Source organism: Aotus nancymaae, unplaced genomic scaffold (genome assembly GCF_030222135.1).
Source record: "Aotus nancymaae isolate 86718 unplaced genomic scaffold, 86718_ANA_hifiasm-v0.15.2.pri h1tg000029l, whole genome shotgun sequence".
In the NCBI taxonomy this organism is placed as follows: Eukaryota; Metazoa; Chordata; class Mammalia; order Primates; family Aotidae; genus Aotus; species Aotus nancymaae.
This window is the reverse complement of record NW_026988442.1, coordinates 30739389-31026305: the sequence shown is the minus strand read 5'-3', so window position 1 is coordinate 31026305 and position 286917 is coordinate 30739389. Positions and strand designations below refer to the sequence as shown.

General features: G+C 46.9%; 2 protein-coding genes and 1 non-coding gene across 8 annotated transcripts; 2 read left to right on the top strand and 1 right to left on the bottom strand.

Moving 5' to 3' along the window:
• Positions 1-363: 363 nt before the first annotated feature.
• LOC135277087 (U6 spliceosomal RNA) lies at positions 364-467 on the bottom strand. Its single transcript, XR_010344689.1, has one exon. It is a non-coding gene; the product is annotated as a U6 spliceosomal RNA (small nuclear RNA).
• An 86727-nt stretch (positions 468-87194) lies between these two features.
• SALL4 (spalt like transcription factor 4) lies at positions 87195-100811 on the top strand. 2 transcript variants are annotated; one of them, XM_021669105.2, is made up of 4 exons: positions 87195-87324; positions 94546-95568; positions 97703-97983; positions 100260-100811. In XM_021669105.2, the coding sequence occupies exons 1-4, from the start codon at positions 87195-87197 to the stop codon at positions 100677-100679; spliced, it is 1854 nt and encodes a 617-aa protein (XP_021524780.2). In that variant the 3' UTR covers positions 100680-100811. The 2 variants fall into 2 exon arrangements, with proteins under 2 accessions (XP_021524780.2, XP_012322626.2); XM_012467203.3 differs by having other exon boundaries at positions 94546-96879.
• A 16115-nt stretch (positions 100812-116926) lies between these two features.
• ATP9A (ATPase phospholipid transporting 9A (putative)) lies at positions 116927-279130 on the top strand. 5 transcript variants are annotated; one of them, XM_064382531.1, is made up of 29 exons: positions 116927-117166; positions 151791-151935; positions 155411-155524; positions 167216-167324; positions 184344-184402; positions 185664-185715; positions 187634-187728; positions 194259-194339; positions 195923-195998; positions 202346-202422; positions 204169-204329; positions 208158-208300; positions 209970-210082; positions 225336-225548; positions 241353-241514; positions 248332-248424; positions 249888-249971; positions 252116-252286; positions 255319-255417; positions 258060-258149; positions 258254-258398; positions 259811-259875; positions 264675-264830; positions 268242-268306; positions 269944-270052; positions 270948-271005; positions 271743-271796; positions 273625-273828; positions 278648-279130. In XM_064382531.1, the coding sequence occupies exons 3-29, from the start codon at positions 155486-155488 to the stop codon at positions 278782-278784; spliced, it is 2910 nt and encodes a 969-aa protein (XP_064238601.1). In that variant the 5' UTR covers positions 116927-117166; positions 151791-151935; positions 155411-155485; the 3' UTR covers positions 278785-279130. The 5 variants fall into 5 exon arrangements, with proteins under 5 accessions (XP_064238601.1, XP_064238596.1, XP_064238598.1 ...); XM_064382528.1 differs by lacking the exon at positions 116927-117166 and adding an exon at positions 117609-117677; XM_064382529.1 differs by lacking the exon at positions 116927-117166 and adding an exon at positions 126356-126375.
• The last annotated feature ends 7787 nt before the right edge of the window (positions 279131-286917 follow it).

Below are 286917 nucleotides of genomic sequence, written 5' to 3'. Positions count from 1 at the left end.
ATCTGGAGTCGGGCACAGTGGCTCACGCCTGTAATCCCAGCACTTTGGGAGGCCAAGGCAGGTGAATCACCTGAGGTCAGGAGTTCAAGACCAGCCTGACCAATATAGCGATAACCCCATCTTTACTAAGAATACAAAAATTAGCCGAATGTGGTGGCGCATGCCTATAATCTCAGCTACTCAGGAGGCTGAACCTGGGAGGTAGAGGTTGCACTGAGCCGAGATTGTGCCACTGCACTCCAGCCTGGGCAACAGAGCAAGACTCCATCTCAGAAAAAAAAAACATCAGTATCTGCCTTGCTCGCTCCTGCCTCCCCTTTGCTTATAGGCATGTGTAATACATAGTGGGTGCTCAATATATATACACGTATGAAACGCTTTGTGAATTTGCCAGTCTTCCTTGCCCAGGGGCCATGCTAATCTCTCTATTGTTCCAATTTTTGGCATATGTACTGCTGAAGCCAGAAGTCAGCATATATTTTTGAATGAGTCAATTACCATGTATTCATCTCTGACAGATTTTGAAAACAATCAAACTGGTTGCTGGGAATCCAAAGAACTGGATTGAGCGGCGGGGCACGGTGGCTCACGCCTGTAATCCCAGCACTTTGGGAGGCTGAGGCGGGCAGATTACCTGAGGTCAGAAGTTCAAGATCAGCCTGGTCAACATGGTGAAACCCTATCTCTATTAAAAATACAAAAATTAGCTGGGCGTGGTGCTGGGTGACTATAATCCCAGCTACCCAGGAGGCTGAGGCAGGAGAATCGCTTGAACCTGGGAGGTGAAGTTGCAGTGACCTGAGATCGTGCCACTGCACTCCAGCCTGGACCACAAGAGGGAAACTGTTTCAATTAAAAAAAAACAAAAGTAAAGAATTGGATTGAGGGAAAGACAGTCAACTCATGAAGAAGAAGAGCAGAAGAAAAGCTTAATAAAGCCATGATGTAACCGTGAGGACTCCATAGCTGAGGGCAGGTCATAGGGTTGCTTTCCCAACTGGCCTTGGCTGTAACCAAGCAGGTGTCTAGGAGCTGGGGCAGCTCACCTAGGAGTGCCTGGCACCCGCTTCCTGGGATTATCTCTTATCTATACAAGTGAGTGACTTGCCTTCCCAAAAGGGGTGCTTGTTCCAGAAGGAAAGGAACTGTGTCTTCTTTTCTTTTTTTTTTTTTTTGAGACAGAGTCTCGCTCTGTTGCCAGGCACCAGGCTGGAGTGCAGTGGCATGATCTCGGCTCACTGCAACCTCCGCCTCCTAGGTTCAAGCAATTCTCCTGCCTCAGCTAGCAGCTGGGGCTACAGGCACGTGCCATCACACCCAACTAATTTTTGCATTTTTTAGTAGAGATGTGGTTTCACCATGTTGGCCAGGCTGGTCTTGATCTCTTGACCTCGTCATCCACCCACCTTGGCCTCCCAAGGTGCTGGGATTACTGGCGTCAGCCACCGCGCCCGGCCCTGTGTCTTATTTTCTTGGCATAGTAAGTATAATGCAACATACTTAAAACTCTGTGGCTACATAATTGAGGGTCAGCAGGCGTGGTGGAACACTAACAGCTATCGTTGTTTTTTTTGTTTTTTGTTTTTGTTTTGAGACAGAGTCTTGCTCTGTGGCCCAGGCTGGAGTGCAGTGGTGCCATCATAGCTCACTGCAGCCTCGAGCTCCTGGGCTCAAGCAGTCCTCCTACCTCAGCCTCCCAAGTAGCTGGTATACAGGCAGACACCACACTTGGCTAATGTTTTGTACTTTTTGTAGAAACAGGGTCTCACTATGTTACCCAAGCTAGTCTGCTAGGCTGGGCAACATAGTGAGACCCTGGGCTCAAGTGATCCACTCAGCCTTCCATAGGATGATTGGCATGAGCCACCATGCCCAGCACAACTGTTGTTGAGTGTGTGCTGGGTGCCAGGTACTTGTGTTAAACACTTGATGTGTACTGCCTCTGAGTCCTCAAACGGAATTATCTTCATTTCACAGATGAGGAAACTGAGGCCTAGAGAGATGAAAACACACAAGGGTCCGGCACGTGGTGGGGCCCCAGTTAATATTTGTAGCATGATTAGATTCCAGTTATCTGGTTATGCCTCCATATTGGATACACTGAACCGCCATATACTGTATGGAGTCTATAATTGTGAATATCATAGGAGTGTATAATTTAGGGGCAAATAAATGTATCTTTTGGCCACAGGCTACTAGCTCCTGAGAAGCCACATCCTGACTAATTCAGCAGAAGCCACATCATTCAGAGATAATGGGATGGAGACAGAGGTGCCTCCCGTGGGTAGGGTAAGTCTGTTTTTCTCTATTAATACTGGGTAGCTGAGGTAGCAGTTTGGGAATTTTAAGCAAAGAAGAAGGATGTACATATCTGTGTGATTCTGTGAGAATGGTGGTCCCTGGAGCTGTGTGGCACACTATTCATGTTTTCCCAGCAAAATTTTCCTTCCATCAGCCATCCCACTGCCTTTAGGGAACTCTTTCCTGACTCCACTAGGGAATGAGGAAGCAATCAATCATGTTGCCTTACTGTACACTACCCATCTACCAACCCAAGTCAGCCAATCAGAGACCTGTATTCCATACCCCTACCATCAACACTGCCTTCCTCATCCTCATTGGTTCAGGGATGAACAAGAAATCACAATACACCAATCAGAGCACTCCCTGAAATTCCTCTGCCTCTGCTAGTATGGAGAATACAGTTACCTCTAAAGTTAAAGAAAATGTCTCCACATCAAGGGTCTTTAGATCTATGTTATCCTTGGGCCAGGCACAGTGGCTTACACCTGTAATCCCATCACTTTGGAACGCCAAGGCAGGTGGATCACTTGAGGTCAGGAGTTCGAGACCCACCTGGGGAAACCTTGTCTCTACTAAAAATACAACAACAATAAAAAACAATTAGCTGGGTGTGGTGGTACTGCCTGTAATCCCAGCTACTCAGGAGGCTGTGGCAGGAGAATTGCTTGAACCCAGGAGGCAAACCCAGGAGGTGGATGCTGCACTGAGCCAAGATCATGCCACTGCACTCCAGCCTGCCTGACAGAACAAGACTCCATCTCAAAAAAAGAAAAAAAAAAATCTATGTTATCCTCACCCTCACATAGAGTCAATCTACCTAACTGCAGCTTCCTGAAGGCAAAGGGAGATTACTGTCCTTCCCCGCAATGTCCATCCTCCCAATGCTAATTTACATCTATCAGTTTATTAGACTTGGCAGGGAGGGCCTGGCAAAGGAAAGTATTGGCCTTTCCATTATATTTTGGGTGCTCTTTTAAAATACTTAAAACCTGGGTGCACTTTGGTACCAGCAGAGCCCATGTGTAAACTCGGATGCTGAATTCTCAGTAATGGAGGCTTTGGAGCATCCTGTCAGGCTTTCATTCCTGTTTACTGCACGGTGATTCGTGCTAGTCATTGTGCTAAGCACTGGGCTGCAACAGTCAGAAGACGCTGTTCCAGAATTTGCAGCCACCAGAGGAGCAGAACACTAGAGGTCAGCTTTCTTTGTCTTTAGCTGTGAAAACTGTTTCCTAAACCCACCTCCTAAGAGCCCCCATGGCACCTTGTTAGCCCCAGCTGGTGGCTTCAAACCTGCCACCCCAGCATCTTCCTCAGAGTACTTGAAATTCTGGTAATTCTTCCAGAAGATTCAGGTTTCTCCAACCATGCTCTCTATTCATTTAACTTGAAGTAATTTAGAATTTCAGAGTTTGATTTTATTTTGCAGTGTTTATTTCAAAACAAATTGTGTTCCTTATTTAAAAAGTCAAATACTGTGTGAATATATGCTATTAAAAGTTTCATCATGGCTGGATGTGGTGGCTCACGCCTGTAATCCCAGCACTTTGGGAGACCGAGGTGGGTGGATCACAACGTCAAGTGATCAAGACTAGCCTGACCGATATGGCAAAACCCCATCTCTACTAAAAATACAAAAATTAGCCGGACATGGTGGTGGGCACCTGTAATCCCAGCTACTCAGGAGGCCAAGGCAGGAGAATTGCTTGAACCCGGGAGCCAGAAGTTGCAGTGAGGCGAGATCACACCACTGCACTCCAGCCTGGGCGACAGAGCGAGACTCAGTCTCAAAAAAAAAGAAAAGAAAACTGTCACAGGCTGGAAGAGACTAAAGACAAAGATGAACCACATGCAATGTGAGACCCTGGGAGGGATCATGGAACACAAAAGGGACGTTGGGGAGCGCAGCAATGGAACCGAAATGAGTTCTGCAGTAATAATAACAGTGTTCCAGTGTGACGTGTTCTGTTCTTGATCATTGCACTCTACGAGCTTGCAGACTGTTAGCAATAGAGCAAGGAAGGTGAGGATACAGGAGAGCTCTGTACTGTTTTTGCAACTCTTCTTATGTCTAAAATTCACACTGAATGAATCATTTTTAAAAATTAAACATTGGGGCTGGGCACAGTGGCTCATGCCTATAATCCCAGCACTTGGGGAGGCCAAGGTGGAAAGATCACTGAAGCCCAGGAGTTGGAGACCTGCTTGGGCAATATAGTAAGGCCCCCATCTCTACAAAAAATTTTGAAAATTAACCAGGCATGGTGGCGCGTGCCTGTAGTCCTAGCTACTCAAGAGACAGAGGTGGGAGAATCACTTGAACCCAGGAGTTGGAGGCAGCAGTGAGTTATGATTTTACCACTGCACTCCAGCCTGGGCGACAGAGGGATTGTGTTATTTTAACAACCTTGAATCATACTTAAAATGTGTCTTGAGCACCGAGTGAGTGGCTCACATCTGTAATCCCCGCACTTTGGGAGACTGCGGCAGGTGGATCATCTGAGGTCAGGAGTTCAAGACCAGCCTGGCCAACCTGGTAAAATCCAGTCTCTACTAAAAATACAAAAATTAGCCAGTCATGGTGACGGGCATCTGTAATCCCAGCTACTCAGGAGGCTGAGGCAAGAGAATCACTTGAACCCGGGAAGCGGAGGTTGCAGTGAGCCAAGATTATGCCACTGCACTCCAGCCTGGGCGACACAGCAAGACTCTGTCTCAAAAAAAAAAAAAAAAGAAAAAGGCTGTCTTAGTCCATTTTTGCTGCTATAACAAAATGCCATAGACGGGGTAATTTATAAATAATAGAAAATTATATCCCATCGTTCTGGGGGCTGGAAGTCCAAGATCAAAGCACAGACAAGCTCCATGTCTGGTGAGGACTCGTCTCATGGATGGTGCCAACTAGTGTCCTCACATGGTGGGCAGAAGGCAGCAAACTCACTCTCTTAAGTCCTTTACTTTTGGGGATTTTTGTGTATTAATTCTTTTTTAATTTATTTTTTAGATTTTTTGTAGAGACAGGGTCTCACTATGTTGCCCAAGCTGGTCTTGAACTCCTGGCCTCAAGTGATCCTCCCACCTCAGCCTCCCAAAGTGTTGAGACTACAGGAGTGAGCAATCACGCCCAGGCTCTTAAGCTGTTTTATTTTTTGTTTTATTTCTTTTTTTATTTATTTTTGAGACAGAGTCTCACTCTGTTGCCCAGGCTGGAGGGCAGTGGTGCAATCACAGTTCACTGCAGCCTCAGCCTCCTGAGCTCAAGCGATCCTCTCACCTCAGTCTCCTGAGTAGCTAGGACTGTACGCAGGCACCACAACACCTAACTCATTTTTAATTTTTTGTAGAGACAGAGTCTCACTGTGTAACCGAGTCTGGTCTCAAACTCCTAGGCTCAAGCAGTCCTCCCTCCTAAACCTTCTGAAGTGCTGGGATTACAGGTGTGAGCCACTGCACCCAGCAGGTCCTTTTATAAAGGGCCCAATCCCCTCTAGAAGAGCTCTGATCTCCTGACTTAATTACCTCCAAAGGCCCCACCTCCTAGTACTGTCACTCTGGCCATTAAGTTTCCACACCTGAATTTTGGAGGAAATATTTAGACCATACAAGGGGCTTAGATGTATGGATTAGAGCAGGGGTCCCTAACCCTCAGGCTGCGGACCAGCACTGAGCTATGGCCTGTTAGGAACCAGGCAGCAGAGCTCAGGAAGCCTGAGCTCTGCCTCCTGCCAGACCTGTACGGGTGTTAGATTCTCATAGGAATGGGAACCCTACTCTGAAATGCGCATGGGAGGGACCTAGGTTGCACTCTTCTTATGAGAATCTAATGCCCGATGACCGGAGGTGGAAGAGTTTCATTCCAAAACCATTTCCCCCAACACCCCATCCATGGAAAAATGGTCTTCCACAAAACCAGTCCCTGGTGCCAAAAAAGTTGGGACCCACTGACCAGAGCTCTGAGTTTGAAGACATGTACTGGGAGGAGGTTACGCTGGATCTCTATATTCTATATTCTAGCAAGAGTGTGGAGGGAAGAGGAAGGGAGATAGCGAGAGATGGACGGCGACGACAGAGCTTACGTTTATAACCATGACTAACTTCTGTATAGTACTATGTATATGGCTCTCAAAGCCCTTTTCCAACACCCAGCACTCCGGAAAGGCAGAGGAGATAAGAGGAACTGTCTGAAGCTCAGGGAGTTGGAGAGAAAGCTGATGCAGAGACATAGAGAATGTGTAATTGCAAATCACAGGCCCTAAACAAATGAATAAATAACTACTTTCTGTTGACCAAGTTGGCTGGAGAAGCAAGGTGTTAGGGAACTGGTGAGGAGAGGGAGGGTGAATTGGAGAGGTACTTGTGCCGGAATAATTCTAAATTTTGTCATTATCCAAAGTATATGGTTCTTGGGGATCTGGGCAAACTACTTAGCCATTTCGGTTCTGAAAGTCGACACGAGCTGGTAAACACATAGCTAAAGATTTGTTGTTGTTGTTGTTCTTGAGAAGGAGTCTTGCTCTGTCACTCAGGCTGGAGTGCAATGGCGAAATCTCAGCTCACTGCAACCTCCGCCTGCTGGGTTCAAGCGATCTTCCTGCCTCAGCCTCCCGAGTAGCTGGAATTACAGGTGTGCGCCACCACGCCCAGCTAATTTTTTGTATTTTTAGTTGAGACTGGATTTCACCATGTTGGCCAGGCTGGTCTCAAAGTCCTGACCTCATGATCCACCCACCTCAGCCTCTGAAGTGCTGGGATTACAAGCATGAGCCACCGCACCCAGCCAAGATTTTCTTTAAACAAATACTAGCTCAACCAGGAGATCCAAGTTAACATCAACAATGATAAGTCATGTTGATACCTTTGAACTGATGTGATGAGAAAAACCTCTGTGGTTTTCCTTCCACAAACATTTAACAACAAATAAATCCCAATTGAGGGACATTCTACAACATACTTGCCCAGTACTCCTCAAAACTGTCAAGTTTGTCAAAATAAGGGTAGTCTGAGAAACTGACAGCTAAGTGTAACCTAAAGAGACATCAGAACAAAATGTGGCTGGGTGTGGTGGCTCATGCCTGTAATCCCAGCTCTTTGAGAGGCCAAGGCTGGCAGATCACCTGAGGTCAGGAGTTCGAGACCAGCCTGGCCAACATGGAGAAGCCCCATCTCTAAAAAAAAAAAAAGAACTAAATGTGATGTGGTGTTTTAGATAAGATCCTAAGGCAGAAAAAAGACACTAAGTGAAAGCCAAGGAAACCTGAATACAGTATGCACTTGAATTCACAATAATGTATGACTGGCTGGGCACAGTGGCTCACACCTGTAATCCCAGCACTTTGGGAGGCCGAGACTGGCAGATTACCAGAGGTCAGGCGTTTGAGACCAGCCTGGCCCACATGACGAAACCAGGTGGGCACCTGTAATCCCAGCTACTCAGGAGGCTGAGGCAGAAGAATTGCTTGAACCTGGGAGGCAGAAGTTGCAGTGAGCCAAGATCGTGCCACTGCACTCGAGCCTGGGCAACAGAGCGAGACTCCATCTCAAAAAAACAAAACAAAACAAAAGTCGTTTCTACTAAAAATACAAAAATTGGTCGGGTGCGGTGGCTCATGCCTCTAATCCCAGCACCTTACAAGGCCAAGGCGGGTGAGTCACTTGAGGTTAGGAGTTTGAGACCAGCCTGGCCAACATAGTGAAACCCTGTCTCTACTAAAAACACACAAAATTAGTCGGGTGTGTTGGTGGGTACCTATAGTACCAACTACTGAGGAGGCTGAGGCACAAGAATTGCTTAAACCTGAGAGGCGGAGGTTGCATGAGCCAAGATCGTGCCACTGCACTCCAGCCTGGGTGACAGAGTGAAACTCTGTCTCAAAAAAAAAAAAAAAAAAAGAATGTATGGCTGATAGTTTATTGATTAAAATAAATATACCATGCTAATGTAAGATATGAGTAACAGGAGAAACTGTGTGTAGGTTATATGGTAACTCAGTACAATCTTTTCAATTTTTCTGTAAACCTAAAACTGTTCTAAAATTAAATAGAAGAGAATTTGCCAGGTGTGGTGGCTCACGCCTGTATCCCAGCACTTTGGGAGGCTGAGGCAGGTGGATAACCAGGTCAGGAGTTTGAGACCAGCCTGACCAACATGGTGAAACCCCATCTCTACTAAAAATACAAAAATTAGCTGGCGGGGAGGGGGTGGGCACCTGTAATCCCAGCTACTCAGGAGGCCGAGGCAGGAGAATTCCATGAATCCATGAGGTGGAGGTTGCAGTGAACCGAGATCGCACCACTGCACTCCAACCTGAGTGACAGAGTGAGACTCTGTCTCAAAAAAAAAAGAGAGAATGGACTCTAAAGCAAAAAAACACACAAATATTTCTGGGTTTATCACATAAGTAGTAATAAAATCTATGACAAATACAGTCAAAAGACATGGGGGGATAGAAGTATATTGCTACAGGATTTTTACATTATATGTGAAGGGTTATCATTTGATGGTACATTGTCATAAGTTGAAGATGAATATTTTAAACCCTAGAGCTACCGAAAAAAAAAAAAGATCTAGGTAGTAAACCAGTCATGGAAATAAAATGGAATCCTAAAAAATAACTCAATCCGAAGGGAGCCAGGAAAAAAGGAGGCAAAAGAATAAGCTACAGATAGGACAGTGAAATACAAAGAGCAAGGTGGTAGATTGAAGTCCAACCATATAGAAATTCCCGTAAGGGTAAATGATCTAAATAGTCCAGTTCCAGTCAGAGACGGTTGGGTTTTTGTTGTTGTTGTTTTGTTTTGTTTCAAGACAGAGTTTCACTCTTGTTGCCCAGGCTGGAGTATAATGGCGAGATCTCGGTTCACTGCAACCTCTGCCTCCTGGGTTTAAGTGATTCTTCTGCTTCAGCCTCCCAAGTAGCTGGGATCATAGGTGCGCGCCACCACACCCAGATAATTTTTTTTATTTTTAGTAGAGATGGGGTTTCATCATGTTGGCCAGGCTGGTCTCGGACTCCTGGCCTCAGGTAATCCACCCGCCTCGGCCTCCCAAACTGCTGGGATTACAGGCGTGAGCCTGTAATCTACCTGGCCTAGATTGTTGACTTTGTAAAAGAGCAAGTCCCAACCTTATGCTGTCTCTAAGAAACCCTACTTTATATCTTATTTATTATTTTTTTGAGACGGAGTCTCACTCTGTTGCTTGGGCTAGAGTGCAGTGGCACAAACTCAGTTCACTGCACCCTCTGCCTCCCGGGTTTAAGCAATGCTCCTGCCCCAGCCTCTTGAGTAGCTGGGATTACAGGCGTGTGCCAGCACACCCAGCTAATTTTTGTATTTTTAGTAGAGACGAGGTTTCACTATGTTGGCCAGGCATCTCTGTAACTCCTGAACTCAGATGATCTGCCCGCCTTGGCCTCTCAAAGTGCTGGAATTACAGGCATAAGCCATTGTGCCCAGCCTGAAACCCCACTTTAAATATAAAGACCCAGATAGATTAGAAGTAAAGAATTGAAAAAGATATTCCATGCAAACACAAAGTCTAATAAAGTGGAATGTCTGCATTAATTTCAGACAAAGGAGATTTCAATTTGAGAAATATTTCCAGAGATAAAATGGGACATTTCAAAATGATAATGGAGTCAGCTCACCAAGTGACATAATCCCAACTATGTACATCCTGATAACAAAGACCTAAAACAATAAAACATGCACGTGGCTTGGAATTCAAAACAAAAATATGAATTCTGATTGACATATGAAGCAGGAGTTTATCCACAGGATGAATTCCTGTAAACTGAGTTGCTGGGTGAAAGTATATGTTTAAAGTTTGGCGAATGCGGCCCAACTGCCCCCAAATGAAGTTATATCAAGTTATAGTCAATTGGTGCAAAAGTAACTTCTGCAATTATCTTTACACCAACCGACTATAACTTGCCATTCAAAAGTAAGGCCAAAAGTGGCCAGGCGTGGTGGCTCACACCTGTAATCCCAGCACTTTGGGAGTCTGAGGGGGGAGGATCACAAGGTCAGGAGTTCAAGACCAGCCTGGCCAACATGGTGAAACCCTGTGTCTACTAAAAATACAAAAATTAGCTGGGCTTGGTGGCAGGTGCCTGTAGTCCTAGCTGCTGGGGAAGCTGAGGCAGGAGGATCTCTTGAACCTGAGAGGTGGAAGTTGCAGTGAGCCGAGATCACACCACTGCACTTCAGTCTGGACAACAGAGCAAGACTCTGTCTCAAAATCAAAAAAAAATTTTTTTTTAATAGGCTGAATGTGGTGACTCACGCCTGTAATCCCAGCACTTTGGGAGGCCGAGGTGGGCAGATCACCTGAGGTCAGGAGTTTGAGACTAACCTGGCCAACATGGTGAAACCCCATCTTAAAAAAAATTTTTTTTTAATAAAAAGCAAAAATTGGCCGGGCGCGGTGGCTCACGCCTATAATCCCAGCACTTTGGGAGGCCGAGGCAGGTGGATCACGAGGTCAAGAGATCAAGACCATCCTGGTCAACATGGTGAAACCCTGTCTCTACTAAAAATACAAAAATTAGCTGGGCATGGTGGCGCGTGCCTGTAGTCCCACTACTCGGGAGGCTGAGGCAGGAGAATTGCTTTAACCCAGGAGGTGGAGGTTGCGGTCAGCGGAGATCGTGCCATTGCACTCCAGCCTGGGTAACAAGAGCAAAACTCTTATCTCAAAAAAAAAAAAAAAAAATTTTGCAATTACTTTTGCAGCAGTCTAATAGTCCCCCAACAATAGAAGATAGAAAAATACAAGAGCAACTGCTGTGAGCAATAACCACCCCAATAAGAACAACAGCTAAGATTTTCTGAGCGTGTACTGTGTGCCAGGCTGTAGTAAACATGTGCCTATCTATCAGCCTTTTACCCCCATGTGAGAGTGCCCCGCTTCTTCCCTATTTCACAGAAGATCACTGGGTAGAGAATTATAAAAAGTGCTGTGAGTGCAGGAAGTCAGATATTACAAGTTATGAGGACCACAAATCCCGGAAATCTTTCCTTATACACATTTTCTATTTTCCTGTGACCTCGGATAAATAAAAATGAAGCGTAGAGCAGCTAATTCATGTTTCCCTCTCTCAGGATTGCTTTGCTTTGCTTGACTATTTTGGCTTCTAAGACCGGAAGCCACCTTCCAATAAAACTTTCTTAATGGACACTGAAATGGGAATTTCCTGTCATTTTTACGCATCATAAAATATTTTTCTTTCGACTGTTTCTCAAGCATTTAACCCAGATCAAGTGTTTTACCTTTGTGTGTGTGCACGACACACAAACTGAGCAGTGCGTCCCTCCCTTTCAAAGGTTTTCAACCACCCCTGCACCCCTCCCCCTAACGCGCACCAGCTTCACTTTCCTTACATTGTGAAAAGAAAATTCCATGAATGCAAAAGCTGAGATGCATGAATTTTTTTTTCTCCTCAAGGTGCTTACCTAAGGTGAGCCTTAGGATTGAAATGCAAAGGGTCATCAAACACATCTCCACGGCATTAGAGAAGATAGGCAGTTATCAGATGGTTTGACCAATTGGAAGCCAAGTATTGGGGAAGGAAACCACTTCCAATATTGCGAATGGCGGGGGCGGTTTACAATAAACTGTGTCTGGCCTGGCCGTTATCCTTGCTAACTTTTACTTAGAATGTATTAATTTTTTATTTTTCTACCAGTAGCAGCCAACACAGGTTTTCGTTTTATAAATTAAAGGGCTAGAAAATCTCTCCACGTTGCTGCCTGCCAAGGGAATCCCAAATGACTCCAGGTAATCCCCACAGTAATCAAAGAGCGGTCTGTTTTCTAAAATGAGGGTGTGGGACATTAGAAGGCTGTTGGAGATTTGCTTCCAAGATGCTAGCTTCTGTTTCTGAAAATTCCAAGGTGAATTGAAAGCCATCAGTGAAAACTCCTGTGGACTTAGAGGAAAAAAAAAATCTCAGCTGCTCCCAATGCATAAAGGTCATTTTTAATCAGTTTTGGCTTTCTTTCTGGCTAAAGACATTCTTAGAATTTGAAAAAGCGAGACTAAGGCAAGAGGATTGCTGGAGGCCAGGAGTTCAAGACCAGCCTGGTCAACATAGCTGGATCTGCTCACTACCAAAAACAAAAAAAAATTTTTTTGAAAAAGCCCATTCACTGGACAAGTTATAATGTTCATTATAATCATTAAATATATATAATCACTATAATATATAATCGCTATAATCGTAAAAATGACAAGGATTTAAAAGCCAGATTTCAACTTGTTGAGAAAGAGTTTAACAGGCAGTGCGGGCAGAGGAGCCCAGAGAAGTTTCCTTCCAGTCTGCGCAGGGTAACTTGAAGGAAAATCCTGACTCCAATTATAAAGCAAGGACAAACCCTTGAATCCTTTCAATACATCCATCTTCCCTGGCCAAATTGTATTCTTTCTCCTTCTCTCCACCCCCTTCTGCATTTCCATCAACAATACGGCTATCTCGGCTGAGCCCCTTGGTCAGCAAATAAAGGCAGAGGGCGAGGTAAATTTGCTTCCCAGCAATTATTTTTGTGAGGTCATGGAATGAGGCGTTAAAAGAATACTACCGTGGAGGGGAGTATTCAGTAACTGTATGATGTGTGCTGCAAAACTGACAAAAGAACTCACCAGTCTTTCACTTTCATACCCACAGCAATCATTGACCACGGGGTCTTTGTTCCCTAAATTCATCTAAGAGGAATCTTTCACATGAACGCCCCTGCATGGCCGCTAATCCCCTCTGCACTCAGCTTCCCGAAGAACGTCCATTTGGTCATTTGCTCTGTGTCTACACCTGCAAATTATCGGGATAATTTTGATCTTAAGAAAATAAAAGAACAAATGGGTAGGGGGAGGGAAGGAAACAAAAAAATCCACTAAGGTCTTTAGTATCTAGAGCAGGAATTAGCAAAGTCTTTCTGTAAAAGGGCAGATGGTGAATATTTTCTGCTTTGCGGATCCTAGGGCTTCTGTGGTGAGACCACACAACTCTGTGTTACGGCACAAAAGCAGCCCTGAGCAACACTTGCGTATAAATTATGGTGGTGATTGTCCCGAAGCAGTTTTCTTTGTGGACACTGAACTTTGAATTTTATATAATTTTCATGTGTCACAAAATATTATTCTTTTGATTCTTTTCTTTTTCTTTTTTTTTTGAGACAGAGTCTTGCTCTGTCATTCAGGGTGGAGTGCAGTGGCGTGATCTCTGCCTCCCAGGTTAAAACAGTTCTCCTGCCTCAGCCTTCTGAGTAGCTGGGATTACAGGCGTGCACTACCATGTCCAGCTAATTTTGTTATTTTTAGTAGAAATGGGTTTCACCATGTTGGCCAAGCTGGTCTCCAACCCCCTGCCCTCACGTGATCTGCCCACCTTGGCCTTCCAAAGCTCTGGGATTTCTCATCCAATTAAAAAATTTGATTTTTTTTTTTTTTTAAGATGGAGTCTGGCTCTGTTGCCCAGGCTGGAGTGCAGTGGCATGATCTCGGCTCACTACAACCTCCGCCTCCTGGGTTTAAGCGATTCTTCTGCCTCAGCCTCCCAAGTAGCTGGGATTACAGGCACGTGTCACCATGCCTGGCTGATTTTTGTAATTTTAGTAGAGATGAGGTTTCACCATATTGGCCAGGCTGGTCTCGAACTCCTGCCCTCGTGATCTGCCTGCCTCAGCCTCTGAAAATGCTGGGATTACAGGCATTAGCCACTGCGCCTGGCCAAAATATTGGATTTTTATTGACTATAAAAGCCGTTCTGTTCATGAGCAGACTTGGCCAGGACGGGAGCTTACAGACCCTTGATCTAGAACAAACTAGCGTTAGAGATGTCTTTTGGTCGGAGGGTTGTGAACCATATTAAATAAGTCTCATGCAGAAGTGTGGATGGACACTTGAAGACACAGTTGGGTGATAATTTCTGGATTTTAATATCCTATTTGAAATAGTATGAGGAATTCCAGGAATTTAAGCCAGGAAATTAGACACCCAGCCACATACACTAAAGAGTCCTTATCAGGCATTTAATTGCAAACGAACCCATCCAAAGCCTAAGGAATTTAGCATTCTGGTCATACAGAGAAAACCCTTACCCAAGTGCCTTCCTGCAAACCATGTTCTCAACCTTGGCTGACATTTTGGGTCAAATACTTCCCTACTGTGCATCGCAGAGTGTTTAGCAGCATCCCTGGCCTCTACCCACTAGATGTCAAGTGCCTCTTCCAAGCTGTGATAACCAGAAAGGTTCCCAGACATTGCCAAATGCCCCTTGGGAGGCAAAATCTTCTCCAGTTGAGACTCACTGATCTCAGTCAACTTCATCAATGGAACTTTCTGTGATAAATGGAATGTTCTATATGGAAACTCTCCACTAACCATTTGCCACATGTGGGTACTGAGCACTGGAAATATAGTAGCATGCCTGGAGAGCTCCATTTTAAATTTTAAATTTTTTTTTTTTTTTTTTTTTGACAGAGTCTTGCCCTGTCACCAGGCTGGAGTGCAGTTGTGCAATCTTGGCTTACTGCAAACTCCTGCTCCCAGGTTCAAGCAATTCTCTCTGCCTCAGCCTCCTGAGTAGCTGGAACTACAAGCGCCCACGACCACACCCAGCTAATTTTTGTATTTTTAGTAGAGATGGGATTTCACTGCGTTGGCTGGGATGGTCTCAATCTCTTAACCTCAGGATCCACCTGCCTCCGCCCTACAAACTGCTGGGATTAAGGCATGAGCCACCGCGCCCATCCAACTTTACTTTAAAGTTAAATGTAAATTGCCACATGTGGCTAGTGGCTACCATATTGGACAGTGCTGCTCTAAATCATGACCAAACCCACCACCACACAAAGAAGGGTGTGAGAAGAAGCACAGCCTTGTGGTAAATTCAGGGGCTTGTGAGTCAGACACCACATTCTGTTATTCATTTTTTCAGTCAAAACATATTTATTGAGCATCTACTATGTGCCTAGCACTGTGCTGGGGATACACAGATGAATAGGAGTAATAAAGTCCCTGTCTTTATGAGGCTTTCATTTCTAGTGATGAGGACAAACCAAAATATAACTTGAAGTGAAGTGATTGCAAGTGACAATCAGGGTTTTCTGCTATAGAACAAGAGGGTTGGAAAAGGTCCTCTTTAGAGCAGACATTCAGGAAATGCATCTCCAAAGCCTACTAGACAGCTTAGATTTAAATATGTAGCTTAAAATTGCAATGTGAGTTTCCTAATAAAGTCCACAATACCTGCTCTTCATACAGTTTGGGCTGAGTGCAGTGTCTCACCTCTGTAGTACCAGCATTTTGGGAGGCCAAGGCAAGAGGATCGCTTGAGCCCAAGAGTTTTAGACCAGCCTGGGCAACATAGTGAGACCCCCACCTTTAAAAATAAATAAACAATGCTGGGTGTGGTGGCTCACGCCTGTAACCCCAGCACTTTGGGAGGCTGAAGTAGGTGGATCACTTGAGGGCAGGAGTTCAAGACCAGCCTGGCCAACATGGTGAAACCCCCAACTCTACTAAAAATTAAAAAAAAAAAAAAAAATTAGCTGGTGCGGTGGCAGGCACCTGTAATCCCAACTACTTGGGAGACTGAGGCAGGAGAATCACTTGAACCCAGGAGGCAGAGGTTGCAGTGAGCCAAGATCGTGCAATTGCACTCCAGCCTGGGTGACAGAGCTAGACTTCGTCTAAAATAAATAAATAAATAAACAGACAGACAGACAGATAAAAGCCATGGCTGCAGCGTGGCTTCCTGACGCACTTGCTCCTTGAGAGCCAACAGCGGTGAGTCAGGAGTAGGAGCAGGCAGACCACAGCTTCACAGTACTGTAACTGCATCTTCCTCAAAAAGCCTGCCAATCTTCATAGTGATTTTTACATCTACTGTAAACATTTTACATTTTTACAGACAAGGGGAACTGAGGCACATTAGCTGGTTAAACATTGCACAGCTAGAATAGAGCTCAGATTAGAACCCAGGCAGCCAAATGGAATCTGGATCTACTAATGTATTAACTAAAGCAACTCATTTGAATTTTCTAGAGCACTCTGGGACAAAAAGCATATTGGAATATTAGAATTAATTTTGTTTCTCTCTCTCTCTTTTTTTTTTTTTTTGAGATAGAGTCTTGCTCTGTCGCCCAGGCTGGAGTGCAGTGGCATGATGTCGGCTTGCTGCAACCTCCACCTCCCAGGTTCAAGCGATTCTCCTGCCTCAGCCACCTGAGTAGCTGGGACTACAGGCATGTGCCATCACACCCAGCTAATTTTTTGTATTTTTAGTAGAGACGGGGTTTTACCATGCTGGCCAGGCTGGTCTCGAACTCCTGACCTTGTGATCCACTTGCCTGGGCCTTCCAGAGTGCTGCGATTATAGGCGTGAGCCACCACGCCCAGCAGAATCAGTTTTTAAACAGTGACACCAGCCAAGTGTGGTGGCTCACACCTGTAATCCCAGCGCTTTAGGAGGCCAAAGCAGGCAGATTACTTGAGGTCAGGAGTTCAAGAACAGCCTGGCCAACATGGTGAAACTCCATATCTACTAAAAATACAAAAATTAGCCAGGCGTGGTGGTGCACACCTGTAATCCCCGCCACTGAGGAGGCTGAGGCATGAGAATGGCGTGAACCTGGGAGGCGGAGATTGCAGTGAGCCAAGGTCATGCCACTGCACTCCAGCCTGGGCGACAGAGTGAAACTGTGCCTAAAAAAATAAAGTAAACAGCGATGTTTTAGGAATAAGAGAGAAAGAGAGAGGGAAATAATAAGATAGGCTCTCCTGTTCTGAGGAAGAAGGACTTCTGCATTCTTCAACTCTTGACTGAAATATCCTAGCCATGGAGAATTCCTCAATAATCAATTGTGACTCATCTTGGGCGTGTGAAATCTCTGTCTCCCAGATGCTATGGAAAACACTGCCTTTCATTCATAATTCTTGGTGAAATCTGGAGTTCTGGATCAGTTAGGAAACTCTCAGCTATAAATAAGGAAAAATTTCAACTCTCACGTTTCTCCAGCAACACCCCCACAGTTTTTCATCGTCAGAATGAGGCTGGCTTTTCCAAATGCAATTACGCAACGGTGGTCTGCAAAAGACAGTAACCCTCATTATTTGAGGCCTGCATATTTGCAAATTCACCTACTCACAGAAATTTCTTTGTAACCCCCAAATTAATACTCCTGGTGCCCTTAAGGTCATTTGCAGACATGCACAGAGCAGTGCCTGACAAGGACAGGAAAACACGCTACCTTCTCATTGTAGTTCTTCTTCTGTAAATGAGTGTCCTTTTCTGGGTGTATTTATTTATTTTTAAATTTTATTTTTATTTATTTTTTGAGACAGAATCTTGCTCTGTCACCCAGGCTGGAGTGCAGTGGCGCAATCTCAGCTCACTGCAACCTCTGCCTCCCGGGTTCCACCTATTCTCCTGCCTCAGCCTCCTGAGTAGCTGGGATTACAGGCGCCCACCACCACCCCCAGCTAATTTTTGTATTTTTAGTAGAGATGGGGTTTCACTGTGTTGTCCAGGCTGATGTCAAACTCCTGACCTCAGGTGATCTGCCTTCCTCAGCCTCTCAAAGTGCTGGGATTACAGGCGTGAGCCACTGTGCCCTGCCCCACTGTATTTCCTTCTAGAGATTTTATAATCTCAGATCTTATGTTTGCATTTTTAATCCTTTTTTTAAATTGTTATTTTTGTAGACGTGTTCTTGCTGTGTTTCCCAGGCTGGTCTCAAACTCCTGGCCTCAAGCAGTCCTCCTGCCTCAGTCTCCCATAGCAATGGGATTACAAGCGTGAGACACCATGCGTAGCCCTGGTTTCTAATCCATTTTGAATTAATTTTTGTGTATAGCATCAGAAGATAAGAGCACATCTTTGTTCCTTTGCATGTAGATATCCAGTTTTCCCAGCACCATTTGTTGAAGAGACTATCCTTTCCCCATCGTGTGGTGTTGGCACCCTTTTCAAAGATCATTAGGCCGTATACATGAAGGTTTATTTCTGGGCTCTCTGTTCTGTGCCAGTGATCTGCTTCTCCTTTTTACAGCTGAACGATATTCTGTTGTATAGATATACTGTATTTTATTTATCAGTTCATCAGTGGGTGGACATTTGGGTTATTTCTGCTTTGTGGATGTGAGGAATAACGCTGCTATAAACATTTGTATACACGTTTCTGTCCAGGCACGGCGGCTCCTAGCACTTTGGGAGGCCAAGGTGGTAGATCTCTTGAGGTTGGGAATTTGAGACCAGCCTGGCCAACATGGTGAAACCCCATGTCTACTAAAAATGCAAAAAAAAAACAAAAATTAGCCATGTGTGGTGGCACATGCCTGTAATCCCAGCTACTCAGGAGGCTGAGGCAGGAGAATTGCTTGAACCCAGGAGGCAGAGGTTGCAGTGAGCCGAGATAGTGCCACTGCACTCCAGCCGGGGCAACAAGAGCAAAACTCCATCTCAAAAAAAAAAAAAAAACGGCCGGGCGCGGTGGCTCAAGCCTGTAATCCCAGCACTTTGGGAGGCCGAGGCGGGTGGATCACGAGGTCAAGAGATCGAGACCATCCTGGTCAACATGGTGAAACCCTGTCTCTACTAATACAAAAAATTAGCTGGGCATGGTGGCACGTGCCTGCAATCCCAGCTACTCAGGAGGCTGAGGCAGGAGAATTGCCTGAACCCAGGAGGCGGAGGTTGCGGTGAGCCGAGATCATGCCATTGTACTCCAGCCTGGGTAACAAGAGCGAAACTCCGTCTCAAAAAAAAAAACAACAACAACAACCAATGAATACAATTGTCAAGTGCTGAGAGTTTATGTATTTTGGATACTTACCAGATATGTGATTTGTCAATACTTTATGGAAAAGTGTTAATTAAGGGAGTGAAATGATCAGATTAGTGGCTTAGAAAAATGAATTATACAGGTTTATTCATCATTAACTGTTCCCAAGAGATAAAGATGATAATGGTACCCATGGATGATTTGTATGTTCAACTCATCAACTAGGAATGATGCATTTCAAAGACCATCAGTGGCCAGAATAATGATACATTTATAAGTTACCACTATTTTAAGCATTTCACACATTTTAAACTTGTGTAATCTTTCTATAATTACTCTTTTTTTTTTTTAAGACAGAGTTTCACTCTGTTGTCCAAGCTGGAGTACAGCAGTGCAATCTCAGCTCATTGCAACCTCCACCTCCTGATTCAAGCAATTCTCCTGGCTCAGCTCCCAAGTAGCTGGGATCACAGACGTGCACCACCACACCTGGCTAATTTTTGTATTTTTAGTAGAGATAGGATTTCTCCATGTTGGCCAGGCTAGTCTCGAACCCCTGGCCTCATGTAATTGACTCATCTCGGCCTCCCAAAGTGCTGGGATTACAGGTATGAGCCACCGCACTCAGCCTGTAATTACTCTTAGCTATCCCATTTTAGAGATGCAGAAACTAAAGTATAGAGAATTTAAGTACCTCGTTCAAGGTACACGGCTAGTATGCAACAGAGCTCAATACAGAGCCCAGGCTCTGGCTCCCGGGTCTGAGAACCTAAGCACGGCACTACAGGGAGCCCAGGGAGCAGCTGGGCATCTGCCTTCTCATCTGACATCTCCATCGTAGTTTCTGACCCAAGGTAGACTCTCAGCCTCATTGTTCTGAAATCACATTATATAATTAGTTGATTCCTAGAACCTTCTTTTGCTCAAAATTTCTGATGTCTTGGCCACATGTCTCTTAACTAAGCATTTAGAGACAGCTTTACAACTCACAGTCTCGTTTACATCATCAAAAGGCAGCTTCACGTCAAATGACTTGGAGTACTGTTTTTGCAGTCATACGTTCCTGGGTTCAAATCCCAGCTTTGCCACTTGCAGGCTGTGTGACCATGGGCAAGTCACTTAACCTCTCTGAGGCTCAAGAACCTTACCTGTTATGCTAATAACTGTTCACATTTTATAGTCAAGTGACATAACACATTGATAACACTTAACTCAAAGTTTATACCTAATTAAATAACTGTCAATTATAATAAAAGTAAACAGGCTGGGCTCGGTGGCTCACACCTGTAATCCCAGAACTTTGGGAAGACGAGGTGGATGGATCACTTGAGGTCAGGAATTCGAGACTAACCTGACCAACATGTTGAAACCCTGTCTCTACTAAAAATACAAAATTAGCTGGATGTGGTGGCACATGCCTGTAATCCCTGCTACTCAGGAGGCTGAGGCAAGAGAGTAGCTTGAACCTGGGAGGCAAAGGTTGCAGTGAGCTGAGATTGCACTCCAGCCTGAGCAACAAAAGCAAAACTCGGTCTCAAACAAAAAAGAAAGATCTAAAGGAAAGGATTAAATTATTTTCTTTGTTCTTCAACTTACAGATTTCAAGATTAAACCTGAGACATTTGTTGCCATCACAAAGTCTGGTTTGTGTGGTTGTTTTATTTTACTTGATTGAGAGGAGCACTTAACATGAGATATATGCTTTTAACAAATTTTGAGGTTTTTTAAATAAAAAATAGAGGCAGGGTTTCCCTGTGTTGCCCAGGCTGACCTCAAACTCCTGGGCTCAAGCAGTCCTTCCACCTTGGCCTCTTAAAGTGCTAGGATTACAGGTGTGAGCCACCAAGCCTGGCCCCCTTAACAAATTTTTCAGTGTGTAATCCACTGTCGTTGACTCTGGGTTAAATGTGATAGAGCAGATCTCTAGAATTTATTCCTGTTACTTAATTGAAACCTTATGCCCATGATTACTGGTTGATTGGTGAGTCCCTGTTTCCCTCTCCCACAACCCCCTGGCAGCCACCTTTCCAAACTTAGATTCTATGAATTTGGCTATTTTAGATCCCTCATATAATTGGCAGTATTTTTTTTTTTTTTTTTTTTTTGAGACGGAGTCTAGCTCTGTTGCCAGGCGAGAGTGCAGTGGCACAATCTCAGCTCACTGCAACCTCCACCTCCCGGGTTCAAGCAATTCTCCTGCCTCAGCATCCCGAGTAGCTGGGATTGCAGGCAGGCGCCACCACACCCAGCTAATTTTGTATTTTCAGTAGAGACAGGGTTTCACCATGTTGGCCAGGATGGTCTCAATCGCTTAACCTCGTTATCCACCTGCCTCGGCCTTCCAGTGCTGGGATTAGAGGCGTGAGCCACCGTGCCCAGCCTGTATTTGTTTTTTATTAATAAAGTAGCATATCATTTAGAAAGACACCCTCAGTCTTAATTGAAGTCTATTTCAGAAAGGATATTAACTTTTTTTTTTACTTCTTTGAGACAGCGTCTTAATCTGTCACCAGGCTGGAGTGCATGGTGCGATCTCGGCTCACTGTAACCTCTGCCTCCTGGGTTCAAGCGATTCTCCTGCCTCAGCTTCCCAAATAGCTGGGGACTACAAGCACATGCCACCAGGCCTAGCTAATTTTTATATATTTTTAAGTAAAGTTGGGATTTCACCATGTTGGCCAGGATGGTCTCGATCTCTTGACCTCATGACTCACCCACCTCAGCCTCCCAAAGTGCTGGGACTACAGGTGTGAGCCACCGCGCCTGGCCTCAGATAATAACTTACGAGTAAAATATCACAGTATTTATCAAGGAGCTCATCTTCCTGTAGAGGAGAAAAGTGGTTTTCTGTTTGATTTTTTTGTTGTTTTCCCCCAGCACCATGACTGTTCAGTCCCTCAGCGGTAAGGAGAGAAATGTGAACACTTTCTAGGAGCCACACCTTCAGCCCCAACTCAACGGGAAATCTAATTAATTTCGGGCAGGCTGGCCAGAGTTTCTCAGACGTGAACAGCTTGGCGAGAAGAATCCTGGGCTAAACTTTAATAAGGTTGAATTCAGATTGTGGCTGAAGCAGCTTGGGCGTGTAAATTGCAGGAAGTGCCCGAGAACTAAAGATGCTCCCTCTGAAGCGGTTGTGTCAGGAAGGGGTGGCATCAAGGATCGTAAATTGCCCTGTGGCTTTTCAGGGGTTTATGAGCTCCCAGGCCGCCTCCACAATGGGATGCAGGATGACTCTTAACACCTCATTAAGGATGTTTTTTACCAAATGCTGATAATAAAAAAACAGCCCTAAAAGCCCAGCTCATTTTTATTCAGAATCCTCTCCTGTGAAATATAAAAAGATGTCATAAAATGGAAATACAATGGAGACCCCCATCTTGGGTGGACTCATTACATCGCTCATGTGGACAGATCCTGGGGAAGTCAAGGCTGGGTCCCCACGATGGAAACTGCCTCTTTCTACTGCAAAGGGCAAAGCTGCCTTCAGTTTCTGGAGAAATGAAACACCAGTGAGATTCATAATCCCTGCCTTGTTCCATCACCAACTAAAATCTTATTTTGAACTTTTCATCTCTGATCACAGGACAGTTTTGCCACTGGGGCCTTTCATGAGCTAACCCTGAGGCACTTTTATTTATAGAATAGTGTATGGCATCTATATGGGTCAAAACTTGTTTTATTTTTTTAAAAACGGCCAGCCTGTGTGCAATGGCTCATGCCTGTAATCTTAGCACTTTGTGAAGCTGAGGTGGCAGAGATAGCTTGAGCCCAAAAGTTTGAACCAGCCAGGGCAACGTAGTGAGACCCCTTTTCTACAAAAATTAAAAAATTAGCCGGACATGGTGTCACGCACATGTAGTCCCAGCTACTTGGGAGCCTGAGCGGGGAGGATCACTTGAGCCCAGGAGGCTGAGGCTGCAGTGAGCCACGATCGCACCACTGCACTCCAGCCTGACTTATGAAGCGAGACCCTGCCTAAAAAAGAAAAAAAGGGTGGTGCGGGGGTGGGAGTGGAGAGCAAGTGCTGAAAAGGGGGATATATTCATAAAACCTGGAACAGTGAAAAAAGTTGCTACATGTAAGCCCTGACAGTTAGTCTTGTTTCCAGAGATTGTGGTATGAGGCAATGCAATTGGAAGTTAAATTTGGACCACCTTGAATGGAAAACCTCAGTCCCTGGCAGAGCTATATGACTCTGGCATGAGCCTCTTCTCTCTGTCTCTTACTCTATAAACGATAGGAGTAGTACCTGCCTCTGGGGTGTACTCCGAGGATCAAATGAGATGATGCAGCAATATACTTGGCGTGGTCATTGACAGCCCTCAATGAATGGCATTAATACTTAGTATTCATTCATTCAACAGATACTTACTGAGCACCCGTGTGTGCCCAGCACTGTTCCACCATCACACAGCAGCAAGTTCATACCCTCTTGAACTGACCTTTCAGTGATTGTTCTCCAGGGCACAGGACGGTAAAAGCAAGTGGGATCTAATTGCTACTCTACCCCTTGCTAGGCATGTGAGCCCCTCAGGCTCTGGAGCGAGGGGTTCCCCATGAGTTGCAACCCTTTTCTTGATTTATTTTATTTTATTTATTTTGAGATGGAGTTTTGCTCTTGTCACCCCCCAAATCCAAGGCAGATCATGCAATGGCGTGACCTCGGCTCACCGCAACCTCTGCCTCCTGGGTTCAAGCGATTCTCCTGCCTCAGCCTCCCAAGTAGTAGGGATTACAGGCACCCACCACCACACCCAGCTAATTTTCATATTTTTATTAGAGACGGGGTTTCTCCATGTAGATCAGGCTGGTCTCAAACTCCTGACCTCAGGTGATCCGCTCGCCTCAGCCTCCCAAAGTGCTGGGATTTCATGCATGAGCCACTGTGCCCAGCCCCTTTTCTTGATTTAGACCAGAGCTTCTCAACCTCAGATCTATCAGCATTTTGGGCCACGTAAGTTTTTTATTGGGTAAGAGGGAGGCTGCTCTGCACAGTGTAGAATGCTGAGCAGCATTCTGGCCTCTGTTCACTAGCTGCCAGCAGCACCTGCATCCCAGGTTGTGATGATCCAGCATGTGTCCAGATAGCACCAAGTGTGCACTGAGGACAAACCCTCACCCAGTTAAGAACCACTGGTCTAGATCAATCCTGCCAGCTTCCACACTTCAGTTTCCTCGTCTCTGGGCTGGGATAATAATCTTACCTGCTTCACAGATAACTGGACATGAGAAGTGAATGAAAGCAGGCATTGCCTGGCACATAGCAGTCCCTCAATAAAAGTCATCTATCAGCTGATACTGAGAATTAGAGGAAAGATTTCTTACATTTAGCTAATTGAGAACTTTCCTGAAGCCAGTGTTTGGGGTATTTCTATTTGGTTGCAGGTACTCTGAGCTCTGATGTGCTCTGAATTTGGTGGGGAAATCTCACCCCATCTTGTGTCTGGTGCTCCCGGGTGGCCAGGCCAGCAGTATCAGGCTTGCATAGCCATGGCCAGTGTAGGTCTGTGAGGGATTTATTGACTTACCTTCCAACTAGGCTTTTGCCAGTGAAAAAATCCAGATAGTTTTATAAAATTAGACTTGACTTTGTAACCTGCAAATAAAGTTTAGCTGCAAGTAATTCTCCTACCCCATTGGTTAACAATATAAGTATGCTCTAGTGACTCTTTTTGTGGGAAGCTTCTGGAAACCCCAAAAATCCAAGGCAGATTAAGAAAGATGAAGGCCGGCCGGGCGCGGTGGCTCACGCCTGTAATCCTAGCACTTTGGGAGGCCGAGGTGGGTGGATCACGAGGTCAAGAGATTGAGACCATCCTGGTCAACATGGTGAAACCCCGTCTCTACTAAAAATACAAAAAATTAGCTGGGCATGGTGGCGCGTGCCTGTAATCCCAGCTACTCAGGAAGCTGAGGCAGGAGAATTGCCTGAACCCAGGAGGCGGAGGTTGTAGTGAGCCGAGATCGCGCCATTGCACTCCAACCTGGGTAACAAGAGCGAAACTCCGTCTCAAAAAAAAAAAAAAAGAAAGAAAGATGAAGGCCATGTGCAGTGGCTCACACTGTACCCCCAGTACTTTGGGAAACTGAGGCAGGTGGATTGTTTGAGTTCAGGAGTTTGAGACCAGCCTGGGCAACATGGTGAAATTCCATCTCTACTAAAAATACAGGCCGGGCACAGTGGCTCACGCCTGTAATCCCAGCACTTTGGGAGGCCGAGGCAGGCAGATCACTTGAGGACTCGAGACCAGCCTGGCCAACATGGTGAAATCCCGTCTCTACTAAAAATACAAAAATTAGCTGGGCATGGTAGCAGGCACCTGGTCATCTCAGTTACTCAGGAGGCTGAGGCAGGAGGATTGCTTGAACCCAGGAGATGGAGGTTGCAGTAAGCCAAGATCGCGCCACTGCACTCCTGAGCAATATACTGAGACTCTATCTCAAAAAAAAAAAGTTAAAAATACAAAAATTAGCTGCCTGTGGTTGTGTCCACCTGTAGTCCCAGCTACTCTGGAGGCTGAGGCATGAGAATCGCTTGCACCCGGGAGGTGGAGATTGCAGTGAGCCCAGATCACACCACTGCACTCCAGAGTGAGACTCCATCTCACTCTGAAAGAAAAGAAAGAAAGATGAGGAAGAATTAGAAGTGCAGTTCAGAGCATGATCTGTGGAGACACAAACGCCATTTAACATGTGGCCTTGGGCAAGTCACTTCAGCTTTCTGAGCCTCAGTTTCCTCACCTGCCAAATGAGGATAATAATAACACCAAACTCATTTGGTTGTTAAGATGAAAGGAGACAGGACAGGCGCAGTGGCTCACTCCTGTATTCCCAGCACTTTGGAAGGCTGCAGTGGGCTGATCATAAGGTCAAGAGATTGAAACCATCCTGGCCAACATAGTGAAACCCCGTCTCTATTAAAAATACAAAACTTAGCTGGGCATGGTGGCACATGCGTGTAGTCCCAGCTGCTTGGGAGGCTGAGGCAGGAGAAAATCACTTGAACCCGGGAGGCGGAGTTTGCAATAAGCTGAGATTTAGCCACTGCACTCCAGCCTAGTGACAGAGGGAGACTCCATCTCAAAAAAAAAAAAAAAAAGATGAAAGGAGACAAGTCAGGTAAAGCACTGTCTTTGCCCAGCGCCTGGCACATTGCAGAACCTCACAAATGGGAGCTAAATATGAACAAATGTTTTTGTCCTATTGAGTCACAGGCAGTGCTTGTCCCCAAGGTACAGAGGAAATAGAGTGACCAAGTTGTCCAGGTTTGCTTAAGACTTCCCTGATCTCGTGTCCGGGAAACCCTTTCGTCTCAGGCAAGCAGGGACAGTTGGCCACCTGAAAGGGTGACTTTGAAAGTGATTTTCTGCTTCAGTGTCCCGGGCAGAGATGGCAGCAGGGTTAAACTGTGACTGGCTGGTGGTTTGGAAAAAGGCGGGTCCCTCTCCATATGGGCTGTTCCAGGAGAGAAAATGCTTTGTGAGTTTCGAGCGGAGGTTTATGAGCACTCTTCTTGAAGGTTTAATGGTCCCGGGTGATTTATCCTATCTGGAGAGTCATTGCTATAAGGAGAAACCTGCTCCCCGAGCTTCTGCTTTCCTTTACCACCAAACCTTTCATCTTCCGGGAGAATCAGCTCCAGCCACCATAAATAACCTAATACGGCCACACAAAGGCAGGGTCCCATCGGCCTGCAAGACTGGACTTCTCGAATAGTAGTTTCATAAACCAGTTTGACCAGAACGGGAGAATACTTAATAGGATCCACAGGGGGTGATTTAAATGGGGGAGAGATGCAGCTGGAATTCAGTGGTGGGTCCCTGGAGTGATGAGCTCAGAATCACACACTAGGCACTCTGTCAAGTGGTGGAGTTAACCACTCGGTTACCTTCCCTGGGTGTCTCTGAGTACTTAAAATACAAGAATGGCCCAGGGAGTGGTGGCTCATACCTGTAATCCCAGCACTTTGGGAGGCCGAGGCAGGAGGATCACTTGAGCCCAGGAGTTCTATACCAGCCTAGGCAACATAGTAAGATCCCATTTCTACAAAAATGAAAAAAAATTAGCTGGGTGTGGTGGCAGGCAACTGCAATCCCAACTACTTGTGAGGCTGAGGTGGGAGGATGGCTTGAGCCCTGGAGGTAGAGGCTGCAGTGAGCTATGATTGCGCCACTACACTTCAGCCTGGGCCGCAGAGTGAGACCCTGTCTCAATTAAAAAATAAAAAAACAAACAAATCAGGAGACAACAGATGCTGGAGAGGATGTGGAAAAATAGTAATGATTTTACACTGTTGGTGGGAGTGTAAATTAATTCAACTATTGTGAAAGACAGTGTGGCGATTCCTCAAGGATCTAGAAATAGAAATACCACTGGACCCAGCAATCCCATTACTGGGTACACACCCAAAGGATTAGAAATCATTCTATGATAAAGACACATGCACACATGTGTTTATTGCGGCACTATTCACAACAGTAAAGACTCGGAACCAACCCAAATGCCCATCAATGATAGACTGGACAAAGAAAATATGGCACATATACACCATGGAATACTATGCAGCCATAAAAAAGGATAAGTTCCTGTCCTTTGCAGGGACATGGATGAAACTGGAAACCATCATTCTCAGCAAACTGATACAAGAACAGAAAAACAAACATTGCATGTTCTCACTCATAAGTAGGTGTTGAACAATGAGAACTCATGGACACAGAGAGGGGAACATCATACACTGAGGCCTGGAGGGGTGAGGGGCTAGGGGAGGAAGAGCAGGGGGGTGCTTTTTATTTATTTATTTATTTTTTTGAGATAGAGTCTTGCTCTGTTGCCCAGGCTAGAGTGCAGTGGTGTAATCTCAGCTCACTGCAACCTTCGCCTCCCAGGTTCAAGCAATTCTCCTGCCTCAGCCTCCTGAGTAGCTGGGATTACAGGCAGGCGCCACCATGCTCGGCTAAGTTTTGTATTTTTTAGTAGAGATGGGGTTTCACCATGTTGGCCAGGCTGGTCTTGAACTCCTAACCTTGTGATCAGCCTGCCTCAGCCTCCCAAAGTGCTGGGATTACAAGCATAAGCCACTGCATGTGGCACTAAATTTTTTAAATTTCTAATTATTATGGATATGTAATTGTTGTACATGTTTATGATAAAGGGAATTTTATCAACTATATCACAGTGGTGGCCCTATGTTCTTGTGATGTGTGCTGTTCGTATCAGAGTTACCAACTCAGGCAGAGTTAGGTATGTTCTAAGTCAATGGAGCCTTGTTTTACTTTTTTCTCTCTTTTTTTTTTTTTGGAGATGGTGGGGTGGGGGTGGGGTGCTTTTTGTGCCTATGATAGTCCACAGGAAATTTGGACATTTAGAATGAAGAAAATAGAAACCTTTTTGTAAAATAACTATAAAAATGTTAAATTGCAGACCTAGTGAATTTTGCATTAAAAATTGAAGAAAATATCCAATTGAAAAAGTGTATAAAATTAAAAGGGAACAATTATATACCACCCCCTACTACCCCATCCTCTTTACCACCGCCACTCCACAGCTGCATTCCCACCTCCAAATGGAAAACCACCTTAAAAAGCCTGAGAAAATTATTTCAGGCCTTTTTCTACATACATACACACACACACACACACAAAGCAATGCATGTGTGTGTTTGCATATAATTTGTAAAAATAAAAATAAGATCAGTTATGCATAGTGATCTATATCTTTATTTGTTTGTTTGTTTATTTTGAGACAGAGTTTCCCTCTTCTTGCCTAGGCTGGAGTGCAGTGGCGCAATCTCAGCTCACCGCAATCTCCACCTCCCAGGTTCAAGTGATTCTCCTGCCTCAGCCTCCCTAGTAGCTGGGATTACAGGCGCCCACCAGCATGCCCAGCTAATTTTTTGTATTTTTAGCAGAGACAGGGTTTCACTAAGTTGTCCAGGCTGGTCTTGAACTCCTGACCTCAGGTGATCCACCTCAGCCTCCCAAAGTGCTGGGATTACAGATGTGAGCCACCACACCTGGCTATGTTGCTTAATTTTTATATCAATTTTTCTTTTTTCAGACAGTCTCATTCTGTCGCCTAAGCTGGAGTGCAGTGGTGCAATTTTGACTCACTGCAGCCTTGACCTCCCAGGGGTTCCAGTGATTCTCCTGCCTCAGCCTCCCAAGTAGCTGGGACTACAGGTATGCACTACCATGACCAGCTGATTTTCTTTTTTTTTTGTATTTTTAGTAGAGATGGGTTTTGTCGTGTTGGCCAGGCTGGTCTTGAACTCCTGGCCTCAAGTGGTCCATCCTCCTGGGCCTCCTAAAGTTCTGGGATTACAGGCATGAGCCACCATGCCTGGGCATTTTTATATTAGTTTTATAAGCATATTAAATAATTTTTGTTGTAAAAATGTCAAGATCACACAAAACAAAATATTCACGTCCCAGCCCTCCTCGTCCACTTCCCTTCTTAGAGAGAATCACGATTTCAGATCTTTTTCTGTGCATTCGTTCCCATATAAAAATACACAGCTTTATTTTTTGATAAATGCCCAATCAATGTATAAAGTGATAACCTCAATAATCGAGACAATACAAATTAAAACCACTAGATTTGCAACAATTAATAAATTTAAGGGCACCCAGTATTGGTAAGAATATAAGACAAAAAGGAACTCTTTTACACTGTTGGTAAAAAGTGTAATGGCTACAATCACCTTAAAAAATAGCTTTGAAATATCATATAAAGCTGAAGATGCACAGACCCTGTGACCATGCAGTTTCACTCTTAAATACCCTAAAGATTTCTTGCATACATGCCCCAGGAGCCATGTACAACAATGCTCTTGGCAGCATTGTGAGTAACAGCAAAAATCTGGATACAACCTAAATGCCCGTTCCCAAGAAAATGGATAAATAAATTATGTGATCATGATAGATTAAAAAACAACTGTGAAAATCAGTAGTGGTTCTGGATGAATCTCAGGAACATAGTAATAAAGCAAAACCCCTCAGTACAAAAGAATGCGTGGTGTTTCCAAAAAAGTGCGAGAACAGAGAGAATGGTTGCTTAGTGATGTATACATGCACAGTGATTCTATAAAGAAAAGTCGGCTGGACGTGGTGGCTCATGCCTGTAATCCCAGCACTTTGGGAGGCTGAGGTAGGCGGTTCACAAGGTCAGGAGATCGAGACCATCCTGGCTAACAAGGTGAAATCCTGTCTCTACTAAAAATACAAAAAATTAGCCAGGTGTGGTGGCACGTGCCTGTAGTCCCTGCTACACAGGAGGCTGAGCAGGAGAATGGCTTGAACCCTGGGAGGTGGAGGTCATAATGAGTGGACATCGCACCACTGCACTCCAGCCTGGGCAACAGAGTGAGACTCTTTCTTAAAAAAAAGAAAAAGAAAAGTCAATAGTAGATGTAAAATTTATTATATGGATAGTATGGGAAGAGGAGCTGACAGATAGGATATGAAGAATTCCATAGTAATGTTTTCTACAGTAGGGTGGCAGGCAAATGAGAATCTGTGACATTATAATTCTTTATAGTCATCATATGTCTCTTAATTTTTTTTTTTTTTTTGAGACGGCGTTTCACTCTTGTTGCCCTGGCTGGGGTGCAATAGCGCAATCTTGGCCCACTGCAACCTCTGCCTCCTGGGTTTAAGCGACTCTCCTCCCTCAGCCTCCCAAGTAGCTGAGGCGCCCACCACCACGCCTGCCTAATTTTGTAGTTTTAGTAGAGACAGGGTTTCTCCATGCTGGCCAGGCTGGTCTCGAACTCCCGACCTCAGGTGATCTACCCGCCTTGGCCTCCCAAAGTGCTGGGATTACAGGCGTGAGCCACTGCACCCACCCTCTTTGTGGTTTTAGTTGAATTTCCCCAATAACTAATGAGCTGAGCATATTTTCATGCTGAGTTTTTGGGGTTTTTTGTTTGTTTGTTTTCTGGAAACAGGATTTCACTCTTGCCCAGGCTGGAGTGCAATGGCACAATCATGGCTCCCTGCAGCCTCCAACTCCTGGGCTCAAGCAATCCTCCCATCTCAGCCTTCCAAGGTGCTGGGATTGGCCAGGCATGGTGGCCCACACCTGTGATCCCAGCACTTTGGGAGGCTGAGGCAGGCAGATCACTTGAGGTCAGGAGTTCAAGATCAGCCTAACCAACATGGTAAAACTTCATCTCTACTAAAAATACAAAAAAAATTAGCCGGGCATGGTGACACACGCCTGTAGTCTCAGCTACTCAGGAGGCTGAGGCAGGAGAATCGCTTCAACCTGGGAGGCAGAGGTTGCAGTGAGCCGAAATGGAGCCACTGCACTCCAGCCTGGGCGACAGAAAAAGAGTCTGAAAACAACAGCAACAATGAGTGCTGGGATTAGAGATGTGAGCCGCCACACCCAACCCGGAGTTTCACTTTTTTCATAGATTTTACACAAGCTGTTGGCAGAGACCAAACTAGAAGGATTCAAAGGAACAAGGAATCTCGAGGAAGGCTAGCGGGGGAGGTGGGGAGCAGAGATTAGAATGGGAATATATTTTGAGATTAAAGCTGAAGAGAATTCCTAACAAAGTGGCTATAGGTTGTGAGACAAAGAGAAGAATCAGCAGCCGGGCTCAGTGGCTCATGCCTGCAATCCTAGCACTTTGGGAGGCCAAGGTGGGCGGATCATGAGTTTGGGAGATCAAAACCATCCTGGCTAACACGGTGAAACCCTATCTCTACTAAAAATACAAAAAATTAGCTGGACGTGGTGGCACACGCCTGTAATCTCAGCTACTGGGGAGGCTGAGGCAGGAGAATCACTTGAACCTGGGAGGCAGAGATTGCAGTGAGCCGAGATTGCACCACTGCAATCCAGCCTGGGTGACAGAGTGAGACTCCATCTCAAAAAAAAAAAAAAAACAAGAATCAGAAGATGCTCGGTTTTTGCCCTGAAACAGCTTGGGGATGCTGGCGGGGACAATCCACTTTTCTCTAGCAAGATGAGCTGTCTCTTAGGCATTGAAATAGTGATGTTGAGAAAATAAATATGCAGTCTGGAACTTAGAAAAGTGGTCACAGATGGGGCCTTCGGCCTGTGGGATGCCAAAGTCTCCAGAGCAGTCAATGTCTACCTTGGCTGGACGTTGGAATCGCCTGGGGAGCTTTAAAATACAGACGCCCAGGTCCCAGCTGTGGGGATTCTGATATGATTGATCTGTGGGTGTGGCTCAGGCATCAGAACTTGTAGTTTTCCTGCTGATTCTCAAGTACAACCAGGGCTGAGAACCTGTCGTGGGAGTCAGTGTAGATAAAAGGGAGAATTTTGAGGGAGTCCTGGGCACTCTCTGTGTAGCCAGAGGGTCTGCTTTGCCAAATTGGCTCCATTTCCTGCATCGCATTCACTGCAGCTCAGCTTCTCAAGCAGCTCAGGTCAAGCTTATCAGCATCTATGGGTGGGCGAATTCATTGACTCCCGAGAGCCAAGTCACTCAGTTGTTGAATCTCAAAGTTTGAACTGACCTTTTTTTTTTTTTTTTTTTTTTGAGACAGCATCTCACTCGGTTGCCCAGGCTGGAGTATAGTGGCTCAATCTTGGCTCACTACAACCTCTGCCTCAGCCTCCCAAGTAGCTGAGATTACAGGCGTACACCACCATACCTGGCTAATTTTTGTGTTTTTAGTAGAGACGGGGTTTCACCATGTTGGTCAAGCTGGTCTCAAACTCCTGACCTCAGGTGATCTACCCGTCTTCACCTCCCAAAGTGCTGGGATTACAGGTGGGCACCACAGAGCCTGGCTTCAACTCACTTTAAAGGTTGTTGAGCCTTTACTACGACAGCCCCACCAGGACTTGCCGGGACGCTATCTGGGGGACTCACTGCGGCTCAGATGAAGGGGCTGGGTGAGGACAAGTCAGGGAAGAGCGTTCCAGATAGAGCCTGGGTGGAGAGCTGGCGACAAGAGAGAACATTTGGAGCAGGGGATCTGTTGTGGGCGCAGAGCAACTCAGAGACCCTCTAATGTTCTTTTCTGGCATAAGACCTGCAGGGGATATTTATGCTATTCCTGAAGACATCATGGCCTTTCTTGGAAAAGGAAGCCTTTTTGCCCTTTCAGTTTCTATTCTGTGGGTTCCTTTCTGAGGGATATTGTTCTTGCCAAGAAGACTGCTCACGGCACCCCCCAGACCTGACCAGGACCTGTTCATAGAATCTTCCCTGACTCAGATCTGAGCCTTGAGCCCAGGCCAGTACCTTCAAAAGTTGCTCGCATTGCTTTGAAAGAATGTAATGTTGTAAATGCTTAAAGAAAGACAATACCTTTCTCTCCAAATAAAATTTCTATAAATAGGCAAGGTGCAGTGGCTCACGCCTGTAATCCCAGCACTTTGGGAGGCTGAGGCGGGCGAATCACTTGAGGTCATGAGTTCAAGACCAGCCTGGCCAATATGGCGAAACTCCATCTCTACCAAAAATGCAAGAATTAGGTGGCTCACACCTGTAATCCCAGCACTTCGGCAGGCCAAGGCAGGGGAATCACCTGAGGTCAGGAGATCAAGACCAGGCTGGCCAACATGATGAAATCCCATCTCTACTAAAAATACAAAAATTAGCCAGGCATGGTAGCACATGCCTATCTATAATCCCAGCTACTTGGGAGGCTGAGGAAGGAGAATCACTTGAACCTGGGAGATGGAATTTGCAGTGAGCTGAGATCGTGCCACTGTACTCCAGCCTACACCATGAGAGTGAGACTACATCTCAAAAAAAAAAAAACAAGAATTAGCTGTGCGTGGTAGTGGGTGCCTGTAATCCCAGCTACTTGGGAGTCAAGAGAATCACTTGAGCCCAGGAGGTGGAAATTGCAGTGAGCCGAGATCACACCACTGCACTCCAGCCTGGGTGACAGAGTGAGACTCCATCTCAAAAAAAAAAAAATTTTATAAGTAGATTTTCATCATGGATCCACTGTACTTACACAAATTCAACTACATACATGCATAAAGATAAAAGAAAAATGGTAGTGGTAGAGATGATAAAACACACAATCATTTGGAGAACTTTTACCTTTTCAGAATGTATTTGGTAATGCAACTTGGTCCTCCCAACAACTCTATGGAAATCTTTTTTTTTTTTATACGGAGTCTCGCTCTGTTGCCCAGGCTTGAGTGCAGTGGAACAGTCCCGGCTCACTGCAACCTCTGCCTCCCAGGGTCAAGGAATTCTCCTGCCTCAGCCTCCCAAGTAACTGGGATTACAGGTACACGCCACCATGCCTGGCTAATTTTTGTATTTTTATTAGAGACAGCGTTTCACCATAATGGCCAGGCTGGTCTCAAACTCCTGACCTCAGGTGATTCACCTGCCCCAGCCTCCCAAAGTGCTAGGATTACAGACATGAGCCACTGTGCTCGGCCAATCATTTATTTATTTATTTTTCCACATTTCACTGAGGTTCAGAGGTTTTTTTTCATTTCCAAGTCCAAGGTCTCAGACCCAAAAACAGTGAGGTTAAGATGCAGCCTGGGTCTTCTGACACTTCTGCCCAGAGACCCATCTCCTTCTTGCCAGAAAACCAGAGTGTTTGCAATTCAAGCAGAGCCTGAAGACTCTCAATGCCCCAGCCTGTCCTTCCGCAGCTCGGGAGTCATGCTCCTAGCAGAGAGGCAGTGGGAGAAGTGAGAGGCTCAGAAATCTATCCACTGGATGGATCAAGGCCATAGAAGGATGTGAAGGACTTTGCTGGTTCTCCCTCCATGGCCATCTCCACCTCTGTGTAGTGATAGGTGTGGACACATGGCCAACCAGAACAAAGAGCACACTTCCTCTGTGTGGCCTCGTGACTAAATCCTAGGCGATAGGATAAGCATACAGTGATGTGAGAGGCTTCAGAGGCACATCCTTCAGGGCGTGCCTTCCATTCATTGTCTCCCCTTTCTTTTTTTATTTTCTTTTCTCTTTTTTTTAGATGGAGTCTCACTCTGTCACCAGGCTAGAGTGCAGTGGTGCGATCTCAGCTCACTTCAACCTCTGCCTCCTGGGTTCAAACAATTCTGCCTCCCAAGTAGCTGGGATTACAAATGCATGCCACCACGGCCAGCTAATTTTTGTAGTTTTAGTAGAAACAGGGTTTCACCATGTTGGCCAGGATGGTCTTAATCTCCTGACCTCATGATCCACCCACCTTGGCCTCCTAAAGTGCTGGGATTACAGGCATGAGCCACTGCGCCCAGCATTGTCTCCTTTGTCTGCTGGCTGGATGGGGATATGGAGGAGAGGCCCCTTAGACCATGGGGATGGGGCAGCATGCCAGGCGTGGCAGCACAGTGGAGGTGGGTCCTACCAAAGGAGCTGCTATACTCGCCCTGGACTGCTTATATCTGGATGTTGGTACATGAGAAAGAAATGGATTACTTTCAAATTAAACCTCTGTTATTGTGGGTCTCTGTCACAGCGGTTACCCCAACCCCATATCTAAACTAATACCTGCAGAATGGCAGCTGGCATTGGTTCCCAAGCCTGTAGCTTCATCTGACTTGGAGCCACAGACCCCACCCCACACCACTACTAGAGCAGGAATGGTCACTTTGAGGTCAAGTGATTCATTTTATACAGGGATTGGCAAACTTACTCTGTGGAGAGCCAGATTGTATTGATTTTCACCATTTAAAGTAATGGCCACCTGTAATGCCAGCACTTTGGGGGACCGAGGCAGGTGGATCACTTGAAGTCAGGAGTTCGAGACCAGCCTGGCCAACATGGTGAAACCCCATCTCTGCTAAAAATACAAAAATTAGCCAGGCTTGGTGGTGCATGTCTGTAGCCCCAACTACTCAAGAGGCTGAGGCAGGAGAATCACTTGAGCCTGGGAGGCGGAGGTTGCCGTGAGCAGAGATCACGCCACTGCACTCCAGCCTGGGAGACAGAGCTAGATTCCATCTATAAAAAAAAAAAGAAAAGAAAAGCAAAAGAAAGTTAAAAATCCCTATTTGGCTTAATCCGATTCTGTTACTACAACCCAAAACAAAACAAGTCCAGTTCCTCTCATTCTAAAACTCAATGGTGGCCGGGCGCAGTGGCTCATGCCTGTAATCCCAGCACTTTGAGAGGCCGAGGCAGGTGGATCATGAGGTCAGGAGATCAAGACCATCCTGGCCAACATGGTGAAGCCCCGTCTCTACCAATCAATCAATCAATCAATACTCAATGGTACTACATGGTAATTCCAAGGCAGTTTCATGGTCTCTCCCCAATAGACATGGAGCCTCTGAGGACAGGGCTGGTGACCAAAGTCCATGTCTGCCTTAAGGGCCAAGATTTTTTAAATGGCAGCTCCCTGGAGGCTGAGGAAAAAGCGAGAGGGGAGCCACAGCTCACACTTAAAATGGTTCTCGAAATCGCACTGTGGCCGAAGGGAATTCTGAGTCACTTTCTCTGGTCGGTTCCTGCAGCCCCCAACCCTGCTGCACCCTCAGAAGGGAAGGCTGGAGTTCCTTGCTGGGAGGGCTTTCCCTTGCAAACCCTGTGAATCTGAGGAGCCCTGTTTTCTCTGTAAATAGAGCAAGTGTCCCCAGTGTGACCTAGCAATGTCCTCCCAATGCACAATGCAAAATGGAGGTGAAGGGGGCAGAAAGAAGGGAAGAAAAGGCGGGAAGAAGCCCAGAGGAGACTGTTTAGGTTTGAAGAGTGTGATTTGCTGTCACCTTGAACCCAAATTATTATTTTGTTTGTTTGTTGGGGGCATTTGCCAAATGTGTAGTGTCATCCTGTAACTGACTGTGTGGATGAAGCCATGTTCATCCACTGAGCTCTTAGCCATCAAGAGCCCTGGGAGATGAGTGGGTCTTACATACCTTCTTAAATCACCACGGCTAGGACAGAAACTAAATACTTCTGCAGGTTTTCTCTCACTATTTCCTCCAGGATCAGAGGCTTCCTACAGCCAGAGACCTAATTCTGTCTTTTCATCTAAACTGGGATCTCCCGTGAAGTCAGGGATATGTCTTATCTGTTTTTATAATCTCAACAATCTGGCATAGAGAACCAGGCAAAGAAGGAATGAATGAGTGCGTGTGTAGGTAAATGGACAGATGGATGGATGGATGAATAGATGGATAAATGTATGGAAGGAAGGAAAGAAAAGGAAGGAAGAATGGACAGGTGAATAAATGGACAGAAGGAAGGAAGAAAGGAAGGGTGAAGGAATAGATGGTTAGGTGGGTGGATGGATGGATGGATTGAGGGATGGTGAATGGGTAGATGGACAGATGAATACGTGGATGATAGATAATAATAGTGAACACTTTTGGGCTCTTATGTGTCAGGCAATTTACACAGAAAATTTCATTTAATTCTCCCCCATGACTTTTGACATATGCAAAATAAGCTTCAAGAAGGTTAAATCATGTGCCTGAAATGGCACTAAAATTGAACTGACTCCTGAGTGAGTGTGCTAAACTATCATACCCTAATGCTGAATAAATGAATTAATGCATGAAGGAATGATTTGTCTGTATATAAATTTTTCTCTAAGGTTATATAACAGGCCAGGTATGGTGGCTCAAGCCTGTAATCCCAGCACTTTGGGAGGCCAAGCCAGTTGGATCACATGAGGTCAGGAGTTTGAGACCAGCCTAACCAACATGGTGAAACCCAGTCTCTACTGAAAATACAAAATGGGCATGGTGGTGCATGTCTGTAATCCCACTTACTTGGGAGGCTGAGGCAGGAGAATCAACTGAACTCGGGAGGCAGAGGTTTCAGTGAGCCCAGAGAGCGTGCCACTGCACTCCAGCCTGGGCGACAGACCAAGACTCTTTCCCCCACCCCACCGCGAAAAAATGTTAATTCTGCTCACTTCTTTCTAAAGTGAACATGACAAGATTTAAGAACAATCTGAATATTTAGATTTCCTGCCAATTACAAGTGAATATTATGTGGTGAAGTGGCACATTCACAGGGGAAGGATACTTCCAGAAGGCTAATTCTGAGGAAGATTCTGGGCTTTTCCCACTCACCCAACCTGATAATTAATAGGAGCCAGGAAGAAGCCCCTGAATTTCTAAGTGCCGATTCCCGCTGTACTGGCACTCTAAACATCTGAAGGAAAAACAGTTTGTTAATTGCTGTCTAGACAGTTTATTGCGGCAATAAGATCAAAACCAAGAATCCTGAGGTTTGTGGTATGAATCATGCAGACTAAACAATTGTTTTATTGCATTTACAGAGAACTTGATTTATAACTGCACTGGGTAATAAAATTCCTTCATGGTTTATCCGAAATAATTTTGCTTCTTTTACACCACTCTGTGATAATCCCACCTCTCTGGGCTGTTAAAATGTGTTCTCTGTGACATCCAAACAGTTCCTTATCAGATATCTTGCTGTCATCGAGTAACATATGAGGGCCAGGGTTCAATCCATCCTGGCAGAGCCCTGGTAGAGGGTGGTGGCCTGGCTGGTGTGGCCTTTGTAACCCTGCTGTCAAGGCTGCATCTGCTCACACCAACAGGCGACTGAAGAGTAGGCAGTTCCTGGACCAGGCAGCCTTCTGTCTGCTTTGTTGGCAAAGGCCTGGTGCAGTGACTTCCTCTGTATCCCATTGACCAGATCCTGGATGAACTGGACAAAGCCAGCCAGTTCTTTGGTGCCTCTGGGACCCCAGGGCCAACATCCTTCTTGTGTGCAAACACACCTGTTCCCTGACAAGCTGTGGAATAGAGAAGGAAGGGACAGGCCCACACGCATGCATCCATCACGTCCCTCCCTCCCTGCAGCTGTCCAGGGGAATGGAGCTGCCCAACACAAAACATCGGGAAAAGCTTAAGAAGTCTAGGCTCAGGCTTGCTCAAGGCCAAATGTCCGGAAGTCTCAGTTCTTCAGGCTCAGAGTCCAGTGCTCTTTGGCATCAGAAGTGACTTAAGAGATCAGATAAATTGTAACATCTCTCCTAAAGGAAATCTGCCTGTTTTGCTCTTCCTTTTTTCACCCCCACACTGGCTACAGCAAACTCCATGGTGAGGGGCAGCAAACTCCCAAACCACTGAAATCAAAAGTGAAAGTTAAAAATTGACATGAAATTCACATACCATAAAATTAATCATTTTCAAGTGACCAATTCAGGAACATTTAATATATTCACAGCATTGTGTCTCACCACCTCTATCTAGTACCAAAATATTTTCGTCACCCCAAATGGAAACCCTATAGCCAGTAGGCAGTTGCTCCCCGAGTCTGCGGTAGCCCCCAGGCCCTGGCAACCACCAATCGGCATCTGTCTCTATTGCCTTACCTATTCTGGTTAATATGACAGATTCAGATTCCTTTTCATATGAACAAAATCGTATGTGGCTTTTTGTGTCTGGCTTCTTTTACTTACTGTAACATTTTTTTTTTTTTTTTTTTTTTTTTGAGACGGAGTTTCGCTCTTGATACCCAGGCTGGAGTGCAATGGCGCGATCTCGGCTCACCGCAACCTCCGCCTCCTGGGTTCAGGCAATTCTCCTGCCTCAGCCTCCTGAGTAGCTGGGATTACAGGCACGTGCCACCGTGCCCAGCTAATTTTTTGTATTAGTAGAGACGGGGTTTCACCATGTTGACCAGGATGGTCTCGATCTCTTGACCTCGTGATCCACCCGCCTCGGCCTCCCAAAGTGCTGGGATTACAGGCTTGAGCCACCGCGCCCGGCCAACATTTTAAGGCTCATTCATATTATAGTATGCGTCAGTATCTCATTCCATTTTACAGCTGAATAACGTTCTGTTATACAACAGAACTTACACAGTACTTCTTTTCATTTCTGCACTCACCGGTTGATGGACATTTGGGATATTTACACCTTCTGGCTATTGTACACAGTGCTACTCTGAACATGTATGTACGTGTATTTGAATGCCTGTTTTCTGGTTTTTTTTTTTTGTTTTTTTTTTGAGTTGGAGTCTCACTCTGTCACTCAGGCTGTAGTGTAGTGGAGCAATCTTGGCTCACTGCAACCTCCGCCTCGCAGGTTCAAGCCATTCTCCTGCCTCAGCCTACTGAGTAGCTGGGATTACAGGCGTGTACCACCAGACCCAGCTAATTTTTGTATTTTTAGTAGAGATGGGGTTTTGCCTTGTTGACCAGGCTGGTCTTGAACTCCTGACCTCAGGTGATTGACCCACCTTGGCCTTCCAAAGTGCTGGGATTACAGGCATGAGCCACCGCTCCCGGCCTGGTTTTGTTTTTATATTTTGTTTTGTTGATAATAACCATCCTAGTGGATGTGAAAGGATGTCTCGTTGTGATTTTGATCTGCATTCTCTAGTGACTAATGATGTTAAGCATCTTGTCATGCGCTTTCTCGACTTTTGTACATCTTCTTCGGAGGAAAATATCTATTCAAGTCCTCTGCTGATGTTTTGATTGGGTTGTTTGTCTTGTTGTTGTGTTGCCAGAATTCCTTATAAATTTTAGATCCCAGGCTGGGAGTGGTGGCTCACGCCTGTAATCTCAGCACTCTGGGAGGCTGAAGTGGGTGGATCACCTGAGATCAAGAGTTCAAGACCAGCCTGGCCAACATAGTGAAACCTCATCTCTGCTAAAAATACAAAAATTAGCTGGGCATGGTGGCTAAAAGAAAATGTAGGGCCGGGTGCGGTGGCTCACAGAAGTAATCCCAGCACTTTGGGAGGCCGAGGTGGGTGAGTGGGTCACCTGAGGTCAGGAGTTCGAGACTAACCTGACCAGTAAGGTGAAACCCCATCTCTACTGAAATTATAAAAATTAGCCAGGCATGGTGGCATGCTCCTGTAGTCCCAGCTACTTGGGAGGCTGAGGCAGGAGAATTGCTTGAACCCAGGAGGCAGAAGTTACAGTGAGCTGAGATTGGGCCATTGCACTCCAGCCTGGGTGACAGAGTGAGACTCCGTCTCAAAAAAAAAATTTAGATCCCAGACCCTTATCAGATTTCTGATTGATTTTCAAATATTTTCTCCTATCCTATGAGTTGTCGTCTTTTTCCTTTCTTGATAATGTCCTTTGAGGCACAAAAGTTTTTAAATTTAATAAAGTCCTGGCCAGGTGTGGTGGCTCACTCCTGTAATCCTAGCACTTTGGGAGGCCGAGGTGGGCAGATCACTTGAGGTCAGGAGTTCGAGACCAGCCTGGCCAACATAGAGAAACTGGGTGTGATGGCGTGCACCTGTAATCCCACCTACTTGGGATGCTGAGGCAGGAGAATCACTTGAATCTGGGGAACAGAGGTTGTAGTGAGCCAAGAGAGCCCCACAGCACTCCAGCCTGGGTGACAAAGTAAGCCACTGCCTCCAAAAAAGGGAAACCAGCCTGGCCAACATGGAGAAACCCCGTCTCTACTGAAAATACAAAAATTAGCCAAGTGTGGTGCGTGTGCCTGTAATCCCAGCTTCCCAGGAGGCTGAGGCAGAAGAATCACTGGAACCCGGGAGGCAGAGGCTGCAGTGAGCTGAGATTGCACCACTGCACTCCAGCCTAGGCGACAGAGCAAGACTCTGTCTCAAAAAAAAAAAAGAAGGGAATTATACTGATAGCATATTCCTCCTAAGATTTGTTTGAGCACCCAATAAGAATAGGTGCAAAGTGCTTGATCTCTAAGTTAGAAAATGGTAGATAATTTTTTTTTTTTTTTTTTGAGACAGAGTCTTACTCTGTTGCCCAGGCTAGAGTGCAATGGCACAATCTGGGCTCACTGAAACCTCTGCCTCATGGGTTCAAGAGATTCTTCTGCCTCAGCCTCCCTAGTAGCTGGGACTACAGAGGAGCACCACCACACCTGGCTAATTTTTGTATTTTTAGTAGAAACGGAGTTTCACCATATTGGCCAGGCTGGTCTTGAACTCCTGATCTCATGATCCACCCACCTTGGCCTCCCAAAGTGCTGGGATTACAGGTGTGAGCCACAGTGCCTGGCCAATTTTTGTATTTTTAGTAGAGATGGGATTTCACCATGTTGGCCAGGCTGGTCTCAAACTCCTGACTTCAGGTGATCTACCCTCCTTGGCCTCCCATGCTGGGATTACAGACGTGAGCCATCGCACCCGGCCCCAGTGTATGTTTTTCATTTCAGTCTATTGCTCACAGAATATCAGTTCAAACACAGCTGCCTCCAGCTGCAGAAATACAATGCCATATTATAGAGGGCCAGAACTTATTTTGACAGTTTCCTCTAATGGACATTTTGGTTGTTTCTACTACTTAGCTTTTACATACAATGTTGCAATGTATTTCCTTATACATACATCGTTTATCATATATTCCCGAGTGTGGGTCTATAGAATAAATTTCCAGCAGAATAACTGTTAGGTCAAAGAACATGTACATCTCTGTTGGGCATGGTGGCTCATGCTTATAATCCCAGCACTTTGAGAGGCCAAGGAAGGTGGATCCCTTGAGAGTTCAAGATCAGCCTGGCCAACATGGTGAAACCCAGTCTCTATTAAAAATACAAAAAAAAAAAAAAAAAAACCGGGCACAGTGGCTCAGGCCTATAATCCCAGCACTTTGGGAGGCCGAGGTAGGTGGATCACAAGCTCAGGAGTTTGAGACCAGCCTGGCCAACATAGTGAAACCCCGCCTCTACTAAAAATACAAAAATTAGTTGGGCATGGTGGCAGGCACCTCTAGTCCCAGCTACTTGGGAGGCTGAGGCAGCAGAATGGCCTTAACCCAGGAGTTGGAGGTTGTGATGAGCTGATATTGCACCACTGCACTTCAGCCTGGGAGATAAAGACTCTGTCTCAAAAAAAAAAAAAAAAAAAAAAAAGAATTTAGCTGGGCGTGGTGGTGTGGGCCTGTAGTTCAAGCTACTCTGGAGCCTGAGGCACATTAATCACTTGAACCCTGGAGGTGAAGGTTGCAGTGAGCTGAGCTGATCGTGCCACCGTACTCCAGCCTGGGTGACCCTGTCTCAAAAGAAAAAATAAAAGAATATGTACAGCTTTTATTTTAGTTTATGTTTTCAAATACTCCCAAGGAGACTGAACCATTTTTAACTCCCCGCTGTCCTGGCAGTGTGTATCAGAGCCTGAATCCCCACACCTTGCAAAGCGGGCATCATCAAAGGGTTGGATATCTGTCGATCTGATAAGGAAGAGAAAGAGATACTAATTTATATTTGCATTTTTCTTATCATGCCTGAGGTCAGGAATCTTTTCTCATCCATGCCTGCCAGCTTCCTCCACAGTATTCATTTGCAGTCTTCTAAAGGGTTTTGTTTAATATTTCTTCCTATCACGTAGTCAGTCAAGTATCTACATACAGTGGAAGATTAAGCAATACTCAGATTACTAGACACGCCTGGACACAGGCCCCACCTCTCAGCCATCTTCAGAGTCCCACCCTCACCTCCTCAGGCTACGATGGACAGAATGAAGTAGAGAAATTAGAAATGAGATTTGAGATAAATAGTTAATGAAACCAGACAAGTGGGATCAGTTCCACCACAAAACCAAGGGTTACTTTCCCTCCACTTTCAGGGACATTTTTACAGGGTGCTAGGATACCAGATCCAAGGACCCAAGAGCTTTACAGAAACCAATATATATACACATACATATCAAATTCTAGCTTACCAAAACAAATTTAAAAATATATAGAGGCTGATGCAGGGGCTTATGCCAGTAATCCCAACATGCTGGGAGACCAAGGCAGGAAGAGGCTTGAGGCCAGGAGTTGGAGGCCAGCCTGCACAACGTGACAAAACCGTGTCTCTACAAAAAATTGAAAAATTAGCTTGGTGTGGTGGTGCATGGCTGAAGTCCTAGTTTCTTGGGAGGCAGAAGTGAGAAGACTGTGAGAGCTCACAAGTTTGAGGCTACAGTGAGCTATGATCACACCTGCACTCTAGCCTGCATGACAGAGTGAGACCCTCCCTCTGAAAATTAAACAAATTTTTTTTTTTGAGATGGCGTTTCACTCTTGTTACCCAGGCTGGAGTGCAATGGCCCAATCTCAGCTCACTGTAACCTCCGCCTCCTGGGTTCAAGCAATTCTCCTGCCTCAGCCTCCCGAGTAGCTGGGACTACAGGCACACGCCACCATGCCCAGCTAATTTTTGTATCTTCAGTAGAGATGGGGTGACCAGGATGGCCTCGATCTCTTGACCTCGTGATCCACCCGCCTTGGCCTCCCAAAGTGCTGGGATTATAGGCGTGAGCCACTGCGCCCGGCCAAAATTAAACAAAATTTTAAAAAGTAATGAAATATATAGAGAGAATTCATAAATGGCTACAAATTGTTTTATCATGCTAATTGGCATCTGCAACTGGTGGTTTTTAGAGTTTTTGTTTTTTTTTTTTTTTTGGAAGGGAAGGGGGAAAGAGGGAGTAGAGGTCTTTAAATTAAAAGAGCAAGCTGGGTGTAGTGGCTCATGCCTGTAATCCCAGCACTTTGGGAGGCCGAGGCGGGTGGATTACCTGAGGTCAGGGGTTCTGGACCATCGTGGCCAACATGGCAAATCCCCGACTCTACTCTCAAAGGGCTAGGATCACAGGCATGAATCACTGTGCCTACTGGGTGTCTCTGTTGCCCAGACTGGAATGCAGTGGTGTCAGCAGCGTGATCTCAACTCACTGCAACCTCTACCTCCCAGCCTCAAGTGATCCTCCCACCTCAGCCTCCCAAATAGTTGGAGTACAGTCATGCACCACCACACTTGGCTAACTTTTGTGTTGTTTTTTTTTTTTTTTTTTGGTAGAGATGGGGTTTCGCCATGTTGGCCAGTCTGGTCTCGAACTCCTGACCTCAGGTAATCCACCCATCACGGCCTCCCAAAGTGCTGGGATTACAGGCGTGAGCCACCATGCCTGGCTAGACATTTCATATAAATGGAATTATACAATATATGGTCTTTACTGTCTGCCCTTTTTTTTTTTTTTGAGACCACTGAATTTGAGGGGTTTTTTGTGTGTGTATGTGAGACAGAGTCTTACTCTGTCACCCAGGCTGGAGAGAAGTGGCAGGATCTCAGCTCACAGCAGCCTTGACCTCCTGGGCTCTAGGGATCCTTCCAACTCAGCCTCCTGAGTAGCTGGGACTACAGGCCCACAGTCACCATGACTGGCTAATTTTTATCATTTTTGTAGAGATGGGGTTTCACCATGTGGCCCAGGCTGGTCTCGAACTCCTGGGCTCAAGCAATCCACCTACCTCAGCCTCCCCGAGTGCTAGATTATAGGCAGGAGCCACCGCACTGGCCAGAGTTTGAGGTTTCGAAGCGCTGTCAGAGCATTTTGGCATTTGTGGTTTTGTTTTTTAAAGAAATCCAAAATTTGAATAGAGTCACCTGTGTTTGCACAGCTCCCAAGGCAATCTCCGAAAGCTGGGAACATATGTCTTTTTTTTTTTAGAGACAGGATCTCACTTTGTTGCCCAGGCTGGAGTACAGTGGCACCATCTTGACTCACTGCAACCTCCACCTCCCAGGATCAAGTGATTCTCATGCCTCAGCCTCCCGAGTGGGCTGGAACTACAGGCGTGCGCCACCATACCCAGTAATTTTTGTATTTCTAGTAGAAATGGGGTTTCACGATGTTGACCAGGCTGGTCTGGAACTCCTGACCTCAACTGATCTGCACGCCTCAGCCTCCCAAAGTGTTGGGATTATAGGCGTGAGCCACCATGCCCAGCTTATAAGTCTTTAATAACAACTCCCCAGAGGGGACACCACAGCTGCCTTTGCTTTATGCCACTTGCCTGTGTCTTTCCAAATTTATCTCATGGAACTCCCTCCAAGTGGGCAGTTACCACCCCTCCTTGCCAAGAGGAAATGGATGCCTAGGGAGGTTAAGTCACTTGTGGAAATGCAGTGGGACAACCGGAAGTTGTTCTAACTCTACAGCCTACATTATTTTAGTTTGTGAAGTCTCTAACCTTTCACCTTGGTGGAAAAGTTTGATGGATTTAACATGCTGTGTGTATAAACATCTACATACACATAAACCAATGTATAGACATATGTAATACAATATAACAATATGCGTCATATGTGATATAATATGGCAGAGAATCATAACAAAATTTGAGGAGCTGTTTATTTCACCCAGTCGTTTAAGGTAAACAAGGAGACATTCATTGCAATATTCATTAAAACATTCATGGAAAAGTAATTACATACATTTACAAATCTAGGCCAGATTGCAGTGGCTTACACCTGCAATCCCAGCACTTGGGGAAGCCAAGGCAGGAGGATCACTTGAGGCCAGGTGTTTGACAGCAGCCTGGGCAACATAGTGAGACCCCCATCTCTACAAAATATTTAAAAATTAGCCGAGTGCGATGGTGCATGCCTGTAGTCCTAGCTACTCAGTAGGCTGGGATGGGAGGATCACTTGAACCTGGGAGAGCGAGGCTGCAGTGAGCCATGATTGTGCCACTGCACTCCAACCTGGGCGACAAAGTGAGACCCTATCTCATACATAAATAACAAGCAATAGATATCCAAATCTCCTGGACTAGAGGCAGAGATTTCTCTGGACCCAGTGATGGATCCAGAAGAAAATGGCAGAAGCTTCCTATTTTGAAAATGGGTGGGACTCTGAGTGATAAGAAACCTTTCATGTATTCATGAATGCTAACTGAAAAGACAGTTGGGAACATTCCAGAAGGTTATTCCTTCTGTCTTTCTCTCTCTCTCTCTCTCTTTCTTCTCCCTCTTCGATAACCGTCTTGGCCTTTAGAAAGCTCTTTTATTAAGCCGTCCCATTGTATGCTAAGTTATGGTGGCTGAGACTGATCCCTTCACAAAAGTCCTTTGTTTGGGGATTCTCTCAATAAACTGGGACTCAGTGAATTATGCTTCTTCTCGGAAGCCTTTCTTAGCCGATTACCTAAGGAAGCATTATTTTCTGTCTTGTTTTCTTTTCCTCTTTTTCTCAAGCATAATTCAGATATCGGGAAAGCATGAGAAAGATAAAGAAATTACCAGCTAACAAGGAGTTTCTGGCTTCTACGCTTTGAAAATAGTAGAGATTTTTTGTAACAAGCATGTATCACTTATAGACCTTTTTGAAAAATTGCATTTCTTTGGTACTGGGATCTTGTACCACAAAAGATGTTTCTCCTCAGCCCTGGAGATGACATGAGAAGTTCTGATTCTGACATATTTCCCCTTGTCTGCTGTCCCGGTCACTTTTGTTGTTATTCAGTTTTACTTCAGTACTCAGGAGTGGGAAGAAGGAAGAATAAACAGCTCTTTCCTATTCGTTATTTCCACCCTAGAATAAGATCTTTGTTATTGTAAAAATAAAATTAAAAGATAGTGGGGTGCTTTAAAAGCAAAATTAAATTAGTTTTTATTTTTCATTTCGGTGCTGTCTTTAAAGAGAACTGGTGGGACCTTTAAGAAAAATGCTGAGCCACATCAAATGCGACAGCAAAGGACAAAATGGCAATAAAGGAAGTGTGCGGTGGGGGGTGTCCCCTTAGGATGGAGAATGTCCCTCTCCTTCCTTGAAAGGCAGCCTTCTTTTCATGGGAAACCAAACCCCTGTGTTATTGGGCTCACAATGAGTTCCCCAGATGTAGTTCCCAGGAGCAAGGATTCTCAGAGAAATAAAGAATCCTGGAAGCTTCTGTTTGTTTGTTTTGTTCTTGTTTTAGTAAGATTTTGAATAGGTAATGCATCCAAGTGCTTCAAATCATCACAAGGTTTAACAAATGGTGAAAAGTCTCTTAACTACTTCCCACAGCCACCCAGTGTGTTCCCCTTCTCACAGTCAACTGCTACTCCTTTATGTCACATACCATGAAACTCAGAGCCATAGTGTCCATATACAAGCGAATGTAAAGATGTATTCCACCGGCGCGGTGGCTCACACCTGTAATCCCAGCATTTTGGGAGGCCAAGGCAGGCAGATCACAAGGTCAAGAGATCAAGACCAGCCTGGACAACATGGTGAAACCCTGTCTCTACTAAAAATACAAAAATTAGCTGGTCATGATGGCGCGTGCCTATAATCCCAGCTACTTGAGAGGCTGAGGCAGGAGAATAGCTTGAACCCAGGAGGCGGAGGTTGCAGTGAGCCGCGTTCGCGCGACTGCACTCCAGTCTGGTGACAGAGCAAGACTCCATCTAATAAAATAATAAAAATAAATATTTCACTCCCCCACCCTTTCTACACAAATGTTAACATACCATCCAGACGGCTCAGCACCTTTGTCCTTGCAGGAACCATTTCTCTTGGCCATTATTCTATCTTAACACATATAGAACTTGATCTCTTTTTTTTTTTTTTTGAGATGGAGTCTTGCTCTGTCTCCCAGGCTGGAGTGCAATGGCGCAATCTCGGCTCACTGCAACCTCTACCTCCCGGGTCCAAGCAATTCTCCTGCCTCAGCAGCCGGCACGGTGGCTCATGCCTGTAGTCCTAGCACTTTGGGAGGCTGAGGCCGGTGGATTGCCTGAGCTCAGGACTTCTAGACCAGCCTAGGCAACACGGTGAAACCCTGTCTCTACTAAAATACCAAAAATTAGCCAGGCATGGTGGTGTGCACCTGTAATCCCAGCTACTTGGGAGGCTTAGACAGGAGAATCGCTTGAACTGGGAGGCGGAGGTTGCTGGGAGCTGAGATCATGCCACTGCACTGCAGCCTGGGTGACAGAGCAAGACTCCATCTCAAAAAAAAAAAAAAGAAAAATTGAAAGAAAAAGAAATATCAATATAGGCTGGGTGCGGTGGCTCACACTTATAGTCCCAGCCCTTTGGGAGGCTGAGGTGGGAGGATTGCTTGAGTCCAGGAGTTTGGGACCAGCCTAGGCCATATAGTGAGACCTCGTATGGAAGGAAGGAAGGAAGGAAGGAAGGAAGGAAGGAAGGAAGGAAGGAAGGAAGGAAGGAAATGAAAGAAAGAGAGAGAAACGAAGGAAGGAAAGAGAAAGAGAGAGGAAGGAGGAAGGAAGAGAGGGAATGATTCATGTGTGATAGCATGCTCCTGTAATCCCAGCTGCTCGGAAGGCTGAGGCGAGCGGATTGCATAAGCCCAGGAGGCTGCAGTGAACTGGGATCTCCAGCCTGGGTGACAGAATGAAAACCTGTCTTAAAAAAGAGAAAAGAAAAGGGACTGTTAAGCAGTGCTTGTCAAAGTCCGATGTGCTGAAGAATCACCTGTCGATCTAGTTAAAATGCTTCAGTGGGTTTTGGGTAGGATCTGAGATTCCCTATTTCTAAGAAGCTCCACGGTGATGCCAATGCTGCTGAAATTGGGGTGATTTTCCGTTTTAGCTTGTGTCTCCGCTTTGTTTTGTTTTTACATAAATGAGATCATAGCTGCTGATTGTTCTGCAACTCACTTCTTTTTTGGTGACAGTCATCCTGGAAAATAATACAGATGTGGCTTTGCAAGACTAAGAAGCTGTGTGTGCCTGTACAGCTATAAACTTCTATGAAGGAAAAATCACTTTAATCGATTTTCAAGCTGCGAAGCCTCTGAGACCTTCCTAAATTGATTAAATCTAATTTAGAGGCCCAACAGTGGTATCTGAAACAGTTGTTGTTTGCTAATGAACTTAAGCTTCAAATGACGCGAAAGTTGTTTCTGATCAGCTCATTATCCTACCCTGGCAGAGCGATAGTGTGTCTTTTGAGAATGTAAGTCATGAAGAGAGATGAGATGAGATTCAAGTTTCTCAACATAATTACATTGGCCAAAAAAAGCACAAGTTTCCTTTGGATGGATTCACAAAGGGCATTTGAATTAGCATAGAGAAAAACAAACAGGAACACAAAGCTCTGTCTTCAACGTAGAGACTTCAGTGATGTCCTCACCTGGGCCAGGGAGGGAAGGATGGTTTGAACTTGGGAAGATCATCTGAGGGACTGCTGTTGCTCTAGTGGCTCGAGCAGGCGATCAGGGACCCCTCACTGCCCTCCTTATCCCTCATACACCATCGCCAAATCTGCGAGTACATCGTGAGTCCATTTGTTTGCCCCTCGCTACCGCTACGATCCCCATCGTGCCTCACCTGTAGATGGGCAAGAGCATCCTCACTCGTCTTCCCCTGCGCTCTCGCCTCCCTCGGTGACTTCCAGCTGCAGCCGGGGGGACTGGATTGCACCCTAGCTGAATCCCATGAATGCTCAGAGTAAGCCCCACAGATGCTCCCCATCACCTGCCTCAGACCAATCTCAAGGTCTTTCCCAAGTGGGCCTCAGTCTTCCTCTTCAGTGTCATTGCTGGACCCTCTGTCCAGAGGCTCTCTCTGCCCACTTTACCGGGTTGCCTCATCCTGCGGGTTTCATGTCTAAGGTCTCTTCCTCAAAGAAGTCCTCCTGGATTGATCTCAACTCCTGGTGGTAGCGCCTGGCACTTTTTCTCTATATCCATTATCATAGTGTATATTGAGATCTCTCTGCCTATTTGGGGGTGATTGTTTTTTTTTGAGATGGAATCTTCCTCTCTCACCCAGGCTGGAGTGCAGTGGCATGATCTTGGCTTACTGCAACCTCCACTTCCCAGATTCAAGTGATTTTTCTGCCTCAGCCTTCCAAGTGGCTGGGACTACAGGTGCGCACCACCATGCCTGGCTAATATTTTTGTACTTTTAGTAGAGCCGGGTTTCCACCATACTGGCCAGGCTGGTCTCAAATTCCTCACCTCGTGATCTGCCCGCCTCGGCCTCCCAAAGTGCTGGGATTACAGGCATGAGCCACCGCACCCAGCTTTGCAGGTGATAATTTAACTGGTGTCCACCTCCCTCCACTACACTGTGGGCTGAATGAAGATGGGTGCCATGTCTGTTTGTGTTTATTGTTGCTTTCCAGTGCCAACCACAGCATATGTTATATGCCCTGGCATATAATAGGCAGTCCAGTAATGATCTTGTTATTTGAAGGAGGACAGGAAGGCAGGCCCAGGGCATATTAGCTGTTGTTGCTTGTAAGGTTTGAATGAAGCAACTGAGGTTTAAATGAGGCAACTGAGGCCAGTTATTGGAATAAAGAAATTTAATCAGCTCCTGGGCGAGGTTCTACAGTCCGACAGGAGGGCCCGGAGAAGTCACGCCTCTCTTCTTGGGGCGTGGGGTTTTATAGGGAGTGGAGGTATTTGATCGGCTGTGGGGAAACAAAGAGGAGGTAGTTTCATTGGTTATGAAGGGACTGGGCACGGACGAGGTGAACAAAGCAGAGGTGGTTTCATTGGTTATGAAAGGACTGGGCACTGGCAAGGGGCTGGTCGAGGACGTATGGGGCAAGCTGCCATAGGGCAGGCCTTTGGCGAGCTTTTTCAAAATTTCGGCGGGTGCAGGACTGCGATTGGAATGAGGAACTGGGTACAGGGAGCCTGCGTGGAGAGGGCAAATGCTGAGTAATGCGCTCAGAATGGTGACGTAGTTTTCAGGCGTGGAGAGAGAAGGGTGTGTCCATTTGGCTTCCAGCGAGGCAACCGGCCTTAACGTTGCTGACATTGGTGCTGAAGGGCTTCAGTGAGGATGCTGAGGCAGGAAGTGACAAATCAGAGCAGATGGGGTTGGGATGGCAGAAGGGATCAGAAAGCTAAGCTAGACCCATTCTTTGCAGCTGGGCCAGAGGGTAGGACAGTGAGTAATGATGGCACTTTGGGGGCCATGTGGGGGATGATAAAGTCTTGGAGGTCTTATACTTGACAGGGAGAAGCAATAGCTAACACATCTATATATTGATAATATAAATAAATAATTTTAGAAGCATCTTCTTGCACCAACCAATGAGGAAAGTAGGCTGTGAATGGAGGCACATCATCAGTTCCACTGTGCATCCTGGAGTTTCCTCAAAAGATATCCCAAGGTTCAGTGACCAAATGTCCACGATTATGACAATGAGCATCTTCCCTCCTAGGGCGGAGCCTCTTTTGAAGAGCTCAGACCCTGGACCCCTGATCTGAAGAGCTCTGCAGCCTTCAGCAAGTCATCACACTGACCTGTGCCTCAGAGCCCAACCCACCTTAAGTACCATGTGGAGTGCTGGAGCACCATGCAGGAGCCTCTCAGACCCACACCAGATCTGAATCTTATCTTGGCCAGTTTTCTCTATGGTGACCCCTCCCAACTTACAAACCAACCGTGACCTCAGTTTGGAGAGTGGTGAGAATCACCGGTCCCACGTCATGCAGCATGACATAGATTGCATTGGTCAATCCATCCATAGCCCAGACACGGGGGAGCACTCAGAAATGGAGCGTCCCATTGTCCAAGCTAGTCCTGAGCAGCAAAGGGCTACCTGAGGATGCAGAGGGAGAAGTCAGCTGAAGGAAGACTGAGATCACTTAGTAACTCCAAGCTGAAGAGTGGGCAAAGGCCTCTGTTTCTTTTTCTTTTTTTTTTTTGAGACGAAGTTTCGCTCTTGTCGCCCAGGCTGGAGTGCAGTGGCGTGATCCCAGCTCACTGCAATCTCCGCCTCCCGGGTTCAAGTGATTCTCCTGCCTCAGCCTCCCAAGTACCTGGGATTACAGGCACGTGCCACCACACCTAGCTAATTTTTGTATTTTTAGTAGAGATGGGGTTTCTCCATGTTGGTCAGGCTGGTCTCAAACCCCTGATCTCAGGTTATCCACCTGCCTTGGCCTCCAAAAGTGCTGAATTACAGGTATAAGCCACTGCACCTGGCCTGTTTCTTTCTTTCTTTTTTTTGAGACACAGTCTTGCTCTGTTGCCCAGGCTGGAGTGCAGTGGTGCCATCTTGGTTCACTGCAACCTCCGCCTCCCGGGTTCAAGCAATTTTCCTGCCTCAGCTTCCCAAGTAGCTGGGATTACAGGTGCACACCACCACGCCCAGCTAATTTTTATAATTTTAGTAGAGACAGGGTTTCACCATGTTGGTCAGGTTGGTCTCGAACTCCTGACCTCATGATCAGCTCACCTTGGCCTCCCAAAGTGCTAGGTTTACAGGTTAGCCTGTACCACAGTGGAGCTACCGCACCTGGCTGGACTGTTCCTTTTTTTGAGACAGAGTCTCATTCTTTTGCCAAAGCAGAAGTGCAGTGGTGCAATCTCAACTCACTGCAGCCTCCGATCTCAACTCACTGCAGCCTCAACCTCCTCAGCCTCAAGTGATCCTCCCACGTCAGCCTCCCAAGTAGCTGGAACTAGTATACTATCATGCCCAGCTAATTTTTATATTTTTTTGTAAAGCTGAGATTTTACCATGTTGTCCAGGTTAATCTTGAAACTCCTGGGCTCCAGTGATCCTCTCACTTCAGCTTCCCAAAGTTCTGGGATTATAAGCATGACCCACTGCATCCGGCTAAACTCTGTTTCTTAACACAGTCAATTCAGCACCAAAATACCCAGTTCTGAAATGTGGAGACTTGACTATTTGTCCAACTTCTTCTTCTTCTTCTTTTTTTTTTTTTTAGGCAGAGTCTCACTCTGGCACCAGGCTGGTGGAGTGCAGTGGTGCAGTCTCTGCTCACTGCAACTTCTACCTCCCAGGTTCAAGTGATTCTCCTGCCTCAGCCTCCTGAGTAGCTGGGAGTACAGGCACATACCACCACGCCCAACTAATATTTGTATTATTAGTAGCGATGGGGTTTCACCACGTTGGTCAGGATGGTCTCGATCTCTTGACCTCGTGATTCACCCACCTCAGCCCTCCAAAGTGCTACAGGCATGAGCCACTGGACCCGACCTGTTCGACTTCTTGTTTTGTTCACTGCTGCAGCCTCAGTGCTTAGAACAGTGTCAGGTGTGGTACAGGCGCTAGGATGAGGCCAGGGAGGCACCGTGGGCAGGAAGTGCAAGGGAACCTCACGCGAGGGGTTTTGCAAGAGTAGCACCACAGAGAGTGAGGCCTTCTGGCATTTTGTGCCCGAGGTGCCTGCCTTGCCCTGGCTGCTCCTCACCGTGGTCTGGCATATGGTGGGTCTTCAGTACATTGTCACCGAATGAATGAATCCAGTTATATAAAAACAACCAGATTTTTTACTTAACCTTTTCTCCCAGATGTTTCTACCTCAGCTTTGAGCAGCCTGGGGCTAACTTGAAACAATTTCTCTGATCCTGGGACGCCCCCCCGCCCCCCGCACCCAGGAAATGTAGATATTGTAATCACCAAAACGCCCATGGTCATGTTACTATTCAGCCTTTTCGGAGCACTGTGTCTCTGTCCTCTGCAGTTCTTGCCAGGAATTTAATATGTGCCAGGACTGTGAAATAGGTCACGGCAAGCAGGTGGGAGGGGAGAGAGAGAAAGAGAGAGAATGCAAGCACGGATTGGCTACTGTCAAGGAAGATAATTTCCATGTAGTTAGGAGAGGCCGTGGAATGGCCATCTTCATTATCATTTTAATCTCTACTCTTGCCTGTTTGCTGGCTAATTTAGTTCTGTAACTGACCTTCACATCAAAAGCAAGGTTGTACCATTTTAATACTTTGGGACATGTTGCCTTTGCATTCCTAAAAGTTTTTCAGTTTTTGTTTTTCTGTTGTTTTTTTTTTTTGAGATGGCGTTTCACTCTTGCTGACCAGGAACAAGAAAAACAGGGGGATAAAAATCAAATTTTGGAAAAGATAATACATTCATATGACCCAAAACCTAGAAAGAATGGACACAGTGGAAAGTCTCCCCCAACTATGTTTTGTTTTTTTTGCGGGAGGGACAGAGTTTCACTCTTGTTGCCCAAGCTGGAGTGCAGTGGCGCGATCTTGGCTCACTGCAACCTCTGCCTCCCGGGTTCAAGCAATTCTCCTGCCCCAGCTTCCTGAGCAGTTGGGATTACAGGTATGAGCCAACACACCCGAATAATTTTGTATTTTTGTTAGAGATGGGGTTTCTCTATGTTGGTCAGGCTGGTCTCAAACTCCCGACCTCAGGTGATCTGCCTGCCTCGGCCTCACAAAGTGCTGGAATTACAGATGTGAGCCACCGTGAGCCCAGCTCCCCCAACACTTAATCCTCTTACATCTGGCTCCTGGCAGGTACAGATATGGATTCTTATCTACCTCTGATTTTTTGTATTATTTTATTTCTGTTCTCATACATAGTAGATACTATACACAATTTTTTTTCTGCAGCTTTTTTACCCTCTTTATGACATTTTTTAAATTTTATTTTTTCTGTTTTTGTTTTTTTCTTGTTTGTATAAAGTCAAGGTTTTGTCACGTTACCCAGTCTGGTCTCAAAGTCCTAAGAAACATGAATGATCTGCCTGCCTTGGGCGCCCAAGATGCTGGGATTATAGCCGTGAGCCACCAAGCCTAGCCCCACATATCTCAAAGATCTTTTCATTACATCAGTCCCTAGGAGCTTCCTCATTCTTGACACAATCCCATTGTATTGCATTAAATGAAGGGTCCATAAACTCTAACCCTCCACTGATGAATGTCTGTATTTCTTCCTAACCTGTGCTGTTTAGATTGTATGTAATTCTGGATCCCACAACATTTTTCTAAATGCTTATTAAGATGTATTTTATATCCTGACTTGTTTTTTGTCCCATAAAACAATGCGTGTTCTGGCCAGGGCAGTGGCTCACGCCTGTAATCCAAGCACTTTGGGATCACTTGAGGTCAGGAGTTCAAGACCAGCCTGGCCAACTTAGTGAAACGCCATCTCTACTTAATTAGCCAGGTGTGGTAGCGGGAGCCTGTAAGCCCCACTACTCGGGAGGCTGAGGCAGGAGAATGGCTTAAACCTGGGAGGTGGAGGTTGCAGTGAGCCAAGACCGTAACCACTGCACTCCAGCCTGGGTGACAGAGCAAAACTCCATCTCAAGGAAAAAAAAAAAAAAATGCATGTTCTTTGTAAAAAACAAACAATACAGATGTACACAGAGTGAAACACCTACATCTGTACCCACCCCCCAGCTTTTATTCTCTGGAGTTTTTTATTTTTCATTAAAATTTTTTTTTTTTTTATTTTAAAGACGGGGTTTCACCATGTTGGTCAGGCTGGTCTTGAACTCCCGACCTCAGGTGATCCGCCCACCTTGGCCTCCAAAGTGCTTGGATTACAGGTGTGAGCCACCACGCCCAGCCTTATTTTTCATTTTTTGAGACAGAATTTCGCTCTTGTAGCCCAGGCTGGAGTGCAATGGTGCCATCTCGGCTCACCGCAACCTCCACCTCCCGGGTTCAAGCCATTCTCCTGCCTCAGCCTCCCGAGTAGCTGGGATTATAGGCCTGTGTCACCACACCCGGCTAATTTTTGTATTTTTAGTAGAGACATGGTTTCTCCATGTTGGTCAGGCTGGTCTCAAACGCCCACCTCAGGTGATCCACCCGCTGTGGCCTCCCAAAGTCCTGGGATTACAGGTGTGAACCACCACACCTGACCTATTCTCTGGAGTTTTTAACCCACTACTCTTAATCATTTGGTGATTATTCTTCCAGATTTTTTTGCACTTACATATAAATGTATTCAAAGGTCCTGGCAAGGTGGCTCATGCCTGTAATCCTAGCACGTTGGGAGGCTGAGACAGGTGGATCACGAGGTCAGGAGATCAAGACCATTCTGGCCAACCTGGTGAAATCCTATCTCTACTAAAAATACAAAAATCAGCCTGGCGTGGCAGTACCTGCCTGTAGTCCCAGCTACTTGGGAGGCTGAGGCAGGAGAATTGCTTGAACCTGAGAGACGGAGGCTACAGTGAGCCAAGATCGCACCACTGCACTCCAGCCTGGGTGACAGAGGACTCCACATAAAAAAAATATATATATATATATATATTTTCAAATAATTTGAAATATGTTTGCAAAACATTGCATTCAAAATGTTAACTTTTCTGGAACTTCTTAAACATAATCATGACTTGAGCATTTCTCTGCTATCTCCACCAACTGTTACTTGTTTGTTTGTTTGTTTTTGTTTTTGTTTTTTGAGACAGAGTCGTGCTCTGTTTCCCAGGCTGGAGTGCAGTGGCACGATCTCTTCTCACTGCAACCTCTGCTTCCCCGGGTCAGGCTATTCTCCTGCCTCAGCCTCCCGAGTAGCTGGGATTACAGGTGCCTGCCACCATGCCTGGCTGATTTTTGTATTTTCAGTAGACACAGGGATTTACCAAGTTGCCCTGGCTTGTCTTGAACTCTCAACCTCAGGTGATCCTCCTGCCTTGGCCTCCCAAAGTGCTGATTACGGGCGTGAGCTACTGCACCCGGCCCCTACCTATAGTTTTAACTTTTTAAAATTTGATTTTACTTTTTGACAGCTGCATTATATTCTAGAATATTAATAAAACACACTTTCTTCACTTTGGGAGGCTGAGGCGGGCGGATCACGAGGTCAAGAGATTGAGACCATCCTGGCCAACATGGTGAAACCCCGTTTCTACTTAAAAATATAAAAATTAGCTGGATGTGGTGGCGCGCGCCTGCAGTCCTAGCTACTCAGAAGGCTGAGGCAGGAGAATTGCTTGAACCCGGGAGGCGGAGATTGCAGTGAGCCAAGATTGTGCCACTGCCCTCCAACCTGGCGCCTGGTGCCTGGCGCCTGGCAACAGAGCAAGACTCTGTCTCAAAAAAAAAAAAACCACACTTTCTTTAATAATTCTTCTCTTGGTCTGATTAAAGTTTTAAAAAGTAATTTATTGCAGAAGGAATAACATTTTCACCATGTTATGCAGGATAAGTATAATATAGCAAAGGAGGAATATTATGTGGCAGTCATAGGGAAAGAATCACATTTAGCTGAAATGTGATTTGAAAATGACAATGACAGCACCTTAACCAGGGAGTCAAGGTTAACATCAGTAATAATAAGACACATTGACAGCACAAAGCTCCTGATTTGGTTCACAGAGGACACATTACTTCTATGACATTCTTGCCAAAAATGTATAACCTTATGCTAATCATGAGAAAACCTCAGGTAATCCCAAACTAAGGAACATTTTACAAAATAACTGACCAGTATTCTTTGACTTGTCAAGGTCATGAAAAACAAAACAAAACAAAAAAGCTGGAGGAACTGTTGCAGATGTGACGTGGAATTCTGCATTGGATCCTGAGAGTCAATGGGGAAACTACTGTTGGAATTTTCATGTCTATAGTTTAGTTACTAGCACGTACCAATGCCAGTATCCTGGTTTGATAGTTATATCGTTATGTAAAATCGTAGCACAAGGGGACTGAAATGTTTTCCAATACTCCATAAATCTAGAAATTATATAAAGCCCAGGCTCGGTGGCTCACACCTGTAACCCCAGCAATATGGGAGGCCGAGTGGGCGTGGATCGCCTGAGGTCAGGAGTTTGAGATCAGCCTGGTCAACATGGTGAAACGCTGTCTCTGCTAAAAATACAAAAATTAGCTAGGTGTAGTGTCACACGCCTATAATACCAGCTACTCGGGAGGCTGAGGCAAAATTGCTTGAACCCAGAGGCAGAGGTTTCAGTGAGCGAGATCGCACCACTACACTCCAGCCTGGGCACAGAGTGAGACTCTGTCTCAAAAAAAAAAAAAAAGAAATTATATAAAGATCTGTGGGCCAGGCTCGGTGGCTCACACCTGTAATCCAGCACTTTGGGAGGCCAAGGCAGGTAGATCACCTGAGGTCAGGAGTTTGAGACTAGCCTAGCCAACATAGTGAAACCCTGTCTTTACTAAAAATACAAAAATTGGCTGGGCATGGTGGCACGCACCTGTAATCCCAACTACTTGGGAGGCAAAGGTAGGAGAATCTCTTGAACTTGAGAGGTGAAGGTTGCAGTGAGCCAAGATTGTGCCACTGCACTCCAGTCTGGGCAACAGAGACTTCATCTAAAAAAAAAAAAAAGTGAATGAAAAAAAGCAAGAGCAAGAAATACAATGAAATATATACACAAATTATTTGTATAAATTAAGCATACACAAAACAATACTATATGTATGCATATACATATGTGTTTATATATATTTAAAGACACATAGCATAAAAGTTAATAATATATAAAAAGTAGATTGAAAGGACTCGTTTTCAGGCGAGCACAGTGGCTCATGCCTTTAATCCCAATACTTTGGGAGGCCAAGATGGGTGGATCACTTGAGGTCAGGAGTTCGAGACCAGTCTGGCCAACTTAGCAAAACCCCATCTCTGCTAAAAATACAAACATTAGCCAGGCATGGTGGCAACCACCTATAGTCCCAGCTACTCAGGAGGCTGAGGCAGGAGAATCGCTTGAACCCAGGAGGTGGAGGTTGCAGTGAGCTGAGATCACACCACTCCACTCCAGCCTGGGTGACAGAGCAAGACTCTGCCTCAAAAAAAAGGAAAGAAAGAAAGGACTCATTTTCAATACATGCAGTTCCTGTATGTGACGGGGAAGAAAATGGGATTGGAGATGGAGATGAAGGGGAATAATAGTAAAATAATTTTTAATGGATCTCTAAGATTCTACTCTTGTGTATTGATATTTTAGATATATATGCACGTTTGAATTTCATACCCACATGTACGAAATTATACACACTCTCCCAGAAAATAAGGCATTGTTTATAATCACAACATACTAGAAACAATGTAAATACTTATAAATAGGCTGTGGGTTCTGGCCACATTGATGATAAAAATCACAATTACTTTTGCACCAACCTTTTTTTGGCGGGGGGCTGGAGTGCAGTGGCATGATCTCAGCTCACCGCAACCTCCACATTCCAGATTCAAGTGATTCTCCTGCCTCAGTCTCCCAAGTAGCCGGGATTATAGGCATGCACCATCACTCCTGGCTAATTTTGTATTTTTTTTTTTTAGTAGAGACATGGTTTCTCCAAGTTAGTCAGGTTGGTCTCGAACTCCTGACCTCAGGTAATCTGCCAGCCTTGGCCTCCCAAAGTGCTGGGATTATAGGTATGAGCCACCACACCCAGCCACTTTTGCACCAACCTAAATATCCATACAGTGAAATACTATATAGCCATTAAAAAGAATGAAGTCAGGGCCGGGCGCGGTGGCTCAAGCCTGTAATCCCAGCACTTTGGGAGGCCGAGGCGGGTGGATCACGAGGTCAAGAGATCGAGACCATCCCGGTCAACATGGTGAAACCCCGTCTCTACTAATACAAAAAATTAGCTGGGCATGGTGGTGCGTGCCTGTAATCCCAGCTACTCAGGAGGCTGAGGCAGGAGAATTGCCTGAACCCAGGAGGCGGAGGTTGCGGTGAGCCGAGATGGTGCCATTGCACTCCAGCCTGGGTAACAAGAGCAAAACTCTGTCTCAAAAAAAAAAAAAAAGAATGAAGTAGATCTATACTTCACATAGAGCTATGGAATAAACTCCAAGATGCATTATTAAATGAAGAGAGCAAGGGGCAAGACAATGTGTAAGCAAAAAGACATGCCTGCTCAGGTGTGCACACACATGCAGATAGCCCTATTTGTTTGCCTGTGTATGGACCTCTAAGGAGACATAAAGAAACCGATCCCAGAGGGCCTTAGGAGAAGAGCGAATAGGGCATTGTACATAGCGAGAGGGAGGCCTTCCTTCCCTTTGTACACTTTTGAACCATTTGAAGTTTTTTGTTTGCTTGTTTGTTGTTGTGGGTTTTCTGTTGTTTTTTTTTGTTCATTTGTTTTGAGATGGAGTCTTACTCTGTGTCCAGGCTAAAGTGTGGTGGCGCGATCTCAGCTCACTGCAACCTCTGCCTCTTGGGTTCAAGAGATTCTCCTGCCTCAGCCACCCGAGTAGCTGGGATTACAGGTGCTCACCACCACGCCCGGCTAATTTTTGTATTTTTAGTAGAGACGGGTTTCACCGTGTTGGCCAGGCTGATCTTGAACTCCTGACCTCAGGTGATCTGCCCACCTTGGACTCCCAAAGTGCTGGGATTACAGATGCGAGCCACCGTGCCCGGCCTGAATCATTTGATTTCGCTAACTCATTCATGTGTGGATAATATAAGTAAATAATTTTAAAAGCGTCCCTTTGCACAAACCAATGATAAAAGCAGGCCATGAATCAGTTCCACTGTGTATCCTGGAGTTTCCTCAAAATAAATTGCAAGGCTCAGCGACCAAATATAGATGATGATAGCAATGAACCTTTTCCTCCTAGGGTGGAGCATCTTTTGTAGATGAAGCCCCACTCTAATGAGTTATGTATCCTTCAACAAGTCATCACACTTTTCTGTGCCTCAGTTTCCTCATCTGCAAAGTGGAGGCAATAGTGTTACCTTCCCCAAGGCAGTATCAGGAGGATGAAATGAGATGGTGCATATGCAGCTTTTGGAACTGTGCCTTGCCCAGAGCACGCGCCTCCCAAAGCCACCTGTTCCTGTTCTCTTAACCGTCTCTCGAGTATTTCAACATAGGTAACTTCAGGAATCCAAAGCATTGAACCCTAGGAGGAGAGAAAAAGAGAGCCCAATTGCACAGATTGTTCAAGAATCTGTCCACCCATGGGAGGGCTGCATTTGGTTTTCTGGCTTTGTCTCCGCCTTCTTTAAATAATGAACTGAAGCCTCTGGGTTTCTGCAAGCTGCACAGTTGCCTAAGGCCGCTGGGCCAGGGCAAACCTGGGCCATTTATTCTCCCCCTTTCAGCCTGTTCCTGTGTTTATACTACCCTGTTTAGTTTAATGCACATCCCAAGATTACCCCAATACACATCCTCAGAAATGTTTATGGAAATTCTTTATAAGCAAACGGCTTTATTTCCCTTGAGTAGCTGCAGATACAAAGCAGCGGTCACTTTTTTTATTGACAGGCTTAAATACCTCGAGATACCCCCAGCCCCCACCCTGAGTAGATCTGTTACCCCAGCCCACCCACGCATCCATCTGGATTCTGCAGTTATAAGAAGTCAAGACTTGCCCACTCCTGATCCATTCTAGATTCCCAGCCCCTAGCCATTGTTCCAAAGCAGGAATCATTTCTTTTGTTCTGTTTTGTTTTTCTAGAGACAGAATCTCATTCTGTCGCCCAGGCAGGGGCAGGGTGAAAGTTCACTGCAGCCTCCAACTCCTGGGCTCTAGCGATGCTCCCACCTCACCTCGCTGGAACTACAGGCATGTGCCACCATGCCTGGCTAACTTGAAAAATACAAATTGTAGAGTCAGGTATGGTGGCTCACACCTATAATCCCAGCACTTTGGGAAGCCAAAAAGGAAGGATCACTTCAAGCCAGGAGTTCAAGACCAGCCTGGATAACATGGTGAAACCTCGCCACTACAAAAAAATTAGCCGGGAGTGGTGGTGCACATCTGTAGTCCCAGCTACTTGGGAGGCTGAGGTGAGAGGATCACTTGAGCCTGAGAGGTTGAGGCTGCAGTGAGCTGTGATAGTGCCACTGCATTCCAATGCAGGCGACAGAGCAAGATCCTGTCTCAAAAAAAAAATTTTTTTTTAGAGATGGAGTCTTGCTGTGCTGCCCAGTCTGGTCTCAAACTCCTGGGCTTAGACGATCATTGTGCCTCAGCTTCCCAAGGAGCTGGGATCACAGGCATGAGCCACTGTGCCCCAAAGTGGAAATCTTGACAACTCATAGACTTTTTGGTTCTTTCCAGGCCTGGCCAATTTTTTAAAATTTTTTTGTAGCGATGGGGTCTTGCTGTGTTGCCCAGGCTGATTTCAAACTCCTAGGCTCCTCCTGCCTCAGCTTCCTAAAGTGCTGGATTACGAGTATGAGCCACCGTGGCCAAGCTATCCCCATTTTCTAGATGATGAAAAACAAATACTGAACATTAAATAATTTGCCCCAGGTGGCCGGGCATGGCAGCTCACTCCTGTAATCCCCGAGAGCAGCAGCTCATTTTGGGAGGCCAAGGTGGGCAGATCACCTGAGGTCAGGAGTTCAAGACCAGCCTGGTCAACATGGTGAAACCCCGTCTCTACTAAAAAATACAAAAATTAGCCAGGGGTGGTAGCACGTGCTTGTAATCCCGGCTATTCGGAAGGCTGAGGCAGGAGAATTGCTTGAACCTGGGAGGCGGAGGTTGCAGTGAGCCAAGATAGCACCATTGCACTCCAGCCTGGGTGACAAAGCGAGACTCAGTCTCAAAAATAAATAAATAAATAAATCATTTGCCCAAGGTGACACAATCTGGATTTGAACTCATGGATGTCAGACTCTGCTGTGAGTTGAATTGTATCCTGCCATGTTGGACCCTAAAACCCAGGACCTCAGAATGTATTTCTACATGGAAATAGGGTTTTTACGGAGACCCGATTTCAGCAGGATGGGTGACATGTGGGAGAAATTTGGACACAAAGACAGACATAGAGGGAAGACGACGGAAGAGTCACAAGAAGACGGACACCTACAAGCCAAGGAGAGAGGCCTGGCACAGATCCTTCCCTCACAGCACTCGGAGAACCTTCAGACAACACATCTGTGCCGGTTTGTTTGTTTGTTTGTTTTGTTTTGAGACGGAGTCTTGCTCTGTTGCCCAGGCTGGAGTTCAATGGCATGATCTCAGCTCACTGCAACCTCCACCTCCTGTGTTCAAGCAATTCTCCTGCCTCAGCTTCCCAAGCAACTGGGACTGCAGGCACACACCACCACGCCCGGCTAGTTTTTAGTAGAGATGGGATTTCACCATGTTGGCCAGGCTGGTCACGAACTCCTGACCTGGTGATTCACCCACCTCAGCCTCCCAAAGTCCTGGGATTACAGGTGTGAGCCACTGCGCCCGGCCTTACATCTGTGCTGTTTAAGCCTCTCCATTTGTGGTGTTCCATTGCAGCAGCCCCAGAAAACAAATAGAGACTCTTTATTGCCCCATGTTCCTTCCATAGTGTGATTTCTTATCACATTGTCTATCTTCTCTGCTAAAACAGATATTTCTGGATGGTAGAGATCATGTGTAGCCTGCATATTTAATGTGAGGAATGTAAAATTATTTACTAAATTATTTGGCTACAACTTTGAGCTTGGCCTCTCTCTATAAGGATTCCCTTGCCATAAGGACAGGAAGCCATTGTGATATAAAGGCTTAAGTTTCTATAAGATTTTGATTTTTCATCTAACATGATATTAATAACTTTGCCTACCAGGCTGGGATTCATACCTCTAATCCCAGCACTTTGGGAGGCCAAGGTGGGTGGATCACTTGAGGCCAGGAGTTCGAGACCAGCCTGACCAACATGATGAAACACCATCTCTACCAAAAATACAAAAATTAGCTAGGCATGGTGGTACACATCTGTAATTCCAGCTACTGAGGAGGCTGAGGCAGGAGAATCATTTGAACTCCAGAGGTGGAGGTAGCAGTGAGCGGAGATCACCCTACTATACTCCAGCCTGGGCAACAGAGTGAGACTCTGTTTCAAAAACAAACAGGCCAAGTGTGGTGGCTCACACCTGTAAGCCCACCACTTTGGGAGGCCGAGGCGGGTGGATCACCAGAGGTCGGGAGTTTGAGACCAGCCTGACCAACATGGAGAAACCCCATCTCTAGTAAAAATACAAAATTAGCCGGGCATGGTAGCCCATGCCTGTAATCCCAGCTACCCAGGAGCCTGAGGCAGGAGAATTGCTCGGGAGGCAGAGGTTGTGGTTAGCTGAGATCGTACCACTGCACTCCAGCCTGGGCAACAAGAGCGAAACTCTGCGTCAAAAGCAAACAAAATAGTAATTGTGTCCATTCAAGAGCCCCAAGATAATTAAAAGCCTCACTTGAGCAGAGTAACTGAGGAGAGTCTTTTAGGGGTTTTTGCTTTTTTTTTTTTCTTCTGGAGACAGACAGGATCTCACTCTGTCACCCAGTCTGGAGTGCAGTGGCACAATCTTGGCTCATTGCAACCTGCGCCTCCCAGGTTCAAGTTATCCTTCTGTCTTGGCCTCCAAAGTGCTGGGACTACGGGAACATGCCACCATACCTGGCTAAGGAGAGTTTAATAAAGGGGATATTTGCAAAGGTGTAACCAAGGTATAGAGAAACCACCAGCACTGAGGAAGCCCCCCGGGGTACTAACAACCAGAAGCCCTTCCCTCTTCAAGGCCTGCCAAGGCAGCAGGAGGGAGTGATTATCAGAAAATGGCAAGCTCTATAGGAAAGAGGCCACACACAGGAGCTGTGGCTTTCAGTAGAGGGACACAGCCACGGCCAGACCATGGCCAGCCAGGGAGTCAATACCCCAGTCCTACCTCGGCCATCCCATCTCCCACTCCTGCTCTTTATTGGCTGAACCCAGCAAGAAACCAGATGTCACAGAACCAGCAGATGCAGTCCCCACCGCTAAGCCTCGGGCACAGGGCAGGGAAGAGAATATGGAGAGTGGATCTGGAGGGCCAGATGAAGTATTAATATTCCATACACTCAGGATGTCCACAGAGCGAACGCTGGCTTGCCAGCTGACCCCATTTCTTGAAAATCGTCCTATCCCTGCAGGTTATTTATGTTGTTACCCTTTTGCAAGAACCACATAAAATATTTTACATGCTTTTAAATCTCATAAATGTAATGAAGCCAAGATGTTTCAGCAAATGTGCTCAATGGGCAAATCCTTCCAAAGATCCACTCTCAGCTGACGTCAGGACAAAAGGCACAACTCATGACCTGCACAGCATCTGACATTAAAGTCAATAAATTCATCTCCCAGACCCACACGGCTTCCAGAATGTCCAAGCTGTCAGTGGATCTTAAAAATGTATCTATTCCTTCATTCACTTCCTGCCGTTCATCTCTCGCAAGTATTTACTGCTCTTTAAAAACTGAACTCTGCCAGCTGGAAATGCAGTCGTGCAGAAAGATTGCTGCTTTACTTTGTTCCGGCGGGAGTTGTGCATGCAAATTCCAATCCGACTTTTCTGAGACATTAACAAAAACACACTTGCCCTAAAATTTGGGCTGATAATCTTGGGGCTCAGTGTAAAAGCCAGTAAGAGTTTAGCAGAAAGTGTGGCATTCAAAAAGAGAAGGTGGACTGGAATTTGAATATGTATCATGTGTCACCTATGGCTCTAGCCTTTTACATGTAATAATCACATTCATCCTCCTAGTAAACGGACAAGGCAGGTGTTAATATCCCCATTTTACAGATGGGTAAGTGAGGCACAGAGGGAGCTGAACCAGCATTACGGGTGCCAGAAAACTTGTGGAGAGGAGAGGTAGGAGTCAATTCCAGGCTGTGTAATTGCAGAGGGTACTCTTCACCTCTATGCCTCTGTAAGTGAACGGTATTCTTGAGGCCAGGTGCAGTGGCTCATGCCTGAAACCCCAGCACTTTGGGAGGCCAAGGCGGGCAGATCACCTGAGGTCAGGAGTTTGAGACCAGCCTGGCCAACACGACGAAACCACGTCTCTACCAAAAATCAGTCGGGTGTGGTGGTGTATGCCTGTAGTCCCAGCTACTTGAGAGGCTGAGGCAGGAGAATCTCTTGAACCTGGGAGGCAGAGGTTGCAGTGAGATGAGATTGCGCCACTGCACTCCAGCCTGGGCAACAAAGAATATTCTTGAAAAATATAGTTTAGGTCAGTAGCACGTGTAGACAGATATGGGTTTGAGTACTTGATAATGAGTATTGACTTCCTCCCTCCCTCCCTCCCTCCCTCCCTCCCTCCCTTCCTTCCTTCTTTCCTTCCTTCCTTCCCTCCTTGAGATGGAGTCTCACTCTGTCACCCAGGCTGGAGTGCAGTGGTGCAATCATGGCTCACTGGAACCTCCACCTTCCAGGTTCAGGCAATTCTCCTGCCTCAGCCTCCCAAGTAGCTGGAACTACAAGTGCATGCCACCACACTCAGCTAATTTTTGTATTTTCTGGAAGGATGAGGTTTCACCATGTTGTCCAGGCTGGTCTGGAACTCCTGACCTCAAGAGATTTGTCTGCCTCGTCTTTCCAAAGTGCTGGGATTACAGACATGAGCCACTGCACCTGGCTCAGTCTCTTTCTCTCTCTCTCTTTCTTCCTCTCTCTCTTTTCTTTCTTTCTCTCTCTTTCCTTCTTCCTTTTCTTTCTTTCTTTCTTTCTTTCTTTCTCTTTCTTTCTTTCTTTCTTTCTTTCTTTCTTTCTTTCTTTCTTTCTTTCTTTCCTTCCTTCCTTCCTTCCTTCTTTCTTTTTTTTCTTTCTTCTTTTTTTCTCTCTTTCTCTCTTCTTTCTTTCTTTTTTGAGATGGAGTCTTGCTCTGTCACCCAGGCTGGAGTGCAGTGGCACGATCCCAGCTCACTGCAACCTCTACGTCCCAGGTTCAAGCAATTCTCTGGTCTCAGCCTCCCGAGTAGCTTGGATTACAGGTGCCCACAACCATGCCCAGCTAATTTTTGTATTTTTAGTAGAGACAGGGTCTCACCATATTGGCCAGGCTGGTCTCGAACTCCTGACCTCAGGTGATCCACCTGCCTCGGCCTCCCAAAGTGTTGGGATTACAGGCGTGAGCCACTGCACCTGGCCTCTTTTTCTTTTTTTAACCTCCCACCCTTGATCTCTGACGATGGTATATCTTGAGCCTCACTCTTCAGGTCTACAGCTTGGGCTGAACTGCAGTTCTGAGCCATGAGTACACCCAACACTCTAAGTTCTGGGTCCCCGCTGGGTGCCTGGCACTATAGCAGGCACTGAAAATACACATTTGGGTAAGATGGAGGTGGCCCCTGCTTGGATGGTGCCTGGAGGCTGGAGCAAGAAAGAGGTCTTGACCAATCTCACAAATGAAAAATAGTAACTTCAGCAAATGCTATTGGAAAAGTGCCTCCAAGGGTCACGTGTAAGGGAACCGGACCTAGTCGGGGAGAAAGCAGAGGCAAGACTAAAGACAGATGCCTGAGCTCGGGGTGAAGTTTGAGTCATTAACAAGATCAGGGAAGGGGCCCAGCTTGGTGGCTCATTCCCATAATCCCAGCACTCTGGGAGGCTGAGGCGGGAGGATAGCTTCAGCCCAGGAGTTTGAGACCAGCCTGCTCAACAAAGCAAGCCCTCCATCTCTACAAAAAAGGAAAAAAAAGAAAAAGAAAAATCAGGCTGGGCGCAGAGGCTCACATCTATAATCCCAGAACTTTGGGAGGCCAAGGCAGGCAGCTCACCTGAGGTCAGGAGTTCGAGACCAGCCTGGCCAACATGGTGAAACCCCATCTCTATTAAGAATACAAAAATTAGCCAGGCATGGTGGCAGATGCCTGTAATCCCAACTACTTAGGAGAGTGGCAGAGGTTGCAGTGAGCTGAGATCACCCCACTGTACTCCAGCCTGGGTAACAGAAGGAGAGTCAGTATCAAAAAAACAAACAAAAAAATCAGAGGCCGGGTGTGGTGGTGGTTGTCTGTAATCCCAGTACTTTGGGAGGCCGAGGCAGGTGGATCACTTGAGATCAGGAATTCCAGACCAGCCTGGGCAACATGGTGAAATGCCATCTCTACTAAAAATACAAAAATTAGTCACATGTGCACACTTGAACCCAGGAGGTGGAGGTTGCAGTGAGCTGAGATCGTGCACTGTACTCCAGCCTGGATGACAGAGTGAGACCCCGTCTCAAAATATATATATATACATCAGGAAAGGTACAGTGTTTCAGGGGAGAATAGCAGGTGCAAAGGCCCTGTGGTAAAGGAGAGGGTCTGAATAGACGTGATAGGAGGATACCGTTACCCATGCGGTAGTCAGGGAAGAGTTCTGAGACAGCGACAGGAGAGTAGAGACCCAGATAAAGCAAGGGACTGAGCCACGTGGATCTCTGCAGCAAAAATGTCCCAGGGAGAGGGAAAAGGGAGGCAAAGGCTGGCGCCTGGTCGGAAGACTCAGGGAAAAGCCACGGAGCCACGAGGCCAGAGCAGAAGTGAGGAGGCTGAGAAAGGAAGTGAAGCAGAGAAGCAGCAGGGGACCGGTCAGCACGGAGGGTTTCCTGGGCCTTGGGCTTTGCTCCTGGTCCCCAGCTTCTCTCCTCCGTTAAAGGATGTCCTTTCTCTGAAAACCAATCCCACCTCCCAGCCCCGCCTGCCATCTCAGAACCTTCCTCACTCCTGATGCTCCATGAATATGCAAGATTTCTTTTTTGAATGACAGCCTTCCCTTCAGCACGTACAATCTCTCCCATCTTTAAAAAAAACAAAAACAGGCCAGGTGCGGTGGCTCACGCCTGTAATCCCAGCAATTTGGGAGGCCGAGGTGGGCAGATTAAGAGGTCGGGAGTTCGAGACCATCCTGGCCAATGTGGTAAAACCTTGTCTCTACTAAAAATAAATAATTTTGTAAAAAATGAAAAAATTAGCTGGGCGTGGTGTCACACACCTGTAGTCCCAGCTACTCAGGAGGCAGACTGTGGGGAACAGTGCAGGTGGGCAGTGTGGCCCAGGTGTGTAAGAAGGTAGGCTGCCGCTCCCTCTTTCTACTTGGTGATTACAAAGCAGCATCTGCTGGTATCAAGAAGGTCATAATTTCTCTTTCTCTCACTCTCTTTGTGTCTTTTTGTTTGTTTGTTTTGAAATACAGTCTCGTTCTGTCTCTTAGGCTGGAGTGCAGTGGCACAATCTCGCCTCACTTCAACCTCCGCCTCCCAGGTTCAAGCAATTCTCCTGCCTCTGCCTCCTAAGTAACTAGGATTACAGGCACCTGCCACCATGCCTGGATAACTTTTTGTATTTTTAGTAGAGATGGAGTTTTACCATGTTGGCCAGGCTGGTCTTGAATTCCTGACCTCAATTGATCCGCCCACCTTGGCCTCCAAAAGTGCTAGGATTACAGACATGAGCCACCACACCCGGGCTGTTTTTTTTGTTGTTGTTTTGTAGACAGGGTCTAGGCCAGGAGAGGTGACTCATGCCTGTAATCCTAGCAGTTTGGAAGGCCAAGGAAGGTGGATCATGAGGTCAAGAGATCACCACCATCCTGGCCGACCCCTGTCTCTACTGAAAATGCAAAAATTAGCTGGGCACGATGGCACTCACCTGTAGTTCCAGCTACTCGGGAGGCTGAGGCAGGAGATCGTTTGAATCCGGGAGGCGGAGGTTGCAGTGAACTAAGATCGCACCACTGCATGCCAGCATGGTGACTGAGACTCCGTCTCAAAAAGTAATAAAATAAAGACAGGGTCTGGCTTTGTCACTCAGGCTGGAGTGCAGCAGTGAGATCATAGCCTTGAACTCCCGAACTCAACGGATCCTCCCACTCAGATTCCTGGGTAGGTGGGACTACAGGCGTGTACCACCATATGCAGCTAATATTTTTTAAATTTTTTTTGTAGAGACAAAGGTTTCACCATATTGCCCAGGCTGGTCTTGAACTCCTGGCCTCTGGTGATCCTCTAGCCTGGGCCTCCCAAGGTGCTTACAGGTGTAAGCCACCATACCAGTCCCAAAAGGTCATGATCTCTGAAGGAGGTCAGGTGTCACCTTCTCAGAGAAGCCTCCCTAACCACTGAGTCCACAGTCTTCTCCCCAGGGCCAGCTTCATGGGGTCTGCGCGCAGAAGGGCCTCAGGCTTGGCTGAACGCTCTGCTGTCAGCATGTTGCATGTCTTAGTAATTTTGAACAAGGAGTCCTTATTTTCATTTCACACTGAGCCCAACTAATTGTACATCAGGCACTACCGCAACTTGCTAGGCTCCGCCTCAGCTAGAGATGTGGGAACTGGAAGGATCGGATGGAAGGTGGTTTCACCCAAGCTCCTGAGGAGCAAAGGGGGTGAGGCGGGAAATGGCGTCCTCAGGGTATGTCTCCAGGCTGCCTTCCGTCTTGCCCTCTTCATTTTCTTCTCCACAAGCATCCAGGGCACTCTTTTCCAGGGTAAATCGGGTCACCTCCCTCCCCAGCTTAAAGCCCCCATCATGGCTGGGCACAGTGCCTCACACTTGTAATCCCAGCACTTTGGGAGGCCGAGGCAGGCAGATCACCTGAGGTCAGGAGTTCCAGACCAGCCTGACTAACATGGTAAAACTCTGTCTCTACTAAAAATACAAAATTAGCTGGGTGTAGCAGCAGGCTCCTGTAATCCCAGCTACTCAGAAGGCAAAGGCAGGAGAATTGCTTGAACCGGGAGGCAGAGGTTGTAGTGAGCTGAGATTACGCCATTGCACTCCAGCCTGGGCAGCAAAGCAGGACTCCATTTCAAAAAAAAAAAAAGCCCCCATCACTTAGAATGAAAGTCAAGCCATAGGCGGGGCCTATAAGCCCCCTGTGATCTGGCCCCACCCATTCCTAACCTCAACTTCTCCCATTTTTTTTTCTTGGCTGCACACCAAGGACAGTAGCTGCTGCTGCTTTTTTTTTTTTTTTTTTTTTTAATAAGATGGAGTTTCACTCTGTCACCCAGGCTAGAGTACTCACTGCAATCTCCGCCTGCTGGGTTCAAGCGATTCTCTTGCCTCAGCCTCCCAAGTAGCTGGGATTATAGGTGCCCACCACCATGCCTGGGTAATTTTGTATTTTTAGTAGAGATGGGGTTTCTCCATGTTGGTCAGGCCAGTCTTGAACTCCCAACCTCAAGGACCAGTCTGCCTTGGCCTCTCAAAGTGCTGGGATTACAGGTGTGAGCCACCACCACAGATTTCTATCACCCTCACTCCCACCCACTTCATATCTTCCTCCACTTCACCTACTCACTCATTCATTCATTCACTCATTCATTCAGTAGCTAACATTTGGGTTTTGTTTGTTTTTTATTTATTTATTTGTTTTGTTGAGACAGAGTTTCGCTCTTTCACCGAGGCTGGAGTGCAGTGGCACGTTCTTGGTTCACTGAAACCTCCGCTTCCTGGGTTCAAGTGATTCTCCTGCCTCAGCTTCCCAAGTAGCTGGGATTACAGGCCTGCACCACAATGCCTGGCTAATTTTTGTATTTTTAGTAGAGACAGAGTTTTGCCATGTTGGCCAGGCTGGTCTCAAAGTCCTGGCCTCAAGTGATCCACCTGCCTTGGCCTCTAAATGCATTTTCAGTTTTATAAATATATATATATATAATATATATTATATATGAGTGTGTGTGTGTGTGTATATATATATATACATATATATATATATATATATTTTTTTTTTTTGAGGCTCTGTCACCCAGCCTGGAGTGCTGTGGTGCAATCTCGGCTCACTGCAACTTCCGCCTCCCAGTTCAAGTGATTCTCCTGCCTCAGTCTCCCAGGTAGCTGGGACTACAGGCGCCTGCCACCATGCCAGGCTAATTTTTTGTGTTTTTAGTAGAGACGGTTTTCACCGTGTTAGCTAGGATGGTCTCGATCTCCTTACCTCATGATCTGCCCGTCTCGGCCTCCCAAAGTGTGGGGATTACAGGCGTGAGCCACCGCACCCGGCTCCAGTTTGTTATATTTTCATCTTACAGTGGGTTTATCGGGACGTAAAGCCATCAGAAGTCGACGAGCATCTGTACTCTGGAACTATTCCCTTTCTGTGCTGCGTCATTAACATTTCCCCTTCCCTTGGATCCTCCCAATGTCATCCAGCACCTGCTGTGTTATCTCCCTCACACTCATATTCCCCCTGAAGCTCCCGACTCCCCCTTACCATGAAACAGGTTTTTGTTTTGTTTTGTTGAGACAGAGTCTTGCTCTGTCACCCAGGCTGGAGTGCAATGGTGCAGTCTCTGCTCACTGCAACCTCTGCCTCCTGGGTTCAAGTGATTCTTCTCTCTCAGCCTCCCAAGTAGCTGAGATTACAGGCACCCACCACCACACCCAGTTAATTTTTGTATTTTTAGTAGAGACAGGTTCCCTCTGTTGGCCAGGCTGCTCTCGAACTCCTGACCTCGTGATCCGCCCGCCTCGACCTCCCAAAGTGCTGGGATTACAGGCGGAAACAGTTTTAAAAGAATTGACCCTAAAAAGTTCACCACCTTCTCTCATTCTTCACCAACCCTTTCCAATCAATCAGCTCCGGCCCCTCGGTATCCCCAAGCGTCCCCTTAATGACTGGTTGTCTCTATTGCCAAACCCAGCAGTCAGTTCCCGTGCTCATCTGCCTTGACACACCAGTATCATGTTCGGGCAGTGGGTCCCTGCCTCCCTGTGAAGCACGTTCCTCTCTTGGCTTCCTGGACTGCCCTCTCTGTCATCCTGATTCCTGGCTGCTCTTTCTCTGCACCTATGATTGTTTCTCCTCAACTCCCCTCCTTTAAACTGAGGAGTTCCCCATGCCTCATCCTTGCACTTTTCTGTTCCCTATCTCCGTTCACTGCCTAGATGATCAGAGTCCGTTTCTCGGCTTCAAACACCATCTCATACTGATGTTAACTGCCTGCTGGTCCTTGCCGCTGAACTTCAGACTGCTGGCTCCAGCTGTTGATCTGACTTTTCCTCTTGAATGTTGAATTGGCACATCAAACATAACGTGTTCCAAACGCGTTCTCAAGCACTCTCCTCTGCCAAATCTACATCTCGCACAGCCTTCCCTATTTCTGTACCTGGTATCTGCAGCCTTCCGGATGCTCAGGCTGGAAATCTAGGAGTCATCCTTAACGCCTGTGTCTTATATCTGCATTTGATCAGTTTGCAAGTTCTATCAGTCACATGATCACAATAAATTCCCCACATCTCTCTTTCATCTCTCCCATCCCCGCCACTTCCACCTTGGTCCAAGCTCCATTTTCTCACTCCTGGGCTACTGTAGTAGAGTCCTCACTGCTCTCCCCACATCCACCCTTTCCCCCACCTACTTGGGTCTATAACCTCCCTCAGACTTCTCCTAAAACCTAGGAAAATCATGTCATTCCTCTGCTTGAAACACTCTGATTGCCTTTCATGCCACTAAAAAAACAAACAAAAACCAAAGCAATGTTCATTAAAAAAAAAAATTGGTATGGTGGTTCATGCCTGTAATCCCAGCACTCTGGGGAGCCAAGACAGGCGGATCACAAGGTCAGGAGTTCAAGACCAACCTGGCCAACATAGTGAAACCCTTTCTCTACTAAAAATATAAAAATTAGCCAGGTGTGATGGCGGGCACCTGTAATCCCAGCTACTCAAGAAGCTGAGGCAGGAGAATCACTTGAACCCAGGAGGCAGAGGTTGCAGTGAGCTAAGATCGTACCACTGCACTCTAGCCTGGGCAACAGAGCAAGACTCCATCTCAACAACAAGGACAAAAAACTGGGGATGGCTGTCCTATTGCTAATTGACTTGACAGTCATATTAAGATGAAACCTATCTAAATATTTCAACTCTTAAGTTTTTGGCTTTTTGTATTTAGAGATCCGGGTCTCACTCTATTGCCCAGGCTGGGTTCCTGAGGCTATTTACAGGACTCATCACAGTGCACTACAGCTTTCAACTCCTGTGCTCAAGTGATCCTCCTGCCTCGCCCTCCCCAGTAGCTGGTACTACAGGTGTGCACCACCACACTTTGTTCCCTTAGACATTTTTGGTTTAGGACAATTAGGAATTTATTTATTATTATTATTATTTTTTTTTTTTGAGACGGAGTTTCGGTCTTGTTACCCAGGCTGGAGTGCAATGGCGCCATCTCGGCTCACCACAACCTCCGCCTCCTGGGTTCAGGCAATTCTCCTGCCTCAGCCTCCCAAGTAGTTGGGACTACAGGCGTGCGCCACCATGCCCAGCTAATTTTTTGTATTTTTAGTAGATACGGGGTTTCACCATGTTGACCAGGATGGTCTCGATCTCTTGACCTCGTGATCCACCCACCTTGGCCTCCGAAAGTGCTGAGATTACAGGCGTGAGCCACCATACTCAGCCTGAAAATTAAGAATTTATTTATTTATTTTTGTAGAGATGGGGTTTCACCATGTTGGCCAGGATGGTCTCGAACTCCTGACCTCGTGATCCACCCGCCTCAGCCTCCCAAAATGCTAGGATTACACGCTTGAGCCACCGCGCCCGGCCAAATTAAGAATTTATTAAGCATTCTACTACTAATCACTCCTTTGAGTATTTCTTAAACCTTAAAATTTTCAAGCAGTTATATGGATATCTATTTGGTAAGCTGCCACTATGAGATGACATTTAGAATAAGTGAAAACAGCCGGGCGTGGTGGCTCACGCCTGTAATCCCAGCACTTAGAGAGGTCAAGGTAGAAGGATCACCTGAGGTCTGGAGTTCAAGACCAGCCTGACCAACATGGAGAAACCCCGTCTCCACTAAAAATACAAAATTATCTGGGTGTGGTGGCGCATGCCTGTAATCCCAGCTACTCAGGAGACTGAGGCAGGAGAATCGCTTCAACCTGGGATGTGGAGGTTGTGATGGGCTGAGATCCCGCCACTGCACTCCAGCCTGAGCAACAAAAGTGAAACTTCATCTCAAAAATAAAAAAATAAAAATAAAATAATAAAATAAATAGTAAAGGAAGCGATAACAAAATCTTTTATTTGGGATAGATAGATACAGATATATGGCGATATTTATCTATCTATATGACAAAACATATTAAAAGTTGCTCAACATCATTAACCATTAGGGAAATAGAAGTCAAAACTCTAAGATACCATCTCACACCCATTAGGTGGCTACTACCAAAAAAACAGAAAATCACATGTTGGCATGGATGTGGAGAAATCAGAACTCAAGCACACCCCGTCATGATATGAATGGTGCAGGCACAGAAGAAAGCAGTATCCTGGGTCCCCTAAAAATTAATAATGCCCCATTGTCCAGCAATTCCACTTAGGGGTTTATACCCAGAAGAATTGGAAGCAGGGTGTGAAAAAGGTACTTGTACATCCATGTTCACAGCAAAATTATTCACAATAGCTAAAAGGTGGACACAACCCACATGTCCATGACGGAGATGAATGGATGAACAAAATGTGGTCTAATCATAAGACGGAATATTGTTCAGCCTTAAAAAGGAAGGACTTGCTAAGATTACAGGCCAGGAGCAGTGGCTCACACCTGTAATCTTAGCAATTTGGGAGGCTGAGGCGGGTGGATCGTCTGAGGTCAGGAGTTCGGGACCAGCCTGGCCAACACGGTGAAACCCCATCTCTACTAAAAATACAAAAATTAGGCAGACCTAGTGGCATGTGCCTGTAATCCCAGCTACTCAAGAGGCTGAGGCAGGAGAATCACTTGAACCTGGGAGATGGAGGTTGCAGTGAGCTGAGATCATGCCACTATACTCCAGCCTGGGTGACAGAACAAAACTCCATCTCAGAAAAAAAAAAAATCAAAGTAAATTTTGTGTATTATGGGTATTGTATCACAATAAAAAAAAATTGGAAAGCAAAATATCTAGAGCCATGATCTCTAAGGTCATGTGTCCTCTGCCCCCATTACTCCTCACTCACTCCACTCCAGCCCCACTGGCCTTTTTCTGGTTCCTCAAACACGCCAAGCATGTTTCTGCCTCAGGGTCTTTGCACTGTCTGTTGCCTCTGTCTGGAATGCAATTCACACAGATCTAAATGGCTCTCTCCCTCACCTCCTTCATGTCTCAGCAGTGAAGCCTTTCCTGATCACCCTACAAAAAAAGCATATACTGATGCCCTCGGTCCTTTTACCTTGTTCTGTCTTTAAAGCAGTTGGTCCTAGATGCCATTCATTAAAGGTATTTGCTTATGCAATGCAATTTGTTTATGCAACAGTGAATGAGATAACCACAGCCCCTTCCGTCATGCAATGTTTTATTGTGAAAAAAATATGTCCTCCATTAGTGATTCCATCCTATCCTAGCTATATTCTAGGCAGAATCAATGTACCATAGACCACCACTGGCCGACAGACCAACATTTCTGCACAAGCCCACAATTTTGACGTTAAATTTTTAGACATTTTAGACTGAACTACTTAAGTTTTTTCATCTCTAAATTCCCAGCACTGGCTGGGCAAAGTGGCTCACACCTGTAATCCCAGCACTTTGGGAGGCCGAGGCAAACAGATCACAAGGTCAGGAGTTTGAGATCAGCCTGGCTAACATAGTGAAACCCTGTCTCTACTAGAAATACAAAAATTAGCTGGGTGGGGTGGCACACACCTGTAGTCCCAGCTACTTGGGAGGCTGAGGCAGGAGAATCGTCGGAACCCAGGAGGCGGAGGGTGCGGTGAGCCGATACCACACCATTGCACTCCAACCTGGGTGAAAGAGTGAGACTCCATCTCAAAAATAAATAAATAAATTTCCCGCACTGGGTGAGCTCAAGGCCCTGTGCATAGCAGACAAAATAATTACTCCTTGAATGAATGAATGATCAAATAAATGACCGTGTAAATAAAATTAACTCCAACTCCAAAACTGTCATGGATGTTGTGTATCTGCTTAATATTACGAGAAACCTTAAACATTCCTGCTGTACCCTGAAGTAATTCATGTGACAATAGATGTTCCCTAACCACTTAACAATATGCCAGGGGCTTTACACACATCATTTCTGATATTTGCAGCAAGGCCATAAGCAGTGATTACCCTCCCCATTGACTAGGGAAGAAATGAAGGCACAGGGAGGTTGAGACCCTGGCAGAAATTATACAGCCCAGATGAAAATTGCCAAAAAGCAAGATCTGCATCTGGGTCTGTCTGACTGCTTGTCCGCTCTGCTATCTTTAAGAAATTAACTTGTAGATCACCTGGAGAGTGAAAAAAATGAGATGACTGCTTACTCTGTGTTTAACTCTTGTTCTGTTTCCCAGGCGGTTATGCCTTCTGTTTGGGTTTTTCGCTTTGTTCCTGTACGTTTATCATCCTCCCTTATTTTTCTTCTTCTTCAGCATTGGCTCTCTTTTCTTCTCGCCTACCCACTTGGGTTTTCTCTCTTTCCCTCCATTTCTCTGTCTTTTGTTACCCACACCAGACTAGGGCCAAGTCATTTGTTTACTTGAGAGTCTGAGCTGAGAGAAGTCTAAGATCTCTCCACACATTAAAACAAAGAAAAGAACATTTTATATTCCCTTTCATGGTCAAAAGATGATCCTTTCTTTCCCTTCACAGAAGCCATTTAGGTGTTTATAGAGCAGTTATCTTAACAATGACTGTCCTTTGCTTTTCTCTGTGCTCCAATTAACATTCTTAATTGCGGAGTTCTAACCCTCTCACTTTTTGTATGTTGCCTAGAGTTCTCTGATGAGTTTATTTTTACTTATCGTTTATATTGAAAAGCTGGATAGATATTTATTTATAACAGTAAGCTTTCCATTGTGCCATGCTTTTAGCGCTTTGTTTTATTATAATAAATTTTGCAGCGAATTTAAAGAAGAGACTTCTCAGTAATATTTTTTAAATGTAGAATTTACAATAAGCACTTTTTAGGGAACTAGGGGGTTGGATTTGTGCCTGGTAGATTACAAAAAAAAAAGAAAAGAAAAAATTTTTTAAAGCAAGAGAAAACTTTTAAGAAAGGGTTTGAACACTAGTACAGAAATATTTAAGTGAAGAGTGAATCAGATTTGTTTAAAGAGGAAATGAAATGGAAAGCATTTCTAGCAGGAAAAAAAAAATGGATTGTTCAATCAATTGAACCTTTGACTTGTTTTTGAAAATCTATACATTTCTGCCGTCCAGTTACGCAATATGTGAGCGTCCTGATAAGCATGTTTATGAGATGACCCATGTAGCTTGATCACTCTTGTTACTGAGGCCCTGGTCTTGCACAAGAGCCTACAAAAGGAATAGGATAGTATTTGAAAAAAGCTCTCAAACGACGGTAAATTTGTGAAATTCATTTCAACATTCATTTCAGAAAGACTCAAGATGGTAGGTCTTAAGACAAGAAATCCAAAATGCGGACGGAGCTGTATGAGCTCTGTATGTTCCCTGAAATGTTACCTGTATAGTAAAGACGAAGATCTCAAATAGACAACACGGACTGGTTAAGTAAATTAAAGGTTCATCCAGAGTGAAAAAGTTACAAAACATATTTATAAAGATTCGTTTTAACTTGGTGGGAAAATCTTATGGTATCCCATTCAATGAAATAAACACAATGCCAAAATGTTATCTTTCTCTAATCTGTGGGAGGAGAAGTAGATACATTACTCAAATCGTCACATGAGTGAATATAAGACTGCAATTGTGCAATCTTCGAGGGAAAGGGTCAAAATGCTAAAGTTTGATTTAGTCGGGAAGGCTGAGAAGCCTCCCCTAGAGAAGATAAGAGGATTTGATTGTGATTTAATACTTAAAGGTTTTTATTAGAAAGGACTTTACTATTTTTTTTTTAATGGCATTAGTTAGATGCTGATATGGCCTTGAAATCATATTACCTGTAGACCTCGTTTCTCATCTCCAGCACCGTTGACATTTTGGATCAGGTAATCCTTTGTTGTGGAGGTAATCCTGGGCAGTGTATGATCTTTTTTTTTTTTTGAGACAGAGTTTTGCTCTTGTTACCTAGGCTGGAATGCAATGGCACAATCTTAGCTCACCGAAACCTCCGCCTCCTGGGTTCAAGCAATTCTCCTGCCTCAGCCTCCCGAGTAGCTGGGACTACAGGCGCGCGTCACCATGCCCGGCTAATTTTTGTATTTTTAGTAGAGACAGGGTTTCACCATGTTGACCAGGATGGTCTCGATCTCTTGACCTCGTGATCCACCCGCCTCGGCCTCCCAAAGTGCTGGGATTATAGGCGTGAGCCACCGCGCCCGGCCGGCAGTGTAGGATCTTTAGCATGGACCCGAGCCTCTACCTACTAGACAGTTGTGACAACCAAAAATGTCTCCAGACATTGCCAAATGTCGCCTGGTGGGGGAAAGGGCACATTGTCCCCCATTAAGAACTACTTCCATGGACTTAGAGAACCAGCATTCTCAACCGCTTGTGTGTGCCTGAGATTGACCGAAAGACTGCATGCTTGGACTAGCAAGAGTTTCAACTGACTGAGAAACAAAAAAAGCCAGTCACACAAACCTTTTTATTCTTTTTTTTTTTTTTTTGCTTTTGTTACGCAGGCTGGAGTGCAATGGTGCCATCTCGGCTCACCGCAACCTCCGCCTCCTGGGTCCAGGCAATTCTCCTGCCTCAGCCTCCTGAGTAGCTGGGATTACAGGCATGCGCCACCATGCCTAGCTAATTTTTTGTATTTTTAGTAGAGACGGGGTTTCACCATGTTGACCAGGATGGTCTCGATCTCTTGACCTCGTGATCCACCCACCTTGGCCTCCCAAAGTGCTGGGATTACAGGTTTGAGCCACCGCGCCCGGCCCTACTTTTTTATTCTTTTTTTTTTTTTTTTTTTTTGAGACGGAGTTTCGCTCTTGATACCCAGGCTGGAGCGCAATGGCGCGATCTCGGCTCACCGCAATCTCCGCCTCCTGGGTTCAGGCAATTCTCCTGCCTCAGCCTCCTGAGTAGCTGGGATTACAGGCACGCGCCACCGTGCCCAGCTAATTTTTTGTATTAGTAGAGACGGGGTTTCACCATGTTGACCAGGATGGTCTCGATCTCTTGACCTCGTGATCCACCCGCCTCGGCCTCCCAAAGTGCTGGGATTACAGGCTTGAGCCACCGCGCCCGGCCAATTACTTTTTTATTCTTAATCCATTTATTCTTTAACCAACAAACTTACAGGAGAAAGTATCATTTCTGACAATTCACTCTTGCTTTAATAAACTTGTTGGAATTTTTTTTTTTCTTGGAGATGGAGTTTCACTTTTGTCGCCCAGGTTGGAGTGCAATGGCACCATCTTGGCTCACTGCAACCTCCGCCTCCGTGGTTCAAGTGATTCTCCTACCTCAGCCTCCCAAATCGCTGGGATTACAGGTGTGAGCCACCACACCCAGCCAGAATCTTTTTTGTTTTTTGAAACAGAGTCTGCTGTGTCCCAGGCTGGAGTGCAGTGGCATGAACAAGGTTCGATGCAGCCTCAAACTCCTGGACTCAAGCAGTCCTCCCGCCTCAGTCTCGCAAAGTGCTAGGATTCAGGTGTGATCCACGGTGCCCGGACTGGAATATTTTTACCTTTTTTTTTCTTTTTTGAGTACACAGTTGTAGCCTTCAATACTCAGCTGCAACTAAGAAGACTAATTGGAGCTAGAAATTGTTCAATACCAATTTGGAATTGATGAAATGGCAACAAGCAGAGAGATATTAAAACGGGGAAAATATCATCAGTTAAGTGGTGATTATTGCAATTAGCCAACTTTGCAAGCATAAATTGTCGCAACAGAAGGCTCTGTGCCAGGACACTCGGAAAGTGGACATTTGGCCCCATAATAAATCAGTCTCATTGAATTGCAAGCATGATTTTGGAGGCAATTTTAGCTCAACTTCTAAATTTCTAGAATTTCAGGAGTGCCTTCCAGACATCAAGCCTTCCATTTGGAGTAGGCAGATATCAAATGTATGATGACATATAAAAGTCCGGATACTCTAAGAGGTTGGTCCATGTTGAGATACTTCCTGATTCCAAACCTTACATTTCCCAAATTGAAGCAACAGTGGTTACAAGTCAGTGGACTGTGCTTCCTGGCATGAATAAACAGAGGTCCAAAGTGGTGATACTTTTGCAGTGGCAGATCGTGATTTATGGGACTCAACTTTGCTGCTTTAGTCATTTCAAGCTTGAGATGCTGGGAATCCCACATAGAAAAAAACACACACATAACTGTGGTCCTTTCAATTACAGGGATAGCCAAGTATCTAATTGTCTTCTTCTTTTTTTTTTTTTTTTTTAAACAAGGTCTCACTCTGTTGCTCAGGCTGGAGTGTAGTGGCACAATCTCAGCTCACTGCAACCTCCGCCTCCCAGGTTCAAGCAATTCTCCTGCCTCAGCCTCCCAAGTAGCTGAGATTATAGGCATTCGCCACCATGCCCAGCTAATTTTTGTATTTTTAGTAGAGACAGGGTTTCACCATCTTAGTCAGGCTGGTCTCGAACTCCTAACCTTGTGATCCGCCTGCCTCGGCCTCCCAAAGTGCTGGGATTACAGGCGTGAGCCACCATGCCCGGCTCTAATTGTCTTCTTAAAAACCATTTCATTTAGGTACACTTTACATATAAAACTCACCCATTTTGAGTGCACAGTTGAATTATTTTTAGGAAATCCACACAGTTGTGCAACCATCATGATAATCTAGTTTGTAATTTCCTTTTGTTCTCTGCAATCGTGTTAAAATACACGTAACATAAGATTTACCGTCCTAACCATCTTCGAGTGTGCTGTTCTGACATGTTAAATACATTCACATTGTTGAACAACCAGTCTCCAGATCTTTCTTTTTTTTCTGGGATGGAGTCTCACTCTGTCGCCCAGGCTGGAGGGCAATGGTGCGATCTTGGCTCACTGCAACCTCTGCCTCCTGGGTTCAAGCGATCCTCCTGCCTCAGCCTCCTGAATAGCTGGGATTACAGGCACACGCCACTATGCCCGGCTAATTTTTGTATTTTTAGTAGAGATGGAGTTTCACCATATTGGTCAGGCTGGTTTTGAACTCCTGACCTCGTGCTCCTCCTGCCTCGGCCTCCCAAAGTGCTGGGATTACAGGCATGTGCCAAAGTGCCTGGCCCAGATCTCTTTTTTTAAAAAATAAATTTTATTGTGTATATTTAAGGCATACTACATGATGTTATGGGATGTATATAGATAGTCAAAAGATTAACGTAGTGAAGCAAATGAGCATATCCTTCTTGCATTGTTACCTGATTTTGTTTGTTTTTGTGGCAAAGCAGCTAAAATCGACGTATTTATCTAGAATACTTTTCTTCTTGCAAAACTGGAACTTCACGCCTATTAAGCAGTAAACTTCCCCCACCCAGTCTCCTCCCTCCAGCCCCTGGCAACCACCATTCTATTCTGTCTCTATGAATTTGACAGTTGTGCAACCATCGTGATAATCTAGTTTGTAATTTCCTTGTCCTTTTGTGACTGGCTTATTTTACTTAGTATAATGTCTTCGAGAGTCATCTATGTTGTAGCATGTATCAGAATTTCCTTCCTTTTTAAGACTGAGTAATATTCCATTGTATAGACTGCGTTTAGTTTATTCATTCATCTGTCCATGGACACTTGAGCTGCTTCTACTTTTTAGATATTGCAAATAATTCTGCTGTGAACATGGGTATTTAAATACTGCTTTGAGACACTGCTTTCAATTCTTTTGGATATATACCCACACATGGAATAACTAGATCAATGGTAATCCTTTTTTAAATTTTTTGAAGAATTGCCATACTGTTTTCTAGACAGACTGCAACATTTTACATTCATTCCCATCAACTACATTTCCTTTAACAATTTATTTCATATTCAGGCCTCTAAAGTTATTCAGCATGGATTGAGTCATTTGGGATTCATTTATTGTGCCTTCTGTGTTCCATCACTGTGGCTAAGTGCTAAGGACACCGTGATGAAGGTGTCTGCCCTCATGGAGCCTGCAGTGTGAGAAATAAGCAATCAACAGATATACGAGAAAGTCTGTCATTATACATTCTGAACTATGCTATAAAAAGAAAGACATGGTTTCTTAAAGACTGACAGCACTGATGTCCAGGTGTGGTGGCTCATGCTTGTAATCCCAGCACTTAGGGAGGCCAAGGTGGGTGGATCACCTGAGGTCGGGAGTTCGAGACCAGACTGACCAACATGGTGAAACCCCGTTGCTACTAAAAGTACAAAGATTAAGACTGGGCATAGTGGCTCATGCCTGTAATCCCAGCACTTTGGGAAGCCAAGGCGGATGGATTACCTGAGGCTGGGAGTTCGAGACCAGCCTGACCAACATGGAGAAACCCCATCTCTACTAAATATACAAAATTAGCCAGGCATGGTGGCGTATGTCTGTAATCCCAGCTACTCGGAAGGCTGAGGCAGGAGAATCACTTGAACCCGGGAGGTGGAGGTTGCAGTGAGCCAAGACAGCACCACTGCACTCCAACCTGGGCAACAAGAGCAAACTCCATTAAAAAAAAAAAAAAAAAAAGACTTAGAGCACTGATAAATGAGACCTACTTTGGAAGAGGGAAGGCTGGTTTTAGGAAGGGAACTTGGGGCAGAGATTCCATGTTTTTTAGGAGTGGGCCAGGTGAAGAGAGGCAAACAGCAAGCAGGGGAAAGGAAGATTCCTTGTAGAAATGAGCAGAGGTGGGGTTCTCAGGGAAAGTTCTGCCTTCCACTGAGACCTGTGCAAAGTTACTGAATTCATAATTTGGCATGCATTCATTAGTACTCACTAGGTGCTGATGGGAGCTCTGAGCTTTTGTTTTTCCATAAATAACATAGAAATAGGCAATAGGCTGGGTGCGGTGGCTCACGCCTGTGATCCCAGCACTTCGGGAGACCGAGGCGGGCAGATCACTTGAGGTCAGAGTTCAAGACCAGCCTGGCCAACATGGTGAAACTCCGTCTCTACTAGAAATACAAAAATTAGCCGGGTGTGGTGGCAGGTACCTATAGTCCCAACTACTCAGGAGGCTGAGGCAGGAGAATTGCTTGAACCCAGGAGGTAGAGGTTGCAGTGAGCAGACATCGTGGCACTGCACTCCAGCCTGGGCGATGGTGAGGTCCGTCTCAAAAAAAAAAATAGGATTTTAGTGAGGATAAAATGGGATTATGCATTCCAGATCTCCTTATAAATATAATAAAACTGCTGAAAAATATACGAAGAAGTGTATTTTTTAATATTCCAGTATTTTTATATTAAAAATATTAAATGTTTTATTATAAATATTAAAAAATATTTTTAATATTCCAATATTAAACGTTGAAACATTGAAAATGACTGGATTATATAAACATTGAAAATGACTGGATTAAACATTGACAATGAATGGATTATATCAACCCAATCACCTAACAAAGGACATTAACAGGAAAAAGTTTAATATCATCTATCATCCTTTGCTCTGAACATTTTTTTTTCAAGCTCAGGTCCCACCCAGGTCCTTTGGTTTAAGAAATAACCTTTTTTTTTTTTTGAGATGGAGTCTCACTCTGTCGCCCAGTGTCTGGATCTTGTCTCACTGCAACCTCCGCCTTCTGGGTTCAAGTGATTCTCCTGCCTCAGGCTCCCGAGTAGCTGGGATTACAGATGCATGCCACCACAACCTGCTAGTTTTTGTATTTTTAGTAGAGATGGAGTTTTACCATGTTGGCCAGGCTAGTCTCGAACTCCTGACCTCAAGTGATCCGCCTGTCTTGGCTTCCCAAAGTGCTAGAATTACAGGCATGAGCCATTGTGCTCGACCTGAAACAACTTTTGATTAGGGACTTGCCTCCTGCTACACCCTCCATTCATTCCCTGCTTTGCTCTAGGACTTACTTTATTTTCTGCCAACTAGCTCCTGTCTGCAGCTCTTAAACTAGGGGTATATTCAAAACATGTACGGTGCCCTGCTTTTCTTGATATGACGTTTGTGGAAGGTTTCCATTTGAGGGAAACTTCTTGACTTCATCTGTTGGAATGATTTCTGAAGACCCAAGATTTTTCTAGGACACTTTAAATTTAACATATGTATATTATGCTCCGATTTTTCTTCTTTAGCTATCTTGTCTATATTCAGCTATAGTTGGAAGACAGGTATTAGGATATGATAGAATTTTGGAGTCAGACTTAGAAACTGACCACCAGCTCAGCCACTTTCTAATTAAGTCACTTCATGTCTTTGAGTCTCACTTTCAAAATGGAGAAGACAATAGGGCCAACCTCCATGGGAAGACAAAACAAGGCAGAGTGCATTTATTTAACGCCGTCTGTGGCATGTACAAGGGGCTCAATCAATTATTACTATTACTATCACTTGGAGAGTCAAGTGGCACAATTTCATCTTGTTCTAAGCAGAAATGGCTAACATGTTATAACTATCGTCTACTAAAAAATAAATAACTGTATAATAAATGAAGTTTTCCTTAACCCAATAGTATTTTTTGAGCCGTAAACCGACTGCACATTCATTTAGATTTGTAAGTTAGATCTCCTGCCACACTACCTTACACAGAAAAGGTGTTGGGAATATCAGTAGATTAGTCAGCAAGGCAGGTGTTAATTGGCCTTTTTATTCAGTATCAGAATTCTAAGCTGCTTCTATGCATTATTAAACCAAATTCTTACCTTTCCCATCTGGCTGTGGGCTATAATTCTGTCTTACTTGCTTTAGATGTTATACATAAAATAATGCAAGACTTTTTCAGAGACTCAGAAATTGGAGGTTAATCTTTCTTCAATAAGTTTTTACTGATGGCCACAAATATAAAAAAGATGATCAAGCTGATTTATTTTCTGCCTTGGGTTGTCCAAATGCCCAGGTGAACACATTGATCAGCCCAGCTTTCCATTTTGCTTGTATTCCTGATGAGTTGACAAGCTGGGAACGTGATGAATAACTAATCAAGAGAATGCAACGCACAAATGTGGAGGAAGGGTTTATATCTGCACAGTCCCTTACAATGAAGTAAATGCCCAACAAAGACGCATGCCCAGAGCAGTTATGGAAAGACCAATCACAGATTTAGCAGGCTGATGATTTCATCATCCATTTAACCTTTATTGAGCATGTACATTGTGCAAAGCAGTTAGCCACATTACATACACACGGATTTATGGAAGAAATGTATATACATGTAATATGTCATATACACACACAAAAGCCTGACTTTAGAAAATTCCAGGCCTCATGTGTCAGAATGATACAATCACTTTGAACTATATACTTTTTCTGTAATAACGTCTGTTTGCATTGTGGCAACAAACCAGTCCTTGAAACAGGGGGTCTATTAATCAGCTTTTAAAGGAGGTAAGTCATGGTGGTGGTGGTGGGGTAATCTGAAATTTTGGAAGTTCCAAGCTCACTTTAAGAGTTGAGATGGGTGGGAGGGCTGAAAACACCACCATTCATCCTCCTTCAGTTATCTCAGACTCAACTTAAACATTTTTAATCAAAAAGATGGGAGGGGTCACATCTCAGGTTTGGGGGAGTGTGTGTGTGAGCGCGTAGATGTGAAAACTGAGCCAAAATATTCCACGGTGAAGAGACCTCCCTTCTCGGCTGGTGGACATCAACCTTACAAAGTAATCTGTGGAGCATACTACCAAATACGCCCGTTCCAAAACTTTTACGTACGCTGCTATTTTTTAATAAGTACGCACTTCTCCTCATTTTCTTTTCCTCTCCAAGGACTCAGATAGTTGGAGCGAGGATGGGTCCCCCTCTGATTCCGTCCTCGCCCCAGCCAATCTGAGCCCGGATGCTAATTAGCTGCACTCCCCTGATGAACACGCCTTTGTCACAAGTAGGCCCGGACTACAAAGCCCAGAATGCCTCGCCCCTCCCTGATCAATGAGGGCTTATTTAAATGATCTCTGAGGTCTTGGACCCAGGCCAATCAGCTGTCAGGGCTCATGATAAATCGCAATGCATTATTGATAATAATAATTACTGGGACATGCGCGTTCCGGCCGAAGGGGGGTAAATTTCCCAACTCCAGGAATTTGTGGCGGAGAGGGCAAATAACTGCGGCTCTCCCAGCGCCCCGATGCTCGCACCATGTCGAGGCGCAAGCAGGCGAAGCCCCAGCACATCAACTCCGAGGAGGACCAGGGCGAGCAGCAGCCGCAGCAGGCGACCCCGGAGTTTGCAGATGCGGCCCCAGCGGCGCCCGCGGCGGGGGAGCCGGGTGAGTGGGGCTGAGGCGCACGCCCGGGGAGGGTAGCTTCCCGTACGTCCGCGGGATCCTCGAGGGCTCGGGCTTCGGGGCGCTCCGCGCAAATTCAGGAACCGAGATTTAGGGGCCCGGTGCCCGGGAGGAGCGGCAGCCTCCTGTTCCCACCACCCCGCCTGGTGCACGTTTCACACTTTTTCCCTTTTCTTCCCTCTGGTGTAAGTTTCACCCCCAGCCTTCCCCGCTTATTGTAAAATTGACCCCCACTCACTCCGCCGCGCTCCTGGTTCCCGAAAGGTTCCCTTCTCCTTGTCCTCTGCCCCTCACTTAATTGGTTCCACTCCCCTCACTGGTGTTCCCCCCCCCCTTGTAATTTAGGTCCCCCTCCCTCGCGTCGCTTTCAAAAGAAAGAACCCCGGGGGATCCCCACCCTCTCCACCGGCCCTTGGGGGCATTTGTAGGAGGCCGGAGGAGGGGCGCACCCCTGGAAGACCCCCCGGAGGAGGACGATCTGTTGCACGCGCCCCTCCCGGGCCGAGTGGGGGGAGGGGGCGCGACCTCTCCCCACCCTCAGGAGCTGGGGTGCGGGCCACCCGCGCTGCGCCGGGGATTGGAGGGCCCAGAGGGGTGGGGGAGGAGGGCTCAATGTTTCCCTTTAAAATTTTTTCTTTTTTTTTGGTTTTCGCCTTTTCTGCCTGGGCTGCGCCGCCTGCCGATCTTCGCCCTAACCTTTCGGGGCCTGACCTCCAGCCATCTTTGATTTCCGACTTCCTAAAAATAACCGCGGCAAGCCCGAGGGTGCGAGCCCCCGGTGGCCGGGGTGGCGGGTGCGCGGCAGTCCCGCTGGGGTGCACCGGCTTCCCATCTGGCGTGGCTTTTCTGGAGCGCCCGGCTTTCCAAATTCGCGCCTGGGTGTGAAATGGGAGAGAGGTGGGGGGCCGGGGCGAGCTCCCGCGGCTGACCCGGCCCGCGCTTTCGCGGCCAGCGTTTCCCGGATCGAGGGGAGTTCGGGACCCCAGCCGCGCCCGGAGCCGCGGGGCCAACTCTGTTCCCACTTCATCACTTCACCGCGGAGGTTTTGGGAGCGAGGCGGTTTGCCACTATCTCCTCTCCATCCTGGCCCGCCAAATTGTCGCCTGATAAGTTTTTAGCTTACGCGTTGGGGGAGGGGGATTCGTAGCCTCCTCTCCCGCCTTGTTCGTCGCTCCGCTCCCCGCCTGCTTTCTAATTTCCCCGCAGCAGTCGGGTGTGCGCGGCCACCCCGGGGGACTCTCAGAGCCCATCTCTGGTGCCCGGAGTTTCCTGAGAAGACGATGGCTAGTTTTTGGCTTCTGTACCCTCCCCTTTTTGTCGGAGACCGAATGTAATACATTTCCCAAGTTTATAAGTAGGTCGATGGAATTCCCCGTGGAACATTTTTCCAGGGCAAATTAAAAGGATCGGCTTGACAGAGGGGACGGCTCGGCGTTTTCGGGGCGCCGGGTGGTCAGCGCAGCGCGCACCCGAGGTCCCCCGCGCCTGTAGGGACTCTCTTTGTGCCTGGGTTGGGGGCGGGGTGGGGGTGGGGGTTGAGGGGAGCGTGAAGGCTTCGTGGCCTGGCCCACCTGGAACAAAAGGGTTAACCCTCAGCCCTCCCGCTTCCTCCGGAGAGGAGGGGCGAGCTCCTGGCTCTGACCCCTCCCCTGGTCCGACTGTGACCTCCCCTTCCCCCTTCATTTGGGTGGGCGCACACACGTGGGGGGCTTTTGGTGGTGTTTGGCACCTTTCGGGAGGGAAGCTTGTTACGGGAGAGCTTTTGAAATTAACGCTGGTTGGAGTTTGGAATCAGAGTCAACCTGAGCTGAGCTGAGACCTCAGGCCTGGCCGTGCGCTGCCACCGCGATTTGGGAGGGGAGTTCGCTATTGATCACCGGGGTTGTCGCAGACAGCCCACCCGGCTTGCGCGCGGGCGCCCCCTGGAGGCCCAACTTGAAGCCTAGCCCTTTGCTGGGAGGCGGGTCCCTTCGCAGGTACCGGCTCACACCTGGTGGGTGGGACGGTTGGGGAGGGCTAATGGAGAGTACTGGGCTGGGCCAAGGATGGGTACCCCAGGGGATTCGTGCCGGTCGCCGGCGCGATAGCCGTCTGTGCCCGCTGGTCTTTGCCAAGTCTGGAACTCTGGGTCATAACTCCTGGCTACTAGAATGTGTCAGCAGAGCCTCCAATTGTCTTCTTGGGACAGAAGGTGGTTTTCCCAAGCAGTGCGTTTTTAACGGCTGCGTTTGGGTTGTTTGCATTTGATCTGCCTAAAATTATATATATGTTACATATCTAATTTAGATGTATGTATATGTTTCACATAATTTTTTCAAATGCAGATTGAGCTGGTCTTATTTTGCAAAGCCATTTGAGAATGCAGTTTTTGAGGGAGGAAAATGACGTCTGGCGATCAATTAGCAGATCAAAAAATCTGCAGGTGGTCGTGGGGCTAACGCTACTTACAGGAAAAATTAGCATTTTCTCAAAAGGGTTTCAAATGCCCTTTGTGCTATACTGGATTACAAACATCAACGATTAGGATTCCCAAGTTTCCAATAACTTCCTAATTCCAGTTACTCACCAAAATGACCTGCACTGGCTAGAAAGATTTTGACATTAGTTAACATTTCAGGCTAACTTTCTAGTTAGACTTCATCTGGGTTTCCCACAGAGAGAGAAGCTGCAATTTGTCAAACAGCTTTTTTTGTTCAATAAACATGTGCAGTGCACAAGCAAATGATACTTTGTCATTCAAGCTGCTGTGAGTGAGCTTCCTCCTGGGCTGTGGGTTGGGGAACCATCTTGGGAGGCGGTCGATAGTTAGCATTTCCTTTTTCAAAATGTGAAGTGTTAGGTTGATGCCTGGGAAGTCAGGTTTTAGAGTGAGATCCGCATTCCAGTCTGGCTGTGACTTTCAGCTGAAGCCAGCTTGGTGTTTTTTGTTTTTTTTTTCCCTGAGTTTTTGGGTTCTCCTCTATATAGTGGTGATAAAATGTCCTGTTTAGATAATTTCAACTATAGAAGGCCTACTATAAATGGGGAATGTGATCAGTGTTAATTTTGTTCAAAATACCAAAATGTTTTTATTTGTATTTCTCCATTGTGTCAAGATGGTGTTGAGCTCCCAGTTGAGGCAGTTTAGCAGAAACAGCAGAGCACTGCCTGCCAGATGCCAAGCTGGGGACTAGTGAGCTATCTTTAATTCCAGATATTAAAGGCCAAAATTGATAGTCATATTTTTACTCATTTTAGAGTACATTGCAGCACCTGTTTGAAATGGCTTTTGCCCATGGTGTCTTGTCCTTCTTGATTTTAGCCTCGGCCCCAGAGTCCAAGGAGCTGTGTGTTTAGTTGGTGATGTGATGAGATTTGCTTTTTGGCATCTTTGACAAGGCAGCTGCGATTGGTGCTTGGCTGGTTGGATTTGGTGGCTTTCCCTCTGCCATCTTAAATGTTGGGATGTGCCTTCACACAGTTTGATAAAGCAGCCCCAGAAGTAAAACAACGTTGGAGTTTGGGTTGTGCTACCTTGGAAAAATTGATGGCGAAGAGTTCCAGAAGTTCTCTTCCTCATCACCTTTAACCTAGAGTACTTTTGACTATTTTTTAAAATGTCTAAACTTTTTTTTTTTTGAAATGGAGTCTTGCTGTGTCACCCAGGCTGGAGTGCAGTGGCATGATCTTGGCTCACTGCAACCTTTGCCTCCCGGGTTCAAGCGATTCTCTTGCCTCAGCTTCCCGAGTAGCTGGGACTACAGGCACGTGCCACCATGCCCAGCTAATTTTTTGTATTTTTAGTAGAGACAGGGTTTCACCGTGTTAGCCAGAATGGTCTCGATCTCCTGACCTTGTGATCCGCCCTCCTCAGCCTTCCAAAGTGCTGGGATCACAGACGTGAGTCACCGTACCTGGCCAAAATGTCTAAACATTTTTAAAAGCCACTAAATCCAGACAAGAACTGCATTGCCAGTCACCACAATCCTTTCCCTCTGCCCCTCGGGGCCCACCAAAACTAATTGTATGTCTGTGTTAGGTTTTGTTCAAGGCGGGTTCTGGAGAAAGGCAACAAAAGCCTCTGCCCTCATGGAGTTTACAAACTTGCATGATCTCTAGTTGGGGTGGAGTGGGACACATCTCCGACCTTGGAAGCTGAGAGAGGTCACAGCTTAGCGCCTATGAAGCTTTCTTTGAGCCATTTACTCTTATTCCTCTCCAGCAGAATCCATGAATTTTGTTTCAAGGCTGTTTGAAACTGCCTTTTTTAGATCTTCATTGGGTAGAAACTTAAAGTCTAATTTACCATCTATGAATTGAGTTGAAGGCTTTATTTGACTGCTAAAATTAAACAGCTTAAAGAGGCACTTTTCTTTGAACTGTTAAATACTCAAGGCACATAATTTCCTTTTGTTTTTTTGGTAAGCAATTATCCTGGGGTTGGGGGAGGGTAGAAGATGTTGTGTGCTTCAGATAATCTACTCATTGTAGCTCTTTAAATGTAGGAATGAAAACCAGATAAGCTCGAGTGGTTGTGCTTTTATCAAGATATACAGGTTTTACTTTTTAAGCATTTCAGTGTCTCCAGAATTTGATTGGCCACTAGTAGATGAAATTTCTTCCTATACAATAGTAAGAGTATTTTCTATCCATTTGGCAGTGATTGAATCTAAGACCCCTGCTGGGTTTACTGCATTCTTCCAACTTATTGGATAACTAGATGCTGAGAGATAACATTCCTAAAATTCGGGCTGGGGGCGGGGTGGAGGGATGGAAGAACTAGTTGCTTCATAATCCCGCTGAACTTTGTTTTTGTTTGTTTTTTTTTCCTTTTGGATGAACTTAAGCATACCCGGCAATTGTTCATAGCAGAATCTTCTTACTCCTTGGCAAATACAGTTTCACTGTTTACCAGTGGCGGTCTGGATGTACAAGTACTTCTTACCGCACAGGCAAACAGAGCTGCTGCCGTTTTAAGACTCAAGTGGGATGTTGTTGGTGGAGGCTACAGAAGAGGCGAGCTTGTGTATACAGCAAAGGCAAACTGGTATTCAGGCTGTAAATCACTCTTGGGAACTGCTGGATCCTTCGAGCGGAGGGAGCTTAACCTTTTTTGTGCCACAGAAGCCTTCTCAATGTAATGTGTTTACATGTATAAAATACATAGACGACCAAGGAAATGAGTTGCACTGAAATATAGTCATCAAAAATGAAAATATTTTTAGCTTAGTAATATCCGCTACTTTATTAATATGATAAATAAGATCCAGTAGAATTTCCAAGTCACAACAACCGTAACACCATATGAAAATATCTGTGGCCTCCGCTGGTGACACACAGGTTCTATTAATACCACTGTGGGAGGTTCCTTATATTCATCATTGAAAGAAGTGTTACGTTTTAGTTCAGCTTAGTGAAAATTAATATTCTTTTTCTTACCTAATTTCATAGACCACCACCCCTCCCCGCCAAAGTTTCAAAATGCCTGTGTTAAATAGAACATGCATTTTCAATCAAGAGATATTTTCCCTAAGGGGATGAAAACATTGATATCGATAAGGTTTGTGGCCTTCCAAAGGACGTAAGTGTGTACAATCTATTTGTCATATTAGAACTTCATAAGGGGGGAGCTATTGGGGAAATGAAGAAGAGTTTGAGAAACTCTGCTCGAGAGGAAACCAGTATGAATTGGGCCACTAATTTGAGTGCCATTAAATAGTATTAAAGGCACCTCTATATTCTAATGAGCAGTAGTATGTCATCTTGAGCCACGTAGTTCTGAGCCTGTTTTCCACATCTGCAAAATGGAAACGAGGGAGTTTGTTTGATTATGTGGCTGTGAAGATAAATGACTTAAGCCCAGGGTGTTTCATCTTTTGGCTTCCCTGGGCCACATTGGAAGAAGAATTATTTTGGGCCTCCCCTAAGACATTGACACTAATGATAGCTTATGAGCTTAAAAAATATTGTAAAACTATCTCATAATGTTTTAAGAAGCTTATGAATTTGTGTTGGGCTGAATTCAAAGCTGATCGGGGCCTGGGTTGGACAAGCTTGCCTCAAGGTGTAAGAGTCTGAAGTCGTATGTTTTCATTCTTGCTTGGAGAGGGTGGTGGTGGTTAATTTTGGCCTCTAAAAAGTAGAATGGAGTGGTTAATGTTTTTTGCATGAGCTTTATTGAATTTTTTTTTTTTTTTTTTTGGGCAGTCTTGCTCCATTGCCCAGGCTGGAGTGCAGTGGTGTCATCTCTGCTCACTGCAGTCTCCGCCTCCCGGGTTCAAGTAATTCTCCTGCCTCAGCCTCCTGAGTAGCTGGGATTACAGGCACCCACCACCGTACCTGGCAAATTTTTGTATTTTTAGTAGAGACAGGGTTTCACCATGTTGGCCTGGGTGGTCTCGAACTCCTAAACTCAAGTAATCCACCCAACTCAGCCTCCCAAAGTGCTGGGATTACAGGTGTGAGCCACCATGCCCGGCCTGGTTCTGCTTTATTTCTGGAGGCTATGAATCATTCATCTTTTCTGCACCCTAATTTATTTAACCAAAATCTTACTGATGGACCAAGGTGCATTCATTTTTATTGCTGTTTGTTAATATGAGAAATGCTAAAAGCAATATCCTCGAAGTACATCAAGGAAATTCCTAAAAAAGGAATTGCTTCCGGGCGCAGTGGCTCACGCCTGTAATCCCAGGACTTTGGGAGGCCAAGGCAGGCAGATCACGAGGTCAAGAGATTGAGACCATCCTGGACAACATGGTGAAACCTCGTCTCTACTAAAAATACAAAAATTAGCTGGGCGTGGTGGTGTGTGCCTCTAGTCCCAGCTACTCGGGAGGCTGAGGTAGGAGAATTGCTTGAACCTGGGAGGTAGAGATTGCAGTGAGCCGAGATCGCACCACTGCACTCCAGCCTGACTACAGAGTGAGACTCTGTCTCAAAAAAAAAAAAAAAAGGAGGGCCGGGCGTGGTGGCTCACACCTGTAATCCCAGCACTTTGGGAAACTGAGGCAAGCAGATCACTTGAACCTAGGAGTTCGAGACCAGCCTGGCCAACATGGTGAAACCCCACCTCTACTAAAAATGCAAAAATCAGCCTCAGGTGGTCTGCCTACCTCAGCCTCCCAAAGTGCTGGGACTACAGGCATGAACCACTGCGCCCAGCCTTCCACACATCTTTTACTTGGGAGGGCAGAGTTCTTAGCTTTTTCTATCTTGTTACAGGTGCTCCATTGAACCATCCAGGTAATGACAATGAGGCGAGTGAGGACGAAGCCACAGTAAAGCGGCTTCGTCGGGAGGAGACGCACGTCTGCGAGAAATGCTGTGCGGAGTTCTTCAGCATCTCTGAGTTCCTGGAACATAAGAAAAATTGCACTAAAAATCCACCTGTGCTCATCATGAATGACAGCGAGGGCCCGGTGCCTTCAGAAGACTTCTCTGGAGCTGTACTGAGCCAACAGTCCCCCAGTCCCAGCAGTAAGGACAGTCGCAGGGAGAATGGTGGCAGCTCAGGGGACACGAAGGAGAAGCCAGGTGCGGAGTCTGTGGTGTACCTAAAGACAGAGACAGCCCTGCCACCCACCCCCCAGGACATAAGCTATTTACCCAAAGGCAAAGTGGCCAACACTAACGTGACCTTGCAGGCACTACGGGGCACCAAGGTGGCGGTGAATCAGCGGAGTGCGGATGCCCTCCCTGCCCCTGTGCCCGGTGCCAACAGCATCCCGTGGGTCCTGGAGCAGATCTTGTGTCTGCAGCAGCAGCAGCTCCAGCAGATCCAGCTCACTGAACAGATCCGCGTCCAGGTGAACATGTGGGCCTCCCACGCCCTCCACTCGAGCGGGGCAGGGGCCGAAACGCTGAAGACCCTGAGCAGCCACATGTCCCAGCAGGTGTCTGCAGCTGTGGCTCTGCTCAGCCAGAAAGCTGGAAGCCAAGGTCTGTCTCTGGATGCCTTGAAACAAGCCAAGCTACCTCACGCCAGCATCCCTACTGCTACCAGCTCCCTGTCCCCAGGGCTGGCGCCCTTCGCTCTGAAGCCAGATGGGACCCGGGTGCTCCCGAACGTCGTGTCCCGCCTCCCGAGCGCTTTGCTTCCTCAGGCCCCGGGCTCGGTGCTCTTCCAGAGCCCTTTCTCCACCATGGCGCTAGACACATCCAAGAAGGGGAAGGGGAAGCCCCCAAACGTCTCCGCGGTGACAGAGGTCAAACCCAAGGACGAGGCGGTCCTCTACAAGCACAAGTGTAAGTACTGTAGCAAGGTTTTCGGGACTGATAGCTCCTTGCAGATCCACCTCCGCTCCCACACTGGAGAGAGACCCTTCGTGTGCTCTGTCTGTGGTCATCGCTTCACCACCAAGGGCAACCTCAAGGTGCACTTTCACCGACATCCCCAGGTGAAGGCAAACCCCCAGCTGTTTGCTGAGTTCCAGGACAAAGTGGCGGCAGGCAATGGCACCCCCTATGCACTCTCTGTACCTGACCCCATAGATGAATCGAGTCTTTCCTTAGACAGCAAACCTGTCCTTGTAACCCCCTCCGTAGGGCTACCTCAGAATCTCTCTTCGGGGACTAATCCCAAGGACCTCTCGGGTGGCCCCTTGCCCAGTGACCTGCAGCCTGGGCCTTCTCCAGACAGTGAGGGTGGACCCACACTCCCTGGGGTGGGACCAGACCATCATTCCCCAAGGGCTGGTGGCTTCCAAGGGAGTGGGACCCCTGAGCCAGGGTCAGAGACCCTGAAACTGCAGCAGCTGGTGGAGAACATTGACAAGGCCACCACCGATCCCAACGAATGTCTCATTTGCCACCGTGTCCTAAGCTGCCAGAGCTCCCTCAAGATGCATTACCGCACCCACACTGGGGAGAGACCGTTCCAGTGTAAGATCTGTGGCCGAGCCTTTTCTACCAAAGGAAACCTGAAGACACACCTCGGGGTTCACCGAACCAACACATCCATTAAGACGCAGCATTCATGCCCCATCTGCCAGAAGAAGTTCACCAACGCCGTGATGCTGCAGCAGCATATTCGCATGCACATGGGCGGTCAGATTCCCAACACGCCCCTGCCGGAAAATCCCTGTGACTTTACGGGTCCCGAGCCGGTGACGGTGGGTGAGAATGGCAGTACCGGCGCCATCTGCCATGATGATGTCATCGAAAGCATCGATGTAGACGAAGTTGGCTCCCAAGAGGCTCCTGGCAGCTCCTCGAAGGTCCCCACGCCTCTTCCCAGCATCCACTCGGCATCACCCACACTAGGGTTTGCCATGATGGCTTCCTTAGATGCCCCAGGGAAAGTGGGTCCTGCCCCTTTTAACCTGCAGCGCCAGGGCAGCAGAGAAAACGGTTCCGTGGAGAGCGACGGCTTGACCAACGACTCGTCCTCACTGATGGGAGACCAGGAGTATCAGAGCCGGAGCCCAGACATCCTGGAAACCACGTGCTTCCAGGCACTTTCCCCGGCCAATAGTCAAGCCGAAAGCATCAAGTCAAAGTCTCCCGATGCTGGGAGCAAAGCAGAGAGCTCCGAGAACAGCCGCACTGAGATGGAAGGTGATAGAGCTTTGGATTTAACTTATGTCCATTTTGGGCTCAAGGTCATCAAAAAGGCACCTGGGCTGAACTTTACAAACGGAGAGTATGACTTGAAGTAGCCCCTTCTAGAGGGCAATTAGCTTTTCTATACTTCTGGGTAGAGGGCAATAGTAACTGCCTCTATCCTAGTAACAAACATGCTTTTTATTTATGGTGGTTAATGCAAAATGGGTATGGAGAGCATACCTTTTTTATTGTTTTTTATTTTTGTCTTTGAGCCCGTTGGGACATAGGGGTAGTATATGGGTGTCTTAAGAGTATGTTTGAGGAAGTGGGCGCTGTTTTTTGACCACTGAAATAAGCCATGGTTCCCTGACTGAGGCCCCACTGCCTGATACAATGTTCACAAATAAACCAGTCTTGAAGCAGGGAAAGATGAACCCGTTTTAAATGCACATACCTATTGAGATGTGACTGTTGATGTCATTAATGGCAAAATAAGGGAAAAGCTGTATCATAGAATCAAAGAAAGATGGTGTCTGGGCATATACCTGACAGGTACCTTCTTAGGCAGAAATGTGTGTTTATAGGTAGCCCATACCTCTTAAAAAAAACGCCAAGTGATCTTTTCCCAAGTGTTAGAGATTTTATTCTTTGTGCAGATGAACAATTCAAAGGAAGGTGTTAATTTCTGTTAAGGTGATTTTGAGGTGTTAATTTCTTAAAAGCCAGCTCCAGACTCTCAAACTAGCAGGCAGTTACCTTCAAAGGTCTTTCTTGTTTTGAAGAAAGGGTGAATGTTGGGTGATAAAGGTCTGGCTTTTTTTCCTCTGTGTACTAGGTCGGAGCAGTCTCCCTTCCACGTTTATCCGAGCCCAGCCGACCTATGTCAAGGTTGAAGTTCCTGGCACGTTTGTGGGACCCTCAACCTTGTCCCCAGGGATGACCCCTTTGTTAGCAGCCCAGCCACGCCGACAGGCCAAGCAACATGGCTGCACACGGTGTGGGAAGAACTTCTCGTCTGCCAGCGCTCTTCAGATCCATGAGCGGACTCACACTGGAGAGAAGCCTTTTGTGTGCAACATTTGTGGGCGAGCTTTTACCACCAAAGGCAACTTGAAGGTGGGTTTGTGTGGGCTTCAGCAGGGCGAGGGCTGGGCGCTGAGTGTCTTCTCCTTATTGGCACTATCCATGATGAGTTCTTCCATTAAGACCAGGTGGGATGGCCAAGCACGGTGGCTCCTGCGTGTCATCCCAATACTTTAGGAGGCCGAGGTGGGAGGATTGCTTGAGTGCAGGAGTTTGAGACCAGCCTGGGCAACACAGGGAGACAACATCTTTCCAAAAAAAAAAAAAAGATTAGTTGGGTGTGATTGTGCATGTTTGGGTCCCAGCTAATTGGGAGGCTGAGGTAGGAGGATCACTTGAGCCTGAGAGATCAAGGCTGCAGTGATCTGTGATCATGCCACTGCACTCCAGACTAGAAAACAGAATGAGACCCTGTCTCTTAAAAAAATAATAATAATAATTTTTAATTAAAAAATTATTATTTTTTTAAGAGACAGGGTTTCATCATGTTGGTCAGGCTGGTCTCGAACTCCTGACCTCGTGATCCACCCAAACCGGCCTCCCAAAGTGCTGGGATGACAGGCGTGAGCCACCGTGCCCGGCCTTAAATTTTAATTTTAAAAATTAAAAATATTGGCTGGGTGGAGTGGCTTAACACCCATAATCTTTTTTTTTCTCTTCTTTTTTTTTTTGAGACTGAGTCTCGCTTGTTCGCCAGGCTGGAGTGCAGTGACGTGATCTCAGCTCACTGAAAGCTTTGCCTCTTGGGTCCAGGCAATTCTCCTGCCTCAGCCTCCCGAGTAGCTGGGACTACAGGCACCCACCACCACACTCGGCTAATTTTTGTGTTTTGTAGTAGAGATGGGGTTTCACTCTGTTGGCCAGGATGGTCTCGAACTTCTGACCTTGTGAGCCACCGCGCCTGGCTCAACACCCATAATCTGAGCACTTTGGGAGGCTAAGGCAGGTGAACTGCTTGAGGCCCATGAGTTTGAGACCAGCCTGGGTAATATAAGGAGACCCTGTCACTACAAAATAAAAATAAAAATTAGCTGGGCGTAGTGGTATGTGCCTGTATTTTAGTAGCGATAGGGTTTCACCATGTTGGCCAGGCTGGTCTTAAACTCCTGACTTCAAGTGATCTGCCCACCTCGGCCTCCCACACTGCTGGAATTACAGGTGTGAGGCACCGTGCCCAGCCTACATGATCTTTTTTTTTTCTTTTTATTTGAGACGGAGCTTTCCTCTTGTTGCTCAGGCTGGAGTCCAATGGCATGATCTTGGCTCATGGCAACCTTTGCCTCCCAGGTTCAAGTGATTCTCCTGCCTCAGCCTCCCAGTAGCTGGGATTACAGGCACCTGCCACCACACCCAGCTAATTTTTGTGTTTTTAGTAGAGATGGGGTTTCTCCATATTGGTTAGGCTGGTCTCGAACTCCTGACCTCAGGTGATCTGCCTGCCTCGGCCTTCCAAAGTGCTGGGATTGCAGGCATGAGCCACTGTATCTGGCCACATGAGCTATTTCAATGCTTTATTATAAAACAGGCTTTGTGTTAGATGATTTTGCCTAACTGTAGGCTAATGTAAATGTTCTGAACATGTTTGAAGTAGGCTAAACTGGGCTATGATGTTTGGCTGCTTAGGTGTATTAAATGCATTTTGGATTAAGAATGTTTTCTACTGGGGCTGGGCGCGGTGGCTCACGCCTGTAATCCCAGCACTTTGGGAGGCCGAGGCGGGCAGATCACGAGGTCAAGAGATCGAGACCATCCTGGTCAACATGGTGAAACCTCGTCTCTACTAAAAATACAAAAAATAAGCTGGGCACGGTGGTGCGTGCCTGTAATCCCAGCTACTCAGGAGGCTGAGGCAGGAGAATTGCCTGAACCCAGGAGGCGGAGGTTGCGGTCAGCCGAGATCGCTCCATTGCACTCCAGACTGGGTAACAAGAGCGAAACTCTGTCTCAAAAAAAAAAGAATGTTTTCTACTTTCAGTGTGTTTATATCTGGGCATAACCCCATTGTAAGTCAAGGATTATCTATTTGTTTTTTTTTTCTTTCTTTTTTTTTTTTTTTTTGTGTATTTTTAGTAAAGATGGGGTTTTGCCATATTGGACAGGCTGGTCTCAAACTTCTGACCTCACAATTCACCTGCCTTGGCCTCCCAAACTGCTGGGATTTTAGGAGTGAGCCACCGTGCCTGGCCATAGGATCATCTATATGTTAAAACCCTGGGTAGAATGAAATCCATATGCAGACTGATTCTTGGATTGCCAGTGAGCTAGCAAATCTCTATTTTGATAAACATCTTTCTCTCCTGTTCCCGTAGGTTCACTACATGACTCACGGAGCCAACAATAACTCGGCCCGCCGTGGAAGGAAGCTGGCCATTGAGAACACCATGGCTCTGTTAGGTACGGACGGAAAAAGAGTCTCGGAAATGTTTCCCAAGGAAATCCTGGCCCCTTCCGTGAACGTGGACCCTGTTGTGTGGAACCAGTACACCAGCATGCTCAACGGCGGTCTGGCCGTGAAGACCAATGAGATCTCTGTGATCCAGAGCGGGGGCGTTCCTACCCTCCCGGTTTCCTTGGGGGCCAGCTCCGTGGTGAATAACGCGACTGTCTCCAAGATGGATGGCTCCCAATCAGGTATCAGTGCAGACGTGGAAAAACCAGGTGCTACTGACAGCGTTCCCAAACACCAGTTTCCTCACTTCCTGGAAGAAAACAAGATTGCGGTCAGCTAAGCTAAAGGAGAACGTGAGTGGAAGGAAAAGGGCAGACAGTGAAATCTCCTCCTGTTTTCTTTTTCTTACTGATATGCAAAATGATGTTTACCATGGTTGTGACCACAACCTCAGGCAAGTCCTACAATCAGATTGTTGCTATGCTGCTTTGCAAAAAATTGAAAAAAAAAAAAAAATTCATACCAAAACAAATAGACTTTTTTTGTTTTTTGGTTTTTTTTTTTGAGACAGAGTTTCGCTCCATCACCCAGGCTGGGATGCAGTGGCGTGATCTCAGCTCACCACAACCTCCACCTCCTGGGTTCAAGCCATTCTCCTTCCTCAGCTTTTGAATAGCTGGGATTATAGGCACATGGTACTGTGCCCAGCTAATTTTTGTAGTTTGAGTAGAGATGGGGGTTTCATTAAGTTGGCCAGGCTGGTCTTGAACTCCTGACCTCGTGATCCACCTGCCTTGGCTTCCCAAAGTGCTGGGATTACAACCATGAGCCACTGTGCCTGGCACTTTTTTTTTTAATGTTGGAAAGAAGCGGGTCTTGCAAAGTAGCTTTGTTACTTGTAACAGACGTATACATAGAACCTCTGTACAACCTAGAATGACTTTTTCCAAAGACTTACCTATTTCAAGGTAGAACTGTTGGCACTTCCAACAGTGGAAAAGACAACTACATAGCCTAATTAGGGAAGCGGGGTCTGTATTCTTCCTCTCTGTAACTCTATACTTCCATGGGACTGTACATGCGGGTAAAAGGACAAGGTCTGTCATCTCTTTAGGGACCTGTTTTCTATGCCCCAATCCTGTCCCCATCTTATCTTTTGGTTTTTTGTGTTTTTTTGAATGTACTTAAAAAAGGAACAACAAAAAACTAAGGTTGTAGAATTATAAAATTGCTTCAACCTTAGAACTTTGAGTAGGATCCCCTCAAATGGACTCATGTTAGTCCTTAGGGAGTCAATGTATGTGTTGCTGCTTATTTAAATACAGTTCAGTCGGAGCCCCGAGAGTGCCAATGTTTTCCCCACACCTCTTAGATGCCTTCCTCTTCTTGAACCCCAGAAGAGGTGGGCACCTGAGCGGGGAATCTCAGGTGACTTAACTTACTTTGCCAGTGCCTACTCTATTGAAGAACTGGGTTTTCATTCTCGAGAAGAAACTCGTGGAAGGGCGTGTTTCCTATCACAGGTTCACATGCTGATATTTTGTTGGTGAATTTCCTTGGTGTGACTTCTGCCAAGTAATTATGAAGATTTTTTGTTTGTTTGTTTTCTTGCTGAATATTTCATGAAGGCTACGAAGTTAGCACAGGCAAGTCCTGGGTGTGAAAGCTTTAATTTATCTACCTCATTTATTTTTTATGTTTTGTAGCCATAGTGTATATTTTCCTATTTTAAGACCGTGGAAGTATTCCCAGGCCCTATCTAAAACCGAAGAGTCGATGTATTGGTGGGAAGAGCTGAACGTTCAAGATGATTTTGTGATGCCTTTTTTTTTTTTTGTAGTCTCCTTTTGTATATGTGCTATTGAGCAAATGAAACATTGCTCTTGGTTTAAAAAGAAAGGAGAAAGAAAGAAGAAAACTAACTTCTGGGAGAAAAAGTCTTTCCCCTCTATGTGGAAGGTCCTGACGGAAATGTGGATCCAAGACTCTTAGCCAAAGTGTCATCTCCTCATCGTTGCACCTGACTTTAGGATCCCCCACACACACTTTTTTTTTTTTTTTTGCCAAGTTGTGCCTTTCCTTCTGGAATTGTAAGTGAACACAATACTAGTACCTGTTTACACTGTGAAGTGGAATTGTTACGGAAACACACCAATGGCTTTCTTGACTGTTGAGCTAATAATGCCTTGTGAATGTATGATCTACGGAGAAACCCCTGTAGTTGTACCTGCTGATGCTGTCTGTCTGTCGGAAAATAAATTTTGAATGTTTTTTTTCCCACCAAGTGTATACGTAAGTTTTTCTGGTACTTTCTGCTCTATACCTGAGAATCTTTACTTAATCATTTTCAACTGCCTTGTGACACTCTTGTTCCTAGAGTCAAAAAGTTGCACATTTAGTCATGTCCATGCTTGCCTTAGTGTTGTTTTGTTTTTTGGTTTTTGGTTTTTTTTGAGACAGAGTCTCTGTCACTGAGGCTGGAGTGCAATGTCGCAACCTCGGCTCACTGCAGCCTCCGCCTCCTGGGTTCAAGTGCTTCTCCTGCCTCAGCCTCCTGAGTAGCCGGGATTACAGGTGTGCATCACTATGCTCGGCTAATTTTTGTATTTTTGGTAGAGACTGTTTCGCCATGTTGGTCAGGCTGGTCTCAAACTCCTGACCTTGTGATCTGTCTTCCTTAGCCTCCCAAAGTGCTGGGATTGCAGGTGTGAGCCACTGCGCCTGGCCACTTTTCTTTTTTCTTTTGTGTTTTTGAGACAGTCTCACTCTGTTACCCAGGCTAGAATGCGGTGGCACAATCTCAGCTCACCTAGACCTTGGCCTCCTGGTTCAAGCAATTCTGCCTCAGCTTCCTGAGTAGCTAGGATTACAGGTGTGTGCCACTATGCCTGGCTAATTTTTTTTTGTAGAGACAGTGTTTCACCATGGTCATCCGGCTGATCTCTGACTCCTGACGTCATGATCCACCTGCTTCAGGGCCTCCCAAAGTGTTGGGATTACAGGAGTGAACCACCGCACCCAGCCTTCTTTTCTTTCTTTCTTTTTTTTTTTTTTTTGAGACAGAGTTTCACTCTTGTTGCCCAGGCTGGAGTGCAGTGGCATGATCTCTGCTCATCACAACCTCCTCCGCTTCCCAGGTTCAGGTGATTTTCCTGCCTCAGACTCTTGAGTAGCTGGGATTACAAGCATGTGCCACCACGTGCAGCTAGCTAATTTTGTATTTTTAGTAGAGACGGGGTTTCTCCATGTTGGTCAGGCTGGTCTCAAACTTCCAACCTTAGGAAATCTGCCCGCCTTGGCCTCCCAAAATAATGGCATTACCTGTGTGAGCCACGGCACCTGGCCTTTTTTTTTTTTTTTTTTTAAAGACAGGGTCTCACTCTGTCACTCAGGCTGGAGTGCAGTGCTATGATCTCAGCTCACTGCAGCCTTCACCTCCTAGGCTCAAGTGATCCTCCTGCCTCAGCCTCCCAAAGTGCTGGGAATGTAGGCGAGAGCCACATGCTGTGCACAGCTTGAAATGAAGTTCTAATTTAAGCTACCATGCCCTGGCCCCAGGTATCGACAGTGCTTACCGGTTCTCCCTCTTGATACTAAACCCACAACATTTTTGTTTTCTGAGACAGCTTCTTGCTCTTGTCACTCAGGCACGATCTTGCCACTGCACTCCAGCCTGGGTGACGGAGTGAGACTCCATCTCAAAAAAAAAAAAAAAAAAGGAATTCCTCTTTTTGTCCTTGCCTTAAGTTGGAACCCCCACGCCTGCTTTGCTTGGGGTCAGGGCAAAGGGGTGTTCCATTCAGTTATGTCTGACCCGAGCCAGGTGATAGGTTAGCTAAACCACAACATCGAGGAAGGTGTTAACACATCTGCATTTCCAGGAAGCTGGCAAAAGAGTTTCAAAGGCGGGCCGGGCGCGGTAGCTCGCGCCTGTAATCCCAGCATTTTGGGAGGCTGAGGCGGGTGGATCACGAGGTCGAGAGATCGAGACCATCCTGGTCAACATGGTGAAACCCCGTCCCTACTAAAAAAATACAAAAAATTAGCTGGGCATGGTGGCGCATGCCTGTAATTCCAGCTACTCAGGAGGCTGAGGCAGGAGAACTGCTTGAACCCAGGAGGCGGAGGTTGCGGTGAGCCGAGATAGCGCCATTGCGCTCCAGCCTGGGTAACGAGAGCGAAACTCCGTCTCAAAAAAAAAAAAAAAAAAAGCTTCAAAGGCAACTCTCAAAAAGTGACATAACCTGTTGCTAATGACTCAGTGGATCTTTTGAGCCCAAACAGGAAATTTCATTAGTGTCAGCATGCGTAAGACCCGAAACAGAAAGGCAGTGAAAAGTTAGATTACAAAGATACATTTCCGATCCTAGAGAAAGGATGGGTTCATGATGAGATGGTAACTTCATTTGGAACAGAAGTCCTAGCTCAGCACTTTTGCTGGGTCCCCCAGGGCAGAGCTTTAAAACCTCTGTAACTTCATTTGCAAAATGGAAATAATACTGGATTTATAAAATTACGGTGAGAGTCGATGAGATCCTGAAAACAATCTGGGACACAGTAAGTATTCAATGTGGTAGCCATTGCTGTGTTTTGTGTTTTTTTTTTTTGACTCCAAATCTATCTGAGGCAGAATTTGTCTTGACTCTAGATAAGTGGCTTCTCGTGGTTCAGTCTCTTGACACTGAGGGAGGAGGTCACCCAGGTCACAAAGTAGCCAGTGATGGGCAACACTTATGTCTTGGTGGCATGAGCTTTTGCAGCTCATAAACCAAGGGACAGCCAAGATCGCTCCACTGCACTCCAGCCTGGGTGACAGAGCGAGACTCTGTCTCAAAAAATAAATAAACCAGCCGGGCATGGTGGCTCATGCTTGTAATCCCAGCTCTTTGGGAGGCCAATGCACGCGGATCACCTGAGGTCAGGAGTTCCTGACCAGCCTGGCCAACATGGTAAAACCCCATCTCTACTAAAAATAGAAAAATTAGGCACCAGGTATGGTGATAGTGCCTGTAATTCCAGTTACTCGGGAGGCTGAGACAGGAGAATCGCTTGAACCTGGAAGGTGGAGGTTGCAGTGAGCCAAGATCGCACCACTGCACTCCAGGCTGGGTGACAGAGTGAGAACTCCATCTCAAAAAAAAAAAAATAAACCAAGTGACATCCCTGCCATGGCATACTTCATTATCCCATGATTACTTTGAAAATTAAAAGAAAAATGGATTTAATTTTTAAGGTAGGGTTTCCATGTGTCTCTTCAAGCAAGGGTCACACAAAGAGCTGAGTATTTCAGCTGGGGTTACCACATTTTTTATGACCCACTCACCACCACCATCCACACACACACAGGACATTCAGATGGCCTGTTGGAAGTCACAACGTGGCAGAACACTGCTGGTTCCAGGTCTTTTTTTTTTTTTCAAGATAGGCTGTCACTCTGTCACCCAGGTGACAAGTATGGCTGTGTCTAAATAGATTCGTTCTTGGCTCCCATGAGCCAAAAAATTGACAGTAGCTATTTAAAGAAAAAACTCAGTCTGGGCACAGTGGCTCACACTTGTAATCCCCGCACTTTGGGAGGCCAAGGCGGGTGGATCACCTGAGGTGGTGAGTTCGAGACCAGCCTGACCAATATGGAGAAACCCAGTCTCTACTAAAAATACGATATTAGCTGGGCATGACGGCAGGTACCTGTAATCCCAGCTACTCTGGAGGCTGAGGCAGGAGAATCGCTTGAACTCCGGAGGCGGAGGTTGCAGTGAGCCGAGATTGCGCCATCGTACTCCAGCAAGGAGAGCGAAACTTGATCTCAAAAAAAAAAAAAAAAGGAAGGTAAGGAAGTAAATGCTGATGTAGAAGCTACAGCAAGTTATCCAGAAGATCTAGCTACAATAGTAAGTAGCTACAGTAAACAACAGATTTTCAATGTAGACAAGACCAAGACAGTCTTCTGTTAGAAGGGGCCATCTAGGACTTACATAGCTAGAAAGGAAAAAACACCTTGCTTCAAAGGACAAGGTGACTCTTGTTAGGGGCTAATGCAGCAGATGACATTAAGCTAAAGCAGCGCTCATTTGCCATTCTGGAAATCTTAGGGCCTTTAAGAATGATGCTATTTCTACTCTGCCTGTGCTCTGCAAATGGAACAACAAAGCCTGGATGACGGCGTATCTGTTTTTGTTTTTGTTTTGAGATGGAGTCTTGCTCTGAGGCTTGGGCTGGAGTGCAGTGGCACGATCTCATTTCACTGCAACCTCTGCCTCCTGGGTTCAAATGATTCTCTTGCCTCAGCCTCCTGAGTAGCTGGGATTACCGGCACACACTGCCTTTTGTATTTTTAGTAGAGATGGGGTTTCGCCACGTTGGCCATGCTGGTCTCAAACTCCTGATCTCAAGTGATCCACCCACCTCGGCCTCCCAAAGTGCTGGGATTACAGGCATGAGCCACTGCACCTGGCTTAGCATATCTGTTTGTTGCATGATTTACTGAATATTTTAAGCCCACTGTTGAGACCTACTGCACAGAAGAAAAAAAAAAAAGATTTCTTTAAAAAATTACCGTTGCCCATTAACAATGCATCTGTCACTCTAGAGCTCTGATGAACATGTACAAGGAGATTAATACTGTTTTTCATGCCTGTTAACACAACATCCATTTTGTAGTCTATGGATCAAGGAGTGGTTTTGTTACTGGTAAGCGGTCTGGATCCAGACCCCAAGAGAGGGTTCTTGGATCTTGTGCAAGAAAGAATTCAGGGTGAGTCCATAAAGTGAAAGCAAGTTTATTAGGAAAGTAAATAAATAAAAGAATAGCTATTCCACAGACAGAGCAACCCCCAGGGCTGCTGGTTGCCCATTTTTATGGTTATTTCTTGAGGATATGCCAAACAAGGGATGAATTATTCATGCCTCCCCTTTTTAGACCATACAGGGTAACTTCCTGACATTGCCATGGCATTTGTACACTGTCAGGGTGCCGGTGGGGGTAGCACCATGTAGCAGTGAGGATGACCAGCAGTCACTCTTGTCATCATCTTGGCTTTGGTGTGTTTTGGCCAGCTTCTTTACTGCGACCTGTTTTATCAGCAAGGTCTTTATGACTTGTATCTTGTGTTGACCTCGTATCTCATCCTGTGACTTACAATGCCTTAACCTTCTGGGAATGCAGCCCAGTAGGTCTCTGTCTTATTTTGCCCAGCCCCTACTCAAGATAGAGTGGCTCCAGTTCAGATGCCTCTGAGAGTTTCAACTTCCAGGTCTTATTATTTAAGAAATACATTACGTAAGACTATAATTGCTAGAGTTTGTGATTTCTCTGATGGGTCTGGGCAAAGTAAAGTGAAAACCTTCTGGAAAGGATTCACCATTCTAGATGTTAATAACATTCATGATTCATGGGAGGAGGTCAAAATATCAACATAAACAGGAGTTTGGAAGAAGTGGCTTCCAACCCTCATGGATGATTTTGATGTGTTTGAGACCTGAGTGAAAGAGCCAGGCGTCATGGCTCGTGCCTGTAATCCCAGTACTTTGGGAGGCTGAGGCGGATAGCTTGAGCCAGGAGTTTAAGACCACCAGTCAACACAGTGAAACCCTGTCTCTACCAAAAAAAAAAAAAAAAGAAAGAAAAGAAGTCAGTGGAGGAAGTAACTGCAGATGTGACAGAAATAGCAAGAGAACTGGAATTAGTAGTGAAGCTTGAAGATGTGACTAAATGGTGGCAATCTTATGAGAAAACTTGAATGAATCAAGAACTGCTTCTTACAGATGGGCAAAGAAAGTGGATTTTAAAGATGGAATCTACTCCTGTTAAAGATGCTTTCATTGTTGTTGAAATGACAATAATGGTTTTAGAATATGACATAAACTTAGTTGGCAAAGCAGCAGCAGGGTTTCAGAGGATTGACTCCGATTCTGAAAGAAGTTCTGTTGTGGGTAAAATACTTTCAAACAGTATCACAAGCTACAGATAAATCTCATGTAAAGAGTCAATCAGTGTAGCCAACATCATTGTCTTATTGTAAAGAAATTGGCATGGCCATCTCAACCTTCAGCAACTACCACCCTGATCAGTGAACTGTCAACATCAAGGTAAGATCCTTCACCAGCAAGAAGATTGTAACTCCAGAAAGCTCAGACAATTGTTAGCATCTTTAACAAGAATGGAATTTATAATTAAGGTATGTACATTGTTTTTTAGACATAATGCTGTTGCACACTTAATAGGATACACTATAGTATAAACGTAGCTTTTATACGCACTGGGAAACCAAAGTCATGTGACTTGCTTTCTTGCAATATTTGCTTAATTGTTGTGGTCTGTGTTGATCTGAAAGGAAGAGGCTGAGGCACAAGACAGAATTTAAAGAGTTTACTTGAGCCAAAGTGAGGACAGCTGCTTAGAGACTCAGACCCAAGGAACCTTGGATATGACCTCTGTATGGCCTTTGTTACAAACAAGTTTATTGCTTGCTTGCTTGCTTGCTTGATTGATTGGCAGGGTGTTGCTCTGTCAGCCAGGCTGGAGTTTAGTAATGCGAACATGGCTTACTGCAGCCTCAACCTCCCAGGCTCAAGCAATCTGCCCACCTCAGCCTCCTTAGTAGCTGAAACTACAGGCATGTACCACCATGCCCAGATAATTTTGTATTTTTTGTAGAGACGAGGTCTCACTATATTGCCCAAGGAGGTCTTGAACTCCCAGACTCAAGTGATCCTCTCATCTTGGCCTCCCAAAGTGTTGGGATTACAGGCATGAGCCACTGAGTCTGCCCTATTTATTTATTTATTTTTGAGACAGGATTTCACTCTGTCACCCAGCTTGGAGTGCAGTGGCACAATCATGGCTCACTGCAGCCTCAGCCTCCTGGGCTCAAGCAATCCTCCCACCTCAGCCTCCCAAGTAGCTGATACTACAGGCTCATGCCACCACGCCCAGCTAATTTTTTACATTTTTTGTACAGACGGGTCAAGGAATCCTATTGCCGTGGCCTCCTAAAGTACTGGGATTACAGGTGCAAGCTGCTGCGCCAGGCAATTAGCAGGTTTTTAAAGGGAAAAATTAGGACAGGGATTGGGCTGATACAAAGTTGTTCATCAGAAATTCTCATTGGCTTACAGAAATAACATTGATTAGTAATTGACTATACATTGTTAACCTATAGGATGTGGGTTATAGTGTCTGGTGCAGCATTATTAGGTTAATTTCTAGCTACTTGTGGCAATAACGAGCAGTTTCAGGAGATGAATGTGTAGCTCAAAGGAGGGAGTAGAACGTGATTGCCGCTTCCTTTTAAATGTCTCTCTGGGCCTGATAATTTAAAAACACTTGCATTACTGAGATAAAAGTTGTTTTCTTTATTTATCTGGAGCCAAACCCACAATATCTCTCAGGTATGCCTGTATAAAATGAATGCATGTCAAAGAATTATTAACAAATTTACAATTGATTCAGAGGAGAATTTATTTATTTATTTATTTATTTATTTTTTTGAGACAGAGTTTCGCTCTTGTTACCCAGGCTGGAGTGCAATGGTGCGATCTCGGCTCACCACAACCTCCGCCTCCTGGGTTCAGGCAATTCTCCTGCCTTAGCCTCCTGAGAAGCTGGGATTACAGGCACGCGCCACCATGCCCAGCTAATTTTTTGTATTTTTAGTAGAGACGGGGTTTCACCATGTTGACCAGGATGGTGTCGATCTCTTGACCTCGTGATCCGCCCGCCGCAGCCTCCCAAAGTGCTGGGATTACAGGCGTGAGCCATCGCGCCTGGCCATTTATTTATTTATTTATTCATTTATTATTTTTTGAGATGGAGTCTCACTGTGTTGCTCAAGCTGGAGTGCAGTGGTGTGATCTTGGCTCACAGCAACCTCCGCCTCCCAGTTTCAAGTGATTCTTCTGCCTCAGCCTCTTGAGTAGCTGGGACTAAAGGTGTGCACCACCACACCCGTCTGATTTTTTTGTATTTTTGGTAGAGATGGGGTTTCACCATATTGGCCAGGCTGGTCTCTAATTCCTGACCTCATGATCTGCCCACTTCAGCCTTCCAAAGTGTTGAGATTACAGGCGTAAGCCACCTCACCCAGCCCAGAGGAGAATTTAAAGTGAACTCCTAAATTGTTGGCAATTAGGAATGTTAAAAAGAAGTTACAAACAGATGCAAAACATGATCAATACCCACAGGCAATAACTGCATTCCACTGGACAAAATATATTTGCATTTCTATGCACAAGAATCATTTGCATAATTATCAGTTTTCTACAATTTTTAGAGTTGTAAAATAGCTCAAGGACAATGAAAGACACAGGGAACCTGGACGAGTGTGCTAAGGCAGGTTATCAAGTAATCTTTTTCATGCTTTCAAAGCTTTTAACAACCTTCACGAGGCTGTCCTCTCCTTGAAACAGGTGCTGTGTCTGACTGTACCCCCTACGTATAGACCATTCATTACTGCTTGATGGAGTGATCGGACATCTGTTGATTTTTTTCCCTAACCTTCTTAGTGCCCCTTTTGGAAGTAAAAACAGAATATTTTGGGGTGTGGCGGCTGATACCTGTAATCCCAGCACTTTGGGAGGGTGAGACAGGAGAATCATTTGAGTTCAGGAGTTTGAGACCAGCCTGGGCAACATGGCAAACCCAGTCTCTACAAAAAAAATGACAGAACTTAGCTGGGCATGGTGGTGCGTGCCTGTAGTTCCAGCTTCTTGGGGGACTGAGGTGGGAGGATAGTTTGAGCCTGAGCAGCCAAGGCTATAGTGAGCCTTGATCACACTACTGCACTCCACCCTGGGCTGGACAGAGCAAGACCCTATCTCAAAAGCACAAACCCAGCCCAGAATATTATTAAATTTTAGCTAGATATTGTTGCTTGTGAAAAGTTCTCAACCTAAAACGTTTTCTTTCCAAAAACAAAACAAAACAAAACAAAATAAATAAAGGATTGGGAGAGGATTGGATTGGTAAGTGTTAGAGAGAGACACAGTCAGCTGTGCATAGTGGGTCATGCCAGGCTTGTAATCCTAGCACTGTGGGAGGCCAAGGCGGGAGGATCACTTGAGGCCAGAAGTTCAAGAGCAGCCTGGCCAACATGGTGAAATCCCATCTCTACTAAAAATACAAAAATTAGCCAGGCACAGAGGTGCACACTTGCAATCCCAGACACTCAGGGGGCTGAGACAGGAGAATCACTTGAACCCAGGAGGTGGAGGTTGCAGTAAGCCGAGATGGTGCCACCGCACTCCAGTCTGGGCAACAGAGTGAGACCGTCTCAAAAAAAAAAAAAAAAAACAACACACACACACAGTCTTATGAGAAATTTTAAAATGATTTAACATCACATTGTAGCCCAGTGGTTCTTAACCAGGGACAATTTTGTCCCCCAGGAGACATTTCACAATGTCTGAAAACATTTCTGGTTGTCACAGCTGGTGTGAGGCAGCTACTGGCATTTAGTTGGTAGCAACCGAGGATGCTGCTAAATGTCCTATAATGCACAGCACAGCCGCCATGATAGATATTCAGCCCAAATGTCAATAGCGTAGGGAGACTGCTTTGGGGGACACCTAGAATGTTTATTCAGAGAGAATTCATGGGGACAGCATTGTAGGCACTAAAAGGATTTTATTTTCTCACTGCCAGCCTGAGTTTTCCCAAAGCATATTTATTATTTATTCCCATTTTCCCTGCCTCCTTCATCTCTCATCACTGCCCTTACCTTTGACTTCTTGCCCACTCACCATCAAAAGCCCCTTCTTTACAGCAGGTTTAAAGTAGCAGTGGGGGCAGGGCACAGTGGCTCACGCCTGTAATCCCAGCACTCTCGGAGGCTGAGGCGGTGGATCACCTGAGGCCAGGAGTTCGAGACCAGTCTGGCCAACATGGCGAAAAACTGTCTCTACTAAAAATACAAAAATTAGTCGGCCGTGATGGCAGGCACCATTAATCCCAGCTACACGGGAGGCTGAGGCAGGAGAATTGCTTGAACCTGGGAGGTGGAGGTTGCAGTGAGCCAAGATCACACCACTGGGCGACAAAGCGAGACTCCGTCTCCAAATAAATAAATAAATAATAAAGCAGCAGTGGGCTTGGAGGTTTATAGGCTTCATGGTGGGCCAAACTGAGAGTTTCAGGATCTATTCCAGCTCCAGCCTGGCATTCACCAGGTATGGATGGCATATGACATAGAGGCATGTGACGTGACCTCTGTGGGCCACAGGCTCTCTGATTTCTGGAAAGTAGAAGTCGGACTAGATTGACTTATCTCTCCAGGACCTTTCCACTCCAGGTACCTAGGAGTCAGGGGTGTACTGCACCCAGGGCCTGCTGGATGGAGAGGATGGTCATGGACCTCTGCAAGGGGCTTTCCCTGAGGAAGCAGAACCATTAGGTGACCATTCCTGGGGAGAAGGCAGTGCTGTGTCAGGAAGAGAGGTGCTGCATCCCCAGAAGGGGACCTCAGATGAACCTCTCACATCCCATCGCTGCCCCCAGCCTTGCTCCCCTCCCAGACCCTGGCACCGCTCTGTTGATCCCTTGGGTGTCTTGCCTGTCCCAAGCAGGCATCTGATCCTCTCTCAAGGGTGAGATTAAAGCCTGCGAGTGTCTCCCTTCCTGAGGGATTACCTTGCTGAAAAGGAGTCTTGGCCTCGTGCAGTGGCTCACACCTAGGACACTGGGAGGCCAAGGGAGGAGGATGCCTGGAGCCCAGGAGTTCAAGGCCAGCCTGGACCACAGAGTGAGGCCTTGTCTCTACAAAAAAATTAAATAAATTAGCCTGGCATGGCAGTGCACATCTGTAGTCCCAGCTACAACAGAGCAAGACCCTGTCTCTAAAAATAAAAATGGCCAGGTGTGGTGGCTCACACCTGTAATCCCAGCACTTAGAGAGACCAAGGCAGGTAGATCTCCTGAGGTCAGGAGTTTGAGACCAGCCTAGCTAACATGGCAAAACCTTATCTCTACTAAAAATACAAAAATTAGCTGGGCGTGTGCCTGTAGTCCCAGCTACTTGGGAGGCTGAGGTGGGAGAATCTCGACCTGGGAGGCGGAGGTTGCAGTGAGCCGAGATCACACCATTGCACTCCAGCCTGGGCAGCAGAGTAAGACTCTGTCTCAAAAATAATATAAAAAAAAACAAAAATGAGTTTTGTTTCTTTTTTTTTAAAGAGGTTTCTTCTCTGATTATAAAAGTATACTGAAGAAAATTTGGAAAGTAAAAAGGCAAAAAAACTGCCACCAACAATTTCCCCTCTCTTTCCATATGAGAGTGTTGGTACCTTTGAAGGTTAATAGGGAGCTCTTTGATCTTTTAAAAAAATTATTGGCCAGGCGCAGTGGCGCACACCTGTAATCCCAGCACTTTCGGAGGCTGAGGAGGGTGGATCACAAGGTCAGGTGTTCGAGACCAGCCTGACCAACATAGTGAAACCCTGTCTCTACTAAAAATGCAAAAAATTAGCCGGTCATGGTAGTAGGTGCCTGTAACCCCAGCTACTTGGGAGGCTGAGGCAGGAGAATCACTTGAACCTGGGAGGCAGAGGTTGTAGTGAGCTGAGACCGTGCCACTGCACTCCAGCCTGGGCAACAGTGTGAGATTCGGTCTCAAAAAAAAAAAATTGTTGGAATGATTAAGTGCAATCATGAAAACATGTAAAAAAGAACTTAGTACAACGTCTGCCACATGTAAATGCACATCAAAGGTTAGCTATTAGCTGGCCTCGGTGGCTCACGCCTGTAATCCCTGCACTTGGGAGGCCAAGGTGGGCAGATCACCTGAGGTCAAGAGTTCAAGAGCAGCCTAGCCAACATGATGAAACCCCATCTCTACTAAAAATACAAAAAAAAAAAAAAAAAAAAAAATTAGCAGGGCATGGTGGTGAGCACCTGCAATCCCAGCTACTTAGGAGGCTGAGGCAGGAGAATTGCTTGAACTCAGAAGGTGGAGGTTGCAGTGAGCTGAGATCACGCCATTGCACTCCAGCCCAGGCAACAGTGCAAGACTCCATTTCAAAAAAAAAAAAAAAAGATTAGCTATTACAAGTCCTACTTCTGTGATATGAATATTCATATTTTTCCCTAATTCAAGAATGAACACGAGAGCATTATCAATGATCGACTCTGAAAAAAAGATTCCAGGTGGGTTTTTACAATACAATTTAATTAGCAGGAATTTTTTTTAGTAGTTTTCCATTCATAGAAAATGTAAGCAGATTAGCCCAGAGAGTTCCATATGTCCCCATCCTATATCCATGTCCCCAGTCACAGGGACAGTTTCCCTCATTAACATTTTGCCTTAGTGCGGTACATCCAGGTGGATCTTTTTTTTTTTTTTTGAAATGGAGTTTCGCTCTTGTTACCCAGGCTGGAGTGCAATGGCACGATCTCGGCTCACCGCAACCTCCGCCTCCTGGGTTCAGGCAATTCTCCTGCCTCAGCCTCCTGAGTAGCTGGGATTACAGGCACGCGCCACCATGCCCAGCTAATTTTTTGTATTTTTAGTAGAGATGGGGTTTCACCATGTTGACCAGGATGGTCTCGATCTCTTGACCTTGTGATCCACCCGCCTCGGCCTCCCGAAGTGCTGGGATTATAGGCGTGAGCCACCGCGCCCGGCCCCAGGTGGATCTTAAATATTTCCTTACTTTGTTTTGTCAACACTCTCCATTTTTTCGCTAGCAAAACACAAGTGGCTTTTACAATAATTCTTTTTCTTTTCTGAGACAGAGTCTCACACGGTTGCCCGGGCTGGAGTGCAGTGGCATGGTCTCAGCTCACTGCAACCTCTGCCTCCCAGGTTCAAGTGATTCTCCTCCCTCAGCCTCCCAAAGTGTCAGGATTACAGGCGTGAGTCACTGTGCCTGGCCTCCTTGATCTTCTCTTGTACCCTGAGTAGTGGGTGGAGAAGAGGGAATAGGTTTGAAGGGTAGATGTCTAGCAAAGCAGATGGGAGACGGTGGTACCCACTCCGATGCCATAATTGGCGTGTCAGTGTTTACACTTCTTCCACACAAGAAGCTTTTATTGAGTGCCAACTGTGTGCCATGCTATGTATGAAGCATAATTTTAGCTCTAGAAGAGATAGCAGGAAGCAAGGCACACAGATCTGTTGGCTAGAGAATGCTATTTCCTCTCCAAAGCAGCAATTACTAATGCATGCTTTTACCAATGCAGCAATTACTAATGACATGCTTCTTTTCTTGAGGAACTTCTCTGGGCCATGAGGTAAGTCACACTTCTTGGTTTGAGATCCACCCCAGACACTGGGTTATTTGGTGATTCTACCCTGTATGATAGCAAACATAAAAGGCATCCACTTACTGGCAGTTAGCACTAAGTTAAAAAACAAAGATAAAAGAAAAGGGCCAGGTGCAGTGGCCCACGCCTGTAATCCCAGCACTTTGGGAGGCCGAGGTGGGCACATTACATGAGGCCAGGAGTTCAAAACCAGCCTGGCCAACATGGTGAAACCCCATCTCTACTGAAAATACAAAAATTAGCTGGGCATGGTGGTGGCGCGTCTGTAATCCCAGCCCCTCAGGTGGCTGAGGCAGGAGAATTGCTTGAACCCCAGAGGTGGAGGTTGCAGTGAGCTGAGATTTCACCACTGCACTCCAGTCTGGGTGACAGAGGGAGACGCTATTTCAAAAAGAAAAAGAAAAGAAATGGCATCCACACCGAACATGATCTGTCATTAGATGTAACTACATAAAAGTCAGCTTTAGATTAGTTTATATGGTATTACATTTTCAGGCTTTTTAGTTAAATATGGATTTTTTTTTTCGAATGGAGTTTTGCTCTTGTTACTCAGGCTGGAATGCAATGGTTCGATGTTGGCTCACCGCAACCTCCACCTCCCGGGTTTAAGCGATTCTCCTGCCTCAGCCTCCTGAGTAGCTGGGATTACAGGCATATACCACCATGCCCGGCTAATTTTGTATTTTTAGTAGAGATGGGGTTTCTCCATGTTGGTCAGGCTGATCTTGAACTCCCGACCTCAGGTGATCCGCTCACTTCAGCTTCCCAAAATGCTGGGATTACAGGGGTGAGCCACCGTGCTCGGTCTACATATTGATTTTTAAACTTCACTTTGTTCCTTCCCAATTTTTTTTTTTCTGCTCTCAAAACTTTATCAGGCCTTTGGAAAGTTCATGATCCTAGACAGTATGTGGGAGAGTGTGCAAGGGACTGTGGATGTGGGATGCGGTGAAGGAGACAGGTGTGTGTGTGAGAGCATGAATCACAGGGACGGGTAATGCAGGGTGACTGAGGCCTGAGATGGGGGCCCATGTGCACGTCAGAGAAGGTGGCTGGTGGCTGGTGGCTGGTGTGAGAATGAGGGTGTTCCGATTATTAAAGAATGAGGGTGTTCCGATTATTAAAGGATGTTTGGATGAAAGAGGCCGGTGTGTGTGTGTGATGGTGAGTTCTCACAATCCAGGTAGAGAATGAGGGTGAGAATGGCAAAAGACTGAGGGTGAGGGAGACTGAAAAGTCGAGGATCCCTGTGTGACTGATTTCTGCGGGCGCATGGGTGTGAGGCTTGAGAAGTTGGGTGCATGGATGATGGTGACCAACGGGAGGGTGAGCGTGTGTGTGTGTGTTTGTGTGCGCAGAACTCACCTGTGATTGTGAATGCCAGATGTTGCCCGTAGTGAGCAGCGGCAGGTGTGCGTGTGTAGGGCCTGCGCCTGAATGTGCAAGTTGGTGCAAGAGTGAGCGAATGGGAATGAGTGTGACTGATGGGGTGAGCGTGGCCGGGTGCCCGTGTGATTGTGCATGTCAGATGTTGGTGGGGATGAGTGTGACAGCGCACGTGTGTAGGGCTGGTATGTGATTGTAAATTAGGATTTGGGTGGGGGGTGCCGCGGCGGGGCGCGCGCACGGCAGGCGTGGGCGGGGGGCGCGTGGTCGGGTGGGCGCGCGTGGGGGGCGCGCGGCGCGGGCCGGGGGCGGGGATACTGCGGCGGCCGCGGCGGCGCGGACACGGCCCGGTCGCCCCCAGTGGCAGGCGCGGCGCGGAGCGAGCGGGCGCAGCGCGGAGCTCGGGCCCATGGTGCGCCCGTGTCCGTCGGTCGGGCCGCGCGGGCGGCTCCGCGCGTGGCCCGGCGCTCGCGAGCTCGCCCCCTCGCTGCGGGCCCGGTCCGCCCGCTGCCGCCGCCTCCTCCCCCGGGGCTGCGCGGCGCCGGCGGGCGGCGGCGCGGAGGCCGGACCGGGCGGCGGCCCAGGCAGCGCGGGGGGCGCGGCAGCTAAGGCGGGCGGCGTCGCCGACATGACGGACAACATCCCGCTGCAGCCAGTGCGCCAGAAGAAGCGGATGGACAGCAGGCCCCGCGCCGGGTGAGTGGGCCCCGGCCGGCGTCCTTCTTTGTCCGCGCCGCCCAGAGTCCGGCGCTCGGGCAGCCTGGCCGGGCCTGACAGGTTGGCTGCGCGCCGCGCCCGGCGCCATGAGCCCGGGGCAGGGCCGGGGAGGCGGGGAGGGGGTCCCTGCGCTCCAGCCCCGGCCGGCCGCTAGCCCGATCCCGGCCCTCTGGGGTTCTAGCGCCCCATGGCCTGGCCCCCCCGGCCCACCTTCCTTTAGAAACCCCGAGAAGCCGGGCCCGCCCCAGCGCTGTTTACACACTCGCGGAATTCGGATCAGCCGTATTTTCTAACCGTTTTATTGTTCCGTAATTAGTATCTGTGGTTGCGATTACGATTTGGTCAGTATCTCACCGAGCTCTGCGCTTGGAGCATTCCTGGGGAAGCCCAGATAAGCTCAGCTTTTAGGGGGCACGGCCTACGCCGCGGGTTTGCCCATCAGCGCCCCTGGCCCCAGTCCCAGGAGGCTGCGCCGAGACCACCTGCGCTCCGGTGGCCGCTTCCTCCTCCGCCTAGGGTGGACCCGAACCGGCAGCCGCAGGAGGGTGGGAGGGCTTCCTCCTGGCCTCTTAGTGACACTACCCCTTGTGTTCTCCTCCCACAATTTGGGGGGAGGATTCCCACAGCTGGGATAGGGGATGCCACCTGCTGTGCCCTTCCCGCAGCAGGAGACCCCGAGGGCAGCCTAGGCGCGGAAGAGGGGAGAGTTTTCTCGCAGGTGGGGAGAGGGGACGGGTTGGTATTTTGCGCCTCGCCGTCTTCCTGTTCGGAGGATGGCGGCGTGACCTGTGGAGGTTTGCGGGGTTCTCGAATTGCCTGCCATAGACTTACCTGGGCGTGAGGGGAGGGGGTGGGAAGGACGGGGGTGGGCGTTGGTGCAAATACAGATTCCCCGGCCCCGCCTAGACCCGCCAATCAGAGTTCTGGGGGGTGGGGCCTGGGGAATGTGCATTTCCACAGGCCGCGCAGGTGAGGCTGGAGCCCGTGGGAGGCTGAGCGCGGCGGCGCCGGGCGGGGCCGGCGTCCTATCTGCTCCGCCCTTCCTCGGGCGTCCGGGCCTCCCTGGGCACTTGCCGGTGGCGGCCGCTTATGGCTGCGTCAGTTGCTTGGAACAGGAGACGCAGCGGGTGGGGTGAACCCCAAGGGTGGCTTCACCAGGTGTCAGTGGAATTGAAAAAAAAAAAAGAATGGTGCTGGCGGCCATTTTGTGGGGTCTTTGTCCCTGACTTCCAGAATCTTCCGAAGAGGAGGCCTCACTGAGGTTACAGGGAGGAAACTGGCGCTTAGGGAGGTTAAGGGCTGCAGGGAAGACTCTGCAAAATGGAGATGGAACTCCGGATTGTCTGACCCAAAGACAGTTCCCTCACCCCTCCCTTCTCTGTTCTGCGTTTATTTTTTTAAACGGGGGCATGGGAGTGGAAGGTCTTGCTGTGTTGCTCAGGCTGGTCTCGAACTCTTGGCCTCAAAGAACCCTCCCGCCTCAGCCTCCTGCGTTTTTTTTTTTTTGGAGACGGAGCCTTGCGCTGTAGTGCAATGGCATGATCTCGGCTCACTGCAGCCTCCACCTCCCAGGTTCAAGCGATTCTCCTGCCTCAGCCTCCTGAGTAGCTGGGATTACGGGCACCTGCCACCACACACGGCTAATTTTTGTATTTTTAGTAGAGACGGGGTTTTGCCATTTTGACCACGCTGGTTTCAAACTCCTCACCTCAGGTGATCCGCCCACCTCAGCCTCCCAAAGTGCTAGGATTACAAGCGTCAGCCAGGACACCTGGCCCTCTTGCATTTTAATAATGACAATTGACTTGAACTGTATGTCTGGAATAGTGCCTGGTGCATCCTACACCATCATTAAATATTGTAATGAATTAACATGATGAGTGGATTGTAAAATCAGGTGGTTATTAATTCGTGCCATGAGCGATTATGAGAAACCTACTATGTGCAGGAGCCACTCCAGGTGATGGGGATTCGAGGATGAATGAAAGATGACCTGCCCAACAGGTGTGTGTGTCCTCACCCTGGCTGTGCGTTAGAATCACCAGGGAAACGTAACTACCCTTTTCTGACCCATTCTAGACTTTTAAAATAAGAATTTAGGGTGGGACTTGGGAATCTATATAAATATTTTTTTCTAAGCTCCCCTGATGATTTTAATATGCAGTCAGACTTGAGAACTTCTGAGTCAGTGCATGAGAAAAAAATTCTAATCTTGTTCAAAAGTGATCATTAGCGTGATAGAAATATGAGCCGTTCATATGGAGACCCAGAAGCAGTGGTGCAGATAATTTTATTTAAAAGTGAGTTTTCTCCAAAACCAGGCTACACAGGATGAAAATAATAATAAAATAAAAGCAAGTTTTCTGGTTAGTGTTAGAACGGAGCATCACACCCCTTTTAGAGCTTGCCAGCTTTGAAACTAATCTTTCTGTTTCTTTTGAGACGGAGTTTCGCTCTTGTTACCCAAGCTGGAGTGCAATGGCATGGTTTTGGCTCACTGCAACCTCTGTCTCCTGAGTTCAAAGCAATTATCCTGTCTCAGCTTCCCAAGTAGCTGGGATTACAGGCACCTGCTACCATGCCTGGCTAATTTTTGTATTTTTAGTAGAGACGGAGTTTCACCATGTTGGCCAGGCTGGTCTTGAATTTGTGACCTCAGGTGATCTGCCTGCCTTGGCCTCCTCAAGTGCTGGGATTACAGGCGGGAGCCACCATGCTTAGCCTGGAATGGATGTATTTTATTCATTTATTTTATGTATTTTATTTTTTAGATGGAGTTTTGTTCTTGTTGCTCAGGCTGGAGAGCAGTGGCACAATCTCAGCTTGCTGCAACTTCTGCCTCCTGGGTTCAAGTGATTCTCCTGCCTGAGCCTCCCGAGTAGCTGGGATTACAAGCATGCACCACCACGCCCAGATAATTTTGTATTTTTAGTAGAGATGGAGTTTCTCCATGTTGGTCAGTCTGGTCCCAAACTCCCAACTTCAAGTGGTCTGCCCGCCTCGTGTCCCAGAGTGCTAGGATTACAGGCATGAGCCACTGCACCCGGCCAATGTATTTCTTAAACAGTGACAATAGTTTGGATTCAAATCGTGTATCGGGGTGCTGTGCATTTGTATCAATGCTCTTGTATCTAATATGCATTTTCAGGAGTAGCAACGTCAAGATGGGAATCCTGAAGTTTGGAAACATTTTGAGAAGGCCAGAGAGATGGAGGAGCTTCCTGAAATGTAACTGGAGGCTGGGGGATGGCAGCATGAGCGCTAAAGTTGGTGGGTCGTTAAAGGAAGAAGAAAGGAATATGTAATGGGTCAGGCTGTCTGCTGGATACTTGAGATACATAGTGCTGTTTTGTTTGTTTTTGAGACAGAGTTTCACTCTTGTTGCCCAGGCTGGAGTGCAGTGGTGTGATCCCGGCTCATTGCAACCTCTGCCTCCCGGGTTCAAGCGGTTCTCTTGCCTCAGCCTCTAGAGTAGTAGCTGAGATTATACGTGTGGGCCACCACGCCTGGGTAATTTTGTATTTTTAGTAGAGACGGGGTTTCTCCATGTTGATCAGGCTGGTCTTGAACTCCCAACCTCAGGTGATCCACCCACCTCGGCCTCCCATAGTATTGGGATTACAGGTGTGAGCCACCACAACTGGCCTGGCCCAATAGCACTGTTTTAATCCTTAAAACAACCATGTGAGTTTTTGGAGTTAATTCTCCCATTTTATTGGCAGGGAAACAAAGATTCACTGATACTAATTTGTTCACGGTCTTGGAGGTAGTGAGAGGAGGCAGTTTTGAACCTGGTCCACCCATTTCACTTACTGGTTCTAGGCAATAAAGCTGTGGAATGGTTGGGAGATTTGTGGTTAAAAAAAAACAAAAACAAGATGCCACATGTTGTAGAGGACAGAATGCAATGATTTCTGGGGTCACTCTGCCTATGTTGTGAAGACATGCAGTTTATTTGCTGGAGGAATCCCTGACTTCAAAGTTCTTTTGTCTCTTGAGAAAGTTACCACATCCTGATGTTGAGAAAACGATTGAAATGATATAGTTAGGAAACAAGGCATTTCACCTGCGTTGCTGGAAACCCTCTTGTGACATCGTGTCCTTTGCTAATGGCTGAATGGAGTTCCTCTCATGGTGACACAGCAGGGATTGTTTGTTAGGAGCCAGGATGCAGGAGTCCGTCGAGGAGCTGGGTTTACACTAGGCTCTGCTGCTTACTAGCTGTGTGATCTTGGGAAAATAACTTTACCTCTCTCAGTTTCCGTTGATTCATCTTTAAAATGGAAATAATGCCGAATAATGCAGTGGCTCATGCCTGGAATCTCAGCACTTTGGGAGGCTGAGGTGGGTGGATCTCGAGGTCAGGAGATCAAGACCATCTTGGCCAACATGGTGAAACCCTGTCTCTACTAAAAATACAAAAAAATAGCTGGGTGTGGTGGCGTGCACCTGTAGTCCCAGCTACTCAGGAGGCTGAGGCACAAGAATCGCTCGAACCCGGGAGGCGGAGGTTACAGTGAGCTGAGATCACACCACTGCACTCCAGCCTGGCAGCAGAGTGAGACTGTCTCAAAAAAAAAAAAAAAAAGGAATAACAATAATTATATATCTCATAGAGTTGTTTAGTCCATGTAGAGTTCAGAAGAGTAAGTGCTCAGTATGCCTTAGGTGTTTACTAGAGCTAATGGTGATAATTAAGTGCTGTAGAAGGTTTGCTGTTGGGTCTGCAGCGTGCTTCTTTGAGAGGGGGGCCTTTTATGAGAAATTTAGAAGTATTATGAACTTCATTGCTTTTTCCTGATCGAATTCAGGAAAATGAATAACTATCGAGAGCATTCCATCCAAGTATGTCGAGGCCCTGGTGTGATGTTGTGGCAGTGATGGGAGCTTAGATACCAGGTGGCCCAAGGCTTCACCTCGGTGTAACAGTCTACGTTTTGTGGCCACATTGGATGAGGGTGCTTGGATGCTTGCTGCATTTGGATTTGGGGGACTAGGAAGTTTTGAATATGAATCAGATTGAGAAAGAAGAGCTGAATATTTAGGTACATTGTCTACCATGATTTTTTAAAACAGCTTTATTGAGGTATAATTTACATAGCATACATCTATTGAAAGTGCACAAACCATTGATTTAAAAAAAAAAGTAAATGTATAGAGTTACACAACAGTCACTCCAACGCGGGTTTTGAACATCTCCATCACCTCCGAACGTCTTCTTCAGCCCATCTGCGATTCATCCCTGTCCTCGCCCCAGTCCCAGTCAACCAGTGGGCCTCTTTCTGTTTCCATAGGTTTGCCCTTTCTGGAAATTGTGTATCAATGGAATCACACCACATGCTGCCTTTTGTGTCTGGCTGCTTTCATTTAGCATGAAGTTTTTGAAGTTTCTTTTTATTGTGTAATAGAATTCCAGTTGGGCTCAGTGGCTCATACCTGTAGTCCCAGCGCTTTAAGAGGCTGAGGCGGGAGAATTGCTTGAGCCCAGGAGTTCAAGAGCAGCCTGGACAACATAGTGAAACCCTGTCTCTACAATAAATAAATAAATTTTTTTTAAAAAGCCAGGCCTGTGGTCCCAGCTACTTGGGAGGCCTGTCAACACTTTGGGAGGCTGAGGTGGGTGGATCACCTGAGGTCAGGAGTTCGAATCCAGCTTGGCCAACATGGTGAAACCCTGTCTCTACTGAAAAAAAAAAACAAAAAACCAATAGTTAGCTGGGCATGGTTGTAAGTGCCTGTAATCCCAGCTACTTGGGAGGCTGAGTCAGGAGAATTACTTGAACCTGGGAGGTAGAGGTTGCAGTGAGCCAAGATTGTGCCACTGTATTCCAGCCTGGGCGAAAGAGCGAGACTCAGTCTCATTAAAAAAAGAAAAAAGGCCAGGCGCAGTGGCTCATGCCTGTAATCCCAGCACTTTGGGAAGCTGAAGCAGGAGGATCATGAGGTCAAGAGATCGAGACCATCCTGGCCAACATGGCAAAACCCCATCTCTACTAAAAATACAAAAATGAGCTGGGTGTGGTGGTGGGCGCCTGTAGTCCCAGCTACTTGGGAGGCTGAGGCAGGGGAATTGCTTGAACCCGGGAGGCGGAGGTTGCAGTGAGCCGAGATCATGCCACTGCACTCCAGCCTGGTGCCTGGCGACAGAGCGAGACTCCATCTCAAAAAAAAAGAGAGAACAGAGAAAATTGATAAAGGAAATGCTGGCATTAGTTTTCCTTCAAAGACAATCACAGTGAACACAAACCTGTTAGCAGATGATGTTTTCTTCCTGTTTGTTTCTGTGTGTACATTGCTTTATGAGTAGGAAGCATGTAGCACATGGGTTTTTATTTATTTATTTTTTGAGACAGGATCTCACTCTTTCTCAGACTGGGGTGCAGTTACACAGTCAGTGCTCACTGTAACCTCTGCCTCCTGGGCTTAAGTGATTCTCCCACCTTAGTTTCCCAAGCAGCTGGGACCATAAGTGTGTACCAACACACTTTTTAGATACTCTATAGAGATGAGATCTCATTATATCACCCAGTGTGGCATGTAGGTTTTTATGTTTTACTTTTTCTACTTAGCATTTTACTATAAAGCATTTTGTGTATTATAGTGTACTTATCAGCAAATGACATTTCATTTTATTGATTGATTGTTTTGAGCTGGAGTTTCACTCTGTTGCTCAGGCTGGAGTGCAGTGGTGTGATCTTGGCTCACTGTAACCTCTACCTCCTGGTTTCAAGTGATTCTCCTGCCTCAGCCTCCCAAGTGGCTAGGACTACAGGCATACACCACCATGCCGGGCTAGTTTTTGTATTTTTAGTAGAGATGGGGTTTTGCCATATGCAAATGAAATTTTAAATGACAGCATATTTCTTTTTAAAAAAATTTTTTTCTTTTTAAAAATTTTAAATTATTTGCTTTAGTCTAAGGTATTTTGTTAGACAGCATAATATTTCTTTGAATAGACATCTCAAATTTACTTAACCAGTACCTTATATTCTCATAAGTTGATTTGTATTTTATTTTCACTTTAGAAATAATGTTTTCTTTTTCTTTTCTTTTTTCGAGACAGAGTCTCACTCTGTTGCCCGGGCTGGAGTGCAGTGGCGTGATCTCAGCTCACGCAAACTTCTCTCTCCCGGGTTCAAGTGATTCTCCTGCCTCAGCCTCCCGAGTTGCTGGAATGATAGGCACGCGTCACCACATTTGGCTATTTTTGTATTTTTAGTAGAGATAGCGTTTGACCATGTTGCCAACTCCCAACCTCAGGTGATTGACCCACCTCTGTTTCCCAAGCTGCTGGGATTACAGGCATGAGCCACTGCACCTGGCCACGAGTAATGTTTTCATTCTGAATCCTGGCCCTCCAAAAGCAAACAAAGAGAAAGTGGAGAGAGGCACTGACTCCTGCCCCCGGCCTGAGAAGTCGCCTGTCTGGGATCGGATAAGCCTGATCAACAAAGAAGCACTCAAAACTGCAGTTTGAAAGGGCATCCAGATTTCTGCACAGTCACAGAAACGTTCACAGAGGTTTATAGCATGAAGACTGAAAATAACTACTGTTGATTCATCCATTCATTCACTCTATAAATATTTACTGAGCACTGACTCTGTCTCTGGCAGTTTAATATTAGGGATATAGCAGTCAACACATGGAACAGAAATCCCTGACAGCATGGGGCTTCCATTCTAGCCACACACAGTAGATTTTCTTGTAAGAGTTTTGTTAAACTCTATTGGTTTATTGGGTGCCAGCATCATGTCTTAGGTTTTTTTTTTTTTTTTTGAGACAGAGTCTTGCTCTGTTGCCCAGACTGGAGTGTGGTGGCACAATCTTGGCTTACTGCAACCTCCACCTCTCAGGTTCAAGAGATTCTCGTGCGTCAGCCTCCTGAGTAGCTGGGATTACAGGCGCTCGTCACCATGCCCGGTTAATTTTTATATTTTTAGTAGAGACGGGGTTTCACCATGTTTGCCAGGCTAGTCTCAAACTCTTGACCTTGTGATCTGCCTGCCTTGGCCTCCCAAAGTGCTGGGATTACAGGCTTGAGCCACTGTGCCCGGCCATTCGTAGAGTTCTTAGACCCCAATGTGTGTTGCTCACGGAAGCTACTATAGCAGTGCCAGCCGCCATAGCGGGGTTGGAGGGAGGAGGCAGGTGTGCCTGGCAGTGCCAGTGGGGACCCTTGGTATGTCCCTGCTGTGTTCCTGCCATTTGGATTCCTCCCTACGTCGCCATCTAGACAATTCAGAGGTGGCTCTCAGATTCTACAACGAAATGAGATTGCCAAACTTTGGCTAAGAGGGCTGGCTCCGGGGTCAGCCTGCTGGACTCACAGCCTGGCTCTGTCCCTTACAGACTGCAAGACCCTCTGAGGTGCAGTGTCCTCATCTACAAGAGGGCAGGGGTAGAAGCCCCGACTGTAGGACGGCTGGGAGGAGCGAGGCAGGTAACTCGAATTGAATGAGGGCTTTGCCACAGCGCTTGGCACACGTACTCAGCACTTTCTCATGTCTTTGCTTGTTTTTTTTTGGTGTCTAGGAAATTGCCTTCCACCGGATTCTGCTCTGTTCTCTGGAATCTCGTAGGCCCATGCTGTGTGGGGTTGCCAGCCAGGTGCTTGGCCTAGATAGACCTGCGTTAGCACCCATGACCGAGTGTGTTGGGTAAACACAAGTGCATGAGGTGAGAGGGGAGTGTTGGGCACAGGGGCATGTGAAAGGGCCAGGAGAGTGAGTCATCAGCCCATGCTCAGTGACGGAGCTCCTGTCTGTGCCAGGCCTGCAAGGGGAGACGAATGGTATCTGGTCTCTGACCTGCAAGCTCATGGCAAGATCAGAGGCTGCGGACAGAGCTGTGTGCTGTTTGGGCAGCAGGGTGAGCTTGATTATTTTATTTTTATTTTTTTAAATGTTAATTAAAATTTTTTTTTTTTTTGAGATGGCGTTTTGAACTCCTAGGCTAGAGTGCAGTGGCGCGATCCTGACTCACTGCAACCTCTGCCTCCTGCGTTCAAGGGATTCTCCTGCCTCAGCCTCCCAAATACCTGGGATTACAGGTGCCCACTACCACGCCCGGCTAATTTTGTATTTTTTTAGTTAGAGACAGGGTTTTGCCATGTTGATCAGGCTAGTCTCGAACTCCTGACCTCAGGTGATCTGCCCATCTCAACCTCCCAAAGTTCTGGGATTACAGGCGAGAGCCACTGTGCCGGGCCTATTTTTATTTATTTTTGAGATGGAGTCTTGCTCTGTCACCCAGGCTGGAGTGCAGTGGTGTGATCTCGGCTCACTGCAACCTCCGCCTCCTGGGCTCAAGTGATTCTCCTGCCTCAGCCTCCCAAGTAACTGGGATTACAGGTGCCTACCACTAATGCCTGGCTAATTTTTATTTTTTATTAGAGACGGGGTTTCACCATGTTGGCCAGGATGATCTCGATCCCAATCTCTTGACCTCGTGATCCACCCACATCGGCCTCCCAAAGTGTTGGGATTATAGGTGTGAGCCACTGCGCCTGGCCTATTTCATTTTTAAATTAGAAAAAAGTGTACTGAGTCAGAGTCACGTGGTTTGATACTTAAGAGGCGCAGAGGTGTAGCCGTTGCAAAGTTAGCTTCCCTCCCACTCTCTCTAGTCAGCTACCCTGCACCCTTACCCAGCCAGCAGTCTCATCAGTTTCTAATGTGTTGTTCCAGAAATTTTTAAGCATTTATCAAAAAAAGCATATGTACCTTTATACAGATAGACAGATTTTTCTTTTTTATTCAATTATTATGCCCTACACAGTACATTTTTTTTTTTCACTTAGCAATACATTCTGGTAAACAGAATCAGAAGCAGCGTGTAGTTCTTTTTTTTTTTTTTTTTTTTGAGACAGAGTCTTGCTCTGTCACCCAGGCTGGAGTGCAGTGGCATGATCTCAGCTCACTGCAACCTCCGCCTCCTGAGTTCAGATGATTCTCCTGCCTTAGCTTCCTGAGTAGCTGGGATTACAGGTGCCTGCCACCACGCCCGGCTAACTTTTGTATTTTTAGTAGAAACAGGGTTTCTCCATGTTGGTCAGGCTGGTCTCAAACTCCTGACCTTGTGATCCGCCCACCTCGGCCTCCCAAAGTGCTGGGATTACAGGCGTGAGCCACCGCTTTTGGCCGGCAGCATGTAGTTCTCTTCCCTTTTTTGGCCATCACCGAAGCAGGAGCGGCCAAAATGTGAAGTTTAATCCCTTTGTGACTTCCCACTGAAGCAAGAACCGCAAAAGGCATTTCAGGGCACTCCCACATTCACAGGAAGATGATGTCTTCCCCTCCTTCCAGAGAGCTGACACAGACACAACGTGCCATCCATGCCCATCCGAAAGGATGATGAAGTTCAGGTTGTACGAGGACACTATAAAGGTCAGCAAATTGGCAAAGTAGTCCAGGTTTACAGGAGGAAATACGTTGTCTACATTGACCAGGTGCAGCAGGAAAAGGCTAATGGCACAGTGTCCACGTAGGCATTCACCCAGCAAGGGGGTTATCACTAGGCTAAACTGGACAAGGACCATAAGAAGATCCTTGAACAGAAGCCAAATCTCACCAGGTAGGAAAGGAAAAGGGCAAACACAAGGAAGAAACAGTTGAGAAGATGCAGGAATAAAGTGATCTTATATACAAGCTTTGATTAAAACTTGAAAAGAAGGGCCGGGCGCGGTGGCTCAAGCCTGTAATCCCAGCACTTTGGGAGGCCGAGGCGGGTGGATCACGAGGTCAAGAGATCGAGACCATCCTGGTCAACATGGTGAAACCCCGTCTCTACTAATACAAAAAATTAGCTGGGCATGGTGGTGCGTGCCTGTAATCCCAGCTACTCAGGAGGCTGAGGCAGGAGAATTGCCTGAACCCAGGAGGCGGAGGTTGCGGTGAGCCGAGATCGCGCCATTGCACTCCAGCCTGGGTAACAAGAGCGAAACTCCGTCTCAAAAAAAAAAAAAAAAAAAAAAAAAAAAAAAAAAAAAAAACTTGAAAAGAAAAATACATTCTGGCCGGGGGCAGTGGCTCACGCCTGTAGTCCCAGCACTTTGGGAGGCTGAGGCTGAGGCTGAGGCAGGCAGATCACAAGGTCAGGAGTTTGAGACCAGCCTGACCAATGTGGTGAAACCCTGTTTCTACTAAAAATACAAAAATTAGCTGGGCATGGTGAACACGACTGTAGTCCTGGCTACTCAGGAGGCTGAGGCAGGAGCATCCCTTGAAGCTGGGAGGCGGAGGTTGCTGTGAGCTGAGATCACACCATTGCACTCCAGCCTGGGCAACAAGAGTGAAACTCCATCTCAAAAAACAGGAAGAAAGAAAAAAAACCAGAGCATTTGCTCTTCAGATGTCTTTGTCTTGAGGAATCAGATGGTCTAGGCTTGTGTAGGAGCTGGACTGGAGGTGTGCCCCGTCCCACTCGACTGTGTGTTTATTTTCATTCATTTTTTTTTCTTCTTCTCTTTTCTTTCTCCTCCTCCTCCTACTCTCTTCCTTCATCCTCCACCTCCTTCTTTTTCTTCTTCCTTCTTTTTCTTCTTCGTTCATTTTTAAAAAATAGAGATGGGATCTCACTATGTAGCCCAAGCTGGTCTCACATTCCTGGTGGTAAGTGATCTTCCTGACTCAGCTTTCCAAAGTGTTGGGATTACAGGCGTGAGCCACTGTACCTGGCCTACTTATTCTTTTATGTGGCTTGCTGGACCCCTGTAGGTTTGAGTTTGCCAGTCCTGGTTTACAGAGAAACAGACCAGTTAAATCTAAAGAGCTCAGAGTTGCCTCCTCCTCTCTTTGTGAAGAGCATAGAGTTGGGTTTGGGAGGATAAATAGAAGATGAAGGGACAGGCTTGCAGGAGGATGTCTGGTGTGAGTGGGTCTTACAGAGAAGTTGGTTAGTTTGATAAAAGTGGAATGGTGGGGAAGGATGAGAGCATCGGGTTCCAGTCATGCCCACCTTGGCTGCAGGAGCGTGCTTGATAATGGGATAGCAGAGATGGAAAGGTGAGAAGGTGAGAGCCTTTTTGAGTGTGACAGCTGTTGGATCACTGTGGGACTGGGACACGTGAGTCATACTTCCTTTTTTTTTTTTTTTTTGAGATGGAGCTTCACTCTGTCGCCCAGGCTGGAAGACAGTGGTGTGATCTTGGCTTACTGCAACCTCTGCCTCCTGGGTTCAAGCAATTCTTCTGCCCTCAGCCTCCCGAGTAGCTGGGGTTACAGGTGCACGCCACCACACCTGGCTAATTTTTGTATTTTTAGTAGAGACAGAGTTTCACCGTGTTGATCAGGCTGGTCTTGAACTCCTGACCTCATGATCTGCCCACGTCAGCCTCCCAAAGTGCTAGGATTTCAGGCGTGAGCCACCACACCTGGCCTTTTTGTTTGTTTGTTTGTTTGTTTGAGACAGAGTCTCACTCTGTTGCTGAGGCTGGAGTATAGTGGCGCGATCTTGGCTCACTGCAACCTTCGCCTCCTGGGTTCAAGCGATTCTCCTGCCTCAGCCTCCTGAGTAGCGGGAACTACAGGCGCTGGCCACCATGCCCAGCTAATTTTTTGTATTTTAGTAGAGACAGGGTTTCACCGTGTTAGCCAGGATGGTCTCGATCTCCTGACCTTGTGATCCACCCTCCTTGGCCTCCCAAAGTGCTGGGATTACAGGTGTGAGCCGCCCAATGCGAGTCATATTTCTATAAGAGGAGTCAGGCCTGCTGAATAGCAAGATACCCATAGGGAAAGACTTAGGGCCAGAGAAACAGGGAAAGGCAACAATCCCACCATCCCTGACTACCCATCCCCTGGGAGCACCCGTGGTAACAGTCATGGGGCGGAGGAGGTATTTGTTTCTCAGTGCTTTTTCCTAGGCTTATATTAACACATATTTTTGTATTAAGATACAAAACAATAAATTCCATATTTCTTACCTTCTTTTTTCCTTCCCACTTAACCACCTGGATCTTGCCCTGCCATTGTGTATATGTCTACCTCCAGTTGCTACAGATCCATTGCACAGGGGGTGCCACCTCCGTTTCCAGGCATCACCCTCCCTGCTGCTGCTGCGAACATCCTTGCGCATCTCCCATTGCTCACTAGAACCAGTATTTGTGTAAGACGCTCCCCACCTCCCTCTGGGGGGACTTGCCGAGTCAGAGGACCTGAGCTTTCCATTTAAAGAGAAGCTGCCACACTGACTTGGCTTTTCTCATGAGGTGGTTGATATATTCCCAGTTCTCCTCCAGCCAGTAGCGTTTCTGTGGCAGAGATATGTTCACACTTGAGAATTCGCCTCTTTCTTTGCATCCTTCCTGACTTAGGTTTTATATTCACCTAGTTCAAAACTAACAAAAAAACAGCCCTTAGACATATTTAGAAGGAAGAGCAAGTTTCCCTTCATACCTTTCCTCTCACTCCCTTTTTTTTCTTCTTGTTTTTTTTTGAGATGAAGTCTCACTCTGTCACCCAGGCTGGAGTGCCAGTGGTGCAGCCTGAGCTCACTGCAACCTCCGCCTCCTGGTCAAGCGATTCTCCTGCCTCAGCCTCTCGAGTAGCTGGGATTACAGGCATGTGCCACCACGCCCGACTAATTTTTGTATTTGTAGTGGAGACGGGGTTTTCCTGTGTTGGCCAGACTGGTCTTGAACTCCTGACCTCAGGTGATCCGCCCGCCCCAGCCTCCCAAAGTTCTAGGATTTACACACGTGAGCCACTGCACCCGGCCTCCTTCCGCTCTTAACTGCCCTCTAACTACTGTTGTCCGTTATGGTACCACATGGCTATTGAAATCAATTAAGTGAAAGAAACAAAAAATTTTAAACTCTTATTTTAGGTTCAGGGGTACATGTGAAGGTTTGTTACACTGGTAGACTCATGTCACAGGGGTTTGCTCTACAGACCCGTTTCATCACCCAGTGCCCAATAGTTACGTTTTCTGCTCTTCTCCCTCCTTCCACCTTCTACCTACAGATAGACTCCACTGTCTGTTGTTCCCTTCTTTGTAAGTTCTTCTTCTTTTATTTTATTTTTTAAGGCAGAGAGTTTCACTCTTGTTGCCCAGGCTGGAGTGCAGTGGCGCGATCTCGGCTCACTGCAACCTCTGACTCCCAGGTTAAAGCAGTTCTCCTGCTTCAGCCTCCCTAGTAGCTGGGATTACAGGCATGTGCCACCACGCCTGGCTAATTCTGTATTTTTAGTAGAGACAGAGTTTCACCATGTTAGTCAGTCTGGTTTCAACCTCCTGACCTCAGGTGATCCGCCTTCCTCGGCCTCCCAAAAGTGTTGGGATTATAGATGTGAGCCACCCCGGCCGGCCCACTTGTAAGTTCTTATCACTTAGCTCCTACTTGTAAGTGAGAACATGTGGCATTTGGCTTGCTTTTGCTGTGTTAATGTGCTAAGGATAATATCCTCCAGCTCCATCCATGTTCCCACAAAAGACATGATCTTGTTCTTTTTTATGGCTGCATAGTATTCCACGTGTATATGCACCGTATCTTCTTTATCCAGTCTGTCATTGATGGGCACTTAGGTTGATTCCATGTCTTTGCTTTGTGAATAGTGCTGCAGTGAACACTTACATGCTTGTGTCTTTATGGTAGAATGATTTATATTCCTTTGGGTATTTAAATAAACTTTGAATGTCACATTTTGGGTACTCAGCAGCCTGGTGGCTACTGTGTTGGATGGTGCACTTTGGAATGGTTCCATCATCACAGAAACCTAGTGGGCAGTGCTGCCCAGGGCAACGTTCTCCACCTCCGGACTGTTGACATTTGGGGCCAGATGACTGTGTCTGGTGGGGGCTCTCCTGGGCATTATAGGATGTTCAGCAGCATCCCTGGCCTCTGCCCACTATGTGCCAGTAGCACCCCACTTCCCTGCAGTGTGACAATCAAACACATCCCTAGACGTTGCCAGGTGTCCCCAGGGGGCAAAATCACCCCACCCTGCTGTTGAGAACCACTGCTGTAGACTATTTAATTCATACTGCTTTTAATTTTTTTTTTTTTTTTTGAGACAGGGTCTCACTCTGTCACCAGGCTGGAGTACAGTGGTAGAATATTGCCTCACTACCACCTCCATCTCCTGGGTTCAAATGATTCTCCTGCCTCAGTCTCCCCAGTAGCTAGGACTACAGGCACCTGCCACCGTACCCAGCTAATTTTTGTATTTTTAGTAGAGATAAGCCTTCATCATGTTGGCCAGGCTGGTCTTGAACTCCTGACCTCAAGTGATCCGCCTACCTCAGCCTCCCAGAGTGCCGGGATTATAGGATAAGCCACCATGCCGGGCTGCTTTTAATTTTTCTTTATGTTCTTCCTGGATTAGCACAGCGTCAGTCCTGAGACTGTTGTTTCCTGGACTCTAGCTTCCTGAAAGGTTGGTGTGTCATGCAGGCAATTCAGCAAATATTTGCACAGTGCTTACTGATTGTAGGGAACTCCCAGCAGAGATGATGGTTTCTGTGGAGGCCAGCTCCCTGTTACATTTGTTACCTTTTTCAGAAACATTGTTCCCTTGGCTCTGCTAATCTAATATTTGCTTTTCCCTTGCATTTCAGCCAGATTTTATGAAACCATCGCACATCTGGTCAGCAGACTATCTATTGTTAAAACCTTTATTTGTCATAGAGTCAAGTACTAAGAAAATCCATTTTGGTTTTCCTTTATATAAATGGTCTAGGCTGGGCGAGGTGGCTCACGCCTATAATCCCAGCACTTTGGGAAGCTGAGGTGGGTGGAGCACCTGAGGTCAGGAGTTTGAGACCAGCCTGGCCAACATGCAGAAACCCTATCTCTATTAAAAATACAAAATTAGGCATGGTGGTGCGGGCCTGTAGTCCCAGTTACTCGGGAGGCTGAGGTGGGAGGATCACTTGAGCCTGGGAGGTGGAGGTTACAGTGAATCAAAATTGGACCACAGCACTCCAGCCTGGGTGACAGAGTGAGACCCTGTCTCAAAAAAATAAATTAAATTAAAAAATAGTTAAATAAATGGTCTAAGCATGCAGCATTGTAAACTTATACTTTTAAGTGCTTTTAAGAAAAGCACGAAGCATTTCTAAACTTACACTTTAACCTAGTTGAATGGCTATTGTTATCAACAGGTGAGAAAGTTATTTCATGTTTTCCTTTTTTATCTGGAAAAATAGCTTAAGAGAAAGAATATCTTTTTTTTTTTTTTTAAGATGCAGTCTTAACTCTGTCACTCAGGCTGGAGTGCAGTGGCAGAATCTTGGCTCACTGCAACCTCCACCTCTTCGGTTTAGGCAATTCTCCTGTTTCAGCTTCCCCAGTAGCTGGGGCTACAGGTGTGTGCCGCCACAGCCGGTTAATTTTTGTATTTTTAGTAGAGGTGGGGTTTTGATATGTTGCCCAGGCCGATCTTGAACTCCTGACCTCAAGCGATCTGCCTGCCTCAGTCTCCCAAAGTGCTGGGATTACAGGCATGACGCACTGTGCCTGGTCTTAAGAATGTCTATTATTTATATTTATTTATTTATTTTTGAGACGGAGTTTTGCTCTTGTCATCAGGCTGGAGTGTAGTGGCACAATCTTGGCTCATTGCACCCTCCGCCTCCTGGGTTCAGGCAGTTCTCTGCCTCAGCCTCCCAAGTAGCTGGGACTACAGGCATGCTCTGCCATGCTTGGCTAATTTCTGTATTTTTAGTAGAGATGGAGTTTCACCGTGTTGGCCAGGTTGATCTGGAACTCCTGACCTTAAGTGATCCGCTACCTTGGCCTCCCAAAGTGCTGGGATTACAGGCATGAGCCATCATGCCCGGCCAAGAATATCTATTATAAACTGAAGGCCTGTTATGTGCTAGGCACTGTCCTATGTCCTTTATATATAAAATGTCCAATCCTCAAAGTAATTCAGCAAAGCGGGTCTTACTGTCATTCTTCTGGTAGAAAAAGTGGGAATCGCCAGGCGCGGTGGCTCATGCCTATAATCCCAGCACTTTGGGAGGCTGAGGCGGGTGGATCACGAGGTCAAGAGATCGAGACCATCCTGGTCAACATGGTGAAACCCCGTCTCTACTAAAAATACAAAAATTAGCTGGGCATGGTGGTGCGCACCTGTAGTCCCAGCTACTCGGGAGGCTGAAGCAGGAGAATTGCTTGAACCCAGGAGGCGGAGGTTGCGGTGAGCCGAGATCGTGCCATTGCACTCCAGCCTGGGTAACAAGAGCGAAACTCCGTCTCAAAAAAAAAAAAAAAAAAGTGGGAATCAAAGCTGGGTAGTCCAGGGCCGGGCTCAGTGGCTCACACCTGTAATCCCAGCACTTTGGGGAGGCTGAGGAGGGCGAGTCATGAGGTTAAGAGATCGAGACCTGCTGGGCGTGGTGGTGCGTGCCTGTGGTCCCAGCTACTCAAGAGGCTGAGGCTGGAGGATTGCTTGAGTCCAGGAGTTCTGGGCTGTAGTGTGCTATGCCGATTGGGTGTCTGCACTAAGTTCGGCATCAATTTGGTGACCTTCCGGGAGCGGGGGACCACCAGGTTGCCTAAGGAGGGGTGAACCAGCCCAGGTCGGAAACAGAGTAGGTCAAAACTCCCATGCTGATCAGTAGTGGGATCACGCCTGTGAATAACCACTGCACTCCAGCCTGGGGAACAGAGCAAGACCCTGTCTCTAAAAAAAAAAAAGTTCCAAAAAAAAAAAAAAAAGTTCGAGACCATCCTGGCCAACATGGTGAAACCCCATCTCTGCTAAAAATACAAAAATTAGCTGGGCATGGTGGTGCATGCCTGTAGTCCCAGCTACTCGGGAGGCTGAGAGGCAGGCGAATCGCTTGAACCCAGGCGGAGGTTGCAGTGAGCCGAGATTGTGCCACTGCATTCCAGCCTAGCGACAGAGCGACACTCTATCTCAAAAAAAAAAAAAAGTGAAGAAAAGAGAAAAAAAAGATGAGTAGCTGCATAGAACAAGGCTGAGATTTGCACCCAGGTCTGTATGGCTTCACATCTAGGTTCCTTACTCCAGCCCGCTTGGTCCAGCTCTTGTGAAACTGCAGCTTCTGTCTGTGGTTTCTGTTTCAGAATCTTCATTAATTTCTTTCTTTCCTTCTTTCTTTTTGAGATAGAGTCTTGCTCTATCACCAGACTGGAGTGCAGTGGCGCGATCTTGGCTCACTGCAACCTCCGCCTCCTGGTTCAAGCGATTCTCCTGCCTCAGCCTCCCGAGTAGCTGGGACTACAGCCATGTGCCACCACACCCAGCTAATTTTTGTATTTTTAGTGGAAATGGGGTTGTACCATGTTGGCCAGGATGATCTTGATCTCTTGATCTTGCGATCCACCCACCTCCCAAAGTGCTGGGATTACAGGCCTGAGCCATTGCACCCAGCCTAATTTCTTAACTCTTAAAGGATTCGGTCTTGCAGCCCATCTCCCAGCCTGTCTGGAATGTAGGATGGAAGTTTCTTTGTCGCGGCGGGTGTCAGATGGTCCAGTTTCAGTTTGGTGTTAAGGAACAACAGCAGCATCTATAATACCAAGGTGACAGCTGCTACAACACAGCTTTGGGCAGCTGCTCCTCTGGACCCTGGGGCTCCGGGGAGCTGGAGTCCATCCACGAGACTGGCAGGGTGTGGCTGCAGTTTCCTGGGGAAGAGGGAGCTGCGTGTGTAAAGCCACTCCTCAGTAGGGAGCCTGGCTGCCACCTCTCTTGTTTGGACAGATGTGGGGGAATTTGGTCACTTGTAGTAAATGTGCCACCAAGCTCAAGGTTTCGACTGTGGAACAACAGTTCCAAAATGTCGGGCAGGCAGTGGTACTGGGTGCTGCAGTGATAAATTTAAGTAATTCATGGGCAGGAGCTGAGTCACATTGAGACATTCAGCAAGATGCTTATTTATTTTTCAATTTCCCTTCAATATTTACAGTCCTGTCAGGGCCCATTTTTTTTTTTTTTCTTGAGACAAACAGTCTCGCTCTGTCGCCAGGCTGGAGTGCAGTGACACATTCTTGGCTCACTGCAGCCTCCACCTTCCAGGTTCAAGCAATTCTCCCGCCTCAGCCTCTTGAGTAGCTGAGATTACAGGCAGGTGCCGCCACTCCCAGCTAATTTTTGTATTTTTAGTAGAGATAGGGTTTTACCAGGTTGGCCAGGATGGTCTTGATCTCCTGACCTCGTGATCCACTCACCTTGGCCTCCCAAAGTTCTGGAATTACAGACGTCCAAGGGCCCACTTTATTTATTTATTTATTTATTTTAAGACGGGATTTCACCATGTTGGTTAGGCTAGTCTTGAACTCCTGACCTCAGGTGATCTGCCCGCCTTGGCCTCCAAAGTGCTTGGATTACAGGCGTGAGCTACCACGCCCAGCCCCAAGGGCCCACTTTTTAACTCTAGATGCTTGCTAACTTCTCAGCAGTAAAGAAAGGAGGGGCCAGGTGCAACAGCTCATCCCTGTAATCCCAGCACTTTGGGAGGCCGAGGTGGGTGGATCACTTTAGGTCAGGCATTTGAGACCAGCCTGGCCAACATGCTGAAACTCTGTCTCTACTAAAAATAAAAAATTAGGCGGGCATGGTAGTGCACACCTGTAATCCCAGCTACTTGGGAGGCTGAGGCACGAGAATTGCTTGAACCTGGGAGGTGGAGGTTGCAGTGAGCTGAGATGGCGGCACTGCACTCCAGCCTGGGCGGCAGAGTGAGACTCCATCTCCAAAAAAAAAAAAAAAAGAAAAAGGGAAGAAGAAAGAAGGAGCAGCAGAAGGGTAGGCTTTGGGCTCAGAGGCACTGCCAGCTGCAGCAGCCAGCTGGAGTGGAGTGACACAGTTTGCTTTTCATTGTGCTGGTTTTGTTATTTATCTTCTATTTATGGCAAATGATACTAGTTTCTAGCTATGGTAATGGTATGAGGTTATCTTTTTTTTAATTTTTTTGAGACAGCATCTTGCTGTGTCCCCAAGACTGGAGTACAGCCGCATGATCAGGGCTCACTGCAACCTCAACTTCCCGGGCTCAAGCAATCTTCCCTCCTTAGCCTCTCAAGTAGCTGGGACTATAGGCATGTGCCAACATGCCTGGCTAATTATTTTTGAATTTTTGTAGAGATGAGATCTCACCATGTTGCTCAGGATGGTTTCCAACTCCCGAACTCAAGTCATCTTTCTGCCTTGGCCTCCCAAAGTGTTGGGATTACAGATGTGAGCTGTGAGCTGTGCTTGGCCAGAGGTTATCATTTAAAATACATTTATGTGAATGGTATGAATCCATTTAAAACAAATAGTTTATTATAAAACCTAGAGCAGGAGTTCTCAACTGGGCACACGTGGCATTTAGGGCCGGATACTTCTCTGCTGTAGAGGTTGTCTGTGCATCGTAAGGTATCTCTCAGCATCCCTGGCTGCCTCCATTCACCAGATGAGAGTAGTGTCTTGGAGTTGTGATGACTAACAGTGTCTCCAGATATTGCCAGATACCCACCCTAGGGGTGCAAAACTGCTTCTAGTTGAGAACTGATGTAAGGCAATCACATTTAGACAAAATCGTGTAGGTAGAAGGTAGAGTTATTTGGAGATCATAGAAATCCCGTGTGTGCGTGAAAATGGCTGAAGTTTGGAAACTCTGTTGAGGCAAGTTTCCCTCTGTTGTGAGGTCCACCTGCTAACGTTCACCTGTGCGTCTTTGGCACTGACATCAGTTCAAGAGTAAGGTGGGAGGAGTTGTCTCGAAAGGGATGCTGTCCAGCGGTGTTGCCCAGTAGAACTCTCAGCCGTGATGGAACGTTCTGTGTCCGCACAGTCTAGTTCATATTTAGTGGTCACATATAGCTACGGAGCATTCATTGTGCCTAGGGGAAAAGGAGGACTTGGGTTATTTTAATTAATTGAAACTTAAAATAGCCACATGTGGAGAGGCCACTAAGGTGAACTGGACAGCACAACTGTAAAGAAGTCAGTATGGCCGGGCTCGGTGGCTCACGCCTGTAATCCCAGCACTTTGGGAGGCCGAGGTGGGAGGATCATGAAGTCAGGAGATCAAGACCATCCTGGCTAACACAGTGAAAACCGGTCTTTGCTAAAAATACAAAAAATTAGCCGGACGTGGTGTCACGTGCCTGTAATCCCAGGTACTCAGGAGGCTGAGGCAGGAGAATAGTATGAACCCGGGAGGCGGAGCTTGCAGTGAGCCGAGATCGTGCCACTGCACTCCAGCCTGGGTGACGGAGCGAGACTCTGTCTCTAAATAAATAATAATAAAATGAAGTAAATTGGCTTGAGTAAAGTAAAATACAACAGAAGCCATTTTATTGACTCTGAGGCTGCAAGTCCAGGGGTGGGTGCATCTTTGTGTTTCCCTGAGGTTATCAGAAACTTCTCCTCTCTGCTGTCCTCCTGTGGGCTTCATTTTCAGGCTGATTAGTCCCTAAACGGGAACAGGGCGTCTGTCCCCTGCCCAGGCATGTTTTCTGCTATCTTAGCAACCCCAGGGAGAAGAACACGTCTTTCTGAGTATTTTTAGCAAAATCCCAGCCAGGGGTCTCACTGTCCGTTCTCAAGCCAGTCACTGTGTACAGAACATCTCCCTGGCTAAGCCTGGAGGCTGCGCTCATCATACCTGAAATTCAGAGATGGGATTGGGCTCAGCTAAACCAGTGGAAAGAAGATGGAGGAAATTGACTTTTAAAACCATGATTAACGAGTAAGCGGGTCGGGTGCAGGGTGGCTCATGCCTGTAATACCAGCATTTTGGGAGGTTGAGGTGGGTGGATCACTTGCAGTCAGGAGTTCAGGACCAGCCTGGCCAACATGGTGAAACCCCATCTCTACTAAAAGTACAAAAATTAACCAGGCATGGTGGTGGGCACCTGTAATCTCGCTACTCAGGAGGCTGAGGCTTAAACCCAGGAGGCAGAAGTTGCAGTGAGCTGAGATAACACCACTGCGTTCCAGCCTGGGCGACAGAGTGAGAGTCTGTCTCAAAAAAAAAAAAAAAAAATGCTGGGTGCGGTGGCCCCTGCTTGTAATCCTAGCACTTTGGGAGGCTGATGTGGGCAGATTATGAGGGCAGGAGTTCGAGACCAGCCTGGCCAACACAGTGAAACCCTGTCTCTACTAAAAAATACAAAAATTAACTGGGCATGGTGGTGGGCGCCTATAATCCCAGCTACTCGGGAGACTGAGGCAGGAGAATTGCTTCAATGCTGGAAGGTGGAGGTTTTGGTGAGCCAAGATTGTGTACTGCACTCCAGCCTGGGTGACAGAGCTAGACTCTGTCTCCAAAAAAAAAAAAAAAAAGTCTGGTCGGTGTGGATCACTCCTGTAATCTCAACACTTTGGGAGGCTGAGGCATGTGGATCACAAGGTCAGGAGTTCAAGATCTGCTTGACCAACATGATGAAACCCTGTCTCTACCAAAAATACAAAAGTTAGCCGGGTGTGGTTGTGGGAGCCTGTAATCCCAGCTACTTGGGAGGCTGAGGCATAGAATTGCTTGAACCTCGGAGGCGAAGGTTGCAGTGAGCTGAGATCACGCCACTGCACTCCAGCCTGGGAGATAGAGTGAGACTCCATCTCAAAATAAAAAATACATAAAAAGTAAGTGTAGGATAGAAGAGACCTCTGTATGGCAGCCTAGGACTGAGGGAGTAGACCCAAGAAAGGACATGCTTGGAAGGGGCCCTCTCTGGAGGCAGGGTTCAGACCTGGTTGGGGACAGTGGGGTCCAGGCTATTGGATGGCAAGAAAGTTGGCGGGCTTGCAGGGCCAGAGCTGGTCTGCACCTGTGGGGAAGGGGGAAGCCGCCTTCCCAAATGCAGGTGGGAGTGGGACTGGTGAGTCATAGCTGGTGGTTCACATGCGTCCCTCCAGAGTGTCACTCTGTTGCCCAGGCTGGAGTACAGTGGCGTGATCTCAGCTCACTGCAACCTCTGCTTCCTGGGTTCAAGAGATTCTCCTAGGCCGGGCACGGTGGATCACACCTGTAATCCCAGCACTTTGGAAGGCTGAATCAGGCAGATCACCTGAGGTCAGGAGTTCGAGACCAGCCTGACCAACATGGAGAAACCCTGCGTCTACTAAAAATACACAATTAGCCAGGCATGGTGGCACATGCCTGTAATCCCAGCTACTTGGGAGGCTGAGGCAGGAGAATCACTTGAACCTGGGAGGCAGACGTTGCGGTGAGCTGAGATCGTGCCATTGCATTCCAGCCTGGGCAACAAGAATGAAACTATGTCTCAAAAAAAAAAAAAAAAGAGATTCTCCTGTCTCAGCCTCCCAAATAGGTGGGACTCAGACCTACAGGCACCTGCCACCAGGCCTGGCTAATTTTTGTATTTTTAGTGGAGATGGGGTTTCGCCATGTTAGGCAGGCTGGTCTTGAACTCCTGACCTCAAGTGATCCACCCGCCTCAGCCTCCCAAGTGCTGGGATGACAGGTGTGAAGCACTGTACTGGCCTCCCTGCAGCATTCTTTATTGAGAAAGCTTAACACTGGAGCACTGTAAAGGAGAGAGGCATACACTTTCTTTTTCATTCATTCATTCATTTATTGAGACAGAGTTTTGTTATTTCACCCACACTGGAGTGCAGTGGTATGATCTCGACTCACTGCAACCTCTGCCTCCCAGGTTCAAGATATTCTCCTGCCTCAGCTTCCCAAGTAGCTGGGATTACAGGTGTGTCATGCACCACCATGCCCTGCTAAATTTTATATTTTTAGTAGAGATGGGGTTTCACAATGTTGGCCAGGCTGGTCTTGAACTCCTGACCTCTGGTGATCCACCTGCCTTGGCCTCCAAAGTGCTGGGATTACAGGAGTGAGCCACCACACCTGGTCGAGAGGTATACACTTTTGATGGAGCTTGTGCTTCCCTACTTGCCACAATCTATATTCAGTTCAATTTACTTTTTTCTTTTTTGAGACCTAATTTTGCTCTTGTTGCCCAGACTGGAGTGCAGTGGCGTGATCTTAGCTCACCGCAACCTCCTCCTCCTGGGTTCAAGCGATTCTCCTACCTCAGCCTTCCTAATAGCTGGGATTACAGGCATGTGCCACCATGCTCAGCTAATTTTGTATTTTTAGTAGAGATGGGGTCTCTCCATGTTGGTCAGGCTGGTCTCAAACTCCTGACCTCAAGTGATCCGCCCACCCAAAGTGCTGAGATTACAAACGTGAGCCATCATGCCCGGCCCAGTTTGCTTCCTTTTAAAAAGTTTTGGCCGGGCGTGGTGGCTCATACCTGTAATCTCAGCACTGTGGGAGGCCAAGGCAGGAGGATCACAAAGTCAGGAGATGGAGACCATCCTGGCTAAGATGGCAAAACCCCTATCTCTACTAAAAATGTAAAAAATTAGCTGGGTTTGGTGGCACAAGCCTGTAATCCCAGCTACTCAGGAGGCTGAGGCAGGAGAATTGCTTGACCTTGGGAGGCAGAGGTTGCAGTGAGCCGTGATTGCACCACTGTACTCCAGCCTGGTGATGAAGTGAGATTCTGTCTCAAAAAAAAAAAAAAAAAAGTAAGTAAAAATAAAAATTTTTTTAGGCTGGGTGCCATGGCTTATGCCTGTAATCCCAGTACTTTGGGAGGCTGAGGCGGGTAGATCACTTCAGGCCAGGAGTTTGAGACCAGCCTGACCAACATGGTGAAACCCTGTCTCTACTGAAAATACAAAAAAATTAGCTGGGCATGGTGGTAAGTCATCCCATCACAATGGTTCAAATTGTTTGAACCTGGGAGGCGGAGGTTGCAGTGAGCCAGGATTTCACCAGTGCACTCCAGCCTAGGCAAGAGAGCAAGACTGTCTCAAAAAAAAAAATATATGTTTTTGAATATATAAAATTTTTTTTTTAGAGACTGAATGAATATTGCTATGTTGCCCAGATTGGATTTAAACTCCTGGGCTGAAGTGATTCTCCCAGTTCAGCCTCCTGGGTATCTGGGACTGTAGATGCTTAGGATATAGGGCATAGCGTATAGATGGGATATGGCTCTGCACCACCACGCCTGGCTCTTTTGCTTACTTATTTTACCTTCCTGTCCCCTGGAGGTGTTTGATTTTGTATCCACTAGTATGAGTCCTTGAGGCATATAAGCTCAAAGCTCAGCACCACAGTACCTCTGCTTAGTTTTTTGCTTAGTTAACATAATCTTTAAAATCAATATTGAAAAGTAATACATGCTTATAAGAAATTAGCATACACAGAAGTGAGTACAGCAAAAAGTACAAGTGACTTCATCTAATAGCTTTTTTCACTTCCCAGCAACAATGCTGTGAATGGTATCTTTTGTATTCTTTTTCTGTGAATACACTTCTTAGTCCAACTGGGAATACTTACTTTTGGTAAGGCTGAATGTCTGTACAGACATTGGGTCCCCCATGTGTGCAAAGAGTGACATGGTAGATTGATAATCTTTGTAATTAAGGCCGGGCACGGTAGCTCACGCCTGTAATCCCAGCATTTTGGGAGGCTGAAGCAGAAGGATCGTGAGGTCAGGAGATTGAGACCATCCTAGCTAACACGGTAATGCCCTGTCTCTACTAAAAATATAAAAAATGAGCCAGGCGTGGTGGTGCATGCCTGTAGTACCAGTTACTCAGGAGGCGGAGGCAGGATAATTGCTGGAACCCGGGAGGCGGAGGTTGTAGTGAGCTGAGATCTCGGCACTGCGCTCCAGCCTGGGCGACAGAGTGAGACTCTGTCTCAAAAAAAAAAAAAGAAAAGAAAAACCTATGTAATTAGCAAAGGGAATAATTCATAAGGGAGAGTAGCGTAAAGGAACTCTGTCCATTGTGGCAGAGCAGGTAATCAGGCGTGACGTTGGCACTGAGAGAATACACTGATAAGTGGTTCAAAGGTGAATGGGTATGGGGCAAGAGAGCTCCTGCGTGGACAGAACGGTCACTCTTGATGGTCCCCAGAGAGCCTTCCCATTTATGAACTGAGCGACTGGGAAAAAAGTAGTGCCGTGAAAGAATTGTGCAGATGAGGCTGTTCATGGTGGTGCAGGATCAGAGCTCCTAGCCCAGGGTCTGGATCAGACAGGCCTGGGCTCCATCCCTGCTTCCGCCCCTCCGTAGGACAGAGAGCGGATGTAGCACATGATCTTGGGCAAGCCAGCAAGTCCTCTGGGGCTCCCTTTATCCACTGTAACAATAGGGGTGGTGTGTGTTTCTTGTAGGATTGTTGTGGACATTAAATGGGACAGTGCATTTCTTGATCATTGTTGACAGTTTAGAGATTGTGCATTTCTACATCCATAATATATTGAGAGTCTGTGCCGTGGCACCCTATGCCTCACTCCCCGCCTGGACCACTGTATATTCTTGCCTGGATGATGGCAGCAGCCTCGTAAATAATTCCTGTTTCCACTTTTGTTGTTGTTGTTAATATGACGGTTTTATTGAGCGGTAACTCACATACCTGATAATCCACCTGTGGAAAGTGTACAATTCAGCAAGTTTTAGTATATTTGTAGAGTTGTGGAGCTATCACTGCAATGTTAGAACATTTCATTCCCGTAAAAAGAAAGCCTGTATAGCATTATCTGCTTCAGCTCTTGCTCACTGCAGTGTTTTCTCTGACTAGTGGCCTGGGAGACCTTTTAAAACCATAAATTAGATCATGCCACTCTCCTGCTCGTAACCTTCACATGATCCCCACTGTGTCTGCAGCAACATCTAGAGTCCTTGCCCTGGCGACAAAGCGCTGTGTTGTCTGCCCCCCGTTTCCTCTTTCCTTGTCCTTTGTCTTCTCCCCTGTGATGAGAGCATTTCTGCTGCAGCCAGCCGCCTTTGCAGGCTTCGTGAGCGCCAGGCTGCTTCCCACCCCTGGATCTTTGCCTTTGCAGTTCCACCTGCCTGGATTCCACTTCCTCGTATGGGTGCATGGTAATTACTTCTTGGCACTCAGCTAAACTATCACCTTACCTCCCTGGCCACCCAGGCTCCCGGAGCCACACCCCTTTCCCATTCACACTCTGGCCCCTGACCTTATGTTCCCAATTCACTCTCTGGCCCCTGGCCTTACCTTCCCCATTCACACTCTGGCCCCTGGCCTTACCTAACCCATCTACTCTCTGGCTCCTGGCCTTACCTTCCCCATCCACTCTCTGGTCCCTGGCCTTACCTTCCCCATTCACACTCTGGCCCCTGGCCTTACCTAACCTATCTACTCTCTGGCCCCTGGCCTTACCTAACCTATCTACTCTCTGGCTCCTGGCCTTACCTTCCCCATTCACACTCTGGCTCCTGGCCTTACCCTTCCTCATTCATTCTCTGGCCCCTGGCCTTACCTTCCCCATCCACTCTCTGGCCCCTGGCCTTACCTTTCCCATCCACTCTCTGGCCCCTGGCCTTACCTTTCCCATCCAGTCTCTGGCCCCTGTTCTTATTTTCTTGTGGGAAGTTGTTTACTGTCTCCCTCCACCAGGTTACAGGCTCCATGGGAGGAGGACCTGGTCTGTCTGGTTCACTACTGAGTGCCCAGTTCCTAGGTGAGGGCTGCCCACCGTGTGAGCACTCAGGGCACACTTGGGAATGAATGAGTGACAAAAAGGAAGCTGCTGTGACTTGCCTTGTTGTTGTTACTAAGTGTTCAGTAAATACCATTGACTTGAAACTCATATAAATCCTGTATTAAAGGGTGCAAGTTACATTCAGTGCAGGTAGAAAATGAATGAATGTGGTAACAATCAAGTAGGTTAAATGAGATGGGCTTTTGGCTCAGATAACACAAAGTTCTTATTTTATCCTGTGCCAAGCACTCCAGTTTTGCAATGAGATTATGAGGAAGGAGAAGGCAAGGATTCTCTTCCAATGATTGGTCCCAAAGGACCTAGAATAGTACTTTGTACCAGGTGAGCACTTAATAAAAGAACGCTTAGTACCGTGAATTTAGCTGCAGGAACATTTAGTCCCATAGACAATATGTCTGGAATGTGAAAAACCACAAATCTTACCAAAAGAATATACAGGAAAAGTTGTCCCTACCTCTTTGTCCTGAAAGGGAGCTAGTGTTACCAGCTTGTCATGGAGATTGTGCACATGTAAGCATCTCCCGGCATGTATGTCCTCTTGCTTTCATGCAAAGAATGGCATCCTATACACACCTTTTAGCCCTTGCTTTTCAGTTTTGTGTATTTGCAGATTGGGTCATTTTGTGCACACAGCTCTATTCTGTTTGTTTCTTCCTGCCTCAGGCTTATTTGTACAAATAGCACAGGAAGACACCAGCTCCATGTGGATGGCAGCCCAGAGGTCATACTGATCCATCTGTCCTGTTGGCAGACAAAGATCTCTACTCTGAAGCCTTTTAGGGACCTGGGCACTTTTTTTTTTTTTCTTTTGAGATGGAGTCTCGCTCTGTCACCCAGGCTGGAGTATAATGGCATGATCTTGGCTCACTGCAGCCTCTACTTCCCGGGTTCAAGCATTTCTCTGCCTCAGCCTCCTAAGTAGCTGGGATTACAGGCGCCCGCCACCACACCCGGCTAATTTTTGTATTTTTAGTAGAGACGGGGTTTCACCATCTTGGCCAGGGGCCTAGGCACGTTTGAGAGCCTGAGCTGGAACTGAAGCTGGAGCTGCAGTCTGGGCCTTGGTTTGATCCTTGGCTTTGGCCAGCACGGCCTGAGACCCTTAACAGTGCGGGCACGAGTGTGCGTCCCAAGCTTGGAGTGGGTATGTGGGCAGGTGGATCGAGGTTGTTGCCAACACCCTGTGAGATCTTGGGCTCAGCCTCTTTGGGCTTTGCAAGGGTCTCCGTAGCCTCGGCGTGTGCACTCATGGCCTCGGTGCTGTTGGCCTGCATCTTCTTCATGCCCTTTTTGTTGTGCTTCTTGGCAAAGTGCATGTTCCTCAGGAACTTGGGGTCCACCCACTTAAGAAATTTGTATCTTTGGCCGGGCGTGGTGGCTCATGCCTGTAATCCCAGCACTTTGGGAGGCCAAGGCAGATGGATTACGAGGTCAAGAGATGGTGACCATCACGGCCAACATGGGGAATCCCTGTCTGTACTAAAAATACAAAAGTTAGCTGGGTGTGGTGGTGCGCACCTGTAGTCCCAGCTACTGGGGAGGCTGAGGCAGGAGGATTGCTTGAACCCGGGAGGCGAAGGTTGCAGTGAGTTAAGATCATGCCACTGCACTCCAGCCTGGCAACAGAGTGAGACTCCCTCAGAAAAAGAGAAAGAGAGAGAGAGAGAGAGAGAGAGGGAGAGAGAAAGGGAGGGAGGGAGGGAAGGAAGGAAGGAAGGAAGGAAATTTGTATCTTTGTGACTGGGATTTTTTTTTTTTAATTTCTTTTAAAAACAAAAACCCCAGTGGGATACATGTGGACTGGGATTTCTTGATGCCATTTCTGTTCCATTTTTGGGACTGTTTGTATGCAGTTATATGTGGACTTGGACATGTCTGCACTGTAACCTGTGGCTCCTGAAGTGCCTGGAACTGGAAGAGGATCTTATTCTCTAGAGGATGTTTGGAATTTCATTTTCTGGTTTATCCCTGTTTATTTAAGCAGCCTCCCTTTGATGAACAGTGTTATGGTCTGAATGTATCCCTTTCCCCTAAATGCATATGTTGGAATTCTAACCCCCAATGTGATAGTTTTATAAAGTGGGGCATTTAGGAGGTGATTGGGTCATGAAGGCAGAATCCTCATGAATTCCTTTATAAAAGAGGCATGAGGGGCCGGGTGCGGTAGCTCACACCTGTAATCCCAACACTTTGAAGATGAAGTGGGCAGATCGCTTGAGCCTAGGAATTTGAGACCAGCCTGGGCTATGTGGTAAAACCCCGTCTCTACAAAAAAATACAAAAATTAGCCAGCTATGGTTGTGCATGCCTATAGTCCCAGCTACGTGGGAGGCTGAGAGGTGGGAGGATTGCTTGAGCTTGGAAGGTTGAGGCTGCAACAAGCTGAGATCATGCCACTGCACTCCATCCTGGGCAACAGAGTGAGACCCCATCTCAAGGAAAAAAAAATGCATGAGGGGCCAGGCATGGTGGCATAACTTGTAATCCTAGCACTTTGGGAGGCAAAAGTGGGAGGATAGCTTGAGGCCAGGTGTTTGAGTCTAGCCTGGACACCATAGTGAGACCCCAAACTCTACAAAATATTGAAACATTAGCCGGGTATGGTGACACATGCCTTCAGTCCCATATACTCGGGAGGCTAAGGTAAGAGGATTGCTCGAGCCCAGGAGTTTGAGGCTGCAGTGAGCTGTGATTGTACCACTGTACTCTAGCCTGGGTAACAGAGCAAAACCCTGCCTTAAGAAAAAAAAAAAAAAGGCATGAGGAATGGGCCTCACCAGATACTGAATCTACTAGTACCTCGATCTTGGACTTTGCAGCTGCCAGAACTATGAGCAATACATTTCCATTGTTTGTAAATTACATCGCGTAAGGTATTTTGTTATAGCAGCAGGAAGAGACTGAGACGTGGTCAAGTTTGTTTCCAGTCTCTTGCTCCCACAGTGCAGAGTGTCTTGTACTTTGTGTGTAGGCACAGAAGTCATAGGCTAAGTAATGAATAGTGTAACCGGATAGCTTGATGTGTGGAAATTTCTGCTAAAACAAAACAGAACAAAAAATTTGTATAAACAGTCAACCTGACAGTTTGTGATTCCCTTAAATTCATTTTTCATCTTTCATTAGAACCATACAACTATGAAAATCAGTCATTACTGGATTATTATGGGATGGGGGAGAATTACTGGCTCACAGAGGAGTCAGTGTTAACCACCCAGCAAGGTTTCTGCAAATCCAGTGGTGTGCTTTCTGTCAAATGAATCTTCCCTCCCTCCTCCCATCCTTCCCCTTTTTCTCCCATCCCTTTCCCTCCCCCTCCTCCTTTGCTTCCTCCATTTATTCCAAGGGTGTTCAGTGAGTATCCATTGATGGCCAGCATGGGAGATTTGCAGTCAGCAACAGGAGTGGAGAGAGCGGTTGGACTCCTGAGGCTTCTGCGTGTGTCTCTGGCTTTTAGACAACTTAGAAAGGGGCCAAGAAGAATGAGTTACTAGAAGTGAAACCTCTTAGCAGAGCCACACTCCAACGTGAGCGCGGGTTTACTGGAATGAGGATGCTATTTTTAAAAAAGAGCATTGTGTTTCATCATGGAAATTTTGAGCCTCTGAGCAGGCAGCCTGCCGGCTCATTCATCTTTAAGGTCCTGAGGCACAGAGACTGTGTTTGCTCAGCTCTGTACCCCAGCACCCCCTAGCACCTGCCCTGTGGGAGGAAGGGAAGAAGGAAGGTCTGCGGTGGACGAGTAATATGTGAGTTGCTGCCATATCTGGTTGGTTTCACCTCAGCTGGTGACATCCAGGGGCCTGGCAGGGCTGGGACCTTGCCCCAGCCTGTGAGTGCAGGGGCACTGAGGTGAGCAGTCCAGTGAGGGACGTTTTTGTAGCTGTTTTTCAGGAGCTTGTACTTTTAAAAATGCCTTATTTAATAAAGCTCTCCTGAAGGACATGCTACCCTTTTTGGGGTCCTCAGAGTAGCTTTGTTTTGCCAAAGCAGACCAGATTCCGAGGTGTTCCTTTTCATCCTGGGAGGGTGACCTGGGAGTAGGGTGCTGATGTTGGCACCAGTGAGTTGCCCTCTTGGGAAAACCAGGTTGGGGGCGCCCTTGGGGTCGCTCTGCCGACAGCTGGTGTGCTGGCTTCTCTCCAGGTTATATGGCGCTCTGAGACGTCATCTTTGTGGCTTGCTCCACTAATGCGCTGCTGAAAAGGAAAGCCGGGGGAGGAGAGGAGATTCCCCCGCCCCCTCTTTTCCTTTATATAGCAGTCTTGGTATAACCAGCAGCTGTGACAGCATGGGGTGGGGAAGAGACGCTAGGCTTCGGAATAAGGCTGACACAGCTCAAGGCCAGACCCAGCTGTTCCTTACAAAAAACTTGGGTGCTTTAGCTCTTCCAAGTTTCTCTCTCTCTTTTTTTTGTTTTTTTGAGACAGAGTCTCCCTCTGTCACCCAGGCTGGAGTGCAGTGGCACGATCTTGGCTCACTGCAACTTCCGCCTCCCGGGTTCAAGCGACTCTCCTGCCTCAGCCTCCTGAGTAGCTGGGATTACAGGTATATGCCACCACACCCAGCTAATTTTTTTTTTTTTTTGTATTGTTAGTAGAGATGGGGTTTCACCATGTTGGTCAGGCTGGTCTCAAACTCCTGACCTTGTGATCTGTCCTCCCTGGCCTCCCAAAGTGCTGGAATTACAAGTGTGAACCACCATGCTGGCCATCACTTTTTTTTAATTTTTATTTTTTGAGATGGAGTCTCCCTCTATCACCCAGGCTGGAGTGCAGTGGCATGGTCTTGGCCCCCTGCAACCTCCGCTTTCCGGGGTCAAGCGATTCTCCTGCCTCAGCCTCCTGAGTAGCTGGGATTATAGGTATGTGTTATCACACCCGGCTTATTTTTGTATTTTTAGTGGAAACAAAGTTTTGCCATGTTGGTAAGGCTAGTCTTAAACTCTTGACCTCAGGTGATCTGCCCGCCTTGGACTCCCAAAGTGCTGGGATTACAGGCATGAGCCACTGTGCCCGGTCCAAGTTTCTCTCTCATCTATGAAACGTAGATGTAATAATAATACTTATTGTGATATATTTATTTTCTTAAATCCTGTTATTCTAAAATAAAACCTATCTTAATAAAATTAATTTTTAACAGAGATGAGAGTCTCACGTTGTTGCCCAGGCTGGTGTCAATCTCCTGGCCCCAAATGATCCTCCTACCTCAGCCTCCCAAAGTGTTGGGATTACCACCATGCCTGGCGGAATCCTACTTCTTGGAACACGGTCTTGTGCCACATAATGACGTATCAGCCAACCATGGGCCACATATATCACAGTGGCCCCATTAGATTATAATACTGTATTTTTACTGTATTTTTCCTGTGTTTAGAGACAAGGACTTACCATTATGCTATGACTGCCTGCCTTATTCAGCACAGTCTCATGCTGTACAGGCGTGCAGCTGAGGAGTAACAGGCTGTACCATCAAGCCTAGTGTGTAGTAGGTGATCGCATCAGGTTGTGAAAGTCACTCTAGAATGTTCCACAGTGCTGAAATGACCTAATGCATTTCTTAAAATGTATCCCTGGCTGGGCGCGGTGGCTCACGCCTATAATCCCAGCACTTTGGGAGGTCAAGGTGGGCACATCATCTGAGGTCAGGAGTTCAACACCAGCCTGACCAGCGTGGAGAAACCCCGTCTCTACTAAAAATACACAAAAAAATTAGCCGGGTGTGGTTGCGGGTGCCTGTAATCCCAGCTACTTGGGAGGGTGAGGCAGGAGAATGGCTCTAACCTGGGAGGTGGAGGTTGCAGTGAGCCGATGTCATGCCATTGCACTTCAGCCTGGGCAACAAGAGCGAAATTCCATCTCAAAAAACAACCAACCAACCATATCCCTGTTGCTTAACAATGCATGGCTGTAAATCATTTGGGACTGGGGACAAAGCATCTTTTTTTTAAAAAATTTTTTTCCTCTGCTTTTATTTTAGGTTTAGGTGGTTCATGTCCAGGTTGGTTAAGTAGGTAAATTGGATTTCACTGGGGCTTAGTGTATGAATGATCCTGCCATTCAGGTAGTGAGCACAGTGCCGAATAACTAGCCTTCCAATCCATGCCCTCATCAAATGTCCCTCTTCAAGGGGTCCCCGGTGTCTGTTGTTCCCATCCTTGTGTCCATGTGCTCTCAGTGCTCAGCTCCCACTTATAAATGAGAACATGCAGTATTTGGTTTTCTGTTCCTACATCAGTTCATTTAAGATAATGGCCTCCAGCTGTATCCATGTTGCTGCAAAGGACATGATTTCATTCTTTTTTTATGGCTACATCATATTCCATGGTGTGTATAAACCACATTTTCTTTATCCAGTCCACTGTTGGTGGGCATCTTGGTGACAAAGCATCTTTTGTTTGGACCACAGCTTCTTGGGAGCTTCTGCTCTGTTTTCCTGTTTCATTGAAAGATGAAGCCCCAAGTATGGCTGTGGTCCTCAGCCAGAGAAGATGCTTTGGAGAAAAGCATTCCGAGAAGAGTGGGCAGACATGAGCACAACCTCGATGCGTGGGCGTGGCCTTGATGCGTGGGCGTGGCCTTGATGCGTGGATCTGTCTTTCCCACAGGTGCTGCGAGTGGCTGAGATGCTGCGGGGGAGGGGAGCCCAGGCCCCGCACTGTCTGGTTGGGGCATCCCGAGAAGAGGGACCAGCGGTATCCTCGAAATGTCATCAACAATCAGAAGTACAATTTCTTCACCTTTCTTCCTGGGGTACGTGCAGGCAGGGACCGCATTCTTTTTTTTTTTCCATGGCAAATACATGTGTTGGTATAGTCTTTTTTTTATTTTTAGATGGAGTCTCACTCCAGGCTGGTGTGCAGTGGCGTGATCTCGGCTCACTGCAACCTCTGCCTCCTGCACAGTGGGATTACAGGCGCCTGCCACCACGCCCAGCTGCTTTTTTTTTTTGTTTGTTTAAAAGACAGTTTTACTCTTGTTGCCTAGGCTGGAGTACAATGGCACGATTTCGGCTAACTGAAACTTCTACCTCTTGGGTTCAAGCAGTTTTGCTGCCTTAGCCACCCTGCCCCAAGTAGCTGTGATTACAGGAATCTGCCACCACGCCCAGCTAATTTTGTATTTTTAGTAGAGATGGGCTTTTTCCATGTTGGTCATGCTGGTCTCGAACTCCTGACCTGAGGTGATACACCTGCCTCGGCCTCCCAAAGTGCTGGGATTACAGGCTCAAGCCACCACACCCAGCCTAATTTTTGTATTTTTAATAGAGATGAGGTTCCACTATGTTGGCCAGGTTGGTCTTGAACTCCTCAAATCAGGTGATCCACCCACCTTGGCCTCCCAAAGTGGAGGGACTACAGGCATGAGCGTCTCCACCAGCCGGTACAGTCTTAAAAGACTGAATTCCCTGTGGCAGATGTTGGTGACTTTTCTGTGCCACCTTAGCCCCCGGTTGTTCATCTTCCCCGGGCTCAGCACTGGGTGGTGGTGGCATTGGGGGTGGGGTGGGGTGGAGGGGGTACTGTCTGCAAGGCTGTGTGACCCCACCTGCTCAGTTAGAATAACTTTACATGTATTTTCTGTGCTGAGCCTAAGAGTGAAAAAGACATGCTCGGAACCTAGCGTGATGACCAAAACAGCAGAAAAGAATGTCAGCAGTGCCTAAATTTCCCCCATCATGACACATTAGTCAGTATGGGCAAGTTGGGAGATAAAAGCTTAGAGGGGAGAAAATAAAGATATATTTTAATCCTACCCATCTCTAGAGAGAATTTTCATTAATATTTTTGCTAATAATAAATGTTTCTGGTGGCTTAACGCTTCCACATTAACTTACACAAATCCATGGACTTGTACTCAGCAAACCTCCCCAACATGCACATAAATTCAGTATCTATTTTTAGCTTCCAAACACATACCAGTTGACTTTGAGAAGCGGCAGTAGCAATCAGCTCCAGTGCAAAAAGAACATAATGGCAGTGTTAGATATTGAGTGACAGTACAGAGGCAGAAATCTGCTATGTAGTGTAGTTCAAGGTCAATTTGAATTTTTTTTTAGAGACCAGATCTCACTCTCTTGCCCAGGCTGGAGTGCAGTGGCATGATCAGAGCTTATTGCAGCCTCAGCCTCTTGGGCTCAAGTGAGGCTCCTCTTCAGCCTCCTAGGCAGCAATTTGAATAAGGGAGGAATAGGTTTATTCTCATTCGTGGAAAGTCAGATGCAGACTGGGCCACACTCCTCCATCTTCTGGCTGGGCCACTTGGATTATGTGGCCATCAAAGTCACCATGGTGGTGCAAGAGGCACCAATGGCTCTTAACTGCCCTAGCCTCGAAGAGACACAGTGCTTCTATTCATTACCTATCGACCCAGACTAGTCATGTGGCCTCAGTCTCTCTCCTGGGCGCACGCCAGCGGTCAGAACCACGCTAGCACCCAGCTGCTCCCCAGGGGAGGATTCAACTGTATTATTTTACAGAGTTAAGGTCATATTGTGGACATAACTTTTAAAAATTATTTTGTATTTTATTTTTTGAGGTAGGGTTTCACTTTTTATTTGAGATGGGGGATTCACTGTCATCCAGGGAGGAGTGCAGTGACATGATCTCAGCTCACTTCTGCCTCCGCCTCCTGGACTCAATTGATCCTCCTGCTTCAGCCTCCTGAGTAGCTGGGACTACAGGTGCATGCCACCACGCTTGGCTAATTTTTGTATTTTTCATAGCAATGGAGTTTCACCATGTTGCCAAGGCTGGTCTCGAACTCCTGAAGTCAAGCAACCCACCCACCTCAGCCTCCCAAAGTGCTGGGATTACAGTCCTGTACCACAGTGTCTGGCATGTTGTGGACATTACTTTTTATCTTTCTTTTTGGATTCAACCTTTATAGCATAAACATTTCCCACCAAAACCTCCTCTTAAACACTATCTTGAGTGGTCTATTGAATTTACAAAGTATATAGTCTAAGAAATGACACAGTCAGGATGCAGTGGCTCAGGTCTGTAATCCCAACACTTGGGGAGGCTGAGGTGGGAGGACTGCTTGAGCCCAGGAGTTGAAGACAAACCTGGGCAACGTAGAGAGACCCTGTCTCTACAAATAACAAAAAATTTAGCTGGGCATGGTGGTGCATGCTTGTGGTTTCAGCTACTTGGGAGGCTGCAGCAGGAGGATTGCCTGAGCCCACGAGTTCACGGCTGCAGTGAGCTGTCATCATGCCCCTGGACTACAGCCTGGAAGACAGAGTGAGACTCGGTCTCAAAAAACCAAACCAGACTAAGCCCCAAAACACACATAACATGGTTGACGCCCCTGTGTGCCCCTCTATGTTAGATTTTACCCCCACCCCAGGAAGTAACTACTCTTCTGAATTTGGTGTTTTCAATTTTCATGTGTATCATTATTTACTCTTTCTTTTACAAATGATACTTTTATTACCCACGTGCGTTTTTCTAAACGGCATATGGAAGTGTTTAAGCTTTATATGAAAGGTATTGTGTACATTGTATTCTTGTGCAGGAATTTTTTTTTTTTAAGACAGAGTTTCGCTCTTATTGCCCAGGCTGCAGTGCAATGGTGCGATCTTGGCTCACCACAACCTCCACCTTTCGGGGTTAAGCAATTCTCCTGCTTCAACCTCCCAAGTAGCTGGGATTACAGGTGACTGCCACCACGCCCAGCTAATTTTTTTACTTCTAGTACAGACAGGGTTTCGCTGTGTTGGTCAGGCTGGTCTTAAACTCCTGACCTGAGGTGATCCGCCCGCCTCAGCCTCCCAAAGTGCTGGATTACAGGCGTGAGCCACCACACCCAGCCGCAGGATGTTTTTTAAGTATTATTCATTTCCCACCTGGCCATGGGGGCTCATGCCTATAATCCCAGCACTTTGGGAGGCTGAGGCGGGCAGATCACGAGATCAGGAGTTCAAGACCAGAGTGGCCAACATGGTGAAACCCCATCTCTACTAAAAAATACAAAAATAAGCTTGGCATGGTGGCTCGTGCCTGTAATCCCAGCCACTTGGGAGGCTGAGGTAGGAGAATTGCTTGAACCAGGATCCGGGAGGCGGAGGTTGCAGTGAGCCTTGATCGCACCAGTGTACACCAGCCTGGGCTACAGAGCAAGATTCCATCTCAGAAAAAACAAATAATTACTCATTTTCCTCCAGATGTTCCAGATCTCATCAGACAAGCCCTGAGTGTCTCTTCTCTGCTTCTCTGCATTCTAGGTGCTGTTCAACCAGTTCAAATACTTTTTCAACCTCTATTTCTTACTTCTCGCCTGCTCTCAGTTTGTTCCTGAAATGAGACTTGGCGCACTCTACACCTACTGGGTTCCCCTGGTGAGTTCATCAGCATTGTTTGTTCTGTAACCTTAGAGGTTTGGAAACAGAAAGTTCTTTGTTTCTCTCACTCAGGCATCTGGAATGGGACCGTGGCCTTGTAAGGGAGAGGATGCCCTCAGGCCAACACACTGGGAGTCCCTGAGACTTTAGTGTTGAAGCTCCATTTCATATACCACCTGGATCAAACTGTAGCAAAGCCTGTGCCATTCATTCATTCAGTCAGCTGTTGGGTCTTGCATGGTCTCAGCAAGGATTTATTGCATGCTTATTGTATATGCGCTAGTCTAGACTCTGGGAACACAGTGGCAAATGAGAAAGACACATCCCCTGTCCTCATGGATTGTATCACAGGTTGAGCATCCCAGATCCAAAATTCCAAATGCTCTAAAATCTAGCCGGCCATGGTGGCTCATGCCTGTAGTCCCAGCATTTTGGGAAGCTGAGGTGGGCAGATTGCTTGAGGCCAGGAGTTTAAGACCAGCCTGGGCAACATGGTGAAACCCCATCTCTACTAAAAATTACCCAGGTATGGTGGCATGCATCTGTAGTCCCAGCTACTTGGGAGGCTGAGGCACCAGAATCACTTGAACCTGGGAGGCGGGGGTTGCAGTGAGTTGAGATTGTGCCACTGCACTGCAGCCTGGGTGACGGAGCAAGATGTGTCTCAAAACAAAAACAAAAACAAACAAAAAATTCCAAACTAATAAAAATAGTGCTCCAGAATCTAAAACCTTTTGAGCACTGTTTTCAGATTTGAGATGCTCAGCTGGTAAGGATGGTGCAGATGTTCCCCAATCTGAAAACATCTTGCAATCTCAAACACTTCAGCCCCCAGGCATTTTGGATCAGGGATGCCCAACTTGTATTTGGATTGTTTTCCAAGCTCACATTTGCTTTGTGTCTAATGTAGAGTATTTGAGTGTGAGGGGTTGGAAAAGTAGCAGAATCTGTGCTGCTGTGCACATGGTGTGTAGCAGAACCGAGTAGCCCCCTCTGCTCCTTCTCTGGCCTCCTTTTCTTTCTTCTCTTGCTTTGGCAGAGGGTGGTTGAGCACCTGCTGTGTGCCAGGCCCTGTGCCGAGTTCTGGGGGTGCAGCCATGAACAGAGTAGAGAAACATTTCTGCCCTGTGGGGCTGACATCCAGAGGGGATAGACAATAAGCCAGTAAATGAAATTGTTACAAATCGTGAAAAGTGCTCTGATGGTAACAGAATAAGGTCATAGGACGGATGGGGTCTCCCCGGTACATTTAGTATTTTTTGCACAAATGAGGGTGAAGGGTAGGAGATGTGGAGAGGCAACCTTAGCCTGTGTAGCTATGAAAGGCCTCCTGAGGAATGATGGGAAGTAGAATATTCCAGCGGGCAGCAGTGCAAAGGCCCTGCGGCAGGCATGTTCTTAGCGCATTTGAGAAACAGAAAGAGGTCCAGTGTCACTGAGCTGTGGGGAGGACAGAACTGATACCCTTTTTCTCCAAATAGAGGTATTATGAAATGGAGTTGCTGTTTATATTCTCACCAGGTGGGACCCAGGGAAACACTCAGATTTTCTGTTCATAAATCTTATTAATATTTTTATTTTTAATTAAATAATTTGCTTTTAGGCCCGGCGTGGTGGCTCACCCCTGTAATCCCAGCAATCTGGTTGGCTGAGGCGGGCGGATCACGAGGTCAGGAGATTGAGACCATCCTGGCCAACAAAATGAAACCCCATCTCTACTAAAAATACAAAAATTAGCCGGGCATGGTGGCACATGCCTGTAGTCCCAGTTACTTGGGAGGCGGAAGCAGGAGAATTGCTTGAACCCAGGAGGCAGAGGTTGCAGTGAGCCACTGTACTCCAGCCTGGCAACAGAGCAAAACTCCAGCTCAAAATGAAAAAAAAAAAAAAAGAAACAGAAACAATATACCAATATACCTTTTTGCTGTTGGTAGCAGGTGAGGGATGATGAGGATTTGGTGCAGAGGTGCTTGTGGAACGGAGGAAGCCAGATGCTCAGGGGCCTGGGAGTGGGCGTGCCTACACTGTACATGCCATGTTATCAGGAAGTGATGCCAGCAGCTCTCACCCTGCGAAGAGGAAGGGGATTATTTCTTCCACGCAAACAGTGCAGGTGCTTTTGGAATGATGAGAATAGTTCTCTTCTGCTCTGAGTCATTTTGGGGTGAAGTAGGATCCTGGGAGCTAGAGGGGCCCTTCATCCAAGCATCCTGCCCCTCTGATAACAGACATTCCTGCCTGTGTCAGATGGCATGCTGAACCAAGTGCCAGGTGGTGCCTGTGCTTTTAAGCACTGATATTGTGATCATCGGGAAACAATTTTTTTTTTTTTTCTGAGATGGAGTCTCGCTCTGCCGCCCAGGCTGGAGTGCAGTGGTGCATCTCGGCTCACTGTAGCCTTCACCTCCTGGATTCAAGTGATTCTCATGCCTCAGCCTCCTGAGTAACTGGAATTACAGGCACCCACCACCAAGCCCGGCTAATTTTTGTATTTTTAGTAGAGACAAGGTTTCACCATGGTGGCCAGGCTGCTCTCGAACTCCTGACCTCAAGTGATCCACCCACCTTGACTTCCCAAAGTGCTGGGATTACAGCCATGAGCCACTGCACCAGGCCTTGGAAACTGTTGCCTTTATCATATAAACAGATGCTCTAGAGCTAGGCTGATAGAATTAAGCTCTGGGAGGATGAGAAGTTCCTGTCGGCTACTCTTTCCTAGTCAGCTACAAACAGGGACCAGGAGTTGTCAGACCCAAGAGTTACAAACTCTATAGTTCTGTGTGAAATACTCTAACATCATTTTAGTTTATTAATTCCATAACTGTTTATTATATACTAATATAAGATCAAGCCACCAGTTACCTTTACTAAGTTAGTCTACAATGTATATAAAATATCATTTATCCTATTGCCTTTTATTGGTTATCTTTTTAAAGTGTAGTTATTTGAAAGGTAATGCATTCACATGACTCAAGAAATATACAAATGTCCCTTGTGAAGAATCTACTTCCATCCAGTTTTGCTTCCCAAATAATTTCACTTCTTCTCCTTCCCTCCAGAGTTGCTTTATGAACAAACAAGCACAATGAATAAAAATTCTTACAACTTTCTTTTTATTGATTGATTGATTGATTGATAGTCTCACTCACTCTGTTGTCCAGGCTGGAGTACAGTGGCATGATCTGGGCTCACTGCAACCTCTGCCTCTTGGGCTCAAGTGATTCTCCTGCCTCAGTCTCCCAAGTAGCTGGGATTATAGGCGTGTGCCACCACACCCAGCTAATTTTTGTTTTGTTTTTTTTTTTGAGATGGAATCTTGCTCTGTCTCCCAGGTTGGAGTGCAGTGGTGAGATCTCAGCTCACTGCAACCTCCACTTCCTGGGTTCAAGCAGTTCTTTGCCTCAGCCTCCCAAGTAGCTGGGATTATAAGCACCCGCCACCATGTCAGGCTAATTTTTGTATTTTTAGTAGAGACGAGGTTTTACCATATTGGCCAGCCTGATCTTGAACTTCTGACCTCATGATCCACTGGCCTCGGCCTCCCAAAATGCTGGGATTACAGGTGTGAGCCAGTGCACCTGACCTAATTTTTGTATTTTTAGTAGAGACAGGGTTTCACCATTTTTGACCAGTCTGATCTTGAACTCCTGACCTTAAGTGATCCTCCCCACCCTTGGCCTCCCAAAGTACTGGGATTTACAGGCATCAGCCACTGTGCCCAGCCCATGTTTCTTCTTAGGAAAAAAACAAGATATACATAGTTATGAATCTTTTTTTTTTTTTTTGGAACGGAGTTTCGCTCTCGTTACCCAGGCTGGAGTGCAATGGCACGATCTTGGCTCACTGCAACCTCCGCCTCCTGGGTTCAGGCAATTCTCCTGCCTCAGCCTCCTGAGTAGCTGGGATTACAGGCATGTGCCACCATGCTCAGCTAATTTTTTGTATTTTTAGTAGAGACGGGGTTTCACCATATTGACCAGGATGGTCTCGATCTCTTGACCTCGTGATCCACCTGCCTCGGCCTCCCAAAGTGCTGGGATTACAGGCGTTAGCCACTGCGCCTGGCCACATGAATCATTTTTAAAATTTTTAGTATATTTTACTCTCGATTTTTAAATATCAACAAAATTCATTAAAAAAACTTTAAAGCAGCATGTGAATTGGATCCACCCTTTTCCTGGTGATCAGGTTGTCCCTTGGCCTCTCTGCTCTGGTTGAAGTTGAGGGACTTTCCTATTACCTCGCCCCTATGCTTCTGGGCTCAGGAGGCCCCTCCCAGGCCCCGCCCAGGCCCCGCCCAGGCTCCCAGCAAGGAAAGCTCGAGACCCCATCTCTCAAACCACATCTCTTTTCTTTTCTTTTTTTTTTTTTTTAGATGGAATCTTGCTCTGTCACCCAGGCTGGGATGTAGGGGCGTGATCTCACTGCAACCTCTGCCTCCCAGGCTCAAGCGAGTCTCCTGCCTCAGCCTCCCTAATAGCTGGGATTACAGATGTGTACCACCACACCTGGCTAATTTTTGTATTTTTAGAGCTGGGGTTTCATCATGTTGGTCAGGCTGGTCTCGAACTCCTGGCCTCATGTGATCCACTCACTTTGGCCTCTCAAAGTGCTGCGTTACAGGCGTGAGCCACGGCGCCTGGCCTGCCTTTTATTCTTTTAAGTGTTTTTAATCTTATTGTGCCAGGACTGCTATCTTAAGTCACCCCGGTGCCTTTCTGGAAGTCAGTGAGTTACAGGAAATGAAATACATGAAATATGCATTTTGGGTGTTTGGAACCCTTAAGAACAAAGTTGTTTCTTCCTTCAGCTGGAGGCCAGGCCGGTACTTGGGGTTGTGAATGTAGATCAAATTGTTAATGTGAGTTTATTGCAGATGCCATTCCCTTTCCTTTACTAGTGTTGTCCATATCAGCAGTGGTGATGGCAAACTCCAGCACCAGCCAGTGAGGGGAAGCAGGTGGCTAGAGTGAGTGGTGGGGACCAGGATGACCTGGAAGCCTCACACTCTTCTAAAGGGGGCCCGGCCCTCAGTTCCAGTCAGTGTCTCCTTGCTAAAATGATGCCCTGAGGCTGGGCCTGTAACTCCCACCGCTCTGGGCTTGGCTCTGTAATCCCAGCACTTTGGGAGACTGAGGTGGGAGGATGGCTCGAGGTTGGGAGTTTGAGACCACCCTGGGCACCATGGTGAGACCTCATCTCTACTGAAAATAAAAATCAAAGTTAGTCAGGTATGGTGGTGTATGCCTGTAGTCTCAGTTTCTTGGGATGTTGAGGCAGGAGGATCACTTCAGCCAGGAGTTTGAGGCTGTAATAAGCTATGATCACGCCACTGCACTCCAGCCTGGGTGTCAGAGCAAGACCTTGTCTCTTAAAAAACAAAAACAAAAAAAAAAACACAAACCAAATAAAATAATGCTCTGATTTTCCAAAAGAAAACTGAAGTCCTGACTTTCAATGTAGGCCATAGTAATTATTATTATTATTTTTTTGAGTCTTGCTTTGTCACCCAGGCTGGAGTGCAGTGGTGTGATTTTGGCTCACAGCAACCTCTGCCTCCTGAGTTCAAGCAATTCTCCTGTCTCAGCCTCCCAAGTAGCTGGGATTACTGGCATGCACCACCATGCCCGGCTAAGTTTTGTATTTTTAGTGGAGATGGTTCCACCATGTTGGCCAGGCTGGTCTTGAACTCATGACCTTGAGATCTGCCCACCTCAGCCTCCCAAAGTGCTGGGATTATGGGCAAGAGCCAGCACACCCCACAATTATGATATTTAAAAAATTTATTTCCACTGAGGCCTTCTCGGCCTCTATCCCCACCCTCTGCTGTGTCCCAGCTGACTGGCCTGTTTTCCCTTGACTGTAGCTCAGGACAGAAGCCAGGCAGTTAACAGCTTGTCTCTAGGTTTTGGCACCTCCAGCAGTCTGGTAGTTTCCAGGTTGGGGGCCCTTTTATAGTCAGCTTTTCCTGTGATGGCTAAGTTGGGGGATATTTGTTCTTATATTTTTGCCTCTCTTTACAGGAACTACAGGAAAAAGGGTTTGGGGTGAAAAACTAATTAGACAGCATCTACTTCTAGGTGACCATAGCTGATTTCCCTTAATAGATTTTTTTTTTTTTTGAGATACAGTTTTGATCTTGTTGCCCAGGATGGAGTGTAATGGCGTGATCTTGGCTCACTGCAACCACCTCCTCCCGGGTTCAAGCGATTCTCCTGCCTCAGCCTCCCAAGTAGCTGGGATTACAGGTGCCCAAGACCACGTTTGGCTAATTTTTTTATATTTTTAGTAGAGATGGGGTTTCACCATGTTGGCCAGGTTGGTCTCGAACTCCTGACCTCAGGTGATCCACCCGCCTTAACCTCCCAAAGTTCTGGGATTATGAGCGTGCGCCACCGCACCTGGCCACCCTTAATCGATTTTTATGTAAAGAGTCAATTTTCAGTTCTTGGCTAGAACACATTTTTGAAATGTCTTCTGACCATTCTGAAAGTTGCCTCATTTCAAATGCACCTCCTAAGTGCTGTTGTTCTGAATGAGGGCTGTGGAGCCAAGTGGTTTGGGTTTAAGCTCCTTTCTTTCTTTCTTTTTTTTGAGTCAGAGTCTTGCTCTGTCATTTAGGTGGGAGTGCAGTGGCAAGATCTCAGCTCACTGCAACCTCTGCTTTCCAGGTTCAAGCAGTTCTCTTGCCTCAGCCTTTTGAGTAGCTGGGATTACAGGTGGCCACTACATCCAGCTCATTTTTGTATTTTTAGTAGAGATGGGTTTCACCATGTTGGCCAGGCTGGTCTCCAACTCCTGACCTCAGGTGACCCTCCCAACTCCTGACCTCAGGTGACCCTCCCACCTCGGCCTCCTGAAGTGCTGGATTACAGGTGTGAGCCACTGCACCCGACTGGGTTTAGCTCTTAACTGCACTTTGGGAAGTCATGTAATTTGAACCCAGCCTACTTTTCTGAGCCTCAGTTTTGTCATCTGTAAAAAGGGACGATCCTTTCTACTGCCTTGGTTTGTTGGGAGGTTTAGATGAATTACTGCAAGTAAAATGCTTCATGTGGCTATATAGAATTCTCAGGAAATGTTCTCATTTTCATTTTTAAATTCTGCCACTAATGACATGTTTTTCATTGTTCAGATTATTACATTTTAGCTCTTTTTATTTTGTTCCCCAAGACAAGGTCTCATTCTGTCGCCCAGGCTGGAGTGCAGTAGTTTGAACTCAGCTTACTGCACCCTCTGCCTCCTGGGCTCAGACAGTCCTCCTGCCTCAGCCTCCTGAGTAGCTGGGACCACAACACGAGCTACCATGCCCAGCTCATTCCCCTCCTCACCCCCTGTTTCAGGTTTCTATTTTCTTTCGTAGAAACTGGCTAATTCTTCTTTTTTTTTTTTTTTGAGACGGAGTTTCGCTCGTTACCCAGGCTGGAGTGCAATGGCGCGATCTCGGCTCACCGCAACCTCCGCCTCCTGGGTTCAGGCAATTCTCCTGCCTCAGCCTCCTGAGTAGCTGGGATTACAGGCACGTGCCACCATGCCCAGCTAATTTTTTGTATTAGTAGAGACGGGGTTTCACCATGTTGACCAGGATGGTCTCGATCTCTTGACCTCGTGATCCACCCGCCTCAGCCTCCCAAAGTGCTGGGATTACAGGCTTGAGCCACCGCGCCCGGCCTGAAACTGGCTAATTCTTTTTATAGTTTTTGTAAAGATGGGGTCTCCCTATGTTGCCCAGGCTGGTCTCGAAGTCCTGGGCTCTATCGATCTTCCTGCCTCAGCCTCCCCAAATGCTGGGATTATAGGTATGAGCCACCACACCCAGCCACATTTTAGCTTTTAATAATTTTTTTCAGCCGGGTGCAGTGGCTCACGCCTATAATTCTAGCACTTTGGGAGGCCGAGGCGGGTGGATCACGAGGTCAAGAGATCGAGACCATCCTGGTCAACAAGGTGAAACCCCATCTCTACTAAAAATACAAAAATTAGCTGGGCATGGTGGCGCGCTCCTGTAGTCCCAGCTACTCAGGAGGCTGAGGCAGGAGAATTGCTTGAACCCAGGAGGCGGAGGTTGCGGTGAGCCAAGATCGCGCCATTGCACTCCAGCCTGGGTAACAAGAGCGAAACTCCGTCTCAAAAAAAAAAAAAAAATTTTTTTTTCTTGGTACTAATATATTAGGGGAGAAGTAACTTAGGAGAGCAAAAATAATCTGTAACATAGTATGATGACAAAATAAATTTAGGGTATTTTTGTTATTGAGATATAATCTATATACCATAAAATGCACAGATCTTCAGTTTCTGATTCATTGAGTTTTGATGTTCATCAACACCCACATAAATACCACCTCAATCAAGAGATAGAACATTTCCATCACCCCAGGAAGTTCCCTAGTGCCTGTCCCTATCACCCCACATACCCCCCCACCCCAGGCAACTGCTTTGCTGATTTCTATCTCCCATAGCTTAGATTTGCTTTAGTAAATTCATTTTTGATGTACAACTTTACAGCACTTTCAGAGTTGCTTGTCTATGAGTTATCACTGCCTGTGATTCTTTTTTTCTTTTCTTTGAGACAGAGTCTCGCCCTGTTGCCCAGGCTGGAGTGCAGTGGTGTGCTCTCAGATCACTGCAACCTCCGCCTCCTGGGTTCAAGTGATTCCCCTGTCTCAACCTCCTAAGTAGCTGGGATTACAGGTACCTGCCACCATGCCCGGCTAATTTTTGTATTTTTAGCAGGGACAGTGTTTCACTGTGTTGGCCAGGCTGGTCTCAAATTCCTGACCTCAAGTGATCCACCCGTCTCGGTCTCCCAAAGTGCTGGGATTACAGGCATGAGCCACTGCGCCCGGCTACTTGCCTGTGATTCTTCACCAGCTCAGACAGTTGCCTCCTTCAACACCCCCTTGCCCCGCCCCTTAAAGCTTCTTTCTAAATATCTGTGGATGGATATTAAGGACTCCTAAATTGGATGATTGGAATTTACTCCTGGACTACATTTGCATCTCTTTTTAAAGCAATTTCTAGCTTAAGGCATGGCATGGCCTCTAGGATGAATGAGAGCTATGTGTGTATGTGTGGGGAAACATGATAATTTAGGAGGCGGCATTTATTTGCAGCAGGGAGGTTAGCGCTCGGCTCCTGTCTTCGTATGAGCACACACTTTCCATGAACATCAATGGGATTTGGCCAGGCCCATGCAGAGAGAAATAGAAACTGAAACATTCAAAACAAACAAACTTGAATTTTGGCACAGAACAACGTAATAGCAGTATGGTGGAGTGGGGAGTTCTGCAAACCGGTTCTGTGCTCCTCCCAAAACAGGTTTTCTCTCTCTTCCTATGTGGTCTGGTTATGCTTTGATTCTGAAATGTACCAGTTTTCTTTTGGCTGCAGTGTGTACGTTACATCTGATTGGAAACAGGAGTAATCCTTTGATTGTAAAGATGTATGGGCATTGGGAGGAGTTTTGCAAAGCAGCACATCTCTGGATAGATTTACATAAGAGATTTAAAGTCCTTTGAATCGAAGCTAATATATTTCACAGTGTAAACAGTATGAAAGTGAAATTCTCCAAGAACCACAACTGCTAACCCTTGGGTGGTGATGCTATCTGTATTTAAAAAAATAGCTGTCCTGGCAAGCCCTAAAAGGGGGTAGGGGGTGAGGAATGACAAAGAAAATGAATGACTGTAAGCATATAAGTAAAATGAATGACTGATTTTGGCTTTATTGATTACAAGAGAAAAAAATCTAGATTGGAAGTAGATTCTGCTATGAGTGGCTCCCTCCACTAAACCAGATTTTATGAGTCGGGGTTCCCAACTCAGGGGAAGGTTGGGGAAGTTTTAAATTTTTATTAGTTGCTACTTATGCAATTAATACCTTAATACGGTTTCCTTATAAAAACTTAAAACAGCTGGGTGCAGTGACTCATGCCTGTAATCTCAGCATTTTGGGAGGCTGAGGTGGGTGAATTTCGTGAGCTCAGGAGTTCGAGACCAGCATAGGCAACATGGCAAAAACCCATCTCTGGCTGGGCATGGTGGCTTAATCTCAGCACTTTGGGAGGCTGAGGTGTACAGATCACTTGAGTCAGGAGTTCGAGACCAGCCTGGCTAACATGGTAAAACCCAGTCTCTAGTAAAAATACAAATATTAGCTGCACGTGGTGGTGGCTACCTATAATCTTAGCTACTTGGGAGGCTGAGGCTGGAGAATCTCTTGAGCCCGGGAGGCGGAGGTTGCAGTGAGCTGGGATTGTGCGACTGTACTCCATCTTGGACAACAGAGTGAGTCTCTATATTAACAACAGCAACAACAAAAAACCATCTCTGCCAAAAATACAAAAAATTAACCAGGTGTGGTGGCACATGCCTGTGGTCCCAGCTACTTGGGAGGCTGAGGCAGGAGGATCTCTTGAGCCTGGGAGGTGAGATTGCAGTGAGTCAAGGTCATGTTACTGTACTCCATCCTGGGCGACAGAGCAAGACCCCATTTCAAACAAACAAACAAACAGAAAAACCCAAAAATCTGAAGACATTACAGATAGGCTGAAGCTCATTTCAGTCCCTCCCTATCCTGATCCTAGTCTCTTTCCTGGCAGAGAAATCTAGCTGGTAGTTAAGGAAATTGAAAACATTTAACAGTGTATAGAATCTTTGTTGCTATGTATGGCCATGCACGGTGGCTCACACTTGTAATCTCAGCACTTTAAGACGCTGAAGTGAGTGGATCACGAGGTCAAGAGATCAAGACCATCCTGGCCAACATGTTGAAACGTTGTTTCTACTAAAAATACCAAAATTAGCTGGACATGGTGGTGCATACTGTAGTCCCAGCCACGTGAGAGGCTGAGGCAGGAGAATTGCTTAAACCCAGGAGGCGGAGGTTGCAGTGAGCCGAGATCATGCCACTGCACTCCAGCCAGGCGACAGAGTAGGGGTAAAAAAAAAAAAGGATCTTTGTTGCTATATATATGCATAGTGTTACAGTGTATGTCCTGAAAGACTGATTTTTTCCACTTGGCTCTGTGAATGCAACAGATGTATCTTATTCTTTTTAACTGTTGCCTGGAGGTCCCTCTCACTGGATCCATCTATCTGTGTTTCTCTAGAGGCAGTAAAGATTAAGATTGCCTACATTTTGATTCCCGTTTATCACTTAGTAACTTTATGTCTTTGGGCAAGATTACTCAACCTCTCTGTGCCTCAGTTTCCTCATCTGCATGGGGATCGTAGTTATGGGAGCGCATCTCATAGGGTTGTTGTGAGGGTGAGAAGCACCCCCAGTAGTGCCCAGCACATGGTGGGTGAGAGACAGTGTTTGAGGTCACCATCACTTGCTTGGGGAGGAACAGTTTAAGTGTTCCTGTGTTTGTCACCCTCACCCCAAGGTGGTAAATGCGGACATCTTGTACGTGTGTGGCAGCGAGTGTGTCTCTAGGGTCGTGTTTCTGCAGGGTGTGTTTGTGAGTGTGTGTTCCCTAAGAGTGATTCGGAGAGGGGGGCTTGCAGGGGCGAGTGTGTTTGGAATAACTCGTGGCACTCCCTGCCCGGGGGCGCTCCAAAGGTCCTGCCCCGCAGCACTCCCAAGTGGCCTCTCGCCTTTTCTGCCCCTGGCACCAGGAGAGGACAGTTGGCTGCAGCGGAGCTCACTGCCGGTAGCAAGGCTCACTGTCGTCTGTCTCTGCAGGGCTTCGTGCTGGCCGTCACTGTCATCCGTGAGGCGGTGGAAGAGATCCGATGCTACGTGCGGGACAAGGAAGTCAACTCCCAGGTCTACAGCCGGCTCACAGCGCGAGGTCAGCCTCTTGGCTCCTGGGCCACAGGGGTGCAGGTCAATCACGGGCCACTGACAGTCAGGGGAGAAGAGTTCAAGGCCTGGGACGTGGGTGTGGGAAGGCCACGTGGCTGAACAGTCACTTGGTGGCCCCAGCACCAGGGAGGCCTCCATCTGCCCTGGATGACAGGTCAATGGGGGTCCCACCAGGCCCCGGCGGCATCCACAGGCCTCTTGGTATTGGTCTTGTCAAATAACTTGTGTGTCATCAGCCTAGAATGACGTTCTGTGTGCTGGTATCCTCGCTGGCTAATCCCTTTCCCTTTCTGCCACCTGGCTGAGGAGGGAAGGAGGGTGCCCCTGCTGTTCACATGGCAGGCTGCAAAGAGTTTTTTCGGCAGTGATTACTTTAAAGCCAAACTGTTGCAACTTGAGTACAGATTTAGGTAAATACTGCATCCGGGAAGATTTCTTTGAAGGCATTTTATAAATCCTGGAAATTGAAGCCTGGAGAGTGTGGAGTCTGATCCAAAGACAGTGACCAGATGTGTATGTCAGAGTTGTATGTTTTGGCTCAAAAACAAAAAATTGAAATTTTGGACTGGTATGGTGGCTCACGCCTGTACTCCAGCACTTTGGGAGGCTGAGGTGGGTGGATGACCTGAGGTCAGGGGTTCAGACCAGCCTGGCCAACATGGTAAAAGCTGTCTGTACTATAAATACAAAAATTAGCCGACATGGGGGTATACATCTGTAATCCCAGCTACTCAAGAGGCTGAGGCAGGAGAATCACTTGAATCTGGGAGGTGGAGGCTGCAGGGAGCCGAGATCATGCCATTGTACTTTAGCCTGGCTGACAAGAGGAAACTGCTTCTCTCTCTATTTTTTTTTTTTTTGTTCTTGTTGTTTAGACAGAGTCTCACTCTGTTGCCCAGACTGGAGTTCAGTGGCATGATCTCAGGTCGCTTCAACCTCTGCCTCCCCAGTTCAAGCAATTCTCCTGCCTCAGCCTCCCGAGTAGCTGGGACTACAGGCGGGTGCCACTACGCCCAGCTAGTTTTTGTATTTTTAGTAGAGACAGGGTTTCACCATGTTGGCCAGGATGGTCTTGATCTCTTGACCTTGTGATCCACCCGCTTCAGGCCTCCCAAAGTGCTAGGATTGCAGGCATGAGCCACTGTGCCCAGCCAGAAACTCCCTCTCAAAAAAAAAAGAAAAAAATTGAAATTGAAATTTTAATAACATTTCCCAGGGATATGGAAATCCTTTAATCATTGACCCCCTTGCAAGATATGTGCATTCTAAACAACGGAACTTAAAAACCCACTCAAACACACTGTGGAAAAGCCACAAAACAACCCAGCCGATGTTGACTTCTGTTTCTTTCTTTCTTTTTTTTTTTATTTTTTGAGACAGACATTCGCTCTTGTTGCCTAGGCTGGAGTGCAGTGGCACCATCTTGGCTCACCGCAACCTCTGCCTCCTGGGTTCAAGTGATTCTCCTGCCTCAGCTTCCCAAGTAGCTGGGACTACAGGCATGTGCCACCACACCTGGCTAATTTTTGTATTTTTAGTAGAGAAGGGGTTTCTCTATGTTTGTCAGGCTGGTTTCAAACTCCTGATTTCAGGTGATCCCACCCGCCTTGGCCTTCCAGAGTGCTGGGATTACAAGTGTGAGCCACTGTGCCCAGCCATTGACTTCTAACTACAACAGATTTAACTGTAAGGTTGCATTCAGAAATGAGAGAATGTTACCTAAAGTTTGCTAATCTGGCCAAGGAAAGTCTATTTGATTGTCCTCTGAGATTCCTGATCCCATTCAGGGATGGATGCTATTTAAAGAGGTTGAGGGGAATAAAGGCTATGCCTTGCCTTCAGGAAATTGAGAATTTGGAAAGAGACAAAATGGATAGATGCCAAGGGATTTAGCACCCAAGCCAGGCAGGGTCTGAACTGCTGTTCTGTTAAGTGCTTTATGCTTTCAAGGAAGCAGTCCATCCACGGTTTCTTGGGGGTTTTCAGTAGAGTTTTCCTTTTGGGAAAAATGTCAGAGGTATATGTTTTGGGCTAAAAAAAAATGCAGATTTTGGCCAGGTATGTTGGCTCATGCCTGCAATCCCAGCATTTAGGTGGGCTGAGGCAGGCGGATCACCTGAGGTCAGGAGTTGGAGACCAGCCTGGCCAACATGGTGAAACCCCATCTCTACTAAAAATACAAAAATTAGCCAAGCGTGGTGGCAGGCGCCTGTAATCCCAGCTAGTCGGGAGGCTGAGGCAGGAGAATCGCTTGAACCTGGGAGGTGGAGGTTGCAGTGAGCCAGGATTGTGCCATTGCACTCCAGCCCGAGGGGCAAGAGTGAGACTTCATCTCAAAAAAAAAAAAAAAAAAAAGCAAATATTAATTGTGTTTTTCAAGGGTATGAAAATATTTTGTGTTAGCGTATTTGAATACATTGTCATGGTTGGTGGTCTTAAAACTGTGCAAGTCTCTGTGAGAAGAGGGAATTCCGAATTGGTATAGAAATGCTTTATTCATGCTAAACTACTGTATTTAGGACATGTTGCTACCAAAAGAAAAAGAATCAGTGTAATCTTTGCAGAGGCAGGTGGCTTGGGCTTTCCGCCTGAGTGGTCAGAAGACCTCTCTGGAGGGCTTTTTCTTGTGTGGTTCGTGTATATTAAATCCTCCCTTAATAACATATTCTTACTATAACATTTAAAACGCTTGGCAACCAACAAAAGCCCCATCGGAGAGGGTGCGGTGGATCTCTTTACAGCTCAAGAGAAGAGGCCTTCGGATTCCATTCATTCATCCATCCTGGCTTCGACCCTTCTTTGGTTCTTTTCATATTGCAATTGCTTTTCCCGTGAATGATTTTTCTGCCCTCCGCTGCACACCCCTTCCCGGCTCTTGCTTTAACTTCACTCAGCTCTTGAAAAGGTCCTAAGGAGAATTGGCAGATGGCCGGAGCATTAAAAACGTGTCTTCCTTTGTGGGTCTCCCTTTGTGGCCCGTGGTGTCTATTGTCATGCCAATGGCACGGTAGGGAAAACAACACAGTTCTGAATATTAACCCAGACCCTAGTGCCGCAATTTGTTGTGAAAGGCCAACAAAACACTGAAGAAACTGTCAGCTTAGAAAGCGATCCAGGCTCGTTCAGTTATTTGCTATGCTTTTGGGGGAGGGCCGGGGTAGGAAACCTCAGCTGGGAGATGGCAGGGAAGAGGGAGAAAAAGAAGCCTTTTTTGACTTTCCTGTCGAATTCTTTCATGGTATTTCCTTGAGTGAAACTTCACCGTCTTCACTTAGTAAGATCAAAAGCAAAATGAAACATGTATGTATATGTATATTCATGACGGGCTGTTACCTTTTTATCACATGAAGTCTTCAAATGTACTTTTCGACACTATTTTGCAGGGTGGAAATGTTCAGGAATGAGAGTGCCTTGATGACTAGATTTTAAGCCATGGTATTTACCTACCTGCCACATCCTTTTGTGTATTTGTGCTATTATAGTTAAATTTTAAAATTTGTTTTTGCAATAGTTCCTAACTAGCCAAAAATCTGCAAAAATTGTGTGGAGAACTCCAATATGCCCTTAACCCAGATTCATGAATTATTACATTTTGTCACAGTTATTTATTTATTTAGAGACAGGGTCTCCCTGTGTCAACCAGGCTGGAGTGCAGTGATGGGATCTCAACTCACTTCAGCCTCCACCTTCTAGGCTCAAGCGATCCTCTCACTTCAGCCTCCGAGTAACTGGGACTACAGGTGTGCACCACCATGCCCTGCTAAATTTTTATTTTTTTATTTGTAGCGATGGGGTTGGCATGTTGCCCAGGCTGCACAGTTGCTTTTTTTCTTTCCCCTGTGCAGGCTGGAGTGTGGTGGCGCATTCTTGGCATACTGCAACCTCCGCCTCCCAGGTTGAGGCGATTCTCCTGCCTCAGCCTCCCGAGTAGCTGGGATCACAGGTGTGTGTCACCACACCTGGCTATTTTTGTATTTTTAGTAGAGATGGGCTTTCACCATGTTAGCCAGGCTGGTCTTAAACACCTGACTTCAGGCAATCTGCCTGCCTCAGCTTCCCAAAGTGCTGGGATTAGAGGTGTGAGCCACTGCGCTGGCCACAGTTGCTTTTTAATACTTTCTTTCTCCCCATGTAAATATACATATAGGTATATCTGGGGCATTAGAGACAAGTTGTAGACATAATTCCCTTTTTTCTTTTCTTCTTCTTTTTTTTTTAGACAGAGTCTTACTCTGTCACCAGGCTGGAGTACAGTGGCATGATCTCAGCTCACTGCAACCTCCGCCTCCCAGGTTCAAGAGATTCCCCTGTCTCAGCCTCCTGAGTAGCTGGGATTACAAACCTGTGCCATCATGCCTGGCTAATGGTAGAGATGGGGTTTCACCATGTTGGACAGGCTGGTCTCAAACTCCTGACCTCGTGATCCACCTGCCTCTGCCTCCCAAAGTGCTGGGATTAAAGGCGTGAGCCACCGAGCCTGGCCAATTCCTTTTTATGCCTATAAGTGCTTAATTCCTTAAAGGACATTTCTCTTATATAACACAATTATGTACAATGTCCAAAATCAAAAAATTCAACATCAATATGTTGCTATTAATCAAATTTATAATCCATTTAAAAATTTTGCCACCTGTCCCTAAAATGTCCTTTGATAGCATTGTTTTCTTAGTTGAGGAAGAGACGGGGTTGGTCAGTTTTATTTAGTTGTCCTCTCTCCTTGGTCTCTTGAAAGACAAAGAAAACCTGGCAGAGCACCTCGGTTTTCTTTGTCTTTCATGATCTTGACGTTTTGAAGAGGACAGGCTGGTTTCAGGTCAGTTACTTTGTATCCTGTCCCTCCATTTGTACTTGTTGGAGGTAGCCTCAGAACTATATTGATTGATTGATTTTTTTGAGATGGAGTCTCGCTTTGTTGCCCAAGCTGGAGTGCAATAGCATGATCTCGGCTCACTATAACCTCTACCTCCTGGTTTCAAGCAATTCTCCCTGCCTCAGCCTCCCAAGTAGCTGGGATTACAGGCGTTCACCACCATGCCTGGCTATTTTTTTTTTTTTTTTTTTTAGATAGAGTTTTGCTCTTGTTGTCCAGGCCAGAGTCCAGTGGCACAATCTCAGTTCACGTAACCTCTGTCTCCTGGGTTCAAGCGATTCTCCTGTCTCAGCCTCCCGAGTAGCTATTACAGGCATGTGCCACCACACCCAGGTAATTTTTTGTATTTTTGGTAGAGACAGGGTTTCTCCATGTTGGTCAGGCTCCTGACCTCAGGTGATCTGCCTGCCTCGGTCTCCCAAAGTGCTGGTATTACAGGCATGAGCCATCGTGCCCGGCTGTGTTTTGTTTTTGTTTTTTTTTTTTGAGATGGAGTTTCGATCTTGTTGTCCAGGCTGAAGTGCAATGGCGCCATCTCAGCTCACTGCAACCTCCACCTCCCGGGTTCAAGTGATTCTCCTACCTCAACCTCCCAAGTAGCTGGGATTATAGGCATGTGCCACCACATCCTGGGCTAATTTTGTATTTTTAGTAGAGACGGGGTTTCTTCATGTTGGTCAGGCTGGTCTCGAACTCCTGACCTCAGGTGATCTGCCCACCTCGGCTTCCCAAAGTGCTGGGATTACAGGTGTGAGCCCCTGCACTTGGCCACACCATGTGTTTCTTAAGTGACAGTAGGTGAATTAATGGAGGTATGAGCCAGGGGTGATGGGAGTCCATCAGAGAATGGTGATGTCTTTCCAGAAGGCCTGACCTTCATCTTGAGTCTTAGAGGATGGAAGAGAGCAGGACTGGCTACATGATTTGTGGGACCCAATTCAAATGAACATGTGGGACCCTTATTCAAAAATTATTAAGAATCTCAAGATGGCAACAGCAGGGCCTTGAACCAAGTACGGGACCCTCCTGAACATGAGACTCATGGCAGGACTCCGATGGCATGCCCTGGTAAAGAGTTCTCCAGAAAGAACATCAAGTTGAATCCAAGGCCGCAGCCTGTGACGGCAGGGGTGGCAGGCTATGGAACTCCAGGTTCCAACACTAGCTTGTTGTTCCCAATTAGGCTGAATTTCCTGAGCCTCTCCCTCGTGGGAGAACAGAAGAAATGACCACACAGCCATCGAGAACCTGAGGCTCTGGAAGCATTGATTCTGTGTTTCCAGAATTCACACACAGTACAGGCATGCCTTAGGACAAAGGTGGCACTGGGCTGTTTGAAAAACTGCTGTTCAAACTAGGAAGCAGGAGAAAGAATGAAGAAAGGCCACCTGCCATTAGCCAGCTAGGTGCTACGTAAGGTTTAATCTGTAGTTTCTTTATTTTTGAGATGGGGTCTCACTCTGTCACCCAGGCTGGAGTGCAGTGGCACAGTCACAGTTCACTGGGGTCTCTACTGCCCAGGCTTAAGTGATTCTCCCACCTCAGCTTTCCAAGTCACTGCGACCACAGGTTTATGTCACGACACCTGGCTAACGTTTTAATTGTCTTTAGAGACGAGGTCTTGCTATGTTGCCCAGGCTGGTTTTGAACTCCTGGACTTAAGCGATTCTGCTGCTTTGGCTTCCCAAATTGCTGGGATTATAGGCATGAACCACCATGCCCAGCCTAGTCTGTAGTCTTCTACAGACAGCCCTGTGAAGGTAGCTTTTATGAGTGTGGATGTAGGGAAGGAGAAAATGTCTTTCTCTCACCCATTGCTAGGTTCATGGCTGAGGCCCTGATAAAAGGAGGAAAAGCATCCTGTCTGGGATCATGAGCTAGCAAAGGGCAGAGGTGGGATGTGAATCCAGGCTTATTTGTGTGTAAAGCCTTAGCCTTTAAGTCTAGATACCTACTATGTGTCAGGAGCTCAGCTCAGCACTTTTGCATGTAATATCTCAACAGTTGCTACAGTGTTCAGCTTTAATACATATGCTACAGAGGGACTCACGCCTATAATCCCAGCACTTTGGGAGGCTGAGGTGGGCAGATCACCTGAGGTCAGGAGTTTGAGGCCAGCGTGACCAACATGGCAAAACCCTGTCTCTAGTAAAAATGCAAAATTAGCCCGGTGTGGTGGTTCATGCCTGTAATCTTAGCTACTTGGGAGGCTGAGGCAGGAGAATGGCTTGAACCCAGGAGGCAGAGGTTGTGCTGAGCCGAGATGGCGCCATTGCACTCTAGCCTGGGCAATGAGAGGGAAACTCCATCTCAAAAAAAAAAAAAAAGATTTGAGTCATTTTAAAACACATCTCTGAGTCCAAAGAAACTTATCAATCTAACCTCCTCATTGTAGGGTGGGCAAACTGTTGAAAACCACATGGGGTAGTGCTTTTGGATAAACAAGCATCCCCTTTCCTCCTACTTAAAATTCACATTTAAACATCAGAGACTTAAGAGCTGTTCTTAGACCTTGATGAGTTTTTATGGTTTTAATTATAGAGCTGTCTTCCTAAATTAATAGCATTCAGTGGCACTGGAAATAAAGCCAGAACAGAGAAGATCTTGGAGTTGTGGCAGACCCAGCAAAACTTAGTTTTGCTACTCAAGAGACTTGGATTGGGTTGGAAAAGAATAATTAGTGAAGGAATTATTTCTCTTTATTCTTGCCTTCCCCAAGCCAAAAGTTTAATGGGGGTGGGGGGTTGCCTCGATTATTACAGGTGGTGAGGGAAATTGGATTTGCATTTTCACAAGATGAATTCCATGGGTCTTCATACCAGGAATGCTTTCCCAGACTAACTTCTGATCAAGGGCTAAATGAAGCAAGTGGACAATTAGCCTTGAAAGAAGTGCAAACAGAAGCATAATTAACACAATTGCTGATTCTTCTTTCCTGCTGGGGACATCTGGGCAGGCTGACCATAAGTCATAAGCCAAAGGTCTATGCTCTTTTGCATATCTTCAGCTTTCTCCTACATATGTGGTATAAAAAATTGACCTGCTATCTTCCTTTTCCAGTTCTTTCTAGATAGTTCAGCGATGTTCTCTGCTCACCCTTTCCCATTTACAGAATCTCCTGTAACCTCAGGGATCTTACTTCCATTTGAGGATATATTTTTTTCAGTTTAGCACAAAACCCACGTTGCACCATTATCTAGGATTGCAATTAATGTGACTTAAATTTCAAGACCTAAGGATGCACATTTTTCTTTTTTGGAGTTGTATGTCATTGGGGTTAGTCGGAAGGTATAATAATGTAGGGAGTTGTTTAGCTATTCATTAACTAAATTGAAACTCTATATTCCTAAGATATGCTTTATGTTTTTTTAAAGAAGAAGATTATATTGATAGACTTTTCAGTGTTACTGCAGCAAAACTGTTGCAAAGATCCTTCACTAGGGACCTCAAGGACGATTCCATGAGCAAAGAATTCCCTTCTCAGTTTCCCTTGTCTAAGATCCAGAGCATCAGCAGGTATGAATGAGTCTTATTTATAACAGACTTTGCCAAATACTTTTTCATACTGTCTCGTACAGATATAAAATTATTATTTATTTATTTTGAGATGGAGCTTTGCTCTTGTTGCCCGGGCTGGAGTGCAGTGGCACCATCTTGGCTCACCACAACCTCTGCCTCCTGGGTTCCAGTAATTCTCCTGCCTCAGCCTCCTGAGTAGCTGGGATTACAGGCATGTGCCACCACACCGGGCTAATTTTGTATTTTTAGTAGAGATAGCATTTCTCCTTGTTGATCAGGCTAGTCTTGAACTCCCAAACTCAGGTGATCCACCCGCCTTGGCCTCCCAAAGTGCTGGGATTACAGGTGTGAACCATTGTGCCTGGCCCAGATATAAAGTTATTTATTTAAATCCACAAAGTTCAGATTTTCCTCTCAAAGTACTCAATTTCATTTTATTACAAGTCATTGGTAAACTGATCTATTGTTTAATTAAAAAAAAAAAAAACCACCAAAAACTCAAACTTGCAAATTGCACTGCTATCATTCCCGGAAAATATTTCCCCCTGTGAGGGTGTTAGCCTGCTTCATCGCTTTCGGTCACCATACACTGGCAAGACCATTTATATATTTATTTTAAAAGCCACTGTTGAGTATAAACTTGTTAGATTTAAACCGCAGCCTTTTTTTTTTTTTTTTGGTAAGTTCCCACTATTTAAACAAAGCCCCAGGAAGTGGTAGTGATTATTTATAATAATCCTTTCAACTCTTCGCCTGTTTTCAAGTAACAGTCTTTTCTTTGGCTTTGGGGAATGCAGACAACTCTATTTGAATATGAAAATTTCAACTTTAAACCTCTGAACTCTGCTGGGTCTGCAGAGGCGTTTTAATGTTAACCCCAGGAAATGTACACATGAAGCAGAATTTACAACTCATCACTGTCACAGTTAGATTAGAGTGTGAGTTAAAGAGTAATACATTAACCAGGGTGAGTGCATGGGGATTGTTGTTGGAGATCTACAAAAGCAATCAATATCCTGCACAAACAATGAAAAATAAAAGTATAGCTGGAGGTGTTCAGGGTCACAAAGTAGGCCCACACATACTAGTGCCCTGGAATTTATTAAAAAAAAAAATTTTTTTTTTTTTTTGGTAGGCTGTTCTGCAGTTTGACTGAATTGTCATTTGCTTGTTTTGACTCAAGGGAAACATCTGGTTTCTCCCTGCAATGTAGACAAACTGCTCTTATTCTGAAGCTGTCATCCATGAAAGGCATGGTTTGGGCTCAATAGGCTTGCTTATGAAAGGCTTGGGGTCCGTTGCTACAGAAATAAACAGCTCTAATAATTGGAAGTTTGTTCCCTGTTATAAACTCTGATTGAGAGACGACTTGGGTGAAGTGGTGAAAGCTGAAAGGGATAGATTTATTGGAAGACTTTCCCTGATTTAGGATGTGTCAGGCAGAGAATTTTCCGCCTAACTTTTGCAAAAATCTCTTACCTTTTGTCGAGTTTCTACGAAGTTTCTACAAATGCATTTAAAAATCTTAGAGCCTCAGTATTGGTGATGGAGTGTTACAGGCTTCGGAAGAGAAGAGAGGTCGTAGGGGAAGAGTTCAGAGTTCCGTGGCCTCAGTTCGTAGGACAGGGCCAGGTTTTCCTGCGCACTTTATAAAGAAGATATTCTTGGGTGTTTTTACTTCCCTTCTGGATCAGCTACACAATCTGTGGGACCCAGTGCAAAATGAAAAAGGTGGGGTGTGGGGGGTTGTTCAAAAAATATTAAGATCAGATGATTAGATCTTGAGTTTAAAAAAAACCACAAAACTTATGAAGCATCTTAAGACATTTGACAGTAAAGCGTCACCGAAGCTGGGCGCCCTGTATTGTTGTATTGGTCCTTTTTCCATCTCAGGAGTCTCTGGGGAAGATGAGACCAAAACCAGCAACAACAGCAACAACAAACAGGCAGCACTTGGGAAGTGTGCTCGTCAGGGGCGTGTTGGGAGGGCTTTTTCTTTCTTTTTTTTTTTTTTGAGATGGAGTCTTGCTCTGTCGCCAGGCTGGAGTGCAGTGGTGTGATCTCAGCTCACTGCAACCTTCCTCTCCCTGGTTCAAGCAATTCTTCTGCCTCAGCTTCCCGAGTATCTGCGATTACAGGTGTGTGCCACCATGCCCGTTTAATTTTTGTATTTTTAGTAGAGATGGGGTTTCACCATGTTGGTCAGGATGGTCTCCATCTCTTGACTTCGTGATTCGCCCACCTCAGCCTGCCAAAGTGCTGGGATTACAGGCGTGAGCCACCGCGCCTGGTCTCATTTTCTTTCCTGTTTAGGTAAACCGTAGGGAGAGTTCCTGCCCTTTTTTGAGATTGGTAGTAATTACTGTCAATGTGCTATGTTTTTCTTTTTCCTGGGACTTAGGAAAACAAGAACCTCTCTGTCAGATTGCATCTCTGTATCTTGTTCTTCCCCTTTTTTGCAACAATGTAGAACACTCAGAACAGTGGTTGATGTGAGGTTAGAAGTCACGTGTTTTGAGCCCTGTCCACAACCTTACCAGGTTTTTCATTCTGGAAGTCAGTTCTGACCATTGAATGCCCAGTGATTCCCCACTTCTCACTTTGGTCTCTCTTTTCTCTCCCTCTTTGTCCCTACCAACTCGAGAGCTCCTTAGAGAGGGACGTTTTAGTCAAATACTGACAGCCAAGCCTAGTGCCTGGCTGGCAGAAAACTCCAGTAAATATGGGAATGTAAATAACAGTATCTGCTTTTTATCTCATTTCTTCTTGCTGCTTTTTCTCCTTTTCATTCTGGTTTTATTTGTATTTTTTCTCATTACACACACATACACACATGCACACACACAAACACACACTATGTCCAGCATGAAGGCCCAAAATACATATCTATAGATATTTAATTCATTTTTTTTTTTTTTTTTTTGACATGAAGTCTCACTCTGTCTCCCAGGCTGGAGTGCAGTGGCTCCATCTCAGCTCACTGCAACTTCTGCCACCTGATTCAAGTGATTCCCCTGCCTCAGCCTCCTGAACAGCTGGGATTACAAGGTCCTGCCATTGCGCCCGGCTAATTTTTTGTATTTTCAGTAGAGACGGGTTCACCATCTTGTCCAGACTGGTCTTGAACTACAGACCTCATGATCCACCCACCTCGACCTCCCAAAGTGCTGGGATTACAGGCGTAAGCCACCGTACCCGGTCAATTTAATTAAAAAAAAAAAAAAAAAACAGAGACAGGGTTTTACCATGGTGCCCAGGCTGGTCTCAAACTCCTGGACTCTCAACCAGTCCACCCACCTTGGCCTCCCAAAGTGCTAGGATTATAGACGTGAGCCACCGTGGTTAGCTAAACTACATATTTTTCATTACCAAAAAAAGGCAACATGAAGCTAGAAGTCCACTTTGACAGTCAGCACTCTCTAGTGGCTCAATAGAAGGGGAGAGTCTGGGGAGCTGTCATTGTTCAAGCTGCACATCCAAGGCTGGTCACCCCAAAACACTGAAATGCTAATAAAAATGACTATGGTTAAAAAACCCAGTGACCTCCGGTGGTGCGACTCCTGTGTCCTCCCTTGGAGGTGGAGCAAGAGCTCTGTTGGCGGATGGACAGTCTGTACAGTAGGTGTGTTTGTGTGAAGGATTGGCCTGCTGGGGTTACTCAGAAACTGCTCTGCAAACACAGAGGATTAAAGGGGTTTTTGTTGAGGCAGAACAGATGGACAGAGAGAGGCAGGGTTCACATTAGTGGGTCGTAAATCAGGACTCGCTTGCAGGAGGGAAAAATCTGAGTCTGATCACTTAAAAATCGGAGCTAATTTTAATTGTTATCTTTTTCTTATTAGGAAAGCAACCTTATGCTAAATGGAAAAACAATTCATGTGAAGAATTTGGAAAATATCTGACAGGGAAAGCCCTGCCGATCCTTTCAGTAGAATCTCCCTGATTTTGTCGTCTGGCCTGCTAACGTACACACGTGTACCTAAGTGATTATTATTTAATAAGAATGAAAACATATGCTCTTCTTTGAGTTAAAGAGAAAACCTATAATGAGAGCGTGAAGATCGGAACCCAGGTGTGATCGTTAGGGCCAGACCAGTGGCATAAATTTTAGTAATCAAACCAAAGACAATGTGTAAATTTATGTTTGGGAAAGTTGGGGCAAGCTCAGGTGAAGGAAAAGTTCATTGGCGCTGAGGGCCATGTTGAATTTATGATCTTTCTGAGCTCCCAGAAAAACGATGCGTCTGTGCCTATTTCTCCTTCTGCCCCCTCGTGGAGCAAGAAGAGTGGTTCAGGCCATGAACGCGTTCTGCCAATTAGACCCTCTCTTTACCCATTTCTCTCTCTTTTTTTTTTTTTTGAGATGGAGTTTTGCTCTTGTTACCCAGGCTGGAGTGCAATGGCGCGATCTCGGCTCACCGCAACCTCTGTCTCCTGGGTTCAGGCAATTCTCCTGCCTCAGCCTCCCGAGTAGCTGGGACTACAGGCATGCACCACCATGCCCAGCTAATTTTTATATTTTTAGTAGAGACAGGGTTTCACCATGTTGACCAGGATGGTCTCGATCTCTTGACCTTGTGGTCCACCCGTCTCAGCCTCCCAAAGTGCTCGGATTATAGGTATGAGCCACTGTGCCCAGCTCTCTCTCTCTCTCTCTTTTTTTTTTTTTTTTTTTGGAGGCAGGGTCTTGTTCTGTTACCCAGGCTGCAGTGCAGTGGGACAATCTCCACTCACAGCAGCCTCAGCCTCCTGGGTTCAAGCGATCCTCCCACCTCAGCCTCCTGAGTAGCTGGGAGTACAGGTGTACACCACCACGCCTGGCTAATTTTCTGTATTTGTTGTAGAGACAGGGTCTTGCCATGTTGTCCAGGCTGGTCTTGAACTAATAGGCTCAAGCGGTCTACCTGTCTCAGCCTCCCAAAGTGCTGAGATTACCAGTTGTGAGCCACCGCATCTGGCCTCTTTACCTATTTCTAATCATTTAATTGGATGTTCTCTAGTCTCTGTAAAAATATTGACCAAAGCCCAAGATGTACTAAAACGAGGCCAGTGGGTCTCTCTGTAGCATGCCAGGGCTCCAGTTACTTGATTGAGTTTAACGTCATATTTTATGAAAATGAGGTACCATTAGAAGCTAGGTGCTCACTTAGTAGGGTGAGATGCTCACACTAGGAGAGTCCAGAAGTCTTACCGGCAATCCAGGGCTGGTTTCACTCACTACCGTTAGCTGAGTGCTTTCTAGAAGTCAGCAGTGTTTGTATCAGACCTTTTGATGCCAGTTCTTACTGTTTCATGACAGAATTTAACGACATACAAAAATTAGTTAAAATCACTGGGCGCAGTGGCTCACACCTGTAATCTCAGCACTTTGGGAGTCTGAGGTGGGCGGGTCACTTGAAATCAGGAGTTCAAGACCAGCCTGGCCAACGTGGTGAAACCTCATCTCTACTAAAAATAAAAAATTAGCCGAGTGTGGTGGCATGTGCCTGTAATCCTAGCTATTCAGGAGGCTGAGAAATGAGAATCGCTTGAATCCAGGAGGCGGAGGTTGCCGTGAGCTGAGATCATGACTGCACTCCAGCCTGGGTGACAAAGTGAGACTCCATCTCAAAAAAAAAAGAATCAGTTAACATGAAACCTTATGGAACCAATTAAAGAGAGTTGTTTCAAAAAAATTGGAATGCTCTGAAAAATCTCAATGGTAGTGAAGTACTTAAAAAATAAATGGTATTTAAAAAATATAAAATATTGTGAGACACTGTAAAAACCTAGAGTTGTGCACTTAGATTATTTTGTGTCTTTAAATTCTTTTTTTTGAGATGGAGTTTTGCTCTTGTTGCCCAGGCTGGAGTGCAATGGTGAGATCTTGGCTCACTGCAACCTCCACCTCCCGGGTTCAGGCAGTTCTCCTGCCTCAGTAACTGGGATTACAGGCACCTGCCACCACACCCAGCTAATTTTTTTATTTTTAGTAGAGATGGGGTTTCACTGTGTTGGCCAGGCTAGTCTCAAACTTCTGACTTCAGGTGATCCCCCGGCCTTGGCCTCCCAAAGTGCTGGGATTACAGTCGTGAGCCACCTTGCCCAGGCTTTGGTGTCTTTTAGTTTTTCATAAAGCCAAAGAAATGAAAGCTGGAAATCCTGGTTACTGCATGCTGGGTACTTGCTGAATATTCAAATGAAAACACCAAGGGAATACCAGATTCACGATTCTCATTTCACTCTTACTCTGTGGCCTCTACTTATTGAAGGAGATGGAGGGTCATTATAATTATTATTGTTATTATTAGTTTTGAGATGGAGTCTTGCTTTGTCACCAGGCTGGAATGCAGTGGCGAAATCTCAGCTCACTGCAACCCCTGCCTCCCAGGTTCAAGTGATTCTCCTGCCTCAGCCTCCCAAGTAGCTGGGACTATAGGCACATGCCACCACGCTTGACTAATTTTTGTATTTTTAATAGAGACGGGGTTTCACCATGTTGGCCAGGATGATCTCTATCTCTTGACCTTGTGATCCGCCCGCCTTGGCCTCCCAAAGTGCTGGGATTATAGGCATGAGCCACTGCACCTGGCTCTATGATAATAATTATTAATATTTTTGAGATGGATGTTTGCTCTTGTTGCCTAGTTTGGAGTGCAATGGCCCGATCTTGGCTCACTGCAACCTCTTTCTCCTGAGTTCAAGTGGTTCTCTTGCCTCAGCCTCCTGAATAGCTGGGATTACAGGCATGTGCCACCATGCCTGGCTAATTTTGTATTTTTAGTAGAGACGGGGTTTCTCCATGTTGGTCAGGCTGGTCTTGAACTCCCAACCTCAGATGATCCGCCTGCCTCCCAAAGTGCTGGGATTATATGCGTGAGCCACGCTTGGCCTTATAATTTTTTATTTCTCTCTTAGCTGAACATTTGTAAGTTATGTGGGCTTGTTATAAGATACAGTATCATAAAGATTTTGTGGTGTTGCTCCCTGTATGTGAATTTTACCCATCACCAGAATAAATTCTCTGTTCTTCTCTGGGCTCGCTCACAGCGTGCGCGGCCACCTGACCCCACCTGGCCCCTTCCGCCTTCATGTCTCGCTGTTCCCTGCATCAGGTCTTGCTGAAGGAGTTCTAGCCTTTGGCCGTGTACGTGCTGTTAGCTGTTCACTTGTCCCACTTTCTTGCGTCCCAGGCTGCCTTTCACCTGTTACTGGTAAACACAGTGTCCTTCATCTGTCTAATTCTGGCCTCAACTCTCCCACAGAGCGTTTGTTGACAGCCACCCCTCTGATTCTTCAACCCCCTTCATCCATTATTATTATTATTATTATTATTATTATTGAGACAGAGTCTCACTCTGTAGCCCAGGCTGGAGTGCAGTGGCGCAATCTTGCTCACTGCAACCTTCACCTCCCGGGTCCCAGTTCAAGCAGTTCTCTTGCCTCAGCCTCCTGAGTAGCTGGGATTACAGGCATATACCATCATGCCTGGCTAATTTTTGTATTTTTAGTAGAGACAGGGTTTCACCATGTTGGCCAGGCTGGTCTCAAACTCCTGACCTTGTGATCTGCCCGCCTTGGCCTCCCAAAGTGCTGGGATTACAGATGTGAGCCACTGTGCCTAACCCAGTCATGTTTTTTGGGTTGAACTGAACTCACTGATTTTTTTTTTTTTTTTTTTTTTGAGACTTAGTCTTGTTCTGTTGCCCAGGCTGGAGTGCAGTGACATGATTTCGGTTCACTGCAACCTCTGCCTCTTGGTTCAAGTGATTCTTCTGCCTCAGCCTCTTGAGTAACTGAGAATACAGGCGCCTGCCACCATGCCTGGCTAATTTTTTTATTTTTAGTAGAGACAGGGTTTCACCATGTTGGTCAGGCTGGTCTCAAACTCCTGATCTTGCGATCTGCCCGTCTTGGCCTCCCAAAGTGCTGGGATTACAGGCGTGAGCCACTGCACATGGCACTCACTGTTTTTATTCTGTACTCTGGAGTCAGATACAGGTGTGAATCCCAACACTGGCCTGTTCTAACTCTGGGTCGTTAGGGGAAGGTGGAGCATCCTGAGTCTCCTTTCCTTGTCTGGAAGCTAGAGATGGGAATACTTTCTTCTGAGGGCTCTTGTGAGGATTAAATGAAGCCATCAAAATCTGTGCAGTGCTGAGCACAGCGTTAGCATTTAATGTTAGCTTTTACTGTTTATCTAGATTAACAACTAGCAAAAATTATATAGTCTGATTATAATCATATAAATCAAAGCATATAGCAATTGTAAATTAAAAAGTAAACCAGTCATTTGGAATTAGCTTCTTTCTTTCTGGTGGTATTGAAAATTAAGACTTTTTCCTTCCAGTACTTTCCATCTAAGTCTCTGTTAAGGTAAATGATCTTTCATGAAGGGCACAAGTTATTCCAGTGCCCTGTGAAGTGGGCATTGACCTCTGGAGTGGGCTCTGGAGCAGATGAGCCCTTTCCTGGAGGGACAGGAGATGATGGTGCTGGGGTTGGCGGCAGCCGTGGGTGGGAGCACGTACTTCTGGGCGTATCGCGTTGTTGGCTTTGCAGGCTGGACCCTCAGTAAAGACAGGTTGAATTGAATGAATTAAGATGGTGATGTATCTGGAACCTGTTGCTTTGCAGGCACGGTGAAGGTGAAGAGTTCCAACATCCAAGTTGGAGACCTTATCATCGTTGAAAAGGTGAGCAGGATCTGGAAGCTTGCGTGTGAATGCTGCTTCAGGTATCCTAATATGTAATTTGTGTATCTGGTAGACAAATTGAATGATGCATTTTGGGATTCTGTCCAACAACTTTGCCTGGGGAGAAAATCTCTTTCCTGTGAGACAGACAGACACACACACACACACACACACACACACACACACACACACACACACTCTTCAAGGTTTATATGGGTTGGTTAGCCAGGAATCCTGCTTACAAACACAAGTACAAGTTTCAATTCTCTTCGATGTGCTTATTATTTTGACATTAAAAATAGCATAAAATCTTTCCTAGAAGTCAGCTTACTACATAGACACTTACAATATTCACCTCATTTACCTTTTGAGCCATGTCCTGACGTAACCATTGTGCTTGTCTATTATTTTATGGGGAGCAGGGATTAACCGTAACCTGAGAACAGTAAAAAGACCCAAAATACAGTTTAAAAAACAGCCATGTCAGTATGTTTGTCACATTAGCAAACACTCATGTCTTTTTCTAGTGTGTATATTTGGAAGGTATTGGATTTTCAGGGGTGGCTCTGGAGAGGCTTGGAATAATATTTGATTAGAAAAGCATTGTGTCTTAACTTGTTTCTGTAGAGATTGAGCTATGCTCTTTTAAAAGGATTAAATCCAAGAACTGAAAGCTACTTTTAGGTAAAGTGAAACTCTTGCAGGTGGCAGCCCAGAAGAACCACACAAACCCTCTCTATGTTATCAGATACTTTTCTGTTCATAATTAAAGGGGGTCTGCTAGCTGCCCCCTCCCCCTTTTTTCCAGAATGGCTTTTGTTGCTTCCTACTATTTCCTTCCTTATTAAAATCCACTAAAAGCCAAACATCAAGCTGGGAAGTTGGTAGAAGCAGAAAGCGTGAGCGGAGGGTCTGGCTTGAGTCTCAGCAGACCGCCTGGAAGAGAGCCAGCTGGGGAGGCAGGCTTTCGGGATTTCAGGAGGTAATGGTTGAATTCGCCAGAAAACTAGAAGCTCTCTTTCCAAGATAAGATTTTGATAGGGGATTAGTAAAATAACAGCAGTGTGCAAGATTCTGCAGATTCAAAACAACATAAATCCCCAAATCTGTCTTTGACAAAGACAGAAACTTAAAAGAGGTTGCGAGTTTCATCCCCCACCTCCAAACCCACCGAGGGGTTGGGGGTGGGGGCGGAAACTCCTACCCCCACCCCTGCCACACGGGCATTCATTCACAGTAAGTCTTTCTTTTCATAACACAGAACCAGCGGGTCCCTGCCGACATGATCTTCCTGAGGACATCAGAAAAAAACGGTAAACATCTGAGATCAATTTGGAAAATAACCATTAACCTTTCAGTGGTAATTTGGCAAAATCATTTGAAAATGTCACAAAGTAGATTATCATTTTGGACCCACGGAGGCAAATCAAAAGCATCTTTTTCAATAGACCATTCTTTTTAAACAGTGTTGTTGGTCTTTAAAAGTCAATAGATTTTGATCATTAAAAAAATACAGTTTGTGGCTGACTCGCAGCTGGTGAAGTCACACATACAGTGGCCTTGGTTTTACTCTGTGGGCCGTGTTAAGCTCCGCTTCAGGAGCTGGGACGAGGAAGTGTTTCTAACATGTAGAAGTAAACGGAAATCCCCTCTGTTCTAAGCTGATACCAGGAGACGTGTCTTGAGTGGGGGCAGTACAGAAATGGGGAGGGGTGGGCATCTTTTCTGCCCTCTGTTCATGAGTCGGGGACCTTGCCATGGGACCTATTGATTTATTTATTGTAGACTGAGTTTGCGGGGTGAGAATCTCTGAAGTCTCTTACCTTATAGTTATTTCCTTGGGTGGCAGCTGCCATTGCCTGCCCACCCTATCAGTCTACTAAAATTGCCTTAGTTTTTTTTTTGAGACAGGGTCTTGCTCTGTCACCCAGGCTGGAGTGCAATGGTGTGATCTCTGCTTACTGCAACCTCCACCTGCTGGGTTCAAGCCATTCTCCTGCCTCAGCCTCCTGTGTACTACCATGTCTGGCTAATTTTTATGTTTTCAGTAGAGATGGGATTGTACTGTGTTGACCAGGCTAGTCTCGAACTCCTGACCTCAGGTGATCCGTCCGCCTCGGCCTCCCAAAGTGCTGGGCTTACAGGCATGAGCCACCGTGCCTGGCCTGAATAGCCTTAGTTTTAATTTTTGTTACTGAAGCTGTTCTGAGGAATCAAGGCTGTTTTTCTATTATCTGGCATAATTGGAGGTTTCTGAACACCTGAAAAATTTACATTCATACGCCTTTGAGGACACTGCGACACATTTCATTATGAATGGAATTAAAGTAAAATTTTATACTAATGAGTAATCAGTACAGGAGGTAAAAGGCACTAGATTAAAACAGTCTGAAAAACTGCAGCTTTGTCCTGAAATTCTTTCTAGTGTCCTATTTAGTGCAAACAGAGCATTACGGAGTAGGGCCCCGGCATGCTCTTTTTTCTTAAAAAAAAAACACAAAATTATGAGTGCTCTACATAAATAGTTCTCAAAGTCTGAACTGCAGTGTCAGTGAATGGGGCACGTTCTGTCTGATGGAGGATATAGCTGACGACTTGCATGGATCTGTATGTGAGACTGAAAGATACGCCTCGGAACTGTGCCAGCCCATAATGAACTGGTGCTGGCCTGGACTGATCGGCACTGTTCTGAGCTCTGCATAGATCAGTTCTTTAATCCTCACAATGCCTCTGCAGGGTCAGCGCTTTTCCTAGCTCCACTTTTACACATGAGGAAACTGAGGCGTAGAGCGGATAGGCAGCTATCAGGGCACAAAGCTAGTATGCGGCAGAGCCTAGACCTGCACTCAGGTGGTTTGGGTCCTGAGAAGGTGCTGGCAATGCCTGGCCAGACGGCTCGGAATGCTGGTGTGCTGGCCACCGTTCTGTGGTGGCCACTGAATCCTTACAGCAAGTTTGCGAGGTCTGTGTTTCTCCATATTTCACAGACACTGAAGTTTAACGGGGACAAGAAACTAGCCTGGGATCGCAGTGGTGGAGTGAGGATTTGAACTCGGATCTTTCTGACCCCAGAACTGATTATGGAAGAAGTGGGAAATAGGATATTATTTTCCCTTTTGGTCGTTGGCCATTGGTTGGCCGTTTTTACAAGGACCAGAGCAGCCGCTGCCCAGAGCTGCCGGGGGAAGGGTCCTTGGGGTGAAGGTGACAGTGCCCAACTTCCTTCCACAGGGTCATGTTTCTTGCGGACGGATCAGCTGGATGGGGAGACGGACTGGAAGCTGCGCCTCCCTGTGGCCTGCACACAGAGGCTCCCCACGGCCGCTGTGAGTAGCTTTCCCTGCAGAAGCCCATGCAGGCAACCTGTGTTAGGAGGGTTCTCAAACTCAGATACCCCTGGGGGCCAGGCATGGGGTGTCAGCTGTGAAGTGGGACTGGTGAGGGAGCGTGGGGTTCTGGAGAGCCTCTGGGACTTGGTGGCTTCCACAGATGTGGCCAGGCCAAAGGCAGACCCCAAGTGTGGGGAGTGAGCTCTCTCATGGGAAGCTGAAAACCATAAGAAACCTTGCCAAGGTGCCTCACCAGAATTTAAAAGCTAAGCCAGAGCATGTCAGTCCTCTGTACCAAACCTACGAAGGGGCCGAGCGCGGTGGCATACGCCTGTAATCCCAGCACTTTGGGAGGCCTAGGTGGGTGGATCACGGGGTCAAGAGATCGAGACCATCCTGACCAACATGGTGAAACCCCATCTCTACTAAAAATATAAAAATTAGCCACATCTGTAGTCCCAGGTACTCTGGAGGCTGAGGCAGGAGAGTCGCTTGAACCTAGGAGGTGGAGGTTGCAGTGAGCCGAGATGGCCCCACTGCACTTCAGCCTGGGTGGCAGAGTGAGACTCTGTCTCAAAAAAAACAAAAACAAAAAGCCTACAACAGTAGGCCAGGCTCAGTGGCAGCAAGAGGCTGAGTCAGGAGGATTGCTTAAGCCCGGGAGTTGGAGGCCACGGTGGGCTACGGTTGTGCCTGTGAATAGCAACAGCACTCCAGCCTGGGCAACATAGTGACACCTGTGTCTAATAAAAGTAATAACAACAAAATGAAAAACAACCCTCCAAAGATTTCCCATCTTCCTGAGAATCCGTTCTGCGGTGCTTGCTGTCGTCTTCAGCCCTTCCCACTTGTCTCTCTGCTGGGAATCCGACCTCAGTGCCTGGCCCGCTCTCCCCTGCCCGCCAGCCTCTCATCGACCGTGTTTCTGCCTCTGGATGTTGGCTGTTGCCATTTCCTCCACTGGGAGCCCTCTGACCCCTGGCGAGTCTGCCTGACGGGGCATCTCCACACTCCACTGAGCTTTTGTGCACGAGTCTCCTTATTGGAGAGGCTCTTTCTGCAAACCTCTCCCTGCATTCCTGCTTCGCTCACTTGCAGGCAGTGTCCCTGCGGGTGGGCTCTGCCTGTTGGATTCTCTGCCATATCCCCAGTGTGTATGATGGGGCGAAGCCCAGGCTGAGAGGAGGGCCACGGTAGTTGGCTGAGTGTACCCTAAGTGCCCCGTGACTGGCAGGCCCCACCGAGGTCTGGAAGGATGAAGTGGGACACAGAAGCTTCCCTGTGCTCACGCCACATGGATCCAAGCCACTCCTTACTGTGTCCCCTGAGGAAGGAGGAAACTTCCATGTCTTGGCGAGATTGACAGAACAAGAAATGTAGCCACCCTATGGATGATTTGTCATGGCTAATAAAAAGCGAAATAGCAACATTATTACTGTTAATTTAAAACCAGGAATTAATTACTTCATGTATTTATTTATTTGATGGCATCTTGTGCTTGTCACCCAGGCTGGAGTGCAGTGGCATGATCGGCTCACTGCAACCTCTGCCTTCCAGGTTCAGGCGATTCTCCTGCCTCAGCCTCCCCAGTAGCTGGGATTACAGGCACTGCCACCATGCCCAGCTAATGTATTTTTAGTAGAGATGGGGTTTCACCATGTTGGCCAGGCTGGTCTCGAACTCCTGACTGCAAGTGATGCACCTGGCTCTGCCTCCTGAAGTACTGAGATTACAGGCGTGAGCCACTGCACCCAGCCTAAACTAGGAATTTTAGAACAGTGAGTTTCTTACTCCTAGCTAGGAGCCCCTGGGACTTTGTAGCAGGCACTATCATGCCTGTGAGATGGAGCCAACCTGACGACAGAATTCTGATTCTCAAAACGGTTTAAAAGACCTGTTCTCAAGACAGGTGAGAGGGGCAGGAAGGGAAGGTGCTGCCACGCAGGGTTGCGTGTCTTGGTGTGTGATTTAGAAGCTTGACACGATTTAATGAAAGCTCATTTTGCCTCTCTTTGGGTCCAGGCTTGGGCTGGGTTTCAGAGAAACATGAGATCCCACCTTCTTTGTTGTCAAGGAACTCTCAGTCTCAGTGGGATTACTGGGGGGTGGTCTCTATGGGGAGCAGCATTTTTTTTTTTTTTTTCAGACGGACTCTCACTCTGTTGCCAGGCTGGAGTGTAGTGGCGTGATCTTGGCTCACTGCAACCTCCACCTCCTGGGTTCTAGAGATTCTCCTGCCTCAGTCTCCCGCATAGCTGGGACTACAGGTGCATGCCACTACATCCAGCTAATTTTAAAATTTTTAGTAGAGATGGTGTTTCACCATGTTGGTCAGGATGGCCTCAATCTTTTGACCTCATGATCTGCCCACCTCAGCCTCCCGAAGTGCTGGTGGGATTACAGACAGGCGTGAGCCACCGCACCTGGCCAGGGAACAGCGTTTTAACACAGTTTTTGATTATAAGATTTATATGAGCTGGGTGCAGTGGCTCACACCTGTTATCTCAGCATTTTGGAAGGCCAAGGCAGGCAGGTTGCTTGAGACCAACCTGGGCAACATGGTGAAACCCCGTCTTTACAAAAAATACAAAAAGTAGCCAGGTCTGGTTGCACGTGCCTGTAGTCCCAGCTACTTGGGTGGCTGAGGTGGGAGGATGGCCTTAGGCCGGGAGGCAGAGGTGGCGGTGAGCTGAGATCTTGCCACTGTACTCCAGCCTGGGCGACAGTAAGACCCTGTCTCCAAAAAACAAAAAAAGATTTATATGAAATGATGACCTGATCAATATATGAATGAATATATGTTTGTTAAAAACAATTCAACTGTATGGAAAGCTACGGAAGAAAAGTGAGAAGTCCTGCCCACAGCCTTCACCTCAGATCCTCTTCCCAGAGGGAATCAGGCATCATGTGAAGTTGATAGTGGTCTTTCCAGATCTTTCTCAATGCACTTATAAATATGCAGAATCAGGCTTGTTTGTGGCGTGTGGTTTCACATAAATGCCAGAAGACCGTATTCTATTCGTTGTTCTGCAGGTTTTTTTCACCCTCCTCCCCCTTTTTTTTGAGATGGAATATCATTCTGTCGCCCAGGCTGGAGTGCAGTGGTGCGATCTTGGCTCACTGCAACCTCCGCCTCCCGGGTTCATGCAATTCTCCTGCCTCAGCCTCCCAAGTAGCTGGGATTAAAGGTGCCTGCCACCACAGCCGGCTAATTTTTGTATTTTTAGTAGAGACAGGATTTCACCATGTTGGCGAGGCTGGTCTTGAACTCCTGACCTCAAGTGATCCACCCATCTCAGCCTCCCAAAGTGCTGGAATTACAGGCGTGAGCCACCACTTCCGGTCTTAGAGTGTAGTTTCATTTTCTTTTGCATCTGCACAATATTCCAAGACGTAGTTATCACAATATATCCATTTCTCATTCTTTAATATTTCTGGGCGTTTTTTGGTCTATCTAGCACTTTATAATCAGGTATCTTGGTTATAAGCAAGATTTATCTAGTAAGGCAATTCCTGCTTCCCTGTTTTTTCTAGAAATGACTCCTACTTCCCTTTAAAAGGTCAGATAAAAGCAAGGTACAAAGAAACTTGTAAATGACTGGGTTGGGGACATGCCACAATAGGCTGTTGGCAGGAGTTGCAGATTTGAGACAAGTCACACCAGAAACCTGCTTCTAGCTCATCCAGCTGCTTCAGGCCTGGCCAGCTGCTCCTGCAGGAGTCATGGGCCTGCCTGGGCCGTGTTATCAGGATTGGCAGCACAGTTTTCAAAGAATTTTGTTAAAATGATGAGGAGCCGGACGCGGTGGCTCACGCCTGTAATCCCAGCACTTTGGGAGGCCGAGGCGGGTGGATCACGAGGTCAAGAGATCGAGACCATCCTGGTCAACATGGTGAAACCTGTCTCTACTAAAAATACAAAAACTTAGTTGGGCATTGTGGTGCTTGCCTGTGATCCCAGCTACTCAGGAGACTGAGGCAGGAGAATTGCCTGAACCCAGGAGGCGGAGGTTGCGGTGAGCCGAGATTGCGCCATTGCACTCCAGCCTGGGTAACAAGAGCAAAACTCCATCTCAAAAAAAAAAAAAATGATGAGGAAATAAGAAGAATCTGGAAAAGGAATTGAGGAGAAGAAACAGATCCAGTAACCAGGTGCAGGGGCAGAACTGGCTGCAGTGATGGCAGCAGTGGCCTCAGGGCACTCTGGTGAAACACACGTCCTTCCATAACTGTTGCCGACCTGAGGACAGCTGTGTCCCACCGTGCGGCAGGTGTGGAAGCTGGGCCCCATAGTGACTCTGTACTGCCCCCCTAAAATGTAGTGGTGGTGTGGCCGTTTCACAGGCCAGAGACAGACTAGAGGGGTCATTCATTTCTCCAGATTCACACGCCTGGTACATGGGGGCTGAGGTTTGCTCTTAGCGCCTCATCTTTAGCCAGCAGGCAGTTGGCTGAGTATGGGAACTCAAGAGCCCCTGTAGCAGATTATCTTGCTTTAAAAGAAAAGCAATTGAGAAAAAGCCACCTCTAGAATAGAACCTCCTGTCCCCACGCCGTGTCTGTGTGTAAGTGTGGTAATGGGTGTGTATACGACATAATCATACATTGTTAGCTTGGCCTTTAACTTGCTGCGTTATCTGGGCCCCGACCTGCCATTTCCTCTCGGGAACTGTGCCAGTGCAGGGATTCCTTCCCTGTCCTGTCCCCGCCCGATGGGGCTTTCTGCGCCTGAACCCTGTTTCCATTTCCACTCTGCGCTTTGGCCTGTCCCTTCCTCCTCCCGGGCTTCCCTCCTACCCCCTCCGTTGCCTTTCCTGTTGTCCAGTCCCCGTCTGCTTCCTTTATTCTGAAATCGACTGCTGCTCCCCCGACTGTACCTGTCTTGTGCCACTACTCATATGATGCTTTGAAATGGAGTTTTTGCCACGATGGTTCACCTTTAGTCTTTCTTATCACCTATGATTGACTTCTTGTTTGCTTTTTAAAAAAATTGTGCTGGCTGGGCGCGGTGGCTCACGCCTGTAATCCCAGCACTTTGGGAGGCTGAGGTGTGCAGATCACAAGGTCAGGAGTTTGAGACCATCATGGCCAACATGGTGAAACCCCATCTCTACTAAAATACAAAACATTAGCTGGGCATGGTGGCACGAGCCTGTAGTCCCAGGTACTCAGGAGGCTGAGGCAAGAGATCGCTTGAACCCAGGAGGCGGATGTTGCAGTGAGCTGAGATTGCGCCACTGCACTCCAGCCTGGTGACAGAATGAGACTCCGTCTTAAAAAAAAAATTGTGCTAAAAGACACACAACATAAAATCTACGATTGTAACCATTTTTAAGTGTACAGTTCAGTGGCATTAAGTACATTGGCCTTGTCATGCAGTCATCAGCAGTGTTCATCTTCAGAACTTTTTTCATCTTTCACAACTGGAACTCTGGACTCATTAAGCAGTAACTTCATTCCCTCCCTCGGCCCAACCCCTGGCAACCATCTTTCTGTTTTCTGTCTCTGTGAATTAAACTACTCTAAGTTCCTCCTGTAAGTGGAATCACATAGTTTTTGTCTTTTTGTGACTGGTTTATTTCACTTAGCGTAACGTCTTCAAGGTCCATGGTACTGTAGCATGTGTCAGAACTTCCTTCCTTTTTTACTTTTTTTTGAGACGGAGTTTCGCTCTTGTTACCCAGGCTGGAGTGCAATGGCTCCAAGTTCTCCACATCTTCCCCACACTCGTTTTCGTTTTTGTTTTGATAGCAGCCATCCTTGTGGGTGTGAGGTGTTCTTACTTCCTTTTTCAGCTCTTCCCAGAGGTTTATACAGAGTAGATGCCCAGTAACCATTTGTTGAATGGGTATTTTCTTTTCTTTTTTTTTCCAGACAGTGTCTTGCTCTGTTGCTCAGACTGGAGTGCAGTGGCGTGATCTCAGCTTAGTGCAACCTCTGCTTACCATATTCAAGCAATTCTCCTACCTCAGCCTCCTGAGCAGCTGCAATTACAGACACGTGCCACCACCCCCAGCTAATTTTTTTTGTATTTTTAGTAGAGACAGGGTTTCAACATGTTGGCCAGGCTGGTCTCAAACTCCTGGCCATAAGTGATCTACCCACCTCAGCCTCCCAAAGTGCTGGGATTTCAGGCATGAGCCACGATGCCTGGCCTGAAGGAGTATTTTCAATGGTACAAACAAGTCTTGAAAGCCAGAATTTAGCAGAGGAGAATCTGCCCCTTTCGAGGGTATTAATAGGTGTGTGACATCACCCCATCAAGTCTGGACAGTGCTGGGTAAACGGACAGAAACGAGGGTCTTCACTGTAGAGTTTCTAAGGGTGTCTTGAGATACTGTATGCAGCGACTCCTAAACTTACTTAACAGAGACTCTCCTCTCCTCTCCACCTTCCCTGTAATTTTCAGAGCCTGTTTGCTCTGTTTGGGAAATACAGTTGCGTTTGAAAAATAGCAGATACCTCCTGAAGTCTTGAATTGTGAACTGACTTTGCTTTGACTCCCAAATGTGACTTCTGTTGAACAGGACCTTCTTCAGATTCGATCGTACGTGTACGCAGAAGAGCCAAATATTGACATTCACAACTTCGTGGGAACCTTTACCCGAGTAAGTCAGCTTATTTCATACGGGATCCTGTCACTGAGAGTGTGTAAGGGATGAAGGCCAAGAAGTATAGACAGTTCTTTGTCAGGAAATAGTTTTATGCCGGGTGGGGACATGAAGAAGGCACCACCTTGAAAGCCGGTGTGTTGCTTCTTAGTAAAGCTCGACACAAATGGAATTTTCTTTTGGCCTTGGAAGAGCTTGAATGACCTGATAATTTAGAGCCAAGCGTTTGCTGTAATTCACATGAACTCTGACGTCTGAAAGCAGTTTTTCTTTCTGTGTCCTTCAGATGGATCTATCTTCTTTTTTTTTTTTCTGGGAGACAAGAGTCTCATTCTGTTGCCTGGGCTGAAGTTCAGTGGTGTGATCTTGGCTCATTGCAACCTCTGCCTCCCGGGTTCAAGTGATTCTCCTCCCTCAGCTTCCTGAGTAGCTGGGATTGCAGGCGTACACCACCACACCTGGCTAATTTTTTGTATTTTTAGTAGAGATGGAGTTTCATTGTGTCGGCCAGGCTGGTCTTTAACTCCTGACCTCAGGTGATCCACCTGCCTTGGCCTCCCAAAGTGCTAGGATTACAGGCGTGAGCCACTGTGCCTGGCTTTGTCCTCTTTTATTCATACAAATCCTGTCTACCAGTTTCATAATTTTTAAGCCACTTCCAGACCTCTCAGAAGAGAAATTAGATTTGGATTTAATTTGTTTTTGGAGGCTGGAAGTGATGGCTCATGCCTGTAATCCCAGTACTTTGGGAGGCTGAGGTGGGCAGATTTCTTGAGATCAGGAGAATTGCTTGAACCTGGGAGGCGGAGGTTGCAGTGGGCTGAGATCGCACCCCTGCACTCCAGCCTGGGCGGCAGAGCGAGACTCTGTCTCAAAAAAAATATAAAATTTATTTTAGGAATATGGGTCAACACTTTTCTAGAACCCACATTAATTACACTGTCCACGTTCTCCTTCTGTAAGCCACAAACAAAGCTGGCCTGCAAACAGCCTGAGTGGTTTGCTTTTACATTTTGATTCTCACCTTGTAAAACATCTTTCAGTGCTAAGAGGCCTGCACCTTTTTTTTTTTTTGAGATGGATTCTTGGTCTCTTACTGGAGTGCAGTGGTGCGATGTCAGCTCACTGCAACCTCAGCCTCCTGGGTTCAGTGCCTCAGCCTCCTGAATAGCTGGGACTACAGGTGTGCACTACAATGTCCGGCTAATGTTTTGTATTTTTAGTAGAGAGAGGGTTTCACTGTGTTAGCCAGGATGATCTTGATCTCCTGACCTCCTGATCTGGCCATCTCGGCCTCCCAAAGTGCTGGGATTATAGGCGTGAGCCACTGCTCCTCACTGAGGCCTGCACGTTTTAAATCACAGGCCAACTTTTTCACATATTTCTGTGGGAGGTGAAAACCCCAAGGGGAGTAGTGGAAAAGCTCAGACCTCCCCTCATGGTGGAGCCATCAGCTTCCAAACCGAGCCCTCAGTTTCATCAGGGGGAGCCTCTTCTGTTTCGAGCAGAGCAGGCTGGAAGCAGCCTGTGGATTCTGGGGAAGCCTCAGGGTGAACGTGTGTCCATTTGGTCTTTTCCAGGAAGACAGCGACCCCCCGATCAGTGAGAGCCTCAGCATAGAGAACACGCTGTGGGCTGGCACCGTGGTCGCATCAGGTGAGGAATGTGGTAGCAATTTGAAAAGGAAAGAAAATCCTTTTGTAATTAGAATAATCATCTGTCAGTTGGAAAAATTAGTGCTCGGTCAAATGGCATTTTCCACTTGTTCCGCCACCTCCAGGGAATTAAACTGACATCTAATTGCAGCTCGGACACTTAGAGAGGCCTGGGGGAGAAGCTGGCGTGGCCTGTGGACCTTTCTGCAGCGTCCACTCCGGGAATAGCTCTAATTGCCATTCAGATTGACATTCTAATCTGTACCAGAGGTGGAGGCAGCCTGGAAGTTCTGAACGGCTGGAGGTTTTATTCGTGGGGGATGTGGCGCTGGGGCTGTGGCATCGGGCCCCCAGCTCATAGGAAAGGCGTGGGCTTGAGCTGGAGTGTCTGTGTTTAAACACCAAGAGGAAGTGGACATTGGTGCCTTTCTTTTTCTTTTCTTTTCTTCTTTTTTTTTTTTTGCTTTTCTTTTCTTTTTATTTTTGAGACAAGGTCTTTCTCTGTCACCTAGGCTGGAGTACAGTGGCACGATCTTGGCTCGCTGTAACCTCTGCCCCCTGACCTTGGGTTCAAGCGATTCTTGTGCCTCAGCCTGCCGAGTAGCTGGTACTATACAGGCTGCACCACCATGCCTGGCTAATTTTTGTATTTTTTGTTTTTTGAGACAGAGTCTCGCTTTTTCACCCAGGCTGGAGTGCAATGGCACGATATCGGCTCACTGAAACCTCTGCCTCTCAGGTTCAAGTAATTCTTTTTGCCTCAGTTTTCTAAGTAGCTGGGACTATAGGCATGCACTACCATGCCTGGCTAATTTTTGTATTTTTAGTAGAGACGGGGTTTCACCATGTTGGCCAGGCTGGTCTTGAACTCCTGACCTCGTGATCCACCTGCCTCTGCCTCCCAAAGTGCTGGGATTACAGGCGTGAGCCACCGTGCCCAGCCCTCCCTTGAGGTTTTTTTTGCCACATTTCATTTCCACTGCCTGCCTTTATTTTCATCAAACTTTGGAATGTCTCTCAGTCCCCCTGATGACTAAAGAGTGAGAAATTCTGCACGGTCATGCCTGGGCCATGCCTAAGCACAGCCACCCAGGGCACGAAGCGTGCAGATGTTCACATTCCACCCCTCCTCACCACTTACCACCCACATCGCCTCAACCAATTTTTTCCTGCTTTCAAGTCATTTATTAACAAATAATTAATTACTACTTTGATAATTTGACTGAAAAATAAGTATCTCATTTAGTTTGAATTTCCTAGATGACCACCTGCCACTTCCTGACTGTTTTGAATCTGTTTTGTTTCTTTGTAAATTACTTGTTGGGTTTTTTTTTTTTAAAGACAGGGTCTCTGTTCCCCAGGCTGGAGTGCAATGACACTATCTCAGCTCACTGCGGTGGCTCACGCCTGTAATCCCAGCACTTTGGGAGGCTGAGGTGGGTGGATCACCTGAGATGAGGAGTTAGAGACCAGCCTGGCCAACATGGTGAAACCCCGTCTCTACCAAAAATATAAAAAATTAGCCAAGCATGGTGACGTCTGCCTGTAATCCCAGCTACTCAGGAGGCTGAGGCATTTCCTTAATTGGCCTGAGTTTCCCCTGCATCTCACTGAGTATAGACACCCAATTGCTCTTGGATTCTAATGTAAACATGGAGTTCAACACAAGCCATTTCCTTCTAGTTATCAACACAAGGAACAGCCAGCAAGAGTCATCTTCATTGTGTGAGATTTTACTTCTGTGCTCCCTTTAGGATGTAACTCCTGCCTCTTGGGTACAGATAACAGGTAACAGGTCTACTGTTACCTGTTGGAAGTTAAAAAAAAAAAATGAAAGCTTACCAAGCAGGGCTGAGGTCCAGGTGCATCAGCCGGCATCAATCTGTAGAAGATGTGGTTGCCATGGGAACCCAGGCAGAGCTGCAAGGCTGAGACAGCACCAGTGTGATGGATACTGGAGGGGATAGAGGAGGACTGGGCTTGCCAGAGAAGGTGGCCTGGATGTTACAGACCCCAGGTGCTCTAACCTGGTTCTTCTCAAACTTTTCGTGGAGAGGGACCAGTTTGTTGGGTTTTCACCCTGATGTGTATAAGAGTGGTTTATGGTCTTGCCTCTGTGCATGAGTAATATGCAGCCACACTGTGTGCACTTTGCCACAGCAGTTTTTTTTGAGACAGGATCTCACTCTTTCGCTCAGGCTGGAGTGCTGTGGCACGATCTCAGCTCACTGCAACCTCTGCCTTCTGGATTCAAGCTATTCTCCTGCCTCGGGTTCCTAAGTAGCTGGGATTACAGACATGTGCCACCACACCTGGCTAAGTTTTGTGTTTTTAGTGGAGGTGGGATTTCACCATGTTGGCCAGGCTGGTCTCGAACTCCTGACCTCAAGTGATCCACCTGCCTCGGCCTCCCAAAGTCCTGGGATTGCAGGCATGAGCCACGGCGCCCGGCACACAACAGTTTGATAGTGCCTGTATGGCCTCTACCCCATTAGATGAGACTGCTCCTCTGATCACAGGCTCAAATGTTGCAGCAATATCTCATTGCTTTAAAAGTTTCCAAATGCTGACTCTCGGGTTCAGAATTTATTTTGTTGTGCATGAAGAACAAAGGGGTCACAGAGTAGCCCTGACCCCCAGCAGCACCACACTGTTCCAGAGAGTCGGTTAGAACTCGGTGAAATGCCTGACCATGACCTCCTGGCCTTTTGGAGAAACCAGATGGGCACTGGCTGGGAGAATGGGAAGGGCTGCGTGGTTGCCTGAACTATGGGCTGTGGAGGGTGGGAGTGAAGAGGACTTTGAGAGCAAGGAGAGGCTGCAGAGGTGAAAGCAGGGGAAGGAGAGGATCAGAGGCCTGGGGGTGGAGACGTTCGGGTCAACAGTTACAAATTGGGCAGGGGACTTAAAGGAGTGGAGAGTGGCGGACGGGGACCATGGTGAGCTGAGAACACATAACCTGTCTAAGAGGTGGCTGTTCCTCGGCACTCACTGGATATAGCATGAGGAACGTGGACTCTGTCATCAGATCTTCCACTCTTCCAGAAAAAACCAGAGATCTCTTTTTTTGTTTTAATTATTTTTTTTTTCTGAGACAGAGTCTCACTCTGTCGCCCAGGCTGGAGTGCACCGGCGTGATCTCGGTGCATTGCAACCTCCACTTCCCTGGTTCAAGTGATTCTTCTACCTCAGCCTCCCAAGTAGCTGGGATTACAGGCGCACGCCACCACACCTGGCTAATTTTTGTATTTTTAGTAGAGACGAGGTTTCACCATGTTAGCCAGGCTGGTCTCAAACTCCTGACCTCAGGCGATCCACCTGTCTCAGCCTCCCAAAGTGCTGGGGATTACACACATGAGCCACCATGCCTGGCCTTATTATTATTATTACTGTTTTGAATAGGCGAGCTCCTGAATTTAAAAGTGGCCAGTTACTCAGAACCTTGAAAGCACGGTGCAGACCAAGCCGACGTGCATCCGTGGCTGCTGGTGTGTGTGTCCTCTCCAGGTGGTGGGCTCGCAGAGGATGAGGCTGGGGTTTGGATCTTGTGGAGGCAGAGCCTGTGTCCTGAGCACAAGAATGCATGGGATGAGAAAGGCCATTTTCAGCAGCGATTGATGGCGTCATGGTTGGCCAGGCCAGCTGTGGGGGACATTCCCTTTGGGGTCCCCCTTGTTACTAGGGCTCTCTCTCACCCTGAGCTCTGGGATTGAGGCTGAGCTGCGTCTGCATAGGAGTAGATGAAGTGGTCATGTGGTCATGCCAAGCTCAGCCTGGGCTCGGCTCCCACTGTCCAGCCATCTGCTGTGACGACAGGGGCCTGAAGGGAGGGGCTGCCTGTGTTCACAGGAGCCTGCCATCTGCCGAGAGGCCACCGCAACTCTCCCTGGCCTGCCATCTGCTGGGAGCCTCCCTGGAAGGAGAACATTGTTTGCCTGGCTGAGTGTGTTAGTCTTTACACTCACACCAGAGGGTTGTCAGCACCTCCTCCTAGGGCTCTTTGTCCAAGACGTGGTCCCAGCACTGCATTTGGGGTGGGCTCTTTACCGCAGATGCACTTCAGCCTCTTTGGATTTTTGTGTCTCCTGACAGTGGCGTTCCTGAGAGTGAGGTGGGAGAGAGGACAGAGAGGGAGGTGTTTTCTTTTTCTAGCAGAGACCAAATTGCTTGTATTCCTGGGATCTTCCCTGAGAGCTTGACAGGGCTGGCTCCTTCGAGTTCCAAGTTTCAGTTCAGATGACGTGAACGGGAGACAGTACAAACCGCACGCCCCGCCCCCACTTCCCTGCTTCCCCTCCTATCTGTTTCTCCGCTTGGCTTGACTTTCAGCCTAGCCCCGCTCACTCCCTGTGACGGCCTGTTTCTTGGTTTCCTTCTTTACCCTCTGTCTTTCCCACCATGCTGATTTTCTTGGCACGCACTGGGAAAGGGAGACAGGTGAAATTTTGACGGATATTACCAAATTTCTGTCCAAAATAGATCTCGCCCGTGTGCACGTCGGCCGCCAGTATATATGACAGGATTTGCTTCCCCGCTCTTGGCTAACCCTGGTTGTTCTCAGTTTTGTGAATTTTTGCCTGTCTATTTGGGATAAAAATGGTTTATTTTGCATTTTTTGATTATTTGCTAGATTGAGCATTTTCCTGTTGTTCACCGGACATTTTTATTTCTTCAGTAAATTGTTGACTTTCGAAGGATTCATGGCTTTTCTTACTTTCTTTCTTTCTTTTCTTTCTTTCTTTCTTTTGACATAGTCTCGCTCTGTCGCCCAAGCTGGAGTGCAGTGGCGCTATCTCAGCTCATTGCAACCTCCGGCTCCCATGTTCAAGCGATTCTTCTGCCTCAGCTTCCCAAGTAGCTGGAATTACACATGTGTGCCACCAAGATAATTTTTGTAGTTTTAGTAGAGACGGGGTTTCACCATATTGGCCAGGCTGGTCTTGAGCTCCTGACCTGTGATCCGCCTGCCTCAGCCTCCCAAAGTGCTGGGATTTCAGGCATGAGTCACCGCACCTGGCCCAGTGCCTTTTCTTATTGTGCCTGGGGGATAAAGCCGCTGGGCCCTGTAGACCAGCATTCACTGGTACCAAGTTTCGTCTTCACTGTTCGACGAGGTAGCTGCTAGCTTATGTGGCTAGGGAGGATGGGGACTGTATTTAACTGAATGGAATTTAAACTTAAAGAGTTTTCAGAGTTTAGTGGTTGTTCTGTTGGTCAGCGTAGCCACGAGTCATTGGTTTGGCCCTAATATAAAACCTCTGATGTTCTCATGGAATGACTGTTGGGTTTAGAACATGCTTTCTTGGCCGAGGGAGGCGGCTCATGCCTGTAATCCTAGCACTTTGGGAGGCCAAGGTGGGAGGATCACATGAACCCAGGAATTCAAGAGCAGCCTGGGCAACATAGTGAGGCCTCTTTTCTACAAAAAACACAAAAATTAGCTGAGCACGATGGTATGGGCCTGTGGTCCTAGCTATTCGGGAGGCTGAGATGGGAGGATTGCTTGAGCTCAGGCGCTGAGGCTGCAGTGAGTTATTGATATGATTGTGCCACTATACTCTAGCCTGGGCAACAGAGTGAGACCCTTTCTCAAAAAAAATATAAATAAATAAATGAAAAATGAGGTTGGGCATGGTGGCTCACGCCTGTAATCCCAGCACTTTGGGAGGCCAAGGCAGGTGGATCACTTGAAGTCAGGAGTTCAAGATCAGCCTGGCAACATGGTTAAACCCCATCTCTACTAAAAATACAAAAATTGAGGCTGCGTGTGGTGTCTCATGCTTGTAATCCCAGCACTTTGGGAGGCCAAGGCGGCTGGATCATCTGAGATCAGGAGATCAGGTCAGGAGTTCAAGACCAGCCTGGCTAACATGGTGAAACCTTGTCTTTACTAAAAATACAAAAATTAGCTGGGTGTGGTGGCAGGTGCCTGTAATCCCAGCTACTTGGGAGACTGAGGCAGAAGAATTGCTGGAACCCAGGAAGCAGAGGTTGCAGTGATCTAAGACTGCGCCGTTGCACTCCAGCATGGACAAGAGTATAAATCTGTCTAAAAAAAAAAAACCAACAAAAACCAAAAATTAGCCGTGCATGGTGGTGCAAGCCTGTAATCCCAGCTATTCTGGAGGCTGAGGCAGGAGAATCTCGTGAATCTGGGAGGCTTGCAGAGAGCCCAGGTTTGGCCACTGCACTCCAGACTCCAGCCTGGGCAACAGAGCGAGACTTCGTCTCAAAAAAAGAAAAGAAAAGAAAAAAATAACCCAGTCTTTCAAGAGGCTCAGACTCTTCTGTTTGCAAGCCTGCCTGTCTGTATTAATATTTCTTTGGGTTTTGTTTTTTTCATTTTAGGTACGGTTGTGGGTGTCGTTCTTTACACCGGCAGAGAACTCCGGAGTGTCATGAATACCTCAAATCCCCGAAGTAAGGTGTGTACGAGGTCATGGGTGCGTTGACCGGCTGTGTGCTGGTTGGTGCTGTGGGCGAGTGACCAGATATTAAAGTAGGAACACCTAAGAGTGCTATTTGTACAGACATACTATCTTTTTATGTGTATGTGTATGTGTGAGTGTATACACATAAATACATATACATGTGCATATATAAGACAGTACATAAACATGTAGTCATGTGTTTATGGATATATGACATTTTTTATCCTTTTTTTTTGAGACAGGGTCTCGCTCTGTCACCCACGCGGGAATACAGTGGCTCAATTTTGGCTCACTGCAACCTCTGCCTCCTGGGCTCAATCGATCCTCCCACCTCCACCTCCCAAGTAGCTGGGATTACAGGCATGTACCACCAAGCCCGGCTAATTTTTGTATTTTTAATAGAGATGGGTTTTCAATATGTTGGCCAGGCTAGTCTCGAACTCCAGATCTCAAGTGATCCTCCCGCCTCAGCCTCCCAAAGTGCTGGGATTATAGGCGTGTGCCACGGTGCTGGCATTTTTTGTGCTTTTAGGTTAAACTACGGAGCAGGTACCGTTTGCATGTCTTGTGTTTCATTCTTGACATGCATCATTTCATCCTTATAACAGCCCTGTGAGTGCGGTGCTTCCTTTTATCCATGAGAAACGGCTTCATGAAGCACCTTGCCCTGTCCAGGCTAAACAGTGAGGACGGGGCAGGCGCATGTGATTCAAACCATGACCGCCCATCCCAGCCTACCCCTCCCCCAATTTTTAAAAGTCAGAACATCACAGAATAATGTCTTTTGCCAATAACAGGAAGGAATGCTGTGTCTCCCACACTTCAGCCTTAGTCACACCACCATTACACGTTACAGCCATCATTACAACTATAAAATCATTTGTTTAATGTTTCAACCTTCTCCTGGGACATATTTCTGTGAAGTTATGGATATGATATGCTAGTTACTTTTTTAAAGTCTATACATGAAAGTAAATGTATTATTATTAAACTAATAATGTCTAGGGCCGGGCGCGGTTATTCAAGCCTGTTACCCCAGCACTTTGGGAGGACAAGGTGGACGACTCACTTGAGGCCTGGAGTTCAAGACCAGCCTGGCCAACATGGTGAAACCCGTCTCTACTAAAAATACAAAAATTAGCCAGGTGTGATGGCAGGTGCCATAATCCCAGCTAATTGGGAGGCTGAAGTAGGAGAATCGCTTGAACCCAGGAGGTGGAGGTTGTAGTGAGCCAGGATCGCACTATTGCACTCCAGCCTGGGCAACAAAATGAGACTCCGTCTCAAAAAAAAAAAAAAAATAATGTCCATTAATGCAGCACCTAAAATTCAGGTGCCACCACTGGGGTCTGCTTCAGACTTTCAGGCACTACCTGAAAAGTGGTGGTGTTGGTACGGTGTTTAGAGTTGAGGGTCTGACTAATTTCACAAGGCCAAGGCCACTGTGCGGGGTGGTGGAGGCTGTGCCGTGCACAACCCAACCAGCACAGCCATAACTCACTTACGTATTTCCAAGTGTGAATGTTGTTTTGAATTTTCAGAATTCTTTGAGTTCCCTTGGTTGCCTGTTATGAACTCCAGCCCATGGAAGCACAGTGTTCTTAGACCACAGATCTGAGGATTGATGGAGCCCACCGTCCTCCCTGGGGTAGGGGTGTCTGTGGGAGAAGGACCCCTTCTCCTGCAGGCCGTGAATTGCACCAGCTAATCTCAAGCCCCGGTTTGTGCTTCGTCCCACAGATCGGCCTGTTCGACCTGGAAGTGAACTGCCTCACCAAGATCCTGTTTGGTGCCCTGGTGGTGGTCTCGCTGGTCATGGTTGCCCTTCAGCACTTTGCAGGCCGTTGGTACCTGCAGATCATCCGCTTCCTCCTCTTGTTCTCCAACATCATCCCCATTAGGTAAGCAGGCAACGAGCTGAAGTTTGGCTGCTGTGAAGTTTTCTTTGATCATTCAAACGTGATGGTTCTGTGGCTTTTATTATTATTATATTTCATTATTATTATTTTTTGAGATGAAGTTTTGCTCTTGTCGCCCAGGCTGGAGTGCAGTGGCACTATCTTGGCTCACTGCAACCTCCACCTCCCAGGTTCAAGGATTCTCCTGCCTCAGCTTCCCGAGTAGCTGGGACTACAAGTATGTGTCACCCCATCTGGCTAATTTTTGTATTTTTAGTAGAGATGGGGTTTCACCATGTTGGCCAGGCTGGTCTCAAACTCCTGACCTCAGGTGATCTGCCTGCCTTGGCCCTCCAAAGTGCTGGGATTACAGGCATGAGCTACCATGCCTGGCCGGCTTTTAGAAGGAGCAAATCTCTTTGTAAAGTGGGGACCAAGAGCAATCAGAGTCAGGAGTGTGAACCACACCGAAGCTATAGCAGTGGAAAATCGCGTTCTTCCACAAACCATCCTTTCGTGAACCAGAAATCTTTCCTTGCCTTGACCAGTCTATGCTAGGGATGCCACTTAGAGCTCCTGTCATCAGCCAGCTCTGCAAGGTTGATAGTGGCTTTTGGGACTGCTGTGTTGAGAAGGATTCTGAGCCTATATCTGGGCTCAAAGGGAAATGGTGTTGTGATTGACAGCAGTATCTGCCATAGATGTGCATTGGAAGCTTGGTGGCACATGCCAATCATTTGTCCACCTGATTTGGAGGTTGAATAAATGGTTACTAATTTATTTATTCGAGACGGAGTTTCACTCTTGTTGCCCAGGCTGGAGTGCAATGGCTCGATCTTGGCTCAGCGAAACCTCTGCCTCCTGGGTTCAAGCAATTCTCCTGCCTCATCCTCCCGAGTAGCTGGGATTACAGGTGCCTGCCACCACTCCTGGCTAATTATTGTATTTTTGTTAGATACCGGGTTTCTCCATGGTTGGTCAGGCTGGTCTTGAACTCCTGACCCCAGGTGATCTACCTTCTTCAGCCTCCCAAAGTGCTGGGATTATGGGAGTGAGCCACCGCACCTGGTCTGTTTGTTTATTTTTGAGATGGAGTCTTGCATTTTTGCTCAAGCTGGAGTGCAGTGGTGCGATCTCGGCTCACTGCAGCCTCCACCTCCTGGGTTCAAGCGATTTTCCTGCCTCAGCCTCCCAAGTAGCTGGAATTACAGGCTTCTGCCACCGTGCCTGGCTAATTTTTGTGTTTTTGGTAGAGACAGAGTTTGACCATGTTGGCCAGGCTGGTCTGGAATTCCTGATCTCAAGTGATCTACCTGCCTTGGCCTCCCAAAATCCTGGGATTATAGGCGTGAACCACTGAGCATGGCCTGGTTTTTTAAAGTGATAGAAATAATAGAATTTCATGGTAGAAAAAAATGAAGACCATATTAGCAAAGGAATAAAATAAAAATCACCTCTGCTCTCACTGCCAAGTGATAATCATTGTTAATACTTTGGGATATATTTTTTTCTAGAGTGCTTTCGATTTTAGAAAAATGGGATTCTGGTCTACAGAGAAACTGCCTTTCTAAAAACATTGGAGCAGTGTGTTTGAAATAACTTTTCACATCACATATATATGTGTCCCATCATGTTTTAGATCTGCTCTGTGATAGAACTTTAACAATCTACTTTTTCCCATATTGTCCTGTGTTTTCTACTTTCCCCCCATAATAATTAGTAAATATTAAACTATGTATCTTTTTTCCTGAAACTTTCAGTGTTTTTAATCTCTCTTATAGGCTAGGTGCGGTGGCTCACACTTATAATTTTAGCACTTTGGGAGATTGAGGTGGACGAATCACCTGAGGTCGGGAGTTCGAGACCAGCCTGACCAACGTGGAGAAACCCCATCTCTACTAAAAATACAAAATTAGCTGGGTGTGGTGGTGGGTGCCTGTAATCCCAGCTACTCAGGAGGATGAGGCAAGAGAATCACTTGAACCCGGGATGGGGAGGTTGCAGTGAGCCGAGATCGTGCCACTGCACTTCAGCCTAGGCAACAAGAGCGAAACTGCGTCTCAGACAAACGAACGAGCAAAATAATCTCTCTTATACTTGATATAATAGTTTGTCTTGCTATTTTGCATATTTAGATCATCTTGGTGAGAATTTGTCTTTTTCTGGGGACAGAGATTGTGGTTTTGGGTACAACAGTGTGACAGGGACCGGGGGATTGTGCCCTAGTCAGTATGCTCCTGATGGTGGATTCAGAGAACCATTATGTCCACTTTACCGACTTTACTGCTAGCAAAACAAGAATTCATGTTGTGATCTGAGTGACGTGGTTACCTTCAAAGTTCTGTCTGTAACATGATTGAAAATTAGTGAATCGACTCTCCATATGGTCCAGGGCTAGCCAGTAAAATGGCAAGCAATTTGATTAGTTTATACAATGATGAATTAATTTGAAGACTTCCGTTTATTTTTTTTTCAATAAAATTAAATTTCCAAATGAATATAATACATACAATGGAATGTACACTTTAGCCTTAAAGAGGAAGGAAATTCGGATTGAGCACGGTGGCTCATGCCTGTAATCTCAGCACTTTGGGAGCCCAAGGTGGGCAGATCACCTGAGTTGGGAGTTCAAGACCAGCCTGACCAACATGGAGAAACTCTGTCTCTACTAAAAATACAAAATTAGCCAGGCGTGGTGGCATATGCCTGTAATCCCAGCTACTCAGGAAGCTGAGGCAGGAGAATCACTTGAACCTGGGAGGTGGAGGTTGCAGTGAGCTGAGATTGTGCCATTGCACTCCAGCCTGGGCAACAAGAGCGAAACTCTGTCTCCAAAAAAAAAAAAGGAAGGAAATTCTAATGCGCCTTATGATGTGGGTGAACCTTGAGAACGTTATGCTAAGCAAAGTAAGCCTCCCAAAAGCCAGAAAAAGTGTATGATTCAACTTGTATGGAGTATCTAAGGTAGTTAAATTCCAGCCAGATGTTGTGGCTAACGCCTGTAATCCCAGCACTTTGGAAGGCTGAGGTGGGTGGATTGCTTGAGCCCAGGAGTTTGAGACCAGTCTGGGGCCTGGGTAACGTGGCGAAACCTCATCTCTACTAAAAATACAAAAAATTAGCTGGGTGTGGTGGCGCATGCCTGTAATCCCAGCTACTCTGGAGGCTGAGGCACAAGAATTGCTTGAACCCGGGAGGCAAAGGTTGTGGTGAGCCGAGATAGAGTCTCTGCACTCCAGCCTGGGCAACAGAGTGAGATTTCATCTCAAAAAAAAAAAAAAAAGTCATCAAATTCAGAGAAACATAAGTAGAATGCTGGTTGCCAGGGCCTGCTGGGATTAGGGTTGATGGAGAATGGGGTGTTCTTGTTCAATGAGTGTGGAATTTCATTTTGGGAAGATGAAAGAATTCTGGAGATGGATGATGCTGATGGCTGATAGCAATGTGACTATGCTCAATACTATAGAATGGTAAATTTTCTGTTATGTATATTTTACCACAATTAGAAAAAACGAATATAGCATCAAAGATATATTAGCTTCAGGGATCAGTAATTTTTCTAAAAGGTAAGATTGAGACAGCTACCCTTTCTGTATTTTAAGTGACTTCAGTGTATCACATGAGCTTCATGACAGTAATGGATTTGCTCAGTGTGTGACTTGTCACCGGTGCTGGCTCTTGTCGAATCTGTGGCTGCAGCTCCAGCAGTGTGCTTCTGTTGGGGGCGTCTGGATGCCGTGGCACAAATGTGTTTAGAGTCCGCGTGTTTATAAAGATAGGAGGAGCCTTACCTCTGTCCTGTTAACCTGTTTGCTCTGGTTTTGTGACTAGTTTGCGAGTGAACCTGGACATGGGCAAGATCGTGTACAGCTGGGTGATCCGAAGGGACTCGAAAGTCCCCGGGACTGTGGTCCGCTCCAGCACGATCCCCGAGCAGCTGGGCAGGATCTCATACTTACTCACAGACAAGACAGGTGAGCTGCTTTCTGGGACCTGCACGGGATTCCTGGTGAGACAAGGGGCCTGAGGGCTTTAGCTGAAACTCTTGAGCCCTCTCTCTGGACATATGAGAGGTGGGTGTTGCTGCTGTTTTAGTCTCTTCATCCTTTGATGAAGATTGAGTATTTGAAGATGACAGTAACAGCAGCAAAGCCTTAGAGGGCGAATTATGTGCTGAGTACAGTCCTGGGGAGTTTCTTTTTCTTTTTCTTTGTTTTTTTTGAGATGGAGTCTCATTCTTGTTGCCCACGCTGGAGTGCAATGGCGCCATCTTGGCTCACTGCAACTTCTGCCTCCCAGGTTCAAGCGATGCTTCTGCCTCAGCCTCCCAAGTAGCAGGGATTAAAGGCATGCACCACCACCCCTAGCTAATTTTTGTATTTTTAGTAGAGATGGGGTTTCGCCATGTTGGTCAGGCTGGTCTTGAACTCCTGATCTCAGGTGATCCGCCCGCCTTGGCCTCCTAAAGTGCTGGGATTATAAACGTGAGCCACCACTCCTGAACAGTTCTGGGGAGTTTCTGTGCAGTCACTCATTCAGTCCTCATCAGAACCTTGAGAGTTAGATAGTGTTTCTGTCTCCCTTCTGCAGATGAGGAAATGTGGCCCAGAGAGGGTTAGCGACTTGTCATGGGCACATAGTAGCTGAAGCAGGTAGTCAGGTAGTCAGGCCTGATCTCAGACCACGCCCTGATACTGCTATACAACTCAATGCTTGTCAAAGCACTAGGCTATCGAACTGGTGAAGAGCAAGGATTAGGGGTTGGAAGATCTGGTTTAAACCTCATCTCTACCATTTAATGTCTATGGGGTAGAAGAGAAGCCAATGCAGAGATCCTGGGCGGCTCACCAAATCAGAGAAAAATGAGGTTTCTGGAAGGAGAGCAACCAGGAAATTTCTGGACAAGTCAGCATCGGGACCCTCTGGGTCGTCTCTGTAGGGCTCTGCCATAGGGGATGTATCTCTCTGCTCAAGGGTCAGAATCCTTCAAGATAGAATCTCATTGCTCCAGTGTATGTCATTTGTCACCTTCTTGGCCAATGGAATGGGCCAGGCGCCTGATTGACGGTCCTCTTGGGTCACCTTAGGGAATGGGCATGGATGGTTAATTTCCCCTAGGAAACCCAGGATGCCATTTTCAAAAGGGGAATGGTATTCAAGGCAGGAAACACGCTGCAGATGTTTACCCCTGCAGGGACAGTACTGACCACAGCATGTGACATAGAGCAGACTCTCTAAAGATGGTGGCTGTCATTAGTGCTAAAAATAACAAACTGGCTGGGCGCGTGGCTCAGGCCTGTAATCCTAGCACTTTGGGAAGTGAACCAGGCAGATTACGAGATCAGGAGATTGAGACCATCCTTGCCAACATGGTGAAACCCCGTCTCTACCAAAAATACAAAAATTATCTGGGCGTGGTGGCTTGTGCCTGTAATCCCAGCTACTCGGGAGGCTAAGGCAGGAGAATTGCTTGAACCCGGGAGTCATAGGTTGCAGTGAGCCAAGATTGCATCACTGCACTCCAGCCTGGTGACAGAGCTAGACTTTATCTCAAAAGAAAATAAATAAATAAAAAATATAATAATAATAACAAACATCCTGAGAGAAAGGCCTTGTCTTTCTCTCACTTGTCTCGTGTTTCAGGCACTCTGACCCAGAACGAGATGGTTTTCAAACGGCTTCATCTTGGAACGGTAGCCTACGGCCTTGACTCAATGGACGAAGTACAAAGCCACATCTTCAGCATTTACACCCAGGTAAAGCCTTTTGTTTCAACACCTCAAATAATTCCCTGACTTTTTTTTACAGCTATATTGAGATATAATTCACAATACCATACATTCACCCATTTCAAGAGTATAATTGGTTGTGTTTTTTTTAAGCATGTTCAGATTTGAGCAACTATCACTGCAATCGATTTTATGTTCACCCCAAAAAGAAAGCCTGTATGCTTCAGCAGTCTCTCCCCAAGTCCCCCCAGTACCTCCTTATTTATTTACTTTTTTAAGCAAAGTTTTGCTCTTGTTGCCCAGGCTGGAGTACAATGGCGCAATCTTGGCTCACCGCAACCTCTGCCTCCCAGGTTGAAGCAACTCTCCTGCCTCAGCCTCCCAAGTAGCTGGGATTACAGGCGCCTACCACCACACCAGGCTGATTTTGTATTTTTAGTAGAGATGGGGTTTCTCCACATTGGTCAGGCTGGTCTCGAACTCCCAACCTCAGGTGATCCGCCCTCCTTGGCATCCCAAAGTTCTGGGATTACAGGCGTGAGCCATCGTGCCCAGGAGTACCTCCCTTCTAAACCCATGACCCACATGCTTCCTTTAAACTTGGAATAAAATTGCAGTCGGGGTCCTTCCCCATCTTCCTCATCTTCAGGGCTAATCTGCTCTACTGCGGTGCCAGTGGACCTTAGGGAAAACCTATGAGAGAATTGTATGCCCAGTAAATAGTACCAGAAGGAACCTGCTGGCTGATTATACTTCTAGTTATGCACATGTTTATGTTTTCCTTCTCCCTGGCTATAAGCCAGAGCACCAAAAATAAATGATCTGCTTGTGAAATAAACATGACATTATTAATTACCTTTAGTTTCTCATCTACGTTCAACTCAGCAATCACCAGGAAGAAGTTCGTTTATCAGAGATGACTTGCAACGTATCTGTTCCTACCTTTATTTTTCCTACCAAGTTTTTCAAAACCAGTCATTTTTCAGAGAAAGTACTACTGGCAAATATCCTAATGTTCCTAAAATGTTAGACCGATGGGTCCACATCTTGACTGTGCATCAGAATTGCTGGTGATGTTTCAAAACAAAACAGAACAGAGACAAGAGACGTTTATTTGGCCTTGGTACTCTGGAGATTCTGATTCATTAAGACTTAGGGCAGGGTCTGGGTCTGGGTTTTAAAAGGAAGACAAACACACCCCTTGCTAATTCTGAGGCCCATCCAAGGCTGAGCCAGACCACATTAGACCAGCTCCATTTCAGCACTGATCTGGAGATGGAAAGAGAATAAGGAGGTCATGTGTTGCTTAAATTTGTTGAAATAGAGAACATTTCCATAGTCAGAAGACCAGTAAGTAATATGAATGAAGTGGCCGGGTGCAGTGGCTCACGCCTGTAATCCCAGCACTTTGGGAGGCCGAGGCAGATGGATCACAAGGTCAGGAGTTTGAGATCAGCCTGGCCAACATGGTGAAACCCCATCTCTACTAAAAAATACAAAAAATTGGCCAGATGTGGTGGCAGGCACCTGTAATCCCAACTATGCTGGAGGGTGAGGCAGGAGAATCACTTGAACCCAGGAGGTGGAGGTTGCCGTGAGCTGAGATCATGCCATTGCACAGAGGGAGACTCCATCTCAAAAAAAAAAAAAAGAATGAAATATCTCTGTATACAGGTTAAAGGCAGAATCCCTGAATACTTCTTATACAGTCATAATTGACATTTAATTTTCTAGAACATCTGCCAGTGGGCTGGATTTCCAGCCTGTCTCCTGAAAATGGCAGAGCAGGGGACATCGTGAAAGTGGGAGTGGGTGCTAAGTTAGAACAGCTGACTTGACACAGTTCATGTAATGAGCTACAACCGGTGACAAAACCCTTGGTGCTCTCCCAGGCTCCATGGGGAGGCATGAAAGCTGTTCTCCAACTGGATCTATGGACCTTTTTCAAAGATGTACTTTAGTACTATCTATTTTTTTTGTTTTTGAGACGGAGTCTCGCTCTGTCGCCTAGGCTGGAGTGCAATGGCTCACTGCAACCTCCACCTCCCAGGTTCAAGCAATTCTCCTCCCTCAGTCTCCTGAGTAGCTGGGATTACAGGCATGCACCACCACACCCGGCTAATTTTTGTATTTTTAGTAGAGATGGAGTTTCACCACCTTAGCCAGGATATCTCGATTCCTTGACCTCGTGGTCTGCCTGCCTCGGCCTTCCAAAGTGCTGGATTACAGGTGTGAGCCACCATGCCTGGCTTACTTTAGCACTGTTGAGAAATCACAGCTGGGCACAGTGGGTCATGCCTGTAATCCCAGCACTTTGGGAGGCTGAAGCAAGTGGATCACGAGGTCAGGAGTTTGAGATCAGCCTGACCAAGATGGTGAAACCTCATCTCTATTAAAAATACAGGTTGGCGCGGTGGCTCACGCCTATAATCCCAGCACTTTGGGAGGCCGAGGCGGGTGGATCATGTCAAGAGATCGAGACCATCCTGGTCAACAAGGTGAAACCCCGTCTGTACTAAAAATACAAAAATTAGCTGGGCATGGTGGTGCGCGCCTGTAATCCCAGCTACTCGGGAGGCTGAGGCAGGAGAATTGCTTGAACCCAGGAGGCGGAGGTTGCGGTGAGCCGAGATTGCGCCATTGCACTCCAGCCTGGGTAACAAGAGCGAAACTCCGTCTCAAAAAAAAAAAGAAAAAAAGAAAAGAAAAATACAAAAATTAGCCGGGCATGGTGGTGGGCGCCTGTAATCCCAGCTACTCAGGAGGCCGAGGCAAGAGAATTGCTTGAACCTGGGAGGTGGAGGTTGTAGTGAGCTGAGATCATGCCACTGCAGTCTAGCATGGGTGACAGAGCAAGACTCCATCTCAAAAAAAAAAAAAAATCACAAGGAGCTTCCCTGGACAGGGAGGATAAGCTGCACAGCCCCCGTGTCCTCTCTGTCTCCCTGACTGTCTTCCTCAGCGTGGTAATTCGGGGTTGGCGTCTCTGGGGCTCGGTGCTGGACCCTGTTATGTGGCTCCCTGGGTGGCCCCTCCCCCTGCTTCCATCGCCCTGTGGATGCTGGTGGCTCTGTCTCCATCTCCATCTCTAGGCCTGCCCTGGAGCTTTGGATTATAACAGCCAAATGTTTGGCATTGCTGCGTGTGGCCCATAACGATGCTGTACTCAGGACCTGTCCTGACTTTCTTCCCTCACCCCTCAAACCTATTCTCTCCCAGCACTCCTCGTCTCAGTGCACACCACGCCCTCCGTCCCGGTGGCTCCCATCACGCCCGCTGGCAGCCTCTGCCCTCCTCCCGTGCCTGCTCCCACCCGATCACTAGATCACCCCTCCAGCCTTTTGGTTTCTTTCTTCCTTTTCTTTCCTTCCTTCCTTTTTTTCTTTTTTTTTTTCTTTTTTTAAGTAACAGAGTGTTACTCTGTCTCCCAGATTGGAGTGCAGGGGTGCAATCACAGTCACTGCAACCTCAAACTTCTGGGCTCAAGTGATCCTCCCATCTCAGCCTCCCAAGTAGCTGGGACTACAAGTGTGTGTTGGGTATGCACCACCATGCCTGGCTAATTTTGTTTATTTATTTTTATTTGTTTATTCATTTTTTTGAGACAGTCTTGCTCTGTCACCCAGGCTGGAGTGCAGTGGCACCATCTCAGCTCACTATACCCTCCGCCTCCTAGGTTCAAGCCATTCTCCTGCCTCAGCCTCCCGAGAAGCTGGGATTACAGGTGTCTGCCACCACGCTTGGCTAATTTTTTTTTGTATTTTGAGTAGAGATGGGGTTTCACCATGTTGACCAGACTGGTCTCGAACTCCTGACCTTGTGATCCACCTGCCTCGGCCTCCCAAAGTGTTGGGATTACAGGCGAGAGCCACTGCGCCCAGCCTCATTTTATTTTTTTGGTCTCACTGTGTTGCCCAGGCTGGACTTGAACTCCTGGGCTCAAGTGCTCCTTTCACTTCCCAAAGGCTTCCCAAAACATTGGGATTACAGGCATGAGCCACCCTGCCCGGCCACCTTTGGCCTTTTGTCTTCATCCCTTCTCGCTCAGCTGAGGCGACCCCCTCCCTCGTCTGTCTCTCGTGACCGCCTGCACAGCAGCTTCCTGGCTTCCCTTCTTGCCCTCCTCTCAGGAGCATGGGAGCCTCTCGGTACCATCAGCTCCGAGGTGGGGTCTGAGACTTCCAGTGGAATCTAGGCTTCTTCATTCCCTTCCCTTCCCAAGGTTCAGCCTCCCAGGCAGGGTGAGCTACCTCATTTCTGTGTCTTAAATTAGACCCTTCCCTCGGAGCCACCAACTCCAAATGCCCACCAGGCTCCCTCTCGAGGGGGCTCACATACTGGATTGTCATGCATATCAGCACCCAGCTAGATGTCTGTGTAGCTCCCAGCCCCCTCTTAGCTGTGCTGACTGTTGATGATTATATTAGACAGCCTCATAGGTGGCGGTGTGTACGTCTGGTGGGAGTTGCACCCATGCCGTATTGCTGGTATTTTTAAGAGCTCCTGGTGTTTACGGAAGCTGTCCCATCTTAGGATATTTGTGTATTTTAGTTTTTATGGTTCATTTTTGGCTTAGCACAGATAACATTCTTTGTAGAGTGTTAAAAGTTGGAAAACCATACTTCTTACCATGAACCCCACCTCATACTCCTTCCTTAGGGGAAGCTTATAAATCGATTTGCCCATCCTGGCCTGGAGTCTCACATAGCTGTGTGTTGTGAGGTTAGGTCTTCGCGAGGCTGGGGTGAGCTCAGAATTACAGTACAGACCCACCCACGGGAGGCTGTGTGCATCTTTCTCTCACGATGTCTAAAAATCCTGCCAGAGGCACAGGAACGTGTGTGATGGGACATATGAAAGCGTTTGCATGCTTTTTTAAAAAGAATTTTATTGAGGGATGATTTACATACCTGAACATTCAACCATGTTCAATACACAGTTGGTGACCGTCACAACTGTCTAATCTTAGAATATGCCACCACCTCAAAGAGATTCCCCTGTATCCATTGCTGTTACTCCTCCCACCTTTAGAGCTTTGTGAGGGGTTCTTATAACAGTGGTTCTTTCTTCCTTTTTTTTTTTTTTCTTAAGATACAGTCTCACTCTGTCATGCAGGCTGGAGTGTAGTGGCGCGATCTTGGCTCACTGCAGGCTCTGCCTCTTGGGTTCAAGTGATTCTCCTGCCTCAGTCTTCCAATAGCTGGGATTACACGTGTGTGCCACCACACCCAGCTAATTTTTGTATTTTTAGTAGAGACTGGGTTTTGCCATATTGGCCTGGCTGGTTTCGAACTCTTGACTTTGGGTGATCTGCCCGCCTTGGCTTCCCAAAGTACTGGGATTATAGGCATGAGCCACTGCACCTGGCCCAGTGTTTCTTCAAGTACGGCCTTTGGAACCCCTGGGCCAGATCACTTGGGCCAGAGTCAGAAGCACAAGGAGTTGTGCCCAGACCTGCAGTTTTGTTTTTTTTTTTTTTTTTTTTTTTGAGACGGAGTCTTGTTCTGTTGCCAGGCTGGAGTGCAGTGGTGTGATATCGGATCACTGCAAACTCTGCCTCCCGGGTTTAAGCGATTCTTCTGCCTCAGTCTCCCGAGTAGCTGGGACTGTAGGTGCGTACCACCACGCCTGGCTGATTTTTATGTTTTTAGTAGAGACGGGGTTTCTCCATATTGGCTAGGCTGGTCTCGAACTCCTGACCTCGTGATCTGGCCTCCCAAAGTACTGGGATTGCAGGCATCAGTCGCCGTGCCTGGCCAGACCTGCAGTTTTAACAGGTGAACCAGGTGGTTCCAGAGTACAGTAGGGTTGGGGAACAGCTGCTGTGAAGCTGAGGTTCTCCCCTATTCAGATCGTGAGTATCTAAACCTGTGGACTCCAAGGCAGAGCTGACCCACTGGGGTGCAGGAAGTGCCTTTACATTCATTTTCATCTCGAGAATTAATGCAAAATTAAAATCTTGCAAATAGTATTGAGGTTGACCCGAGGCCCTCACTCCATCTATCAGACAGGTACCTGCCAGGTCTGGTCCTTGAGGTGTGCTGTGGAAGGGGCTGGAATTCCATAGTTGTTTACTTTTCCTGTGTTGAAATGTGGGCTGCAGTTTATGAGTGTCCAGGTGATTTGTTCTAAGGATGTGATTGAACTGAACTGGCCTTGTAAAGAGAGCAGGTGGTTTTAAAAGATTCCTGCAGGAAAGCTTCAGATTATTAATACAAGGCCAAGTAAACAGTAAGAAAATGGCCAACACATTAGGAGAGAAAACCATAACCAGCTAAGGACTTGGGAGGATTTTTCCCCTGGATCATTCATTTACGGTACTTTTTTTTTTTTTTTTTTTTTTTGACAGAGTCTCACTGTTGCCCCAGGCTGGAGTGCTGTGGTGCAATCTCTGCTCACTGCAAACTCCGCCTCCTGGTTCAAGAGATTCTCCTGCCTCAGCCTCCCAAATACCTGGGATTACAGACGTGTGCCAACACACCCAGATAATATTTTTGTATTTTTGGTAGAGACAGGATTTCACCATATAGGCCAGGCTGGCCTCGAACTCCTGACCTCAGCTGATCCACCTGCCTTGGCCTCCCAAAGTGCTGGGATTACAGGTGTGAGCCACTGTGCCCGGCCATTTATTGGTACTTTGTAGGGAAAAATTGAGATACAATTTAAAAACTTTAAAATTGGCTCTTTTAAATATATGATTCTGTAGTTTTTGATATGTTCACCACACTACAACCATTGGTACTGTCTAATTTTAGAACTTTTTTATCACCCCTAAAAAGAAAGCCCACATCCCTTGAGCTCCCAAGGCCCCTGGTCTATCCCCGCAAGCTCCGGGCAACTGCCAGTCTACTTTCTGTTTCTGGCTTTGCCTATTCTGGACATTGCCTATAAGTAGAATCAAACAATATGTGACCTTTGGCCCCTCTGCCGTTTAGCGTAGTGTTTTCACGGTTCTTCTTGGTTGTAGCATGCATATGTACTTTATTCCTCTTTATAGCTGAATAACAAGTGTGATGATTTGAAATTGAAGTTTAGGCCGGGCACAGTGGCTCACACCTGTAATCCCAGCACTTTGGGAGACTGAGGCAGGCGGATCACGAGATCAGGAGTTCGAGATCAGCCTGACCAACATGGTGAAACTGCATCTCTAGTGAAAATTTAAAAAAATTAGCCAGGTGTGATGGCACATGCCTGTAATCCCAGTTACTCAGGAGGGTGAGAGGCAGGAGAATAGCTGGAACTCGGGAGGTGGAGGTTGCAGTGAGCTGAGATCATGCCACTGCAGTCCAGCCTGGATGACAGAGCAAGACTCCATCTAAAAAAAAAGAAATTTAAGTTCAAGTCTATAATTCTGAGGGCTCCTTACCCTGAGTATATGTTATTTTGAGATATTAGCTAATTGTGTGAGAAATGATGTTTTTTCTTTTCTTTTTTTGAGACAGCATCTTACTCTCTTACCCAGGCAACAGTGCAGTGGTGTGATCACAACTCACTGTAGTCTTGACCTCCCAGGCTCAGGTGATCCTCCCACCTCAGCCTCCCAAGTAGCAGATCACAGGCATGTGTCACCAAACCTGGCTTATTTTTGTATTTTTTTGGAGATGGGGTTTTACCATTTGCCCAGACTGATCTTTAACTCCTGACCTCAGGTCATCCTCCCATCTCAGCCTCCCAATGTGCTAGGATTACAGGCGTCAGCCACTGTGCCTGGCCTGTATATTTTTAAAAATCTTGGTGGGCGCAGTGGCTGACACCTGTAATCCCAGCACACTGGGAGGCTGAGATGGGCGGATCACGCGAGGTCAGGAGTTCGAGATCAGCCTGGCCAAATGGTGAAACCCCGTTTCTACTAAAAATACAAAAATATTAGCTGGGCGTGGCGGTGGCACTTGTAATCCCAACTACCCAGGAGGCTGAGGCAGAAGAATCACTTGAACCCAGGAGGCGAGGGTTGCAGTGAGCTGAGATTGCGCCACTGCACTCCAACCTGGGCGATGAGAGTGAAACTCTCTCTCCAAAAAAAAAAAATCTTTATTGGTTATTCTGAGAAGCCTCTGTGGTTAAGAACCACTGCCAGAATAACACTATTTAACTTCCTTCTTTTCACTCCTGTCAAGGACTGGGCTTATTTTTTTTTGTTAATTTTTTTATTTTTTATTTTTATTTTTGTGTTTTTGACTGGGCTCATTTTTAATGGTTTCATAACACAGCTCAGACTAGAGTGAGACAAGTGAGGAACTCACGTAGCAAATGTAACCGGTGCCAAAAAAAAAATTAAAGCAAATCATATTTTGGTGATTTTTTTTTTGAGGCAGTCTTGCTCTGTCACCCAGGCTGGAGTGCAATGGTGCCATCTCGGCTCACTGCAACCTCCATCTCCCGGGTTCAAGCAATTCTCCTGCATCAGCCTCCCAAGAAGTTGGGATTACAGGTGCCTGCCATCATGCCTGGCTAATTTTTGTATTTTTAGTAATGACGGGGTTTCACTACGTTGGTCTGGCTGGTTTTGAACTCCTGACCTCAGGTGATCCACTCGTCTTGACCTACCAAAGTGCGGGGATTACAGGCGTGAGCCACCATACCCAGCATGGTACAGTATTTTAAAAACTCCAGGGCAAAAAAATTCATGAAGAGCAAAATACTGAAATCTTAAATGAAGGCAAGATGCAACTTTGCTCGAGCGCAGTTCAGCTGCTCACCCTAGTCCTAGCCCTGGATTTATAAGTTCAGTGGCTTTCTGCCAGGCTTCTCATTATTGCTGTATTGGGGCTGGATTATTCTTTGTCACGGGAGCCTGTCCTGTGCCTTGTAGGATGTTTAGCAGCATGATACAGATCCTGTAGCACCACCGTCTCCTCACAGTTGTGATGACCAACTGTGTCTCCAGACATGACCAGATGAGGGGCAAAATCATCCAAGCTGAGAACAATGGTGTATATGAGTACATTGAAATTTACTGACTTTGTCTTGCATGATGAACTCCAGCCTGTATTACAGAAAAGAGTAATACAAAAATTAACGTTGAGTCACCAGGAATGCCAGTTTTCTTTCTAAATGCAGTTAAAACTTCACCACATATGGGCATACATCATATTAATGGATATTAAGAATGGGTTGCAGTTGATTGAAATGCTGCTCTTAAACGGTAAACATTGGATTTTCTCAGTCACTTAATGAGCCTGTAGCTCAGCTGATTCATTTATAGGTAGTAGCTCTGACCCTGTCTCTGTGATGGTGGCCCTTTGAGGTGAATGAGTCATCAGCTCTGAGCTTTCTTGGGGCGGCAGGTTAGGGTTATCATAACAGAAATTCATTCTCTTTAATAATGTATTTCTGACTGGGCACAGTGGCTCATACCTGTAACCCTAGCACTTTAGGAAGTCGAGGCGGGAGGTTGGCTTGAGTCTAGGAGTTAGAAAACAGCCTGGGAAATAGAGGGAGACTTTATCTCTACCCCTGCCCTGCAAAAAAAAAAAAAAAAAAAAAATAGCTGGGCATGATGGTGCACGCCTGGTGGTCCCGGTATTCAGGAGGCTGAGGTGAGAGGATTACTTGAGCCCAGAAGGTTGAGGCTGCAGTGAGCTGTGATCATACCACTTCACTCCAGCTTGGGCAACAGAGTGAGACCCTGTCTCAAAAAAAAAAAAAAAAAAAAAAAAAAGTGTATTTCAGTCAACTGCAACCCATTCTTAATAACCATTAAGATTATGAATATCCATATGTGGTGAAGTTTTAACTGCATTTAGAAAGAAAATTGGCATTCCTGGTGTCTCAGCGTTTCATTTTTGTATTACTCTTTTCTATAATACAGGCTGGAGTTCTTGTCGGGAAATGGCCCTAGTCGTGGATTATTAATGGGAAACGGAAGCCTGCTTTCCCTACCTTGGTGTCTCATTTATTGGCTGGAATGTTATAAATGACTCGGGGGCTTTATATGATTTGAGACACCCACCCAGAGGCTCAAGTCAGGGCCCTTTGTATTTGGAGACCTTAATTCCTCTCCCAGTAGTGACTTGTGCTTGGTTATAAAGTCACTTCTGACCTCTTGTGGAGCTGTTCCGCCCTCCCTCCCTCCGTAAGGGGACCGGTGGTTTTTCCCCAGGGCAAAAAGAGTCATAACCTGCCTCTGTGGATGCCACATCTGTTTTTGTTTTCCCCTGGTATTTTTTAAGTAAGAAGAAATGCATGTAGGTTAAAGGGCCGATGGGGAGGAGGTTAGAGATAAACACTGTACAATGTGAAACTCTTCCATATGGGGAATGTGAGGATGTTTGAAGACGGGACCTAAGACAGGCATCATCCAAACCCAGCCCCTGGTCAGTTTCAGTGCCTTAAGGATATATGCGCATGACCGTTTGGTGTGCAGATGAGACTTTATTTAACAATTAAAAGAGGCAGTTTCAGCACCAATGATTATTTCCTCTCCTTCCTGGAACATGTTAGTAGGAAAGGGGGAAAGTGTTAATTTAAGAGAGAAATAAACATGTGGGTGGAGGCCTTGAACCTGTGGCCTGTGATGTTGGTCAGGCTATCATAGTTGTCCTCCAATTCATTCATTGTCAGATGGTCCCAGATCTAAAAGTGAGGTCTTTGTGAACATCTGACCATTGGTGGTTCTCTTTTTGCCTTGCTTGGGAGTTGTTTCAACTGGAATACAAGGTCCCGTAGCTCTGTGTTATCCCGTGTTTGAAATATTCGTGGAAGTATGTGACTTTTGTAGACATGAAATCAGATTGCTTTACAAAATCCAGAAGTTCATGAAGGATGCCCTTAGTACGGCTTTTCATTCAAACCCATGGTTACTGAAACTTGCCAAGCACAGCAATTACTTTGTCAAAGGTCTTGTTATTGCACCTAATGTTAAATAACGATTTGGTCCAGGTGCTGAGGAATGCGGACAGAAATGAAGACACATGTTCGTGGCTAGAACGTAAATTATAGAATTGAAAAAAAAAAAAGGTTCTCGATTTAGTCTCTCCAATAGAGAACCTTTCTGTAAATCTTTTCTTTATAATTTTAGAGTTAAATTCTTTATAATTAAAAGCACTTGGCAAATAATGGTTCATTTAAACCGGAGTTCTGATTCATTACTCTAATTATTGTTACCATGCAGTGCCCTTTGGCCTGGAAGTGAAACTCGTGTGCTCTTGACACCAGAGGTTAACAGAGCAGGAAGCTGGAGCACCATGTCCCCGCATGACCAGAATAATTTAGTAATTGTCTAATTACCTGAGGAGTCTAATGCCGCTACTAAAAATAGTATTAAAAAATTAAATGAAAGTCATTTTCTTGTTTCTTGTAACCCATCTGTTCTCTATTTTGGGCAATCGGGTGTCGTGAGTGTAAAGTGTGGCTCATTTTAAAGGATCAGATCACTTCTCTTCTATTTGGTAAATATGTTTTTAATGGAATGTAGAATCCGGTAACTCCATACACATTTCTAGCCTCCACGATTCAGTTAGCTGTGGATGCGGTAAGAATGTTGTGACCTTTTGTCCAAATCTGTGATTTAAAATCTGAAACCGATGTTAGTTGATGTCATAGTTGTTTCTTCTTGAAAATGAAAAAAAATTCATGTCACTTGAGGACTCCTCATCACCACCTTGGGAATATTAAGTTATTAATTTGTTTAATTGTTCAGCAAATATCTGTTGCATACCAGACACTGCCCTGGGTACTAAGAATACAGTGATGAGTAATCCATCAGTTGAGCCCTCTGTTTCTGTGGTCTAATGAGAGGGACCCGTCAGGTCAATAGGACAATTTAGACAAGAGAGTAACACACAGGGTGTTGCCCAAACGTGACTTCACTGGGAACGGAAGTGGAGTGCCGTGAATTGAGGGGCTCAGGGAGACCCTCTTTGAGGAGGTAAAGTTGAATTGAGACCTGAATGATGAGACTGAGCAAGCCAGTGCAGCAGGGAGCTGGGGGGATGGGGTCTCAGGCAGGGCGCATGGCAAGTGCAGCGGCCCTCAGGCAAGAAGCAGCTTGGTGGTGCCCAGAGAACTGAAAGGCCAGCGTGGCTGGAGCGGAGTGAACAAGGAGGAAAATGGCATGAGGGACAGCTGGAGACGCAGGCAGGTGCTGCTCAGATGGGAGGGCGTTTGGCTTGTGCTGAACCATGAGCCGTAGATTGTTAACAAGTGCTTTTTCGGGCCGGCTTTAGCTCAGCAGTTACTTCGACAATGCTTTCTATGGTGGAAAACAAGTGCTTTTTCTCCCCAGTGGTCTTAGTTTTCATTATATTCTTTTTTTTTTTTTGATTTTTTTTTTTTAATTGCATTTTAGGTTTTGGGGTACATGTGAAAAACATGCAAGGCTGTTGCATAGGTGCATACGTGGCAGTATGATTTGCTGCCTCCCACCCCTTCACCTATATCTGGCATTTCTCCCCATGCTATCCCTCCCCAACTCCCTACCCCCCCGCCATCCCCCCTCCCCCCAACAGACCCCCGTGTATAGTGCTCCCCTCCCTGTGTCCATGTGTTATCCTTGTTCAACACCCACATATGAGTGAGAACATGTGGTGTTCGATTTTGTGTTCTGTGTCAGTTTGCTGAGAATGATGTTTTCCAGGTTCATCCATGTCCCTACAAAGGACGTGAACTCCTCGTTTTTAATGGCTGCATAATATTCCATGGTGTCTATGTGCCACATTTTTCCTGTCCAGTCTATCATCGATGGGCGTTTGGGCTGGTTCCAGGTCTTTGCTATTGTAAACTGTGCTGCAATGAACATTCGTGTGCATGTGTCCTTATAGTAGAACGATTTATAATCCTTTGGATATATGCCAGTAATGGGATTGCTGGGTCAAATGGAATTTCTATTTCTAGGTCCTTGAGGAATCGCCACACTGTTTTTCACAGTGGTTGAACTAATTTACACTCCCACCAACAGTGTAAAAGTGTTCCTATTTCTCCACATCCTCTCCAGCATCTGTTTTCTCCAGATTTTTTAATGATTGCCATTCTAACTGGCGTGAGATGGTATCTCAATGTAGTTTTGATTTGCATTTCTCTAATGACCAGTGATGATGAGCATTTTTTCATATGTTTGTTGGCCTCATGTATGTCTTCTTTTGTAAAGTATCTGTTCATATCCTTCGCCCATTTTTGAATGGGCTTGTTTTTTTCTTGTAAATCTTTTTTAGCTCGTTGTAAATTCTGGATATCAGCCCTTTGTCAGACGGGTAGGCTGCAAAAATTTTTTCCCATTCTGTTGGTTGCCGATTCACTCTATTGACTGTTTCTTTTGCCGTGCAGAAGCTGTGGAGTTTGATTAGGTCTCATTTGTCTATTTTGGCTTTTGTTGCCAAAGTTTTCATTATATTCTTAGTTTTCATTATAATGAATATATATTCATTATATTTCATATATTCATTATATTCTTAGTATTCATTATATATATGTATTCAATATAATATTTCATTATATATATTCATTATATATTTCATTACATATTTCATTATATAGAACCCTTTCTTCAAAGGAAGCCTGGGCAGGGGCCAGGTGTGGTGGCTCACACCTGTAATCCCAGCACTTTGGGAGGCTGAGGCGGGTGGATCACTTGAGATCGGGAGTTCAAGACCAGCCCGAACAGTGTGGTGAAACCCTGTCTCTACTAAAAATCTAAGAATTAGCTGGCCCTGGTGGTGCACGCCTGTAATCCCAGCTACTTGGGAGGCTGAGGCAGGAGAATCACTTGAACCTAGGAGGTGGAGGTTGCAGTAAGCTGAGATCACGCCACTGCACTCCAGCCTGGGCAATAGAGTGAGACTCATGTCTCAAAAAAAAAAGGGAGAAAGCCTCGGTGGCACCTGATATGTGACACGGGAATGGAGCTGCAGGCCGTGTCTCCTATCCTGCTGCAGTTGGTGGTGCTGAGCGGGTTTCTTGGGATTCCTGGGACTTGGTGTGGAGCATGGATTGAAAACCACCTCTAGTTCACTCCTCTCATTGACAGGAAACAGGCTTAGAGAACAGACATCACTTGCTGCAGGTCTCCTAGCTGCTTCCCACCCATCCAAGAATAAGGCTCAGCTTTGGGAACCTTCAGTGCTCTCTTTACCATGTTGCTCAAAACCATTTTTCCAAGACTTTCCCCATTCCTGGCCCTTCAGAGGCTGAGCCGTGTTGACAGGTATATAGGAAGGGATGAAGGAGGCCAGGGTGTACCACGGAGCTGCCTCTCAGGCAAGAGCTGGGGTCTAAAGTCAGCCTACAGGGCAAAACTTGAGCACAGTTACCACTACTCCTGCAAGTCTAGTTTCGGTGGAGGGCCAGGTACCATTTGGCAGTGAGTCCCATCCAGCCAGGGTTTCCTCCGGCTGTTCCTGACACACCTTGCTGCACTGCCCTGGGTGCTGATGGTTGTTACTTGCCTAGGGTACTCGATGAGGTAGTTGCCTTCTGTTGTAAACTAAAACTAAGAAGATTGTGAGCTTAAACAGTGGTTCTAAGCCGAGGATGATTTTGGCCTCCATTGGACATTTGGTGACGTCTGTTGTCACAACTAAGGGAATGCTGCTGGCATCCAGTGGATCTGGTGGCTGGAGGACAGGGGTGCTGGTGAACACCCTATGATGCCCCCCAGCAAAGGAGTGCCCAAGTGGGGAAGCCCTGCTCCGTAATACCAGGATCCCTTTCAGTGTGGCGGGGTCTTTGTTCTGTCAAAAGCCCCTGACACCACCCCAGGGAAGATAGGTTCACTCAGTCTGCAGGTAGACTCATCCTCATTCATTACATTGTAATTGTTTCCTCTGTTTATTTATTTATTTATTTTTGAGATGGCGTTTCGCTCTTGTTGTCCAAGCTGGAGTGCAATGGTACGATCTCAGCTCACCGCAACCTCTGCCTCCTGGGTTCAAGTGATTCTCTTGCCTCAGCCTCCTAAGTAGCTGGGATTATAGGCATGCGCCACCACGACCGGCTAATTTTGTATTTTTTAGTAGAGACGGCGTTTTACCATGTTGGTCAGGCTGGTCTTGAACTTTTGACCTTAGGTGATCTGCCCGCCTTGGCCTCCCAAAGTGCTGGGATTACAGGCATGAGCCACCATGCTCAGCCTCCTCTGTTTATTTAATTTATTTATTTGCCAAGTGTAAATGACAAACCCTGAAAATTACATGTCATTTATTTGCAAAATCATTGTAGATACACCTAAGAGTTCCATGTGTGGGAAACGTAGCAAGAAAAGCAATAGCTGCATGGCTGCTCTTCCACACTCTCCAGATCATTCCTTCCTCTGGTCATCCTCCTTATTCATTTCTCCTTCCTATAGCAATCCCAGGACCCACCAGCTCAGAAGGGCCCCACACTCACAACCAAGGTCCGACGGACCATGAGCAGCCGCGTGCACGAAGCTGTGAAGGCCATTGCGCTCTGCCACAACGTGACTCCTGTGTACGAGTCCAACGGTGTGACTGACCAGGCTGAGGCCGAGAAGCAGTACGAAGACTCCTGCCGCGTGTACCAGGCATCCAGCCCCGATGAGGTAAGCCCGGGCAGGTGCGGCGGGCCATGGAGAGGCCCTGCTTGTTTTCTGTGTGCTGGAATTAGGGGTTTCCTGAGGAAGCAGTGTGTCAGGGCAGACAGGAGCCAGGGTGGTGCCGTGGCGCAGGGCTGCTGGGAGACATTTCAGATACAGGAAAGAACTGGTCTTCTAAAAAGAATAGCCTTGGACTTGAGCTATAGCCTGAATTAGGAAAGTTCGAGGTTTTGTTGAGCACAAGGTCCCGTTAAACCACATACTTTAAAAGAGATGTAAATAATTAAGATCTTAAGATAAACTCCACATTCCATACAATCTACCCATTTAAAGTTTGACTTTTTTTTTTTTTTTGAGATACAGTCTTACTCTGTCACCCAGGCTGGAGTGCAGTGGTGCGATCTCGGCTCAGTGCAGCCTTTGCCTCCAAGGTTCAAACAATTTTCCTGCCTTAGCCTCCCAAGTAACTGGGATTACAGGTGCCCACCACCACACCCGGCTAATTTTGTATATTTTTAGTAGAGACGGGGTTTTACCGTGTTGGCCAGGCTGGTCTCCAACTCCTGACCTCAGGTGATCCACCCGCCTTGACCTCCCAAAGTGCTGGGATTACAGGCGTGAGCCACTGCGCCCTGCCAGTATGGCTTCTTAGTATAGTTAGTATATTTTGGGATTTTTATTTTGCAACCATCATAATAATCAAATTTAGAATATTTTTATCACCCCAAAGGAAATTCTGTACCCACTTTGCTGCTATACCCCCTCCCTTCCTCATTCCTCTAGCCCTAAAGCACCCACTAATCTACTTTCTACCTCTATAGATTTGCATATTACAGACATTCCAAACAATTGGAACCGTACAGTAGATGGCCTTTTGTGACTGGCCTCTTTTACTGAGTGTAATGTTTTCAAAATTCATTTGTGCATAGCCATGCATCAGTACTTCATTCCTTTTAATAACAATAATAATCTGTTTATGTATATATTACATTTTGTTTATCCATTCATCAATTAATGCATGTTTGGGTTGTTTTTTATTTTTTTGTCTTTTGTAGATAATGCTGCTATGAACAATTGTGTGCAAGTATTTGAGTGGATGTAAATTTCTAGTTCTCTTGGGTATATACGTAGGAGTGGGTTGGCAGAGTCATATAGGGACTCTGTAGTTAACCTTTGAGGAACTGTCTGACCGTTTTCCAGAAGTGGCTGCTTTGTTTTACGTGTCTACCAGCAAACCATGTGACGGTTTTCATTTCTCCACATGTTGGTCAATACCTGTTACCGTCAGTTCTTTGGCTTCCAGACGTCCTAGTCAGTGTGGAGCATGTCTCCCTGTGGTTTTGATGTGTGTTTTCCCGATGGCGTCTAATGTTGAGCATCTTCATGTGCTTACTGGCCATTTGTGTATCTTGTTTGGAAAAATATCTATCCATATCCTTTACCCATTTTTACTTGGTCTGTTTGTCTTTTTGTTGTTGAGTGTTGTTTTTTTGTTGTTTGTATTTGAGATGGAGGCTTGCTCTGTTGCCCAGGCTGGAGTGCAGTGGCGTGATCTGCCTGCCTCAGTCTCCCAGAGTGCTGGGATTATAGGTGCAAGCCACAGCGCCTGGCCGCCTTTCAGTACCTTTCAATTTATTTTCTAAAACAGGAATTTTCCTATAGATATAGTTTTGTACCCTCCTTTTTTCACTTACTATTTTATCATTTGTGTTTTCCCATCATCTTAAATATTGTTAAAAACATTCTTTAAGACTCCTCCTTCCAGTCTGCAGGGTGTTTGTGGAACAGCTCAGCCTATAAAACCCAGTTCATCCATGACCACTGACATTTGAACCAGGCTTTTTAGGAGGGAGAAATGTTGCACCCCCTGGCCAGCTTCCAAGTAGGAATTGTGTGCAGAGAGAGAGGGGGTGGGGGTTGGTTTGGGAGATAGGGTGGGGGGTCGGTTTGGGTGATAGGGTGGTGGTCGGTTTGGGTGATGGGGTGGGGGTCAGTTTGGGTGATCGAGTGGGGGTCGGTTTGGGTGATTGGGTGGGGGTCGGTTTGGGTGATCGTTCTGCTCCGCTTGGACTTGTGCCATATAACTGACAATTTCAGGTTTATCATCATTTCTTCTTTCCGTTGCTTGGCAGGTTTAGTCTGTTGGATGACGTTTTTCCCTTTGGCAATGGTGCTATGGAACACCAGTGTCAGAGAGGGCCATATTTTTGGTAGCTATGGACTGGGAACCAGTAACTTGTGGGTATTTGATGGAATTCAAATTTATTTTATTTTATTATTTTATTTGAGCTTCTAACCTCAGGTGGTCTGCCCACTTCAGCCTCCCAAAGTGCTGGGACTACAGGTGTGAACCACCATGCCTGGCCCTTTTTGTTTTGAGACAGAGTCTGGCTCTGTTGCCCAGGCTGGAGTGCAGTGCTGTGATCTTGGTTCACTGCAACATCCACTTCCTGGGTTCAAGTGATTCTCCTGCCTCAGCCTCCCAAGTAGCTGGGATTACAGACATGCACCACCACGCCTGGCTAATTTTTGTATTTTTAGTAGAGACGGGGTTTTTCCATGTTGGCCAGTCTGGTCTTGAACTCCTGACATCAAGTGATTTGCCTGCCTCGGCCTCCCGAAGTGCTGGGATTACAGGAATGAACCACCGCACCCGGTGGGATTCAAATTTGAGCAAGTTCCAGATGCTGGCCGTCTGAGAAGCAAGTCCTTCCTGAGGCCCCTAATACTCACGTTGGCATCTCTGGAGGTTTTCATGCCTATCATCCACTCCTGTGTTCCCATTGGACTTTGGTGTATTTGTCTTAGGGCTGTGCAAAGATTTTTCCATGAGGGCAGATCTTTCATGGGTTGCTTTGTGCTTCTCGGCTCCTTTTTCTCAAAGTGACTGGTGCTTTATCTCTCCTGTGCATGAATTGCACTTGGATTCAGATTTGTCTTGTTTTTCTAAGATTCTGAATCATGATTGAGGAAAAAAACGACTTTCCTTTGGCCTTTGGTGTCTTCAGACACCAGTGTTACCTTTTTACTGGTTTTTTTTTTTTTACAACTTTATTATTTGTATTGCATAGTTATTTTATGTCTATAGTAGAACACCTGAATGCATTGATTAGAAAAGTGAAATGTAACCCATAATCTTACTAACTAAAGGTGTAGTCACTGTTACTGTCTTCCTGATCAGCCTTCTAAACTACTTAAGAGGCTGCCTCGTGCCAGACACAGAGGTTTATATAAATGCCTTATGAGGCTCGAAGGAGGCCAAATCTAGTTCAAGTAAAATCTTTCAGAATGCAGTGCTGTTTCCAGGTCCTTGTAGGATTCCACATAGACTTGGCTGGCTCTAGAATTGTGCCTTTGAAATTCAATATCAATAAAACATTGCTAGCCTAGGCAAGGTAGTTCATGGAATACGTATAGAAACCAGTATGCATTTTACTTGGGAGCTGCTGGAGTAATTTCTACCAGTTGGCGTAGGGTTCGTTTCCTGTAACAGAAAGCAGGATTTCCTAAATTTGTTTCCTGTGCACATTCCACTGTGGGAAACTTGAAGTGTCTTTATTCAGCTATCGATTACAGCCTGGGGCGTGGGCCCTCCCTACCATCATACAGTAACTCACGGGGGAAATGAAATAGATGCAGTCGGACCAGGAGAAGCCCTGCTCAGATGCTGGAGCCAGCACGCCTCAGCCCTGACAGCTTCCCACCATTTCCAAAATGTTCCATAGCATCGGGGGTGGGGGTGCAGGGAGTGGGGGTAGGGGCCATGGTGATGTTGCGACTTTCCAAGCCTTGGTTTCTTGGTGTGAGCCAGGAGGTGCTGCCCGCAAGCAGCTAGGATCGGTTCTGTCCACGACTCATTCACTTGTCCTTTCCATGAATTCTTTCATATTTAAAAAACTTTTCTTTTTGGCCAGGCACTTTTGAGACAGAGTGTTTTTCTGTTGGCCAGGCTGGAGTGCAGTGGCATGATCTTGGCTTACTGCAACCTCCGCCTCCTGGGTTCAAACCATTCTCGTGCCTCAGCCTCCCGGGTAGCTGGGACTACAGGTACCTGCCACCATGCTTGACTAATTTTTATATTTTTAGTAGAGACAGGGTTTCACCATGTTGGCCAGGCAGGTCTCGAACTCCTAAACTCAAATGATCCACCCAACTCAGCCTCCCAAAGTGCTGGGATTACAAGCGTGAGCCGCTGTGCTCAGCCAGAAAACTTTTTAAAGGTTTTAAAATCACAAGTACTAATGTCCTCACTACAGGAAAGGGAGAAATTATAGAATCAAAAAGAAGATAAAAATAACCTGTGATTCTTAGCACATAGTGATAACTACTGTTTATGTTCCGGTACAGATTTTCTCACACTCCTTCTAAATGTATGCATACTTAAATATGTATTTTTGTTTTATGCATATTTATACAAAATATGCACATTTAAATTTATATGATATATATTTACATATTATAATATGTGTTATGTAAATAAATGTTATGTAAACAGATATATATAGGCTGGGCACGGTGTCTCACGCCTGTAATACCAGCACTCTGGGAGGCTGAGGGTGGTGGTTCACAAGGTCAGGAGTTCAAGACCAGCCTAGCCAAGATGGTGAAACCCCATCTCTACTAAAAAAATACAAAAATTAGCCAGATACAGTGGCAGGAGCCTGTAATCCCAGCTACTCGGGAGGCTGAGGCAGGAGCATCGCTTGAACCTGGGCAGCAGAGGTTGCAGTGAGCTGAGGTCGCACTACTGCACTCCAGACTGGGTAGTAGAGTGAGACTCACTCTCTCTCAATAAAAAAGAAATATATATATATACACACACACACACACACACACACACACACACACACACACACACACATATATATAAAAGAAATATATCAATATATTATGTCAATATGAATAAATATATTAAACATATATCAATATTTAGATATAAATATTACATATATATTTATATCTAAATATTGACATCCCATAGGCCGGGGTTTCACTGGAAATATCTGTTTTTAGATTCTACACAGAGAATGTTCCTAATATATTTATATATAAGTATTGACATATTGATTTATAATATATTTATATATAAATATATTAAATATTGACTATATATATATATAGAGAGAGAGAGAGAGCGAGAGAGAGAGATGAGTAGTACAGAATCATACTGTAGTATATATCATTGAACAGAAAGGAAGGTGAATAACATCCTTTAGAAAGTCGTATGGCTTTCCGGAATTGTACCACTGCACTTGGGCCTGGGCGACAGAGTGAGACTATCTCAAAAAAAATTAAGAAAGAAAGTCATCTGACTTTCAAATTTCTGTAGAACTTACTCATGTGTGGAGGTATATGTGTATGTGTGTGTGTATAGACGTGTGTGTACGTGTGATGTATTTGCATGTGTGCCGTGTGTGTACATGGATGCACATGTGTGTGTACATAGATGCACGTGTGTGTGAATGAATGAAAGCTGCTTTCTATATTTGGCCCTGCCTTGAATAGCTGAATAATTCCAGAGCAATGAGTCACCAGATCTGGGTAACATGCAGAGTGTTTGCGTGGCTAGCACATGCTCATGGCATGGAGTCGGAAGTCCATCTCTCTCCCACCCTGACTTCCCTTCTCCCAGGTCCCTTCCTCTGAGGCACCCACTGGTTTTTTTTTTTTTTTTTTTTTGAGACGGAGTTTTGCTCTTGTTACCCAGGCTGGAGTGTAATGGCGTGATCTCGGCTCACTGCAACCTCCGCCTCCTGGGTTCAAGCAATTCTCCTGCCTCAGCCTCCTGAGTAGCTGGGATTACAGGCACACGCCACCATGCCCAGCTAATTTTTTGTATTTTGACCAGGATGGTCTCGATCTCTTGACCTCGTGATCCACCCGCCTTGGCCTCCCAAAGTGCTGGGATTACAGGCATGAGCCACCGCGCCTGGTCCCCCCACTGTTATTAATATCTAAGTATCCTTGCAGAGATAATTCTTTGCATGTATTAGAATTACCTTCACCCTTTATTAAAATATTTTAAAAAATTTTAAAGCACAATTGTAAATCATAGATGCAGCTTTGCACCTTGCTTTTAGTAGCTCAGTTTTTACGATTGTGCCTAGACCTGGAATATCATTGCACTGTGACCTCAGCAGAGGGCTGAGTTTTACTGAAACATTTGCTGTAGGTTCCTGAAGCCTCCCAATGGCATAAACGCATGTCTGTGTTTCAAGACCCTGTCCACTAACTTTCATGAAAGATGAGGGCATCACATTGGCCTTCCCTGCTTCTGCAGTGCAGTTGCTGGCCATGTTTAACTGTAACTTTCAATTTAATCAAATTCAATCAACTGTGTGATTTTTTTTTTTTTTTTTTTTTTTTTTTTTTCCGAGGCAGAGTCTCGCTCTGTCACCCAGGCTGGAGTGCAGTGTGCAATCTCGGCTCACTGCAACCTCCGCCTCCCAGGTTCAAGCGATTCTCTTGCCTCACCTCCCAAGTAGCTGGGACTACAGTTTCCCACCACCATGCCTAGCTAATTTTGTATTTTTAGTAGAGACGGGGTTTCACCATGTTGGCCAGGCTGTTCTTGAACTCCTGACCTCAAGTGATCTGCCTGTCTTGGCATCCCACAGTGCTGGAATGACAGGCATGAGCCACTGTACCCGGCCTAGCTGTGTGATTTTAAGCAAATCATTGCTGCACCTCAGCCTCCTCAAAGGTAAAGACGGGCAAGGGCCATTGACCTCACAGGTCCTTGTGAAAGATGAGGTAGTAATGGTGATAACAGTGGTACTGACAGCAGTGAGGAATGACCACTTATTGAATATCTGCTCTGTGCCAGGTCCTGGGCTGTGAACCCCTCTTAGGATATAGTTACAACGATTGCGCCCATTTTGCAGATGAAGTTTAAGTTGGCTAAGGAAAGTTCCCACGGTCACATAGCTGGCAAGATGAAAACCAGACAGCTCGTGCCTGGAGTCTGGACTTGCAGCCCTCAATACCACTTTCCTACCCATGGGATGATGGCTTGAAAGTGCTTTGTAAACTCCTGAAGTGCGCAGAGAGTGAAGATGCCTGTGTTTGGGAGACTCAGGGCTGATACTGGATGAAGTTCCGCAGCCTCTGGTTATTTTTAGCCACTCTAGTCCCTTGGGTACCCTGTTTGGAGGTGATGTTCAGACACTATGCATCTCCCAAGTACAGTGGAGTGTTTTTTTTTTTTTTTGATCCCTTTTTTCTCATCGGGGGAAGCTTCCAAGCTTGGTGAAAGTAAGTCTTTTTCGAGGCTGGGCATGGTGGTTCACGCCTGTAACCCCAGCACTTTGGGAGGCTGAGGCCTGTGGTCACGAGTTCAAGACCAGCCCGGCCAACATGGTGAAACCCTGTCTCTACCGAAAATGCAAAAATGAGCCAGGCGTGGTACTGGGCACCTGTAATCCCAGCTATTCGGGAGGCTGAGGCAGAGAATTGCTTGAACCCCGGAGGTGGAGGCTGCAGTGAGCCTAGATCACGCCACTGTACTCCAGCCTGGGCAACAGAGTGAGAGACTCCGCCTCAAAAAAAAAAAAAATTGAAAAGAAAAGAAGTATTTTTCTGTCAGACCCTGGCAGCTTACCTTCTGAGTATCCTACCTTTACCACTCATTAGGTTTCATCCCTTAGAAAGGAAAATTAAAATGACCATGTTTTACTCAACAACTTCCAGCTCCATCCATGTTGCTGCAAGTGACAGAATTTCTTTCTTTTTCAGTGTGTTTTGCTCATTTATTTTTTTTTGCAATGGGATCTTGCTGTGTTGCCCAGGCTGGAATATAGTGGTGTGGTCTTGGCTCACTGCAGCCTTGACCTCCTGGCCTCAAATTATCCTCCTGCCTCAGCCTCCCAGTTAGCTGGGATGAGAGGCGCACGCCACTACACCTGGATAATTTTTGTATTTTACTGTAGCAGTCGGGTCTTGCTATGTTGCCCAGGCCAATCTCAAACTCCAGAACTCAAGCAATCGTCCTGCCTCAGCCTCCCAGAGTGCTGGGATGACAGGCATAAGCCACTGCACGGGGCCAATAAGAGGATTTTTAATGTCTACACTACCTTCTTCTGCCTACATACACCGCAGAGTATTTGTTCTCTCTCCCAAGCTTACCATTTAGGAGGTTTCCCGCTTTTGGCTATCATAAATCATGCCACGACGCGTTGCCTTCCATGTTAATTCTCTCTGCACATCTCTGAGCATGTGTGTAGACGGTCGCCGTTGTCTCCTTTAGTGTCATCTTCACCTCGCTGCTGAACGTGACTGTAAAAACTGCCGGGAGCTCAAGTGCGTGGCGTCGAGGAGGGCAGGCAACCTCGCGGTCCTTTCGCGGCTATGAGGTTGGATGGTTGGTTTTTTATGGACGCATTCTCGGTGAACATAAAATCTGTGCAGTTCCCCTCAATGCGTGGGCACAGCCTGAGCCTCAGCCTCAGGCCCAGACAATGACGGCATTCAGATGTGTACACGAATGAGCTCCGAGTGTGAAGCAGAAAGATTTAGGAGGGTGTTGGAGTTTTACCATCACGTTGCCGTGCCCTCGGACCCAAGGGGTGAGGCCAGAGAACGGAGGTCGGGAACTGAAGGGGAACTCCTCCATCAGGGTTACTGATTAACCATGAAGTGGGGGCTCAAAACAGGATTGTGTTGTTCAGAAGAAGACAGCGGGGCGGTTTGAGCAGGGCTGGACGGTGCCTTACGGACACTGCAGGAAACTGTCAGATGTGCCTCCCTTGGTGTTAGCTTATCCATGGGCCGTAGAGGCAAAAGCTCTGTCCCGTGTGATGTTACTGTTGGCTCAGAATAGAGTTAATAAATAGTCCTTTCCTTTTTTTTTTTTTTTTTTTGTGACAGAGTCTTACTCTGTCCCCCAGGCTGAAGTGCAGTGGTGCGATCTTGGCTCATTGCAGCCTCCACCTCCTGGGTTCCAGTGATTCTCCTGCCTCAGCCTTCCGGGTATCTGGGATTACAGGCGTGCACCACCATACCTGGCAATTGTTTTGTATTTTTAGTAGAGACAGGTTTTCACCATGTTGGCCAGGCTTGTTTTGAACTCATGACCTCAAGTAATCCGCCTGCCTCGGCTTCCCAAAGTGCTGGGAATACAGGCGTGAGCCACTGTGTCCGGCCTCTTTCTTCTTAAATATTAATTTTTATCAGAGTCAAGTGATAGGAAGTTCAACTTCAAGTACAGGACATTTGGATCAAGATGTGGTCATTCATTCATTCATTAATTGGAGACGAAGTCTTGCTCTGTTGCCCAGGCTAGAGTGCAGTGGTGCAATCTCAGCTCACTGTAACTTCCGCCTCCCAGATTCAAGCAATTCTGCTGCCTCAGCCTCCTGAGTTGCTGGGATTACAGGCACCTGTCACCACTCCTAGCTAACTTGTATTTTTAGTAGAGACAGGGCTTCCAGACCTCAGGTGATCCACCTACCTCAGCCTCCCAAAGTGCTGGGATTACAGGCATGAGCCAGTGTGCCTGGCAAGAAGTGACCTTTTATACCACTGTCTCTTCTGCTGATTCGTAGCAGGCTGTGTTTTGTTTGATGTTGTGTTTAAAAAAAATTGAAGCAGTATTTAAAGATCACTTGATTTTATCACCAGAATTAGCTTTTCTCTAGAAAGATCAGCTCTGGAAATAGTGACCCAACTTCTACCTGGCAGCGGTTGGCCAAGCTGGGCCATTGCTGCCTCAGTTTACTTCTGACCCCGACATGGCCCTGCCCTACTCCTGTCTGCCACTCTCCCAACCCCTGTCGGCATTTGAACCTGTAACCACCAACTGGTGCATTGCTGAATGTATTTTCTTACTGAGTAAAGAAAACTGTGTGTCTGGCTAGATTTATAATTCTGAAAGGCTGGATTAGGGCTGACCAGTGGCTCTTTGTGAGCTTGGGTGTTTATCTTATTGAATGCCACCAAAGAACCCCTTTTATCAGATGTCACATTCCCGTCTTGTGTCATATGTGCTCTGATGATTAGTAGGTATCCTGCTTTTGACAAGAATTCAAGGCTGCTGAGCGTGATCTGGCTTATTTCCCAAGCACAGCATCCCAGGTACAAAGGGAAACCTTTAAAAACTTGTCACAGGTGGTTTATTGCTGACCAAGAAATGATGAAAAAGCCCTTTCACGGTGGCTTCTGGCACGATTCTTCAGATGGGCATTTGAGGAAGGGAAAGGCGTGGGCTCTGCTCCTTTGGTTTCTTCTTTTTGTCCAAAGCAGAAAACACAGCAGCCTCCTGAGACAAGACCCCTTTCCGCCTTTTCTCTTTCCAGCATTTTATCCAGTTCATGTCTAATGTATCTGTTCATTCATCCACCTTAATGAAGTTGCATTTTCTGCTGCTGCTGCCTTGACCTGCAGTTATTGAGACTCTAACTCAGGCTGTTAACAGCAGTGAGACCCATACCCCTGAAATCCTGTCTCTGGTGTGATAAGGGGTGATTTCTTTGAACAGAAGCCCAGAATTGCCAGAATGTTAAGTAACCTTGCTGTATATCACTTTGTTTTGGAAGGGAATGCAGTTTATCTCAGCTCACTCCCCAAATGTTTGTCTGGCCCACAATGGAGAGGTGTGAGTGAGTTCCCCACTTCTAAACTGGTCTTCCCTGAGCAGGACTCTGGGGATTTTATGTGTCCTATAAGAAAGTAGCTTTAAGTTAACACTGACTTATGTTAACGTGGAGGAGAGTGGAAAGTGAGAATGAGAGGCTTCCTGCAGGGCTCATATCCTGTTGGAATCAGCTCCCAGAGACTGAGAAATTTCTTGTTTTGTTTTGTTTTTGAGATGGAGGCTTGCTCTGTAGCCGAGGCTGGAGTGCAGTGCCGCAATCTTGGCTCACTGAAACCTCTGCCTCCCGGGTTCAAGTGATTCTCCTGTCTCAGCCTCCTGAGTAGCTGGGAGGCTGCCATCATGCCTGGCTAATTTTTGTATCTTTAGTAGAGACGGGGGTTTCACCATGTTGGCCAGCTGGTCTCGAACTCCCGACTTCAGGGAGCCACCCGCCTTGGCTTCCCAGAGCGCTGGGATTACAGGCGTGAGCCACCTCGCCAGGCCCCACAGAGGTTTTGATTCGGATGGTGGATCCCAGCAGTGGGGAAGGGCTACAGGTATCGCTGTCGTCAGCTCCTAAGCTCCACGGAGGGGTTTACTACGGAAGAAAGCAAGGTTAAAAGATGTTTACATACAGTTGTAATTCATCTTTCCTCAAAAGCGTTTGTCTTTGATCATTTCCAGTTATAGTTGTTCAGCGTTTTCCCCAGTACGGCCCTGCGTGGTCTGGAGCTGGGTGTGCGCGGCTGGCCGAGTTCTGCTGCCCAGCCCTGGAAGCTACTTCTGGTTCTGGGGTTATAGGTTCTTTCTTGATTGAAGTTAAGAGCAGGCTTTCCGGAATTAGTGTAGTTCCTGGATGCTCAGTGTCACAGACTTTTCACATCTTTTCAGGGCATTTAATGGGCAAAGTAATAGCTACTCAAGAACAGGAGTAAAGAAATCATTTCCGTAAGCGTTTGAAAGCATCTGAATAATAGTTTTTTTTTTTTTTACTTTGTTACTAAATGGGTATATACGGAAGGGTATAAATTTAGTCAGGCTTTTTGGCTTGTTCATCATTAGGTATTTGTAATATTTGAATTGTATTGGGATATTTACTTAAATAAAATTAAACATAAGAGAGATGCATTTACATATTTAAAACATTTGAGTGGTATAGAAAGCTAGAAGTAAAAGCTAGAAGTAATTCTCGTCATGTGTATCACTCTATAAACGTTTTTACACTGCACTCAAGCTTTTTTACATAGAAAGATGGGATTTTTTTTTCTTTTCTTTTCTTTTTCTTTTTTTTGAGGCGGAGTCTTGCTCTGTTACCAGGCTGGAGTGCAATGGTGCCATCTCAGCTGACTGCAACCTCCAACTTTGGGGTTCAAGTGAGTCTTCTGCCTCAGCCTCCCAAGTAGCTGGGATTACAGGCATCCACCGTCATGCCCAACTAATGTTTGTGTTTTTGTAGAGATGGGGTTTCACCATGTAGGCCAGGCTGGTGTTGAACTCCTGAACTCAGGTGATCCTCTTGCCTTGGCCTCCCAAAGTGCTGAGATTACAGGCATGAGCTATCACGCCCAGCCAGGATGATTTTATACATGCAAATCATTACTGATTTGTTAATTTTAAACTTTGGAAGAAAATTGTTAGCAGACACAACAGGGCTGTATTGAAAGTTAGAGCGTCTTAGTCTGTATGGCTTGCTATATAACTAAATACCATCAGTTGAGTATCTTGTAAACAACAGAAGTTATTTCTCCTAGTTCTGGAGGCTGGAAGTCCTGTATCAGCATACTGGCAGATTTGGTGTCTGGTGAGGGCCTGCTTCCTGGCTCATAAAAGGCCCTCTTTTCACTCTGTTTGTCACGGCAGGAGCAAGAGAGCTCTCTGGGGTCTGTTTTATAAAGGCACTTATCCACTCATGAGGAGCCCCACCCCCATGACTTAATCACCTCTCAAAGGCCCATCTCCAGCTGCTATCACACTGGGGATTATGTTTCAACACATGAATTTTAGGAGACATAAACATTGTCTATAGCACAGACGTTCAGTTAAATAGCTAAGTGAATGAGTTTTCAAAGACTTAGGCTGGTAGCCAGAAACTGAAACTAAAAAACAGACAAAAACCCGCTCCTTGATCTGTCCTTTCTTTGAAAGGTAGAGGACAATGTGACAGTTTCTTCCTCTGGTCAAAGCTCAAAGCTAGTGAGTGCTGGCTGACTCATGACGACTTGAACTTAAACAAGGTAGAGCCTTGAAAAATAATTTCTTGCTAATGTAAATGTAGTTAATAGAAGCAATGGAAACTGAATTCGATAGCAGAGCATGGTGGACGAAGGATGCCTAAAGATACATTTTCAGAGCTGGAGTGGAATGAGAGAGAGTCATCTATTTCAAGATCTTTATTTTTCAGAGTCCTGTCGGGGCTGGGGGCTGGTGGCAGAGCGGGGACCAGAACCTCAGTTGTGAGCTCCAGCTTGATTTCCTTTTCAGGGTATAGCAGGTCAGCCAAGATGACATCCAGGGGTTCCAGAGAGAGAAAGGACGGCGGGTGGAGAGCTGCATACCTTCACCTTGTGGCTTCTGTAGCGCTCTCTTGGTAAAAGGAACAGGAACTCAAGAGGAACCCCAGTTTTTTTGTTTGTTTTGAGACAGAGTCTCACTGTCACCCAGGCTAGAGTGCAGTGGCATGGTCTCAGCTTACTGTGGCCTCTGCCTCCCAGGCTCCATCTGTCTTCCCATCTCAGCCTCTCAAGTAGCTGGGATTACAGGTGCATGCCACCATGCTTGGCTAATTTTTTGTAGGGACGAAGTCTCCCTCCCAGGCTGGTCTTGAACTCCTGGGCTCAAACGATCCTCCACCTCAGCCTGCCAAAGTGCTGGGATTATAGGTGTGAGCAGTCGTGCCCGGCAGGAATCCAGATTAAACAGATGTGCAAGAGGCAGCTGGGCTGCTAAAGGAGTCCCTGAAAAGGGACTTTTACCTTCCACCATCCTCAGTGAAAAAGCAATTATCATGAACTATTTCAGGCCTGTGGAAAGTTAGACCCACCCACCGCTGGGTTTAAAGATAACCAAATACTTCCAGCGGAGGTGACGCCCCCGAGTACCCCTCTCCCCGTCACCTACGCGCAGCCCCTGTCAACAGCCTCCTAGAACCTGCCTCCCCTTCTCCCCCTACAGATTAAGCTTTATGAGAAGAAAGTGGGAGGGCCTGCCTTTTCTTCTTTCTTGGTTTTTTTTGTAGACACTGTACCTTTGGACTTGGATGGGAATAGAGTGACAGCTCACTTGGTATTGAAATTGGAAGCCCTCCTGTATTCCTTCCCTGTTGTTGCTGTACCAAATTACTGTGCATTTGTGTTTTTTTGTTTTGTTTTGTAATGGAGTCACTCTGTTGCCCAGGCTGGAGTGCAGTGATGTGATCTTGGCTCACTGCGACCTCCACTGCCTCCCAGGTTCAAGTGATTCTCTGGCCTCAGCTTCCCGAGTAACTGGGACTACAGGTGTGCACCACCATGCCCAGCTAATTTTTGTATTTTTTTTTGAGACGGAGTTTAGCTCTTGTTACCCAGGCTGGAGTGCAATGGCGCGATCTCGGCTCACCGCAACCTCCGCCTCCTGGGTTCAGGCAATTCTCCTGCCTCAGCCTCCTGAGTAGCTGGGATTACAGGCACGCGCCACCGTGCCCAGCTAATTTTTTTTGTATTTTTAGTAGAGACGGGGTTTCACTATGTTGACCAGGATGGTCTCGATCTCTTGACCTTGTGATCCACCCACCTTGGCCTCCCAAAGTGCTGGGATTGTAGGTGTGAGCCACCATGCCCGGCCCACCTGTCAACTTTGTAATGGGTGATAGTGTGTTGGGGTGGCCTCCCACTGAGGATGTGCCCATGTGCACGCACCCTGACTTAGGCCCCTGTGATTCGAGAAGGGACATCTGATGAACTGGGATGGCACTGTCCCTTGGGCCTCTTACTGACGTCAGCTAGACCTGGACCAGATCCTGTCCCAGCCTGTCGCAGCTGCCAGCCAAGAGCAGCTCACCCAGCCCCTGCTATTCTGGGAGTAAGCACGATGAGCCTGTCATCTAGCTCGGCGGGCACATGCAGGCCCTTCACACTGTTTGCACCCCCCACCCCACAAAGGCCACCCTCCTGTGGCTGCAGGGATGAGGGACAACCAGGGGTGGGGGGTCCCTGGCCCCTCCCTGCTTCCCCTTTCCCCATCTGGCCTTCCCTTTCCCACTCCTGTTTCATTTTTACTCCTGGAGACCCTAGGCTAGCTCCATCTGCAGTCATGTTTTATTTTCTTCATGAGCTTTTAGACCCTGAGAATTAGTTGCTTACATTTATTTTATTAAATTTTTTTGAGACAGGGTCTTACTGTGCCGTCCAGGTGGGAGTACTGTGGCGCTGTCATGGCAGACTGTAGCCTCCACCTCCCAGGATCAAGTGATCCTCCCACCTCAACCTCTTGAGCAATTGGGACGACAGGCGTGCACCACCCCACCCTAATAATTGTTTTTTGAGATGCAGTCTCGCTCTGTCACCCAGGCTGGAGTGTGGTGGCATGATGATCTCTACTCACTGCAACCTCTACCTTCCAGGTTCAAGCAATTCTCCTGCCTCAGCCTTCTGAGTAGCTGGGATTACAGGAGCCCGCCACCATACCTGACTAATTTTTGTATTTTTAGTAGAGATGGGGTTTCACCATGTTGGCCAGGCTGGTCTCAAACTCCTGACCTCAGGTGATCTGCCCACATCAGTCTCCCAAAGTGCTGGGATTACAGGCATGAGCCACCACCCTAATAATTAAAAAAAAAAAAAGATTTTAGAGACAGGGTCTCCCTGTGTTACCTAGGCTTCTCTCAAACTCCTGGACTCACGTGATCCTCCTGCCTCGGCCTCCCCAAGTGCTAGGATTATAGGCCTAAGGCACTGAGCGGGCGGGGCCGCCAATCACTCTTAACCCTATGCCATCTCCTTCCGCCGTGCCTCTGGTGTGCAGTCTGCTTTGAGCCTAGAAAAGATGAATTGTGCCTTACAGAAGGGCAGCTTTCAGCATGGGAGCCCTCACAGGCCCAGAGGAACAGACACTGTCACAGGCCAGCAGAGAGCACTGGGTGGCCCCAAGGGCAGTGACTCCTGTGATTCCCGTCTCTGAGCCCCTTCCGCCTTTGTGTTCATGGCACAGCCTGCGAACCCAGATTCTCTGCTGTGTGCCTGACCCTCAACCTGTGTTATGTTTAGGTGGCCCTGGTACAGTGGACTGAAAGTGTGGGCTTAACCCTGGTGGGCCGGGACCAGTCTTCCATGCAGCTGAGGACCCCTGGCGACCAGATCCTGAACTTCACCATTCTGCAGATCTTCCCTTTCACCTATGAAAGCAAGCGCATGGGCATCATCGTGCGGGTGAGTTGGCTTTTATTCATGGCTTGAAGCGGTTAAAAACCCCAGGCGTGCTGCGTGTGTCCCTGTGGCTTGACACTCTTTCTGACCCTCTTTACTGTGGTGTCTGTCACCCAGACTAATGAGGGAATATAATTCCCTAAGCAGAAAGGAAATGAGTTCCTTGATTGGACACACTCCATAACTCTGATCCGCTTATGGTGTCCCTGGTTCTGGAGTGAAAGTTAAAGAGAACGCTCATTGGGGATTTCTTGGTAGTACGTCTCTCATTCTCTGTTGTTTAATATTAAATACGTATTTTTTTTATTGTGGTGAAATTCACATGATAGAATCATTTTAAAGTGAAAAATTCATTGGCATTTGGTACATTCTCAGGGTTGTGCAGCCACCACTTCCCTCTTGTTTCAAAACATTTGATCACTCCAAAAGAAAACCTTGTGACCGGCCATGGTGGCTCACACCTGTGATCCCCCAGCACTTTGGGAGGCTGAGGCAGACGGATCCTCTGAGGTCAGGAGTTCCAGACCAGTCTGGCCAACATGGCAAAACTCCAGCTCTACTGTAATACAAAAATTACCCGGATGTGGTGGCACATGCCTGTAATCCCAGCTACTTGGGAGGCCGAGATAGGCTGAGAATGCCTCCCGGGTTCAAGCAATTCTCCTGCCTTGGCCTCCTGAGTAGCTGCAGCTACAAGCGTGCACCACCACACCCATCTAATTTTTGTATTTTTAGTAGAGATGGGGTGTCATCATGTTGACCAGGCTGTTCTCAAACTCCTGACCTCAGGTGATCTGCCTGCCTTGGCCTCCCAAAGTGCTGGAATTACAGGTGTGAGCCACCGCGCCCGGCTTGCATCTTCAACTCTGGTTACCAGATTTCACTGGCTTTTTCTCGAGTGGTTGTACTCATCTCTTTCCCACTATTACTCTGTGTCCTCACCAACAATTGATGGCGTCAGACGTTAAAAAATGTTGCCAGTCTGAAGAGTCTGATTTGATATGCTTTTCTCTTTGCTCTTTTAAAACTTTTGAATTTTTAAATTCTTATTAACATAATTTATTAATCATAAGAATCCTCCCACCTTAGCCTCCCGAGTAGCTAGGACTACAGGCTTGCAAAACCATGGCTGACTAATTTTTTAATTTTTGTAGATACAGGGTTTTACTTTATTGCCCAGGCTGGTCTCAAACTCCTGGCCTCAAGTGATTCTCCTGCCTGGGACTCCCACAGTGCTGGAATTACAGGTGTGAGCCACCGTGCCCGGCACATTTATTTATTTTTTGATACATGATTTCACTCTGTCACCCAGGCTGGAGTGCAGTGGTACCATCTCAGCTCACTGCAACGTCCGCCTCCTGAGTTCAAGCAATTCTCCTGCCTCAGCCTCCTGAGTAGCTGGGATTACAAGCATGTGCTATCATGTCCGGCGAATTTTTTGTATTATCAGTAGAGATGGGGTTTTGCCATGTTGGCCAGGCTGGTCTCGAACTTCTGACCTCAAGCCATTTGCCCACCTTGGCCTCCCAAAGTGCTGGTATTACCCAGCCCAGGTAACTCTTGAGTGGGGCTTATTGTGTGCCAGAGGCTGTTCTAAGTGATTTGCATAAAGTAACTCGTTTAATTCTTATCACTGTAACCACGTGAGGTAGGTACCATTAAGACTGATGTTTGGCAGAGGAGAAAATGGAAGTGGAGGGAGGCTCAGAAACCCGTCCAGGTTCACACAGCTGGAACTGGCGGGGCTGGGACTCGCTCCAGGCTGCCTGGCTTCCAGCTCCTGGCTCTGTACCGCAGGACCTGGGGGTTAGGACTGGGGTGTGACAAGAGGGACGTGGAAAAGCTCACAGGGGACCCATGGTAATGTCGGGGTAGGGTATTAACTCCATATCGCTGCGTAACAGATCACCCCGCATCTAGTGGCTTGAAACAGCAGTGTGGTCATCCTTACTCATCTGCTTACCCATGGTCACCTGTAGTGTGAAAATATGGAATGGAAAATCCCAGAAATAAACAACTCATAGGTTTTAAGTTGTGTGCCGTTGTGAGTAGTGTGATGAGTTTGACGCCACCCCACTCCGTCCTCCCGGGACATGAATCATCTCTGTGCAGTGTCCGCACACCGTCCACCTGCCTGCTCCTGTCACTCAGGAGCCCTCAGGCTGTTAGGGCATTGCAGGGCTGTGTTCAAGCAAGCCTTATTTCACTTTGATTACAGCATATTAGAATTGTTCTATTTTGTTGTAAGTTGTTGTTAATCTCTTACTGTGCCTAATTAATAAATTAGACTTTAGCGTAGGTAGATGTGTGTAGGAAAACACATAGCGTATATCGGGGTCTGTGTTATTCATGGTCTTAGGCACTGAGGTCTTTCTTACAGGGAAATGAGTTTCCTTACTCCAGGAGAATGTATTCCCCTGGAGTAAAGAAGCTTCCCTTCCTTCTTTTCTTTTTTTTTTTTCTCTTTTCTCTTCTTGCCTCTCCTCTCCTTCTCTGGAGAAAAGAAGGAAGGGAAGCTTCTTTACTCCAGGAGAATGTATTCCCCTGGAGTAAAGAAGCTTCCCTTCCTTCTTTTCTTTTCTTTTTTTCTCTTTTCTCTTCTTGCCTCTCCTTTCCTCCTTTTCTTCCTTCCCTTCTCCTTCCCTTTCCCTCCCCCCTCCCCTCCCCTCCCCTCCCCTTCTTCCTTCTTTTTCCTTCCCTTGCCTGCCCTCCCTTCCTTCTTTCCTTCCTTCCTTCCTTCCGTCCGTCCGTCTTGCTCTGTTGCCCAGGGTGGAGTGCAGGGCATAATCATTGGCTCACTGCAGCCTCGACCTCCCAGGCTCAAGCAACCTTCCTGCTTCAGCCTCCCAAGTAGCTGGGGCTGCAGGTGCACACCACCATGCTCTGCTAATTCTTGTAGTTTTGGTGAAGATGAGGTCTCACCATATTGTCCAGGCTAATCTCAAACTCCAGGGCTCAAATGATCCTCCCGTCTCGGCCTCCCAAAGTGCTGGAATTATAGGCATGAGCCACCACACCTAACTGGGGGGCTGGCTTTTCTGTGTGCTATATCTGATAGTTTCCGTGGCCAGGACAGTTTCTGTGGCAGGCTTGCTGGGTCCTCTGGCTCAGGGTCTGTCACACCCTGGGCTCAAGGGGTCTCAGATTCTCTGGTGCTGGGATCCACATCCAGGTGTCAGTGGTGTTGGCAGAGTTCGGCTCTGGGAGACAGAGGTTGTGGTGAGCCGAGCAGTGCCACTGCACACCAGTTGGGCAGCACAGCAAGACTTTGTCTCAAAAAATAAAAAATAAAAAAAGAAAAAAAAACTTCTCTCCACTTGGTTTAGTGACTGTAGGCAGTCCTAGTTTGGGTCTCACCCAGGCTGGAGTGCAGTGGCGCTATCTCAGCTCACTGCAACCTCTGCCTCCTGGGTTTGAGCAATTCTCCTGCCTCAGTCCTCTGAGTAGCCGGGACTACCGGCATGTGCCACCACACCCGGCTACTTTTTTTGTATATATATTTTTTTTTTTGGTAGAGATGAGGTTTCACTGTGTTGGCCAGGATGGTCTCAATCTCCTGACCTCGTGATCCACCCACCTCAGCCTCCCAAAGTGCTGGGATTACAGGTGTGACCCACCGCGCCTGGCCCCCGTCTCTTCTTTAAACACGTGTGAGCTCACACACAGTGCATGGCACACCTTCTCCCACCCACAGAGCAAGGTCGTCTTGTTGTGTGAATCTCTGTCTCTGAAGAAATTAGGCCAGGTTAGAGAAGGGCTCGTGTGCTGTCTTTCTGAAGGAAGGTCGTGTCCCTGTTTTGTTTTTCTTGCGCACAAGATGTTCCGATGCCTTCTCCCCTTCCCATGTGGAGCCACGGCTTTGGATCACGGCTGTGGATCATCATAGCGCTGTCATTGCTGGACTAAAAGACGCCTTTGAGCAGGTGCCAGATACAGACCACAGTGGGAAAAGATGAGGCCCCCAGACAATGCCACACAGCCGGCCGGTCTCTGTAAATTGATGGCGTCATCTTGCCATAATATGAGAACGAAGTAAACTTGTGATGAACTCCATGGGAGGAAGTGACTCATGGGAGGAGATAGTTGATGGGGTATTTATATTGGACGGAGCTTCTAAACTCACTCGAGCCCCTTTCACAGTGAGGAAGCTGGGTGGGAGCATCAGTTCCTACAGCCGTGTTGTTGAGCACCCTTTGGAGGGAGGGGGGGACGGAAAAAATAAAACCTCTGCTGCTTGAACGCGCAGACCCCGCAGCTCCCTTTGGCCCGCGTCAAGAGCAGGCGTAGTCACAGTCCATCCACGATAAAGCGTGCGGTCGAACGCTTTTAAACGCGGTGCCTTTGTTGGCCTGAGGATGCTTTTATGAGTCAGCGTGTTGTTCTGAAAGACTGTGGTGATTAAGGGGCATATTGGAAAGTTATTTTAAAAGAGGAAACTCTACCGTGAATCTGATTTGTGATATTTCTGTCCCGTGAAAGGGCTGTAGATGAAGAGTGGCCCCCGAAGGAGCCTGAAACCGAAGGACAAGGCAGACAAATCCAGTGGGTCGGTAAAGGGCGTTTTAGTCGAACTTGCAGATACAAGTGTGGCTTTTGTGGGAGCTTAACAGAAGTGTGGTTTTGGGCAGCAAGGCATGTAGATCTCCGCATGGTTACTCCCTAGATCCCAGGCTTTTTCCACAGGGAAAGCGTCCGTGTCCCCCGGCAGGACAATGACAGGAACCCTCCAGGAGAGGCAAGAAGGCTGTTTGTGTCATCACCTGTAATCTGTGCAGTAAATCAAGGTTAGCATGTTTTTACGTGAAGGACAGTGAATAAAGTAGGCATCAGGGCTGTTGATGGGACTGGCCTAATCAGAGTCAGCATGGTGCATTTGCATCTGAGATGCAGTCACCTTTTTTTTGAGATGGAGTTTTGCTTTTGTCGCCAGGTTGGAGTGCAGTGGTGCAATCTCAGCTCGCTGCAACCTCCGCCTCCCAGTTTCAAGTGATTTTCCAGCCTTCTGAGTCATTGGGACTACAGGCATGCACCGCCATGCCCAGCTAATTTTTTACTTTTAGTAGAGATGGGGTTTCGCCATGTTGGCTAGGCTGGTTTTGAACACCTGACCTCAGGTGATCCACCCACCTGAGCCTCCCAAATTGCTAGGATTACAGGCATGAGCCACTGTGCTTGGCTCGAGATGCAGTTACTTCTGTCTCCGCAGGTTCATGCTCAGTGAAGACTTCATAGGCATTTATTCTGGGCTTCCTGGAGCAGCAAAATTTAGGCACAAGGTATTGATGGCCGTGCTCCATTTTCTTGCCCATCTTTACTGCCTCCCACCTCCCAGTGACCCGAATCACTGGGGAGAAAAAAGGGGAAGGACCTGTGGCTGCGCTGTCGTTCCTCAAAGCCAGGACTTCTCCGTTTCAGCACTGTTGACTTTTAGGGCTGGAGGAATTCCTGGTGGCAGTTGGGGGCGTCCTGTGTGGTGTAGGAGGGTGAGCAGCACCCCTCACCTCCACCCATCAGATGCCAGTAGCACATTGCCTGCATTGTGACAACTTAGAGTGTCTCCAGACATTGCTAGATGTCTCCTGGAGGGCCACATTGTCCCGTGGAGAGTCCTGGGCTAAGTCTTGTTCTCTCCGCACAGGATGGCTGGGGGACTTGGGAAGTCACCCTCCTCCCAACAGCAGTTACACCACGGAGGGGCCCTTTTTGTGCGTCGGTCTCTATGCTGCATGCTTGACTCCTGTTATACAGATGAGAAGACTCAGGGTTAGGGAAGAGCAGTAGCTTGTCCAGCTGCCACAGCTAGGAACTGGTGCCAGGACCAAGCATTTGGTGCCTGTGCCATGGTGCTACCCACTACACAGGAAATCTGGTCAGGGTGAACTGGAATCGGATCTCTAGGCCAGTCCTCAGGTAGATGTAGGCATCTGGAATTATTCTCAGCGGAGACAGTTAGTTTGGCCCCAAGAGACATTTGCTAAAGTCTAGAGACATTTTGGTTACCACCATGGAGGGTGTGACTGGCGTCTAGTGTGCAGGGGCCAGGGATGCTGCAGAACAGGGGTACAGTGCACAGGAGGGGCCCCGCAGAGCAGAGTTATCCAGCCCCAAACGTTCACAGTGATGGGGTTGAGCTCCCTTGTTCTGGTCCTGGTCTTCCCTCATCTTTCAGTGGACCACAGTTTGGTGACATCTACTGTCTCAAGTATAAATCTGAAATCATGGTGTGCGAGTCCGTTCCAGTTGAAATAGTAATAACTTTCAAAACAAAGGTCTTAAATCTGGCTGGACGCGGTGACTCACGCCCATAATCCCAGCACTTAGGGAGGCCAAGGCGGGCGGATCACAAAGTCAGGAGTTCGAGACCAGTCTGGCCAAGACGGTGAAACCCCGTCTCTACTAAAAATACAAAAATTAGCTGGGAGTGGTGGCAGGTGCCTGTATTCCCAGCTGCTCAGGAGACTGAAGCGGGAGAATTGCTTGAACCCGGGAGGTGGAGGTTGCAGTGAGCCGAGATTGTACCACTGCACTCCAGCCTGGGTAACAAAGTGAGACTCCATCTCAAAAAAAAAAAAAGGTTTCAAATTTGTTTGATCTTGCTTTCATCATTGACTAATTTTCCAAATGTGTTGAGTTTTTCTTTTACTTTCTGTAGCCTTTGCCCCCAGATGAGGCCCCTTCTGGCTTTTCATCTTCAGCCAAGTGATAAAACATTGGTGTCTGTTAAGTGTACTTTGTACACCATCTGTCACGGGAAGTGGACTTTGCAGCCAGAAGAGGGTGTTCCTTTCAGTTTCTCATTCCTTCTGGCCTCCCTCTCTAGGATGAATCAACTGGAGAAATTACGTTTTACATGAAGGGAGCAGATGTGGTCATGGCTGGCATTGTGCAGTACAACGACTGGTTGGAGGAAGAGGTAAGTGTGATGCTGGGAGTTACCACCAGACCCTGAAGCCTGGTCTGCAGAGGCAGCCCCTGGCATGGTAAGGTGGGTCTCTGTATTTGTTATCAGTGCATTCTCTGCTTTAGGGTCTCCGATTGGCCATAATTCAGATGTTGGCTGGGGCTGTGGTCTCATTTTAAGACTCGACCGGGGCTGGATCCACTTGCGAGCAAACTCAGTGGTTGTGGGCTGCATCCAGCTCCCTGTGGGCTGTTGGACTGAGGGTCTCAGGTGCTTGCTGACTGTTGATCAGAGGCCACCCTCTATTCCTTGCAAGTGGGCTTCTCTCATGTGGCCACTCACAGCCTGGCAGCTAGCTCAATCAAACAGCAGGTGAGGGAACAGGAGAGGGCAAACAAGGTGGAAGGGACTGGCTTTCCTAACCTGAGCTCAGATGTGACATCCCCTCACTCTCGCCTGTTCTGTTTGTTAGGGACAAGTCAGTAGGTCCAGCACACACTCAAAGGGTAGGTGCTTATCCCAGAATGTGAGTTCCAGGGAGTTGGGGCTGTGTCAGAGGCTGCCCAACCCGGTTTGTGACGTGGACAGTTGACCAGCGGCAGGAGGGGAGCAGCGCTCAGGCTTTTCCGGCCGTGTTTGTCCCATCCCTTAGCTCTACATGGAGAATTTACATTTTGCATTAGATTCCCAGTTTAAGGGCTGCAAACCCAGATGTCTACAGAGATCAGGCAGTTAGTGCAAATGAACAAAAAGGTTGTGAGTTTTGAGCAGAGTTGCAGTTTGCGTGTAAAACGTGCTGGAGAGCTCCTCACTTGACACCTCTGCTTCCTGGGAACGCGGAGGCCACTGCTCCTCAGCCATCAGTGATTGATTTCGTCAGATGCTCAGTTTTTCCACCCATTCAGCAACCCAGATTTGTGTGTGAGACCGTATGATGTTTTTTTCTTTTTGAGACAGAGTTTCACTCGTTGCCCAGGTTGGGCTGCAATGGCACGATCTTGGCTCACCACAACCTCCACCTCCCGGGTTCAAGCGATTCTCCTGCCTCAGCCTCCCGAGTAGCTGAGATTACAGGCATGCGCCACCATGCCTGGCCAATTTTCCATGTTGGTCAGGCTGATCTCGAACTCCTGACCTCAGATGATCCGCCCACCTTGGCCTTCCAAAGTGCTGGGATTATAGGCGTGAGCCACTGTGCCTGGCCGACCATACGGTGTTGACTTAAATTTTGAAACATGTATGTGCTTGTCAAAGACGACCTGTGTGCGGCCGTGTTTGGCCACGGGCTGCCTCTCTGCCCCCTCTCCTGTAGAAGGTTTGCTCCAGGGAAGATAGCTGCAGGGGAGAGCGACTTTCTGATTTGCCATTTTCATTGTCACCGTGGGAGGGGCACGTCCGCGTGGGCCCTGGTCCCTCCGCAGTGAAGTCAGGAGCCCCCAGCGCAGCCCCCGTGCTGACTGTGGTCTACTTTTCAGTGTGGCAACATGGCTCGAGAAGGGCTCCGGGTGCTCGTGGTGGCGAAGAAGTCTCTAGCGGAGGAGCAGTATCAGGACTTTGAAGTAAGTTGTTTTGGGGCCTTTGCGTGGCTTCTGGAGCCCTGCCCACCTCCCAGTCACCCCTTCCACCTCCCTCCTCCTGTGCGAGCCACTCTGATGTCATTTCCGGGCACACGGGGTTCGCTGTTGTTAAGAGGCCTTTCTACCTGCTGTTCTCTCTGCCTGGAACTCTCTTCACCCACAGAGCCCGATGGCCCATTCCCTTGCTTCTTTTGAGTTTCAGCTCAAAAGCTACCTCCTCCAAGAAATCTTCCCGGACCACCTGTCTAAGGCACCTTCTCACTTTCCATCCATCACACCGTTTCACTTTTTCAATGCTTTTGTCACTGTCATTGCACTCCACCATTTGGGGCCAAAACAATATGTCTAGGAGTTGAATCTGGAGAGGCCAGAAAAATATAACCTTGACCTTGTTCATGTATTTTTTTAAACATTCATCTTATCCATCTCTTTTCTGGAATAAAAAAGTATTTTTGAGGTCAGGGACTTCACAAGTCTGGTTTGTTCTTTTTTTTTTTTGAGACACAGTTTTGCTCTTGTCACCCAGGCTGGAGTGCAGTGGTGCGATCTCAGCTCACTGCAACCTCCGCCTCCTGGGTTCAAGCGATTCTCCTGCCTCAGCCTCCTGAGTAGCTGGGATGACAGGTGCCCACCACCACGCCTGGCTAATTTTTGTATTTTTAGTAGAGATGGGGTTTCGACATGTTGGGCAGGTTGATCTCGAACTCCTGACCTCAGGTGATCCACCCGCCTTGGCCTCCCAAAGTGTAGGGATTATGGGTGTGAGCCACTGAGCCTGGCCTGGTTTGTTCTTATATCCTTAATAGTTAAAGATAGTCCTTGGCACATAGTATGCCTTCAAGAAAATTTGGCATAAATCATCCTCTTGGAGCCCTAATTTCTTTTCTCTTTTTTTGCACATTTATTTTGAGATGGAGTCTTGCTATGCTGCCCAGGCAGATCTCAAACTCCTGGCCTCAAGCTGTCTTCCTGCTGCAACCTCCTTATAGCTGGGGTTACAAGCGTGAGCCACTGCACCTCATTCGGTTCCCTTTTTGTTTTTTTGAGCAGAGTTTCACTCTTGTCACCCAGTCTGGAGTGCAGTGGCCTGATCTTGGCTCACTGCCTCCCGGGTTCAAGCAATTCTTCAGCCTCAACCCCCCAAGTATCTGGGATTTCAGGCATGCGCCACTATGCCTGGCTAATTTTTGTATTTTTAGTAGAGACAGGGTTTTGCCATGTTGGCCAGGCTGGTCTCAAACTCCTGACTTCAGGTGATCCACCCGCCTTGGCCTCCCAAAGTATAGGGATTATGGGTGTGAGCCACTGCACTCGGCATCCCTAATTTCTTTAAACTGTAAAAATGTTGGAGTTGAACCAGATTAGTGACTTGTTTGTTGTCATCCTGTCCCATAGATAGTGTGCTCCTTGAGGGGAGGGTCCCTGTCTTGTTCACTGCCTTGTGTCTGGGGCCAGCATGCAGGAATGCAAGGGAGGGAGGCAGGGCAGGCTTTGTGGGCCCCTGCCCTGCTCTACCTGGAGAAACTGCCTGGGTCTCTCGTTAATGTATTTGAGTTCTCTGTAAGCCGTTATGTAACAAGCATTCTAGTCCTGATAAATGCTACCAGCCTTGTAACTTTAAAAGCATATGCTTTGAGCACGCCCATTAGGAGATCGCTGGTTTTCCCCCAGGCTTTTGCTAACACGGTAAAGAGAAGAAGCGGAAGTTTGGGTTGATGGTCTTCAGAAGCCCGACCTGGTCTTTAGAAAACCTGGTGACCCGGCGTGTGCTTTACAAAGTACATGTGGAGTGTGGGGGAGCTTATTGTTTTTTGAGATCTTGGTTGTGCCTGTCCCTGAGACAACCCAGTGAGGTTGGTGCTGTTACTGTCATTTCGTGGCTCAGAGAGGTTAAGTGATTTGCTGGAAGCCCCCCAGCAGGCGAGTGTAGAGCATAGGGTGGGACTCAGGTCTGTGCGATGTCTGCATGGAGGACTTGTGGGGAAGCCAGAAGCCTGTGTCACCCCTGCTGGGGTCCCCACCTTATGTGGTGGGGACCGGGCGCGGCCTGTCCACTCTCGGCCGTGGCCAGTCAGCCTGGCGTCTCCTCACCCTAAGCAGTGACCACATCTGCTGATGTGTCCCAGGCCCGCTACGTCCAGGCCAAGCTGAGTGTGCACGACCGCTCCCTCAAAGTGGCCACAGTCATCGAGAGCCTGGAGATGGAGATGGAGCTGCTGTGCCTGACGGGCGTGGAGGACCAGCTGCAAGCGGACGTGCGGCCCACGCTGGAGACCCTGAGGAACGCTGGCATCAAGGTAGGGCGGACTGGCTGCAGGGAAGGGCACTCCCGGGTGATGCTAGTTATCCCTTCAGCAGTGCAGGGAGATCAGAGCGGGAGGAGCAGCAGAGACCAGGAGTGCCTTCTCTGCAGTGGCCACAGCCATTGTTTCTGCCCCTCCAGCCCTGATTTTTTTATTATTTTTTTTTTGAGATGGAATCTTGCTCTGTCGCTCAGGCTGGAGTGCAGTGGCACGACCTTGGTTCACTGCAACCTCCGTCTCTGGATTCAAGCCATTCTTGTGTACTCAGCCTCCTGAGCAGCTGGGATTACAGGCACCCACCACCATGCCCAGCTAATTTTTGTATTTTTGTAGAGACAGGGTTTCACCATGTTGGCCAGGCTGGTCTTGAACTCCTGATCTCAGGTGATCCACCCACCTCGGCCTCCCAAAGTGCTGGGATTACAGGCGTGAGCCATTGCGCCTGGCCTTCCAGCCCTGATTTGGAAGACGTCTTGTGTAGCGTTTGCCTTTACTGTACTGGTGTCTCCCTGACCCCTCTGGGCTCCCTGGTGCTCAGGGCCGAGCAGTGTCTGGCGTGCATAGCTGCTGATTATATTCTAGTAGAGTGACCAGCACGTCTGTCTGTCGTGTGGCCGAGTGAGCTAGTGGACACCAGCAGAATGGCCGCCAGCACCATGATACTGTCATATTAGCATTTTGCACTCTACTGTTTGGGGCCAAAAAAAATACTAGGAGTTGAATCTGGAGAGGCCAGCAGAGGGCGCGTGATGACCTGGTCCTCAGTGGACTCAAGGGAGGTGTGAACAAACTCATTGGCCTGGAGCTCCTGGAAACGTGTCCCTGCCACTGGCCTCCACTCAGAAGTGGCTCTCTGCTGCGTCCTGGGGCCTGCCCTTTCAGCAGAGCCATGGGAGGAGGAAGGGGTAGATGCCAGGTGACATTCGGGCCCACCGGGGACTCCCACCCCTGTGTGCCTCTTTCCTTGTAAACCCGATTCTGTCACGTGCTTTCGGCTCTCAGGCCTGGTGCGTCATTAGGAAATCACCAGCGGGACCTTGTTTCCGGAAGTCTGGCTGCTGGAAGCCCGTTTCTGCTCTATTGTGGAGTCTGCAGTTGGGTCCTGGCCATTCCTAAGACTTCTCTTGGAGTTCAGGAGTTTCCATTTTCTGCTTCCAGCTTTTCCCTTGGGTTTTTCTTCTTCTCAAAACTGTGTTATCCCAAGACGAGATGTTTTATTCACAGAGTGTGGATGCGACTTATCTTTCTGGTTTCCTGTTAGATGAGAGGGGGAGGGGTGCCTGAGATAGGGTGGATTAGTTGGTAATTAAAGTCTAAGATACAGTCTTGCACAGGACATTTTTTTTTTTTTTTTTGAGACAGAATTTTGCTCTTGTTGCCCGGGCTGGAGTGCAGTGGCACGATCTCAGCTTACTGCAACCTCTGCCTCCCGGGTTCAAGCAATTTTGCTGCCTCGGCCTCCCAAGTAGCTGGGATTACAGGTATGTGCGACCACGCCTGGCTAGTTTTATATTTTTAGTAGAGATGGGGTTTCATCACATTGGTCAAGCTGGTCTTGAACTCCTGACCTCAAGTTATTTGCCCACCTTGGCCTCCCAAAGTGCTGGGATTACACGCATGAGCCACTGTGCCCGGCTGCACAGGAAATTTTCTACATTAGCCCCTTGTGTGGATGTAGAAACTGAGGCTGAGTGAGGCGCCTCCCTTCCCCAGGTTCCCACACTGGGAAGCGGCAGACCTGGGACTGGAGCTGGGTCTCCAGCCCTTCCTGTAGCATCTTCATCACCCCAGTGTGGGACATTAGCCATGTCATGTGGCATGATCATTCTTTTCATGCTTTTCTGGAACTTCAGCCTCCCAATTCCTTCCCCAGTGTTTGTTCTCTTGCATTAAACCCTGAGAACTGTGACTCACGAGGCTCACCAGAAAGAATATTGTTTTTAAGACAGGCGAGAGATTGAGGGCAAACATAGACCCAGCCCGGGGAGAGGGCCTGGGAGGCTCAGCCCTGAGAGGTGCCCCGTGTCTACCTTCTGCCCATCCCACTGCCTGGGTTCCCATCCTGCCTCTTCCTTCTTCTGTGTCCCTTGGCAAATGACTTAACCTCTTAGCACTGGATTCAAGCGATTCTTGTGCCTCAGCCTCAGGAGTAGCTGGGATTACAGGCATGCCCCACCATGCCAGGTTAATTCCTTCCCCAGTGTTTGAAGCTATCATGAAGGTAACAGGCAGCTCAGTATGGGTGCTGGGCACATAGTGGACCCTCGGGAGACCCGGGAAAATAGGATTTTCTTTCCTATACTTCCCCCGCCATCCAGATTTTCTTTGTCCGATAGCTCCAAGACCGCTCCCATCTGGGAGCAAAGAGAACAAGAGGGTTAATGAGGTGAAATCGCAGAGCAGGAAGCACATTCCTGAGGACTGAAGACTGGGCTTGGTTAGGAAGAGAGGTGGCTGTGTGGTCTGGGGCAAGTCACCTGCCCCCTCTGAGCCCACAGCAGAGCAGTGCAGTGTGAGCTGATACACACGATGTGGAAGAACCTGGCTCATTTAGGGTCAGCACTTTCTAGCTGAGTTAAACCCCAGGAGGGTCTGTCTTGCTCATCTAACTATGTAGAAAGTCCACAGCGTCACAAATCAGTGTTTCCTGCAGGACACAGAGGTGCCCTTTCACCCATACAGCCTTTCCCTTCTTTTAGGATATTTATCACTTTAAGAAAAATCCTCAGAAGGGGAATTATGTGGTCCAAGGACCGAGCTTCACAGTACCTCCTGTAGTGTGTGGCCAGATGGCTCTTTCTAGAAGGATCCGCCAGTTTTTGCTGCTACCAGCAGTGGTTTTGCTTGGAATCCTAAAGCCCTTCAGCCAGGGCGCTTGCTGAGTCGTGCTAGGGACAGCACGCGTCGGCAGGAGGTAAACGGAACCTTTCAAGTTCAGCTCCATGTTCTTGGAAACTCAGCTGTTGCAGTTGACAGGCCGGCCTCAAAAACTAACAAACAGGACCTCTGCCGTGCGGTCATTTCAGGTCTGGATGCTGACAGGGGACAAGCTGGAGACCGCTACATGCACAGCGAAGAATGCACACCTGGTGACCAGAAACCAGGACATCCACGTGTTCCGGCTGGTAAAGCGTCCCCTGTGTTGGGGCCACGGGGGGGTGAGGTTCGATTAGTCCTGAGCCTCCTAACCTCAAGTGGGCCCCTTAAGAAGGAACCACCTAGGGAGGGGAGCTTCAGCCATGGTTGAGTGATTCTTTGGGTGAGATGATTGATGAGCCAGGCGCCGGCTGGAGAGTCTCCTCTGGGAGTGGTTTAGGAGCACCTCCTGAAAGTCCTGTGCTAATGCCGTGCTCTTACCCTTTTAGGGGGTCACAGTCCCTTTGAGAAGCTCATGAAAGTTAGGCACTACCCCCGAAAGATGCAGCTCTACTCATACACGTGAAGTCATGTATGGGATTCCTGGGGGTTCACTGAACCCCTGGAAGTCCAGTCCTTGGATAAGAAAGAAACTCCAGGCCACAGATTCTGGCCTATGTGCCCTCTCAAGGGGGAAGCAGTCAGGACTGTTGAGGAGCCTTTTGAAAGAGGGGAATTGGATGGGCAAATGAGAAATTGCCCGCCCCTGTGGCAGGCATCAAGCGAAACACCGCACACATCAGGAACTGCGTCCAGCGAGGCCTGTGCTAGGCTTTCTTGCGTTGGGGAGGTAAGGGGCACCGGGTCCTCTTTGGGGCAGGTTATAGCAATCCCACTGATCTGAAACCAGGGCCACGATGGCAAACTGGAGGGTCTCTAGATGTTTGGGGGTCTCCCCCTTACCCCTGCCTTTGGTCCATAGCACAGAGAAACTTCAAAAAATCCAATGATTTTTAGAATAGTATAGAGGCAGGTATAGTCAGTTCTCATCATTCACAGATTCTTTGTGAATTGTCCTCCTCATTAAAACTTATCTGTGACCTCCAAATCAGTACTTTTGATACTTTCACGGTGATGTGTAGAGTGGCTTAAAAAAAATTTTTTTTTGACATGGAGCCTTGTCAACCAAGCTGGAGTGCAGTGGTGCAATCTCGGCTCACTGCAACCTCCGCCTCCTGGGTTCAAGCGATTCTCCTGCCTCAGCCTCCCAAGTAGCTGAGATTATAGGTGCCTGCCACCATGCCTGGCTAATTCTTGTATTTTTAGTAGAGACAGGGTTTCATCCTGTTGGCCAGGCTGATCTTGAACCCCTGACCTCAGGGGATCCTCCTGCCTTGGCCTCCCAAAGTGCTGGGATCACAGGGATGAGCCACCGCGCCTGGCTTAGAGTGGCCTAGCATTTTAGCTGCCTGATGTGCGCATTCCCACCTGCGGCTGAGCAAGGCCACGCACTGCCTCCTTCTTTCAGCCTCATATGGCGAACACGTGTTCTCTTTGCAGTCCATTTAAGTATCAGGTTTTTCCCATTTTTGTGCCTTTTGTTGGCAGCTTGTTGTTTAAAATGGTCCCAGCACAGCGCTGCTTTGCTGGCTCGTCTTCCTAAGTGCAGGAAGGCTGTGGGTGTGACTTAGGGAGAACGTACGTGTCAGATGAGCTTCCTTCAGGTATGACTTACAGCACTGGTGGCTGTGAGTTCGATGTTAGTGAATCAAGGTGTCTTTAAATAGAAACACACATAAAGTAAACATTGCAACCAGGGGCAAAAATTTAACCCTGTATTTCCCCTCCAGGCAATGGTTTAGTATGTGCTAATTCCATGTGCACAGTGACTTTAGAAAATGTAGCTGCTATGAATAATGAGAATTGACTGTGTGTTCCAGAATTCAGGGATTGCAAACGAATGACCTATGTGCCAGCCACCTGTTTTCTACACAGCAGGCGTTTTGTTTTATTGGAGTGTAGACAGACCCACTTGTCTGTGAATGGTGTGTGGCTGCTTTTGCGTTACAACAGCAGAGTGGTTGTGATCGAGACCATGTGGTCCATGAAGCCCACGACAGTTAGCATCTGGTCCTTTACAGAAAAGTGGGCCAGCCTCTGCCAGGTGCCTGGCTCTGCCTACCTGTGCTACAGCATACTAGTTTCAGACGTGCTGACAGATGTCGCCATGCTTCAGTTTCTTTAAGTGCAAAAAAAGAGCTGTCTCCTTCTGGTACCTCATAAAGCCGTTGTGAGAAATAAATGAGAAAAATCCACAGATGCTTAGCCCAATGGCTGGCTTATAATGAAAGCACAGGCTTTTTTTTTTGGTTTTCATATTTTTTTCATTTTTGAGACAGAGTCTCGCTCTGTTGCTCAAGCTAGAGTGCAATGGCACGATCTTGGCTCACTGTAACCTCCGCCTCCTGGGTTCAAGCAATTCTCCTGCCTCAGCCTCCCGAGTAGCTGGGGTTACAGGCGCCTGCCACCATGCCCGGCTAATTTTTGTATTTTTAGTAGAGAGGGGGTTTCACCATGTTGGCCAGGCTGGTCTCGAACTCCTGACTTCAAGTGATCTGCCTGCCTTGTCCTCCCAAAGTGCTGGGATTACAGGCATGAACCGCCGCACCTGGCCAGTACAGGCATTTTTAGTCCTGGCGGAAATCGTAGGTGGAAATTGTATGGGCTCTTCCGATTCCCACAGAGTCATAGCCAACAGGATTCCATTTGGTGCTGCCTCTGGTGGTTGGGGAGGGGAGGGACCCTTGGCTGGGGTGGCCGTCGTCTTCATGCTGGCTCTAGGAAGCCACTGTTGATTGTTCTGTGGTCTCTGGAGAGCAATGCCTCCTTCTCCATCTCTGTCCCCTTCCAGGTCACCAACCGCGGGGAGGCTCACCTCGAGCTGAATGCCTTCCGCAGGAAGCATGATTGCGCCCTGGTGATCTCGGGAGACTCCCTGGAGGTGAGTTCGGGGACCAGTCCTCCCAGCTGCCTGGGCCTCATCCGGGGCACTGCAGGCTGGGCAGGCACCTCCACCAACGCACCTCCTCTCCCTCCACCCTGCAGGTTTGCCTCAAGTACTACGAGTACGAGTTCATGGAGCTGGCCTGCCAGTGCCCGGCTGTGGTCTGCTGCCGCTGCGCCCCCACCCAGAAGGCCCAGATCGTGCGCCTGCTGCAGGAGCGCACGGGCAAGCTCACCTGCGCAGTAGGTAGGCGCGCTTAGCTGTGCCCCTGGCCCTGGCCTGCCGGTGCGCCCGGCTCCCTTTCCCTGAGGGTGTTTGGACCCTGCTGCTTGTTCTTCAGATTCCCCAGGCCCCTTTTTTCAGGTCGTGATTTTTCTCTGCCTTGAAGACTTTTTGACTCTTTTTTTGTTGTTGTTTTTAATATTTCCCTTGGAGAGCAGATAAGTGTGAGCCAGGCCCCTACTCCTTTGCCAGTGGCTCAAGAGCACAGCCTTCCAGGGGGTGGAGACCACACACTATGGGGTTGGATCTGGGTTCAAATCTTTCCTCTGGCTTTTCCCAGCAGGTGCCCCAGGTGGCTTCTTTCACCCGTCTGAGCCTCCGTTTGCACATTGGTGAAATGGGAATAATAATAGTGGCTTCCTCAGATGTTTTTTACGAGGACTTAAAAGAGGTCACCTTTTTTTTTTTTTAAAAAAATGCTCTGTTCCCCAGGCTGGAGTATAGTGACACAGTCTTGGCTCACTGCAACCTCCGCCTCCTGGGTTCAAACGATTCTCCTGCCTCAGCCTCCTGAGTAGCTGGTACTACAGGCATACGCCACTACAATTAGTCTGGCTAATTTGCATTTTTAGTACAGACAGGGTTTCACCATATTGGCCAGGCTGGTCTTGAACTCCTGACCTCAGGGGATCTGCCTGCTTTGGCCTCTCAAAATGCTGAGATTACAGGCATGGGCCACTGTGTCCAGCCTAAAAAGGATCACCTTTAAAATGTGCCTGCTGGCCAGGTGTGGTGGCTCACACCTGTAATCCCAGCACTTTGGGAGGCCGAGGTGGGCAGATCACAAGGTCAGGAGATCGAGACCATCCTGGCCAGCATGGTGAAACCTGTCTCTACTAAAAATACAAAAAATTAGCTGGACATGGTCGCACACACCTGTAGTCCCAGCTACTAGGGAAGCTGAGGCAGGAGAATCATTTGAACCTGGGAGGCAGAGGTTGCAGAGAGCCGAAATTATGCCACTTCAATCCAGCCTGGGTGACAAGAGTTAGACTCTGTCTCAAAAAAAAATGTGCTTGCAACGCGGCGTGGTAAGCATCCAGTAAGCGCGCGGTGGGTTGCCGCTGATGGTAATGTTGGGATACCCTGGCCTTCAAGGAGGACAGGTGGTGATAAATGCCCATATGAACACAGTCCCACTGCCACTGCTCTGTGCCAGGACCCTCGGCAAGCCACCTGGGCTCTCTGACACTCAGCCACTCTGCCTGTGAAATGGGATCTTGGTAGTGCGGGGGGTGGGAGAGCTTGAATGCACAGTGCAGGCCAGTCACTCAGCAAGCGCTCCGTGAAAAACACGAGTATGTTAAAGACAAGCATGTGTTCTTGTTTAAGGTAAGAATCAAATGTCCTTACTCTCTGGTCTGTGTGGCCCGCAGGGGACGGGGGCAATGACGTCAGCATGATTCAGGAATCTGACTGCGGCGTGGGAGTGGAAGGAAAGGTGAGTGTATTCCCTCTGCTCGACTCCACTTGCTGGAGTTTCTTGGTTCTTTTTCCCTCAAAGACATAGTTTTAAGGCTTCTGGAAATTCCAGATGAAAGATGGTAACGCATAAGGAACTATGTGTCACAATTACCTCGTGTCACTGGGAGGAAAGAGGTCTGTATTGCTACATCTTACAGACAGATGAAGGTTGACTGTTTGTTTGCCACGACCTAAATTAAAAAAAAGAAAAAGTGTTTCTTGGTCGGGCGTGGTGGCTCATGCCTGTAATCCCAGCACATTGGGAGGCTGAAGCAGGAGGATCACTTGAGGTCAGGAATTTGAGACCAGCCTGGCCAACATGGAGAAACCCTATCTCTACTGAAAATACAAAAATTAGCTGGACGTGGTGGTGGGCACCTGTAATCCTAGTTACTTGGGAGGCTGAGGCAGGAGAATGGCTTGAACCCGGGAGGCAGAGAGTACAGTGAGCTGAGATCGCGCCATTGCACTTCAGCCTGGGCGACAGACGGAGACTCAGTCGAATGAATGAATGAATGAATAAAAATAAAGTTTTTATCTTCTTACGGTATGGGAAATGTACTTTAGACTCCCCTGCTGCAGGCAGCATTGTCAGTAAAAGCATTGTTTATCCTGCCGCGCGCTGATCTCTTGGGCACTTATGGAAGAATGTGGCTCGGTTTGCTTCTCACCAAAAGGCCTTTTCAGCTACAGTTTTTCTTTTTGAGATGAAGTCTCGCTCTGTCACCCAGGCTGGAGTGCAGTGGTGCAATCTCGACTCACTGCAACCTCTGCCTCCTGGGTTCAAGCCATTCTCCTGCTTCAGCCTCTACAGGCACACGCCACCACGCCTGGTTAATTTTTGTATTTTTAGTAGAGATGGGGTTTCACCATATTGGCCAGGATAGTCTCAATCTCTTGAGCTTGTGATCCACTCGCCTCAGCCCCCGAAAGTGGTGGGATTACAGGCATGAGCCACCGCGCTCCACCTCAGCTACAATTTTTAAAAGTTGGTGTGTTACGAAACATTTTTTCTGTCTTTTCCTCCTTGCTGATTGTGTGCTTGCCTCTTATAGTTTACCCTAATTTGTGACCTCTAAATGACTAGAGGCAAGAAGATGGGTCACTGAGTTAGGACTATGTGAAGGGCTGGGTGCGGTGGCTCAAGCCTGTAATCCCAGCACTTTGGGAGGCTGAGGTGGGCGGATCACTTGAGATCAGGAGTTCGAGACCAGCCTGGCCAACATGGTGAAACCTCATCTCTACTAAAAATACAAAAATTAGCGGGACATGCTGGTGGGTGCCTGTAATCCCAGCTACTCAGGAGGCTGAGGCAGGAGAATCACTTGAACCTGGGAGGGGGAGGTTGCAGTGAGCTGAGATTGAGCCATTGTACTCCAGCCTGAGTAAAAGAGCAAAACTCTGTCTCAAAAAAAAAAAAAAAAAACCCAACAAAAAACGGTTTGTGAAGTATGGGAGTGCCAAGGCCCTGAGGAGCCACTGGAGATGCTCTCCCATCCATCCTGTTGCATATCTTCATGACTTTGGCTGACCCCCTAAGGCTTTTTTCCCCCCTCTTTCCCACCCTTTCTGGTTCTCTGATTCTCAGCAAGATGATGATGATTTGAAGTTGCAGAGTGAAATGATATTTTTTTTTGAGACAGTTTTGCACTGTTGCCTGAGCTAGAGTGCAGTGGCGTAATCTCCACTCATTGCAACCTCCACCTCCCGGGTTCAAGCGATTCTCTTGCCTCAGCCTCCTAAGTAGCTGGGATTACAGGCGTGCACCACTGTGCCTGGCTAATTTTTTGTATTTTTAGTAGAAACAGGGTTTCACTATGTTGGCCAGGCTGGTCTTGAACTCCTGACCTCGTGATCCACCTGTCTCGGCCTCCCAAAGTGCTGGAATTACAGGCGTGAGCCACTGCACCCAGCCGTGAAATGATTTTTGAAGGGGATATATCAGAAATTTGTATAGATTCCCTGAATGCAGGTTTTAAGAAGCATGTTTGGCCGGGCACGGTGGCTCACACCTGTAATCCCAGCACTCTGGGAGGGTGAGGTGGATGGATCACGAGGTCAGGAGATCAAGACCATCCTGGCCAACATGGTGAAACCCCGTCTCTACTAAAAATACAAAAAAAATTAGCCGGGCATGGTGGCACATGCCTATAGTCCCGACTACTCAGGAGGCTGAGGCAGGAGAATTGCTTGAACCCAGGAGGCGGAGGTTGCAGTGAGCCAAGATTGCACCACTGCGCTACAGCCTGGGCGACAGTGCGAGACTCCACGTCTCCAAAAAACAAAACATGTTTGAGTTTAATGGAATTCTGTACCAGTTCTTACAAAAATTAAAGCATTTTCCCTTCTCTTAAAAATGTATTATGATTCCTTTGTTTCTTGGGATGTGGAAGTAATAGTGCTCACTATAAAAAATTAAAAGAATCTAGGCCAGGCGTGGTGGCTCAGGCCTGTAATCCCAGCACATTGGGAGACCAAGGCGGGCAGATCACCTGAGGTCAGGGGTTCGAGACCAGTCTGGCCAAAACAGTGAGAACCCGTCTCTACTAAAAATACAAAAGTTAGCTGGGCTTGGTGGTGGGAGCCTATAATTCTAGCTACTCGGGAGCTGAAGCAGGAGAATTGCTTGAACTTGGGAGGCAGAGGTTGCAGTGGGCGAAGATCGCGCTACTGCACTCCAGCCTGGGTGACAGAAAGAGACTCTGTCTCAAAAAAATATGTAACATTAAAGAATCTAGAAGTAAAGTGCATCTTTCTTTTAGGTAACGAGGTCACATGAGTAACCCTGGTTATTCTTCCAATGTGTTTTCTGTGTGTATATTACTGGTTATGAGCGTGTGTAGATTTGCTATCTACACACTTACCTGACATGTGTATATATGTAATTTTCATGTATAATTTTTAAATTGAAAACACACTGTACATTTTGTTATGCAGCTTACTTAAATCTGTTATATCTTGGATTTGTTCCTACATTAGCGCATATAGAACCATCACGTCTTACTCTGACTACCTTTTTATTTTGAAAAATGTCAGAAGTTGAAATAAAACAATGGAAAAGTTGAAATAGAACAGTGAGCATCCATCTACCCTTCACCTTGATTGGCCAGTCGTTAATATTTGCTGCATTGTCTTTCTTTCTTTGAATCAGTTGAAAGTATATTGCATGTAATGTTACCCCCTAAGTATTTCAGCTGGATCTCTTTAGAACAAGGGCATTCTCCGTTCTCCCACACAAGGAGAGTAACATCATAACCCCCACAAGTAACATTGATATAATGGTACTGTATAATATTCATGCTCAGATTTCCCCATCTGTCCTCTAAATGTCTTCATAGCTTAAAAAAAAAAAATGCTCCAGGAAGGATTGCAAATCACATTTATTAGCATGTCGTCGTGTTTCTAATCTTCTTTTTTTTGAGACAAAGCCTCTCTCTGTTGCCAGGCGCCAGACTGGAGTGCAGTGGCGCAATCTCGGCTCACTGCAATCTCCACCTCCTGAGTTCAAGCAATTCTCCTGTCTCAGCCTCCCGAGTAGCTGGGACTACAGGCACGTGCCACCATGCCCAGCTAATTTTTGTATTTTTTAGTAGAGACGGGGTTTCATCATGTTGACCAGGATGGTCTTGATCTCTTGACTTTGTGATCTGCCTCCCTTGGCCTCCCAAAGTGCTGGAATTACAGGCATAAGCCACTGCGCCCGGCTCTAATCTTCTTTATTGTAGAACACTTTTCTCTTTTTTTTTTTTTGGTTGGAGGATGTTTTATTTTTCATGTCAATGATGTTTTCAAAGCATTCAGGACAGTTGTAGAGCGTCTCACGCTATGCAGACCGTGAGCCAGTCAGATTGGTTGGGTTCCGATTCTGGATTGATGTCAGCACTGCACGGGAGGAGCTGGTGTTCTTCCTGTTGCGTCACATCCAGAGGCTCTAACATCCCTCTGTCCCTTCGTTGTTGGCTGTCACCTCCTTTTAAAATGAGAGAATTCGGCCAAGTACGGTTGCTCATGCCTGGAATCGCAGCACTTTGGGAGGCTGAGGTGGGCGGATGGCTTGAGCTCAGGAGTCTGAGACCAACCTCGGCACGTGGGGAAACCTCATCTCTACCAAAAATAACAAAACGAGTCAGGTGTGGTGGTGCCTGTCTTTGGTCCCAGCTGCTCGGGAGGCTGAGGTGGGAGGATAGCTTGAACCCCCAGGAGGCAGAAGTTGCAGTGAGCTGAGGGCACACCACTGCACTCCAGCCTGGGTGACAGAGCAGGACCCTGTCTCAAGAAAAAATAAAAATTAAAAAAGCAAAATGAGAGAATTCCGTTATATGGCTGCACTATAAGTTAATTCCACTTCGGTGAGTGTGCAGTGCTGTATATTCAGGAATTTCCTAACTAATATTGTTAGGAGCTCAGGGTTTTCACCTCATGTTTAATTAGCTCTTAAAGGAACTGAATGTTTTAAGATATCTATCTTTAAATGATCCTTTGCTACTTACGGGGTGGGCTGAACTCCCAAGGCTTAATATTAGATCCACTTGACCTCCAAATTATAACTGTATGCAGTTATAAAAACCATTCTGAATGGTTTTTATTTAAATGCATTCCCCTTTTAAAATCAAATTTAGACTTGGACCACCAACTGCGTATCACTTGAAACCAAAGAGTTTCGTTCTTGAAGTTCTTCAGATATCTCCTTACAATGTCTTGCTTTTTCAATTAAAGGAAATGTGTTTGCCCTGACCTCTTGTGCTTCTGACAGTGCCTCATTTTATTGGATTTTAGGAAGGCAAACAGGCTTCGTTGGCCGCAGACTTCTCCATCACTCAATTTAAGCATCTTGGCCGGTTGCTTATGGTGCATGGCCGGAACAGCTACAAGCGGTCAGCCGCCCTCAGCCAGTTCGTGATTCACAGGAGCCTCTGTATCAGCACCATGCAGGTGGGTGGGCAGCTGGCCCCTTTGCACACAGGTGCATATGGCTATGTGTTTATTGTGGACAAAGCCTGGGAATTAGACGATGCTTTGGAGCTGTCACCCCCCACCTCACCAGTTTAAACCCCCTACCTGGCTACATTCCAGCTGATAGACCTTGAGCCGATCCCTGAACATCCTGGTGCTCAAGATTCCTCCCCTGTGAAGCGGTGCTGGTCATTCTTGCCATGTGGTGTGGATGTGTGTGTTAGCAGTGGTGACGTCCAGTGCCTGGCCTGGGGCAAGTGGAGTGTACATGAGTTATTTTCATTGTGAGTGAGTTGTTATAGTTGGTCTGCTGGAGTGAAAGACGCAGAGTGAAGTGCTGAATGACTCTTCAGGCCCCGATTTTTCACAGGCAGAGGTAAGGGCCATCAGGGAACAACCACCAAAGAAGAAGAACTGACTTTGTTGGTGTGCTTCCTATACGCTAGGCATCGGGCCGAGCGTTCCCAATGCAGTGTCTCACATAAGCCTCAGAATAGCCTGAGCCCATTTTACAGATGGGGAGGCTGAGACTGAGTATGGATGAGAAATCTGCGGTGTCCTGCAGGGATTCAGTCAGCTCAGGCAGGAAAACCTGAAAGCCTGCAGTCATAATCTGAATATCCTTCTCGATGCACTTGTCATGGAGGGCCTGGGACCACGTGCAGTTGCAGGGCTCAGCGTGACACCTGGGACTGAGGTTACCTTGGCATCACGGTTCTGTCACCTAGCAGAGCCCAGTGGGGACCTGAGTTTAGTTATCATGATCACGAACACCCTCGGAAGTTAACATCTTGCTCCCATCTTGCTTTTTCATAAAAGGATTCTAGAGTATATATTTTCCCACCTTCTCTCCCACAAAACCCTCCGAAATCTGTCATCACAGGCCAGGCGCAGTGGCTCTTGCTTGTAATCCCAGCACTTTGGGCGGCCGAGGCAGGTGGATCACTGCAGGCCAGGGGTTTGAGACCACTCTGGTCAACATGGTGAAAACCCATCTCTACTGAAAATACAAAAATTAGCTGGAGATGGTGGCACACACCTACAATCCCAGCTACTTGGGAGGCTAAGACATGAAATTCACTTGAACCTGGGAAGTGGAGGCTGCAGTGAGCTGAGATCGTGCCACTGCCCTCCAGCCTGGGCAACAGAGTGAGACTCCATCTCAAAAACAACAGCAGCAGCGACAACAAAATTTGTCATCAGGGGCTGTAGCAATTAAGTGTGGAGTAGAAAGGAGGCCAAAGGAGGGAAAGAAAACATTTTTGGTGTTGAAAAGCTATTGATTGATCTTTGTTTTTGGGCATTGAGATGAAAATGCTCCCAGTTGAGTGGTGAGAACGTAGGCATAGTAGATCCTGGAACTCAGCGTCTCCTTCTGACCACATCACTAAGGATCTGTGAGAATGGGAGCAAATAACTTACCTACTCTAGACCTCGGTCTTCCCACCTGGAAAACAGGGATGATGAGCTCCTCCTTGCCCTCGGACAGGGCCACTGTGCAAAACAGAGAGGTTTTTGAGTCAGCAGTGCTGAGGCGTCCTTACCGTGATTAGCAGAAGTGAAACCAGGGAATGTGTAAACATCAGGTAGTGTTTTAATTTGTGAGAATGTTGAATCCTGTGTGAAAGGCGGGCCTCCTTGCACAGTGGTGCTGTATCGGGGACATGTGAATTGACCATCCACTGGCTTTACCCTGGTTTTTTGGGGGGTATTTTATGTTTTAAATACCTATTGCATTTGTGAGTAGAGGAGCATTAAAGTGACTTTCATCAAAATGATCTAAACCCAAATGGCTGCTGTGGTTCACCAGACCACATCTGTACTTTAATTTATGTTAACTCACCAATTGAACTGGATAATGCCATGGTTTGAATCACTAGGGGAGTAATCAGCTCATCCTTGGGTACATACACAAAAGCCGGCCGGGATGAGCTGACTTCTTCACAAAGTGGATGTTACCGTTCACATCGATGTAGAAAAGAATTCCAGGACAAGGCATTGTTCTTTGTGTTAAAGAAAATGCCTTGAACCTGTGTCCACTGTGCTGAAAATGGCCAAGAGCAAGTCCCAGTTAGAATTGCCCCTGGACACTGGTCAGAGAACACGGTTTTAATTTTTCCCAAAATGCTCTTGTTGAGATGAAGGCTTTATGGCTAGGATGACTCTTAGAGGAAGGGGCTCCTGATATTGGTTTGCAAAATAAAGCCCAGTTTCTTGACATTTTTACAGCCATCATTCCTATGCAGCAGCCCAGCCTGGGTGAGATGTCACTGGAAAGGTGGCTTTCCCGGCACGGCCAGAATCAGCTGGGCTTCCTGGGGCCCCTTGGCACCTGCGCTCTGAGCGCTGTGCAGAGAAGGCACGCATTTCTTACATGCTTTCTCTCTGCGTCCATTGAAGGTGTTCCCGGACCTAGCCCTGGTGTGATGCTGTTTCTAGTTACTAGGGTATCTCTGCCTTGCTTTTAGTGTTTAGATTTTTAAAAGCTTTCCGGCAGTGTTTGTCTCTGGCCTTCCTTCAGCTTTATGTGAATAGAAATCAGCCTGGAGACCATGTTCCCTCTGTTAGCCCATAGAGGTCCAGAGAAGGAGCTAACAGAGCTTCAAGTCTGATTGGATCTCCCCAGCCTATTCATTATTACCAGCAGCTAATATTTTCCGAAGCAGGAAGCAGGCATTTCCGTGAGGGTTTGTAAATATCTTCATTGCTTTTGTCTAATTGCAAAAGTAATCTGTCATGTGCTCTTTTCTAAAATTTCCCCAAATACCGAAACATGTAATGTAAGAAGTGAAGCCTTCTCTGCCATCCCAGCCCCCGTAGACACTTGGGAGGCTCTTTTTCCATAAGGGTTTTCATGCCTCCGGCAGCGTGCGTGCCTCCAGAGGTGGGGATTCGGAGCTGGTTAGAAGTGTGGGCTCTGGGGCTACAGCTGGGCTTTTACCTGCTCAGTCTCCCGTTCTGTAAAGTGTGGGCAATAGAGGGCTTGATGCTGTGGGCGGCTCTGGAGATCAGTGTGCTCATGTACAAAGCATTCCTGGGTCGTGGAACTTAATGAATATTCACAGCCGGTGGAATGGACCCTGGAGCGGTAAAATCACCCTACCCAGGAATGATTCCTGGATTTGCTGCTAATGAGCTGTGTGGGCTTGGGCAAGCCACATACTCTCTGTGCCTCACTTTCCGCTTTGCATAATGAGGATGGTGAGAATCGTACGTACTTCATAGGGTGGTGGTTGTTGTACGAATGAAATGAGTGAATCCATGTAGAGTACCTTATAGCAGTGCCAGCATGGGGTGAGGGCTGCGTAAGTATCAGGTGTTATTTTTATTCTGTAAACATAAGGGCTCTGTTGTGACTTTTGGTGACATCCTCCTTTCTCCTTGGCACAGGCTGTCTTTTCCTCCGTGTTTTACTTTGCCTCCGTCCCTCTCTATCAAGGATTCCTCATCATTGGGTAAGGAAATCCTGCCAAGGGATTAATTGTTTATGAAACTTTCTTCAAATGCCGCAGCAGAGAGAAGGAACGTTGTGGAAAAATTCTTGGGTTCCCAAGTCACATTGGATTCTCAGCCCCAGCGAACACAGGCCCAGCACCATGGTTTAGAACCGTCTTGAATTACCAAGGTTTTGACCCATTCAGCCCTTCCCCAGGCGGAGGAAGTGGAGGTGGATGTGTGTGTGGCGTGGTGTTCTTTGCCACTTGAACCTGGTCATGAGAAAATACCCCGTGGTTGTCAGTTGATTGAGGAAGGCAAGGCGGAGGGTTTGCAGGCTTGGTGATGTCGCTGGGGTCTTCATCAAAGGGAAGGGGGATCTGAAACATGCCCTCCTCGCCTGAACTGAGCCCAGTAGAGGTCCCATCCTTGGAGCTCCAAGGAGGGCCAGAGTCCACTGCCTCAGGGAAGTGCGAGTAACAGAGCTTGCCTGCTGTGCCATGGTGACAGAGACTGTGTCACTTGGGCCTTTGCTGCTCGCACACCCACCCCCATTCCTGACCTGGAACTTCATGATGGTCCTCTGACATTTTCAGAGAATGTGATCAGTCTTTAAGTCACCCAGGTGGGTGGAGTTTGGTTACCAAGTGCCCTAGATACAGACACACGCAGCTGAGGCCCCGCGTGGTCATGAGGAGATGGCGCAGCAAGGCCGGCTGCGCTCCAGAGAGGCTTGCAGAGTCCGCTTTCCTTCTTACTGCGTTTGGCCGATGACTTGAGCTTGAACAGAGGCACTGGAATTCTGCCTGCTTCTAGCTGGAAAAGTGGACTGTCCTTTGTCGGGGTCTGGAAGAGTCAAAGAACATGACAATATAATCAGGGGTTCCCTGAGCTGTGCTGCATGCGACCTTCCATGGCATGACCCCATCTTCCCCGTGAGTCCTCATTTCCTCTTCCATCACCCTCAGCCCCAGCCCACACTGGCCTTTGGGCTCTTCAGACGTGATAGCCACCTGCTGCCTCAGGGCCTTTGCACTGCCCATTCCTTCTCCCTGGAATGCCCTTCCTCCTGGGATTGGCTTGGCTGCCCCTTACGTCCTTTGAGTGTTCGCTCAAAGCTTCTGCTCCTTAGCCTCTAAAATTGTGCTATTACCCCCTACACCCACCCACCCACACACACGCATACATACATACGCACACACACACATACACACGCACACATACACACACATACACACCCACCCACCCCCACACACGCATGCATACATACGCACACACATACACACACGCACACATACACACACATACACACCCACCCACCCCCACACACGCATGCATACATACGCACACACATACACACACACGCACACACCTTATTTCCTCTGCGCCATTATATTTCTCTTATCAGCGCTTACCTCTACACACATAGAGTTTACCTAATTTATTTGTTTATTGACTCACTGAGTAGGACAAAAGCCCTTGAGGGCAGACATTTTTGTCCATTTTTCCTCTTGGGTTTCAGCCAGCCTTGGAGCGTAATAGACCAGCAGTAAATAGTTGTCCGAGGCATGGATGGGACTTGGGTGCTGGAGGCTGGCATAGCACAGAGCTCTTACCCCATTGGCCAGGTCTTACCCATGGCGGCTTTCTCTCCCAGGTACTCCACCATTTACACCATGTTTCCCGTGTTTTCTCTGGTCCTGGACAAAGATGTCAAGTCGGAAGTTGCCATGCTGTATCCTGAGCTCTACAAAGATCTTCTCAAGGTTCTGTGGTTCTCAGTCCCACCTTCCTCCCTTCCTCCTTTCCTTTTCTCTTCCTTCCCTCCCTCCCTGCTTTTTTTTCTTATTTCACACAGACCCTCCATTTCTGATTTGAACACACTTGAACTGGTAGCTTTCTTACTTTTGGGGGGAAGGTGTAGGAGTTTGCATTTTTTTTTAAAACAGTAATATATGCACTGTTAGAACTTGAAAGAGTACAGTAATAGATAAACTGAAAACGAGCCAACTCATGACTTTGAAAAAGCCCTGACAGTTCCGCTTTGCAGCTGCAACCTATGTTTGCTCCCAGAGATGCTCCTGTGTCTACTTCCAAAAAGTATGTGTGGTGGCATGGGCACAGGCATCCTATAATTTTATTTGTCTTCAAGCGTTTTTTACCAAGGGAAGATTTATTCCCATTTAATGTCAATTCTTTTTTTTTTTGATACTCAGTCTCCGTCACCCGGGCTGGAGTGCCGTGGCTTGATCTCGGCTCACCGCAACCTCCATCTCCCGGGTTCAAGCGATTCCCCTGATTCAGCCTCCCGAGTGACTGGGTCTATAGGTGTGCACCACCATGCCTAGCTAATTTTTGTATTTTTAGTAGAGAGGAGGCTTCACCATGTTGGCCGGGCTGGTCTCGGACTCCTGACCTCAGTTGATCCACCTGCCTCAGCCTCCCAAAGTGCTGGGATTATAGATGTGAGCCACCACACCTGGCCAATTCTTTTTTTAAAGAAATAATTTCTCTAATGTGTTCAGATGTGTGCAAGCCACTTTCTTGATGAAGACAGATGGGTTGCCTTAGCTGGTTAGCGGGAGAGAAACATGAACGCTGATGGCATGCTGCTCGAGTCCCGGAAACCTGCTCTAATCTTTGTCTGTGTTTCTCGTTTAGGGACGGCCATTGTCCTACAAGACATTCTTAATATGGGTTTTGATTAGCATCTATCAAGGTAAGGATAAGTGGAGACACTTGTTTGTCTTGTGCTCTGGTGCTGACTCAGGAGTGTCCCCTTCTAGCCTGTAGAACAAGAAAAGAAGAAAGTGGAATCTGAAATAGCAGCAAGGAGGGTGACAGGGTGACCCAGGGGAGACCCTGCTCACCCTGTCATAAGGACTTAAACGTCAGACGCATGCAGTGGTGCTGTCTGAGGGTTGAGGTAGTGAAGCCAGAGGAAGGCAGCGAACCATAATCAAAACCTGCAGGGCTGCTCCACCCACGTGATGAAACATGGTTGTTTTCTGGGATGTTCTGATACCTTTTCGGAAAGTAAGGTCAAATCATAGTTTTGGAAAAACGTGTTTACTTTAGTGGCCTCCAGAGAGGGTCTCTCAGACTGCAGAGGCTTTGTAATGCAAGAAGAAAAGAGCAAAACTTTGATTTGTAATTACTTTTTCTAACTCTTTAAATATATATATTATATATTAATATATATTTTACGTATTTATATATTATATATATATATATATATTTGAGACAGAGGGCAAAGCCACTGTGCCTAGAATCCTCTTTTTTTTTTTGAGATGAGTTTTGCTCTTGTTGCCCAGGCTGGAGTGCAGTCGAGCCATCTCGGCTCACTACAGCCTCCACCTCCTGGGTTCAAGCGATTCTCCTGCCTCAGCCTCCCAGTTAGCTGGGATTATCAATGCTCACCACCACGCCCGGCTAATTTTTGTATTTTTTTTTTAGCAGAGATGGGGTTTCACCACATTGGCCAGACTGGTCTTGAACTCCTGACTTCAGGTGATCTGCCCACCTCAGCCTTCCAAAGTGTGGGATTACAGGCGTGAGCCACTGTGCCTGGCCAGTATTTCTGTTTTTATGTATGTTTTATAATGCACATAATAGATTTCATATACATATGTATGTATAATGTATAATATATGCATTATATATAATATATATTTTATATATTATGTGTATAACATATAATATATGCATTATATATAATATAGAATATGTATGTATGTAGAATCAGAGTGAGACCCTAGGTGGCGGAGGATCTCACTCTGTTGCCCAGGCTGGAGCGCAGTGGAGCAATCACAGCTCTCTGTAGCTTCGACTTCCCCAGGCTCTGGTGATCCTCCCACCTCAGCCTTCTGAGTCTAGCATGAGAGGTGCGCACCATCCCCAAATCAGTTCCAAGTCAGTTCATTTCTTCCCAGTTGGTTGTGAGCCACGAGTCCCCGAAGGGCCAGCAAGATGCCCCCGTGCTGTGCTGTGGACCCCATCGGGTGCTGACACGGGCTTTAGTTCCTGTCTAGAAACTTGTTTCTAGTTCAGCATCATAAACCTGGGACTACAGGTGTCCACCACAACACCCGGCTAATTTTTGTATTTTTTACAGAGATGAGGTCTTGCCATGTTGCCCAGGCTGATCTTGAACTCCTGGACTCAAACAATTCTCTTGCCTCAGCCTTGCAAAGTGTTGGGACAACAGGCATGAGCTACTGTGCCCAGAACACTCTTTTTGAGTATTTCCATTTTTATGTATGTTTTATGGTGCATATATTTTAAAATGATACTGATGTCTCTATGTATCCAGACAGGTACACATGTTTAACTTACAAATAAACATGTGTCTTTGGGGTTTATTATTTTAAAAAATAAATTTACTGTTCATGTTACCTGTTAGGATATATTTTTTATTTTTTTTTGAGCCAGAGTCTTGCTCTGTAACCCAGGCTGGAGTGCAGTGGCATGATCTTGGCTCACTGCAACTTCCGTTTCCTGGATTCAGGCAATTCTTGTGCCTCAGCCTCCTGAGTAGCTGGGACTGCAGGCATGTGCTTCTACGCTCAGCTAATTGTTGCATTTTTAGTAGAGATGGGGTTTTGTCATGATGGCCAGCCTGGTCTTGAACTCTTGGCCTCAAGTGATCCTCCTGCCTCGGCCTCCCAAAGTGCTGATTACAGGTGTGAGTCACTGCATCATTTTATTTTTTATTTTTATTTTTACTTTTTTTTTTAGACAGGATCTCACTTTGTCACCCAGGCTGGAGTGCAGTGCTGCAATCTCAGCTCACTGCAACCTGTATGTCCCAGGCTCACGTGATCCTCTCACCTCAGCGTCCTGAGTAGCTGGGACTACAGGCGCACACCACCACACCTGGCTAATTTTTGCATTTTTTGTAGAGATGGGATTTCACTGTGTTGCCCAAGCTGTTCTCGCATTCCTGAGCTCAAGCGATCCTCCCACCTTGGCCTTCCAAAGTGCTGGGATTCCAGGCGTGAGCCATCATGCCTGGCTGCGGCGTCATCATTTTAAATATTATATTTAAGTTTCTGTTTCTTTCATCAACTCTAGAGAGTTATTCTTTCCCTCCCTGCCTGGCTTCCTTTTTTCTCCCTTTTCTTACTCTGTAATTATAGATTATTTATCCTACAAGGTCAAAGAGGAAAATCGGAAAACTATAGGTTCAGACCTCCATACAGCACCAGTCATTAACCTCATGTAACAAGTGATACCTTCCATGTCTAAATGAAAACAGTGCAAAGGGGCCGCGTGTGAGTGAGCAGGGCGAGGCTTTTGCAGGAAGGGCGCGGGGAACAGCCTTCTCTGGCGTTCGCAGGGAGCACCATCATGTACGGGGCGCTGCTGCTGTTTGAGTCGGAGTTCGTGCACATCGTGGCCATCTCCTTCACCTCGCTGATCCTCACCGAGCTGCTTATGGTGGCGCTGACCATCCAGACCTGGCACTGGCTCATGACAGTGGCCGAGCTGCTCAGCCTGGCCTGCTACATCGCCTCCCTGGTGTTCTTACACGAGTTCATCGGTAAGACCCCCGAATGCTTAAACCCTGTCTGTCACTCCCAATGAATCGGGCCCAGAGGTCTTGCTGCCCTGTGAGGGAAGGGGTCTCCCAGCGCTCTGGCCGGGGTTGTGCCTCCAGCAGTCCCTCCCGCTCAGCTGTCTGCGTTTTCTTACTGGTGTTCCCTAGAGACAGGCGGTAGTTGCGCTTCAGGGTGTGAAATTGAGGACACAGGGCAGGATTGCATTAGAGTGTTTTTCTTTTTTACCTTGTTCTTTTTTTTTTTTTTTTTTGTGAGACAGAGTCTTGCTCTTGTCGCCCAGGCTGGAGTGCAGTGGCATGATCTTGGCTCACTGCAACCTCTGCCTCCCGGGTTCAAAAGATTCTCCTGCCTTAGCCTCCCGAGTAGCTGGGACTACAGGCACCCACCACCATGCCCAGCCACGTTTTTCTTTTTTAAATCACACAGAGCTAACTAGATTAGAAAGGGAGTCCACTGGCCGGGCGTGGTGGCTCATGCCTGTAATCCCTGCACTTTGGGAGGCTGAGGCGGGTGGATCACCTGAGGTTGGGAGTTTGAGACCAGCCTGGCCAACATGGAGAAACCCCATCTCTACTAAAAATACAAAAATTAGACAGGCGCGGTGGCACACATCTGTAATCTCAGCTACTTGGGAGGCTGAGGTAGGACAATCACTTGAACTTGGGAGGCGGAGGTTGCAGTGAGCTGGGATCGTGCCACTGCACTCGAGCCTGGGCAACAGAGCAAGACTCTGTCTCATAAAAAAAAGAAAGTCCATTTCACTCGGCAGGTAGGAGTTACTGGGTTTCTCCACTGGGTCGGCTGCTGTACGGGACCCCGGCTGAGCTGGGGGAAAGTTGAGCACCCAGGTCTCACTTTCATGTAAATGACAATCCAGCAGGCTTCCTCAAATCCAAGAAAATCTGAGGACATAGCGGCATCCTCTTAGCTGATAACTTTTCAGACTTTTGTTTTTTTTGAAACAGAGTCTCACTCTGTCTCCTTTTGGGGGCCACAAAACCTTGTTGTTCCCAGGAAATCTTAGTCTGAAGTCCAATCTGTGACATTGGTAACGGGGCCTTGTGATGGCACAGTGGCAGCGCTGGAGGTGCCAAGCCCCAGACCTTGCGGTGCGGCCCTGCCTTGCTGCTGTGTCTTGATAGAGCTCCTAAGGGACTCCATGGGTCTCGGAATAAAATCTGCTGCTCGGCACAGCAAAGCAGGTGCCGAAGGTACTCGTCAATTCCATAGACCTGGGAGCACCTGCCGCGGCCAGGATTATGGTGGCAGATGAGGTGGACAGGCTTGCCATGGAGCTGCCCTTCTCGTTGGGAACACGTGTAAACACACATAAGTGAGTCTGTGAGCACAGGAGTATCAGATGTGATCAAAGTTACCAAGAGAGATACACAGGGTGAGGCGCTAGAGACCCAGGAACACCCCACATAAAAAATGTTATGGAGGCCGGGCGCGGTGGCTCATGCCTGTAATTCCAGCACTTTGGGAGGCTGAGGCGGGCGGATCACAAGGTCAGGAGTTCGAGACTAGCCTGGCCAACATAGGGAAACCCTGTCTCTACTAAAAATACAAAAAATCAGCTGGGCATGGTGGCATGTGCCTGTGATCCCAGCTATTGGGAGGCTGGGGTCGGAGAATTGCTTGAACCTGGGAGGTGGAGGTTGCAGTGAGCCAATATTATTACATCATTGCACTCCAGCCTGGGCAACAGAATAAGACTCCGTTTCAAAAAAATAAAAAAAAAAACTTAAAATGTTATGAACATTTAGAGCTGGGAGAGAGCTGGCCGCATCCCAAGCTGGGGTGGGCTGGTCCTCTGACCTCTGTAGCGATTCCAGCTACTCTTGTCCTTGCGCAGCGTCAGCCATGTCTCTAGATGGGCAAGCCTGGCTTCACGACTCTTCCATGCTGACCTCTCACTTGCTTTGCCAAGTCAGTTCATTTCTTCCCATTGGTTGACACACAAGTCCCTGCAGGGCCACCAAAATGACCCCATGCTGTGCTACGGACCCCATTGGGTGCTGACACCGGCTTTAATTCCTGTCTAGAAACCTGTTTCTAGTTCAGCATCATAAACGTGCAACATGGGCACAGCTCAGATGGCCCAGCATTTTCTGTGCCGCGCTGCGGATAGATTCATCAACTCCAGTCTTGGTTTCCCCAGCACAGGGCACACTCAAGCTGTGATGGCTTTGGAACCTCGGGTCCAGGGGTCATCCTGAAAGTCTAGCTGTGCAGCAGGTAGCCCTCTTCACACCTCTTTTCAGTAGAAGCATTTAAGTTTCTGTCTGTGTTATTTAAACAAAAAACCCGCAGAGTGATATTTTTTCCTTTTTATCAGCTGAGGAAGCAGAGCCCAGAGGCTGCTTCTCTGATAATAAGCTCATCTGTGTTCAGGATTGCAGATTGACTCCCTCTGGGGGAAACTTTCAGTTATGACAACCCCCTCATGCCCCTTCCTCCGTGGGAAGCCTGCCTGGGCCAGGGGCTCTCTAGCAATAGCCCATCCCGCTCCTTTGTCCCAGGCCTTGTCGGGGGGGGGGGTGATGTGCCCCCACCGCCTGGGGAACAAACACGGGTCTTCGGTGGGTGTCAGCAAACCCTAATCCTTTACGTATAAAGGAGACGTATATACAGTGTTATGAACAGATAAACAGTATACCTGTGACATTAACATTTCCTGGAGGTGGTCCATTAGGGGAAGAAAAGTCTAGGCCGGGCACGGTGGCTCACGCCTGTAATCCCAGCACTTTGGGAGGCCGAGGTGGATCACGAGGTCAGGAGAATGAGACCATCCTGGCTAACACAGTGAAACCCTATGTCTACTAAAAATACAAAAATTAGACAGGCGTGGTGGCACGTGCCTGTAATCCTGGTTACTCGGGAGGCTGAGGCAGGAGAATCACTGGAACCCGGGAGGCAGAGGTTGCGGTGAGCCGAGATTGTGCCAGTGCATTCCAGCCTAGGTGACAGAGTGAGACTCTGTCTCAAAACAAAAACAAAAACAAAAAACAAAAAGAAGAGAAGTCTAAAAAGGTTTCTTAAGGAGCAATATCGAGATAAAGCAGAGAAACTCGACCCTGGAAGCGTCTTTGATCATGGCCCCTTTGCCAGCTTCCAAAGCTCCTTAGGAAGGTTTTAGTAAACTTAAAACAAACAGCCCTGTGAGAAGTAGTTTTAAAACAGTTTCATGGTGGCATCACCAGTTTCTAGAAAGGATTTGTGAGCACCTACTATGCGCTCTAGGAACTAAAGGACCATCCCTGTGAAAGGTGTAGTTTGAAAGCAGTTTCACCTTTGTCACTAGTCTCTAGAAAGCATTTTGTGAGACCTACTATGTGCTCATGGGCTTGGCCCTGAGGGGTCACAGAGATGTAGCCTCTACTCAGGAAGCTCAGCTTGTTTTTGATGTGGACACATGACAGGGCCGGGTGAGAGGCACAGGAAAACCCCAGGGTGAGCTGAGCGTTGCGTCCAGCACATAGTAGGTGCTGTCTCAGTGCCAGCTGCATTTCAGCATCCTGTGCTCAGAAAAGTGGGGAAGGGGTTGTTTCAGCTTCTGCTATATTGAAAGCCACAAACTGTCACTCCTCTCTTGAGGAAACCTCATAACCGGGTTTACAATCCTGCAGCTGGAAAGGCAGCACCCCCGGCCCCACCTTCCATCCGAGCCCCTGAGGGTCGTCCTAAGCCTGGACCTGACAAGGGTGGTCTCAGCCCACTTTGCACCATGACCCAGATTCATCCCTGTGGTTTTCTGTGACCATCGCTGGGATGAAGGGAAGAAGTTGCTGAAAGCAGAAGGTTCATTTGAATGTCACTTTCCGCTTGCCAGTGGCCAGGGCTTAGAAAGAAAGACTCTCCAGCTGTCAGACAACACCACATCAAAAGCATCTCGTGAGTTTTCTTCCCCTGTAATTTTCTTTGCTTCTTTTCTTTTTCGAGATGGAGTCTCGCTCTGTCACCTAGGCTGGAGTGCAGTGGCATGATCTCTGGTCACTGCCACTTCCGACTCCCGGATTCAAGCAGTTCTCCTGCCTCAGCCTCCTGAGTAGCTGGCATTACAGGTGCATGCCACCACACCTGGCTAATTTTTGTATTTTTACTAGAGATGGGGTTTCACTATGTTGATCAGGCTGTTCTTGAACTCCTGACCTCGTGATCCCCCTGCCTCGGCCTCCCAGAGTACTGAGATTACAGACACGAGGCACCGCACCCGGGCTCTTTCCTTCTTTTTTTTCTCTTTTTTTGAGACAGTGTCTTACTCTGTTGCCCAGCCTAGAGTGCAGTGGTTACGTTCTTGGCTCACTGCAGCCTCCACCTCCTGGGCTCAAATGATCCTCCCACTTCAGCCTCCCAAGTAGCTGGGACTATAGGCATGCACCACCATGCCTGGCTAATTTTTGTACTTTTTGTAGAGATGGGGTTTTGCTGTGTTGCCCAGGCTAGTCTCAAACTCCTGGGCTCAAGTCATCTGCCTGCCTTGGCTTCCCAAAGTGCTGGGATTGAGGCATGAGCTACTGCAGCTGGTGGGCCCGGTAGTTTTCTTTTCCTGTTGAAAGTAGCATTTCACTATCGGGAAGCTACAGAAGAGAGAGCGAGAATCAAGCTGATGGAGCCGTGCGCTCTTAGCCGTGGTGCCTTCCCTTACAGTCCCTGGAGGGAGAGGGCCGTTGCCAGGAGGCCGTGGGTTTATGACAGGAGAGGACTTTCCCTTTGAGAGCTGTGAGGTCTGTTTCTGGACCACATGCACCTTTCAGAGTATTCCTGCCTGCTCACCACTGTCTTCCCGTTTGCTTGCAGATGTGTACTTCATTGCCACCTTGTCATTCTTGTGGAAAGTCTCCGTCATCACTCTGGTCAGCTGCCTGCCCCTCTATGTCCTCAAGTACCTGCGAAGACGGTTTTCTCCCCCCAGCTATTCAAAGCTCACGTCGTAGGCCGCGCACTCTCTGGAGGGGGCCCTGGTCTCGGCGCTTCCCTGATGGACAGAGCTCAAGTTCCATGGATGTTAATCACCACCTGTGGATTTTGCAGTAATTGCTAACACGTGCAGTTTTAATGGGAAGAGGCTCTGCGCCTAAACGGAGTCCCGCTGCATCAGCAGGAGGGAGGTCCTAAAAAAGACCCATCTGGGCCTGTCTGAACCCCTCGTTCTTCGTGTTTGAGTGAATGTGAATATGTTAAAGCTGGTGGCTCAGCTGGGAGATGTATATGGGTTACTGTGCGAGCTTCCTTATGACTTGAATTTTGTTGTCACGTGATAAAAGTCTCTGTCCAGCTGGAGGTTGTAGGAGGCTTGTTTTTTGTTTATGTTTTGTTTTTTTAACAGTCCTGATGTGTATGTACTCTTTCAGTCTTTCTTGCTTTTACAAAGAGGTGTCAGAAGAATAGAAAGCTCTTGGTGTAGGTTTGGGAGGAAGAGACAGTGACATCTGGTGAAGTTATCCACACGGTAATCTCCGTTCAGAAATGCTCAGGATCCTCTCCAGGTAGCCGTGCTTATCCAAGTTACACCGGATTCCTGGGATCGTAACCAGTGACCGGGAGGAGAGGGAGAGAGAGTGTCGTAAATCCAATCTGTTGTCCTTGATCTGATTCAGCATCCATAGTGCATGAGTTAACTTCACCTGCCACCTCGTAAAAGAATTTCAGAGGTGCGAGCCCACTTTATTGGGACCTGGTAACAATTACAAAGCCAGTGGCTGGCTGAGAACGACCTCCGACATTTTCAGCAGAGTTGTTTTAGCAGGAAACGTGCCACTGAATGGCCCCTAAATGTGTCGACAGTGTGATAAGAGACTCAACTAATTCTTTAGACAACATGGCAGCTGTGACTCAGATCCTGCAAGGCCAAAGCGGAAAGGTCAGGAGTGGGGACTCTTCTCTCACAGAAGTGTGTTTCCTGTAGGAGGCATTAGTGAGGATGACCCCGCAAAGCCAGAGCCATCCTGCCAGGCTGCCTTTCGCCGATGGCAGCTTTCAGAGCAAGGAACCTCTGGTGGGAGGAGGCCCAAGCTGCGGCTCTGGGACCTGGATTTCCAGGGGAGCTTGCTGAAAGGCAGCCAGTCGTCAAGATTCCTTCCCTACGAGGATGGACTCCATGCACGCATGTTTCCTATAAAGCCGTGGCTTCTTGTTTCGGAGGAAGAAGGGAGTTTGTGATCATTGGCCGTGGCAGAGCAAGGCATTCTTGGGTTTTCAAGTCACTTCTTGCAGAAGCCACATCTGCATGCCATGAGGGTTAAGTTGGTGGGGCTTCAGGAGCCAAGTGTGGTCGAGATCTTGGATTTGCGTTTACTTGTTGATGAGTACATACCTTCAAACCCTCCACCTGGCTCAACTTCTCTGTGCTTCAGAGATGTACGTTACAGCCTGGTTCTGATGCCTACTAACTCCTGCTCTCGGAGAGCTAGACACACAAGGATCAGATAGTCCCTTGCCTTTGGAGCACTCTTGATAAGTTTTTGTGTTCTGTGTTTTCCTTTTAAAACGTTCTAGAATGACCTCACATTGCAGACACTGATAAATTGGCTGTTGATACCACTTCTGTTTCGTCTTAGAGTTCTGCAGTTTCACAGTATTTTTCCCTGTCTGATTCAGTCACGTCTGCCAGAGGGAAAAGGTTTGCAGAAAAGATATAATGAATGAATAGTTAAGGATAGGATCTTTGTCCAAAAATTTCAGAAAGATGGAGCAAATCTGACTTCTTCACTGAGTGAGTTTGTATGGTTTCAAAGGTTGAGGAGGAGAAAGTTGCGATGAAAGTTTTTGAACCTCTGTTTTCCTGGAAGTCAGTCTGTAGCTCTGGGAAGTCTTTAGATAGTTCCGTGTAGAGTTTGCAGACCCTGAACATGGCTTTGTTCAGAGATACAAGATGCTGGGTCCTGCAGGCAGTGGGTGTGGGATCCTTGTCGGGAAGTTAAAGATTTCCAGCAGAAGCTGAATGAAGATGGTCTCTCTGGTCTTTTCCTTAATTCTCAATTTTGATTGAGGTGCACAAGTTGACTTTTAAAGTCAACACTTGAGATACCGCTTGACATCTTCACGGGAGAATGCTTCCAGGAGGGGCTGAAGGAGCCACACCCGGAAGCGGAAGGTGCTCGTCTGTGTTCCTCGCAAACCTTTCTGCTCTCGTCTCAGCCGCACTGGGGCAGAGGCAGTCGAGGGTGAAAAGGACCAAAACTCAAGTGCAGGCTACCACATTGTAGGCCCGTCCCATCAGTGGGCAGCCGGCTGATGCCATTCACCGGAGGGTCCCCAAGCATCTGGGAATGCGCACGCCGCGCTTCTCAAACACTGCAGACGCAAAGGCAGGCGCGTTCAGTCCGGTGAGAGTACACGATCTTTACCTGCACAGATCAGACCGTAAGCCCAGCGGGGAACCCCAGGGGCACTCGGGGACTTCTGGGAGGTTATCTTCATTGTGGTGGGGAAGACAAAGAAATAAGCAAACAAGAAACCAGAGTTACTGTACAAGAGGCTCTCCTGAGTTTTTAACCTTAAGCATAAGGATTCAGTTAACCTTTTTCTTGGTTCATCAATCTGGAAAGAACCTACATAAAGCACCACTGACACCCTCACCTGGGAGCTCCGTGGGCCTTACGTCCCTGACAGCCAATTTAATTTGAGGTCAGAGGGCTTCGAGGCACACAGTCAGCACTGTTTGAACAGTTTTCCTGAAAGCAAAACTCACAGCTCCCCGTGCCCTCTGACCACAGTAGCTATTTCTGCCAGAGTAAGGACTCCTATCACTATTTTATTATTGTTCATACGTCTTGTGGTGATGGTCGTTGTGATGGGGGCAGCAGGATCCGTTTGCTTTCATTTTTCCCTCCCTCCTTCCTTTTTCTCTCCTTTTTTTCTCTAAGAAAATCACCAGGGCTGGGCTAGGTGGCTCACGCCTGTAATCCCAGCACTTTAGAGGCCAAGGTGGGCGAATCATGAGGTCAGGAGTTTGAGACCTGACTGGCCAACATGGTGAAACTCCATCTCTACTAAAAATACAAAAAATTAGCTGGGCGTAGTGGCGCATACCTGTAATGTCAGCTACTCGGGAGGCTGAGGCAGGAGAATCACTTGAACCCGAGAGGCGGAGGTTGCAGTGAGCTGAGATCGTGCCATTGCACTCCAATTTCTTGCTCTGTCTGGGAGACAGAGTGAGACTTCATCTCAAAAAAAAAAAAAAAAAGAAAATCACCTGACTAGTTTCTCCATCTTGAGTAATTTCTTAGGTGGGACAGCTTCGAGCCTCATTTTGAAAGCCCGTGTGTGCACTTCTGTGTTGCCTGTGGCACCAGGTGAGACGGTGGCACTAATGACTGCTGGGAGGGCATTCCAGGGAGCATCATAAAGTTGGAATAGACCTCCCATTTCCAGCCCCCGGGGCCAGGAGGCCATGTGCTGGGATTTCTCCCAGTCCTGGCAGCACTGTAAAATTCCCATCCCAGTTACGCCCCGCGGAGTGAAATGAAACCTGTTTTGTGTGTGGTGGTAGTCTTAAAAACCGTTGTCTCTTTATGAACGTTTCCTCTGATTGTTCTCTGCTGAAAATGTAGGCCGTGTGACCTGTGAATGTAGTTTGAATTTTGTGCTCATTGGAAACTGGTATGTTAATGCCTTCCCCAGTCCACCCCCTCCAGCCCCCACCAGACTTTTCTTTTTATACTTTGTCTTGTTTTTACTGGGGTGGGCTGGGCATGCGTGTCTTTAGGCCAGCATTTTAAACCTTTGCCAAAATTGCAAATAGGACATACGCATTCTTCTGCTCCATCCTACTTAAAGCAGACACCTATCAGCTATTTTTATCTTTAACCTTTTTTGTATGTTTGAAGTGTGGTGTGTGTGTGTGTGTGTGTGTGTGTGTGTTTAAGAGAGAAAGAGAGAATGATCTAAAGATTTTTGAAGAAATATTTGGTTTTCCTTGCATTAAAATTCTATCACTCCCAGCTTTGTTTTGATTTAAAAAATATACAAGGAGCTTTGTAAATACAACAGATTTTATTTCTTCCCCTTCTTTTAATGTATAGCTTTTTTGCCGTTTATATATACTTAAAATATTCCCATGAATTATGTCCAGTTCTTCTTGGAAAAAAATATATGATATTTTTGAATGGAACTGCAAAGCATCCTGCAGCGTGACCAGCCAGCCCCGACCTGAAGCTCCGAAGCACCTTCTCAGGCCAAAGCGGCGTGACCCGTGGCTCTGTCTTCTCTGCCACAGCGTGGTCTGAAGCGCAGTCTGTCAATATAGCTGGGCGATGTCAGTGACTCTTGTGTTTATGGGATCAGGTGGGGGGCGTGGCATTTGCAAGAAACAAATTGTGGCTCATCGATGATTTCGTTGCGGGGGGGTTACTGTAAGCTCATGTAAGAGTCCATGGCTCCTCATTAGTTGCTCTCTCTGTGTAATCCTCATTGCACATTTTCACCAGGATGGCGTGTTTTGATTAGCGGCGAGCTCTGGCACAGTCTCCTTTAATTTAGCAGGAACTTCCAGATGATTTAAATTCTCGATGCTGTGATGACACACGTGATCCTCCGTGTTTCCGAGCGACTCTGCTTTCATTGTTTGCCAGCGTGGCCCGTTGCTGTTGCCCAATAAAGCTTGTGTACGTTCTGCCTTGAGGGATTATTTTAATTTGCACAGAAACATGCATTCTGGTGTCAAAATGAGGACTTTTTATTAGAATGCTCCTATTTTCTCTGTATTTCATGGTACATGAAATGTAAAGAAAACTCCGGTTCAAAAAATTATTTTGATTTTTGCAAAAAAAAAGTCATTGCATGTTATTTATTATTCTGTACTATTGTCCATCCCAGACATGTCAGAATTTCAAAAGGTGATGGATATAAATAGAAAAAGATGAAAACCATAAGCTTCATATTGTATTTATATACACAGTCCTTCATGACTTTGGAATCTTTGGGGTTTTTTTTAATTAAGGGATGGAACATTTAGGAAGAGTCAGTTAAGTTTTAGGCAAAAAAACTTTTTTAAGGCTGGGCACAGTGGCTCACGCCTGTAATCCCAGCTTTGGGAGACTAAGGCAGGAGGATTGCTTGAGCCCTGGAGTTTGAGACCAGCCTGGGTAACATGGCAAGACCCGTATACAAAAAATACAAGAAAACTAGCTGCGTGTACTGGCTTAAGCCTGTGGCTCCAGGAACTTGGGTGGCTGAGGCGGAAGGATCACCTGAGCTTCAGAGTGGAGGCTGTAGTGAGTCATGTTTGTGCCACTGCGCTTTGAACTGGGTGACACAGCAAGACCCCATCTCAAACAAAAAAAAGAAAATTATTTTAAGCTGTTGTGTAGGAAGTAATTGAAATCCAGTGAGTTCAGTCAGGTGCCTATTTTTGTCCCTCAGGGGATGTGTGGCAGCATCTGAAGACCTTTTCAGTTACAGCTCGGGAGAGAGGAGTGCTCCAGGCACGGGCTGCCGTTGAACATCCCATGATTCATGGGGTGGCTCCTACAACAGAGACCAAAGTGTCAAAAGTGCCAACATTGAGAAACCCTAATGTTTTTTTTTTTTTTTGAGTCAGTCTTGCTCTGTTACCCAGGCTGGAGTGCAGTGGTGTGATCTCAGCTCACTGCAACCTCCGCCTCCCAGGTTCAGGTGATTCTCCTGCCTCAGCCTCCCAAGTAGCTGGGACTTAAAAAGGGGGGTGGGGGGAGGGATATCAGAAAAAAAACTCATCTTTTTCCCAGAGTTTAGCAGAGCTAACCCCCACCCCCCCACCACCACCACGCCTGGCTAATTTTTGTGTTTTTAGTAGAGATGGGGTTTCACCATGTTGGCCAGGCTAATCTCGAACTCCTGACCTCAGGCGATCTGCCCACCTCGGCCTCCCAAAGTGCTTCGATTACAGGCATGAGCCACTGCGCCTAGCTGGAGAAACTCTAATTTAATCAGCACATGTCAGCTGTACCATTTGTCTGTATTTGTGAAAAGGCCTAGAGGTATAAGCTCATGTGTCTCAGGAAGCACCTTATACCTCCGCCTGGCCAAATGGTATCCTTAGTAGCTCTCTGCAGGGTGAACTGCTGCTTCCCTCTTTTTGCTTCTCAGTGGAAAGGGCCATCCTCGGTGTAAGGATTAGAAAGATAATTGTAACTTTTGTGTTTTCTCATGACAGAGGCTTCCCCCCTGGGCAGAAGGAAGGCACGTGCTCGCAAAGGTGGGGGCCGACATACTTTTCCTTAAACGGGCGCTAGCCCTGTACAACTTTAGGCCTCTGCGTTTGCCTGCAGTGAAATTGCATCCATGTGCAGACACTTCCCCGCCGGAGCCGCTAGGGGGAGCTTGAGGACTGAAAGACATTTCTGTTTCCTGTTTTCCACAACCAGCCGGACCCCACGTGCCCAGCTGCCCTGAGGTTCAAGACGGTGGTTTCATAGCTTCAGAATTTGTTTCATGGCCAGAGGCTCTGTGAAAAACAGACATTTCTTTTCATGTTGTTGACCAGAATATTTTGCTGGACTTAGTTTAAAAAAAAAAAGGGGGGGCGGGGGAGGGTGTGAGAGATGAATATTTATTTGCTCTGAGATATTTGCATTTTTGAATAATTGGCAAGTGGGAAGCTTTGCCAATTCACTGTTGAGGCTAATAAGGTTTTGAGACGAAATGTTCCAACACCCCAAGTACTTTAAGTGTTTTCGTTATGAAACTTTTCAGGGTGACATGAAGCCCTGTGGTATTTGTGAGGAGGTCTATAAATGATGGATTTGCTCACCTCAAAATAGAACTGTAGTTGCTCCAAATTTTCCAGAAGTGGGAGCACAGTGACAGAATTCATTCAGGACTTGCTAATTTCCTACTTTAAATGGGTTACATAACAGAACGGGTCCCGCCTTCGTGCTTCTCAAAACTACCCATGAAGTGATGGTGAAATGTATCATTAAAAGCTAGAAATAGCTCTGCTAAACTCTGGGAAAAAGATGAGTTTTTTTTTCTGATATCCCTCCCCCCACCCCCCTTTTTTCACCCAAACATTGCATAATGTTAAAAAAGTCAAATCTTTCCGTGGGATTTAATTTCATTCTCCATGTGGCTGTGGTCGGAGTGGTAACTCGAGCAGTTTGGGGGCTGGTGGATTTTTGGAGGATCACGCATTCCCGGATCAGTTTGCATCCAAAGCCTTAGCTGAGAAATACGCCCAATCCTGGGGTTTCTCCCCATCCTGCCTGCCCCCATTTTGTGGATGAGTTATCTACAACATAGCATCTTTTCAGAAAGCCTACTTTCTTGCAGGAATGCCCAAAGCCACCCTCCAGTTTTCATGTTGAGGTTTTGATTTTGAAATGGATGCCCTCTAAAATTTGGGGTAATTGAGTCACTTGTGAAGTCATCAGCCCCACAGCCTATGCCTGATAGCAGGCCAGGGCTCACTTCTTAGAATTCAGCCAGCAGGTTCTGTGTGCTCACATTAAGAACTTGGTATTCTAAGCCTGTGCTGTTCATTTTCAAGAGATTGAAGAGAAATACATTTTTTTCTTTGATCAGGTCAGGTCCAGATAAACCCAGGACTATTTTTTACAATTCCTTTGAGAAGGATTACAGAATCCAGAAGAAAGGGAAAAAGTATCAGGGGATGGGTAGGAGATGTGTGGAATATGCTGACATTTTTATTCCTTCATTGATCAAATATATGTATGTTTTTTCTTTTTTTTTTTTGAGATGGAGTCTCACACTATCGAGAGGGCTGAAGTGCAGTGGTGCGAGATTGGCTCACTGCAACCTCCGCCTCCTGGGTTCCAGCAATTCTCCTTACCTTAGCTTCCTAAGTAGCTGGGATTACAGGCACCTGCCACCACACCTGGCTAACTTTTTTTTGTATTTTTAGTGGAGACAGGGTTTTACTATGTTGGCCAGGCTGGTCTTGAACTTCTGACCTCATGATCTGCCCGCCTCGGCCTCCCAAAGTGCTGGGATTAGACGTGTGAGCCACCGTGCCCGGTCTGATCAAACATTTACTGAGCACCTCCTTATTGTTAGGCACCGTTCTTGGGGCTGGAGGCGTGGCAGAGAACAAGACGAGCACAGTCTCTGCCCTCATAGTGATTACACTC

What these genes read in the sequence shown, in the direction of transcription:
- SALL4 (XM_012467203.3), top strand. Translation starts at nt 87,195, where the DNA reads ATGTCGAGGCGCAAGCAGGCGAAGCCCCAGCACATCAACTCCGAGGAG. An exon ending in GCCCGCGGCGGGGGAGCCGG is followed by an intron (nt 87,325 to 94,545) that starts GTGAGTGGGGCT and finishes ATCTTGTTACAG; the next exon opens with GTGCTCCATTGAACCATCCA. An exon ending in CAGCCGCACTGAGATGGAAG is followed by an intron (nt 96,880 to 97,702) that starts GTGATAGAGCTT and finishes TCTGTGTACTAG; the next exon opens with GTCGGAGCAGTCTCCCTTCC.
- ATP9A (XM_064382528.1), top strand. Translation starts at nt 117,610, where the DNA reads ATGACGGACAACATCCCGCTGCAGCCAGTGCGCCAGAAGAAGCGGATG. An exon ending in TGGCACCGTGGTCGCATCAG is followed by an intron (nt 195,999 to 202,345) that starts GTGAGGAATGTG and finishes TTTTCATTTTAG; the next exon opens with GTACGGTTGTGGGTGTCGTT. An exon ending in AGCAGTATCAGGACTTTGAA is followed by an intron (nt 249,972 to 252,115) that starts GTAAGTTGTTTT and finishes GATGTGTCCCAG; the next exon opens with GCCCGCTACGTCCAGGCCAA.